The 235,912-nt window shown below is 49.6% G+C and overlaps 9 protein-coding genes and 2 pseudogenes across 18 annotated transcripts in view; 7 read left to right on the top strand and 4 right to left on the bottom strand.

Moving 5' to 3' along the window:
• LOC111157456 (X-ray repair cross complementing 6) overlaps window positions 1-8,306 on the top strand; it is a 25,984-nt gene extending 17,678 nt beyond the window's left edge. For all 4 annotated transcript variants that reach the window (XM_022518867.1, XM_022518869.1, XM_022518868.1 and 1 more), the window contains 4 exons: window positions 1,399-1,528; window positions 2,167-2,267; window positions 6,092-6,205; window positions 7,899-8,306. In XM_022518867.1, the coding sequence (XP_022374575.1) occupies window positions 1,399-1,528; window positions 2,167-2,267; window positions 6,092-6,205; window positions 7,899-8,092 (539 nt within the window). In that variant the 3' untranslated portion in view covers window positions 8,093-8,306. The remainder of the gene's footprint in view (window positions 1-1,398; window positions 1,529-2,166; window positions 2,268-6,091; window positions 6,206-7,898) is intronic.
• Window positions 8,307-14,236: 5,930 nt separating this feature from the next.
• On the bottom strand, window positions 14,237-23,599 carry LOC111157457 (small nuclear ribonucleoprotein 13). 3 transcript variants are annotated; one of them, XM_022518872.1, is made up of 3 exons: window positions 23,500-23,599; window positions 16,285-16,405; window positions 14,237-15,475 (listed from the first exon to the last, which is right to left on the bottom strand). In XM_022518872.1, the coding sequence occupies exons 1-3, from the start codon at window positions 23,500-23,502 to the stop codon at window positions 15,213-15,215; spliced, it is 387 nt and encodes a 128-aa protein (XP_022374580.1). In that variant the 5' UTR covers window positions 23,503-23,599; the 3' UTR covers window positions 14,237-15,212. The 3 variants fall into 3 exon arrangements, with proteins under 3 accessions (XP_022374580.1, XP_022374579.1, XP_022374581.1); XM_022518871.1 differs by lacking the exon at window positions 23,500-23,599 and adding an exon at window positions 17,848-18,139 and having other exon boundaries at window positions 16,285-16,365; XM_022518873.1 differs by lacking the exon at window positions 23,500-23,599 and adding an exon at window positions 17,848-17,936.
• Window positions 23,600-27,578: 3,979 nt separating this feature from the next.
• Window positions 27,579-33,492, top strand: LOC111157468 (chromosome unknown C22orf46 homolog). The gene is made up of 3 exons (XM_022518888.1): window positions 27,579-27,794; window positions 29,165-29,725; window positions 33,484-33,492. The coding sequence occupies exons 1-3, from the start codon at window positions 27,579-27,581 to the stop codon at window positions 33,490-33,492; spliced, it is 786 nt and encodes a 261-aa protein (XP_022374596.1).
• A 4,526-nt stretch (window positions 33,493-38,018) lies between these two features.
• On the top strand, window positions 38,019-126,316 carry LOC111157620 (meiotic double-stranded break formation protein 1). The gene is made up of 31 exons (XM_022519198.1): window positions 38,019-38,189; window positions 41,396-41,519; window positions 42,338-42,388; window positions 44,481-44,554; window positions 45,872-45,977; window positions 46,512-46,715; window positions 48,347-48,477; window positions 54,878-54,992; window positions 55,913-56,029; window positions 57,186-57,285; window positions 57,408-57,542; window positions 61,174-61,288; window positions 62,174-62,265; window positions 63,104-63,245; window positions 66,045-66,156; window positions 68,116-68,176; window positions 69,410-69,507; window positions 72,099-72,267; window positions 77,967-78,114; window positions 84,629-84,904; window positions 90,888-91,053; window positions 92,383-92,487; window positions 106,901-107,011; window positions 107,539-107,699; window positions 111,072-111,153; window positions 111,340-111,515; window positions 122,746-122,827; window positions 123,283-123,389; window positions 125,084-125,215; window positions 125,405-125,514; window positions 126,271-126,316. Exons 1-31 carry the CDS (start codon window positions 38,019-38,021, stop codon window positions 126,314-126,316), a joined length of 3,819 nt encoding a protein of 1,272 aa, XP_022374906.1.
• On the top strand, window positions 81,703-82,243 carry LOC111157621 (annotated as a pseudogene).
• Window positions 94,168-94,708, top strand: LOC111157622 (annotated as a pseudogene).
• A 1,381-nt stretch (window positions 126,317-127,697) lies between the features above and the next one.
• Window positions 127,698-143,032, top strand: LOC111157454 (coiled-coil domain containing 134). Its single transcript, XM_022518864.1, has 7 exons — window positions 127,698-127,827; window positions 129,544-129,662; window positions 130,501-130,622; window positions 130,821-130,905; window positions 132,917-133,098; window positions 133,396-133,467; window positions 140,672-143,032. The coding sequence occupies exons 2-7, from the start codon at window positions 129,560-129,562 to the stop codon at window positions 140,795-140,797; spliced, it is 690 nt and encodes a 229-aa protein (XP_022374572.1). The 5' UTR covers window positions 127,698-127,827; window positions 129,544-129,559; the 3' UTR covers window positions 140,798-143,032.
• A 3,203-nt stretch (window positions 143,033-146,235) lies between these two features.
• LOC111157453 (sterol regulatory element binding transcription factor 2) lies at window positions 146,236-203,020 on the top strand. The gene is given in 20 exon segments (XM_022518863.1): window positions 146,236-146,458; window positions 170,619-170,796; window positions 170,798-171,072; window positions 172,021-172,202; window positions 172,896-173,042; window positions 174,935-175,156; window positions 176,138-176,252; window positions 176,476-176,657; window positions 178,732-178,924; window positions 179,545-179,726; window positions 182,037-182,316; window positions 184,812-184,981; window positions 191,083-191,251; window positions 192,549-192,666; window positions 193,437-193,546; window positions 194,947-195,079; window positions 197,455-197,623; window positions 199,756-199,941; window positions 201,588-201,699; window positions 202,036-203,020. Coding segments are annotated over 20 exon segments (3,432 nt in total). The 5' UTR covers window positions 146,236-146,370; the 3' UTR covers window positions 202,257-203,020.
• A 3,375-nt stretch (window positions 203,021-206,395) lies between these two features.
• LOC111157450 (shisa family member 8) lies at window positions 206,396-211,114 on the bottom strand. Its single transcript, XM_022518859.1, is given in 6 exon segments — window positions 206,396-206,790; window positions 207,205-207,351; window positions 207,626-207,628; window positions 208,046-208,176; window positions 210,584-211,027; window positions 211,029-211,114. Coding segments are annotated over 6 exon segments (1,206 nt in total).
• Window positions 211,115-220,188: 9,074 nt separating this feature from the next.
• On the bottom strand, window positions 220,189-222,754 carry LOC111157707 (TNF receptor superfamily member 13C). 4 transcript variants are annotated; one of them, XM_022519342.1, is made up of 3 exons: window positions 221,816-222,754; window positions 221,241-221,558; window positions 220,189-220,876 (listed from the first exon to the last, which is right to left on the bottom strand). In XM_022519342.1, the coding sequence occupies exons 1-3, from the start codon at window positions 221,958-221,960 to the stop codon at window positions 220,695-220,697; spliced, it is 645 nt and encodes a 214-aa protein (XP_022375050.1). In that variant the 5' UTR covers window positions 221,961-222,754; the 3' UTR covers window positions 220,189-220,694. The 4 variants fall into 4 exon arrangements, with proteins under 4 accessions (XP_022375050.1, XP_022375053.1, XP_022375051.1 ...); XM_022519345.1 differs by having other exon boundaries at window positions 220,189-220,882; window positions 221,241-221,474; XM_022519343.1 differs by having other exon boundaries at window positions 221,241-221,477; window positions 221,816-222,753.
• A 7,435-nt stretch (window positions 222,755-230,189) lies between these two features.
• The window catches only part of LOC111157562 (centromere protein M), a 10,965-nt gene continuing 5,242 nt past the window's right edge, over window positions 230,190-235,912 (bottom strand). For both annotated transcript variants that reach the window (XM_022519077.1, XM_022519078.1), the window contains exons 5-6: window positions 235,180-235,271; window positions 230,190-231,003 (exon numbers count right to left, since the gene is read on the bottom strand). In XM_022519077.1, coding sequence (XP_022374785.1) covers window positions 230,863-231,003; window positions 235,180-235,271 — 233 coding nt within the window. In that variant the 3' untranslated portion in view covers window positions 230,190-230,862. The remainder of the gene's footprint in view (window positions 231,004-235,179; window positions 235,272-235,912) is intronic.

Below are 235,912 nucleotides of genomic sequence, written 5' to 3'. Positions count from 1 at the left end.
ATTTTATTTATTTATTTGACAGACAGAGATCACAAGTAGGCAGAGAGGCAGGCAGAGAGAGAGGCGGAAGCAGGCTCCCTGCCGAGCAGAGAGCCCGATGCGGGGCTTGATCCCAGGTCCCTGGGATCATGACCTGAGCTGAAGGCAGAGGTTTTAACCCACTGAGCCACCCAGGCGCCCCTCTAGTCCCACTTATTGACAAGACTGTCTTTCCCACTGAATTTCAGTGGTGCCCTTGTTTTCCAATCAATTTCTACAAAAAATAATCTTCCTGGGATTTTGATTGGGATTGCAGTTAAGCATGTGTTCCATTTACTTACCCCCATAATCTCAGCAATATGAGACTTCCAATTCTATAACATGGTATATTACTTGATTGATATATATATCTTTAATTTCTCTTCTTGAATATATATATATATATATATATATTTTTTTTTTTTTTAATTTTATTTATTTATTTGACAGACAGAGATCACAAGTAGGCAGAGAGGCAGGCAGAGAGAGAGGAGGAAGCAGGCTCCCCACTGAGCAGAGAGCCCGATGTGGGGCTCAATCCCAGGACCCTGGGATCATGCCCTGAGCCGAAGGCAGAGGCTTTAACCCACTGAGTCACCCAGGCACCCGAAAATGTTCTATTTGTAACCCTGGTCATCAGGGTGCTGAGGAAGAGCTCTGTATGTCGGTCAGTAGATGGCTGTCTTCTCAGCTCCAGATTCCCCCATTATGCTCGATGCTGCTGAGGCTGATGCTCTCCAGACCCAGTTTCCTTCTCCACCGCTGACTGTCAGACTGTGTCAGTTAGTGGGTGCTCGTGAGAGCCTCAGGCAGCGGAGAGCAAAGGGACTTGTTCCTTCCTTTTGCTCAGCGCTGTTGGCCTTGCCAGCAAGGGCCCTTCCCCTGGCAGCAGCCGCTGGTTCCAGTCCAGATTTTCGAGTCTCTCAGAACCTGTTACAGGAACAGCCTGATAACCTTTCCTCTTTCCCTCTAGCGTGGGTTGGGGGTGTGGGAACCGAGGGGAGAGGCTGAAGCGCAGAGGAGGGCCTCAGAAAGGGAGGGGGCGCTGCCCACCTGGCTCGGGGTGTGTCAAGAAAGCCGGAGGCTGGAACCGACCGCCGGGCAGGTGAAGGGCCCTGGCGAGGAGCCATGGCGGCAGGGACGGGAGGGCATGGGAAGGGGTACTCCTCCCTCCCTGTCCGCTCTGCAGGCTCCAGAGGGAATTGGTCAGGCAAATGCTCACAGAGGTCAGTTGGTAAAGGAGACGCAGGGGTGGCAGGGTCCCTGCCCCAGGGTCACAGGTCGTAGAAGGGCGAACTTGGAGTTGAGAGACAAATGACAGCTCTGTAACTGGAACCTTCCGTAAAGGCAAATCTCAGAGAACTTTTCCCCCTTCCTCAGGCTTCCAGCTCATCTTCTTGCCCTACGCGGACGATAAGCGGAAGGTGCCCTTTACTGAGAAAGTCATGGCAAACCCAGAGCAGATAGATAAGATGAAAGCTATCGTTCAGAAGCTCCGTTTCAACTACAGGTGAGTGGTGGGTCCGTCTCAGGCTTTCTTCTGGAACTGTCTCCTGAGGTGAGAGGATTCTTTTACTCCCAGGCTGCTGCTGGGTATGGGGAGGAAGAGCGTTCAGGTCCTTTCTCTCCCCGTGTCCCACCTCCTCTCCTTCGTCTTGTTTTCATACTTCCACGGCCCTGCCTCCTCCCTGTCCCTTTCTGCCCTCTGCTTCTCGGGACAGACGGGAGGTGGTGTTTGCCCTTATTTTATTTTATTTTTTTAAAGATTTTATTTATTTATTTGACAGAGAGAGAGATCACAAGTAGGCAGAGAGAGAGGGGGAAGCAGGCTTCCTGCCAAGCAGAGAGCCCGATGCGGGGCTCGATCTCAGGACTCTGGAATCATGCCCTGAGCCAAAGGCAGAGGCTTAACCCACTGAGCCATCCAGGTGCCCCGGTGTTTGCCTTTAAATTAGCTTTTGGATTCCCAACAAACTGAAAATTGGAGAGAGAAAAGTTGGTTCAAGAGACAAGATTCCCCGCTGTTTGATTTGGGCTCTTTGCGTCAGCCAGCCCCAGGCCTGAGCCGCCTCAGTCGGGTTTATTGAATAATTTTTAAATTATTTTCAGTGTTTTAATGTATTTGTGCTATTATGACTATTCCACTAGAAGTGACAGCTTCGAGAACCCGGTGCTGCAGCAGCACTTCAGGAACCTGGAGGCGCTGGCTTTGGATCTCATGGAGCCCGAGCAGGTGGTGGATCTGACATGTAAGAAGGGTCGTGGCGGAGCCCCGTGGTTCTTTCCGTGGGAACTTCCCGTAGTGCTCTCACTCTAGACCAGAAAGGTGGCTGCATTTCCTAGCACCCTCTCCAGACCTAGCCTCCTTGTTCCAGCCATGTCTGAGAGATGTTCTAGAGCAGCGTAAGCCGCTGCAGAGCTGATTCGGCTGGTTCTGTCATGAGAGGAGAGGAAAGTACCAGGCTTCTGAGACCTGCCTTTGAACGAGGCCACCTCATGACTCCGTGTTGGTAAAAGTTAAAAAAAAAAAACTCCGTAACATTTATTGAGCGCGCACTGTGTGCCAGGCACTGTTGTCCTGTGTGTCGTTGACTCATTTAATTCTTGTTACTAACTGTGAGGTAGGTGCTGCTGTCGACCTTGGTTTCTGGAGAAGGAAGTGATGGGCCGAGGCCCCAAGTGGTGGGCAGTGGATCCAGGTTTAGAGTCCAGGGAGTCTGGCCCGGAGTCCTTGCTCGGCCCCGCGGTGCCCGAGAGGATCCCCCTCATTACCCTGCACGGGGGAGATCGGCCTGGCCTCCTCAGTTGAGCCGTAAGCTCGCTGCCCATCCCTTTCTTGATTGTGATTCTCTTACCTATTTCCCGAGAGCGCATGCGCGGTTTAGGGATGTAAGTACATTCCCAGCGGGAAACAGACGGGGTTTAATGAAGGCTTTTGACAGATGTTGAAAAGATCTGAACAATTCGTGTGGCCTGCTTAGCTCCCCACTTACTAATCTGTCTTATGCTAGACCAAGCATAAGAGCTGTGAGAGCCAGTGGCCCCCCATGCGGGGGTGGGACTGTGAGCTGCATCTGGCAGGAGGGCAAGGCTGGGGTGACGTGGCCTGTCTTCTTGGTGGCCTTGAGGTGACTCAGGAAGTAAGCGGCCTGCTCTCCAGCAACGGGGTGAAGGACGTGGGCTTTGGAAACAGCTGATACAGATTTGAATCCCAGGTCTGCCACGTACCAGCTCGAGTAGGCTTGGGATCTCATTCATCTCCCTGAAACTCAGTTTCTTTATAGGGAAGATGGGGACAGTGTGATGTTCCTGTAAGGGATTAAGTACATCTCGGTCCTGAGGCGCAGGAAGTGCTCAGGACACAGCAGTCCCCCATTCCTCCGCAGCATTTAAAACTCTTTCAGCTGGGGCGCCTGGGTGGCTCAGTGGGTTAAAGCCGCTGCCTTCGGCTCAGGTCATGATCCCAGGGTCCTGGGATCGAGCCCCGCATTGGGCTCTCTGCTCAGCAGGGAGCCTGCTTCCTCCTCTCTCTCTGCCTGCCTCTCTGCCTACTTGTGATCTCTGTCTGTCAAATAAATAAGTAAAATCTTAAAAAAAACAAAACAAAACCCTTTCAGCTGCGCTGATGTTTCCTCTGACTCCTCAGCTGTTGGTTATCTGGTCTGCTCCGACAGCCTCCAGCGTCCCCTCACTTCCATGACTCCCGAGCCTGTGTCCCCAGCCCTGTCCTTTTTGCTCCGCTCTGGCCCAGACCGCAGCCGCCCTGCCCAGCGGCCATCATGCCCTGGGACTCGGCTCTCTTACCGCTCAGACATCCCACAGCTTTGACTCTGTGCCCTTTTATGTTCTTTATTCACTTCTAATCTGGAGCGTCTCTGCTTCCCTCTGGCGCAGTGATAGTGGTTTTCTTTTCATAAATCACTTACTGAAGACTTATGATTGTTTTGTTGCTTTTTCCATTTGGCTTTTGGATGCCACGCTGTCTTGGTTTTTTTCCTGGGCCCACAGTGACCCAGGACTCCATTGCTGGGCCTGCTTCCATTTTTCCTCCTCCAGACATGGGAGCACTGTAGATGACCTTGGGCCCCATCTTTCTCTGTCACTTCATGTCTCCTGAGGTGGCCTCCACAGGCTACGCCAGTGGTTCTGAGAGGGTGCTCCTTGGACCAGCAGCACTGGCATTGCCTGGAAACTTGTCAGAATTCCACTATTGAGCCCTTTCCCAAGACCCAGCAATCTGTGTTTTACAACAAGCCTTCCAGGTGATCTGAGACATTCTCCCACCTCTAGCATGCTCGTTCTCAACGTTGGCCATACAATAGGATTGTCTGGGGAACTTAAAAAAGTCTGGCTGGTTAGGCCTCACCCAAGGCAGAGAGGCAGACAGAGAGAGGGGGAAGCAGGCTCCCCACCGAGCAGAGAGCCTGATGCAGGGCTTGATCCCAGGACCCTGGGATCCATGACCTGAGCTGAAGGCAGAGGCCCAACCCACTGAGCCACCCAGGCACCCAAAGATTTTTTTTTTTTTTTTTAATTTGGCAGAGCGCACAAGTAGGCAGAAAGGCAGGCAGAGAGAGAAATGGGGAAGCAGCATCAGTGTTTTTTAAAAGTCCTAGCTGGGGCACCTGGGCAGCTCAATGGGTTAAGCATCTGTTTTCGGCTCAGGTCATGATCCCAGGGTCCTGGGATTGAGCTCCACATCAGGCTCTCTGCTCAGTGGGAAACCTGCTTCTCCCTTTCCCTCTGCTACTCCCCCTGTTTGTGCTCTTTCTGTCTCTCCAGATCCTTAAAAAGAAGTTCTAGGTGGTTCCCAGGCTGAGAACCAGAGTTCTCACAGATGCTTGTGTAGTCTGGGACACGGGGCTTCTGACTTGGCCGGTTTGGCTGTGACGTTGTGCCAGGAGTTCCCCTCAGTACTTAGCAAACGTGGCCACGTGAGGAGATGATGAGACTCGATCTCATGTCTGCCCTTGATGTGACACAGCTTATGTCACAAGCCCCACAAACCATCTCTAATGGTAAGGTAACACCAATTCTGTCTTTCCCCCAGAGCTGTCTTGTTCCTTTGTAGCGTTCTTGGGGAAGGCCCCTGCCCTCCCAGCCAGCCACACCTCCGCCCGGCTGCCCCCACACTTCACGTTCCGTCTGTGCGTCCATCAGTTCTGCAGCTTCTAAGGTTTATGGGCCCTGCTCCCCCCCTTCTGTCTCACCCTGTCTCACCCTCATTTGGTTCATACTCTACACACAGCTCCAGGGGAATCTTTCTAAAATGCTAATGGGATCCTGTTGCCACCCTGCCCATATTCCTTCAGAGTTTCCCCACTGTTCTCAGGATAATGTCAAAGCCCCCGGCAGGCATTCAAGGCTTCCATGACCTCGCCATGACTGTCTTTCTGGCCTCCTTGCTGGTCCTCCCCTCCTGACCTTCTGCCTTCAAGCTGTATGTCATCTGCCCTTTCTTGCCCCTATGCCTTCTGCTTGGAATAGTATCTGCCTGAGGAGGAACACTCTGCTTTCCGGACTCACCTGCGAAAGTCGTTCTTGACCCCTCCTGTGTTCCAGTGTTTCTCGTTCGGTCCCTTCACGGCATTGCCACCTACTGCATTTCTGTTTTCACCACCTCCTTACCCTGACCAGACTGTAAGCCCACTGCAGGTGCGGACTCTTGTTTGAAACCCCACAATCCAGCCCCGTTTGTGACTCTTATCACTCCCAGCTCTATGGCCTTGGACAAGTCCTTCAACCTCTTGGCTTTCCTCTGTAAAACGGGGAGACACATGTATCTACCTACCCTCTAGAGGATTAAATTGAAAAACAAGTTTAAAGCATGTAGAAGGGTGCCTGGCTGTAGTAAGTGCTCATTAAATGCGGTTCTTACAGGGTGCTTGATCAATATTAGGCTTCACGAACGTAGTCATCGCCAGATCAGGTGGCTCCTCCTGGACCCTTCCCTGATTCCCCCCGACCCCAGCAGTCAGGTACTTTCTCCTCCGGTCTCCATAGGCTTGGAACTGTACAGAAAGCCAGGGCTTGTGACTCACCTGGCCACTCTTCCTGTGTTTGGATTTTCTAGTGCCTAAAATTGAAGCAATAGACAAAAGACTGGGCTTCCTGGTGAGTGAGTTTAAGGAGCTTGTCTACCCACCAGATTACAATCCTGAAGGAAAAGTTTCCAAGAGGAGGCAAGGTGAGGAGCTGGGTTATTTTTAAAAGTTGGCTTTATGGTCCTATCACAGAGGGTCATGTTCCTTCAGAAATTTCTGTACAGACCTACGCATTTCACACAAACATACGTATTTCTATTCACATTGTTTTCTAGTTTATTTTGTTACGTAGCTACATACGGTGGGTACGTCACTGGATAGATGTTCACAGTTTATTCAGCTGAAGGGCAATGCCATTCAGCTTTTCTTGACGGATATGCTGCAGTGAACATGAACCCTTGTTGCGTTCCGGTGTGAGCGGACCCACCACTTACCCAGGATAAACTCCTAGCGGTGGTATTGCTGGGTCAAGGTGTCGCCATTTAAAATTCTGATGGAATTACCAGTTGGCCTCTGAAAAAGTGATACAGTTTATACCCTGTTCAAGAAAGGGTGTGTGTATTTCCCTACATTTCTCACCAGAACTGGACCTGATAGACTATTTCTTTTTTTCACAAAGAATACTAGAGGGAAAACTATATCCTGTGTTCATTTGTAATTCTCCAGTTAGGAATGAAATCTAGTTTTGTTTTGTTTTTTCAATTTTAATTAAAAAAAATTTTTTTTTAAATTTTAAATAAACTCCATGCCCAGTGTGGAGCTCAGTGCGGGGCTTGAACTCATGACCCTGAGATCAAGACCTGCGCTGAGATCAAGAGTTGGACAATTAACTGACTGAGCCCCCCAGACATCCTAGATGAGATGTGGTTTTCTTGGACTTTTTGTTTTCTGTGAACTTCCAGGGATTGGCTCTAACGATTTTTTCTATTGGACTATCCTTTTTCTTACCACTAGACCCAAAATACTCTTCACCGTGACACTCACCTTTTTCAGGGACAGCATGTTGTGAGTTCCTCAGCATTGACAATAGTTCTGGCTTAGGCTATAATTAGGGGGGCTGTTTTTGGTCTAGTAAAGCCAAGTTGTGGGCCTTGCTTGCCTAACAGCCCTACAAGGAAGTGGAGCGGCGAGAGCCTAGGTTGGTGGCCATGGAACGTTCTCTGTTTTGCATCCGAAGGGACTCGTATAGTGCTCTGTGTGAACTGCTGTCCTCGCTCTTCACACCTGTGCACACCTTTGTGATTTACTTGTTGATCCACCGCCGTGCGCACTTTGAGATCACCTAGCATGATGTCTAAGTATTTTACACAGCCATAAAAAAAAGCACATGGTAAGTGCTTTTTGAATGAAGGAAGGAATGAATGACTTACTCAGAGTGAGCACCAATTTTGGGTAAATTGTGGCACTGAAACTACTTTGAACTCCCTTCTTGGTGTGGGACTTTATGCTTTAATGAAGCTGCTTTATCAGAACACCCTTCAGGGGCGACTCAGTGGTGCAGTTGGTTAACCGTCCAAATCTTGGTTTCAGCTCAGGTCCTGATGTTGGGGTTATGGGATCGAGCCCCATGTTGGGCTCAGTGTGGAGTCTGCTCAGGACTCTTTCCCTTTCACTCTGCCCTTCCCTCCTGCATTCTCTCTCCCTCTTAGATAAGTAAATCTTAAAAAAAAAAAACCAGAAAACCAAAAACCACCCTTCCGTGGTGTTCTAGGTGGACATCACAGCCTTATGGAAAATGGCTAACTGCAGCCCAGATCATTGGAGGGTCCCTGTGCCGTGTAGCTGGGATGCCGCTGGTGGCATTAACAGTCACTCCCTCCTGACCTTTTCCCCCAGATGATGAAGGTTCTGGAAGCAAAAGGCCCAAGATGGAGTTATCTGAAGAGGATCTGAAGGCCCACGTGAACAAGGGCACGCTGGGTAAGCTCACTGTGCCCGTGCTGAAGGAAGCCTGCAGGGTGTATGGGTTGAGGGGCGGATTAAAGAAGCAGGAGCTGCTGGACGCACTTACTAAGCGCTTCCAGAACTGACCAGCCAGCCCGCCCCTCCTCCTGCACTCTTGCCAGGCTGCCTGGTTTTGTTCTCATCGAGTTGAAACCTGTTTCTCCTGAGCCAGGAAGAGTCTGCCTGTTATAAGCCAAGGACTTTACATTTATGAGATGTTCCGTTGCCATGGAAACAGCATAGCCTTCTCACTTTGCTGTGCTTTATTGTCTGAATAAAGAGCCTTAACTTTGTACTATATACTGTTCTTCAGTGTGATGCAGAAGCATGTGTCTGCCTCAGATCCAAAGATCACTTGCCTTTGGCTTGTTAGCTTAATTTTCTCTCCCATTAGGAACATATCATCATCATAATGGAAGCAGATATCAGTGAAGGCAGGGGATAGTGTGACAATTAAGGACAGGTGAATATACTTGAGGGATGACAAGCCCTAGCAATATTCATCCATGCGCTGGCCTCCCACCTGTTTTCCCTTTCATTGCGTCTTAATATAGTTCTAAAGATCAGATTTCTGGAAGCAGTAAGTATGTAACATTTCTAATCCTGGTACCACTTGCTTCATCAGTGACAATAACCCCCTTCATGCTGCTTTAAGATGTTAATGTGACATTCAGGTATATGAAGATACGTACATTTTCTTTTTTTTAAGATTTTATTTTATTTATTTGACAGAGATCACAAGTAGGTGGAGAGGCAGGCAGAGAGAGAGGAGGAGGCAGGCTCCCTGCTGAGCAGAGAGCCCAGTGTGGGGCTCGATCCCAGGGCCCTGGGATCATGACCGGAGCCAAAGGCAGAGGCTTTAACCCACTGAGCCAGCCAGGTGCCCCTATATGTACATTTTCTGTTGCCCTGAGGATTTGGGTACCAACATAAGTGAAGTGAGTTATTTTTATTTTTCAGGGGAGCTGTAGTAAGATGAGGAGAGGTCCTAGGAAGGAGCAGGGTAGGGTGTCTTTCTCTTTGTGTCCCCTATGCCCCCCACATGCCATCCCTCTTCTATCCTCCCTGTCCCTTTCCTGCTCTTTCTGCTCTACTGCTTTTGAAGAATTAGCCTGAGAGAAGGAAGGAAAGCATCTGGAAGGGTTTGTATCCTCCAAGGATGTCTTGAGATTCAGAGTTCGTAGGTCCTGTGTCTTAGGACCAGAGTGAGCATCTCATGAAACATACGAGGGGTCAAATTACTCTTGTAAGAGAGTTTTTGGTTTTAGATGCTTTGGTCTCTGAGGATTATAAGGGTTTTTTTTGTTTTGTTTTTACTTGGAAAGCAGATGTTATGTTCTTGTTTGCCTTTCTCTCTGCGGGAGAGAGAACTTAATTCTCCAGTTAGAAGAGATGCTTTTTTTTTTTTTTTTTAAAGATTTTATTTATGTATTTGACAGACAGAGATTATAAGTAGGCAGAGAGGCAGGCAGAGAGAGAGGAGGAAGCAGGCTCCCTGCTGAGCAGAGAGCCCGATGTGGGGCTTGATCCCAGGACCCTGGGATCATGACCTGAGCCGAAGGCAGAGGCTTTAACCCACTGAGCCACCCAGGCGCCCCAGAAGAGATGCTTTTGAAGACACAGCAAGATGATGCAAATTCATTTAATATAGTCAGTGCTCATTCTTGTTGAGAAATTAGACCATCCCTCTTAAATGCAGCATGCTTGGAAACCCTAAGTTCTAGAGGATGTTACTAGTACTACAAAGATAGATTTGAATCTAGGCTAGTCACAAGTAGGAGAGTAAGAATGAGTACCATTACTGAGCCTTTGTTTTAAACCCTGGATTTCCTAGCTAGTGAGGAGGAGCCCTAGAGTGAAATCCAGGCTTTCCTATGCACTCCTGGGGGACCTGACTCAAGGCCAGGCTCCTTTCCCTCAGTTGTGCTTTCAAAGTGTTGAGAAGGAAACAGCTCAAGGTAATGATGTTAGAAAAATAACCGTCTGAGGTCTGTGATACACAGCAGTGGTATGATCTCTCTGAGTGAATTGACCACCTTGCCTTCCCTGCTGTTGATCCTCCAGGGGAGAAGAAATACAACCAAAGCGTAATTTGGTGGCGCTTTTGTAAGCTCCTAAATCACATTTAGTAAATGTGCATCTTGGCTCCCTCACATACATACAAGTGAGCGTGAGCAGTTTCTCTGGCATTTTCGAGCCGCAGTTTCCTCATATTTATTATAAGAATGATACCATGGAATGGTGAAAATAGAAAACATGTAACACACTGCTTAATAGGTACTAGCTCTGAGCCGTCTAACCCCTCTGGCTGCAAACACGCTTCAGTCCACCAGGGGGTGGTGATGTGCCGGGGTTGGGGGCGCTGTGGAGAGCCCAGTGGCGATATGGCCGCGCATGCGCGTCCCCGGCGGGAAGGGCGGGGTCACCACATCTTGGTGGATTGGCCAGCAGCCTGGGCAGGTGATGGAGCAGCGGTGGGCAGCAGCTGGAGAGCACGAATACCTCTGGCCAAAGCTACAGCAAACGAAGGTATGCGCATGTGCATTTATACTTCCAGCCAGGCCAGATGCAGAGGGAACATCTTCTGGTATGTCTTGTTTTAATGTCTTATTAAAATATCAGAAGAAAAGGCAGGACCACAAACTCTGGGGAGAGATTAGTCATCCACTTCCTGTCCCTCCCCTCATCCAGAAATTCCAACCTCAGTTCCGTGCAGGGGGCGGGAACACACCCCGGCTATACTCAGACAACTATCCAGCCTTTCTGGTTTTAGTGCAAAGTGTCCCTGAATGTGGAATAATTTTTTTTTTTTTAAGATTATTTATTTATTTATTTGTCAGAGAGAGAGAGAGGGAGAGAGAGCGAGCACAGGCAGACAGAATGGCAGGCAGAGGCAGAGGGAGAAGCAGGCTCCCTGACGAGAAAGGAGCCTGATGTGGGACTCGATCCCAGGACGCTGGGATCATGACCTGAGCCGAAGGCAGCTGCTTAACCAACTGAGCCACCCAGGCGTCCCAGGAATAATTCTTATTGTAACTGATTGCATTACCTGTGAAAGCCAGTCCCACGTGGGATTTACTTCTGGCCACTCTGAAGCAGCTGGGGACATTTCCCGTGTGGGCCCTGCCTGCACCGCTGGTGTTCCGCGTGACCCTGCAGTTTCGACATGGCCGTATTTATCTCTGTGTTGACCGGACAGCCTCACCCCTCAGAGTCACCAACCCCCACAACCTTAGTTGTCTGTTGCTGTGTAACAGATCAGCCCAAAACTTGGCTTAAAAACAATGAATACTTACTGTTTCTTAGCATTTCTGTGTGTGAGGCATCTGGGGAGCGGATAGGCTGGCTTGAAGTCAATCATGAGGTTGCATTCAAGATTTCGGTCAGGCCTGCGGTCCTCTGAAAGCTTGACTGAGGCTGGAGGATCCACTTACAAGAAGGCTGATTAATCTTTTAAATTTTCTGTATCTTGTTTTGACATCTGGGACGGGAGGGTGCTTTTAGGCTGGGGGAGAGACTGCCCCTCCCAAAGCTAGCTAGTTTGTGGAACAGTAAATGATGTATTTACCAGCATGCCTCTCATGCAAGCCAGACACCTTACCAACATTGTCCCTGCCCTAAATCATCCCAGAGCCAGCTCCTAGGCAACTCAAAACCACTCTTAGAGCCCAGAGCCCACCGGCATTGTTCAGACTGGCAAATCCTAAGCTGTTTTACTCTGCCCTGCCTTGCCTTTGCCACAGAAACCCAAATAAAGCCTGGCCTCAGCTTTCCCCCTGCTCTTGCTTCTACCACCCGACCAAATCCTGGGTGCTTCCCCTGTGGCTCTGTGTGGTGTGGCATGCCCCCTTCTCTTGGGAAATATAAGTGGTAAATTCTTCCAATGGCATCAACCTCTTCTCCTCTTTTAATTTGTACTCACCTCTGTAAATTAAGATCCTGTGAGTACAGATGAGACAGAAGGTCATTGCCATGGCTGGCAGTTAATGCTAGCTGTTGCCTAGAAGCCTTTGGACCTCTTCACAGGTTGCTTAAAGGACTTTGTAACACGACTATGACTTACCTCATAGCCAGGGATCCAAAGACATGAAGGCAGAAGCTGTAATGTCTTCTGGAACCTTGGAAGTCACATCATTCTGCCATGTTGGTCATGCGGTCCAACTCTGAGTTGGTGTGGGCTGAGGGCCCACAATTCACAAGGGAATGAATTCCAGGAGGTGAGGATCACTGGGGCCCATCTTAGAGGCTGGCTGCCATAGGATATCATGGAAAATATTGACTGGCTACTTTCTTTTTCTTCCTTTGGAAGAGGACAGGCAGTTATACCCACTCACCCAACCCCCACCATAAACAGATACATCTAAGTCAGAGGCGCATACGTGATTTTTCAAAATGTAGCTTAGCTGACACTGAGAGGGACTCGGATACCAAGTGTCTAGAACAAGCTCCCCTTCCTTCCTCATCAGTTTGGGATTAAAAATAATGTAAATTTATTGTTTAGTACTTAACATGCTACAAATGGCCTTTAGCAAGGTCATTATTGCAAATGTAAAAAACATTCCTTAAAAAAAAAAAACAAAAAAAAACACAAAAAACAACCCCCCCCCCCAAAAAAACATTCCTTAATCATGGGTCCTCTCAGGAAACTTAGGCTAAAACAGGAGTTACTAACCAGTGTTCGTTTGGGGTCAGAAGACCCTTTCAGACCTGATGAAAGCCACTGGATTCTCTCCAGAATGTTTATATGCAAAATTCTGCAACCAACTTCATAGATGGCTGGATGGAAATTACTAGATGTCCTTGCTTGCGTGTCTAGCTTTAGGAATTACTCGTTCTCCACTTTTGGAGCATCTGTGTTAGGGCACCACCACGGGTGCTAGGGCATCACACAAATTCCTGCTCTCTCATGAGGGTAATAATCAGAAAACAAACCCCTGATACTAGTTAAGGACAAGTTAAAAATCAAATGTCGCAGGGCTGGGGGAAGGAGAAATGAGGTAGTTTGTACCTCAGGCCCTCCATAAGTGATACTTGAATCGAGACTGGCATGAGGAGAAAGCCACCAGTGCAGTAAAGGAACATCAAATACGAGAAGAAAGTAGGTTTGGAGAAACCAAATGTGAAACACTGAGCGAAGACAGAACATAGCGAAGTGGCAGGCACCAGACAGGCAGCGGAGGCCACTGGGAGCAGGGAAAAGAGCCAATTTTTTCCGCAGGATCGGACGAACACCCTGCCCTTCGAAGGCCTCCGTTGTGTCTGTGGCAACTGGGCTAACACTCCAGGGTTAACTGGGCGCTAGGGGTGAAGATCCTAGGAGCCCCTGCCCCACCCCACTCCTTAGGGCTCTAGTGGAGATGGATGTTTCCACCTAGGTAGAGATCCAGACTTCCTGATTTTTTTGCATCCCCCGAATTACTTCCATCTTTTAAAGTATAATTATAAGTGTATGGGCACCACAAAAGACGGTAAGTATCTCAGACTCCACCATCCACAAATATAAAACTGCTTGGGATCGGATAGGGGTATGTAAACATTGGAGTGAGCTGGGAGAAAGGACTAGCCTGGTAGGCACAGAACAGGCCTTCGCAGGATGGGGTGATTTCCAGGTTGCCTGCATATGGGCCCAAGCTGGTCGAAAAGACACTAAAAATCCTCACTCATCCGGCCATTGTGGTATCCAGTTATCTACATTTCGGGAGAAAAACTCTTGCTGAGGGACATGGACCTCACAGTGCTGACCCTAAGAGAACAGGCAGAAGAGGCAGGTGAGGTGGCAGGGGCTTCCATCATCACCTTCCCCTCCACCCATCTAACATATGCCAAAGGCTACTAGGAGCCCTCATTCTGCAACAGTTCTCAGCTAGGGTGACTTTGCCACCAGGGGACATCTGGCACTGTCTTGGAGGTGGGAGACTGGTCCTGACTTGCTGGAGGGTAAAGGCCAGAGATGCTGCTGAAAGTTCAGCAGACAGGGCAGCCCCCTATCGTGAAGAATTCTCCAGCTCCAAAACGTCAGCAGTGCTATGGCCGAGAAACCCTTTGTAGCCCGAGCAGCACCTCAGTGACAGAGTCTGTACCAGACACTTGGAGCGACTAGAGATCAGCTGAGGTGCTGGCTTTTCCACACCTTCTTGGTACAAAGTTTATGGAGCTGTGGCCATTCTGATAATGCTAAGCAGTCCTTCGTTCAGGCATTAGCTGGATACGTACCAAGACTCACACTTATCTTTAAATTGGAATATGAATATATTTCTTTATTAGGTTGCTCACAAGAATGACACACTACCACTGTCCTTCCGAAGTGGTAAAGAATACATACATCTGACCTACGTCATGGCAGGAAACCGGAGTCAGGGCTCTCAGAGCTGGTACCAAGTGTCCACTGCAGACATCTCCATTCACCAGAGAGGATGCTTCCTTGATTCCAACGTCTCTGCTGTAGCTTCCAGTCAGGTCTCTGTGACTTGCCCAGACTTCTTCATTCCAGCATCAGCTGACCCTCTTTTTTCTAGCCCCTCTGGACTCCTTCGAGACCGAGGTCAGCTGCCTCAGGTCTACCTGGCCCAGGCAGCCTCTGGAACTCTGCAGCACATCTCTTAGGTATGCTGCCCTGCCACCCTCCGGGGCATGGCTGGGAGTTGGGGAAGAAGGGGAATAACATCACGTGACCAAAGCAGACAGCAGGGGTATACTGGCAAGTGACTCTTGGACATACACCTAAGAACCTCACGGAATACATGCTTACTCCCCAAATGATACATAACTCCCCGAGGGCGAACACGTATGGAATGATTCCGTACTCCAGGCACAGGGGATACAAAGTGAATGGCGCGTACATCCATCCTGCCCCACACACAACAGGAAGTGAGCGCCTGAATGCTGGAACCAGATCTCTATCCTGGCTCTTCCCTGCCTTTGGATGGTGTCATCACTCTGTCTCCGCCCGATTTCGGCATTAGTTCATTTTTCAAAAGAGGACAGGACGGCAGAGAGAGGAGAATGAGAGACCGGGGGTGAGGTGAGGGATTAATATATGAAAAACAACCTATAAAACAAAACAAAAATAATACAAAAATGCAAACCCCAGATTTAGTACTAGAATACAACGAGAAGGGAGCTGGAGAAACCACATGCGGACACAGATGGTCTGATACACAACCCCAGGCGGAGGATTCAGTGAGGAGTGGGGCAGAGGCCAGGGGTTTAGACCAAGAGCCTTTCGATGGACTGCTGAATGGACTGGATCTGCTGCTTCAGCTGGGAGCCTTCTTTGATGGTGACAGAACAGGCGATGACAGGCCTGGACACCCCACAGGCCCGCCCCAGGGCCTGCTTGGAGCGCACAAACACGTAGGGCACATTCTTATCCTCACATAGCAGCGGAAGGTGCAGGATGATCTCCAGGGGCTCAGCGTCTGCAGCCATCACGATGAACTCAGAGATGCCTCTGTTGAGGGTTTTGGTAGCTGAGGAGAGGAGGACGGGAGGTCAGTCAATGATTGAGGGGGTGTGGGGGCTGGGCATGAAAGCTGTAACAAAACAATTTCCAAGAAAAAGAAACACAGGTGCAGGAAAACTGGGCAAAAATCCCTAGGCACAAGCAATTCTGTGTGTCCTGTAGTGGCCCTGGGAAGTGATAAGGGATTTAAGCATCAATTAGCCATCCTCCATGCCTTTCTCAAACCCTACGTTAAACCCAGCAGTTCTGTGAACACACATCCTGAGACAGACCACTTCTTTCCTCTCCTTGGCTACCACACTGGCGCAAGTCACCACCATCTCTTGCCTGGTAGACAAGAACAGCTCTCACACAAACTCTGCAGTGCAGCACTCTCACACTCTGCGATCAAGGAAGGACCCGGGGTTTTACCGTCCCGGTTTGTCACGAGCAGCATTTCTGGAAAGCTCACACCACGTGCAACTTACCAAGCAAGATCACCCCACAGCGTTGTTAACCACTGTGGCCCAGTGCTAGGGCAGTTTTTGTTAATGCTGGAGTACTGATGAGACCAGAGGCTCTGGAGTCATAATGGCCATGTCCAAATCCTGACTCTCCTACTCATCAGAAGGGAGATGCTGCAAAATGTTACCAACTGGTGGATCTAAAATCGTTCTTAGTCCATTAACTTTCGGCATCTACTGCCAAAATACTGCTCTTAAGTCAGTCCATCCACTGGTTCCAATCAGGAGTATCCAGCCCTCTTTCCAAATTGGAAATCTAAGCCAGAGACAGGGTCTTTATCACTCTACCTCAAGCACTCTCCAGCTGCCTTACCTTCATTGGCTCCTTTCCGAAGCTGCTTGTAGTTACATGATTGCTGAACAAGGTCCAATAGTTTCTTGGTAAGGTGGGCGTCTGCGAGGGGGTAGGCCTTCGGATTCACATCAGCCTCAGTCTGTGGGATGTGAATTGGGGGTGTGGGGGGGTAGTCATTAAAGCATCAGTTAAAACTGAACCAGAAGTTGTTCCAGACAAGTCACAAAACACTTCAGTTAACAACTGAGAAAGACAACGATTAGCTTCAAAAAATTTTACCAATTACCCAGTCCAATGATGTACACTAAAGCTTATATACTTTTATGTGCCTCTCTTTTCCTTGGTAATATTATAGCAAATGGATTACAAATAGGTTCTCTTGGCTCAATATCCACTTGAGTCATACATATTTACTGAATCAAAATGAAGGTATAATTTATACAAATGTAGCACAGAATTTTCTCTCTCCATTCCCCATTCAATATTCAAATCTTCCTCTGTCCTAAGAATCCTGGTTTCCAAAACATCTTTTCTCCTTTATCTGACCTGTTAATACATACAAAATGGCTGGTACCAACAAAATGGTTGGTACCTCTACCAACAAGCTCACCAAGGTTGAAATTTCCTTTTGTTCTTCGAATATACCTGACTAGGGCCGTCTATATTATAGAATATATATTCACCCACAAAGATAGTATTATATTCAAGTTATTCCATTTTTTCCCTGTGGTTATCAATCTGATATACAAATTGGGTTCCTTTGTATTCAGCTTACTTAAAGAACTAAGATCTTACTTTTCAAATCTGTAAAATATCTACATGTTTTCAAAGTAAAAGCTATGTCAGTGAGCTAAAAGTGTTCTGAAAACTGGTAAACAGTAACGCATTTATTCCTACCTTTCCTACAGACTATCACAGGGTAACAAACAGATGCCAACATTCTCTTGTATCATTATTCCACCTAATAAAGTAGGACTGATTCAATCAAATCCCACCATTCTGCAACCCGTATTCACCAGGTCATTAACTCAGACACAGCCACCAACATCGTAAGATGCCATGTGATCAGTACCCCCCTTGAAGAACGAAATTATCTACCTTCAGGTGGTCTTGCGGGGGGAAACAAGTGGGAAGAAAAAAATCCGATCAAGCCTTTGATTCTAGTATTAGATATTTACTGTTACGGAATTATTAAATTATAATGGAGTTGCAGTTGCTAAAACTTATTTTACACATACTTTAATATCTACGAATAAAACGCTACGTCATTGGCTTTGCTTCAAAATAACCCAGGTACGGAACGAACTGGGGGGCTGCTTATACCATTCCTTCCTCCTCACCCCTACCTCTCGAGTTTAACAATTTTCATGAATTTCTCATTTGTTTTCCCTAGGATTCTTTTTACAACTATTTTGCATATAAAATTCGGGAGCACTCCACGTTATCATCGCGAGCAACAAGCGGTTCGCCCCGGCGGTCCGGTCTAACCCTGGTTCTGGAGGCTGGACCGCGGCACGCGGCACGCGGCACCGCAGTTCTAGGTGGTGACCCCGTGGGTGACGGCCCGGTGGGAACACTCACCATCGCGTCCGTCTCGGTGGTCTCCTGCCCGATACCGCAAGGGCACAGAAATGACCCACCCGCAGGGAAGCCGGAAGTGATGTAGGGATGACGTAAGCGGAAGTGACATCAAGAGCGAGATTGCACCAAAACGCCCCGTCCCTAAACCACTGCAGTGGTCCCAGGATGAAGTGGTATTGAGTGAGGGCTGGAGATCCCGGAAGAAGCGGGGAAAAGGTCTTCTAATTGGTCCGGTGTTCTCCATACACTCTAGAATCAGACTCTCAAGGCCCATAAAAATCTGCTGGGATAATCTGATTTGCTATGATCCCGATTGCGGTAAGACTTTTAGGATGCACAATCTGTCCATCACTTTATATATACTCAGTACCTTCCTTTCCTTTCCTCCTTTTTTCTTTTTTTTTAAAGATTTTATTTATTTGACAGCGAGTGAGGAAACAAGCAGAGGAGTGGGAAAGGGAGAGGCAGGCTCCCCGCGGGGCAGGGAGCTCCATTCGGGGCTCGATTCCAGGACCCTGGGATCATAACCTGAGCGGATGGCAGACGCTTAACGACTGAGCCACCCAGGCACCCCAACTCAGCACTTTTCAATAAGGCTTTACGATTTTCCCAGAAGGCTTAACATCTTTTAGATTTACTCCTAGATATTTCAGGCTAAGAAAATTCACTTTATTAAGAAAAAAAATTCCCTTTATTTCCTACTGTATTAAGAATGTCTCTGAAACTAATGATGTACTATAAGTTGGATAACTGAATTTAAATAAAAAAAATTTTAAAAAGAATTTTTTCTTTGTTAAACAAATTGGTGTTGAATTCTATCAGATTTTTTTTTTTTGGTGCTGAGCTGACGCAGATGAAAAAGGCTTTCTTCCTTTAATTTTCTGAGTTTTTCTAATGTTAAACCAATGTTGCATTCCTGAGATAAAACCAACTTAAATAGGCTTTCTTATTTTATTTTATATCCATTAGCTAATGGACTTAAGGTTTCTTGGTGGGGAGGAATGATAAAAATGTTCTAAAATTTTACAGCAATGGTTGCACAACTCTGTCAGTATATGAAAAACCACTGAACTATACACTTCAGATGATGAACTTTTTATAGTACATAAATTATCTCAATAAAGCTATTTTCAAAACCAGGTATAGGATTTTTCTACATGAAAAAAACTTTAATTTTGTTTCTTTACTCTTCAGTTTTAAGAGTCTATTTATTTATAAAAGATTTTATTATTTATTTGACAGAGAGAAGTGAGAGAGTGCGCACAAGCAGGGGGTGGTGGGAGAGGGAGAAGCAGGCTTCCATGCTGAGCAGGGAACCCAATGTGGGGCTTGATCCCAGGATCCTGGGATCAAGACCTAAGCTGAAGGCAGATGCTTAATGGACTGAGGCACTCCTTAAGTTTTATTTCTACTTAAATTCGTTTTTGATACCTTTTTTTTCAGGCATTTATTCACTTCATCTCAGTTTCTATATTTATATGTATCAAAGTGTTCATAATATCCTTTTTAATATCTGCAGATTATGTCTCCTTCATGTTCGCTACCGCTTACTTATACCTCTTGTGCTTATTTTCTTAATTAACCTCACCAGAGGGGACTTTTCAAAGAAAATCTTCTGATTCTGTGTTCCCAGTAACAATCAGATCTATTTGATTTTTCCATAATTTCTGCTTTTGTTTTGTATTTTGTCCTTTTATTCTTTTCCTACCTTTTATAATTCATTTCCCTCCAACTTAAGCATTTTAAGTTTCAGGTACTATTTTAGCTAATTCCTACATGCTCTGGTGTGTGGTATTCTCATTCTTGATGAGTTGTTTTCAAATTTCCATTACAATTTTATTCACTAGATTCACTACAACCACTAGATCGAGTTTATTGATGGTGCTGTTCAAATCCTTTATTATCATACTGATGTTCTGGCTTTACCATCTATCATTTATATACTTAAATGCTATATAATTGCATTTTTATCTATTTCTTCTTGTAATTATGTCATTTTTATTCATACTTTATTTTTTAAGCCACTTTATCTTCATAGATGCATTTCATCCTTTTTTTTTTTTTTTTTAAAGAATTTTATGCACTTGGGGCGCCTGGGTGGCTCAGCCGTTAGATGTCTGCCTTTGGCTCAGGTCATGGTCCAGCCCTCATTGGGCTCCCTGCTCGGAGGGAAGCCTGCTTCTCCCTCTCCCACTCCCCTGCTTGTGTTCCCTCTTTCTCTCTCTGTCAAATAAATAAGTAAAATCTTAAAAAAATTTTTTTTAGGGGCACCTGGGTGGCTCAGTGGGTTAAAGCCTCTGCCTTCGGCTCAGGTCATGATCCCAGGGTCCTGGGATCAAGCCCCGCACGGGCCTCTCTGCTCAGTGGGGAGCCTGCTTCCTCCTCTCTCTCTGCCTGCCTCTCTGCCTACTTGTGATTTTTGTCTATCAAATAAATAAATAAAATCTTAAAAAAAAATTTTTTTTTTTTTTAAATTTACTTGAGAGAGAGGAAGAGGGAGAGAGCAAGCAAGCATCAGCAGGGGAAGGAGAGGGAAGCAGATACCTTGCCAATCCCAGGCGCTGATCCCAGAACCCCATAATCTTGACCTGAGCTGAAGGCAGATGCTTAACCAACTGAGCCACCCAGGCATCCCTGCCTTTCACCTTAAACCCCATTTCTATATGATGTTTACAGAGGCTACACCATACCTTTTAACTTGGCAAACATTTACTATTTTTACTTTAATGTGTCTTAATTGGAGCACTTGGTCTCTTTCTATATATATATATATATATATATATATATATATATATTTATTTTAAGATTTTATTTATTTATTTGACAGACAGATTACAAGTAGACAGAGAAGCAGGCAGAGACAGGAAGGGAAGAAGGCTCCGTGCTGAGCAGAGAGCCCAATGCGGGGCTCGATCCCAGGACCCCGGGATCATGACCTGAGCCGAAGGCAGAGGCTTTAACCCACTGAGCCACCCAGGCACCCTGGTCTCTTTCTATATTTACATAAGTACTGATATGTTCGGTTCAAATACTTCTTTTGTGCCTTCTATTTGTTTCAATTGATATGTTTCTTTTTCTTTCTTTCGTCCTTTGGGTTTATTATTTTTTCACACTACTATTCCATTTACTGGTTTGGACTTTTAGATCTGTATTCTTTTAGTGGCTACCTGAGAGATTACAACACATGTCTTTGACTTATCAAAATCTAATGTTCATCAACAATAAAGGATCCAATACTTTAATTCAACTCCAAAAAGTGCTCGCTTCAGCAGCACATATACTAAAATTGTAACAATACAAAGATTAGCATGGCCCCTGCGCAAGGATGACATGGAAATTCGTGAAGGGTTCCATATTTTTAATTTATTTTATTTTATTTTTTAAAGATTTTATTCATTTATTTGACAGACAGAGATCACAAGTAGGCAGAGAGGCAGGCAAAGAGAGAGAGGAGGAAGCAGGCTCCCTGCTGAGCAGAGAGCCCGATGCGGGGCTCGATCCCAGGACCCTGGGATCATGACCTGAGCCAAAGGCAGAGGCTTTAACCCACTGAGCCACCCAGGCGCCCCCATATTTTTATAAGAGACTCAATCTCACAAAACAAACTGAGGGTTGCCAAGGGGAGGGGGATAGGGAGAGGGTGGTGGGGTTATGGACATTGGGGAGGGTATGTGCTGTGGTGAGTGCTGTGAAGTGTGTAAACCTGGCGATTCACAGACCTGTACCCCTGGGGCTAATAATACATTATATGTTTATAAAAAATAAATTATTTTAAAAAATCACTCCAAAAAGTATACTTCAAAAAACTGTTACGTATTTTTTTAAGATCGATTGATCGATCTATCTGTCAGAGAGAAAGCACAAGCAGAGGGAGTGGCAGGCAGAGGCTGAAATAGGCTTCCTGCCAGAGCAAGGAGCTGGTTGCAGGACTTGATCCCAGGACCCTGGAATCATGACTGAGCTGAAGGCAGCTGCTTAACCAAATGAGCTACTCAGGCATCCCCATCAGGTATTTCCAATACAGTTCCAACAACCTATCTCTGGAATTTAGGATTCTCAACTCTTAACAAAATATTAAATTCATAAAAAGGGAAGAATTCAGGAGCCCCCAAAACCATCAACAAGGTCTCACCTTATCGTTTTAATTACAATCAACAATAAAAGGTCGGCTCATACATAGTAACTGAAATTTCCTTAGTGTGTATTTACTCACCTTTTAATTTTTTCTGAGGGTTATTTAAATGGAGTGAAGGAATAAAATCATACTGCTAGCTGATTTTCATCCCTAACATGATCCCTTTGGTCTCCCTGTACACCAGAGAGCCAAAAATACCCCGCAAAGTTTTGATTTAACAATAAACACTGCATGCTCATTAACACCCTACCAAGTATTAGGATTAGCTGTTTAACATGCATTATCTCATTTAATTTTTTTTTTAAAAGTTTTCTTATTTGAGAGAGAGAGAATGCGCGCATGAGCAAGCAGGGAGGAGGGGCAGAGAGAGAATCCCAAGCAGACACTACCCAGGGCATGGAGCCAGACACGCTGCCTATCCCAAGATCCTGAGATCAGGACCTGAGCAGAAATCAGTAGTCGAAGGCTCAAAGCACTGAGCCACCCAAGCGCCCCTGCATTATATCATTTAATCATGAAAACATGCTCATGCATCGTTATCCCCCTTTTACAGTTTAGGGAAACTTCTCTTAAGTTCAGGTTGAGACCACTCTATATCAAAACTTTTCATGGAATTGCCTAAGATGAGTTGGTTTCAAGTTCTAACCTCAGCCATGTCCTAGCTTCACAAAATAGGGGGTGGGGAGAAAGCGAGGGGAGAAGATGGCCACGGGATCCAAGCTCCGTTGGAAGGATTAAACCTCACCATGGAAGTGGAAGCTCTTTGCAAGCTGTTCCTTCCTTACCAAGTGCTAAACAAAACTAGCTACCAAGCTACAGGAGTTGATTAAAACGTGGAGATCACCAACAACTTAGATAAATTGCACGTGGTAATACCAGGACCTCTGATTTGGGAGACTACCGCCCCAGGAAAGCCTTTTCTCAAACCAGGCCGGGGTTTCGGGGCCTCATTTCCCGCAGCCCCCAAGCGCCAAAGGCTCCTCCTGTAAGTCCCTGGCACGTGTAACTCGCGGCGGGCGCAGACCCACGGAGACCTAGATCTCCCCATCCTGAACACCACAAATGGGGAAGTGGCGTAGAGCAGACTGATTCGAATCCTGGGTTCCACACCATCCTTAGCGATTCTCCCCTTCCCCCGCCAAAAAGGAGCCAAGTTTTCTCACCCCACTTCCTACTCTCCCCCACGTGGGTTGGTATCTCTCCCACGTCGGGCCAGGACTCCTCCATTCCCCCGACGCTTTCGGCCACGCGCACAGAGTGTTGTCAAGTACCCCCGACCTCAGCAGTTGGGACCGTGAGGCTTCCCGAGTTCTAACCTCGAGCGGGGGGCTGTTGGGGACCCCGCGACTGCCGAGTTCTAACTCGGGGCCGGGAGGCTGGGACTCCGCGGTCGTCGGAGGTCTAACCCCGGACCGGACTGTCTAGCCAACGTAAGTTCTAAGCCCTCGCAGTCCAGTGAGTGACCCGAACCCAGAGTCTCCCGCTTCCCAGCCCCCGCGCCAGGAGCACGGACTCACCATAGCTGCGATTCCGCGGTCCCGCCACCCCTTGGAGCGCCGGCAACGTCAGAGCGGGAGCGCGCGCGCCTCTGCCGGAAAGTTGCGCGGGAGGGTGGAAATGGCCGCGAGCGGCAGGAAGCGGAAGTGACGCCACTAAAGCGGGCGGATCTCGTCCTCTAAGTCGCCCTATTACCGCGTAGGTTCTGGGAGAGGGCCTGTAATTTGCTATTTTTGTTTTCGTTATACTATAAATCTTTGGCAGGAACAATGAATTAAACTTGCGTACACACACGCACACACACCAACGGGTTTCAATGGTGTCATCGTTCCATTGCCTGTTTATCTTTGAGGACATTCTTGTGCTTTTAAAATCATCTTTTTGACCCTATACTGGTGAGGGAACGGTATGGAGATAAGATGGGTAATCCTAAATGTTTTCCTGCATATGTAGATACCCTTTTTCTCTTTTTAAAGATTTTATTTATTTGAGAGAGAGATAGCAAGAGAGCATAAGCAATAGGGAGAGGGAGAACCAGGCACCTTGCTCCTGAAGTGGGGCTGGATCCCGGCTGGATCCAGGACTCCGGGATCATGGCCTGAGCGGAAAGAAGATGCTTAACCAACTAAGCCACCCAGGCGCCCCCATATTTAGATATCCTTGTTAAAACACTGGTGAGAAATGTGAAGTCCACCAGAAATGGAATCCATTGAGTAGGGAATTCAGGAAGAAGAGCAGGTTGGGGGGTGAGGGTTGAGTTTCCGTCAGGTTGAGCTTAGAGATGTCATAGGACACCGACTTTCTTCTGCCCAGCATACTGCTCTTTTCTCTATGCTGCTCCAAATCTCCATTATTTAAAGCTAGACTCATGCCTCGCCACCTCCAAGAGTCCTTAGGGCCCTTACTCATTTCTCTCCTACATGATGCCAAACACATCTTGGGACTATTTGGATCTAGCCAAAACTAGACCATTATAGGCTAGTTCCAGTTAATCATTTTGGAAACCTAGAGTTAGAGCCCTAGCATGATTCTTTAGGAATCACGCAGCAATCTCTTCATTTTACAGCTACCAAGGCCCTGAGAAGGGAAGCTACTTGCCCACAGTCACAGAGTGAGGCAGTGGTTGAATCAGAACTGGGCCTTGGGATTTTGGCTATTGTCCCCGATTACTTCCACCACATCTGGCTGCTTTGCCTGAGACAAGTTGTGGTATGGGGCAACAGAATGGGTTTGAACTGCCTCCAGGACGGAACATGAATTACATAAAAAATGGCTCCATTGAACTTCACTTCATGCAAATCCTAGAAAATTTGTCAAAGAACAAAATTTGTCTCCAAATTAAGAAATGCCCACAGATGATTCCTGTGTAAGAGCAGAACCTGTGGTTTGGATTGTGCTGCTCACTTTTCAGATCCTGTTTATGTTTCCATATTAATGGAACCTACCAACCACCATTATTGGGGAATTAAACATTATTCCAATTTACAGTTATAGATGTGTCCTTATCACTTGATTTTTAGATATACTTTATAAACAATTTCCAGTTGTTACTTGGCTTACCTGGCACCTAGGACCATCATATCTCAGGTCTCCTCAGTAAAGACTAATGGGGACGTGAAGTTTTGAGTACTATGAGTAAGAGACAGCACATCTCACCTAATTAATTGTTTCCCAACTATATAATGACTCAGTTTCCAAATTCTCTTAAAGCTAGGTCACACTTTTGATTTTGTTGTTTCTCTTGCTAGTAAGTTCATAAATGTTGACATAAGCTCAATATCAATCCGTCTTATAAATTTGTCCTTTACCACACTTCTGTGCTTAAAAACCCAAGTCCTTTTCATGGCTTACTAGGCTCCTCTCCACCAGTCCCCACCTGCATCCCAATGATAACAGATGTACCCACCTTTTTTCTACCCCGAGAACACCCCAATTTCTCCAACCCCATCCATCAACCTTTGTTGAGAGGAATGTGCTCCACTGTTTTGCTAAGCTAACTTCAATTCATCACCTCTTCAGTGAAGCCTCCCTGATCACCCAGATCAGGTAACTGCCCCTGCCGGGTGGACCCACAGTCCTGTGTCCTTGCCTGTTACAGCACCTGTCAACATCGCCTTTATTCAGTGCCCACTTTTCCAACCACACCAAGAGCTCCATGAGAGCAGGTCTTGTAGATGCCTTGGGTACTTTGGATACCTATCTGCTGGCACTATGCCTGGCCCAAAGGTAGTGCCTGTTTCACTTAGGGATTTTTGCTGGCAAGCAACCAAAAAGGAGTTTGAGAAAAACTCTGTTGTGGAGCCCACAGATTCCACAGGAATTGGTTGTGAGAGCAGTAGCAGCCCTACAGTCTCACTCCACTGTCAGTGCCTTCCAGCCAAGGACTAGCAGGAACACACCTTATAATGTTATTACTTATTGCATCAAGGGAGAATGCACATTGTGGGCAATGATAGGCCTTCTCAATAAGAGGGTGTTGGGAAGGATTTACTGTAGGATTTATGTTGTAATAGGTGATTTTAGGGAGGGTTCAAGAAATTGAGGGGTTTGCTCTAGGTTAGATGCCGTCAGGCAGTGTGAATAATTCTGTGATTGGACATCTTTTTTTTTTTAAGATAGGTAGATATATATATTTATTTATTTATTTATTTTAGAGAAAGAGAGTGCATGAGCAGGGGGAGGGGCAGAGAGAAAGGAAGAGAATTTCAAGCAGACTCTCTGCTGAATGTGGAGTCCAATGCAATGCTCAATCTCACGACCCCGAGATTATGACCAGAGCCAAAATCAAGAGTTGGCCACTTAACCAACTCAGCCACCCAGGTACCCCTATAATTGGGTATCTTAATAATCTTATCTACAAGGCAGAAGGAATAAAGTGGGGCTAAAGCTGTAATTGATAAAGAAATAGCAGTCACTCATATTAGCCAGAAGAAGAGGAATTTGGTGATTTTTGTGGTTTCAATAATATTCATGTTTTTGTCTTTGTTCAGATGGGATTAAAGAGTGGTCTTGTTTTTGTCTTGATTATCATAGAGTGGTTTTGTCCGATGTTGATAATCTATGAAATTGTTTATACTGATCAGGAGAATACCAAGACCCAGCTGTGAGTGTCAAGGCATCTCCTAGCAATACCAAGTCTTAACTGGTAGAAACGGGCCAGTTCCTAGCTGTCACGGGCTGCTTTTCTTTCTTTTTTTTCTCACCAACTTCCTCTCCCCACCTTGAATCTCTGATCTTGATATTTAGAGCCCTGGCAGAGAAAGCCTCGTTGGCCAAGCTTAGGTCACACCTCCATTCCTTGACTGTCCTGGATCTATGAGAGAGTATCAGATATAAGCTGGAGTAACATTCAGCCAGAATACACCATGTGGGATACTGGGTTCTTAAAATAGAGAAATACATCCCAACTGGTTGGCAAGTAGGTGATGCCCCCTCCTGGGATGCTCAGGAACACTTATAATGCAGCTATTAAAGGGCTAAGGCCTGGCCCATCCAATTGACTGATGCCCTTTCCTACTCCACTATTCAATATTTTGAATATAACCTTTGGGTGAAAGACAGTGTTCAGGGTAGCATTTATTCCTTCCTCTACCAATCCTGAGATGGGAAAAGTAACCCCCAACAGAAAACCAGAATACTGTGAACAAAGAGGAAGGAATGCTGGGTGTTCAAACAAGAATACACATGTTCAATACAGTGTTCATTACTTAATGTTTGGTAGTGGATAGACAGATGGACACATGGATGAAAGTATCTGATGGGAAGAAAGAGATCATATAAACTGCAAGTTACATTACCCCATCACATAGGGAGAAATGTAATCTCTTCCCTCCAGAGGATGGGATATGTGAAACAAATTCTTCCTTTTAATTCCCTTCTGGGCAGTTTCCCAACGCTGTCCTTACCTGCACTAAGGGCATGTTAGCCAGCTCTGGTGCCAGGTTCAGGGGCTGGAACGGAGGCTGAAGCTCCTTTGTGAGGTAGCCTCAGTGACAGGAGTGCTGTGAGGCAGGGGTTACCTCATCCCAAACTGGCTGAGTCAGCCACACCAGTCCTGCCCTCCAACTCCCTAACACCACCTGCTCACCTAGGCTTTGTCATGTTGCTGCCACTGCTGGGAGCCTGTGCTGTGGTGGGGCCATTCCAGGGCCCTGAGTGGGAACCAGTGCAGGGCCTGCTCTCTGAGGATCGCAGCTGCAGGGACCCTCGGTGCTGTGGCAACCTGCTTGTGCTCTGCCTCTTTCTGATCTGGCAGGTCCAGCACTACTGGCACCAGGTCACAAGGACCCACACCAGCACGCGGAAGGTCATCAAGGTGAGGGGACCCCACACACCTCCTTCCCTCGGCACCAAGATTGTCTCATTCACTTGTTATGAGGACCCTGTTCTATGCCCTATACCAGAGATAAATCACAAGGGAGCTTAAGACTGGTCAGGGAGAGCATCACCAGACCCCAGAAACCACCAGTCACCCTGGTCCCTCTCCCTCATTCCACACACTCAGTCCATCTACAAGTCCTATTGGCTCTACTTGCAAACCACATCTCAAATCTGATCACTTCTAGAAAACTCACTGCTGCCCCCTGGGCAAACCCTCCCTCATTATCTCCCCTACACTGTATGTAGCACTGTCTTCTCTCATTCCTGTGGCCTCTCTCATCCAAGCACAGACGATGTTCCACTCAGCCAACAGGATTATCTTCTTTCTTTTCTTTTCGTTCTCTTCTCTTTTCTTCTTTCTTTCTTTCTTTCTTTCTTTCTTTCTTTCTTTCTTTCTTTTTCTTTCTCTTTCTCCCTTAAAATTTTAATTCAGGGATAATACATGTACATAGACCACATGTGTATAGATCAATGAATTTTCACAACTGAATACATCCATGTGCAGCACCCAGCCCAGAAGCTTGCAGTCACAACTATGCTGATTCCTAATAACATGGACTAGTTTTGCCTGTAGGATGATGCCATGTGGTAGGTATTCCTTTGCACCTGACTTAAAATCATGCTTATGAGCAAGAACCAACTTTTCAAAATAAATCATACCACTTTGCCCCTCAAAACCCTGCAACAGCTCCTACAGGTACACTCCCTGTCAACTCAGAAAAAAATTCAAACTCCTAACCTTAAGTCCAAGGCCCATCATGGTCTGTCCTACATTTCTCTCTGACCCCATCTCCCAGCACACTTTTCATTACCTGTTCCATTCTGGGCATAGGGTCCCTTGATGTTCTTATACACATGACCTTGTTCTGATCTCAGGACCTTTGCACTAACATCTTGCCTATCATTTCATTCAGGTTTCCAGTCAAATGTCACCTCCTCTGAGAGGCCTTCTATGACCAGTCTGTCTAAGGGAGCTAGTCCCATACCCAGTCTACTTTTATTTCCACCAGAACACTTTTCAATACTTAACATGTTGTATACTTGGTTATTGTGTCTTCCATGTCTGGAAGATAGCTCCCAACAAGGACTTTAGTCTTGTTCATGCTGGTAACCCCAGCATCTAGAATAGTGCCTGGTCTGGAGTAAACTCTTTGTCTTTCTTAAATGAATGCCCTAAGGGAAGTGATTCCCTCTTTTCTGAGCCCAGTATCCTCATCTGGATAATGGACATTGTAATTCTGATCTGTGAGAATTAGATGAGACAATGTGTGAGCAAAGATTTTGCTTCTTCATTCTAAACCACAGGTGACACAGCAGAAGTGGACAGTGCCCTCCGTGAGACATGACACTTGCTTCAGGATGACCCCTGAATTCTTCTTCAGTCCTGATAATTTCAACGACCTGGATGCTCATGTCCAACAATGGGTACAAAAGAAGAGACAGGAATACCGAAGGGGCCTCCAGGAATCATGGACCCAACACCTGCTCTCTTGGCAACACCCATTTCAGGGCCCACCTCGGGATTTCCAAACACCTGTTGAGCCCTTCTTTTGCACCACCTCCCTTTCAAGCACCTGTATGATCCCCCAGGACAGTTCTCGGGAAGCATGGCAGGTAACCTGGTGTCTCAGTGATGAGCAGACTCACCTGATTTGCAAGTCACTATTCCCTGCCCTGGACCGGTACCAAAGGATGGAGCAGCTGCTGGTCCACTCCCAGGAAGAGTTGGTGCCACTGGAGCCTGTTGTCAGCCTGAGATCTCACCTCACATCCAGGATTTTAGCTACCTCTCTCTCAAATCTCCCTTCATCTCAGAGGCTACAGTTCTGCTCCAGAGACTTCTTACCTGATCCTTCCATCCAACAAGTGAGAATGTCCACCTGGAAGTCCTGGGGATGCCCACAAGAGGCCTGGGTACCAGGGAGGGAAAACCAGATGCTAGGCAGGGAGGCTCTAGGGTGGGTGAACCAGACAGAGAGCAGTGGGGAGGATGCTTGGGAGATTCAGGCAACTGGAAGGCAACTCCCAGTGAATTTCAAGATGGAGGATGGTGCAGAGACTAAGGTCCTGGCATGGAGAAGTAAAAAACTAGTAATAAGTAAAACCGATGGAGATATCCTGACATCAGGGTCAAAGAACCAGGACGAGATGGGAATTGAGAATAGAGCCGAAATTCAGGAACTAGGGAACAGAAACGAGAGGGAGGCTGAAGGTAAGAATCCTCCTGGAATCCAGGCACATATAGCAGAGCACCAGGAACAGTTAAGATGTAAAACTGATGCAGAGACCCAGACACCAGAATGGGGGAACCAAGAGAAGAGTAGAGATGAGGATGCTATAGTTACCCAGGCACTTGAGAAGAACAAGAAAGAGGCCAGAGGAGAGGATGAAGGAGAGGCCAAGGCCCAAGAATTGGAGAAGCAGGACCAGAGTAGAAGTGAGGATGGTGAGGAAAGCCAGGTGTCAGGATGGGGAAAACAAGACGAGATTCAAGATGATACTGGCATAGAAATTCAGGCACAGGAGAGGAGAGACAAGGCCCAGGTTGGAGGTGAGAATGATGTGCAAACCCAGGTACTGGGGAGGGAGAACCTGGGAGAAGTAACACAAGAGAAAGGTGTGGAGACCCAGGCCCTGGGGTGGGAAAAACAGGAATGCGCTAGACATGAGAATGTTATAGGGACTCAGACCCCAGGACGGGGAAAGCAGGATCGGGGTGGAAGTGAGAAATCTGAGAAGATCCAAGCATCTAAGGAAGAGATCTGGAAACAACTAAGACACGAACTTCTAGTGGGGTGGAGAAACCAAGGCCTGAGAAGGGGGGAGGATGCTGGAGAGACCCAGATCTCTAGAAGGAAGAACTTCAGGGAGATAAGAGAAGAGGACTGGGTGGTGATCCGGGCGCCCTGGTGGGGAAACAAGAGACTAGTAGCAAATAAAATTGACAAAGACTTTGAGATACCATGTTGGGGGGCATCTGGACCGGAGTGGAAGTGAAATAGACAGAGAATGCAAGATACCATGTTGGGGGAATCAGATTGGAGGTGAACTTAGGGCAGAAACTCAGGCAACAGAGAAGAGAAATCAGAGAAATGATGGAGAAGAAGATGGTACAAATACCCTGGCTCCTGAGGCAGAGAACCAGGGACAATTAAGACATGAAACTCTTGTAGACACCCATCCACCAGAGAGGAGGAACGAGGATCAGTTTGGAGATGATAATAGAATAGACATTCAGGCACTAGGGAAGAGAAATCTGAGAGGGGTTAACGGTGAAGTTGGTAAAGAGACCCAGGAACTTGGGGAAGAAAACCAGGGTCAGTCAAGCAGTAAAATTAATGGCAAGATTCATACATCTGAGTGTAAGAATCAGGAATACATTAGAGGCAAAGATGGTGCAAACAACCAGGCATCTGAGCCTGAAAAGAGGAGAGAATTAACAAGTAAAGTTGATGGAGAAACTCATTCAGCAGAATGGAAGAAAGAGGAGCAGGTTGGGGGCGAGATAGGTGGAAACACCCAGGCATCTGAGACTGAAAAGAGAGGAGAATTAACAAATCACATTGATGGAGAAGCTCATTCAGCAGAATGGAAGAAAGAGGAGCACGTTGGAGATGGGAATGGTACAGGAATTCAAGCTCCAATAAAGACAAGCCAGAGAGAAGCTGTAGTTGAAGATGATACAGAGACCTGGGAACATGGAGAAGACGACCAGAGCCAGGTAAAAGGTGTTATTGATAGAAAGATCCATTTATCAGAGTGGAAGAACCAGGAGCAGACAGGAGGTGAGAATGGAACAAAAATTCAGGCTGGAAGTGAGGATGCTGTAGAGACCCAGAGGCCTGAGAGAGAGAACCAGCAACAGTTAGATGGTGGAACTGGGGACAGTCACTCACCAGGGAGGAGCAATTGGGAGCAGAGGGGAAAGGAGGAGGAAAATCAGACATTGGGGAAGAGACGTCAGAGAGAAGCTAGGAGTGAGGGTAGTGGAAAGACCCAAGGACTTAGCGGAGGTTCCTGGAGATTGATAGAAAGCAAAGCTGATGAAAAGAGCTGTTCATCAGAGTGGACGAACCAGGAGCAGATGGGAGGTGAGAATGGTGCAGACACTGAAATACAAGGGAAGAGAAACCTGAGAGAGACCACAGGTGATGATGGTACAGAGGCCCAGGCTCCAGGGGGAGATTACCAGGGACATGTAAGAAGTGAAGTCGATGGAGAGATCCAGATACAAGAGCTGGGGAACCAGGACAAGGATGGAGATGAAGACGCTGCAGAAATCCAAGATGCTGGGAGCCAGAGAGAGTGCAGAGCTGAGGAGGCTGGAGGACCTCACATTCCAAAAGGAGGAAATGAGAAGCAGGTCAGAGGAAAAGATGTTGCTAAAGACAATCTCCCAGTTGACTCTTCTGGGGGCGAGGGGCCTGGACATGAGGCCATGGAACAGCAACAGGCAGTGGCCTCTGCTCCCTGTCCTGAGCTGAAGCCTCTCTCCAGCTGCAGTCAACTCTCCCTGCATGCCAGTGCGGAGGGAGAGCATATGGTCAGCCAGAGCATGGCCTTTGCCAAGAAGCACAGAGTGAGGGTCAGGCTAGCCTCCCAGCAGGCCCCACCTGAAGCCCTGACAAGCCGACAAAAGGATAAAAGGGTGGATCCAGGGAGGACTTCTGGCTGGATGCGGCAGCTCCAGAACTTACACTCTGGAGAACTTCTGGCTGCTCCCCCGGGCCTGCCCTCTGCCCGCCCCTCTGTCACATGTCGCCAAGCCTCCCAAGCTGCCGCAGCTCTGGTGGGTGCTCCCACTGCCCTCACTGTCCCGCCCAAGTGGCCAGTCCTCAAAAAGAGCCAACAGCTCCTCTTGGAGTCCCTCATGCGACGGAAGATTGCACACCTGAAGTGGGGCCTCCCCAAGCGGATCCTGGAGTCCCATTTGCTCTTTAACAAGTTAGGACCATGCCCTCTACCCCGTGCGGGGATGAGGCTCCCTGGATTGTACACAGCCCGTGAGCTCCAACGACAGCAGGGAACGCACTGTGAGGCCCAGGGCTGCAGGCCAGTCCTCAAGTCAACTGAGAGATCCCAGAGAGTTCAGCCCCCAGAAAGAAAAAGCTCAAAACTTCCTACTCGGGCCAGGGCTCTAGAGAAATGTGGGTCACATGGGTGCGAGTCCATGGGCATTTCCATCCATTCTGAGAAGCCTGGAAGAGTCTGGCCACCAGGAGGCACTAGAGAACCACGGGACGTGCCGGAAAAGGCTCCTAGAGCCAAGGCTGCTGCCACTTACAGGAACTCCAGGCCCGCAGCACAGTCTAGGAGCTGGTGTGGCCAAGAGCCTTCCAGTGAGAACAGCAGGGACAGGAAAGTGGTCAGGCCAGGAGTCTCCCAGATGGCAGAGATGGCTCCCTGCAAAGTAAGGACCTCATATTCCAGGGCAGGCCATGATGCCTGGAGGAAGGAGCGCATACCCCAGGAGGCCCCTAAGCTCCCCAGACTTAAATGTCAGCAGCCCACACATGGGAGAAGAGAAAGCCTGGAGGCTGCAGAGGGCAGTGGGGCTGGGCAGCAGCCTTCCTTCCATTTCACAAATACCTCCAGCTTCAAACGTAATTTCCACTCTGCTGCAGCAAGGTTGAGCGTGACCCTTTTAAACAAGATATCCTGGTCCCCACACCGGGCCAAGCCTCAGCACTCAGCCCCCAACCTGAGCCTGCGGGATCCTGATCCCACCCTGCTTTCCAAAGTGAGTGACCAACATACAAGGGAGGACAGCCCTGGAGTCTATATTTCTCTGAAGACAGACCTTCAGCCGCCAAGTCATTCCCGTGCTGAGGCCGTTCTTCCCAAGACAAAGTGCTTCCAGGGTCAGGGGGAACCTGAGAACATACATGGATCCCTGAAGAATCCATCAGCCCCCCAAAAGTTTGGTTTAATGAAGCATTTGAGATGTTTTCTGCTCCAGCTTGGCTTTAGAAAGTAGGCTGCAGGCCCAGGGTCCTCAGAACACATAAGAGAAGGCATGAGTTGTCTGCTCACCCTCAAAGCTTCTAATAAAATTGGTTATTTGGGCCCTGTGGGGTTCTGCTATTTCTGGCACATGTTTTCTGAGTATCCCCTTTTGGAGGCTGGGATACTTTGTAGGTGGGGTAGAAGCCAGTGTACGCTGTGGTATTGAAGGTTTTGGGAATGTGGGTCAACCCAATGTCGTCATCTCCTAAACACATTTCCTTTCCCTAGCTCCTCACAGTAGGGTATACTGAGGTTTCTATCATGGCTCTGTCCTGTCCTGGTACAGGCTAATTCTGATTGAGGTGGGGTGCTCACACTGTTTGGGGAGGGGGGTTGCTCTGCACTGGACACTGATATGCAAGTCTTTTGGTCACAAGGAAGGAAACTGATTATGGTGCATTCCCCCAGCTGGAACTCTGCTGTCCATGAACATACTTCATGGAAAAGCCATTCCCCCATCCACTTCTCAAGCACTGTCAACCATAATTACTTGTTGCCTTGCTTGTCTCACCAATGGGACATCCTGGTGATTATTTGTTTTAATCAAGCCTGAAGCTTCTGAGCCAAAAGACATGTCTTATGATACTTCTATAGACAGCTTCAACATGTGGAAGTGGATCCTATATCCTATATATCCATGAAAGCTGGAGTTGAGAATTTAATCCAGGTTTTCTCCTTCCCTCTCCTTTATCCTCCCTCCCTTCTTTTTTTTCCTCCCTTCTTTTCTTACCTTTCATTTAGTTTTCCTATTCATTGTAAAACCCATACATGCTCATTGAAGGAAGTTTAAAAAATTCAGAAAAGGAAAAATAATCCATAATCTTATTACCCAGTTACTGTGTTGATGGTTTTCTTGCTACACATTGCTACCTGTATGGTGTTTTTTTTTTTTTAAGATTTTATTTATTTATTTGACAGACAGAGATCGCAAGTAGGCAGAGAGGCAGGCAGAGAGAGAGGAAGCAGGCTCCCCGCCGAGCAGAGAGCCCGATGCGGGACTCGATCCCAGGACCCTGGGATCATGACCTGAGCCGAAGGCAGAAGCTTTAACCCACTGAGCCACCCAGGTGCCCCCTGTATGGTGTTTCTTATAGCAATTCATGCCTACCTCTACTACAGCACTTACATTGTGATAGGCAGGCTTTCTAAGAAGGTTCCCAATGCTCCCTACCTTCCAGTATCCTTGCCCTTGTATATTCTCTCCTTGAGTGTGGATTGGATCTAGTGGGTCGCTTCTGACAGCTAGGATACAGCAGGCATGATGGAATGTCACTTCGGAGAAAAGGTTATAAAGTCTGTAGCTCCATCTTGGGCATTTCTCTTGTTCCCTTGCTTGCTCCCTGAGGGAACTCACCCTCCATGTTGTGAACTGCCCTAAGGCGCATATGGCAAAGCACCGAGGAGAACACTGGAAAACAGTTGTCAAGAAAGGGAGGTCCTCGCTTAGCCTTCGAGGAGCTGAATCCTGCCACCAAGCATGTGAGCGAGCTTAGAAGCAGATCCTTCAGCCTTAGAGATGACTACAGCGTTGTGAGATGACTACAACCTTGTGAGAGACTTTGAACCAGGGTCACTTAGTTAAGCTGTTCCTGGATTGCTGGTGCACATAAACTATGAGATCATCCAGGTTTCTTATTTTAAGCTGCTAAGTTTTGGGGGCTTATTAGTTTTCTATGGCTATTGTAACGAGTTACCACAAACCTGATGGCCTAAAACAACTTCTGGGGGCCAGAAGTTTGAAATCAAGATGTCAGAATGCCCTCTGAAGGCCTTGAGGGCAATCAGTTCTTGCTTCTTTCCAGCTTCTGGTGGTTGCAGAAGCTGGAAAGAAGCTGCCTCTTCCTTTTACTTTGTGGGTCTCTTCTCAAGACACTTGTCATTGGATTTAGGGCCCACTCTATACTCCAGGATGATCTCTTAAGATCCTTGACTTAATCACAACTGTGAAGATACTTTTCCAAACAAGGTAACATTTACAAATTCTGAGGATTAGGGTGTTTCATAAATCTGCTCTGGCTGCTGTAACAAAATACTAGAGACTGGGTGGTTTAAACAACAGAAATGTATTTTCTCAAAACTCTGGAGGGTAGAAGTCCAAGATCAAGGTTCTGGTTGATTCAGTTTCTGGTAAGAATTTTCTTCCTGGTTTGCAGATGGTTGCTTTCTCACTGCGTCTTCACATGGCCTTTCCTTGGCACATGTAAACTGAAAGAGGTGAGAGATCTTTCTCCCTCTTTTAAAAGAAAAATTTTATTTTTAAGTAATCTTTATACCCAATGTGGGGCTCGAACTCACAGCCCTAAGACCAAAGTTCACATGCTCTAATGACTAAGACAGCCAGGTGCCTCTCTCCCTCTTCTTATAAGGTCACCAATCCTGTGGCACCAGAGTCCCACCCTTTCAATGTTTTTTAACTTTAAATACCTCTTAAAGGCTCTCTTTCCAAATACAGTCACATCGGGGGTTAGGGTTTCAACATCTGAATTTGGAGGACACAACTCAGTCCAGAGCAGATACGGAGATATATTTTTGAAGGTCACCATTCAACCCATTACATGGGGTCATTTGTTATACAGAAATAGATAACTAACACTGTATTGCAATAATTGATCATCTGCTTCCTTGACTAAACTTGAGGACGAGAATTGTCTTGTTCACTTTTGAATCCTCCAGCTCCTAGCCCAGTTTCTAGCTCAAAACTCTGTCAAAAAGAATACATAGTTTGTTGACATTTTAAAAATATACAGGATAATATTTAATGATATGGAAGACATATATATCTTTTTCTCTGGAGGAAGCAGTTCACAAACTTTGTATGATACTGTTGTAAAAATGTGTAGACTTGGGGCTCCTGAGTGGCTCAGTGGGTTAAGGCCTCTGCCTTTGGCTCAGGTCATGATCTCAGGGTCCTGGGATTGAGCCCCACATGGCATCGGGCTCTCTGCTCCACGGGGAGCCTGCTTCCCCCTCTTTCTCTGCCTACCTCTTTGCATACTTGTGATCTCTCTCTGTGTCAAATAAATAAATAAAATCTCTTTAAAAAAAAACATTTAAAAATGTGTAGACTAAAAGAAAATATACCAAAATATTATTTTTCTTTCATTGTCTTCACTGAATATGTACTACTGCTATAATGTATTTAAAATATGATGAACGGGGCGCCTGGGTGGCTCAGTGGGTTAAGCTGCTGCCTTCGGCTCAGGTCATGATCTCAGGGTCCTGGGATCGAGCCCCGCATTGGGCTCTCTGCTCAGCAGGGAGCCTGCTTCCTCCTCTCTCTGCCTGCCTCTCTGCCTGCTTGTGATCTCTGTCTGTCAAAAAAAAAAAAAAAATCTTTAAAATATGATGAACAAATGTTGTTTACTTATTTATTTTACATACTTTATATATAATTCTGCATCTTCTGTGCGCAGAATTTTAACGAGAACTAGTCCATGTTAACACCTACTCTTCTCAAACATTATTTCATAACGCTACATTGGACAATAAATCCTTATTTTCTGAACTATTTTGCTATGGAATAATTTTTTTGCACGCAGTGACACTGCTTCTGAATGTAGAAAACACCTCGTGAGCTTACCTCCTTCACCATTAGCCAGTTGCTGGACACTCAGATGCTAAATAAATCCTTGTAGATGGATAGACTGTTACTGCTAATACATGCAACGATGAACGATTTTTCCTTCTGCAGTGCTTCTTGCGCGCTCACAAAGTCTCAAGTGCCGTGCAGCCGTCTGTGAAAGGGCATCTTAAGGGAAACGTCTTAGACTCTTCGAGAAAGGGGTCACGTAGAGTTAAAAAAATACAGCTTTTAGATCCCTGAGATCGTTTACGTTTTTAATAGTAGATTACTTCCTTTCCTTCCTTTCGCAAGGCTAATGAAAGCTTCTTTATAAATATTTTTCAACCTATAGCGCGGTGAAGGCAAACGCCTACGAACTCAATGAGCAAACTGGTTGTCCTTTGCGGGACACTTGTGAGTCCTCGCACCTACCACACGCTCTCAAAGGCCGCTGTTCGCGCGAGATTGCTCGCGTGAAGATTGCGTAGCACTCAGTTGCGCACGCGCGTTACTCCCCCATCCCCAGCGAAGGGAAAGGGGCTCTTTCAAGTGCGCTTGCGCACACGCTGCGCGGGAAAAGGTGGTGGAGATATGTCTGTGAGGGACGCGGCGGTAGGCCTTCCTGGGCCTGGGAGGGACGAGGACACGACGCTGCTCTTCGAGAGGGCCCATTACAGGCATGACCCGTGCTGGCTGCTGCCCGTGCCCCCACGCTTCTGTCTGGCCTGCATGGTGGAGCTGCTGCCGGAGCCTTGCGTATCGGTAGGAACAGAGGCTCCGGCATTTTCCTCACCGAACAGCCTTACCTCGCCAGACCGACTCCCTAGAACCTGACGCACCTTCCCTACACCGGGCCCAGCCGCTTCGTTAACTTGACCCTGTAAGCGGGCCTGCTCCCTTGCTAGGCCGGAGCTGCCTTCTTTGCTGTACTATCCCAGCCTCAGTTTACCCTGCAGGCCGTCCTGCTCGGGGCAGAGGGCCGCTTTCCAGACTAGCCCCTGCGCCTGGCTCTGGACCTCACCTGGGCCTATTCCTGTCCGCTAAGCCCGCCACCCCTCCAGGACGCGCTGGCTCGCATGCCGGCCTTCCCTTCCCTTCCCTGTAGCTGCCCTGCCCTTAGTTGCGGTCGCCATGTCTCTGGGATTTAGCCTCGGCTCAGCCCACGGACCAGGTGCCCGCGCAGTGGAGGCTCCTCATTCCCTTCCCATGTCTTAGGGTGTAAATGTGGGGGCTGCCTTGGTCTCTGTGATGGCAGAGGTGACAATGATAAGTTACAGCCAGGCAGAGTGGGGTGAAGGGGAAGAACTTTCTAATAAGCAGAGCTGGCTGAAAAATGGGCTTTTCCCCTCACTGCCTGCCCACCTCTGTAGTGAGTTTTTTTGGTCCATGGAGGCATCCAAGAAAAGTTTGGGAGATCACTTTTCTCTCAGATTCATGAGAGGGGAATTCGTCCCTTGGAGGGAAGGGGGGTGGGCTAGATCAGTGGTTCTCAAGTTGTCTTATTCTCAGGATGCCTTTACACTTTTAAAGTGTGTTGAGGACCCCAAAGAGCTTTTGTTTATGTGGGTTGTATCCGCTGATATTTACGGTATTAGAAGTAAAAACAATTTTTTTGAAGATTTTATTTATTTATTTGACACAGAGAGAGAAAGATCACAAGTAGGTAGAGAGAGAGGGGGAAGCAGGCTTCCTGCTGAGCAGAGAGCCCGATTTGGGGCTCGATCCCAGGACACTGTGACCTGAGCCGAAGGTAGAAGCTTAACCCACCGAGCCACCAGGCACCCCAGAGAGCTTTTGTTTATGTGGGTTGTATCCACTGATATTTACTGTATTAGAAGTAAAAACAATTTCAAAATACTAATTTAAAAATACTGCTAAGTCCATTACATGTTAGCATAATTGGTTTTATTGCGGCAAAATACACATGACATAAAATCTACCGTTTTAAGTGTACAGTTCTGTAGCATAAGTAATTTAAGTAAAAATAATGATATTTTCCAAAACAAAAACGTAGTGAAAGGAATGGCTCATTTTTGCAAGTGTCTTAGATGTCTAGCTTAATAGAAGATAGCTGGATTCTCATATATTTCTGCACTTAATCTGTTGTGTATTACTTGCCATGTAATCTTTGAAAAATTTCACTGTATGCTTGTGAGAGAATAAAAGTGAAAAGAACAAACTGCATCTTAGTATTATATGAAAATAATTTTGATCTTTTGGATACTCTGTAAGGATTCTGGGCACCCTCTGGGGTCCCCAGGCTGCCCTCTGAGAACTGATAGCTCTAGCTGAGAATATTTGAGATTTCATTGAGACCAGGAGTTCTGAGGCTGCCATTCCTTGATAGCGAGTCAGACATAAAGAGATAAATAAGAGGATTAATAGAGGAGAATACGAGAAGGCTAAAAATTACTAGGATTTTAGTAGCTAGATATATTTATGGTCAAGAGCTGTTGGGATAAGGAGGGAAACTGGGAAAAAGGTTTTTTTTGTTGTTGTTGTTGTTTTTGCTTTAAAATATTTTATTTATTTATTTGACAGAGAGAGAGAGAGGTCACAAGTAGGCAGAGAGGCAGGCAGAGAGAGATGGGGAAGCAGGCTCCCCGCTGAGCAGAGCCCAATGCAGGGCTCAATCCCAGGACCCTGAGATCAGGACCTGAGCCAAAGGCAGAGGCTTAACCCACTGAACCACCCAAGTGCCCCGGGAAAAAGGTTTTTTAGAGGAGGAAGCATTTGAATTAGGATGGAGAAGATGAGTGAGATTTGGACCAGAGGCAATGGGGGGAGCTTATCCCAGGAGGCAGGTATTACCAAGGATGAGTTCGGGGAGGTAATCAGAGTGTTCGAAAGGAAGTTGAGGGAAGTGGGATTGAAAAGCCAGGTTAAGATGAGTTCCTCGAAGTGTTTGAATCCAAGCTAGAGTGTGGACTTAATTCCGCAGGTAAAAGAGAGTCCTCAAGATTTTTAGATCACTAGCTTAATGAATTATGTAGGAGGAACTGGTGAAGGAATACATGAGATTTGCAATAGCACAGGTTAGAGGCACCAAGAAAATGCACTTTACTTATTCTTTTTTTTTTTTTTTTAAGATTTTATTTATTTGACAGATCACAAGTAGGCAGAGAGGCAGGCAGAGAGAGGAGGAAGCAGGCTCCATGCTGAGCAGAGAGCCCGATTTGGGGCTCAATCCCAGAACCCTGGGATCATGACCTGAGCCGAAGGCAGAGGCTTTAATCCACTGAGCCACCCAGGCAACCCTGCACTTTACTTCTTACTGAATGCACTTTTTTTTTTTTTAGCTTCGGCTCTCACCAATTGAAAGGGGGGATGCTCTCAGTTGTATCCATGTTCCTGCTCTATCCTCGGGGCATACTCCCTTTCTTTTCCTAACTTTTGCTACTATCTTGAGCACTTTACACAGCTACTATCCAGCTCCCTGTACAGGGAGGTGAATTGAGTGTGAGGATTTATGTCCATGTTGAATGGAAGGATGTGTTTCTCTACCGACCTCTTTGAGGCTTATGCAGGGTCTCCAGAATCACTCTCCTGGACCGTTGAAGTGGAAAGGGCACTGACCTTGCATAAGGCCTCCTTGGAGACATTTGAGTCCTGGGCTTCTGTTTTCTCATCTATAAAACGGTGACAGTAATACCTATTTTTGCTTGCTTCACCAACTTGTTAGGTTTAAATGAGCTAGTAGACAGAAGAGTGATTTGTGAATAGTAAAGTGCTCTGTAAATACAGGGTGGTGGGAACCTTAGCTCATTTTAATCCTCTGTATGAACACATGGATTCCTATGTGTAGTCGATGCCCTTTTTCCTACTCCCTTTAGGGATATATGACCTTACTATTGTTTAGATGAACCCTTTGGTATCATTTTGCAATTATATTTAGAAATTACAGTTGTTTGGGTTCAGAATGGCTGAGGCTTGGTTGTTACTGAATTTTTTTTTTCATCTGTCCCTAGCTGGTGCGCAAGAAGCATGTGCTGTCCTGCTTCCGAGATGCTCTCTTGAGGCATGCCTCGCTGGTCATGCAGCTGGTGGCTCAGGATCAGAGAATCTGTATTCACTTCATAGGCGTGCTTTTCGGTGAGATTAGAAGGGGAACTTGGCACGAATTTTGTATGTATAGCATGCATATTTGTTTTGGGGTTTGGAGAAGACAATTTTGGGGTCTTGGAAAGACAATTTAGGTTTTTTGCCATTTATCAGTTTAATGTATTAGTAAATTATTTTGTCATATTATGAAGAAATGATCCCCTTTCTAAGACACATGATGCATTGGATGGTAACTGGCTTTGCTATAGCCAAGAGGGTTGTAAAAGTGTGAATATGAGTATGGGAAATGTGTGATCTTCAAAAAGTCCACTCTGCCCCTCAATAGGGTCAGAAGGTCCAGGCTAGACTCCATTGACCTGGTGTGACCCTGATTGAATTACTTTCCCTCTTCTGTGCCTGAGATGGATTAAAAGGTCCCTTCTTTTAATGTAATTATAATGTCCTATGGAAAGAGCCCTTTCAGGGAGGAGGGGAGCTAACTCATATTGGGTTCTTTTCTCTGCTAGAGGCTTTTCAGGCTTTTAACTGCCAAGACAGTTTTTTAAGGGAGAGAAGATGGTCCCCAAGGCTAAAGGAAGACATGGTTAACAACGGGCAGAACTGGAATTTTACCGCAGGTCTATTATAGACCCCAGAACACTTAGTTTTTATGCTGTGCCACACTGACTGTTTTTATCCTTTTAAAGCCAGAGTGGGTCACTGAAAGTCTAGGTGTTTGGTGTTGAGGATAGCATTTATCTGGGACATTGCTTAAAGCTGCTATTAGTCTAGAATTTATAGCTTGCCTCTGTGGGTTTGTTTCTCTTTTAACTACTTACCATCCCCATCTCTTCTCTCTCGGCTCCAAGGGCTGTTATGCAATGTGGAAGATGGGAGTGTAACAGAGCGCTGTATTGAAGGTGAGGTGAAACCGTGTACCTAGCGTTTGAAGCTGAGGATATTAACCTCGATTGCAGCTCTGGTTGTCTGAGATCTTGATGAAATAACTGCTTCATTTTAGAGACATATCAGGAAAAGTCAATTGTCAGTCTGTGTCAGAAACCAGGGATACATAGATGGGTAAGACATAGTTCCTGCCCTCTAAGAGTTTACAATCTGGAGGAGAGATTGGATGGCAATAATGAGAGCTGAAGAACACTGTTAGAAAGGCATGTACAAATTCTGTTTTCATTCCATCCACATTTGTTGGTTAAAAGTTGCCTGCACATAGGCGACAGTAAGAGTTGTGGAAGTGTAGAAAGGGTTGGAGGAGTGGTGTGCCTGTCTGGCTCAATCAGAAGAGCATATGACTCTTGATCTTGGGGTCTTGAGTTCTAGCTTCATGTTGGGGGTAGAAATACTAAAATAAACTTTAAGGGCTTGAGGAGAAAGAAGACAAGAGAATTGGGATAGGAGGATTCCTGCAGAAAGAGCAAGAATTGTATCAGTTAGAGGCTAGTCAAGAAACAGAAACCACACGAGTTATTTAAACAGGGAAAACTTAGGGGCACTTGGGTGGCTCAGTTGGTTAAGCATCTGCCTTTGGCTCAGGTCATGATCCCAGGGTCCTGGGATTGGGCCCTGCCTCGGGCTCCTTTTTCAGCAGGAGCCTGCTTCCCCCTCTCCCTCTGCCAGCTGCTCCCCCTGCTTGTACTCTCTCTCTCTCAAATAAATAAATAAAGTCTTCTAAAAAATGAACAGGGAAAACTTTAATATAAAAATTATTAGCTGGGTAACTGAAGGCAAAAAGAGAACACCCAAGTTTTCACAGAGGTAGCAATATCATAAAGCAACTCCCACCCTTAGGGCTGGGGAAACAAAAGGAGGTTGGAATTACTAAAACATAAATTTACTCTGAGGAGGGGATGCTGCTTACTGCTCCTGGGTGTCTGACCATCCAGCCTCGCAGTTAGCAGCTGTAACAGATCACAAGTTAATATGATCTGTATATCCCTCTGTCCATCTCTCGGTCTAGATAATGTGGACAAGTATACCACTTGAGGTTCTGACCACTGGCAGGAATGGGGAGATTTCCCTTCACCATTCGACCACTCTTGGGTGGGGCTATAATTCTAAAGCCATCCACTTCTGATTGGTGCCAGGGTAACTTGCAGACCTTCCTCAGAACCCAAGAACTTTACTGAGGTGGTAGGCACTAGAGACTGCAAAGCCAGAGAGAGAAGAAGGATTTGCTCCTTACTCATTGTTTCCTGTTTGCTGCCTACCTTCTTCCTGTTTCTATTATCCTAGAATGTTTTCTTTACCTTGGAAATGGCAGAGCCTTTCTGCTGTAGCCTCTAAATCTAATTTGTAGCTTTGCCCAGACTTGCAGAGCCAGCCTCTTCTTCACTGCTCCTCAAACATACCAGCAGAAGCATCACAAATGATTGTATAGAAAGATGGGTTTGGGGTTGAGAGATAACATTATAGGCAATTATAGGTGGTTTACGTGCAGTAGCTCATTTAGTCCTAACAACCCTATGAAGTTGATACTATTATTATTTCCCACCAGAGGAATTAAGAGTCTTACTTAAGATGCTATAGTTAGTTGCTAGAAAAGGGAAATCTATACTATTGAGTCTGCCATAATTCTGTTTTCTAGTATATGAAGGAGCAAATTGTGAGGAGGAAAAAAGTAGGGAGAGTATAAAATAGCAGTTTTCAACCTAAGCTTCACAATAGACTCACCTGGGTAGCTTAAAAAATATCCAAATGCTTAGGCTCTTTCTCTAGAGATTCTGATTTAATTTGTCTAGACTGGGAGTTGGGCAGTAATATATTTTTTGAAACTTCCTAAGTAATTCTAATGTGCAGCCTAATTGTGAACCACTTATATAAAATGATGAAGAAGCCAGGAATCCTTTGGTTTAGATATATACACACAGTTTAATTGGGGAGATAGAAAAGACTATACTGGTAACACAAACAAATGACTTTGAGTAGAAGGGCTATGAAAGGCGACGTGTGGGCCAGGGGTTGTCTTCTGGTTACTAATGCTACTGTGATGCTCAGTCCTTATCCAGCTTACAACTCAGCTGAAGTTAGAGCAGATCATTCATTGCCTGCTGGATGAGTGCCACAAAGAGGTCAGTGAATATCTCTGGGTTCTTGAGTACCCCTCAGAATCCTCAGAAATCAGAGCTGGGTGCAACCCTCTTTGGGTAGATAGTTGGGGAGGTTGGAATACATAGAGAAAGGGATCTGCGTGATCAGTGAGTCAGTGGTAGAGCCAGAGCTCAGGCTTGGGCCTTCTGATCCTGGTCCGCTACTGTTTGTAGCTTCCCTCCTTCCCCTTTCAGTCTTCCAAACGCTGCCTTTGTGCAGTGAAGTCCCATCTTTCTGACATAATCACCCCATGGCTATTCTCCATGTCCAAGTACAACATAGATTTTCTTGATTAATTTAAGGAAATATGTTTACTATGTCTTGGCTTGTTTGGTGTTTTTATTTGGTTTGAATTGTATACAGTATTTTATACTGAAGTCATTTGCTTTTATCAGCATCTAAGGCAGGCACTGAGTAGGTATATTTAACCTGCCTTCTTCTTCAAGGTAGTCAAAGATACCAATTTAATAAGTAGTTTTTGCATTGTGTTTAAGATTTAGGAATAATATCAGAATCACTTTTTATTTTTTACAAAAGGAAGACAGATGTTTATTTTAATACCAAGAGCAACATGCAATCATAAATTATACTAAATTATCATATCATTATGATTACTCTGCATATGATTAATATATCAGGTTGAATTTATAATTATATATATCAATACTTATCATTATGACAGTGCCATTTAACCCTTTTGAGCACTTTCCATATGCTAGGCACTGTGTTAGGAGGTTTACGTGCAGTATCTCATTTAGTCCTAACAACCCTGTGAAGTTGGTACTATTATTATTTCCCACCAGAGTAATACTTAAGAAGTTATAGTTAGTCACTAGAAAAGGGAAATATATACTATCAACTCTGCCTGTAAACCATTAAGCATAGGGACTGGCAAATAGTGTTCAATAATGGTTATGATAATGATTATATATATATGTTTAAATTAAACTAAATTTAATTTTAATTTTTACTTTTATTTTTTTTGCACTTAGCCAGAATTCTGTCCTTATGATGTTCCCAACTCTCACCCCCCAGTTTCTGGCTCTATAGGAGACAAAATATGCTAATTTTAATTCAGTTTAACTGTCATGTACTGAGCTAGATACTGAGCACTCAGAGAGGAATCTGACTCAGAGACTTTCTCCAGGGAGATAGACACTTAGTTAAAGAGGCTGATTACTGATTGTGTTGAGAGACACATACAATATAGGCTTTGGTCTGGATAGAGCAAGATACATTTTGGTGGGAGATCTGTCCTGATCCTAATTTGTGTAGTGGAATGTGTTCACTTTCTATAGCTGTGTAACATGCCCTCCATGAGAGGCAGCCTGGCCACCCTGACCCTTCTCGGCAAGTTGGTGGATGCCATCCCTCCCTTGGCAGACAAACTTGTAATGGAGCACAGTAAGTGACCTCTGGGGAGGAGCCGCTACTACCCTTTTACCCGGTTTGATCACACTTCCATCTGGGTGGTCCATTCAGTATATATACACCTGGGAAATCATTACTTTCCTTCTCTAGGATTTAATTTTCCCATCTGCAAAATGTACTCTATGTTGACCAAGTCGAAAAAAGTATTTCTTGACTGATCTTGAGCCATTTTGATTCACTATGTTAGTACAAACTAATTAAATACTTATTTTGAACCTTCCTTTGGGTGAAAGGAGGAATTAGTTCTGCAATATAGAAGTATTTTTTTCTATCAGTAAAAAGCAAATAAATATCTCACAGATTGTTTACCCCAGGGTAAGTCACTGCACTTCTATAAGCTTTGGTTTTCCCTTCTAATTAAGTGCCCAGAAATCATTTATTATGGGCGATTATAGGGGATTGCTGTTACTACCCTATTGGGCACAGTAGTCTGGAGTGTCATACAGCAGTTGACATACAGCTGGCACACAGTTGACATACAGCAATTTCATACTGTTTTATGGACAGGTGGCCTGATGGAGCATCTGTTGAGAGGTTTAGTGTACCCCAATGAAGGGGTGCAAGCGTCTGTCTGTTACCTCTATGGGAAGCTGTACTCCTCACCAGTGGCTGCTGAGATACTTTCGGGCCATTTCCGGGAGAAGCTGTGTCCTCTCTTCCTTTCTACCCTGGATGGTGCCCAGACAAAGGAGCTACAGATCAACAGTTTGGGTAAGATGTAGGTTTGGAGAGAAAAGAGAGAAAGCTTTTCAGGTTTTGCTTGAGGACTTGAGATGTTGGCTCTTTAGTGGTGGGGAAGTTTGGTGCCTTGCAAAGGGTAGAAGTCATGGGTTTGGAACATAAGATGCACAGACTCTGACAGATGACTAGAGTTGGTGTGGCATCTTAAAAATTTTTGCCTTTGGGAACATGGGCAACTCAGTTGATTAACCATCTGCCTTCTGCTCAGGTCATGATCTCAGGGTCCTGGGATTGGCTCCATGTTGGCTCCCTGCTCAGTGGAGAGTCTGCTTCTTCCTCTCCCTCTGCCCCTCCCCCCACTCATTCTATCTCCCTCACACTCCCTCTCTCAAATGCATAAATAGAATCTTAAAAAAGAAAAAAAGAATGTTGCCTTTGGAAGGAAAAGACGAAAGAAAGTGGCACAACAATTTTCTACCTCAGGTTTTTACTGTCTGTCCTAGTGTGTCCTGTTTTTTGCTGCCAAGTTATTCTTCACACTGCATAGCTCGCGTTTTCCTATTTGAAAAATCTTCTATGGTATCTCTGGCCTCCAGGGTGATGTTTAGGTATTTCTTCTTGTTATTTGAGGCTCCTTAGGAGCCCCAGTGTACCCATTCAGCCTCTTCTCCTGCTGCTTCCTTACATATGTACACAAGATCTATCAAATGCTTCTGAGTAGGGAGCTTTCACTTTTTGAACAGAGCACATGGCCACTATGATTGGAGACTGGGCGAGGGCCTGTTCCAAAGCAGGATCTACAGGAAAAACATAGTCTAAATGACAATAGTTTCTTTTCACAGTTTAGGCCAAGAGCTCTGTTATGAACAGTCCAGTCACACATGGTGACTGTTCATTTTGGCCCAGGCCCTGGACTAGGCTCTAGGGTCATAAAGAGACCAAACCCGAGATCTGTTCTGAAGCAGCTCATAGTCTAGTATAGAAAACAGATGTGGACAGTTAGAGCCCAGTGTGGTAAGTGTTGTCATGGTGATGGTATATAAAAGTGTGGGATTCTGTTCAACATTGGGTTAGAGGTCCTCGCCAGAACAATGAGGCAAGAAAAAGAAATAAAAGGCATCAAAATTAGGAAGGAAGATATATAACTGTCTCTGCAGATGCCATCATTTTATATATAGAAACCCTAAAAACTTCACCAAAAGACTGTTAAAAACTAATAAATGAATTTAGTAAAGTCACAGGATATAAAATCAGTTTTTCTAAATGCTAATAGTTAATTATCTGAAAAAGAAGTTAAAACAATCCCATTTATAACAGCATTAAAAATAACAAAGTACTGAGGCACCTGGGTGACTCAGTATGTTAAGTGTCTGGCATTGTCTTGGGTCATGATCTCAGGGTCCTAGGAGCCTACAGGCTCTGTGCTCAATGGGGAGTTTGCTTCTCCCTCTCCCTCTGCCTCCCCGGCCCCCACCACTTGTCCTCTCTCAAATAAGTAAAATCTTAAAAACAACAACAACAACAACAAACAACCCACAAAATACTTAGGAATGTTTAAGGAGACATGAAGAAGTTTCCAGAAGATGTCTGAGGGGCTGCCTTGGGTGTACTCTGGTACCTATACTCCTCTTGCCTCACCTCCCAAAACTTTCATTTTCTAGGTTTGCTGAGGCAGCTGCTGAAGTATGATCTCTTTGTGTCCGTGATCATGAACAAGTCTGTGCTGGCGGAAAATACTGAGGGTGTTGAGGGGCCGCTGGGAAAGACCTCATTGCCTTTGGTGCTCAAAAAGGTGATTGTCCTGTTATTCCTGGTCTCTAGATTCAATAATAAGGGAACCCAAATGGCTCCTGGCCCTTGTATTACTACTATCTAAGGTTTCCAAGGTGTTTTCTTGCTGGCCCAAGCAATATGCTATTAGAGTACTGGATGTACAGTTGACCCTTAACGCAGGGGTGGGGCACTGACTACCCTTCCATGCAGTTGAAAATCCACATATAACTTTCAACTCCCACAAAACTTAATTACTAATAGTCTGTTGTTGACCAGAACCCTTACTGATATCAATCAATTAACACATATTTTGTATGTTATATCTATTATATTCTTTATTTTTACAATATGGTAAGCTAGAGGAAAGAAAATGTTATTAAGAAATTCATAAGGAGGGAGGGGGGTTGGGAGAGGGGGGTGGGGTTATGGACATTGGGGAGGGTATGTGCTATGGTGAGTGCTGTGAAGTGTGTAAACCTGGCATTCACAGACCTGTACCCCTGGGGATAAAAATATATGTTTATAAAAAAAAAAAAAGTAATTCATAAGGAGGGGCGCCTGGGTGGCTCAGTGGGTTAAGCCTCTGCGTTCAGCTTGGGTCATGATCTCAGGGTCCTGGGATGGAGCCCCACATCGGGCTCTCTGCTCAGCAGGGAGCCTGCTTCTCCCTCTCTCTCTGCCTGCCTCTATGCCTGCTTGTGATCTCTCTGTCTCTGTCAAATACATAAAATCTTAAAAAAAAAGAAATTCATAAGGAGGAGAAAATATTTATAGTACTGTACTGTATTTATTGAAAAAAATCCATGTGTAAGTGGCCTGTGCAGTTCAAACCCATATTGCTCAGGGGTCAACTGTAGGTTTTATTTCAGTTGTGAGTCCTTATATACACATCTTCTCCTTAACATCTAGGCTGACTGATAATGCAGAATACAGGCATCAACAGAAACAAAGCTATCTTGGTTATTTTAGGGATAAAACAACTTGCTAGAGCCCTCTTTCTCTGGACCCTGCCTTACTTCAGCCTTATTAATCTGTCTCTTCCACCCCATACAACCCAGTGCTCCAGCCATATGTAACTTCTCCCTGGCCTTGCATGTGTCAGGACATCCTGTTTCTGTGCCTGTGTAGAAGCTCTTCCCCTTTGCCTTAAAACCTTTCCCCTGTCCTTGGTATTGATTCCTTAAGGCCTGTAGGGTTCCCTTGTCCTCTTGGTTCCTTTAGGTAGAATGTGCCTTATGTCACAGCACTTACTTCACCGTATTGTGGTTGTTCTACTGGGAGTTTCTTTAAGGCAGAACCTGATTTGGCTGTATCTCTCTGCAGTGCTCAGCACAGGGCTTGGCAGAACTACTTATCCTCATCTGATTGTGGGGATATCACTGAATGACCAGATTGTGGGACTCCTTCTGCAGGAAGGAGGAGGAGCTCTGATCGGAAGTGGGAAAGGGCAGTTGGGGATAGATAAGGTAGGTATTAAAAAGTCAGCGTAAGGGCACCTGGGTGGCTCAGTGGGTTAGGCCTCTGCCTTCGGCTCGGGTTGTGATCCCAGGGTCCTGGGATCGAGCCCCGCATTAGGCTCTCTGCTCAGCGGGGAGCCTGCTTCCCCCTCTCTCTCTGCCTGCCTCTCTGCCTACTTGTGATCTCTCTCTGTCAAATAAATAAATAAAATCTTAAAAAAAAAAAAAAAGAGCCAGCGTAAATTTCTCCTCCTTGTTTCTCTGGGATGCCTCTAGAAAGGTCCACTCAGGGCCTGTGAACTCTGAAGAGCAAGTCCTATGTCTCTGAACCAGAAGATCTCATATTGGGTTCTTTTCTGTGCTCATTTTGTTGCTGCCATCAGGGAGTCCAAGGTAACATCTAGTTAAAACATTTGATCTCAGGCTCAGCAGGGCACAAGCTCTTATGTCCTCACAGTGCACCAACAAAGAACAATGGTGGCAGGGACAGAGATTAGAGCACTTCTCTAAGGGACAGGACTTTGTAGAGATAGGAATCTTGGTTTAGGGGTCCTGTCCTCCATTCACATATGGAGACTGTTCTTCTCTTGACAATTTTGGATGATCAACATATTTTACTACAGCAACTAGTGAGGTTGTGGCTACGGTGAGATAAGTGAGGCACTTGCCTCAGGTGTAAAATTTAAAGGGATGCTAAAAAACTCAGCAATCAAGATAGATAGTATTTCAGTGCAGCATTTAAAAAAAATCAATGCAAAAAATTCATAATGAACAAAATACCAAAAATTTTTTTTAATATTTTATTTATTTATTTGACAGAGAGAGATCACAAGTAGGCAGAGAGGCATACAGAGAGAGAGAGAGAGAGAGGAGAAAGCAGGCTCCCTGACAAGCAGAGAGCCCGATGCGGGACTCGATCCCAGGACCCTGGGATCATGACCCGAGCCGAAGGCAGAGGCTTATTAACCTACTGAGCCACCCAGGCGCCCCAAAATACCAAAATTTTAAATAAAGAGGAGACTGACATGTATTCTTTTACATCTGTTCTGGTATTTTTGTCAGAGTCTAATGCTACTCCTTCCTGCTTTGGCTAATAATCAACTTATTCTTCCAAAATTCAGGTCCTTAGAAATATATTGTCAATGTTTGTGTCCCTGCTGTTGCAATGTTGATTCATTCATTTAGTCAGATACATACTGAGCACCAATGTGATAGTCACTGTGTTAGGCACTGGGAATATCGTGGTATATAAATAGATGAGTTCCTTGTCCTTGCACAGTCTAGTGGGGAAGGCAGGTTATGAACAAGTAAATGAAAAAGCAAAGTAACTCTTATTTTGCTACAAAGGAAATAAAGAGGAAATGAGATAGTGAGGAAGTCCAGGTATAGGCTGAGTGGTCAGGCAGGGCCTCTCTGAAGGGTTGATGCTTGAGCTGACACTTGAAGAATTAAAGTAAGCCAGTGATCAATTATACCTCAGTGAAACTGAAAATAAACAAACTAACAAATGAATAAATAAAATAAGTAAGTAAGCCAGTGATATGAAGAACAGGTAGAAAAGCATTTCAGGCAGATAGAATAACAAATAAAGGCCAAAGGAAGGGTGACGTTTGATGTGTTCCAGAAGCAGACGGAGGCCAATGGGATGGATGGTTGGTAGAAAGTTGAAGTGGCCAGAGATGAGTCTAGAGATTAAGCAGGGAAAATCATGCAAGTCCTGATGAGTTATGGTAAATAATTAGGACTTTTTTTTAAAAGATTTTATTTATTTTACAGCAAGAGAGGGAATACAAGCAGGGGAAGTGAGAGAGGGAGAAGCAGGCTTCCCCCTGAGAAGGTATCCCAGTGCAGAGCTCGATCCCAGGACCCTGGGATCATGACCTGAGCCAAAGGCAGACGCTTAACATCTGAGCCACCCAGGCACCCTAGGCCTTTTTTCTTTTTAAAGATTTTATTTATTTATTTGACAAGGTTGTGGGGAGCAGACAGGACAAGCAGAGGGAGCAGGAGAGGAAGAAGCAGGCTGTCTGCTGAGCAGGGAGACTGACTGACACAGGGCTCAATCCCAGGACCCTCGGATCATGACTTGAGCTGAAAGCAGATGCTTAATCGACTGAGCCACCCAGGTGCCCCATTTAGGACTTCTTAGTCTATTTTAATTTATTTTAATTTTTAATTTTTACAATATTTTGTTTATTCATTTGAGAGAGAGAGGGAGAGAGAGCACAAGCAGGGGGAGAGGGAGAGGGAGAAACAGACACCCCACTGAGCAGGGAGGCTGACACAGGGCTTGATCCCAAGACCCTGGGACCATAACCTGAGCCAAAGGCAGAGGCTCAACCATGGGAGCCACCCAGATGCCCATAGGATTTATTTATTTATTTATTTTTAAGATTTTATTTATTTATTTGACAGACAGAGATTACAAGTAGACAGAGAGGCAAGCAGAGAGAGAGGGAAGAGGAAGCAGGCTCTCCACTGAGCAGAGAGCCCAACGTGGGGCTCGACCCCAGGATCCTGGATCAGGTCATGACCTGAGCTGAAGGCAGAGGCCTTAACCCACTGAGCCACCCAGGCGCCCCTTTATTTATTTTTTAAAAAGATTATATTTATTTATTTGACAGAGAGAGAGAGATCACAAGTAGGCAGAGAGGCAGGCAGAGAGAGAGGAGGAAACAGGCTCCCTGCTGAGCAGAGAGTCTGATGAGGGGCTCAATCCCAAGACCCTAAGATCACAACCTGAGCCAAAGGCAAAGGCTTAACCCACTGAGCCACTCAGGTGCCCTCTAGGATTTTTTTTTAAAGATAAATTTTCATAGTTAAGTTTATGTATGATGGAAAAGTAGGACTGGAGTGTTTTTTTTTTTCTCAACATAATAAGGAATATGCACTTTAAACCAAGAATCATTGTTTTACTTAAGAGTTGGAGAGCATTTTTCTAAGATTTTTTTTTCACGTTTTAGCAGCTCTGAAATTGGAAGACATTTTACCATCAATAGTGTGTCATAGTTTAATTATAGTTCTTTTTCTTTTAGTGGCATATAAAATAATGGTTTGCCTTACATCAATAGCATCTTGAAATACATGTCATTTCTTATATAAAAGAGAACAAGATAAAGATTAAGACTATTTAGAAACTCTTTCACATACTAATAGCAAAGCTGGTCAATTGTGTTCTTTTTTAAGTCTGACATGACTGAGATAAGTTTATTTAAGCTTACAGCCCTCAGATGGGTCTCTACCAGGTATGAGCATGACTTGGTCCTTTTCTTCTGAAGCTCTAAAACCAGACGTACTCTCTTTTGTCTCATGTTATATGTTCTACTCACCATTTTCCCATAGGAGGCAAGTTTCTCCTACACTTGAAGTCCGCAGTTGCAGTTAACCCTTCCCCTGATTTTTTTTTAAAGAAGGTTTTATTTTTTTAAAAAAGATTTTCTCTATTTATTAGAGAGCAAGTGCCCGGGAGGGAGAGGGAGAGAGAATCTGCAGCAGACTGTACATTGAATGCAGAGGCCAGTGTGGGGCTCAGTCCCATCCCGTGAGATCATGACCTGAGCCAAAACCAAGTCGGTTTTGGTTTTGGCTTAACTGACCGAGGCACCCAGGTGTCCCCTTTCCTTGATTTCTGAAAGTGTCATGGGACTCCTAATAGGTATGGTGTCCAGTAGGAGTTTGGATGTTACTCAGAGTATAATGGAAATTCACTGAAATATTTTTTTAAAGATTTTACTTATTTATTTGACAGAGAGAGAGATCACAAGTAAGCAGAGAGAGAGAGAGGAGGAAGAAGCAGACTCCCTGCTGAGCAGAGAGCCCCATGCGGGACTCGATCCCAGGACCCTGAGACCATGACCTGAGCCGAAGGCAGAGGCTTAACCCACTGAGCCACCCAGGCGCCCCAACACTGAAATATTTTGGGTAGAGAAATAATCTAATCTAAAACTTTAGTGGAGGAGGCATCTCTCCTATAGGAAGACTCCTAGATTTGGACGTGGCTGACCTGGGTTTCTGCCTTAGCTTTGCCACTTATTAACTGTGTGGCCTGGAGCGAGTGACTTAACCTCCATGAGCTTTAATTCCTTCTTCTGTGGGTTGAGAGTCTCCAAGACTACCCCTAGGTTCAATGATTGCTAGGAGGACTCAACAGATAGTCATAATACTGATAGTCATACTCATGGCTCTTATTTAATACAGATGCAAATCAAAGCAAAATGGATACAAAGCAAAATCAGCAAAGGGAAAAGGCATATGTAGTAATGTTCAGGAAAACTAGGTACAGGATTCTGAGTCCTCTCCCAGTGGAGTCAGACAAGGATGCACTTTCTTCAGCAATGAATTGTGGCAACACATGTAAGATGGTGCCTGGCAGGGAGGCTCATTGGAGTCTCAGTGGCCAAAAATTCTGTTGAGGGCTGACTAGTCACCTTGGCCCCCTCTACCTAGCACATACCAAAATTCCAGACTCACAGAAGGATGGCAGGTATTCAGCATGTAGACTCCATTGTTTGTACAGAGAGTAGTCACAGAGTCACTATTACTGGTTCTGGGAGTGGCGGGAGCTCTCCTGAGATCCAGCTTCCCAAATCCAGTCAGTGATGAACTTTGCAGACAGCCATGTCTAAGGATAACAGCCTCATTCCTGCATTGTTAGTTCTTTTCAGCACACTCCGTAAAGTGAGACTCACAGTAGTATGGTCCCTTGTTACCTTTCAGGCTTGTTGCAAGCATCAAAACAAGATGAGGGCTGTGAAAATACTTTTGTCAGTGAAGGCCCAAACCCTTCTTGGTGATGGCTTTAGTGTTCTTTGATGCCCTTATGTTCTTTTGTTCTGTTTCCCACCCGCTGTTCTTCATAGAGACCCCTTTCCTAATCTGTAGCTCTCCCCGAGCACCACCCTTGTGCCTGATGCTGCATGGGCCCTCTGTCACTATAGCACTTTTTGTTGCCTGTTTCTCCAGCTTCTCCTCTCTAGAGATGAGACTCTGCAGGTGGCCAGTGCCCACTGTATGACTGCAGTACTGGTCCACTCCCCGCTGAAGCATGCCCCAGCCTTCATCCATGCCGACATCCCAGGTGGGGAGCTCCTTCTAATCTTCTCTTCTGAGGACCCCAGAGTTCTGACTGAAGACCCTGGAGTCACAGCAGCAGCAGCTGTCCTATTGGGGTTTTTTTGATAGTGCGTACTGGAGAGGGAGGTTGATGGCAAGCTCAGTTGTACAGGATAGACTCTGAGAATAAGGCCTCATTAAGTGAATCCTCTTGCTACAGATTCCTTATAATGACCTTGACCATCTAGGGGTAATACCTAGTGTGGGGTGATGGAAAGATGCTGCATTTAGGTCCTCAACTTGGCTGTTTCATGGATAAGGAAATTGAGAATCAGAGAAGGGAAATAACTGGTGTAAACTTATAAGACTAGTCACTGGCAGAGAAGGCTATGCAGTCAAGCCTCTCTGGCTCTAAAAACTTCTCTCTGCGTCATGCTGTTACCCACCCTGGGTTGTTTTTTTTTTTTTTTTTTTTTTTAAAGATTTTATTTATTTATTTGACAGAGATCACAAGCAGGCAGAGAGGCAGGCAGAGAGAGAGAGAGGGGAAAGCAGGCTCCCTGCTGGCAGAGAGCCCGATGCGGGGCTTGATTCCAGGACCCTGGGATCATGACCTGAGCCGAAGGCAGAGGCTTAACCCACTGAGCCACCCAGGCGCCCCACCCACCCTGGGTTTTAAGAGACCCGAGTTCCAGTCAAACCTTTGCCATTAACTATAGCTCTTTCTGGGTCTCAGTTTCCTCACCTGTTAAAAAGATGACATTAGACCATAATCCTGAGGTTATTTTCCAGGTTTACCTGTAAATTCATGATCACATCTCATGGAGGGAGTGTGTGAACAGATATAATAGGTGTGAGATGCTGAGTAGTCCAAGCCCCTAGCTTTAGTGAAGGGATCGTGGTCACACGACTGTCATTTATTATTTTCTCCCCTCTCTCGGCCAGAGTTCCTCTTTGAGCACCTTTCCTCTTCCAGCGAAGTGCTTGTCTGGTCCAGCTACAACTGCTTGATACTCCTGGCAGAAGAGCCACTCTTCTTTTCCAAGTGCCACACGGTGTATGGTTGGTAGTGGGAGTCCTACACTAGCTCTGGTAGGGTGGTGGTCAGCACTTTTTTTTTTTTAAGTAGGCTCCATGCCCAGTATGGAGTCCAGTGCAGGACTTGAACTCATAACCCGGAGATCAAGACCTGAGCTGAGATTAAGAGTCAGATGATGTTTAACTAACTGAGCCACCCCACACACCCCCAGGGTGGTCAGTACTTTGAAGGTGAGTAGCAGTAAGAAGGATGGGGGACTAGCTTACACCTTGGAGGGAGTGCTGGGTCTAGTCATTTCTATCAGCCCAAACTCATTACCAGATTCCATATGCAAGCAGGGACATTCAGACAGTTCCCATCGCTGATTAGAAGAATTCTATTTGTTTGGCAAGAGAAAAGTACTCCTATTAGCCCCTGAATGAATTCTTCCTGTACCTTAAGAATAACTTTACTCAGCCTTGGATTCAGTCTTTTCCTGTCCCCCAGATATGTGTCCATAAAGTAAGTCCCTAAGTTTAGCTGATTCATTCTTTCATAGTTTTTTGAAACTGTCCCTTCTTCCTTCCTGGTGGTATTTTTTTGGTCTGGGACTTTTTACATCATGTCTGGATTTTTAGACTGGACATGTTCGGTCATTCATTTTATATTCTATGTTCCTGTTCTGTGCCAGGCACCAGGCTGGGACTTAGAGATTTAGTGATACCTAGAATGTGGTCCCTGTCCTCTGGAAGGGGAGAGAAATGCAAACGAGCCAATTAGGGCTCTGCCAAAGGGAAGTATAGGAGGTGTGGGAGCTCACTGGAGGTCCATAGCTCTGCCTGAATGGATTAGGGAAGGCTTCCAGGAGGAGTGGAGGTCTGACCCAATTCTTTGAGAAGGGATGTGAGTGTGTCTAGTGGAAAAGGCACAACTCAGTCAGTAGACATTTACTAAATACTTCAAGTACCAGGGCCTGTGCTATGGCTTGTGCTGAGTTTCAGGGAGACAGAGATGAATCAGAGAATGGCCTGCCCTTGAAGATCTCACAGTCCCATCCCCTCTGTTCAGTCGTGTCAGAGCCCCTCCATGAGGGGCCACCAGCAAATATGTGCTGTCCAAAGCCTCTCACTTCTTCTGGGCAGGCAGTGAAGGAGCTACCAAGCACTGATCCCTGGCCTCTGTCATGTCATTTTGAGATAGGTATCGAGTCAGTGGTGAGGAGCCTACAGGGAAGCCTCCGGATGAACAACACAGAGCTGCATAAGCAGGGCCTGCTGCTTTTTGCCGAGATCCTGACTCGGTGAGCAAAGTGATGGGGTGTCAGGCCTGTAGGGGCCAGACTGGAGAAGGAAAGAAATGTTTGTTCCTGGCTGTGTCCATGATAGGCATTAACTTATTCATTGATCATTTACCATTTCTCAGGCAGCCAGAGGAAATTAAGCTGTTTACAAGCTCAGCCATGTGTAGAGATGCTGGCCGTGCTCTCCAAGAAGCAGTAAGCAGCCCTGTGCTGGAGGTGGCTGCTGAGGCAGTGAAGGCCATTTCTGCCTTTCTGAGGTGAGAGACCCAGGCAGACTGAACTTTCCACCTCTGTATGCGCCGTGGGCCAGGTCAAGCCAGGGAAGCTTCCGGGCAGTACTTGTCCTGTAGGTCAGGGAAATTTTCCTCAATTTTGTCTTTCCAATACTCTATTTACTCTTTTGTGTTTTTGGAACTGCTGTTCAAATGTTGGATCTGGACTGGTCCTCTAATTTTCTTTGTTTTCTAACAGTTTTACATATTTTTGTCATTATGTAGTAGTTTCTGGGAAATTTTCTTGACTTTATCTTTCAACACTTCTACTGTGTGTGTTATTTTTGCTTTCATATTTTTAATTTGGAAGAGTTCTTCCCAATTCCCTGCATGTTTTTTTTTTTAATTTTTAAAGTAAGCTTTACATCCAATGTGGGGCTGAGCCTCATAATACTGAGATCAAGAATCGCATGTTCCACTGACTGAGCCCGCCAGGTGCCCCACTTGCATGTTTTCAAATAACATTTTATTCTGTTTATTCCGTGTATGTAATTTTTTAAACATTTCAGTCTTCTGTTTTAGTCCAGAATTTCTCCCTATTTCCTTTCTACAAATTGTTCTTTCTGCCTGAAATGCTCTTCCTTAAAATCTCTGCACCACTGGCTTCTTCCCATCATTCAGAGCATCTTTCCCTAACTGACCTATTAGGCTGTTATAGCACCTACCAAACATTTGAATAGTTCTTGTTTATTCATTCGTTTTGTGTCTGTTCCCACTATAATATAATGTCCAAGTGATCAGGGACCATGTCAGTTTGCTCACTACTGTATGCCTCATTCCTGAAAGCATATGAATGAAGGATGTCAAAACAGATGGTAAGACTAAGTGATCCTAGGGTCAGGATGGTAAAGTATTCCTTAGCAAGATGCTTGATATCTTGAAAAAAAGTAATGGAGGAAACTTATATTTATTTATGAAATAACTTTTACTTTATTTCCATGTTTTCCTTTCCAAAAATCTAACAAAGTAATATATTCAAATAATAAAAAATAAAATATATAGGTTTATAATGAAAAAGAACAGTTCCCTCTCCCAGTTTTTAAAGAAAACGAACTGTAACTCATTTTGGTTTTAGTTCTGGTGATTATCTCCCTGCACCTAAACAATGTGCTTATAATGCTGTCACTTTATCAATTTAGGACATTATTCATTGAGTCACCAGTAAGAAAGACCAAGATTTAGATCCTATTATTTTGTCTTCTCTATATTTCCTTGGCATTTTTGCTAATTAATATTTAATGTCTTCAAATCTTTAAATGGTATACTTAAAACTTACATTTCTTGTTCCCTCCACTTCAAGTAGTATCTTTGACTCCCTCCTTGATTAGCTGAGTATATTAGGATCCAACTTTTTCTTTCTCCTCCCCACCTTCTCCTTCTCAGTGTTAGTCAGCTATACCTTTAATTTTACATGGTAAAGGTTGTTAATATTTATAGTCTCTTCTGTAACCGTATTTAAGTCTTTGTGATTTGACTGTAGGTGGGGTCTAAAAATGGAAACATAAAATAACATTTACATTACAATGACTTCAGTCTGTCTCTTTTCCTCCTCTTTCCTCGGATCTGAATCTCTGAATCTGGGACGTGAATCCCAGTGAGGGGGAGATGAGTAAACTGACAGGGTATCAAAGGCACAGAGGCAGAGCAATGTCAATTAGAGGTGCACAGGTAGAACTGGAAGTCTCCCAGGAGGCCAGTGCTTTGGGGGACTGGTAGCACCTTTGAGGCAGGAGGTGGGTGATGTTCGAGCTATGCTAAGAGGGATGAGAGAGATTTAGGTTTGTGAGTGGGAAAGTGTAGGGATTACTTAGGGTACAGTAGCTAGTCTGGCCAGCAGGTTGTGTGAAGGAGAGTAATACATGAAGAAGCTGGGAAAGCAGGTTGGGTCAGAATTGTGGAGAGTGCTAAGTAGAGGGCTGGTTATTAATCTTTAGATGATTTTATTTTTCATGTTAATTTCCCAGAATATTTACTGAAGTGGTCCCTCTGAAGTATAGTGGTTCACTGGGTCTCTGGGAAGCCCAGCTGGAAGGAGGAATGAGGAATGAGAACTGCTGAAAAGAATTTAAAGATGGTGGACCCAGGACTTGACAATCACTGTAGGACAGAAAGTTTAGAGCTTCTAGAAATGAAGAAGGAAAGGGGAAATCAAAGCTTAACTATATACAGTGAACTGAGTGCTTGTTAGAACGCTCAACAGATTACTCTCAGTGTTCAAAAAAGGCCCAGGGATGAGGGTTGACATAGGTTTCCCCTAAGTTACTGCACTGGATTGAATAGCATCCCTCTAAAATTCATGCCCACCTATAACCTGTGAATGTGACCTTATCTGGAAATAGGGCCATTGTAGAGACAACTGAATTAAAATGAGGTCATACAGTGTTGGCTGGTAAATCCAAAGACTGGTGCCCTTATAAGGAGAGGGGGATTTGGACATACAGTGTAATAGACACAGGGAAGATGGCCTTGTGAAGAAGAGGCAGAAAGTGGAATGATGCAGCTATGAGGCAAGGAATGACAAGGATTGCTGGCAACCACCAGTAACAATGAGGCAGGACAGGTTTCTTCCCTAGAGCCTTTAGAGGGAGCCAACACCTTGATTTCAGACTTCTATCTCCCAAAACTATGAGAAAATAAATTTCTGTCGTTTTAAGCCATGTGTTTTGTGATAATTTGTTATAGCATTCCTAGGAAACAAATACAGCTACTTTATACCCTGTCGAGTGGTTATTCATTCATTTAACATCTTTTTACATTTATCATCAGTTTATAATGCATCTAGTTCTGTTCAGGTAAAATGAAAAGATATAGCTAGCTGGTCTCTGGCCTCTTGGAGCTCACAGTTAGGCTAATCTATGACTCTTGCCTCCCTGAATCCATGGAATATGAAAGTTCAGATGGACCCTAAGTGTTACTTTCCACATTTATGCCACACTCAGAATGATTAAATCTCCAAAACTAGTTTCTAGTCTTTGCTTATAATTTCTAAGAATGGGGAGCTTGCTCCACCTAGAATTTCCCCTTTACCTCTCTAGAATTTGACTCTTAGGAAGTTCTTCTCTATTCTGAAATAAAGTCTGAGTCCTGATAATATTTCCCTGTTGATCGTGGTTTTCCTTACCAAGGTAACAGCAAATTTGATCTTTCTTCCCTAAGAGAGCTTATTACTAATTTGGGGGTAGTAGCCATTTCATGTCTTCATGCACCTTCATTTCTAGATAGTACTTCTTTCACCGGGAGGTCCTCCTCCATAAGAAAGCCCTCTGTCTCCTTAATAACACCAATGATAGTCCCAGCTGTCATTTACAAGGGCTTACTATCTATTAAGCATTGTCATAACTGGTTGGCATACATTATCTAATTTGATCCTTAAAATAATTCTGTGAGGAAACTGCTATTACCTCTCATTTAATAGATGACAAAGCTGAGGACTAGGGAAGGCAAGGACTATGCGTAGAGTCACGCAGCTAGACAAGTGTTGGAGCAAGGGTTTTTATCAGATCAGATCCTACACCCATGTTCTGATCCACCACAGTCTCCCATTGCCTAACAACATGAGAGTATCTTGGAATCCTCTTACCTTACCCTGAGCTTGCCTTTGTCTCTCCGGCTGCAGGAAGGACCACCAGAGCGTCCCACCTGTGCAGTACAGGGAACTGCGGGCCTTGCTTGAAGCCATGCTGAGCCGCTGTGCCGATTTTTCCCAGACCCCGCTGAACAGGAGGCCCCTGGTCAGTATGCTGCATGCAGCCCGTTTCTTCTGGAGATCATGCTATGAGGTGTTTTAAGAAGATAATTCCCTTACCTTTGTATGCCTCTTTATAACTTTTTCTCATGCAAAAACATCTATAATGAGGTGTTATTTTTCTCCCCTAATGGCAGAGCTATGAAGCTTCATGATTGCTCTCCTCATCTTTGCAGATTTGGAAACTGAAGCCATAGGGTCAAATACTTTTTCTCTAAGGTCCAAAAGTAGCGAGTATCTGAGTTTGGATAGTAAATCCCAGGGTGTTTGTACCCAGATCTACTATAGTATACCAGTTTGTCTTTTATATCATCTAAGCAGTTACGGTAAACATGCTCACAAAATTATTTAAGGCTGGGTTCGCTAGAATCTTGGAAAGTATCTGACCAATGTGCAATGTGTTGAAATTGTTGGCTTTTAATGGCACACCACTTAAAATATCAGAAAGGATATGGGTAATGTGAATGCTGGTTATGTCTTTCAAAATTAACTTTGGAAATTAAGCTTATCACACCTGATGGGGTGGGATTTTTGTGTGTTTTGGAGCAACTAATATGGGCATTACAGCCAGTTAGGCTAATGTGCACCAGCTTGTGACAGCTTTCTGCTGTCACAGAAATATAATAGAACAGAGCCAGTCCTGTGGTTCACAGGGAGACAGATAGTTAATGTTCCCCCTTCTGCCATTTTTTAAAGAGCTATTAGATGACTAGATTTGTGAAAATATAACCAAGATCCCCTGGAAAGTGTTAGGTGTATGGGAACGCCAGACTCCAGTGGGGGAGGAAGAGGTCTGTGGTCCTCCAAGCACAGTTTGGGACACAGAGTAGGTACTTGACTAATAGATGCTCCCCTCTCCTTCTCACTTCAGGGCCATGCCTCCAGCAGAGATTCAGAGAAGGCCATTCTTCGAAGGGGAAAGTTCCTTCTGAGCACTCTGGAGGGATTTAGAAATGCCTGCAGGTGAGGGACTGACCTTCTGTGGTCTGAGGCAGTATTACGGAGGGTGGAGGTGGAGAAGAATCAGACTGAGGATGAAGTTCTAGAAGCAACACTTGATTTCTGATGCTTTGCTGCATAATGAGAGCAGCTTGGCAGGGGCAGAGGTTGGGGATGTGTGTGTGTGTGTGTGTGTGTGTGTGTGTGCAGGGGTGTGTAGAGAAGGTTTGAGGAAGAGGAGCTAGAGTAGGAGGTCTCTAAAGACTCCCTCCTGGTGAAGTTTTTGTTGCCATACAATGAGGTTCTGTCTCATTCAACTTTGTTACTCTTCCCACATAACTTTGCCCAATAGGTGTTTGCTGAATGCTTGTTGGACTAATTTAATTTACAGTAACAAGTGTCTGTTGAGTCTACTCTGTGTCTGGCCTGTGGCTAGACAGTGGGAGTAGACAGATAAGGTCAGATTGACTCCTGCCCCCAAGGAGCTTACAGTCTCTTGGGGAAGAGGCAGTTTTGTGTATATATGTAGGATTCATTAGGTTGTCACAAATCTGGGGAAGGCTTTCCTGGCAGAGAGAGCAGCACCTGTAAAGGCAAAGAGATGTAAAACAACAAGTGGCATGGTGTGTTCAGGGAAGTACATGTGATAGGTCAGGAGAGTCCTGTACTATGGGAGAAGGGGTGGGGAGCAACATAGCTGGATGGGTGGCCAAGGACCAGGTGCTCTGTCATTGAGGCCTCTTGAATTTTCTCTAGATATGATGATGGGGATACTTTCCCAGAACCCTGAGCTCTGGGAGGATGCCTCTGACCTTTATGTTGCATAGGTAGTAGTGGATACACTCACATGTTGATTTCTTAGGTTGGCTGTGGAATTCCAGAGCGAGCCTTCAGCCCAGGAGAACCCATTCACAGCTCCCAGTTCCGAGAAGGAAGACACTTTGGAGGCCTTCTCGGAATTTCTTCTCACTGCCTGTGACTCCCTTTGTATCCCCATGGTGATGGTAGGTTCCCCTGAGCCACAGATAGCATGAAGTTTGGGTAGGAGAGGGATGTGAGACTGAGCCAGGCCGAGAGACACAAGGTTGTGGGTACTCAACTAGACCTTCTGAGGGTCTTAGTGCTGTTGTTCTTCAGACACTTTTCCTTTGGTTTTAAAAACAAAGTGTAGGGGCACTTGGCTGGCTTAGGCGGTGGAGTGTGCGATTCTTGGCCTTGGGGTTGTGGCTTTGAGCCCCATATTGGGTGTAGAAATGACTTCAAAAATTTTTTTTAATCTTAAAAAATAAACCCCAAGCCCTGAAACCCCAAAGTGTGGTATTTCATTAACAGATGAACATTAACAGATGCCTCTCAAGAAAAAGTAGAAAGCAGTAGTAATATAATAAATAAGCAGTGTTTATGGAGTGATAAATGCTTCGTATTTCATTACCTAATTTGGTCATCCCAGTGACTGTGTGAGATGGGTGCTATAACCACCTCAATTTAAAGATGGGGTTGTCACATTCCAATAGTCGTAAAGCAAGTGCACGACAGTGCTGAGATTCGAACCCATGTGTCCTTAGGATGAGTGAAGAACAGTGGTGAGGGTCTGTGATTCAGGCTTCACCAAGGAACACACACATATTCTGTAAATGAAATTTGGCCACTCCGAAGAGAGACCTGGTCCGAAAGAGCTTCGTTTTGAGCTGACTTGAGATGGAGGTGGTAGGAAGAGCTGGGTCCAGAGTGTCTGACTGCTTGGCTGACTTGGGGTGAGTCCTGTCTTCTTTGAGGTGAGCCTGCAGAGTGCTTTTTAGTCAGGGCACTTTTGTACACCTACTGGGAACAGTAGGTGGCAGCAGGGAGGCATCCTCTGGTTCTGGAGGCAGAGACCTCTTGGAAGAAGCCTTTGAGCCCGCATGCGGGGGTCTTCAGGTGGGTCACCGTCAGGAGCTGTGGACTGCAAGCACGTTCTGATTGGCACTCACTAAGCAGTAACACTTGGGCAGTTCACGTTGGTTCCTCATCTACTCTGCCCTCTTCCTAGACTTACAAAGTGTTGAGTCAGATCTGGAACTGGATAGACTCTAAATACCACACTTTGGCGTTTGGAGGCTTGGGGTATTTTTTTTTTTTAAGATTTAAAAAAACTTTTGAAGTAATTGATAGAATTATATTATTCTTGCTTTCTACTTTTCTATATTTGATCATTTTTCTTTAATGAGCATGTATTACATTTCTAAATAAAAACATTTTTTGTGGAGCGCCTGGGTGGCTCAGTGGGTTAAGCCTCTGCCTTCAGCTCAGGTCATGATCTCGGGGTCCTGGACTCGAGCCCCACATTGGGCTCTCTGCTCGTTGGGGAGCCTGCTTTCTCCTCTCTCTCTCTGCCTGCCTGTCTGCCTACTTGTGATCTCTCTCTCTGTGATATAAATAAATAAAATCTTAAAAAAATTTTCTTTGTTTAAAAACCAAAGGAAATGTATCTATAAGAACCATGTCTCTGAGACCCCATCTTTTACAGGCAGGAAACTGAGACACTGAGAGGGGCAGGGTTAACTAACCCCTGGGCACGAAGTGACTTTGTGCAGAGCTTAATTTGGAACTCAGGTTTGCCTACTCTTTTTTTTTTTTTTTAAAGATTTTATTTATTTATTTATTTATTTGTCAGAGAGAGAGAGGGAGAGCGAGAAAGCGAGCACAGGCAGGCAGAGGCAGAGGAAGAAGCAGGCTCCCCGCTGAGCAAGGAGCCCGATGTGGGACTCGATCCCTTGACCGAAGACAGCTGCTCAACCAACTGAGCCACCTAGGCGTCCCGGTTTGTCTACTCTTAATCCAGAGCTCTGTCTGCTCTATCGGGCTGCCTCATGACTGGGGTATTCACAGAGGTCACATGAAAAATAAATGTGGGGCACCTGGGTGGCTCAGTTGGTTGGGCGACTGCCTTTGGCTCGGGTCGTGATCCCGCAGTCCAGGGATGGAGTCCTGCATCGGGCTCCCTGCTCGGCAGGGAGTCTGCTTCTCCCTCTGACCTCTCTCTTCTCATGCTCTCTCTCTCTCTCTCCCAAATAAATAAATAAAATCTTAAAAAAAAAAGGAAAAATAAATGTGAACAAGGTGCCTGGGTGGCTCAGTGTGTTAAAGCCTCTGCCTTTGGCTCAGGTCATGATCTCCGGGTCCTGGGATCGAGCCCCGCATCGGACTCTCTGCTCAGCGGGGAGCCTGCTTTCTCTCTCTGCCTGCCTCTCTGCCTACTTGTGATCTCTGTCTGTCAAATAAATAAATAAAATCTTAAAAAAATAAATGTGAAGATAGTTTGCAAACTATATGATTATTACTGATGGCTATAGTCATAGAAACTTGAGTGTCAGGGAAGGGTGCCTGGCTGGCTCAGTCAGTAGAGCATGTGGCTCTTGATCTTAGGTCATGAGTTCAAGCCCTATGTTGGGTGTGGAGCCTATTTAAAAAACAAAGAAAAAAAGAAAGAAACTTCAGCATCACTTTGCATTATAGTTTCGAAAGTACTTTTTTATACATCAGATCTTATTTGTTTCTGGGAGCTAGGTCTTGTTGTTATTACTGTTTTATTCCTTTTGGTTACAGAGAGACCCAGAGAGGTAATGCGTCTCATACAACTTATTAAGTGGTGGATACAATCCTTGGATGCAGGCTTGTGATTTCAGGCTCCCTAGCTTTTCTTGTGCCCTTCAAGTGAAAAGGGTTAGTTTATTGTTGCTAGATTTGATGCCAGTTTTGCTGATGCTTTTTTCTTAAGAGGCTCAGTCCTGGTGGGCTGTGTTCTCCCTCCTGGTTCTTTGCAGAGGCACTCAGAGCAGGCCACCCACCCAAACCTGATGGAAGTTTTCCTCTCGATTCTGCACAGTCTCTTTGTCATCGCTCCCCACATGAAGGAGAAGTTCTCCAAGAAGCTCGGTAGGCATCAGGCAAGTGTGGAAGTTGGGAGGGAGGCGGGTGCCAGAGTATTCAAAGAGAGCATAACCTGTGGGCAGGAGGTTTATGTGATCACTCAGAGTCAATATCTATATTCTGCCCAGTGTTGAGTGGAAGGCAATACTATCCAACAACCGAAGGTACTTAAAGTAAGTTCTCGGATTTATTGCTATTTCTCTAAGAATATCAAGGAGGTTCCAGTTCCAGTCCCACAACACACATCTTTCCACTTTGTTCTCCATACTTGATATTCCCTCAGACTTCTCAAGACGTTTAGCATCTCTGACGCCTGAGTGCTGAATGTCAGAAGTACCCCCAGTCATTGTGACACCTGAAAAACGTCCCATAGACTTCCAGATGCCTTCTGGGGGGGAACTAGCACTCTGTGTGAAAGCTGCTGTCTAGCTGTACACTGAACTGCCTTCTTATAATTGAACCCCAGGGGTTCTTGATTCCTTCAGCCTTTTCCAGGCTTTCTTGCATCTATTTATTTTTTCTCTCGCCAGTCATTTTTTCCCTCTCAAGTGTAAAGCTTCCTTTCTCACTTGTCCAGTTGTTACCTGTAAATACTTCAATCTGCTGAATAAGCCCAGGAGTCAGAGTTAGAGTCTCCTTTATTTTCCTTAGTATTAGTGATGGTGAGAATGGGAAGGGGAAAACAGCCCAAATTAGAAAGGGAGTAGAGAGAAAGGGAGTAATAATTAATAACTAATGACAACTAACACTTATTACACTCTTACTATTGTCAGACACTGTTTGTTTGTGTGTTTGGTAGAGATAGAGAGTGAGTGAGAGAGCCTAAGCCAGGAGGAGAGGCAGAAGAAGAAGCGGGTTCCCTGCTTAGCAGGGAGCCTCTTGCTGGGCTTGATCCCAAGGACCCTGGGATCATGACCTGAGCTGAAGGCAGATGCTTCACTGACTCAGCCACCCAGATGCCCTGGATACTGGTTTTTTTTTCCCCCCTTAAGATTTATTTATTTATTTATTTTAGAGCACATGTGAACAGGAGGAGGGGAGGAGGGGTGGAGGGAGAGGGAGACAAACAGACTCCCCGCTGAGCAGAGAGCCTGCAGGTCTTGATCCCAGGACCTTGAAATCATGATCGGAGCTGAAATCAAGAGTCAGATGCTCAACTGACTGAGCCACCCAGGAACGTCTGTCACATACTGTTTTAAGTGCTTTATACATATTAATTCATTTAGTTCTCAGAAAAACCCTAGAAAGTGTGTGCTATGATTATCATCATTCTCTGAAGAAGCATACTGAAACTCAGAGAGGTTGAATAATTTGCCCAAGATTGCACTAGAAGTGGTGTACCCAGGATTCAAACTCAGGGAATCTGGCTCTGGAGCCTGCTTTCTGATTTTTTTTTTTTTTTGCTTCCTCAATTTTTATGCAATGCTTACCTCTTATCATTATCATTTAAAGCCCTGCCCTTTCTTCCTGTCACATAGCATATAGTGGAAGGTCTACCACAGAGGAGTAGCCAGGGCTCAGTCATGGAGGGCTTTGTTGGCCATGTGAGAAATTTGGACTTTATCCTAGGAACTTTGAGTTTTAATAAAGAGGAGTAATAGGCTCAGCTTTCTGTTTTAGAACGATCCTTTTTGATTTGGTATGAACCATGAGTTAGAGGGATGCAAGACTGGAGAAAATAATTTAAACTCTTGTATTAACTCAGGTTGATGATAGGAACAAAGGCGGTGTTGGGGGGTGTGTGACAGTTGGATGTGGGGCAGAAAGGAGAGGGAACAGCTCAGGGTAATGCCTTGGCTTGTGGCTGCCATCTAGGTGGATGGTGCTGATTTTTATTGAGAGAAGTCTCACTGGGAGAGGTTTTGATTTGGGAAGGCAGTAGAGGATGTGATTGGTATGGGCAGGGATGACGATGTAATAAATCTAGTTTAAACTGCTCTCTGCTTGCTTCCCTCTTCTCCCAAGCTTCCTCATCTTTCATACGACTAACCCTGGAACTGAAGGCCAGATTCCGCAGCAGCCTGAGGTATGTCTGGTCTCAGGCAAAATTGGTGGCCAAGGGGCCAGTGTCCTTGACTGGACAAGTGGAAATATCTGACTGGTTTAGTCATTGGACTGTGAGGGGATTGACACAGTGTCAGAATTGCTCAGCAGCTGGTGGTATGAACCTGACGTGCTTCTGTAGCTTTTATTTAGTCTGGTTCTGCTGAGACATTCATTCCATGTGACATGTGGATGGGCACCTGTTACGTCAAAACTGGAAAGGCTCTTGGTGATCATTTGTCTAACCCCTCATTTTACAAATGGGAAACTGGAAGCCCTTAAGGGTATGAAAGAAGTGTCCACAGAGAGTCATGTCCTTGTTGCTGCCAGCCTAGCATTTCCAGAGGAGAAACTCTCTTGTTCAAAATAGAGGCGGTAGTCTGTCTTGTTAACGTTTCTGCAGTAGCCTTTTCTTCCTTCCCATTTATGATTTGCCACCTGTCTCTGCATTTACTTGGCAGATCCCATTTGTTACTGCCTACAACCTGCAAGGCGACCACAGTGCGGTATCTAGGTCTCCTTGCATATCTCTGAATAGAACACCCAACTTTCAGGAGCAGATACAAATACAAGGATCGATCTGGATTCAAAGTCACAATTTTGCATGTGTGTAATTAAGGAGATCTTAATTACCTGTCTTGGGTTCAATAGCTTCCTTTCCCCCCTAGTACTCCCAAGCTCTTTCCTGGTCTAGGAGCACTTGTTTTTGTTGCTATGTTTTGTTAAGTCGGAGTTCAGTAGCCTTCCCTGACTTATTTTTTCAACTCTGAATTTTATTTTATTTTATTTTTTTTTTAAAGATTTTTATTTATTTATTTATTTGACAGACAGAGATCACAGGTAGGCAGAGAGGCAAGGCAGAGAGATGAAGGGAAGCAGGCTCCCTGCCGAGCAGAGAGCCTGATGCGGGGCTCGATCCCAGGACCCTGGGATCATGACCCGAGCCGAAGGCAGAGGCTCTAACCCACTGAGCCACCCAGGCGCCCATCAACTCTGAATTTTAATCAACGCCCATGTGTCTACGTTATAGCTGTGGCAACAGGTTCCATACTAATTATTCACAGCTACGTCCAGAATTATTCTTCCAGAGCCGTGGTTAGAATTTCATTGGGCTTTGGCACAAGGTAGTGGTGCCCCAGTATATGGCAAGGATAATGCTGTTCCAGCCAAAGTCACAATGTCCTCTCTTGTTCTCTCTTCCTTTCCACCCTCTAAGTCACTCAGCCCTAAATCAGGTATGTTCCAATTTCCTCTACTGCATGAGCCTCAACCTCCTCTCAGCTCCAGAGAAGACAGGACCACCTTCCGAAGAAGGTAAGATGCTGCGGCTTGACCACTCCTCATGTCCAAGGTGATCTTTTTACAGTCTGGATGCCTTTGTTGATTGGCTGGGTAGTGAGTTAATATCACAGTAATTATGACCTCTTTGCTAGAAGCTGCCAGAGGAACCATGGAATCATGGAATGGTAGGACTAGAGACTAACACTTAAGGAGATGAGATAATAGAATCAGAAAACAAGAGAATCCAAGCTTCCTGGACCCTTAGACTCTAAGGGCTGAGAAGGACTCCAGAGCTTATCAAGTCCAGTTCCTCATCCAGGCCATCTCCTCTGTAACATCCCTTACAGCAGAACTTTCGCTCTCTACTTGTTACCTCCAGAGATTTCTGCTCAAAATACTTGGAATGGTCTGTTCCATTTCTTTGTTTCTTCATTCATGAAATATTTCTTGAGCATCTACTGTGTGCCAGGCTCTTTCCAGGTGCTGGTGATAGAGTTCCAACATCTTGTCCTCATGGAATGAGAGAGGTAGACAATAAACACATAGATTCAATGTCAAAAATGAATAGGTTCTATGAAAACAATAAAACTGGACAAAAGGATAGAGGATGGTGGAGGGAGAAAATACATGTTGGATAGGTGGTCAGGGAAGGCCTCTGTGAGTAGGTGGCATGTTAGCAGAGGTCTGCGTAAGATAAAGGAGGCTCATGGAGAGTCTAGGCCGGAGGAACAGCAGATGGAGGGCTGAGAGCTGAAGTTTTTCCCTCTGCTGAAAGTCACTGAGCTTCTGCTACATGCCAGGGAGGCCTCAGTGCTGCTGTGGATATGGTGATAATTACAACATGTTCTCTGCCTCCATGGAGTTCCTCTATCCTAGACTTCTTTTGGTATAGTAGAAAACAATTTAATCATTGTCTTATTCATTCAGCAACTATGAAACCTTCTTTGTGGTACTGGCCGTGTTTCCTCTTTTTACATTTATGAAGATGTGTCATGTCCCTCCACTTCCCAAACCTCACTCCTTCTTTTCCTTTTTCTCCAGCACTGTGCTGAGAGACACCGAATCTCGGGTGAACATTTTCATTCCTTCCAGCATGGCTTGGTTCCCAAGTCTCTCACTGTAGCAGCCACTCCTCTCCATGTGGTGTCCTGCTCTTTGCCTGTTAGGTGTGGTCTGGCCTTCAGAGACACTAGCACAACCCCTTCTGCCATGGTTGACGCCTAAGTTTACGTTGGTAGCCACGGCACAGCACCTCTTGTGCTCACTGTGCTAGCCCCACTGCTGCTGACAGCATCCTCTTTTGGGGGAATAGGAGGAGCCCCACATATCTGCCTCCTTAGACAGTGAGGCCTTGTCAAATCTCAGAGTACCAGGAAGAACAGCAGACCTTACTAACATGCAGACTGCTTCTTTCTTTTATATATTAGGAGAAAGGGTGGGTCGATGTGTGGAACTCTAGCATATTAGTTTCATTTTTACAATAATGATTATAGTGTGCTTTGGCACAAAAATCACTAAACTTAGAATTAGGAGAACTGACCTGGCTCTGATGTGCGTATTCTCCATCCTCATCCTCCACTTGGCCCTAAGTCCACTGTACTGGCAGGACAGACCCTTCATTTGACCTCTGACTTGGCCTCCTGCTTTCAGTTTCTCATCCTCCAACTGGTCTCCATCCACTGCTGGAAAGATCTGTCCAAAAATCAAGTCTTACCATCCTAACACCCCAGCCTTCAGCTGGTGGCCCCTGAAGATCAGTCTGTGGGACACTGTCAGACAGTGATGAAGGTTCCTCTGATCCATGGTGAAATGTAAAAAATAAGGGTAATATAGTGAATTTTCTATAAAGTTGACTTTATTCAAGTTTAAGCTCTGAATTCTTTTTCTTTATACTCTTGGTATTAAAATACCCTTTCTTTTCTGAAATAGAGATTTCATAGGAGATCTATTCTCAGGATAAAATCTAAATTCTTGACTCAGCATTCAAACTACAAATTATGTCACATCATTTTGGAACTCTTGACACTCCACATCTGTTCATCGCTGGTTTGGTCAGACGGAATTCCTTGCCGCACCCTGAGCATGTCCTCTTAAGCCTCTGGGCCCCTGAACCCCTTTCTTCCCATGCCTAGGATTCTCTGCCCTCACTTTTCTGCCTGTTTTCTGCATACCTCCCACAGTTCCCTCCTTTTTGAGCTTGTCCTCCCCACCCCAGGTGGTATGAGTCACTCTTGAATGGGACACTTGATCGCATGTCCTGTTAACTGTCTGTCTCATTATCTGTCTTTTCTCAGCTACCAGCTCCGGGAGATAGAGCCTATGTTTCACAGCCTGGCCTAGTGTAGTCACTCAATGAACATTTGTCAATGAATGAATGAATCAAGGATTGTATCCATGTTCTTCCACATGTTTAGTGGAAGAACATCTTTAGTTCATCTTCACATCTTTAGTCTCTCCTGGCAGGTTGAAAGTTTTATAAAGGAATAGGAAACTCTGATTTCGTTTTATCCTGCATGAACCCTGCTACCCTGTGCAGTACCCTACATGTAGGCACGTATTTATGTGCTGATTACCTGCTCTTCTGTGTTTTCTGTGTGGTTTTCTCCTGCCTCTTTCCTCTCCAGAACTCTCTGCAGCATCTGCCTTCCTGCAGCAGGGGCTGCCCCAGATAAGCAGCAGGAGCCCTGAAAGCCTCGCCTTCCTGTCAGATCGCCAGTATGTGGAGGGAACTGCTCGCCAGAGACAGTACAGCACCCTGCTCCTCTTCTACCTGGCCTACATCCATGAGGATAGGTCAGTGTTCAATGCCAGTGGCTGGCAGTGGATCCTGGGACCCACATCTGTAGCCCAGTTTAGTTTGATAAATATTCACAGAGGCGTCTACTCCAAGCCTGGTGTTGGGCACTGGGGACACAGAGATAAGTGAGAAATGGGTGTTATTCTTGAGGGGCTCATATGTTGGAGGAGGGTTAAGGCAGGTGGGTAGTTACAGTGTAGAGAGAAGAGGCCTAGAGTGCTAATTAGAATTTTTTGGTATCCTTAAAAAGTATTGTTTGTGCATAGAAAAAAAATAGTGGTTTGCTTTGGTTTTAAGAATTACTAAACAGGAGGCGCTTGGGTGGCTCAGTGGGTTAAAGCCTCTGCCTTCGGCTCAGGTCATGGTCCCGGGGTCCTGGGATCGAGCCCCAAGTTGGGTTTTCTGCTCGGCGGGGAGCCTGCTTCCCTTCCTCTCTCTCTGCCTGCCTCTCTGCCTACTTGTTATCTCTGTCAAATAAATGAATGGAATCTTTAAGGGAAAAAAAAAAAGAATTACTAAACAGGAGTGCCTGGGTGGCTCAGGCAGTTAAGTGTCTGCCTTCAGCTCAGGTCATGATCCCAGGTTCTTGGGATTGAGCTCTGGGTCCCTGGAGTAGGCTCCCTGCCCAGTGGGGAACCTGCTTCTCTCTTTCTTTCTGCTCCTCCTCTCCCTCTATACCCCCCCTTTCCCCTTCCTCTTGTACCTCCCCTCACCCCTCTCCTCCCTGCTGTTTGCACTAGCTCTCTCTCTCTCAAATAAATAAGTAAAATCTTTTAAAAAATTACTGTGCAGTTTAAGGGGCGCCAGGGTGGCACAGTCCATTAAGCATCCAACTCTTGGTTTCAGCTCAGGTCATGATCTCAGGGTCCTGAGATCGAGTTCTGCACTGGGCTCTGTGTTAGGCATGGAGCCTGCTTAAGATTCTCTCTCCCTCTCCCTTTGCCCCCCACCTTCATCTCTTTAAAAAAAACAACAAACAAATTACTGTACAATTGATTAAAATTTCAAAATCAAAAGACTGTTCCTTAAGCTTAAAAAATAATTGTATTGAGGTAAAATTCACACAACACAAAATTAATCATTTAAAGTTAACAGTTCAGTAGCATTTAGTATATTTGCAGTTGTGCAACCACCACCTCTCTTGTTCCAAAACATTTCCATCACTCCAGAATAAAACCTCATACCCATTAAGCATTCACCCCGTGGGTAACAATGTCCAGCCTCATGTGTTATTAGTATCCGAGAGTTTAGTTGTTTTTTTTTAAGATTCCCCATATAAGTAAGATCATAAAGTATTTTTCTTTCTCTCTGACTTATTTCACTTAGCCTAATGCCCTAAGGTCAATCCATGTTGTTATAAATGGCAGGATTCCCCTTTTTTTGGCTGAATAGTATTCCACTGTATGTACGTATCACGTTTTTTTTATCTGTTCATCCACCAGTGGACACGCAGGTTTTTTCCATGTGTTGGCCATTGTAAATAGTGCTGCAGTGAACATTGAGGTGTGGATATCTTTTTGAGTTCAGAAGTAGAATTGCTGGATCATATGGTAGTTCTATTTTTAATTTTTTGAGGAATCTCCTTTCTCTTTTCCATAGTGAGTGCACCAATTTACATTCCTACCAACAGTGCTCGTGTGTTCCCATTTCTCCTCATCCTTGCCAACACTTGTTTTTTTCTTGTCTTTTTGGTAATTGCCATTTAACAGGTATAAGGTGATACCTCATTGTGGTTTTGATTTTTATTTCCTTGCTGATTAGTGATGTTGAGCATCTTTTCATGTACCTATTGGCCATCTGCATGTTTTCTTTGGAAAAATATGTATTCAGATCCTCTACACGTTTTTAAATTGGACTTTTTTTTAATTTTATTTTTTGCTATTGAGTTGTATGAGTTCTTTGTATATTTGGATATTAACTTTTTTTAAAGATTTATTTATTTATTTACTTGACAGACAGAGATTACAAGTAGGCAGAGAGGCAGGCAGAGAGAGAGAGGGGGAAGCAGGCTCCCCGGCGGGCAGAGAGAAGGGGGGGGAAGCAGGCTCCCCGGCGAGCAGAGAGCTCGATGTAGGGCTCAATCCCAGGAACCTGAGATCATGACCTGAGCAGAAGGCAGAGGCTCAACCCACTGAGTCACCCAGGCACCCCTAGATATTAACTTTTTATCAGATATATGATTTGCAAAGATTTTTCTCCCATTCAATAAGTTGCCTTTTCATTTTGTTGATAGTTTCCTTTGCTTTGCTGAAGCTTTTTAGTTGGAAAGAGCCCCATTTGTTTATTTTTGGTTTTGGTAGAAGCTCTAAAATAATCATCCCCCAAACTGATGTCAAGTAGCTTACTACCTATGTTTTCTTGTAGAAATTTTATGGTTTCAGGTCTTAATTTATGGCTTTAATCCATGTTGGTCAGTTTTCGTGTATGGTATAAGAGACTGGTCCAATTTTATTTATTTATTTATTTTTGCATGTGGCTGTGCAATTTTCCCAACACCATTTATTGAAGGGACTGTACTTTCCCCATTGTATATTCTTGGTAACTTTGTTATAATTTAATTAACTATATATGCATGGAGTTATTTCTGGGCTCTCTGTTCTGTTCCATTGGCCTATATGTCTGTTTTTATGGCAATGCCATAAAATTGATTATTGCCCATGTGATTCTTTGAATTTTTTTTTAAAATTCATGTAAATATGCAAGTAAAATAGTTGCCAGCATTAACTACTATTAGGTGCCCTAATAGTGAACTTGTGAACTTGTCTATGTATCAAGAAACACACATATGCTTCTTTTTTCCCAGTATACAGAATGGGATATTATATAAGGTCTTTAATTGGCCCTTTATTTATTTTTTTAGAAGATTTTATTTATTTATTTGACAGACAGAGATCACAAGTAATCAGAGAGGCAGGTAGAGAGAGAGGAGGAGGCAGGCTCCCTGCTGAGCAGAGAGCCCGATGCGGGGCTTGATCCCAGGGCCCTGAGATCATGACCTGAGCCGAAGGCAGAGGCTTAACCCAGTGAGCCATCCAGGCGCCCCTCAATTGGCCCTTTAACCTAACAATAGATCTTGGAGGTCTCTTCATGTTAGCTCATGTATTTATTAATAGGTCTGCCTCATACTTTTAGTAGCTGTACAATGTGTAAATTATACCTATCATCCATTTTATTTATATTTCTTAAATGAATATTTTACTTTGGGGTAATTATAGATTTATACAAAAGTTGTAAAGAATACAGAGAATTCTTCACTAATTTTCTCCTACTGTTCACATAACTATAGTACATTTATCAAACTAAGACACCAACCTTGGTACATTAGTATTTTTTCCCAATTTTTTATAGTGGTAAAATACACAAACATAAAATTTATGTCTTAGCCATTTTTAGTGTACTGTGCAGGGTTACTAAGTGCATTAATATTGTTGGTCTATCATCACCACCATTCATCTCCAGAACTCTGTTCTTCTTGCAGAAGTAAAATTCTGTACCTATTGAATAACTCTCCATTTCCCCTTACCAGCCCTTGGAAACCACTATGCTACTTTCTGTCCCAATGGTTTTAACTACTCTAAGTGCTTCCTGTAAGTAGAATCACACAGCATATATCTTTCTGTGACTGGCTTATTTCACTTAACGCGTGTCCTCAAGATTCATCCATCCGGTAGCATGTCAGAATTTCCTTCCCTTTTTATGCTGAATAATGCTCCGTCGTATGTATATACCACACTTTGCTTACAAATTTGTCCGTCAGTGGACACTCGGATTGCTTCTGCATTTTGGCTGTTGTGAATAATGCTGCTGTGAACATGGGTGTAAAATATCAATTTGAGACCCTGTTTTCAATTCTTCTTTGTATGTACCCAGATTGTTGGAGCATCTGACAGTTCTAGTTGTAATTTTTTGAGGAGATGCCATGCTCTTTTTCACAGCAGCTGTACTTTTTCACATTCCCACCAATGATGCACAAGGGTTCCAGTTTCTCCACATTCTCATCAACTTATTATTTTCTGCTTTTTGATGGTGGCCATCCTAATGGATGTGAGGTTATCACCTCATAGTTTTGATTTGCTTTTCCCTAGTGATTAGTGATGTTGAGTATCTTCCCATGTGCTTATTGGACATCTGTATGTCTTCTCTGGGGAAATGTCTGTTCAAATCCTTTGCCCATTTTTGAATCAGCAAGTTTTATTGTTGTTATTGAGTTTTAAGAGTTTTCTATTTACTCTGGATATTAATTTCTCATTAGATACATGATTTGTAAATATTTTCTCCCATTCTGTGGGTTGCCTTTTTACTCTGTTGACAGTATCTTTTGATACATGGAAGTTAAAAACCTTCATCAGTCAATTTGTCTGTTTTTCGTGTTATTATCTGTGCCTTTCATGTCATATCCAAAAAAATCATTACCAAATCTGATGTTGTGAAGTTTTTGCTTTATGTTTTCTTTCAAGAGTTTTATAATTTTAGCTCTGGACCCATTTGGGGTCTATATTCTTTTAGATCATGTTAGGTGAGGGGTCACAGTCATTCTTTTGTATATCCAATTTTGCCAGGACCATTTCTTTTCTTTTTTTTTTTTTTAAAGATTTTTATTTATTTATTTGACAGATATGTATGTATAGAGAGAGCACAAGTAGGCAGAGCAGCAGCCAGAGGGAGAGAGAGAAGCAGGCTCCCCGCTGAGCAGGGGGTCCAATGTGGGGCTCAACCCCGGACCCTGGGATCATGATCTGAGCTGAAGGCAGCTGCTTAGCCAACTGAGCCACCCAGGCTCCCTGCCAGGACCATTTCTTGAAAAGCTTGTCCTTTCCCCCATTGAATGGTCTTGGCATTCTTGTTGAATTTCACTAGTTTTTCATCTATTGTCCCTTTTCTGTTCCAGGACATTATGTTGTGTTTAGTATTACCCATTTTAAAATTTTTAATTTTTTTAAGAACTTAATCTGATAGGTGAGAGATACCCATGGTGGAAAATTGAAAAGATATAATAGGGTATATGCCTTTTGTATTTTACTAAAAAAAGTCATTCCCCTTCTCACCCCTATTACCCTTGCATGTACAAGTGTAGACGAATTCCCTTCCCCAGAAACTAACCCACTGAACATACCAGTTTAATGATAAAGAGGAGTGGACTGTTGGCCAAAAAAATGGATTGCTAAACCACAGAAGTAGCATCCTTCTCTTTAATAGTGCTATTCTAGCTGGCAGACGCTTCATCTTCTTTTTTTTCTTTTTTTAAAGATTTTATTTATTTATTTATTTGACACACAGAGAGAGAAATCACAAGTAGGCAGAGAGGCAGGCAGAGAGAGAGGGGGAAGCAGGCTCTCCGCTGAGCAGAGAGCCCGATGTGGGGCTCGATCCCAGGACCCTGACATCATGACCCAAGCTGAAGGCAGAGGCTTAACCCACTGAGCCACCCAGGCGCCCAGACACTTCATCTTCTAGTTGTGAGTGAGGAGTTTCTGGCCCCTGACAGGGCTTTATACGAAGCATAGAATCTTGTGCTATGCATGTATGACTATGTTTTGTAAGTATACATAGCATGTTCTTTGTGCAAGGTGTCATTAGGCCATGGACAGGCTGGGGCAGAAGGACAGAATGCAGAGGGAGGATGTGGCAAGACAGGACGTGACAAGGCAGGATAGCCATCTCTGTCTTTCTCACTTAGACTCTCCTTGGTCGACAGGTTTGTCTCAGAGGCAGAATTATTTGTGGCTGTGCAAAGCTTCCTCCTGTCTCTGCAGGACCAGGGTGAGCGCCCTCCACTGGTGGTCTTCAGAGCCTCCATCTATCTGCTTGCGATCTGCCAGGACAAAGACCGTGCCCTAGATGAGGTATGGACAGAATGCTTGGGGCCCTTCCTCCTCCTGCTGCACGCCATACATCATGGCTCCTTGAGAGACCATGATGATATAGAGAGAGAAGGCAGGTGGCAGAGAGAGAGAGATAGAGAGGGAGAGGGAGAATCTTGGTGGAATGGGGAGTGGGAGGAGGCTGACACATTGAGATTTAGTGAATTCTCTCAACAGTCCTGAGAGATAAAGATTATTATTTCCACTTTTTACAGGTAAGAAAATCAAGTCTTAGGTTAAAGTAACTTTCTCCAGGTCACACAATTAATTGATGGGGACTCCAATTTAGACTTGATCAACTCCCAAGACACTTATCTTAGTACCATCTCTGGTTTGAGAAGGAGGAGAGCAGTGTGAGGTAGATCCTTCTGTTAACGGTTTACCAAACAAAGTGGGTTTCTGGGACCCAGAACATTGTTAATCAGGCTGATTTTGGATCGCTTTGTTGTATGTATACAAGTTTTCTCTTTCCAGATTCTTTATAAATTCTTATGGATCAAGGACTATATCTGATTGATCGCTAATCTTCCACCTCTTTCACTGAAGATTGCTTCTCCTTCTTAGAGATGAACACTTCGGCCTCAACCTAAGGATACTCTTTCTTCACTGGCTAATGTTTCGCCTCCTTTTTCTTTAAGGGTTTTTAAAAATTTATTTAAGCAATCTCTACACCAACATGGGTCTCGAACGCGATCCTGAGATCAAGAGCCACATGCTTCTCCAACTGAGACATCGAGGCACCCCTTTTTTTATTCCTGTTGGGGCAAACATGATGTAAACAGACCTGGTTTAATTTGAATGGAAGCAGAAGGTTGTAGTTGAAGTACATGAGTTTTCAAGTAAGATAGACCTAGATATACAATATTCCACTGTCTCTTTTTTGGTGATATTTGAAGCCACTTGTGATCATTGCCTACTGTTAATTCATTAAGGGTTTCAAAAAAATAACACCTTAATTCTGTCATTCAGTCTTTGTTTATTAACTGGCATACTTGCATGAAAGGAAACTTCCTTTATCAACTACTCAGTTACTCTGAATGGTAGATTTTATAGGAAGCAAAGGTTGAATGTTTGGTTCTTTTAATTACAGTTTACAAGAAATGAACTGATTTTCTAGCATTCCACAAAAGGGACCAAAGAGATTTTTTTTAAATATATATATTTTTAAAGATTTTATTTATTTATTTGACAGAGAGAGATCACAAGCAGGCAGAGAGGCAGGCAGAGAGAGAGGAGGAAGCAGGCTCCCTGCTGAGCAGAGAGCCCGATTGGGGCTCGATCCCAGGACCCTGAGATCATGACCTGAGCCGAAGGCAGTGGCTTAACCCACTGAGCCACCCAGGCGCCCCGAGATTTTTTTTTTTTTAGTGTCATTATGAATTCATGGATTTTAAAATATTTGATGTGTTTCAATCCACTGTAGTTATTACCCTTTTGAAGCTCCAATTGTCCTATCTTTGATCAGTGGAAGCCTATTCAGGGTAGATCCTGAGTCATTTTGACACAACCCTAGTACTCTTTGGCAGAGTTTGGGTTTTCTACTATGACAAGATGCTTTAAGCTTGTATATACTTCCTGCTTTCCCATTTGCTTTTGAGCCTACCCCAGTTAGGCTTTCAACTTTACCACATCTCTGGAAATGCACTTATCAAGGTCACCAGTAACAGATACATAAAGCCAGTAATTAATATTTGTCATTATCTTACTTGATCTATCAACAGCATCTGTTTTCTTTGAAACATTGCCTTTATTTGGCATCTAGAATGCTGTGTACTTCTGATTTCCTCCTACCTCTCTGGTGGTTCTGTCTCAGTGCCTTTTGCTGATTTTCTCTTATCTCCCTGACCTCCAAGTGTTGTCATGCCCCAGGGCTCAGTCTTTGATGCTTTTCTTTTCTCTTTAAATTTATTTCTTTGGTGATCTCATATAGTTGTTTTTATACAGCAATATTGTGTATTGTGTATTATGGTTTGACTCATGGCTGAATTAAAAAAGGTGACTCTGGCTTCTAGGACGATAGACCAGAAGGGTACAAGGCGGAAGTGCAGAAGCCAGTTAGGAGGTTACAGCAATAATACGGACAAGAGATAGTAGAGGAGGTGGTGAAGAGTATTAACTTCAGATATATTTTGAAATGGAGCCAATACAATCTTGGTGGATCAGTGTGAGGTGTAAGAATCAGAGAAAATAAAAGGATGTTTCCAAAGATTTTGGTTCTGATGAGGGCCAAAGAGTTGTACTGAAATACGAGAGGGAGTGATCTGGAGAGAGAGGGGGGGTGGTGGTAAAGTGGTGTTCTGGAACTGGGATTATTGAGCAACACGCAGTTCTTGGTAATGATAAGGCCTCGGGGCATGACCATGCATGGGCATGACTGGCTGAGGCAAGTGGAGGAGATTAGAAGGGAGAAGGAGAACTTTGAGGCCATGTTTTGGGAACCAGGGAGGTGGGAGCAAATATAGCCTTGATGGAGAGATTGTAGGGAAGACAGGTTTTTGGAAGAAGATCGAAGCAGGTGAAGGGAACATTCAAAGAGGCACAGGACAAGGAGTTTGCTGATAACTGAGTGAGTTCTGAAGGGCTCTGTGGAAAGGTTTTGGGAACTGGGAATGAGTGGGAGATGGGAATAGAAAAGGGCATGTTTTGAGCCATATGGGATGATCTGGAAGTTCTGGGCTTCCTGAGGTGACTAATGTAAACAGGAGGAAAGAACATGATAGGAAAAGTCTGATAGTTTCAGGACTAATATTGGTGGTAAGATTAGAATTTCAGGACCTCTCTCCATATCTACCAGTGGTGGCATGGAAACTTCAAAGGAGCCCATGAAACTCTAGGCTTTCCCTCTAGGGTATGAATCCATAAATGACATATAACATGTTTAAAAATCATGTTTAAAATGTTTAAAAATGTTTAAACATTTTTGCATGTTTAAAAATCATATATAAATATATAAATGGTAATATATAATCACAGCTTGATTTTTAACTCGATTCTGTTTTTCTGTTTTTATATATTATTCATTCAGTATTTTTTGTTGTGGTAAAACACCCAAATAAGATGTATCATCTTAACCATTTTTGGTGTACAGTTCAGTGGCGTACGTAACAGAATCGAGTTAAAAATCAAGCTGTGATTATATATTACCATATATATATTTATATATGATTTTTAAACATGCAAAACATGTTATATATCATTTATGGATTCATACCCTAGAGGGAAAGCCTAGAGTTTCATGGGCTCCTTTGAAGTTTCCATGCCACCACTGGTAGATATGGAGAGAGGTCCTGAAATTCTGTCTTACCACCAATATTAGTTTTAGTTGCCTAAAACTAATGTACCTAATGCCACTGAAATCCCAGTTGCCCTTTCCTTCTTTCCTTCCTTCCTAAAATTCATATGGAAATGCAAGGGACCCAAAATAACCAAACAGTTTTGAAAAGAAGAATAAAGTTGAAGAGTTCACACTCCTTCATTTCAAACTAGAGGCATCAAGGGAGATGCTGGATACCCAGGACCCAGAGCAGCTCTGAGGTGATGAAAAATAGCTCTTCAAGTCCACATTAAAAAATGGCCTCCGCTAAGACTACATTACAAAAAATGAGAAAGAAACAGAATGAAAAGACTGAAAAATTAGAAGAGGGAGAGCCTGAAGAGTTTGTGGTGGATAAAATACTGGACCAATGTGTAGTGAATGGGAAAGTGCAGTATTTCCTGAAGTGGAAGGGATTTATAGACAGTACTTGGGAACCTGAAGGAAAGTTAGATTGTCCTGAGTTAATGGAAATATTTCTTAGTTCTCAAGAAGCCAGTTAAGAAAAAGATGGTACAAAAAAAATCTTTATCTGACAGCGAATCTGACAACAGCAAATCAGAGGAGGAAAGAGATGCTGCTGATAACAAGAGGCTTTGCCAGAGGTCTTGATCAGGCTGAAGAGTCAGTGCTACGGACAGTAGTGGAGAATTCATGGGTCTCATGAAATGTAGAGATTCAGATGAGGCAGACTTGGTGCTGGCAAAATAGGCAAATATGAAGTGTTCTCAAACTGTAATTGCTTTTTATGAAGAGAGACTAACTTGGCATTCTTGTCCAGAAAATGAAGCTCAATAATTTTGAGGGGTTGCGTTGCTTTTTTATATATGTTTTTATATATATACTTATGTGTGTGTATGTGTATGTATGTGTGTATAGATGGGCCTTGGGTTTTTTATTAGTGTGAAGAAATAACATTCTAATGAAAAACCAGTTTGATAGGTTCTTTTTGAAGTAGTATTGGGGGAGTTGTTGGGGTTCTTTTGCATCTACTAGCACTGGTTACTTTGAACAAATATAAGCCTTCTGTAGTTGCTCCCTACATCAGAAAATAATATTTGAGACCATGGTATATTATTCCCCTGCATTCAAGAATACCTTTTCTAGAGACGCCTGGGTGACTCAGTTGTTGGGCAGCTGCCTTCAGCTCAGGTCATGATCCCAGGGTCTTGGGATTGAGCCCCACGTATGGCTCCCTGTTCCACTGGGAGCCTGCTCTTCTCTCTCCAACTCCCCCTGCTTGTGTTTCCCTCTCTCGCTGTCTCTCTCTCTCTCTGACAAATAAATAAATAAAATCTTAAAAAAAAAAAAAAAAAAAACAAGGAAAGAACACCTTTTCTAAATGTTGGGTAAGTCTTCATAGTTGTTACTCAATCAGAATTTGTGTTTAACCCCCATATGCCCAAGGACCATTCTGGGTTTTTTGTTTACTTGGGGGTTTTTGGGGTGTATACATAAAATTACATAGATAAATAGTTTCCTTCCCTCCCTCTCTCTCTCTCCCAGCCAACTAGCTTTCTTCCTTCCTTCCTTCCTTCATTTCATTCTTTCACATTTACTAAAACAAAAACAGCATTTCATAACCGTGGGTAAGCCCATGTTTCTGGGATGCCATCATTTTCAGCACCCTAAGAAATAAATCACTTAAAGTTAGATTGAAAATTCTTCTGAAACCTTAACCTTTCAAATTTTATAATTTTTTGGGTAATTTAAATATAATGGAAGCAATTTAAATTGGACAATGTAAAAGCAGCCATATCAGAATTCATATCCATCTCTATAGTTATAGAAACGCAAGCTTATTTACAAAACCTCTGAAAGGAAAAATTTTTTTTTTAAGATTTTATTTATTTGTCAGAGAGAGAGAGCACAGGCAGGCAGAGTAGTAGCGGAGGCAGAGGGAGAAGCAGGCTCCCCGCCGAGCAAGGAGCCCGATTTGGGACTCGATCCCAGGACGCTGGGATCATGACCCGAGCTGAAGGCAGCTGCCCAACGAACTGAGCCACCCTGGCATCCCTGAAAGGAAAATTTTATCACAACCTCCTCACCCAAATGAGAAAACTAGATAAGTGCTGGTGTATTTTAATTAGGTAAACAAAACTTAGTTAAATGGACATTTAAAGTTTCCTTCTAGGGAACCATTCCTTTTCAAGAAGTTGAAATCCCTGTGCTGTATCGGACAAAAGGTCATGATTCATGGAATGTCTAGACCTCATTCATGGAAACATAATCATAATCAGATGGTTAAAGATGTTGGCAGTTTAGGATCTTCTGGAATAAATGAGTTGATAGAATTCTGTAATCTAGATTCTTGACCTGCGTGTTGTTTCTTTACCGCAACTCATTCCTTGCATGCAGGCTCAGTCTTCTCAGTATTTGGGTTACTGGTTCTGCAGAAGCCAGGAAAAACAATAACTTTGTAGTAATCAGAATGTCATCGAACCATATATTGTTTACTTTGCTGTGAATACTGGTAAATAGTCAAGAGTTTTATATTCCTTTTTAAAAAAAACAGACTAATCGAGACTGTGTTTCTGACATAAAGATAGTCATCTAGATCAATGGAATAGAATTGACAGTCCAAAAAGAAACCCACATATTTTTTATAAGGATGCCAAAGCAATTTAGTGGGAGAAAGAATAGTCTTTTTCACAAACAGTGCTAGAACAATTGGATGTCCACATGCAGAAGTGTGAAGTTGGACCCTTATCTCATAGTATATACAAAATTAATTCAAAATGGATCAAGGACCTAAATGAAACAGCCCAAACTATGAAGTATAAAACTCTTAGAATTGCATATTAAGGATTAAACTTTGCTATATGTACAATGGGAGGAGGTAGGCTTTTGAGGGTTAATATATGATTCAACACACATGCCCTTTGCCCCCTCTGCGCCAGGTCCTATGCCAGGGGCACGGGTTAATCTGCATCAGTCTGTTTCCTCAAGCAGCTCAAGTCTAATGTGGAGGTAGACACCTACACTGGTAATTACACTCTAATTTGAGAACCACTGTTACAAGGTGAGCACAATGAGTTTTCTTTCTCCTGGAGTACTGAAATGCCAAGAACCTTTTTCCCAGTTACGTCTTGGCTATGTTTGTTGGGCTGTCTTGGGTCCTCTGCAAGATTTATTTAGTCCCTTTCTCTTCTTTCTTTCTTTCTTTTTTTTCTTTGTCTCCAGGCTGTGGTCAGTGCCATCAGAAAATTTTTAGAGGACATCCCAGACCTGCACCTGGTTTATACCCACCACCCCCTCCTGCTCAGATTCTTCCTGTCATATCCAGAGCTGATGAGTAGGTTTGGCCACCGCGTCCTGGAACTTTGGTTCTCCTGGGAAGAGAGCAGCTATGAGGAGCTGGATGATGTCCCCTCTGCTGGACAGTCCCCGCTTCCTGCCAGCTTAACAGCCCTGTTCCATATGCTCAGAAGCAGCCCCAGCATCCTGCTCATCTTGCTAGTAGGTGACCACTTGCTGAGTGGTGGGTTCTTTCTCTCCGGGAGCTGGATTACTGGGGTCAGGAGGCAACTGCTGATGTTTGTGTCCGCCTCTGGATTTATCGACGTTTCCATGTGAACTGGCAGGCAGGTGCCTGTTTTCTATGAATCCATACTCTTTTCTAAGTCTAATGGAAGTTTGCTCACTGAGAGATCTGTCCCTCTGTACTCCTCATGGGCTAGAACTGTGAAATACTGACCCCAGTCACCATTCCCTCTCACCTCCCTGTCTTCTCGACATTAAACAAGGGCTTAATGTCAGAGGAGACCCTGGGGCATGTTAATGGAGATGGCTGATTATAGAGGGACCGTGCACTTTTTTTTTTTTTTTTTTTTTACCATGACTCACAAGATAACATTATATGCGCAACACACTCCCTTGGGCAAACCCCAAGTAATCCCAAGTTGTCAGAAATTCCAGTGCTTTTTTTTTTTTTTTAATGAATTAAGACATTCCTGTAATTCCTATCAGGTATATCAGATAAGTCATCTAGCTGCCTATCATCTGCAATTTCTTTCTTTTTTTTTTTAAGATTTTATTTCTTCATTTGACAGATAGAGATCACAAGTAGGCAGAGAGGCAGGCAGAGAGAGAGGAGGAAGCAGGCTCCCTGCTGAGCAGAGAGCCCGAAGTGGGGCTCGATCCCAGGACCCTGGGATCATGACCTGAGCCGAAGGCAGAGGCCTTAACCTACTGAGCCACCCAGGCGCCCCTCATCTGCAATTTCTAATACACTAGCTTTAGCTCCATTTTCTTCATCCACTCAAGAAAGCATGTTGGAAAATAAATTAATGAGAGTGACATAGTTTTATTATAGGGGTAACCGCTAGAATTTATTTATTTAAAAAAGAAAGTCATCTGCTCCATTTGACACTTTTTTTAAAGATTTTATTTATTTATTTATTTTTATTTATTTATTTGACCGAGAGAGAGACAGTGAGAGAGGGAACACAAGTAGGGGAGAGGGAGAAGCAGGCTTCCTGCTGAGCAGGGAGCCCGATGTGGGTCTTGAGCAGGGAGCCCGATGCAGGGCTTGATGCAGGGAGCCTGATGCGGGGCTCCGCCCCGGGACCCTGGGATCGTGACCTGAGCCAAAGGCAGATGCTTAACAACTGAGCCACCCAGGCGCCCCCCTTTGACACTTTGTATTCAGTGAGTGATTACTAGTGGCAGGTGCCAAACTGACTGCAGCATGGGAGACATTTAGTTTAAAACCACTGCTTTCAATGCCAGCTCACCAACTTTGCCCTTCCCTAGTCCAGGAAGAATGACAGCCCGTTAGGGAAGAGTGGGGATTCCTTTGATGTTCTTAAGCACCAACAAACATGATTTATTGAGTTTTTTATTGGACTGACTTTATTAGAGTGACTGTGGTGAAAAGAACACCTTCACGTTGTAGACCTCGCTTCCTTAGGTAAGTACTTCTGTCCATAGTCACACATGCATGCACATGCTCCCCGCTCAGACTTCAGTCTTCGTCTTCCATCCCTGAGACCTCTCATCTTGTGTGGCCACATGTGTTGGCTTGATAGGGACCACATTCATGCTTTGGCTCAAATTCTTCCTTGGAAGAGGAGGAAAAGAAAAGGAATGGGCTAAAAATAAAGCATCAGTTATAGAGGAGGAAGGCAAGATGGGTGCCAGGAAGAGTAGCAATGGATGGAGCGAAGATACTGGATTTTCTTTGCGATGAACCATTCAGGGATAGTTTCTCACACAGAGTAGGTACTTAAAAATATTTGCTGACCCGTTGAATCAGGGTTCTGGATAGAAGCCTCTCTCTCTCTCTCTCTCAAAAAAAAGCAGATCTTCTGATAGAGATATTTATGGTACTTTTTTCTTTTTCTTTTTTTTTTTTTTTCGTCTTCAATCAGGCATTTATACTTTTTTTTTTTTAATTTCAACCCTGCAGATGACGCGGTACTTTTTTCTTTTTAAACAAAGAGATAGGTTTAGGGAAATTTCCCATAGGTCACAAAAGTTGAAATTAAAACCCAGATTTTGACTCCCTGTGTAATGTTCTTCCCAGTTAACTGAGCTAACTCTCAGAACAAGAGAGAAAACAACCCTGAACCAGTGTTCCATCTAACAGGAGAGCTCTTTATTTGAGCAGCAGGATACAGGGAAGAACTGGACCTAGAGCCTGTCCCATAGGCCAGGGAGAGAATTGGACACAACAAACCAGTAGGACCTGTCCTAACAGTGTGGCAGTAAAGGTGAGGCAGAGTACCTGGGTGGCGGGGGGTGGGGGCTAGGGCGGAAAGATGTCATATATTGCAAAGGATTTGACAAGTGACAGTGTTGGGGGAGGGTCCTGCCAGGCCAGCACAGCAGCATGCAAGTTCTTACTCTGATTCAAGGACATTGAGTGGTCGGGTGAGGTTTTGGAGCATGGAGGGTATGTCACAGGAGTTGAGGTTGAAGAAGGATAGGGAGGAGCAGTTTTTAGAGGCCTTGAGTTTAGTTGTTCACTTTTTCTTTTATCATACATTTATTTGGTACTTAATAGGCACTAGCCATTCGGATATGGCTGTTCCCTTGCCACTGAGGAAATCACAGACGCTTGTTTCATCTGTCCCCTTATAGAGACTTCTAAAGTATCCCTGGGAGGGAGAATCAAAGAGTGGTGAAGCTAGGAAGAAACCTCAGGTCATGACACTGGGCTATGGGAGTGGTAGAGTCTAAGCCCCGTAGGCTTACTTCTGATTGCTCTGGTTGTCTTCTACTGGGACGCAGATGCTCACTGGTCCTTCCCTTCCGAACCCTTTCATGTTCATGTCCTTCCCTTTACAGCCAAACCCCTAGAAGTAGTTTTCTGCTCTCAAAACTGTCATCTCTTACTTATTCCTTCACCCATTGGCTTTTGCCCACATTGCTACTTAAAACTGTTCTTAGCAAGATCAACAGCAATGTTCTTGTGACTAATTACAGTGGACTTTTTGGTTCTCATCTTACATGACCTGTTATTATTTCATGATTGTCCACTTTTTATTGACACACTCTTGCTTTTGGCAATACCAGCTCTCTTAATTTTTCCCTTACCTCTCTTGATGCTTCTTCCAGTCTCTTTCATAAAAAGTTTTCTTTCTAGCTAGTGCTTGAAAGTTGAAGTGCCTCGAAGTTTTGTCCTAGGTTCTCTTTTTACTCAGTGTCTTCTTTCTGGGCTGTGTCAATAATTCTCATGGATTTGGTTGCCTCCTGCTACATGCCGATGACCCAAATCTCTGTCTCCATCTGTGACCTTTCTCCTGAGCTCCAGACCCATGTAGCGAATCATCTGTTTGACATTTCTGTCTAAAATGGAGCTCATTATCTTCCTCCCCCAAGTTTTCTTTCTCAGTCTGGGTCCTTCTAGGGTGGCGATCCCTCCTTAGAGGAAGACTACCCTGCGTCACTAACTTTAAGGAGTGTAAGTACTTAAAGGAAATAAGCTAAAGAGAAAATGAATCTCAAGAAACCAAATTCTTTTTTTTGTTTGTTTAAGATTTTATTTATTTATTTGTCAGAGAGAGAGAGAGCGCGCACACAAGCAGGCAGAGAGGCAGGCAGAGGCAGAGAGAGAAGCAGGCTCCCTGCCGAGCAAGGAGCCCAATGCGGAACTCAATCCCAGGACCCTGGGATCTTGACCTGAGCTGAAGGCAGGGGCTTAAACCACTGAGCCACCCAGGCATCCTAAGACCAAATTCTTAGAGAGACCATGTCTCAGGTAGGCTGGGGCAGGCACTCCGCCCTTTATTGTGGTGACCCAGTTACTGTCCTTGGATGTGAATCACCCTCACTATCCCTCCTTCCTGGGCAGGGAGGAAGGAGCCTTGTGTTTGCTGGCCTAGAGTTCAAAAAGAAAAATCTATCCCAAGGGCTAGATGCTACATAGGGACCCAGGAAGATGAAGACTTTTCTGAGCTTCAGTTTCCTTGTGTATAAATTGGAGATAACATGTGGATAAATATATGGGAATAATATGTGGAAAGAATATGTAGGGAAACACTCTTGTTATCCTGTACACAGTTAGGCTTATCATTGAATCAGAGAGAGAATGATAATCTCAGAACAGCTTATTAAATTGCTCAAGGTCATATAACTAATAAAGGTCATGACTGTGATTGGAGCCTACAAGTTAATGAGCTTTTCACTAAATTAGATCCTGGAAACATCAGTGGTGAAAAAGAATAGCAAGGAACAACTTTGCTGTCTGTTTATACATATAATTCTTACCATTTCTCCCTAGCTTCTAGCCACAGGAGGGGAAAAGTGTCTAAAAATATGTGTCGGTACCAATTTCTGTTTTTGATATGGGTAATTAACAGCTGAAAACAAAGCTGTTAATTGCCACTCTTATCAACGGGTGGTCTTTCATGTAGGTTGTTTAAATGTGGAAAAACAATGATGTCACAGAAGCTCTGTTTGTTTCCTCCTTACCCATATCACCCTACTTGATCCCACTCAGAAATTTCTGGACAGCTCTGGGCAGGAGAGACTGCAGAGTGGACTGTGTTCCATCCAGAGCCTTCTGCACTGACCCACACAGTGGGGTGCACTCTCCCTCCCTGGCATTCATCATAGCCACAGAAGGCTGTGTAGCCTTCTTCCTTTTGGACTGTTAAAATTTAACTCAGGGTCCTGAGGGACCAGCTCTCTAGCTAGGCAGCCAAGTGCTGGTGACGGAGCAGGATCAGGGAATTGACCTTGGGCAAATCATACCCTCTCCAGGCTTTAGCCTCATACCCTGTAAAGTAAAACGGTTCATATAAATGAACTGAGAGTCTCCCTAACCCTCCTATTCTGTGATCATCTCCTTCCAGAGAAGATGTATAAGGTGACAAAGATGAAGCCGAACTCATGCCTGTTTTTCCTTAACTCACAGCGTAGTAGATTTTATAGTGCCACCGATGTCTCAACAGGCAGGCTACTTAATCTGCCTGTTGCCTCATTTGAAAAATTAAGGTGACACCTACCTAGAAGAGTTTTGAAGATACAGTTAATCCATCAGCAAACATACAGCTGCAGTTTGAACATATCGCAGGACCTGACGTTATTAGTCCATAGTTGAGCAATCGCTGTTGATTTATCGTTGTTTCTCTGGAAGCTGTGGGCGTTTGTGAAGAGCCAAGCCCAGATGCCCTGTGTCACCCAGTGATCAGCACATCTGGAGTTGTCTGGCTGGGTGCCCTGTAGCCATGTCTCTCTGTGTGTCAGCTGTCCTCCCTGGAAAGGGAGTTCGTGAGTGACCTTGGCTGCATAGCACCGAGCATGTTAGCCTGTCCAAAGGAATTGGCTTGTTTGAGCTGGTAGGTGCCAGGAGCTATCAGTAAGATGGTCTCTGGTGTGGCTTCTGACTGGCTTTGCCTGTAACATATACTCGTTAAAATAACTCTGAAAGCAAATAAAAAGTGATGTCCTTTCCTACCTTCTGAACCCAAGGCCTTTACAGCTTGGGGCAGAAATAGCAGATGCCGTGGAAGAGAAGGGGGCTGACCTGGTCCTTGCTTCCCTTCCTGTGCCCTGAATCTGTCCTAACCCATCCTTTTCCTGTCCTGTGACATCTCCATCCCCATCTCTTTTTCTCCCTTAAGGCACATTCAGGTCCCTTGTCTGAAATAACCTCTTCTTGACCCTAAAACTTACCTTTTCAGAGAGAGGCATCCTGGAAAGTAGAAACAACTTTGGGCTTGGAAGTAGGAGATTCAAATCTTAGCTGTGCCACTTACTGGCTTGTGTGACCTTTGGCATACCACATAATCGCTCTGAGTCTCAGTTTCTTCCTATTTGGGATGGACCTTTTCAATCGATTAGTACATAATAGGTGACAAGTAAGGCAGTGCTCCCTTCCCCAGGTTCTGTGACACCATCATCCTGGGTCCTTCTCCAGTTCCTCTCTTTTTCCTATCTACCTGTCCCCAACTGTGATGTCTTCTGAGCTCTGGCTTCCTTTTCTCCTGCTCAGGATCTCATCTATTCCAGCCCAGTGGACACAGCCCGCAAAGTACTGATTGTCCTAAGGACCTTTTTGAGGAAGAATGAGGATGTCGAAGTGAGTGGTCTCATCCGAGGCCACTTCCTGTTGATCCTACAACAACTGTTGATGGAACATGGGGCCTCTCCCTCAGGAGGTTAGTCTGGAGCTGTCAGGGGCGTGTTTTGACCTTTAACTCAGGAGTGGGCATCTGTGCCCTGATGAGATCTGCTCCAGGAGAGAGTCAGAGTTTTCTCTGGAAAATAAAAGTCAGGCCAGTGTGGGATCAAGCTAAACTTTACCTCCTTCCTCTCATCAGAGACTAAGCACGCAGCATACTTGATGTATGTGTGTGTGTGTATGGAGCGCATGTGTTTATGTTTAATGTTTCTGTGTGTTTAGCATAAGTGGATGTGTTCAGTCTATGCATGCATGTCCCCACCCAGCATGGCATGTGTTCAGAGCTGTTTGTCATAAGAATGGTAGTCCCCATTTGGGAAGAAGAAAGCAGGAAATAATGGGGGAGGCCAGGAAGGCAGCAGCAGCCTGCAAGGGCTTGGAAGGGGGTGGATCTGAAATGTGTTAGAAGCTGCTAGGGAGATCCAGAAGGATAGTTTCCAAATCTGGAATGGGACTCCCCGGAGTCCCTGGAGTCCAGGAAGTTTGATGTTTGGTGCAGTTTAAAGACACTGAAAAGGTTGGCATTGCTTTATCTTTTCCTATTTTTAAAAAGTTGAAATTTAAAATTTCCAAGCAATTAAGAGGAAGTGGGAGGAGAACTGTAGTTCATTTGATCAGTCCTGACTGAGGATGAAAGTTTTCAGGTAGATTTAAGAGAGTCTAGAGGAGCTGAGTCCTTCCTTGGCAGGGAAGGGTAAGTCACATCTAACTGATAATAATGTATAAGAGCCATGAGATTTCATGGAAACATAGTTGAAAAAATGTGGGCATTGAACTCAGATTGAACTCAAGTCTTGACCCTGCCACTAACTGGCTGTCGGAGCTTGGAGAAGTCACTCAGTCTCTCTGAGCTGTTTTCTTTTCTTTCTTTCTTTCTTTTTATAATTTAAAGATTTTATCTATTTATTTGACAGATCACAAGTAGGCAGAGAGGCAGGCAGAGAGAGAGGAGAAAGCAGGCTTCCCGCTGAGCAGAGAGCCCAATGCGGGACTGGACCCTGAGACCATGACCTGAGCCAAAGGCAGAGGCTTTAACCCACTGAGCCACCCAGGTGCCCCTGAGCCTGTTTTCTTAACTGCAAAATAGAAATAGTCCCTATTTCACAAGGGGGATTAAGTGAAATATTAAATTTCTGGTACCCAGCCCAGAGTTGGCACCCAATTTGTCAGTTGCCCCTGTACTGAAGGAAGAAGGCAGGAGGTAGGAGTGAATCCCAGCAAACATTTACAGGGGGGTAGGGCGTCTGTTTGACCTTGAGGTGATCTGAGTATTAGGTGTCCTGACCAGCCCTTCTGTTCCTTGCAGCCTCAGGGAACCTGCCATTGCTCCTGAGCCTCCTTTCTTTAGTGCAGCTGAAGAACACATCAGAGCAAGAACTGGACAGCATGGCCATGAAGCTTCTTCACCAAGGTGCCTGGGCTTGGGACAGTGCCTGAGGGCCCAGGGCTGGGCATGCTCCTTTATTCCATCATTCAGCCTTTTGGAAGAAGCTAGTGGGTCACTGTTCCTGTGAGCTTCCTGCTGTGGGACCTTTTAGATCTTTCTTTAATTGTACTGTGGGAGTGTTTGGGAAAAGAAACAAACAGAACATTATATGATAGGCACAGCTCTGGAGTCAGGAATACCTCAGTTTGTTCTCAGTCGCTAGTTATGCAACCTTGGGCAATCACCTGGCTTTCAGTTCCTCACAAGTAAAACAGTAGTACTTAGCTGATGTAGGGTTACGATAAGGGAGAGCTAGATGTGGAATACTCAAAAGCTGGGCACACAGTAGACCTCCAGTGCGGCTCTGTGCAGACTCCCTGTTCTGGGCACAAGCTCATTTCTCCACCGCACTCCGCAACTGACTCAGGATCTCATGATCCTCGTCACAGTTCCCTAGGCCTCTTTCACCTATACCCAGACCTCATCAGGACCTTTCATTGCTGATTAATGCAGTTGCCACTTCATAGGCAGTATCCTTAGGAAGATTTATTGAGGAAATACTGAAATCAATAGGAAAAATGGTGTGTCTTTAGTCAGGTGCTGCGGACTGTCAGGTGCTCTTGCCACAGGTGAAGATGGTTCTTTCCCTGCCTGGAGCCCAGGCGTCCTCATGAGATCAGTGTCAGACTTAAAAAGGGCCTTCAGGGGACGCCTGGGTGGCTCAGTTGGTTAAGCAGCTGCCTTCGGCTCAGGTCATGATTCCAGCGTCCTGGGATCAAGTCCCGCATCGGGCTCCTTGCTTGGCGGGGAGCCTGCTTCTCCCTCTGCCTCTGCCTGCCATTCTGTCTGCCTGTGCTAGAATTTCAGGACCTCTCTCCATATCTACCAGTGGTGGCATGGAAACTTCAAAGGAGCCCATGAAACTCTAGGCTTTCCCTCTAGGGTATGAATCCATAAATGACATATAACATGTTTAAAAATCATGTTTAAAATGTTTAAAAATGTTTAAACATTTTTGCATGTTTAAAAATCATATATAAATATATAAATGGTAATATATAATCACAGCTTGATTTTTAACTCGATTCTGTTTTTCTGTTTTTATATATTATTCATTCAGTATTTTTTGTTGTGGTAAAACACCCAAATAAGATGTATCATCTTAACCATTTTTGGTGTACAGTTCAGTGGCGTACGTAACAGAATCGAGTTAAAAATCAAGCTGTGATTATATATTACCATATATATATTTATATATGATTTTTAAACATGCAAAACATGTTATATATCATTTATGGATTCATACCCTAGAGGGAAAGCCTAGAGTTTCATGGGCTCCTTTGAAGTTTCCATGCCACCACTGGTAGATATGGAGAGAGGTCCTGAAATTCTGTCTTACCACCAATATTAGTTTTAGTTGCCTAAAACTAATGTACCTAATGCCACTGAAATCCCAGTTGCCCTTTCCTTCTTTCCTTCCTTCCTAAAATTCATATGGAAATGCAAGGGACCCAAAATAACCAAACAGTTTTGAAAAGAAGAATAAAGTTGAAGAGTTCACACTCCTTCATTTCAAACTAGAGGCATCAAGGGAGATGCTGGATACCCAGGACCCAGAGCAGCTCTGAGGTGATGAAAAATAGCTCTTCAAGTCCACATTAAAAAATGGCCTCCGCTAAGACTACATTACAAAAAATGAGAAAGAAACAGAATGAAAAGACTGAAAAATTAGAAGAGGGAGAGCCTGAAGAGTTTGTGGTGGATAAAATACTGGACCAATGTGTAGTGAATGGGAAAGTGCAGTATTTCCTGAAGTGGAAGGGATTTATAGACAGTACTTGGGAACCTGAAGGAAAGTTAGATTGTCCTGAGTTAATGGAAATATTTCTTAGTTCTCAAGAAGCCAGTTAAGAAAAAGATGGTACAAAAAAAATCTTTATCTGACAGCGAATCTGACAACAGCAAATCAGAGGAGGAAAGAGATGCTGCTGATAACAAGAGGCTTTGCCAGAGGTCTTGATCAGGCTGAAGAGTCAGTGCTACGGACAGTAGTGGAGAATTCATGGGTCTCATGAAATGTAGAGATTCAGATGAGGCAGACTTGGTGCTGGCAAAATAGGCAAATATGAAGTGTTCTCAAACTGTAATTGCTTTTTATGAAGAGAGACTAACTTGGCATTCTTGTCCAGAAAATGAAGCTCAATAATTTTGAGGGGTTGCGTTGCTTTTTTATATATGTTTTTATATATATACTTATGTGTGTGTATGTGTATGTATGTGTGTATAGATGGGCCTTGGGTTTTTTATTAGTGTGAAGAAATAACATTCTAATGAAAAACCAGTTTGATAGGTTCTTTTTGAAGTAGTATTGGGGGAGTTGTTGGGGTTCTTTTGCATCTACTAGCACTGGTTACTTTGAACAAATATAAGCCTTCTGTAGTTGCTCCCTACATCAGAAAATAATATTTGAGACCATGGTATATTATTCCCCTGCATTCAAGAATACCTTTTCTAGAGACGCCTGGGTGACTCAGTTGTTGGGCAGCTGCCTTCAGCTCAGGTCATGATCCCAGGGTCTTGGGATTGAGCCCCACGTATGGCTCCCTGTTCCACTGGGAGCCTGCTCTTCTCTCTCCAACTCCCCCTGCTTGTGTTTCCCTCTCTCGCTGTCTCTCTCTCTCTCTGACAAATAAATAAATAAAATCTTAAAAAAAAAAAAAAAAAAAACAAGGAAAGAACACCTTTTCTAAATGTTGGGTAAGTCTTCATAGTTGTTACTCAATCAGAATTTGTGTTTAACCCCCATATGCCCAAGGACCATTCTGGGTTTTTTGTTTACTTGGGGGTTTTTGGGGTGTATACATAAAATTACATAGATAAATAGTTTCCTTCCCTCCCTCTCTCTCTCTCCCAGCCAACTAGCTTTCTTCCTTCCTTCCTTCCTTCATTTCATTCTTTCACATTTACTAAAACAAAAACAGCATTTCATAACCGTGGGTAAGCCCATGTTTCTGGGATGCCATCATTTTCAGCACCCTAAGAAATAAATCACTTAAAGTTAGATTGAAAATTCTTCTGAAACCTTAACCTTTCAAATTTTATAATTTTTTGGGTAATTTAAATATAATGGAAGCAATTTAAATTGGACAATGTAAAAGCAGCCATATCAGAATTCATATCCATCTCTATAGTTATAGAAACGCAAGCTTATTTACAAAACCTCTGAAAGGAAAAATTTTTTTTTTAAGATTTTATTTATTTGTCAGAGAGAGAGAGCACAGGCAGGCAGAGTAGTAGCGGAGGCAGAGGGAGAAGCAGGCTCCCCGCCGAGCAAGGAGCCCGATTTGGGACTCGATCCCAGGACGCTGGGATCATGACCCGAGCTGAAGGCAGCTGCCCAACGAACTGAGCCACCCTGGCATCCCTGAAAGGAAAATTTTATCACAACCTCCTCACCCAAATGAGAAAACTAGATAAGTGCTGGTGTATTTTAATTAGGTAAACAAAACTTAGTTAAATGGACATTTAAAGTTTCCTTCTAGGGAACCATTCCTTTTCAAGAAGTTGAAATCCCTGTGCTGTATCGGACAAAAGGTCATGATTCATGGAATGTCTAGACCTCATTCATGGAAACATAATCATAATCAGATGGTTAAAGATGTTGGCAGTTTAGGATCTTCTGGAATAAATGAGTTGATAGAATTCTGTAATCTAGATTCTTGACCTGCGTGTTGTTTCTTTACCGCAACTCATTCCTTGCATGCAGGCTCAGTCTTCTCAGTATTTGGGTTACTGGTTCTGCAGAAGCCAGGAAAAACAATAACTTTGTAGTAATCAGAATGTCATCGAACCATATATTGTTTACTTTGCTGTGAATACTGGTAAATAGTCAAGAGTTTTATATTCCTTTTTAAAAAAAACAGACTAATCGAGACTGTGTTTCTGACATAAAGATAGTCATCTAGATCAATGGAATAGAATTGACAGTCCAAAAAGAAACCCACATATTTTTTATAAGGATGCCAAAGCAATTTAGTGGGAGAAAGAATAGTCTTTTTCACAAACAGTGCTAGAACAATTGGATGTCCACATGCAGAAGTGTGAAGTTGGACCCTTATCTCATAGTATATACAAAATTAATTCAAAATGGATCAAGGACCTAAATGAAACAGCCCAAACTATGAAGTATAAAACTCTTAGAATTGCATATTAAGGATTAAACTTTGCTATATGTACAATGGGAGGAGGTAGGCTTTTGAGGGTTAATATATGATTCAACACACATGCCCTTTGCCCCCTCTGCGCCAGGTCCTATGCCAGGGGCACGGGTTAATCTGCATCAGTCTGTTTCCTCAAGCAGCTCAAGTCTAATGTGGAGGTAGACACCTACACTGGTAATTACACTCTAATTTGAGAACCACTGTTACAAGGTGAGCACAATGAGTTTTCTTTCTCCTGGAGTACTGAAATGCCAAGAACCTTTTTCCCAGTTACGTCTTGGCTATGTTTGTTGGGCTGTCTTGGGTCCTCTGCAAGATTTATTTAGTCCCTTTCTCTTCTTTCTTTCTTTCTTTTTTTTCTTTGTCTCCAGGCTGTGGTCAGTGCCATCAGAAAATTTTTAGAGGACATCCCAGACCTGCACCTGGTTTATACCCACCACCCCCTCCTGCTCAGATTCTTCCTGTCATATCCAGAGCTGATGAGTAGGTTTGGCCACCGCGTCCTGGAACTTTGGTTCTCCTGGGAAGAGAGCAGCTATGAGGAGCTGGATGATGTCCCCTCTGCTGGACAGTCCCCGCTTCCTGCCAGCTTAACAGCCCTGTTCCATATGCTCAGAAGCAGCCCCAGCATCCTGCTCATCTTGCTAGTAGGTGACCACTTGCTGAGTGGTGGGTTCTTTCTCTCCGGGAGCTGGATTACTGGGGTCAGGAGGCAACTGCTGATGTTTGTGTCCGCCTCTGGATTTATCGACGTTTCCATGTGAACTGGCAGGCAGGTGCCTGTTTTCTATGAATCCATACTCTTTTCTAAGTCTAATGGAAGTTTGCTCACTGAGAGATCTGTCCCTCTGTACTCCTCATGGGCTAGAACTGTGAAATACTGACCCCAGTCACCATTCCCTCTCACCTCCCTGTCTTCTCGACATTAAACAAGGGCTTAATGTCAGAGGAGACCCTGGGGCATGTTAATGGAGATGGCTGATTATAGAGGGACCGTGCACTTTTTTTTTTTTTTTTTTTTTACCATGACTCACAAGATAACATTATATGCGCAACACACTCCCTTGGGCAAACCCCAAGTAATCCCAAGTTGTCAGAAATTCCAGTGCTTTTTTTTTTTTTTAATGAATTAAGACATTCCTGTAATTCCTATCAGGTATATCAGATAAGTCATCTAGCTGCCTATCATCTGCAATTTCTTTCTTTTTTTTTTTAAGATTTTATTTCTTCATTTGACAGATAGAGATCACAAGTAGGCAGAGAGGCAGGCAGAGAGAGAGGAGGAAGCAGGCTCCCTGCTGAGCAGAGAGCCCGAAGTGGGGCTCGATCCCAGGACCCTGGGATCATGACCTGAGCCGAAGGCAGAGGCCTTAACCTACTGAGCCACCCAGGCGCCCCTCATCTGCAATTTCTAATACACTAGCTTTAGCTCCATTTTCTTCATCCACTCAAGAAAGCATGTTGGAAAATAAATTAATGAGAGTGACATAGTTTTATTATAGGGGTAACCGCTAGAATTTATTTATTTAAAAAAGAAAGTCATCTGCTCCATTTGACACTTTTTTTAAAGATTTTATTTATTTATTTATTTTTATTTATTTATTTGACCGAGAGAGAGACAGTGAGAGAGGGAACACAAGTAGGGGAGAGGGAGAAGCAGGCTTCCTGCTGAGCAGGGAGCCCGATGTGGGTCTTGAGCAGGGAGCCCGATGCAGGGCTTGATGCAGGGAGCCCGATGCAGGGCTTGATGCAGGGAGCCTGATGCGGGGCTCCGCCCCGGGACCCTGGGATCGTGACCTGAGCCAAAGGCAGATGCTTAACAACTGAGCCACCCAGGCGCCCCCCTTTGACACTTTGTATTCAGTGAGTGATTACTAGTGGCAGGTGCCAAACTGACTGCAGCATGGGAGACATTTAGTTTAAAACCACTGCTTTCAATGCCAGCTCACCAACTTTGCCCTTCCCTAGTCCAGGAAGAATGACAGCCCGTTAGGGAAGAGTGGGGATTCCTTTGATGTTCTTAAGCACCAACAAACATGATTTATTGAGTTTTTTATTGGACTGACTTTATTAGAGTGACTGTGGTGAAAAGAACACCTTCACGTTGTAGACCTCGCTTCCTTAGGTAAGTACTTCTGTCCATAGTCACACATGCATGCACATGCTCCCCGCTCAGACTTCAGTCTTCGTCTTCCATCCCTGAGACCTCTCATCTTGTGTGGCCACATGTGTTGGCTTGATAGGGACCACATTCATGCTTTGGCTCAAATTCTTCCTTGGAAGAGGAGGAAAAGAAAAGGAATGGGCTAAAAATAAAGCATCAGTTATAGAGGAGGAAGGCAAGATGGGTGCCAGGAAGAGTAGCAATGGATGGAGCGAAGATACTGGATTTTCTTTGCGATGAACCATTCAGGGATAGTTTCTCACACAGAGTAGGTACTTAAAAATATTTGCTGACCCGTTGAATCAGGGTTCTGGATAGAAGCCTCTCTCTCTCTCTCTCTCAAAAAAAAGCAGATCTTCTGATAGAGATATTTATGGTACTTTTTTCTTTTTCTTTTTTTTTTTTTTTCGTCTTCAATCAGGCATTTATACTTTTTTTTTTTTAATTTCAACCCTGCAGATGACGCGGTACTTTTTTCTTTTTAAACAAAGAGATAGGTTTAGGGAAATTTCCCATAGGTCACAAAAGTTGAAATTAAAACCCAGATTTTGACTCCCTGTGTAATGTTCTTCCCAGTTAACTGAGCTAACTCTCAGAACAAGAGAGAAAACAACCCTGAACCAGTGTTCCATCTAACAGGAGAGCTCTTTATTTGAGCAGCAGGATACAGGGAAGAACTGGACCTAGAGCCTGTCCCATAGGCCAGGGAGAGAATTGGACACAACAAACCAGTAGGACCTGTCCTAACAGTGTGGCAGTAAAGGTGAGGCAGAGTACCTGGGTGGCGGGGGGTGGGGGGTAGGGCGGAAAGATGTCATATATTGCAAAGGATTTGACAAGTGACAGTGTTGGGGGAGGGTCCTGCCAGGCCAGCACAGCAGCATGCAAGTTCTTACTCTGATTCAAGGACATTGAGTGGTCGGGTGAGGTTTTGGAGCATGGAGGGTATGTCACAGGAGTTGAGGTTGAAGAAGGATAGGGAGGAGCAGTTTTTAGAGGCCTTGAGTTTAGTTGTTCACTTTTTCTTTTATCATACATTTATTTGGTACTTAATAGGCACTAGCCATTCGGATATGGCTGTTCCCTTGCCACTGAGGAAATCACAGACGCTTGTTTCATCTGTCCCCTTATAGAGACTTCTAAAGTATCCCTGGGAGGGAGAATCAAAGAGTGGTGAAGCTAGGAAGAAACCTCAGGTCATGACACTGGGCTATGGGAGTGGTAGAGTCTAAGCCCCGTAGGCTTACTTCTGATTGCTCTGGTTGTCTTCTACTGGGACGCAGATGCTCACTGGTCCTTCCCTTCCGAACCCTTTCATGTTCATGTCCTTCCCTTTACAGCCAAACCCCTAGAAGTAGTTTTCTGCTCTCAAAACTGTCATCTCTTACTTATTCCTTCACCCATTGGCTTTTGCCCACATTGCTACTTAAAACTGTTCTTAGCAAGATCAACAGCAATGTTCTTGTGACTAATTACAGTGGACTTTTTGGTTCTCATCTTACATGACCTGTTATTATTTCATGATTGTCCACTTTTTATTGACACACTCTTGCTTTTGGCAATACCAGCTCTCTTAATTTTTCCCTTACCTCTCTTGATGCTTCTTCCAGTCTCTTTCATAAAAAGTTTTCTTTCTAGCTAGTGCTTGAAAGTTGAAGTGCCTCGAAGTTTTGTCCTAGGTTCTCTTTTTACTCAGTGTCTTCTTTCTGGGCTGTGTCAATAATTCTCATGGATTTGGTTGCCTCCTGCTACATGCCGATGACCCAAATCTCTGTCTCCATCTGTGACCTTTCTCCTGAGCTCCAGACCCATGTAGCGAATCATCTGTTTGACATTTCTGTCTAAAATGGAGCTCATTATCTTCCTCCCCCAAGTTTTCTTTCTCAGTCTGGGTCCTTCTAGGGTGGCGATCCCTCCTTAGAGGAAGACTACCCTGCGTCACTAACTTTAAGGAGTGTAAGTACTTAAAGGAAATAAGCTAAAGAGAAAATGAATCTCAAGAAACCAAATTCTTTTTTTTGTTTGTTTAAGATTTTATTTATTTATTTGTCAGAGAGAGAGAGAGCGCGCACACAAGCAGGCAGAGAGGCAGGCAGAGGCAGAGAGAGAAGCAGGCTCCCTGCCGAGCAAGGAGCCCAATGCGGAACTCAATCCCAGGACCCTGGGATCTTGACCTGAGCTGAAGGCAGGGGCTTAAACCACTGAGCCACCCAGGCATCCTAAGACCAAATTCTTAGAGAGACCATGTCTCAGGTAGGCTGGGGCAGGCACTCCGCCCTTTATTGTGGTGACCCAGTTACTGTCCTTGGATGTGAATCACCCTCACTATCCCTCCTTCCTGGGCAGGGAGGAAGGAGCCTTGTGTTTGCTGGCCTAGAGTTCAAAAAGAAAAATCTATCCCAAGGGCTAGATGCTACATAGGGACCCAGGAAGATGAAGACTTTTCTGAGCTTCAGTTTCCTTGTGTATAAATTGGAGATAACATGTGGATAAATATATGGGAATAATATGTGGAAAGAATATGTAGGGAAACACTCTTGTTATCCTGTACACAGTTAGGCTTATCATTGAATCAGAGAGAGAATGATAATCTCAGAACAGCTTATTAAATTGCTCAAGGTCATATAACTAATAAAGGTCATGACTGTGATTGGAGCCTACAAGTTAATGAGCTTTTCACTAAATTAGATCCTGGAAACATCAGTGGTGAAAAAGAATAGCAAGGAACAACTTTGCTGTCTGTTTATACATATAATTCTTACCATTTCTCCCCAGCTTCTAGCCACAGGAGGGGAAAAGTGTCTAAAAATATGTGTCGGTACCAATTTCTGTTTTTGATATGGGTAATTAACAGCTGAAAACAAAGCTGTTAATTGCCACTCTTATCAACGGGTGGTCTTTCATGTAGGTTGTTTAAATGTGGAAAAACAATGATGTCACAGAAGCTCTGTTTGTTTCCTCCTTACCCATATCACCCTACTTGATCCCACTCAGAAATTTCTGGACAGCTCTGGGCAGGAGAGACTGCAGAGTGGACTGTGTTCCATCCAGAGCCTTCTGCACTGACCCACACAGTGGGGTGCACTCTCCCTCCCTGGCATTCATCATAGCCACAGAAGGCTGTGTAGCCTTCTTCCTTTTGGACTGTTAAAATTTAACTCAGGGTCCTGAGGGACCAGCTCTCTAGCTAGGTAGCCAAGTGCTGGTGACGGAGCAGGATCAGGGAATTGACCTTGGGCAAATCATACCCTCTCCAGGCTTTAGCCTCATACCCTGTAAAGTAAAACGGTTCATATAAATGAACTGAGAGTCTCCCTAACCCTCCTATTCTGTGATCATCTCCTTCCAGAGAAGATGTATAAGGTGACAAAGATGAAGCCGAACTCATGCCTGTTTTTCCTTAACTCACAGCGTAGTAGATTTTATAGTGCCACCGATGTCTCAACAGGCAGGCTACTTAATCTGCCTGTTGCCTCATTTGAAAAATTAAGGTGACACCTACCTAGAAGAGTTTTGAAGATACAGTTAATCCATCAGCAAACATACAGCTGCAGTTTGAACATATCGCAGGACCTGACGTTATTAGTCCATAGTTGAGCAATCGCTGTTGATTTATCGTTGTTTCTCTGGAAGCTGTGGGCGTTTGTGAAGAGCCAAGCCCAGATGCCCTGTGTCACCCAGTGATCAGCACATCTGGAGTTGTCTGGCTGGGTGCCCTGTAGCCATGTCTCTCTGTGTGTCAGCTGTCCTCCCTGGAAAGGGAGTTCGTGAGTGACCTTGGCTGCATAGCACCGAGCATGTTAGCCTGTCCAAAGGAATTGGCTTGTTTGAGCTGGTAGGTGCCAGGAGCTATCAGTAAGATGGTCTCTGGTGTGGCTTCTGACTGGCTTTGCCTGTAACATATACTCGTTAAAATAACTCTGAAAGCAAATAAAAAGTGATGTCCTTTCCTACCTTCTGAACCCAAGGCCTTTACAGCTTGGGGCAGAAATAGCAGATGCCGTGGAAGAGAAGGGGGCTGACCTGGTCCTTGCTTCCCTTCCTGTGCCCTGAATCTGTCCTAACCCATCCTTTTCCTGTCCTGTGACATCTCCATCCCCATCTCTTTTTCTCCCTTAAGGCACATTCAGGTCCCTTGTCTGAAATAACCTCTTCTTGACCCTAAAACTTACCTTTTCAGAGAGAGGCATCCTGGAAAGTAGAAACAACTTTGGGCTTGGAAGTAGGAGATTCAAATCTTAGCTGTGCCACTTACTGGCTTGTGTGACCTTTGGCATACCACATAATCGCTCTGAGTCTCAGTTTCTTCCTATTTGGGATGGACCTTTTCAATCGATTAGTACATAATAGGTGACAAGTAAGGCAGTGCTCCCTTCCCCAGGTTCTGTGACACCATCATCCTGGGTCCTTCTCCAGTTCCTCTCTTTTTCCTATCTACCTGTCCCCAACTGTGATGTCTTCTGAGCTCTGGCTTCCTTTTCTCCTGCTCAGGATCTCATCTATTCCAGCCCAGTGGACACAGCCCGCAAAGTACTGATTGTCCTAAGGACCTTTTTGAGGAAGAATGAGGATGTCGAAGTGAGTGGTCTCATCCGAGGCCACTTCCTGTTGATCCTACAACAACTGTTGATGGAACATGGGGCCTCTCCCTCAGGAGGTTAGTCTGGAGCTGTCAGGGGCGTGTTTTGACCTTTAACTCAGGAGTGGGCATCTGTGCCCTGATGAGATCTGCTCCAGGAGAGAGTCAGAGTTTTCTCTGGAAAATAAAAGTCAGGCCAGTGTGGGATCAAGCTAAACTTTACCTCCTTCCTCTCATCAGAGACTAAGCACGCAGCATACTTGATGTATGTGTGTGTGTGTATGGAGCGCATGTGTTTATGTTTAATGTTTCTGTGTGTTTAGCATAAGTGGATGTGTTCAGTCTATGCATGCATGTCCCCACCCAGCATGGCATGTGTTCAGAGCTGTTTGTCATAAGAATGGTAGTCCCCATTTGGGAAGAAGAAAGCAGGAAATAATGGGGGAGGCCAGGAAGGCAGCAGCAGCCTGCAAGGGCTTGGAAGGGGGTGGATCTGAAATGTGTTAGAAGCTGCTAGGGAGATCCAGAAGGATAGTTTCCAAATCTGGAATGGGACTCCCCGGAGTCCCTGGAGTCCAGGAAGTTTGATGTTTGGTGCAGTTTAAAGACACTGAAAAGGTTGGCATTGCTTTATCTTTTCCTATTTTTAAAAAGTTGAAATTTAAAATTTCCAAGCAATTAAGAGGAAGTGGGAGGAGAACTGTAGTTCATTTGATCAGTCCTGACTGAGGATGAAAGTTTTCAGGTAGATTTAAGAGAGTCTAGAGGAGCTGAGTCCTTCCTTGGCAGGGAAGGGTAAGTCACATCTAACTGATAATAATGTATAAGAGCCATGAGATTTCATGGAAACATAGTTGAAAAAATGTGGGCATTGAACTCAGATTGAACTCAAGTCTTGACCCTGCCACTAACTGGCTGTCGGAGCTTGGAGAAGTCACTCAGTCTCTCTGAGCTGTTTTCTTTTCTTTCTTTCTTTCTTTTTATAATTTAAAGATTTTATCTATTTATTTGACAGATCACAAGTAGGCAGAGAGGCAGGCAGAGAGAGAGGAGAAAGCAGGCTTCCCGCTGAGCAGAGAGCCCAATGCGGGACTGGACCCTGAGACCATGACCTGAGCCAAAGGCAGAGGCTTTAACCCACTGAGCCACCCAGGTGCCCCTGAGCCTGTTTTCTTAACTGCAAAATAGAAATAGTCCCTATTTCACAAGGGGGATTAAGTGAAATATTAAATTTCTGGTACCCAGCCCAGAGTTGGCACCCAATTTGTCAGTTGCCCCTGTACTGAAGGAAGAAGGCAGGAGGTAGGAGTGAATCCCAGCAAACATTTACAGGGGGGTAGGGCGTCTGTTTGACCTTGAGGTGATCTGAGTATTAGGTGTCCTGACCAGCCCTTCTGTTCCTTGCAGCCTCAGGGAACCTGCCATTGCTCCTGAGCCTCCTTTCTTTAGTGCAGCTGAAGAACACATCAGAGCAAGAACTGGACAGCATGGCCATGAAGCTTCTTCACCAAGGTGCCTGGGCTTGGGACAGTGCCTGAGGGCCCAGGGCTGGGCATGCTCCTTTATTCCATCATTCAGCCTTTTGGAAGAAGCTAGTGGGTCACTGTTCCTGTGAGCTTCCTGCTGTGGGACCTTTTAGATCTTTCTTTAATTGTACTGTGGGAGTGTTTGGGAAAAGAAACAAACAGAACATTATATGATAGGCACAGCTCTGGAGTCAGGAATACCTCAGTTTGTTCTCAGTCGCTAGTTATGCAACCTTGGGCAATCACCTGGCTTTCAGTTCCTCACAAGTAAAACAGTAGTACTTAGCTGATGTAGGGTTACGATAAGGGAGAGCTAGATGTGGAATACTCAAAAGCTGGGCACACAGTAGACCTCCAGTGCGGCTCTGTGCAGACTCCCTGTTCTGGGCACAAGCTCATTTCTCCACCGCACTCCGCAACTGACTCAGGATCTCATGATCCTCGTCACAGTTCCCTAGGCCTCTTTCACCTATACCCAGACCTCATCAGGACCTTTCATTGCTGATTAATGCAGTTGCCACTTCATAGGCAGTATCCTTAGGAAGATTTATTGAGGAAATACTGAAATCAATAGGAAAAATGGTGTGTCTTTAGTCAGGTGCTGCGGACTGTCAGGTGCTCTTGCCACAGGTGAAGATGGTTCTTTCCCTGCCTGGAGCCCAGGCGTCCTCATGAGATCAGTGTCAGACTTAAAAAGGGCCTTCAGGGGACGCCTGGGTGGCTCAGTTGGTTAAGCAGCTGCCTTCGGCTCAGGTCATGATTCCAGCGTCCTGGGATCAAGTCCCGCATCGGGCTCCTTGCTTGGCGGGGAGCCTGCTTCTCCCTCTGCCTCTGCCTGCCATTCTGTCTGCCTGTGCTCGCTCTCTCTCCCTCTCTCTCTCTCTGACAAATAAATAAAATCTTTAAAAAAAAAAAAAAAAAAAAAAAAGGGCCTTCAGGCTTGGCCTGGTGCTGGTCCTCCCAGCCTATCAGGTCAAGTGTAATACCCAGCTGGGAGGAAGACCGCCTGTGACAAAATCAAACCGCTGTCAGAAGGGCCTCTGGAGAGGATAATAATGACCTGAAACATACGTGTGAAGTGTAATATACATTTATATATAATCCTTTTATTTGAGAGCATTGCGAGTAGAAGACGGGTGAGGAGAGGGCTGCTTATCTGGTTGACCACAAGCCACTTAAAAGTCAAGTGTGATGTGGCCGCCAAAACAGTGAACGGAGACTTAGGTAAGTTTCACATTGAGGTGGTGTATGTCAGGGAGCAGAGTGCCGAATCCCAGGAGGAAAGGGATATGTTCTGTAGATGTCTGCTTTACAGTGTAGTAACTACTCTGATGAGGGCTGGGGGAGCAATAGACATCTAATCTTGCCATGAGAAGTTACAGAGGGCTTCATGGAGGAGGTGAACTTTGAGCTGAATCTCAATTGCTGAGTAGGAGTTAAGGAGTTAGCCAGATGAGGGTGATGTGAGAGAGAATATGGCAAATTCAGGGAACTTCACACTGATGTTGATGGAGTCCACTGGAAAGGTGGTGAGTGCCCCATTGCTGGAAGATTTCAGAGGCTGGATCTTTTCCTGCTAGGTGTGGCAGGCTGGCCTAGATGACCTCTGCAGACTCTCCAACCTGGAGTCTTCTCTGGCATCAGTGCTGTTACAGGATGCCTTTAGATCACATAAACTTGTGTAGTCTGTCCTGAGCTGCAGCTGTGGGCTGCTTGCCTTCACTTTTGTTACTGTGTTTCTCTTCCTTGGCTGTATTACTAAGGACACTTAGTTTGAGCTTGGTCCCCAAGACTGACAGACTAACATCTGAAATTAGCCAGTTGAAGGCCATTATTTGTGAGAATTGTGAGTGCTGCTGTGCATTGAACCCATGAAGGGTGACATGATGGGGCCTGGGGACTCTTGCAGTGAGCAAGCTGTGTGGGAAATGCGGCCCCGCTGACGTGGACATCCTGCAGCCCGCCTTCAACTTCCTGTACTGGAGCCTTCATCAGACTACACCAAGCAGTCAGAAAAGAGGTGCTGAGGCCCCAGCGAGGCAATGAATAGGAGGGGTGCTGGGCAGTGTCTGTGGCCTTTGCTGCCCGTAGTTTTTTTCCGCTTGTGAAAATATATATCGGGAGGGGCTCTTGGGGTGCTCAGTCGTTAAGTGTCTGCCTTTGGCTCAGGTCATGATCCCAGAGTCCTGGGATCGAGCCCCACATCGGGCTCCCTGCTCCGCGGGAAGCCTGCTTCTCCCTCTCCCACTCCCCCTGCTTGTGTTCTCTCTCGTGCTGTATCTCTCTCTGTCAAATAAATAAATAAAATCTTAAAACTATATATACATATGGGAAGGATGTCGATGGGTCAGATGGTCATAAGATCCTTTCTGGTTCTGTTAACCTATGGTTCTAGAATGAAGCTGGAACCCGTAGAGCCTAAAGCTAATCCTTTTGTTCATTCACCATGTGTGCGTGAAGTCCCCGTCAGGTGCTAACCATGATGCCGGCAGCCCGAGCAGGGGCTCCTGAGTAACTCATAGCCCTTACCCTGCCAACCGTCTCCAGCTGCTGCAGTGCTCCTTAGTAGCACGGCCCTGATTGAGCTTCTGGAGAAGACTCTGGTACTCACCTGGACCAAGGGGGCCTCTCCCAGCACCACACTCCTTTGTTCCGCCTGGCTGCTCACTGCCTCCTTCTCTGCTCAGCAGCACGATGGCAGTCTGCAGGTGAGTCACTAGCCCGTGTGGCTCTGGGGCATGGGGTGGCACACAGAGGAGTGACAAAGTTCCTGAGTTCTGGTTCCCGCTCTGTGGCTTATTAGCTGAGTAACCTTGGCAAGATATTTAATCTCTGAGCTTCAGTGTCCTTGCCTACAGAATGGGGAAGAAAATGTCCATGGTTGTTGTCAGGTTGGTTTATATTAATTTATCATACATGGATAACCTTCATGCCGGGCTGTATTCTAGGCACAGAGGAATAAGAAATAAATACAGCATGTATGTACCCCACACTTGGGAAACTTTGTATTGTAGTCTCCAAGCAAAGCTTTGAAAGGTAAGATTGTACCAGGCAAATATAGTAGGGAAAGGCATTCCAGGTAAAGAGAACAATTTGAAAAAAAAGACACGAAGCTGCACAAATTTTGGACATATGTACATATTTGGAGACTGGTGAGATACCATGTGACTAGAATGTAGGGAGTGGCCTGTCACATTGGACAGGAAGGCAGAAGCCAGCCTGTGACCTTACAGTGCTAGGTGGTAAGCCGTGAAATGCCAGACATATGCAAGCTGTCATTGTGATTGTTGGGAAAGGTCATGCAGGGAACAGGGGAACAGTGGACATATCCACAAAGCACCTCTTCCCTCTCAGTCCCTCCTCACCCCCTTGTATGGGACCTTGTCATCAGAGTGCCATGTGTGAACTCCTATGTGGGCTGCTCCATGTTCCTGTGTCTCCTTCCTAAGCCTGACTGCTGCTGGTGGATAGAAACCATCCTCTAGCCTTAGAGGTGTCTTTGCCCTGTGCCCAGCCGTGTGCCATTGAAGTGCTGGGCACATGCTCATTTGTGTAGAAGTGAAGTCATTTTTAAAGTTTGGCCTCCAAAAAAAACCCAAAAAACAACAACAAAATAAAGTTTGTCCTCTAAAGTGGCATCAGGCTGTGGCAGATCTGTACTATAATAAGTCTTCTGGTTGTTGCCCATAGCATTGATTGGGGACAGGAACATTTTCTGCTTTTCTGTGTGAGGCTGTTGGGCCCACCTTACCCCTGCAGTCACCTGCCTGTGTGGGAACCTGCACCGTGTCCCTGGCTCTCTGGTCTTCAGCTCATACCCAGCCAGTTACCTACTAACCACCTCCACTCTGAGTCCTCTCCACTGCCTTCATGGTTCGTCCTCACCTCTGAAGTGGCCTATTCAGTCTCCTGGTCCCTGGTCTTTCCCTTGCTCCATATCTCCTGTCCCTGCAGCCAATCTGTCTGCATGCACCACATGGCCGCTGAGACCCTGCTCACCTTGGTCCTTCTGCAGCCTTACTTTCTGCCATTCTGCCCTCCTCTGTCCTCTGACCAACTGTTAGCTCCTCTCCAAATCAGCTTTGCTCTTTCATATCTCCATACAGTTGATGGTTTGATTGAGTGATTGATTCTTTTATTTTTAAAGATTTTATTTATTTGACAGAAAGGGACACAGCGAGAGAGGGGAACACAAGCAGGGGGAGTGGGAGAGAGAGAAGCAGGCTTCCTACCAAGCAGAGAGCCTGACACAGGGCTCAATCCCAGGACCCTGGGATCATGACCTGAGCGAAAGGCAGATGCTTAATGACTGAGCCACCCAGACGCCCTTGAGTGATTGATTCTTTTTTTTTTTTTAAGATTTTATTTATTTATTTGACAGAGAGAGAGATCACAAGTAGACGGGGGGGGGGGGGGGGGGGGGGGGGGGGGGGGCGGAGCAGGCTCCCCACCGAGCAGAGAGCCCAATGTGAGGCTCGATCCCAGGACCCTGAGATCATGACCTGTGCCAAAGGCAGAGGCTTAACCCACTGAGCCACCCAGGCGCCCCTGAGTGATTGATTCTTAATTGCCTTTATTTTTTTAAAGATTTTATTTATTTTTTTTTTGAAAGGGAGGGAACTAGAGAGAGCACAAGCAAATAAGTATGGAGGGGGAGGGGCAGAAGCAGAGAGAGAAGCAGGCTCCCCACTGAGCAGGGAGCCCAAAGCTGGGCTCGATCCCGGGACCCTGAGATCATGACCTGAGTCACCCAGGCATCCCTAATAGCCTTTATTTTATTTTATTAATTTATTTCTTTTTTAAACATTTTATTCATTCAAGAGAGGGAGAGCACAAGCAGGGGTTGAGGCAGAAGGAAAGGGAGAAGCAGACTTTCTGCTGAGCTGGGAGCAGGATGTGGGGCTTGATTTCAAGACCTGGAGATCATGACCTGAGCTGAAGGCAGGTGCTCAACCATCTGAGACACCTAGGCGCCCTTATTTTATTTATTTTTTAACATTTTATTTATTTATATTTTCAGTATATATGCTGCCAAAGCAAGCACTATTTATTTATTTTCAGAGAAAGAGAGCAAGAGCACACAAGCAGGGGGAACAGCAAGCAGAGGGAGAAGCAGGCTCTTCTGCTGACCAAGGAGCCCAATGTGGGACTTGATCCTAGAACTTTGGGATCATGACCTTAGCAGAAGGCAGCCGCTTAGCTGACTAAGCCACCCAGGTGTCCCAATAGCCTTTATTTTAAAGGTAGTTTTAGCTGTACTGAAAGATTGAGCTGATATCACAGAGTTCCCGAATAACTCCTATACAGTTTCCTCTATTAGCATCTTACATTAGTATGTCATCTCAATACCTTTGTACAGATTGGTTCTTCCACCTAGAACCTGCTGATTCCACCAGCCAAGCATTTTTGACAAACTGCTTTGTGTCAGACTGTGATAGATCCAGAGAAGTAGAAGAAGTAGAGAAGGCAGAGAAGTAATTCCTGCCTTGAAGCAGCGTGTGTTCTGGGTGAGGCGAGCAGAGCAGACTCAGCTTTGAACCCATGACTCCCAACTAACCCCTCAGTTTGGACAGTGCTTTGGCTTTAAAGACACGTTCCCCAATGCTGAGCCTCAGCTGTTCTTCACAATAGTTCTGGAAGGAGTGAAAGCAGGCGTCATTGTTCCCGTTTCATACGTGAAGAAAGTGAGGCAGGCTGGGAGAGGGGCAGTGAATTCCCCTTGGCCACTTGGATAGCTAGTGGCAGAGCCAGGGTTTTGATTCTGGGCTGTCTGGCTCTAGATCTAAGTTGGATGGTGGGCTGGAGTGGAGACTGAGTCACACATGAGGCCAGGAAGGTTTCCTGGTGGAAGAGTTCATTGACGATGAGGGAGATTTGGGAGAAGAAGGGTCCTCTATGTACAGGCTAATTTGCCTCCACATTCCTGAATCCAGGGGTTGTGGGCTAACAAGTCTGTGTGGTCTCCTCTGTCCCTCTGGATGCAGTAGGTATGTGTGGGTACAGAGGAGCTGTTGGGACAGGTTATTTTCTGCTCAAGCTTCCAGAATGTGGGAGGTGTCCACTTACCTCTGCCCTACCAGGTTCACCAGAAACTGTCCGTGGAACTGGACCAAGTATTGAAGGTCCTCAGCTTTCCAAAGGAAAAGGCTGTGCTGCTCTCAGGTATGGCCCCAGGGCACTCTACAGGAAAGGAAGAGCTTTTCCCTTAGACTGTGAGATGGGACCACTCTCCCCAGACCAGCCTGTGGTCACCCTATTATTATCTCCACTGTCTTCCCCCTGTGACAGAGCTAGGTGGGAGGTGAGAAAGGAGGAAGGAACTGAGTATAAGCGGGTTCTTGCTTTCAGCTGCCATCTTGTGCTTCCTGCGGACAGCCCTGCAGCAAAACTTTTCCTCTGCCCTTGTGGCCCTGGTGCCTTCAGGGGCCCAGCCACCACCGGCCTCTGAGAACACTGTCCTAGCTCCACTGAGAATATCACAGGTGTTGTCCCTGGTCATTGGACTGCAGAACCTCTTGGTGCAGGTAAGGCCCTTGCTGAACGGGACCCTGTCAGTGGAGCTTGCTTCTCCCAGAACAACTGTAGGAAGAGGTAGCTGCTTGTCAGGAACCTGGTATTTCCTCCAGGATTGGGAGGTGGATTAATTGGGACTTTTAAAGTTATAGTGACAGAAATGAAACTCAAAATGGCTCATAACTGAGAAGGCCAGGGCTCAGCACTGGCTTCAGGTCCACCTGGATCCCATGGGCTCAGACAATGTTATCAGAACTCTGTGTCCATGTCTTGGTTCTGCATTTCTCTCAGCTTTGTTCTCATGGGATGGTAAGATGACCAATAGCAGCACCTTTCCAGCAACAAGAGACTTTCTATTTCCCAACAGTGGCCAGAACGGAGTGTCATTAGCCTGGCTGGGATGATGTGCCAGTCACTGTGGCTGGGCCATCTGATGCTCTGGTTGACCTGGCTTGGGCCAGTGCCCTCTCCCGGAGGCTGGGGCATATGGTCAGCTCTCCATAACTCGTGTAGAGTGAACATAAAAGAGGGATGGTTCTGCAAAGAAAACTGTTCACAGAAAAAGGAGGAATGAATATCATGTAAGCCGAAACAGTAGATATCTACCTCATAGGGTTTTATGTTTCACAACTCAGAGGACTTTTGGAGATCATTGTTTATCCAGCTTTCGAATGCTGGGAAGAGTAGTTGGGGCATGGAGGTAGGTCACGTGTCTGCCTTTGAAGAGTGAGCATTTGGTTGTGGGCTGCCATATAGACAAGAGGTGATAACACCATGTGGTCAGTTTGGGGCTAAAGGGACAACTGCACTGTGGGAGTCCCAGGTATAACTAATAGGCTGGTATAGGGTTAGTGCAGAGCTAGCTGTCAGAGAAGGTTTCCTGAAGGAGGTGATTGAACTGGGCTGGAAAGACCACATGACTTGTCTTTCTTCCCCAAGGGCAGGGGGTTATCAGAAATGGCATTTATCTTAATGGCAGCACCATTTTGTTCTCTGGTATGGACTCATTCCCTGTCCCTGGCCTCGTGACCTGTCTCCCACCCTTGATTCCCCAGGACTTTATTCTAAGAAGGTTAGTGTGTATTATTTTCAAATAAGAGCCAGCCACCATAAGGTGACTGAAGCCCTATATGTTTATGCTGTTTTAGTTAGACTTGGACTCTCTTTCCTTGCCCTTTGGAGCTTGTCTAAGGGAGACAGTCAGATCCAGTGTGATCTGATGGCAAGTCATTCATGGGACAAGAGGAGGGAGGTGCAGGGAGCCAGCAAATGAGTGAGACGAGTTGCAGAGACTTCTGGGGGTAGGAAGGGGGCCGTGATTTGAGTAGACTCTATTTGGTTATTGCACATATATGATATGGCTATTGATTGTGGGAGATTATATTCAAGGATTGGTCCCCACTGGACCTCTACACAGTATGGGGAAAGTTGGAAATGTAAGGAGATAGAGGATGCTCCAGGAGTCGCCCTGTGCTGGCTCTGTGGTTGCTGAGACTTGTCCTGCCAGCATATCTATGCACAAGGCACTTAGCTCTCTCTGCTGTAAGTCCCCATTTTCATATCAGTCTTTCCCAGGCTGTGAGCTCCTTAAAGGTAGGAACTATGTCTGACTAATCTTTGTGTCTTGTTCCCCTTGTGCGTTCAAAAAATTCAGAAATCAGATGAGAACCAAAATATCAGCTTTATTTCTGGTAAACACTATAGGAGAATGTAGCTGGGACTTCAGATCATACTGGGCTTTTTTTTGGCTTGGAGTTTTTCCATATACAGCAAAGGTGAAAGACTTTTTGTGGGAGTCCAAGTCTAACCAAAACAGCATACACCCACCACCTAGATTCTACCATTAGCATTTTAGTATACTTGCTTTATATCTATCCAAAAGAGCTTTTTCCCTTTTAATTAATTAATTAATTAATGTTTTTAATAAATTTTATTTTCTTTTAAACATATAATATATTTTTATCCCTAGGGGTACATGTCTGTGAATTGCCAGGTTTACACATTTCACAGCACTCACCATAGCACATACCTCCCCAATGTCCATAATCCCACCCACCCCAACCCCCTAATTAATGTTTTTATTTTTTATTTTTTATTTTTTTTTAAGATTTTATTTATTTGACAGATAGAGAGAGAGAGATCACAAGCAGGCAGAGAGGCAGGCAGAGAGAGGGGGAAGCAGGCTCACTGCTGAGCAGAGAGCCCGATGCGGGGCTCGATCCCAGGACCCTGAGATCATGACCTGAGACGAAGGCAGAGGCTTAACCCACTGAGCCACCCAGGTGCCCCTCAAAAAGAGCTTTTGAACCACCCTCTTTTCCCCCCAGGCCATACCAGAAGCCCATAAGCAGGGAAATTATGTTTACATTATGGACACTTTGCCACCTGGCCATGATCTTAAGAGTTTAAGTTCATGGGAACATGACCTTTAATACCTTGATCCTGTCCTGCTGGCACATTAAATGTTAAGCTAACATTTTACCTATCAGATAAATCTCTCCTTTGGTGAGGAGGAGCCAGTTAAATGTGAGAGGAAAGGCAAATGCTTTCTCTCCAATGTTTTTGAAAAGGCCAAAGTTCCTATTTTAACATTCAGAACATAAGAGAAAAATTACTCCCTTATACTCAACATCCAGCGTAAAGCCTGGCACCAAATTGGTATGTGATGTTCGTTGAATGAGTGAATGAGGACACAGAAATGAATATGTTATGGTTCTAGCCATTTAAGCACTCAGATAGTAGGAAATACTAATAATTACAATTAATGCCAAAATGACCTATTATTTGAATCAAGAAAGTCTCTACAGGAGAGGTTGCATTCGAACCAGGCCTTGAGTAATGAAAAACTTTCCTCAAACCAGTAGCCTAAACACAAGGGGGTCAGTGACTTCCTGTAGCACCATTACCATTCAGCTCTCCTGCCAAAGAGCCTGGATGTCATCAGCCTGTGACACTCTTCTGTGCCTCTGGCAGTCTTTTTCTTTTTTAATCATGGTAAAATATTACATAACAAAATTAACCATTTTAATCATTTTTAAGTTACAGTTCTGTGGTAGTAAGTACATTTACATTGTTGTACAAACACTACCACCTTCTTTCTCCAAAACTTCTTCATCTTGTCAAACTGAAACTGTCCACATCAAACAGTAACTCCCCACTGCTCCCTCTCCCCATCCCTTGACAACCACCATTCTGCTTTCTGTCTCTATTTGACTATTTAACTATTCTAGGACCTCATATAAGTAGAATAATATACTATTTATCTCTCTGGAAGTTTTTGACTCTCCTCAGCAGTCCCGGGGAAGGTGAACCAACTGGAGTAACTCATGAATTCCTCATGAAGAGGCTACTGGGTCTGTGTGGGGAGTTGCTCAGCCTCACAGTCACTGTCCCTGTCACAGCCTGGTGAACAGGACCAAGAAGCCCCTTCCTCCTTTCTCTCACTGACACATTCCTGAGAAATTCCCTGCCCTATTGTTTTCAGCCATAATGACCTTTCTGTCACTCCCTTGACCCAAGGAAGTATATGGAAGAGTCATTTTTTTTCTCTGTCCTTCTCCTTCCTCCAGGGCTGGAGCTAAACCTCCTTAGGACCCTTCCATAGGTTTGCTGTTTAAAAATAGTTCTTCATTTGTTCAATCATTTATACATTCAGCAAACATTATTCCATAGAAATCCAAGGTCTCTCCAAGCAATCCAGGAGGTCTCATTCTCTCTCTCTCTCTCTCTCCTGAGCTCCTGGAATGGCTTATTCACCCCTGTAATAAGGGTTACATTTATCATATTTTATTATATGGCCAGTGGTCTGCATTTCTGTCTTCTTCCGTAAAACTTTTAGGCAAAAGCTTCTGCTGCTTGCGGAGGTCATAGGGAGTCTCACAGAGAAGGTGACGTTGAATTCAGACTTAAACAGTGTCTAGGCAGAGGTAGAGGGAAGGGCATTGCAGGCAGGGAAGACAGCATGAGCAAAAGCACGTAATATAGAAGTGTGCAGTGGTCAGGGGGGCGGGTGGCAAGAATTAGAAGATGACACTGAGGAGCTGGGCACAGACGATACCAGTCAGTACCTTATGTGCCAGGCCAAGAAGTGTTGAGGGGAGCCATGAAGGGCTTCTATCAGATTGAGTTGTTTTTTTTTTTTCATTTTACTACTTGTTCTTTTATTGAAAATCTTTAAAGAAATTCATATGACACATGTGTTATATACAAAGTTAAGAAATAAAGTAATTTTGTTACATTTTTTTAATATCATGGAATGAAACCTCTTTACCACATTTGTTTTTTTTAACTAACGTGAATTTACTATATAATTTTGTAGATGATTATTACAGGTGAAGTCAGATGGTTTCTGTACTCCAGGTCTATGAGACTGAAATCCAGGTTTTCCTATCTGAGCTCTTATCTGTGGGTTTTATTAACATATAATGTATTATTTGTTTCAGGGGTACAGGTCTGTGATTCATCAGTCTTACACAATTCACAGCACTTACCGTAGCACGTAAGCTCCCCGATGTCCATCACTCAGCCACCCTCATCCCTCCTACCCCCTCCCCTCCAACAACCCTCAGTTTCCTCAGATTAAGAGTCTCTTGTGGTTTATTTCCCTCTCTGATTTTTTCTTGTTTCGTATTTCCCTCCCTTCCCCTATGAGCCTCTGTCTTGTTTCTCAATTTCCTCATATCAGAGAGATCATATGGTAATTGTCTTTCTCTGATTGACTTATTTCCTCTAGTTCCATCCATGTTGTTGCAAATGGCAAGATTTGGGGGGTTTTGATGGCTGCATAATATTCCATTGTGTGTGCTTATATATATATATTTTTTTTTTTTTTTTTTTTTTTTTTTTTTTTTTTTTCCATTGTTTTTTAAGATTTTATTTATTTATTTGACAGAGAGAGAGAGAGAGAGAGAGAGAGAGAGAGAGAAAACACAAGCAGGGGGAGTGGGGGAGGGAGGGAGAAGCAGGCTTCCTGCTGGGCAGGGAGCCTGATGCAGGGCTCCATCCCAGGACCCTGGGATCATGACCCAAGCCGAAGGCAGATGTTTAACGACTGAGCCACCCAGGCATCCATTCATCTGTTGATGGACTTTTAAGCTCTTTCCATAGTTTGGCTATTGTGGACATTGCTGCTATAAACATTGGGGTGCATATGCCCCTTCAGATCACTACATTTGTATCTTTAGGATAAATACCCAGTAGTGCAATTGCTGGGTTGTAGTGTAGCTCTATTTTCAATTTTTTGAGGAACCTCCATACTGTTTTCCAGAGTGTCTGCACCATCTTGCATTCCCACCAACAGTGTAGGAGGGTTCCCCTTTCTCCGCATCCTCACCAACAACTGTTGTTTCCTGACTTCTTAATTTCAGCCATTCTGACTCGTGTGAGGAGGTAACTCACTGTGGTTTTGATTTGTATTTCCCTGATGCTGAGTGATGTTGAGCACTTTTTCATGTGTCTGTTGGCCATTTGGATGTCTTCTTTGCAGAAATGTCTGTTCATGTCTTCTGCCCATTTCTTGATTGAATTATTTGTTCTGTGGGTATTGAGTTTGATAAGTTCTTTTTTTTTTTTTTTTAAGATTTTACTTATTTATTTGACAGAGATCACAAGTAGGTGGAGAGGCAGGCTGAGAGGAGAAAGCAGGCTCCCCGCTGAGCAGGGAGCCTGATGCAGAGCTCGATCCCAGGACCCTGAGATCATGACCTGAGCCGAAGGCAGAGGCTTAACCCACTGAGCCACCAAGGCGCCCGTGATAAGTTCTTTAGATTTTGGATACCAGTCCTTTATCTGATATCAGACTGAGTTTTTGATCACTGGCAACCCCAGTAGGGAAGAGGGGTGGGAGGGGAAAGCCTGAAGGCAAGGGGACTGTTGAGCAAGAGATTATTGCTGTGACTCAAGTAAATGACAGTGAGGTCCATTTCACACCCACTGGTATAGCTAAAAACAAGAGATAGATAATATCAAATGTTGTGAGAATGTAGAGTAAATGGAACCCTCACAGGTTGTTGATGGGAACGCAAAATGACACAGCTGCTTTGGAATACAGCCTGGAAGTGCTTCAAAAAGCTAAATGTGGAATTACCATATGACCCAACAATTCTACTCCCAGGTATTATGCCCAAGAAAATTGAAAGCGTTTATCTACACAGATGCTTGTATACAGTTGTTCATAGCAGTACTCTTCATAGTAGTTCCAAAGTACAAAGAACCCCAATGTTCGCCAGCTGATGAATGGATAAATAAATTGTATATACAAATGAATACTGTCTGGCCATAAAAAGTAATGAGGTAGTCACATGCTACAATATAGATGAACCTTGAAAACATGCTCAGTGAAAGAAATCAGACATAAAAACAATGTATGATATGATTTCATTTAGATGAAATGTCCAAGATAGGCAAATCTGTAGAGACAGGAAGTAGATTAGTGGTTGCCTAGGACCGGGGTTAGGGGGGCAGGGAATTGGGAATAACTGCTAATGAGTAATGAGGTTTCTCCTTGGGATGATGAAAATACTCTGGAATTCTATAGCTGCACAACTCTGTGAATATACTATATGCTGATCTGTACCCTTAAAAGAATGAATTTTATGGTTTATGGATTAGATCTCATTAAAGCTGTTATTTTAGAAAGCGGTATCAAAGGGGAAAGAATGACAATACTGCATAAGCTAGTGCGCTGAGTGCTGGTCCTCCTTGACGTCTCTGGGCCAAAGCAGCCACGTAGCATCAACACCGCTGATGGAGTGCTGGGCAGCGTGTGGAGCATCTGCTGCTCTCTGACCGAGGCGGGCCAGTGCAGTGCAGTGGAAGGTGCATTGGCCAGAATCATAGAGATCTGCATTGAGCCCCTGCCCAGCTCCTAACTCTGAAGGGTTTAGCAAGTCAATTCAATCTCTTATTGATTCTCAATTTCTCTATCTGCAAAACAAAAGGACTCTTTCAGCAGTAAGTGATTTGGGCCTCTTAGAACAGCTTCCATTCCCCCAGGAATGGAGCACAGGAGAGATACGTTGGTTGCAGTGAGGATAGACAGTGTCCAGGGTTCATCACGCTGGGTTACGTGGGGGAAAGAGAGCACATTAGTAGCAGTGGAAGGGTCCAAAGAAGGGCTGTTGTCATTCGTGTGATTTGCATGGCACTGGAGTAGGGCAAAGCCAGAGCAAACTTTTCTTCTGCTTAGTTCTCAGAGGAACCTCAGGACTACAAATCTCTGAAGGTCTCCGGAGTAGAAATAAAGTAGGTTTATTCTGGTTTTCTTTGGAGATGGAGACCTTGGCCAGCAAGTGGAGCTGCAGGAAGACAGGCAGGGGCCTTTTCTCCTGGCCAAGACTAACAGTAGAGCAGGCCACCTTGGGAGGAATCGAAAAGAGTGTCTTGTGGCTGGGGGTCTCCAAGCAGAAACCAGGTGTCTCCAGCAAGAACGTCCGCTGGACTCCAGTCCAGCTGCTACATCTCTGTGGAGGCTTGGGAAAGGGTAAGAGTGGGTGTGAGCAGGGAAGATACAGTTATCCTTGTGCTCAAACTCGGCTTTGTGATTGGGGTGGGCATGGAGTGTTGTTATCAGTTTGGAAATCAGTGAGCTAATTTTACAAGATGTGAGGTTTTGATCTTGAGGATCATTCCTACTAGAGCAGAGGTTCATGTCAGGTTAATGTTCTCGGAGAGTGGAAGGTGGGGAGAACATCGACTGAGTGCCTACTCTGTGTAAGCACTGGACATATGTTGTTTATTCATTACAATTCCTCTATAAGGTATTAGGTTTTTTTGTTTTTTGGGGTTTTTGTTTTGTTTTGTTCGTTTTGTTTTTTAAGTAGGCTTCATGCTCAGCGTGGAGCCCAGTGCAGGGCTGAGATCAAGAGCTGGATGCTGAGCCACGCAGGTGCCCCTCATCTCAGTTTTATAGGCAAGGAAACAGTCCAGAGATATTAAGTAACTTACTTGAGGTCACACATTTTTAGGTCAGAATTCAAGCCTAAGTCTTTTTGGCTACAAAATCCATGTTCTTTCTGTGTCTCAAGAAGTGCCTCTTGTGAATAGAAGCCATTGTAACCTAAGTAGTAGTACCTGGCTTTCCTAATGCCCAGTGGCCCCGGCTCCCCACACACCATTCAGCCAGTCCTCACTGGGTATGTTAGGTAATATGGGCATGGGGTCAGAGAGTGGCACTGGGGCCACAGCTCTTCACCAGGTGGGGAAGCCAAAGTGTGCTGGCCTGTGGCTATGTGATCTTGCATACCTGGGAAGAGGCTAGAAATTCCCACTGGTTAAGAGTTAATTTTATTTTTTAAAAAGATTTTATTTATCTATTTGAGACAGAGAGAAGGAAAGGGAGCATGAGCAGGGGGAGGGGCAGAGGGAGAAGCAGGCTCCCTACCGAGGAGGCAGCCCAACAAGGGACTCAATTGCCTGGGATCATGACCTGAGCTGAAGGCAGATACTTAACCGACTGAGCCACCCAGGTGCCCCAAGAGTTAATTTTAGATTGGAGGAGAAAGGGCACAAAGCCTAGGATTTTGTTCTAGACCTGCCATTTACTGATATGTACCGGTGTCTTCCAGTCAAGTATTGCTTCCCCCTGGACCTCATTATCTTAGCGCTAAAATAGGTGAGTGGATTAGCTCAAACACTTCAAGCTGTGTGCCTTGGAGGCCTTAGGGGCTCTAGGAGAAAACCCAGGAGTTGTTAAAGAGGGGGGATGTTTCCTCTTGTGCATTTCATGAGGCTGCTCTCACCCACTATTGTTTACTCTGTGCCAAGCACTGGCTGAACACCGTATATCCATTCTCATCCAACCCTCTCAGCAACCCAGTAATTTTTTTTAATTGCACTCAGCAAGAGTAAGTGATCTAGGGTCACATAGATGATACGTGACTAAGCAAGGATGCCAAGTCTAAGTCTGTCCCATATTCTTTTTTTTTTTTAATTTAAAATGTTTATTTTTAAAAAACATTTTATTTGGGACACCTGGGTGGCTTAGTTGGTTAAGTGGTTGTCTTTGGCTCTGGTTATGATCCCGGGGTCCTGGGAACCCTTGCTCAGAGGGGAGTCTGCTTCTTCCCCTCCCTCTCCCTCTGCCCCTGCTTGATCTCTCTCTCTGGCTCTCTGACAAATAAAGAAATAAAAATAAAAAAAAGAAAAAGATTTTAAAAGATCAGTTTTTTTGAGATATAACTTACATGCAATAAAATTCACTGATTCTAAGTGTACAGTTCAATGACTTCATTTTTCAGTTCAGTGACTTTTGACAAATAGTTTTATAAACACTACCACAACCATGATCAAGAACATTTCCCTCACCCCAGAAAGTTCCCTTGTGCCATTTGTAGCCAATCTCTTCTCCTTATCCCTGTCCCTCAGTAAATATTAACCAGCTTTCTGTCACTGAATTTTCTGAATTCTGTCACTGAACTTTCTAGAATTCATACAAATGAAATTGTACAAAATGTGGTCTTGGGTGTTTAGCTTCTGTCACTTAGCTTAATGCTTTTGAGAGTCATGTGTGTCAGTACTAAATTTCTTTTTATTAGTGAGCAGTCTTCTATCATATGGCCATACCACAGCTGTTTACCCATTTACCTATTGATTTGGAACTTCCAGATTTTTGGCTATTATGTGTAAAATTGTTGTTAATACTGAAGTACAAGTCTTTCTGTGGACATAGGATTTTATTTCTTGTGGGTACATATCTAGGAGTGGAATTGCTGGGTCAAACAACATATTCAGTTTCTAAGTGTGTAACAAGTTACCACAAATGTAATGGCTTAGCACCGCACTGTACTATCCCACAGTTCTCTCCATCAGAAGTCTGGGTGGGTTCAACCAAGTCCTTCGTTCAGGGTCTCACAAGGCTGAAATCAAGGTGTTGGCCAGGCTGGGTGCTTATCTGGGGGATCTGGGGGAAAAAATCCACCTCTTCCTCTGGGGCCTCTCCCAGCTCTTTAAGGTTGTTCACGTTCCTCCTTAGCCAGCCCCTCTGTCTTCAAACCACCCATGCATGCTGAGTCCTCCTCACACCCCAGGCTCTCTGGTTCTGCCACCAGCCAGAAAAAACTGCTTTTCAAGGGCTGGTAGACGAGTTTGGGCCCAATCAATCCCCCTTTTGCCATATACTGTAGCATAATCACAGGAGTAACATCTGGGAGCAGAGGTCATGAGAGAGTCTTAAAATTCTACCTACCATGTATGGTAAGTATATGTTTATAAGAAACCATCAAACTTTTCCAAAATGACTTCACTATTTTACTTTCCCATCAAAAGTGTATGAGAGTTCCAGTTGCTCCACATTCTGGCCAACATGGTATTGTCAGTCTTTTTAATTTTAGCTGTTGGTAAGTGTTGTAATTGTACCTCATGGTGGTTTTCATTTGCATTTCTCTAATGACTGATGATAGTGAGATCATTTGGTATGCTTATTAGAGCATAAAATTTTGTTCGATGTAATGTTCTGCTTTTAAAAAAAAAAGGTGGAAACCTACTGGTTTAGATAAACTGTGAGGTTCTTACAGAGTCTGTAATCTGTGAATCTCTTAGTGGAGCCCAGGGTTTAACTCCTTTTCTGAAAGTCTTCCTCTCTTCTTTTAAAAAAGATTTTATTTATTTATTTGAGAGAGCAAAAGCAGGAGTGGGGTGGGAAGGGGGTGCACAGAGGGAAAGAGAGAAGTAAACTCCCTACTGAGCTGGGAGCCCAATGTGGGCCTTGATTCCAGAACCCTGAGATAATGACCTGAGCCAAAGGCAGATACTTAACCATCTGAGCCACCCAGGCACTGCTCCTTTTCTGAAAAGGTCTCTCTCTCTTTTTTTTTTAAAGATTTTATTTATTTATTTGACAGAGATCACAAGTAGGCAGAGAAGCAGGCAGAGAGAGATAGGAGGAAGCAGACTCTCTGCTGAGCAGAGAGCCCAATGCGGGGCTCGATCCCAGGACCCTGGGATCATGACCTGAGCCGAAGGCAGAGGCTTTAACCCACTGAGCCACCCAGGCGCCCCTGAAAAGGTCTCTTAAATGTAGATAGAATATAGGTAAATCATCAGTATAAGCACTTGGCTCTATGTGTGAGTTTAGAGGTAAAAGCAACAGATATTTCTTGATTATCTACATGGTTACAATCCCAAATCCAAAATTCTGAAATACAGATTGTTCTGAAAACCAAAATTTCTTTTCTTGGTTGGCACCAAAACTCATTGGTGGCAAAACCTGACATGAAGGGGTTTTATTTGTTTGTTTGTTTGCAGAAGGACCCTCTGTTGTCCTATGCCTGTGTTGGCTGCCTGGAAGCCTTGCTTGACTACCTGCATGCCCGGAGCCCAGACATCGGTAGAAACCTTCCCCATTCTTTGATGTTCCCATAGGGGTGGCCAGCCCCTGCCACCCTTCTGTCCCAGACTCCCAACCTCTGTTTTTTGATAAGCACTCATTTTGTTTAATTCTTTTCATAACATGCAAGGGCATTATAATGTCCGTTATACAGATGGCGCTGCAGTCCAGAGAGCTCAAGTAACCTGCCCAACCAAGGTCACAAAGCTCTGAAGTGGCACAGCCCTTCCTCCTGCTTCCCACAATAGTGGGATATGTGGTCTCCCTGAGCCAGGCAGCATAGGTGGCTAGAAGCCCAGGGAAGAAAGAAACTTCCAGTGGCCAATTTGTCCCAGGCCCTGCCGCTAGCTGAGCAGCCCCTTTTTGAGACAATAAGAGAAAGTCCTCTTCAGCAATGTTCCAAGGCCTACAGAAAAGCAGCAGTAACAACCCAGGGTGACTGGTGTTTCCTGTAGCATTCCATGTGGCCTCCCAGCCTTGGAATCGGTTTTTGCTGTTTACCCTCCTGGATGCTGGAGAGAGTTCCTTCCTCAGACCTGAGATCTTGAGGTTCATGACCCTGGTAAGTGCAGAATGGATGGTTCTGTGCTGTGAAGGTTGTTATGAGCTGTGTGGTCCTGAAGAGGCCAGGCAGAGGGGTAGAAGCAGAGGGGCTGGGTGGGCCTTCACCGTCTATGAGAGCTGCTCAGAGAATTCCTCTAAGCACCCACATCTTCTCACCCCAAAAGACCCAGATACTCTTTCTTTTTTTTTTTTAAGATTTTTATTTATTTACTTGACAGCTATATATGGAGAGAGCACAAGTAGACGGAGAGGCAGGCAGAGGGAGAGGGAGAAGCAGGCTCCCCACTGAGCAGGGAACCCAACATGGGACCCAATCCCAGGATCCTGGGATCACAACCCCAGCTGAACGCAGGCACCCCCCAGATGCTCTTTCTAATTCATTTGCACATGAAACATTGGCCAAGGCTTGTCTGCCACATCCAGATCCTGTGCTAGGGACCAAAGATGTCACCGAGCCAAATGCTCTGCCCTTTTAAGGGTCCCCCAGTCTAGAGAAGAAAATAGAAAAGGAAACTAATAGTTAAAACATGATGTTATGGGGCAGCTGGGTTGGCTCAGTGGGTTAAGCCTCTGCCTTCGGCTCAGGTCATGATCCCAGGGTCCTGGGATTGGGCCCCACATTGGGCTCTCTGCTCAGCAGGGAACCTGCCTCCCCGTCTCTCTCTCTCTCTGCCTACTTGTGATCTCTGTTAAATAAATAAGTAAAATCTTTTTAAAAAAACCATGATGTTATTAGCGGCTCAGCAGAAGATATGCTAAGTGCCTGGCACACAGTAAGTGCCCACTGAATAAAGAACAAAGCCGTGAGCCTGTGAATGGTAGTGAAGTGGATCAGTGAATAAGGCAGTGGTTGGTGTGGGAACACGGAGACGAGCACAGCTGACCACTGAATAACGTGGGGGTTAGGGGTGCTGACCCCCTTACAGTTGGAAATCTGCATATTAACTTTTGACTCCCCAAAACTTAACTACTAATAGCCCACTGTTGACTAGAAGCCTTACTGATAACATAAACTGTCAGTTAACACATATTTTGTGTGTTATGTGTACTAAATACTGATTTTTACAATAAAGGAAGCTAGAAAATGTTACTAAGAAAATCATAAAAAGAAAATACTTTTATAATACTGTATTTATCGAAAAAATGTGTGTCTAAGTGGACCTGTGCAGTTCACTCTCGTGTTGTTCAAAGGTTGACTGTAATTGCTTCTGCCAAAGCCAGGAAGGAGAGGTGAATAAGGATGCAGTAAGCACTCAATTAATGCCTCTCCTGTTTTAATGAAATGGAAACATTCAGCAGGAAGGTAACATTTTAGCTGAGGTTTGAAGGATTAATAGGCAAAGAGGAGGAAAAGTGTTCCAGGCAGTGAAGTGAAAATAGCAGGTAAATGAACACATGGTGGTGTGTTTGGGTAACCACACATAGTCCTTTTTGGCCATGCGTGTTTTGTGCAGGGCCAAGGAGTGAGGGGAAGGGTACTGAAGAGGTCAGCAGGGCCAACTCTCTGAATGTTTCACAGTGTGCCTAGTTTACACCCTTCTTCTATGACACAACCCCACCTCTGCCCACCAGCTCTGAGGTTCTGAAAGCAGGGTTCTCTGGGCTTCAGATCTGTGCCCCCAGCCCAGGGCCAGACACAGCAGAGGCACAGGAAATATCCCCGTGTGTTTGGGGCTTCTCTCCCTGGCCTAGCTTGTGCGGTTCCAGAGCAGCAGTGTCCTTTCTCACGAGGAGGTGGGTCATGTTCTGCAAGCCGTGGCTCTGGCTGACCTCTCTACCCTGTCGAACAACACACGACAGGCTCTGCGTGGCTTCTTCCTGCAGGTGGGTGGGGAGGGGATGCTGTGTAGCCACTGTAAGGCTAGACCCTCCATGCCGTCTTCTGTGCGGAGGATGGTGGTTCTGGCCACAGCAGCTGAGGGGAGGTCAGAGTGCAGAGGGTGGAGGGTTGAGAGGGCCTGTGTGGAGTGGCTGCTGAGAAGGACTGTCTTCCCTGCCGTCTTCTTTCCCCAGGTCCAGAGCATGGGCCTCCTGGCTGATCACACCACGGCTCAGACCCTGCAGGCCTCCCTAGAGGACCTTCCCCTGAGTAGCTCCTCCACCCAGCCACCCCTGGACATGCTGTATCCTTTCTTGCATCTGGGAGCCTTGGCCTGGGCAAGGTCACTCAGGCTATGGGAGGCTGTGGCATCATGCTTCAGAGAGGTGACACTGTCTACAGCCCTGTCCTTTAAAGCATCTGCTTCAGTGAAAATAATAGTGATAGCAATGACAACGGCTTATTCTTTTTAAGTTCCTACCAAGGGCCACGCACATTACTTGCACCATGTCTAATCCTCACAGAAGCTAGGGTGTTAACATAGGTGTAACTTAGACCAGAGAGGTTAAATGATGTGCCCAGGATCACACAGTAATAGCATCAGGATCTGACCCCCATTTGTCTGCCTCCAAAGCCACATTACCAAACTCAGGAAGGAGCCAGTCCTTCCCCAAGAGCTTTGGAGAAAGTTGCGCAAATCCAGCAGATACAGGTGCTTCCCTCAGCCCAGTGGGGGGGGGGGGTGGTGATGTCCCTGAGAAAGCCTGGGGCTGTGGGCAGTGGCTAGAGGCCCTCTGGGGGTGGTTGGGGTGCCCCAGAGACACTTCCATCTGGGTGTTCAATCTGGTTCAGTCCCCATCCCTGCTGGCTACCTCCCTGGCTCTCCTTCCCCTGTGCCTGAAACAGTTCCCTGTTGAATAGCAACTAGCTACCCTGGTGTTTGGGTCCCAGCTTTAGAACCCAGCCCAATCTTCCTACGGCACCTCTGAGCACTGGAAGTGTAGTTCTCCCATGGCTGGCTCCACCTTTCTGCTGTTTTCCTCTCATGTTTTGCTGCCAGTTGCCTGGGAGGGGTGGCTGTATCCCTGTCCCACATCAGAGACTGACCTTCGTAACTTGAAGGCCCAGAAACAGAGAACTAAGACCTGGTGAAGAGAAAGGATTGTTGGGGAAATGGATGACAACTGTAGCCATTAACTCCATTGTTAAAATGGAGTCAGGAAATAAAATGATACACTCACATGTCTCCAAAAACGTTTCGGACGTGACTTGTCTCGGCTCCCTGGAGCTGGTAACTCTGTCACTCAGACAGTGGACTGCTTCCGTGAGGAATGGATGGCCTCCTCAGGGACGGGGGGCTGAGATTTGTTCTGGTAACATGTAAAGAGCACCAGCCGGCTGCCTCAGTTGTACCCAGAAAAAAACCAGCAAGGCCATCCACGGGGCTGAAAGTGCAGAGAAAGGCCATGTGTGTGGTACCCGTGTGATCCAAGTGCTCCAAGAGGCACTTTACCTGCTCCCTCACCTCACATGAAGGTGGAGAGAGGTGCAATTTCCAGGCAAGGAAGCTGAGCAGGTCAAATCCTGTGCCTCGCTAGCCCAGCCCAGCTGTTCCCTGGCTAGAGCAGGTCCCTTGTGTTTTTTCCGTGCGCCCTCGTGTGCAGTTCTTTTGTCTGCTCTCCACAAATGTGCCTGCTTCCTGTTCCCAACTCAGCCCACCGCGCCTCTGGCTCCTTGTCCGCTTGCCGAGCCCCCTGTCCCCCCTCCCCGACCTGGGTGCCCGTAACTGGGCAGCCCACCCAGCTCCTCGGGTTTGGCTGTAGGGACCCTGCACAACACTGGTCTGAACTCCGTCCTAATGAACGGATACGGAGGCCCCCGACGAACTAGGTTTAGAAGCTGGTGGACTGGAGAGGCGAGCAGGGGATGCACCAACTCCGCACTGCAGTTGTCTTTTAAAAAAAAAAAAAAAAAAAGTGCTAGTGGTGACCCGCCAAACTGATTGCATCAACTACAGTTTAAAAAAATTTTTTTTCTAAGATTTTATTTATTTATTTGACAGAGATCACAAATAGGCAGAGTGGCAGGCAGAGAGAGAGGGCATGGAAGCAGGCTCCCTGCTGAGCAGAGAGCCCAACGCGGGGCTCGATCCCAGGACCCTGAGGTCATGACCTGAGCCGAGGGCAGAGGCTTAACCCACTGAGCCACCCAGGCGCCCCCGTCAACTACAGTTTAAAAGATACTGTCAGCTTATGAAAAGTTTCGGTCAGGGTCCCAGTCCGCTGGCGCGCCCTTTGAGTCGGACCCAGACCCCACGCAGGCTTAACTTTCTCCAATCCGACCGTGACAGGGCGACAGTCGCTACCCGGTCACAAGGTGGGCGGGACAAGACTCGGGTTTGCCGCGCTGGGGTCCGGGCGGGGCGGGGCCGGAAGTGAGGTCAGCGGAGCGGCCGTCGCGGCCCGCGCTCATTGGCGGGGGCGCGCTCGGAGGTTCCTGCGCCGCTGTTGGCGCCTACTGTGAGGTTCCGCGCCTCTGTAGTTCGCCCCGTGGACCCCAGAGCCGGGCTGCACACCAACGTCCTATCCGCACGCCTCTGACCCCACTGACCTGCCTGGTAGGTGGGGCGGGGGGGTCCAGGGAGGGCGGGCTCCTAGTGGGGCTGGGGGGCAGGGACCAAGGGCCCCCGAACCTGCTGCTGGGGCTAGCGGATGGGATTCGCGGCCCCGGACTCTTATCGTCGGAAGGACTCGTTGTCCCTTCTGGGAGCCCCAAAGGCTCCGGTCAGCAAGCCGGGTCCGCGAGCCCGCTACCGCCATGTCCCCCTTACAGAATGGGTTCAGAGCCTCGTACCCAGCCGGGAAGAGCGCTGGGAATGCACGGGGCGGGGAGCGGGATTGAGAGGCAGGGTCCGCCTCCACGCGGTCTGCTTTTTCGGTTTCCCTTTCCCGCTTCTCTCCTGCTTCGGTCGTCACCGGCTGTCTGATTCCCCCTGGCTTCAAGTTCTGCCCTAGCCCGCCCGGGTCGTTCTCTTGAGTCTAGAGCGTGACGTTGGAAGGCAGGTGGTCCTGGGCGAACTTGGACTACTCCTTCCCGCCCTGGAAGCTTCAGTTGTCTCATCCTCAGGCGCCGGGACGGTTCTCTGAATGACCTCTGCAGGCTCTGTCAATCACTGAGCGTCTTTCCCCTGGAGCAGCTGTCCTGCTAGTACAGTGGCGGCTTTGAGGTAGCCTTTGCTTATCTAGAATCTCATTAGCCTGGGAATAGCTGAGTGTCTTTGGACAATCACTTCACTTTTCTGTGCCTTGGATTCCACATTGGTAAAATTGGGCAGCTGTCACCTGACCACTGTGTTTCATATTCCACCCTGTCAGCTCCCTTACCCTTTTGTGCTTGTTTTACAGGTTTATTGATTGTCTCTTTCCCCTACTGGGGACACAAGTACCATGAATGCAGTAATTTTTGTTTGTCTTAGACACCAGTGTATTCCCAGGTCTCAAACAGTGCCTTGAATGTGGAATTTAAAAATTAGTTAGGGAATAGTGCTTGAGTAGGAGCAGGTGTGGCTTGTGGTGCCTGTGGTTCCACAGTGAGTGAGTGGCAGGCAGCCTTCTTACCCAAGACTGTGCACCCTCCTTTCCTGCCCCAAATTCCTTCTTCCATTCTTTTTTTTTAAGAATTTATTTTTAAGTAATCTCTATACCCAGTGTGGGGCTTGAACTTACAGCCTCAAGATCAAGAGTTGCATGCCCACTGACAGAGCCAACAGGTGGCCCCTTTCTGTTTTGATGACAGAAGTCAGAGAGGGAGGGAAACTGAAAGTTTTCACATCTCCTCTGACTGCCTGGGCTTCCGTAACCGGACATCTTCCTGGGGCCCAGGATGGGGTATAGTGAAAGGGAATGATAATGACCGGACCCCCCTTCCCCAGGCACAATGCCTCACCCAGTCCTTTCTCCCTACAGTAGGGAGAAACCTCTGTTTTACAGGTGAAAAAGCTGAGGCTCAGGCTGAGCAATTTGCCCCTGGGCCCACAGTCAGACGCTGAGCCAGGGCTCCAGCCCAGAGCTCTAGACACTGACCCCTGTGCCTTAAGCGTTCCTAAGTTGCCAATAGTATCTGTATATCTGTATATCCCTCCTACCATCCCACAGTGTTTATGGAGTGTCTGGTGGTCACAGGCCCTGGGCTGAGACTAATGCTCCAGGGCTTCCCAAAGCTGGGTTCCTGGTATCTGGAGGCCATGGCATGTCAGGAAGTTGCTGTTCACCTGTACTCTTTATTTTATAAAACCAAGCTCTGGATCTTACCTCTCTCTGGGTTACTTTCCTAGTCCTAGGATCTTGGATATGGATCTTCTTCAGTTCCTGGCCTTCCTCTTTGTCCTGCTGCTGTCTGGGACGGGAGTCACAGGCACCCTGAAGACCTCCCTGGACCCGAGCCTGGAGATCTGTATCCTTTGCCATGGGAGGTAGTGTTAATAAGCTCTTTCTGAGGTTGTCTATAAACAGTCTTTCTGGACCCACAAACGCTTGGATTTCAGGGTTGGAGCAGACCCAGTCTATGGGAACGGAAGAAAAGTTGAGGTGTTCTAACCAACACTTGATCGAGTCAATTCTCTTCTAAACCTCAGTTTCCCCATATGTTGAATGGAAAAGGCAAGGCATACTTCTTCTGAGGATTGTGCGTGTGCTTTGCATCTTATGGGGGAGACCCTAGGTGGAGACTTAGGCCCTGGCATCCTCAGCTACCTGCTCTGGGGCCAGACCTCAGAGACACAAAGAAGAGTCAGGACCAGTCAGTTCTTGGCTTTGAAGAACTCACAGACCTCACTCTCTTCTCTTCAGTCAGTACTTTTATGAACCATGGTTGGGGAGGGGGGCAGGGAGAAACGTGGTGTGGCTTTTGAACTGGGTCTTGAGAGTACAAACTCATGGAGGGGTTGGGGGCAGTGGCATCCCAGGTGAAGTGTAGAGTGTAAGCAGAGAGGAGGTTCTGGAAATAGTGAATGGTTGCAGCAGGTGACAGGAAGACCATGGGGAGGGTGGCGGGGAGCCAGGTCGTAAGGGTTGTGTTCAGGGTGTCAGATATAGAATCTTACATGAAATGGATGCCTATGCCTCCCAGTTTGTCTCTTCCCTGGCGGTGGGGGACAAGGGGGGTGTCTCAGCCGTGGGCATCTCCGGCCCTTGCAGACACTTTCCGGTCGGGAATGGGGCCTCTGGACGGGGACCGCTGGATCATCCAGGCAGGAGTATGGGTGCCAGCCCCTTAACTTCATGCTGCTCAGACAAGAAGATGTTTGAGGTGAAACGGCGAGAACAGCTGTTGGCACTAAAAAACCTGGCACAGCTAAACGATGTCCACCAGCAGTACAAGATTCTTGACGTCATGCTCAAGGGGCTCTTTAAGGTGCGTGTGGGCATGGGGCAGCTCACAGCAGGCCCAGTCTTTGATCTGGGCACTGAAGGATGGGTAGGAGTTCCCTAAGGGCATGGTGTTCAGTGAAGGGGGACTACATGCATAAAAGATTTGAAATAGGGTTTAAATAAATAGGGCCATGTGTGAAGGGCTCTGCAAAGCCACTCAGCCTGGGTGGGGTTCCCTCAGGTGCTGGAGGACTCGCGGACAGTGCTCATTGCTGCAGATGTGCTCCCAGATGGGCCCTTCCCCCAGGACGAGAAACTGAAGGATGGTATGGTCTTCCCAATCTTACTCCTCCCTCCTCCCCACCACCTTGACCTTCTCTAGCTGCTCCTTCCCTCCTATTCTCACGCTTTTTTTCTCTGGAAGTATCTGCTTAGAACACCTTCCAAGGGGTCCCCTTGGGTGTATGGATACTTAAACCATATTTCTCTGGTCATTTCTGGGCTTCAGAGCCAGTTTCTGGATATAGTTCTTTGTACTGTCTTGTGCTGGGGGCAAGGGAAACAGGGAGAAGCCTCTGCCTATGACCCCACCTCAGGGATTCTTGCCTTTTCTACCATCCTGACCCTTGCAGTAGGGAAGGCAAGGGTTGTTCCTGTTTATAGGAGAAAAAACCTAAATTCTATTGAAGAGAATGGCCAGTGGGGGCAATTCAGAGTGCTCTTTACTACTGTTTGAAAGCCCCAACTCCCTTAAATCCTTTTTGAGACAGGATGGGAAGAATAGATAAGTAAAATAATGTCCTGTGTCCCTTCATCCCCTCTTCTAAGAATTGTTCTCCTGGGGTAATTCCCCCTCCCCCGTGTTAACCGGTCATAATCTAATAATAAAACTTGTTAGATTACACTGTCTGAGAGAAGATGGAAATAGCATTTATATATCAAATGGTGGGCACTTTATAAACACCATCTCGAGTCTCCGCTCTAACTCTGAGGAAGGTACTATTGCCCCTGTTTTCCAGATAAAAAGAGAACAAGGGATTTGCTCTTGTAAACCTGTAAACCAAGCTAACTCCTGAGTTCTTTGAGGTTTAAGGCTGTTCTGAAACCCAGAGGTTTCTGTTCACCAGAAACCTGGACCCAACCTGGCATATCTTTGGAGGAGTCTGCTTATCTCTCTGTGTGTCCTGGCTGATGCTGGTGAGAGCTGCTTGGGCCTTATCTGCAGGGATGGCTCAAACAGGAACTTCAGCGGGCCTGGGAGTGTTCTATTTCATGGTAGCCTAGGTGGGGGGGACCTTCCGCCATGATGGACGCACTAACTTTGTCTGAACTGATCTGTTGACAAGAGGAAGGACATTAGTGGGAAAACTGGTGAAATTCAGATAAGGTCTAATGATTAGTATTGATGTTAATTCCCTTGTTTAGATAGCTGTACAATGGTTACGTAAGATGATGACATTAGGGGAAGCCAAGTGTAGGAATTTTATGATGTATGATGGAAGTCTAAAGTTATTTTAATATAAATCTCAAGAGGCATTTGGAATAAAATAAAGGGGCGCCTAGTTGGCTCAGATGGTTAAGCATCTGCCTTGGGCCTAGGTCATGATCTCAGGGTCCTAGGATTGAGTCCGCATCGGGCTCCGTGCTCAGTGGGGAGTCCGCTTCTCCTCCCTCTGCCTGTACCCTGAGCTCATTTGCATGCATGCTCTCTTTCTCTCTCTCTCTCTCTCTCTCAAATAAATAAAAATCTTTTTAAAAAATAAAAATAATATAAAATTGGGAAGATTTAAAAAAAAGAGCAAAAAGCCCCTCATGTGTTCCCCAGTGATCCTAGTAGACCTGCCCTTCACATGCAGTGCAGTTGTGTTAACACTGGGGCCTGGCTCTGGGTATTTGGAGACCAAGTGGGGGAAGTCAGACCCAGCCAAGCTTCACATGACACATGGGTCTTCATGTGCAAAATGGCACCCACCTCTCTGGTCCCCACAACAAATGAGTTACAGGGGACAGAGCATGGCCCTTGGAGTCAGACCTGGGTTTGCAGCCCAGCTTTGCCACTCACCCACCATTTGAGCCTCAGTTTCCCGTGTACAGAGGGAACAGCAGCCACATCTCCCTGGAGGTAGTGTTGAGGATTCAGTGACCTCGTGGTCACTGTTGGACATAAAGCCGTTAGCAGGCACTGCACACGTGGTCAGCCCCTGCAGAGAGCGGGCACAGTTCCCTTCTCTGATGAGTAGGCTTAGTGGGCTTCGGTTCTCTGAGGGGTGGCTGGGGTGGCCAGGCAGGCAGGAGAAGGACGTCTGCCCAGGCCACTCATCAGGATCCTCTCGCCAGCTTTCTCGCAAGTAGTGGAGAACACGGCCTTCTTCGGTGATGTGGTGCTGCGCTTCCCGAGGATTGTGCACCACTACTTTGACCACAATTCCAACTGGAACCTCCTCATCCGCTGGGGCATCAGCTTCTGCAACCAGTCGGGCGTTTTTGACCAGGGCCCCCACGCGCCCATCCTTAGCCTGGTAAGGACTGGCTGCGGCAGAGGAGGTGCAGGGGCCCTCTGCCTGGTGGTGTACCGCGAACCTCGCATCTGCCTTCAGTGGCGCGCGAATGTCAGTCCCGGGTCGTGTTTTCTGTGATGAGGCTCAGGGCACCCTGAGATCCCGTCTCAAGGGGTTCTATGCTGACCTGGGTCCCTAGGGGTCATCATCTGTTCCACATCTGCCTAAGCCTTGGGCCTGGGTCCCACCGTGGAGGGAGTGGCCATGGATAAGGAGTCAGGAGAAGGCAGAGGATGACTAACTCTTCCTCATCCACAGATGGCCCAGGAGCTGGGGATCAGCGAGAAAGACTCTGACTTCCAGAACCCATTTAAAGTAGACCGCCCAGAGGTAAGCTGCTGGAACCAATGGTCATGTCTACTCTGCCTCTGCGGGGTCATGGGCAGCCAGGTCATGTAGGGGCTGGGGCACCTTGAATGGAGCATGAGGGCTTTCGACTTGGAGCCAGACATGTTTGGGTCTGGATGCACGTACCATCACTCGTTCCTTGGTACCTTTGGGCAAGCTGCTGCTCCTGTCCTAGCGTCAGGCTCCCTATCTTTTCATGGGGTATGGACCCCAACTGTGGGGGGCAGTCAGAAACTGTGAACACACCATCCCTATGTACACTAGGCATCCAACATCAAGTGGACACCGGGGAGGTCAGGCCCTGTTTCTCTGCCCTTGAGCCTCTCAGTGCTCAGCCTGGCTTCTGTCTCACATTCCTGCATATGCTTTCATCCTAGGGGGCTGAGGTGGGCTCCGAGGGCTGCAGGCTGCAGGGTGGGGTCACAGATGGGGACACATAGCGGGAGGAGGGAATCAGAGGTGACAGGGCAGGGCAGCAAGGGCAGGAAAGGCTGGAGGACTGGACTTGTCAAATCACAGGCTCTCCTCTGGTGCAGGAAGGAGTGTCAGGGTCCATGAGGGTCTAGGATTTTAGCTGCTCCTGCTTCATGGATGCTGACAGGTCAGAGACATCAGAGTTCATTGCGGCAAAAGCAATATGTAGACTGTTGGCCTGGTCATGTGGGTTCCCCTTGTTTCCCAAGTCACCCAGGGGTGACCCAGGGGCCCAGGCAGATACCGTGCATGCGGTGGGTTTGCATGAAGCTGAAGAATACCGAGTTTGGGATATTCAGGGTCACGGCCTTCAGAATGAATAGAAGCAGACCTGCTCTTTGGGGGAAGTCATCATGTCACCCTTCCAGGTTGTTCTCTGCAAGCCGTCCTGACAGAAGGCCCAGACCGAGTGATCAGGGCTCTGCTTTCTTGGGGAACCCAGTGAGAATATGCAGGGATGCTCAGGGCCTTGGTTGATTGCCTCCCCCATAGTTCACCCCTCAGCCCTCTTGGCTTACCTTAAATTTCCGCATGACCATGCGGTTCAGTTCTGGTTGATCTCGTAGGTAGAGGCTAGCATCACATATGTTCAGTTTGTCGCATACTGCCATTTGGTTAAGGCTGCCATCAGCAGGACACTAAGCAGCGGGATGAAGCCAGTCTACTGTGTTGATCTCAACCCCCCAGTGTCGCAGACTCAGCCAGCTATGAGAAGTCCTGAGCGGGCCAGTGGGGCTTACCTTAGATAATCAGAATGTGGTCTGAGGCCAGTCAGTTACCCGTTACCATCCACGCAAGAGTTTAGACTGACCTGCTGATCTCTGATGTTATTGTCAGTAATTACAGGGAGCAGTAGATGGACCCAGAGCAGTCCTTGTCCCCAGTAAAGGGACATTCTTTTTTTCTTTATTTTAGAGTGTGTGCACATGCTTGTGCTAGTGGGCAGGGGGCGGGGTGGGCAGAGGGAGAGAGAGAGAGAATCTTTTTTTTTTTTTTTTTTAAGATTTTATTTATTTTTTTGACAGAGATCACAAATAGGCAGAGTGGCAGGCAGAGAGAGAGGGCATGGAAGCAGGCTCCCTGCTGAGCAGAGAGCCCAACGCGGGGCTCGATCCCAGGACCCTGAGGTCATGACCTGAGCCGAAGGAAGGAGCTTAACCCACTGAGCCACCCAGGCGCCCCGAGAGAGAGAGAATCTTGAGGAGGCTCCACACCCAGCATGGAGCCTGACATGGGGCTCTGGGCTCCATCTCACACCCCTGAGATCATGTCCTAAGCGGAAATCGAGAGTTGGTTCCTTAACCGACTGAGCCACCCAAGCGCCCCAGTAAAGAGACATTTCATGGTCCACTGTCTCCCACACGTTACTACTTGATTTGAGTCACCATTATATTATTGGTCTGAGCCCCGAGGGCAACGTCCCTACGGAGCTGCAGCCTCAGTTGCCCTACTTGGCATAATGGAAGGTCACTCAGGCGTCAGGAGAAGCAGATGCATTTGTATCTGTCAGATTAAAACAGGCTGTGCTGCTGAGCGTTTCTGCACAGGGTCCCTTTGGGAGTTGCCTTTGATGGCATCAGGCAGGCGCATTAGAGTAGTTCATTACTGACCATGTCCCTGTGAGTTTTCCTATCACAGTGTTGAGAGTGAGACACCCAACAGCTGACTAGATTGTCAGCTGCAGATGCCTCTCAGCTTGGGCAGAACGTAGGGTTGTTTGCCAGATGGCGGTGCTGGATCTAAGAGACCAAGAGGAGTAATTGTTCCCTCCCCAGATGCTAAGATTGTTGCCACAAAATCAGGGTGTCACATCCCAGGACCTGTAATTCCACTTTTTTTCCAGTCATCTGCTACTCTCACCTGGACCTTTGTTTTATTTAGAAGGGTCAGCTATGAATGGGACAAGGGCATTTTTACAAAACAATCAGAGACACATTGTATCTTCCATCTTGGGCCACATGGGCCACCGTAGAGGGTCTTGGAGGGAGCATACTCAACCGAGTGGTCGTTATCCTAATGATCTCAGGTCCTGCCTTCCCGACCAGCACCTCTAGGTAGTAAAGCCAGAAATACAGAGCCCCCTGCCCTGTGCCCGTCCACAGCGGCAGATTTGCTGCCGCTTCCAGCACAATCCAGTACAACTGGGCAGCGGAGTCTTGCTCAGTGTTTTCATTCTGGTTGGTCTCATCAGAGAGTGGGCCTTAGGATGGACATCTGACCAACTGAGCTGGACTGTTAAACCATCCACCACAGTTTGTTTCCATGGTTTGTGGCCCCAGAGAGGAATGGTTGTCTTTGATCTGCCCGTCTGTTGTCTTCTAAGTGGCAGGCCAGACTACTAGGACGCTAATGACAGTCGGTAGGAATACACTGTGCGTGGTGTTCAGAGTGTCGTCTAAGCGAGGGTGGTGGCTTCAAATTTGGATCAATATCTGACCGGCCCTGATGGCAGTTAGTCTTCCAGCATTGTCACTGGGACTGGATGGCCAGTAGATACCGGTGTCTAGGGTTCCTGAAAGCATCCCCAGGTTTGATGAGGACTGAGTGTGTGGTTGTGCTCGTGGCTATAATTTATTACAGCGAAAGGATACAATGCAAAATCGGGAGAGGGAAAAGACTCATAGGGTGAAGTTTGAGGGAAACCAGGTGCCAGCCTCCACGAGCCCTCTCCCAGTGGAGTTCCCCAGGAGCATATGTGTGACACGTGAGAAATTGTCTGTCAGGGAGGCTCATTAAAGACTCAGCTCGGGGTGCCTGGGTGGTTCAGTCAGTTAAGCTTCTGTGTTTGGCTCAGGTCATGATTCCAGGGTCCTGGGATTAAGCCCAGTGTAGGGCTCCTTGCTCAGCAGGGAGCAAGGAGCTTCTCCTTCTCCCTCTGCTGCTCCCCCCTGCTTGTGCTCTCTCTCTTTCAAATAAATAAATAAAATCTTTAAAGAAAAAATAAAAAAGACTCAGTGCCCAGAGTTTTTATTGGGAGCTGGTCACTTAAGCAACCTCTGCCCAGTGCATTCCAGAATTCCAGACTCCCAGGAGGAAAGCAGGTGTTCAGCATAAACCACATTGTTTACAAAGTAGGCTCAGTGAGCCACTCATTAATTAGGGCGGTGGGAGCCTCCCCAGCCAAATCCAAGTTTCCAGACACTAGCCAAGGTCCCACCTTAGAAGCAGTCCTTTCGAAGACTAGCGGTGAGGCCCGCTATGTTAACTCTTCTGGACGGCACTATTAGCTCTTAATTTAGGTGAACGATCAGTGGACCCAGCATGAGTATTTAGGGGAACCTCTGAGTCAAGGGCCCCCTTGAACCAGTGGCTTTGCTTCAGGCAGCAGAATGGGAGATTGGGGGTCTCCCTACCAGGGTTGCTGCTATCACCCCATCACGTAACGTCCCTCGAGCTTGCCTGCTTCCGTGGCAACCCTGATAAATGGCCGGTGTAAGAACAGTCAGGGCATACCCAGCAAGAATATGCAAGGACACTCAAGGTCATGGCAGATTGCCTTTCCCAGAGAGGGCACCCACAGAGAAGCTTTATAGCTGTGACACCAGCTCTCCTTGCCCCATAGGTCATGAATGCCTCTGGCACAGGAGGAGGGTGAGACCATGAACCAGAGGGAACGGGTTCTAGGATAGATGTCCTAGTGTGCTGTGCTTGGAAATAACCATAGCAGCAACATCTGTGCCTTACTTGTCATTGGCTGGGGACGGTCGTAAGCTTTGACTCACTGTTTGGCCTCCAGCGTGGACCTGTCCCAGCAGCAGCAGCTCCCCGCATGCACTTGCCATGCCAGGGAGTACTGTGGGAATCCTCACCTGCTGCTCACGTACCCGTCACTGCAACAACCCCTCTGCCCCTGTCCAGACAGGGCTGGCCCTCTCCCTGCTCTTCCTGTGCTTATGGTCTGTTGGGGAAGGCAGCAGGGAAACAGTCCTGATCTTGCGTGATCGCCACGCTAGGGGAGGAGGGAAGCATGGTGAGCTGTGGAACCCCTAACAGGGAACCTGACCCTGCTGCAGCAGGTGGGCGGTGGAGATAAATAAGACTCTGGGATAAATAAGACTTGAGGGGTGGACCAGCCTGGGGAGGACCTTCCAGGCAGAGGGACTAGTTAGTTGCACAAAGGCTCAGAGGCCTAGCACATGCATTTATCATTCCGTGAGCATCCTAAATCCCAGCCACTAGAGAAGCCACCAACTAGCCCTGCTCTCCTGGGACAGAGTCAATAAAAACATATAATATATCCTCGCTCATGCTCTCTCTCACTGTCTCTCTCTCTCAAATAAATAAAAGGTTTAAAAAAACAACAACAACATATAATATAGTAGGTGGTGAAAAAAAAGCAGGGGAATATGGGTAAGGATTCAGGGATAAGGTCCGTGGAGATATAATTGCTACTTCACGTGACTCAGACGCAGAAGGTCTTACTGAAAAGACCCGAACAAGGCGAGGGAGCCAGCCGTGTGTCTGGGGGAAGAACATTCCAAGTGAAAGAGCAGCAAGTGCAAAGGTCCTGAGTTGGAAGCCTATTTGGGGGAGGGGAGGATGTGAGAAGATAAGGTCAGAGTAGGCCAGATCACAAGACCCTTTGCAGGGGGGGTTCTTCTCAGGGGCTTTGGCATTTCCTCTGAGACACATGGAGAGTGGAGTAATGGGCTCTGACCAACCCCCTTTAAGGGATCAGCCTGACTGTTGTGTGGGGAGTAGTTTAGGGGACCAGGGTGGGAACAAGGACACTCATGAGGCTACTGTGCTTGTGCATGTGGGAGTTAACGGTGGCTTAAACCAGGGTGACAACAGTGAGGATGGCGAGATTCTGGTTGTTTAGAAGACAGAGCCAATAAGATTTGCTAAGGAAGCAGATGTGGCATGAGAGACTCATTAAGAAGGACTAGAAGCCTTTCGGCCTGCACGCGTGGAAGATGGGGCTGCTGTTTTCTAAAATGGGCAGACTGTGGTGGGACCTGGTTGAGGCCTGGATTGCAGATCAGAACTTTGTTTCTGGACCTGGTGAGCATCTGAATGAAGATGTCAAGGAGGCGATTGGAAATTCGACCCTAGATTGGGGGTTGAAGCTCGGGCTACAAATGCGAGTCATGCTGTGAAGGAAGGTACAGAGAGCCACGGCACAGGTCCTGTCCCATCACCCCAGGGCAGATAGAGCAGTGACCAGAGGGCTGAGGTCTGGGATGTGCCTGCAGGTAGAGGTGGGAGGACGGGGAGAAACCAGCAAAGAAGTCCCAGAATGACAGTCAGCGTGAGAGTAGCAACCCAGGAGAGGATCGTTTCCTGGAGACCCCGTGAGGAGAGCGTAGCAAAGAGGGAGTGAGCGGCTTATAGAATCTGCTGGAAGGCTGAGGAGCATGAGGCCTAAGAACCGGCCCCTGGATTTAGGACCATGGCCAGGAGCATTAGAGATCCTAATACAAGCTGTTTTGGTGGAGTGGTCGGGACAAAGATCAGATTCGAGAGAATGAGAGGCAAGGAGGTGGGCACAGCAAGTGCTAACTACCTTCGAGGAGCTTTCTTTTCAAGGGGAACAGACCAGTGGGAGAGTAGCTGGAGGGGGTGTGGATTCCAGGGGAAGTTTTCATCTGGTGGGAGAGACTAGGCGTGTTGATGGGGACAGCGCGTTAGCCGGGAGGAGTTGATGGTGCAGGGCCAGGAGCAAGTAAGGCAGGGGAGAGGATCTGGCTCCCAGGAGAAGGGTCGGCCTTGCCTCCAAGAGCAGCGTGGGCACAGAAGCAGCTGGGTTGGTGGGTGTGGAGGTGGGAGCTCGTGGACGTTGTCTGGTCAGTGCCTCTGTCCTCTGGCGATGGGGTTAGCAATAGGAGAGATGGAGGGAAGCATATGAGTTTGAGAGAAACTTAGGAGGTACCATGAGCTGGGCCTTGGCCAAGGACTCTGTGCAGAAGGAGAGAGGTGGGGGTGTGGAGCCCTGCTGTTTGTGAGGACAGGGACACTGGAAGAGGACTGGGTTTTGGGGAGATGGAGTCATGGCAAGTCTGGGGCACATCGGGGACATCCTAGCGGCCTTTAGATACGGAGATGCCGGTTTGAGCGGTAACTGACACACCTAACAGAAGCCAGGGCTTCAGATGAGCAGGTCTGGGGAGAGCAGAGTGCCTCCACTGAAGTCCTCCTCCCACCCTGGCTTGCCCTGGCTTCCTCTCTCCTTGCCAGGACCACCATCCATGCACCCTGGAAGCCGTGAGCCTGGGCACTACCATCTTCTTTTCCACCCCCTTTCCAGGCTCTGCCAGTGTGACGTCTGGCGCCTGCTTCCTGTGGCTGTACTCCTGTTGCCTGGGCTTCTCTGCAGCTTGTTCCCCAGCAGTGGGACGTCTGTGGTCTCCTGCTCTCGCTGGCTGCCTTCCCCCTTTCAGGGCTGTGGTGGGGGAGGGGGTGTCTGTGGTTGTCTGGGGCACTCAGCCCCCTCACCCCGAGAGGAGGAGCCCCAGGTAGGTTCACACCTCAGCACCTGCCCCTCTGCCTGGAACATCCTTTTTTTCCCTCACCCTGTCCGCTTGGGGAGCTCCTGGTTAGACCCTCTGAGCAGCTTTCCCCAGGCTCATTGAACTGTCTCCTTGTCTGCAGGCTCTGGGAGGGCAGAGTTTGTGTCTAGGCCATCTTCCTGCTGCCACAAGCCCATGGCAGCCTGGCTCAGCGCAAACTCTTCGCTGCTGGTAGACTAAACCAGACTGCTCTGTTCTCTCAGTTCATTTCTAGCACCGACCCTTTCCAGAAGGCCCTGAGGGAGGAGGAGAAACGCAGGAAGAAAGAGGAGAAGCGGAAAGAGATCCGAAAGGGCCCACGGATCTCAAGATCCCAGTCGGAGTTATAGCCGGGAGCAGCCCAGGGCTCCGGAGGAGACCAGTCTGGAGGAAGAGACAGAGGCATCGACTGGGTGAGAGCTGGCCCATGTGAACAGGGAGGTGGCGTTTGCTCAGCCCCGGTGGAGCCGGCTCTGCGCCCTAACAGAAGTGACTGGGCCACAGAGGGCTGGATTTCCTTCCAGAGGCCTCCCTGGAGAGGGTGCCAGGAGGCTCTTCAGAGGATGCCATGCTGCAGATCAAACCATCTCGAGATGCCGGGGGAGGCTGGAAGGATCCCGAGCTGGACTCTCCCTTTGGGTCAGGACCACTGGCCAGCTGGCTGCCGCCCTTCATGAGGAAGCAGCAGCATCGGGCTCTGAGCCACTTGTAGAAGTGCCGTGCCTGCTGCCGGTCCCACCGTGGCACTGAGCTGCCGGGCACAGGTTCCAGCCCTCTGCAAAGACACAGTAAAAGCCAGCAAATCCTCTGGGCTAATGGATGCTGGTTTGGGCCCCAGGGAGCTGGGAACCCTTTCATGGGGCAGGGGCCTGGCAAAACAGTGAAGCAGGGGCTTGGCTTAGGTCTCTTCTACCCTTCAAAGCACTGTCCTTCATGAAGAAGCGTCCCGGGGTTTAGCCAGGGACCTTAGAGCAACATGATCTCTGTCATCAGATATTGGGGACCGTCCATGAACAGGTGCAGGGTAGAATCAGGTGCAGGGTAGAATCAATGTGTCTAGGAGGCCTTTGGGCTATGGGGAGGGGATGTCGGGGACAGGCTGTAGCTCTGCAGGAGGCTGTGCTTTGTCATGGCTGGGCTGCTCCGGGCTGGATTGGTCAGAGGGCTCCCCATGGCAGATACCAGGGGACACAGAGCAGGGAATTAGTCCCTGAATGGGCAGCTACCCTTTAATCATGTCCCTCCTAGGCAGAGGAAGGAGAGGCTCTGGTGGGAATTCCAATTCAGTCTCTCTGACTTGCCAAGCTAGGTCGGTGTCTTAAAAGGGGAGAGACACATGACCATCCCAGAACCCTCCAGCACCCCAACACTGACAGAGTCCAAGAGAGACAGGAGTCTTGTCTCAGCCCCTCAGACTTGCTAAGTGACCCTGGCGCAGCCCTTCTCTGCGCTGTGGCTTCATTAGCAAAATGAATTTGACAATGTCTGAACCCTCTGTCCTGCCCTAAACTGCTTCTCTGAGGCTGGGGCCCAGCTTCTCAGGGACAGATGTTCTCTGATGGTTTTTCTATCATCCTTTAGGTTTGCTGAGCATCTCTGTAGGCATAACAAAAGAGAGGGGCGCCATCTTAACCCATCTTCACCTCTGTCCCATCTGGCGCCCCTCTCCTTCTAGGCTCTCCACCTTGGTTAATTCCTTCCTCTCCATCCTCAGATGGGCCCAAGTTTTCCCATCTGACACGTTCAAAGAAAGAAACGGAACAACTCTGTTCTCCCTTTCTCTTTCCCTTTGATGCCATTGTTGTGGTTACTAGTTCCGGAAACTCTGCCTCAAGTCTTAACTGCAGGCAGAGCCTTCCCACTTCCTTGTCAGGAGGTGTAAAGGCCCCAGGGCACTTGTCCTTCTTCCTTGCACCAGGGTTGGGTCCTGTGGGCAATGTGCCATCAACCAGATGTACCAGCCTGCATGGGAGTTGTGCTGATGGAGGTGAAGGCCGCTGCGACCAGAGGGAGCAGTGGGGCAGGGGATGGGTTGGTTCTAGTGACCAGACTAGACTAATGCCAGGGGTGCCCAGTGGTGGCAACAATGACATCTTTAGTGGTGTTTTCAGCGTGTTCTTGGATATTGTTCCTGTTTGCTGAGCTTCCAAGTCTAATCTGAGGCCCCCCTGGAGGGTCTGGCAGCCCCCTGTATCCTCAGAGGCAGGGTTTTTCAACGGTGGCACTATTTACATTTCTGGCCAGATAATTCTTCGTAGTGTATATGAGGATGGGTGTTCTGTGTGTTGAAGGATATTAGTAGCATTCTTAGCTTCTGCCTACCAGATGCTAGTAGCAGTCTCCAGACATTACTAGATGACCCCACGGGCAAAATCTCCCTGGTCCACAGCCTTTGTCCCTCCTTATCCCAGCCCCACATCTTCCTCTTGCTGTCTTGTCACTGCTCCCAGAGAGATGTTGTTGGAACCTCTTCGAGATGATCCTTCCAGGCTTCTGGGCTGCCATGCTGTCCTGGTTCTCTGTCCTCAGTCTGAGTCTGCTCTGTCTCTTCCTGATTCTTCCTCTTTCCTCACCTGCCCCTTAAGTGAAGCTTTTTTTTTTTTTTTTTTTTTTTATATTTTTTTTTTTTTTGAGAGAGCATAAGAGCATGAGCAGAGGGAGGGGCAGAGGAGAAGCAGACTTCCCGCTGATCAGGGACCCTGATGCAGGGACTCCATCCCAGGACCCCAAGATCATGACCTGAGCCAAAGGCAGGTGCTAAACTGACTGAGCCATCTAGGTACCCCCAAAGCATTTTTTTTTAAGCTTAGTCTCTCCTCTCTGCTCTTTTCTTTTTGGGAGCTGTATCCTCTGAGACCCCAAAGCTGATGGTACTTGCCCTCTTGCCACTGATAACACTCTGTCCTCATGTTTCAGCTTACCCAAAAGCAAACTTGTTTTCCATCCCCAAGCCTAATCTCTCTGTCAAACTGTGGGGTACACATTCTTGCCTAATCCTGGAGGAAGCGACAACTACATCCTCAAAGATTGGGGGAGGAGGGAGAGAGTGACAGGAACTCTGAGCAGAGGCCTAAAAAGGGAGGCATTGAGGGTAGTAAATGAGAAAGCATATTCAAAGTTCACTTCTCTGCCCTGTAGTGATTGCCCCGTCTGTGGTAGATCTCTGGATATATGGTTGCCTGGTCCGTCCCTTCCCAGGTGAAGAACCCAGGTCCTGAGGAGTGACTTGTCTAAAGCTGCTCCATCCCTGAGAGTCGGACTCTTTTCTCCCACCCAGGGCACAGTGCCAACTGGAAGCAATGTTCAGTGAGTTGGGACCCAAGGCCACAGGGAGAATGCCAGTGTTTTGCTAAGGATGGGTGTGGTGTGGTCGGCTTTCTTCTGCAGTTTCTATAATTTTTTTTAAAAGATTTTTTATTTATTTATTTGACAGACAGAGATCCCAGGTAGGCAGAGAGGCAGACAGAGAGAGAGATGGGAAGCAAGCTCCCTGGTGAGCAGAGAGCCCGACGCGGGGCTCGATCCCAGGACCCTGGGATCACAACCTGAGCCGAAGGCAGAAGCTTTAACCCACTGAGCCACTCAGGTGCCCCTCTTCTGCAGTTTCTACTGACCCTTCATTTGTGCCTCCTTCGGCCATTTTAATAGCACCGCAGCCCCTGGGCAGGTTCAGAGAGGAGCTGTGGGGACAGCGCGGAGTGACAGGTGCTGTGCCCACTCACCTGACCTCCTGCTGCTCATTCAGCCCTTTGCAGCAGCTTATTGAGGCTCTGGGTTGGGAGAGCACTGGACGGAAGTGAGTTACGGTAGGCGGGCAGACAGTCACCTCTCAGTGTTGGGGGGGCCCTGTGAGAGGCCTTGTCGAAGGTGGCACTGCCCAAGTCTGTGCTTAGTCCCAAGCAGAGCAGCAGGGTCTGGTTTTCCGTTTCAGGGTGAGATTAATTTGTATAGTCTGCATGTGAACAGTGAAGAAACATTGTCCTTTTCCCCCCAAAATAAGTCACTGTTTTTTCCTATGTTATACATGTTCATTATAAGAAGTAATTTAAACAGTACTGAAATACCAAGAAGAAATAAAATTCACCCTAAATCCAACCACTCGGTAACCATGATGGACTCTCGGCTGTTGGGCCTCTAGCCTTTTAGCCCTTAATGTGAATACAGAGATCCCTGTGTCTTCAGTTACCATAGCTCTTGTGTATGGGCACATTCTGTATATGTCAGGCCTTATGCCAAGTGCTCAGTGGCGGCAGCAGCTCCTCCTGCCTCAGGGCCTTTGTCCGTATCATCTGTTGCCCTGGCTACACCAGATGTGATTCTTAAGAATTTTAGATTTTATCTTAAATGTCTGAATCCTTCGTTAGTTGCCTCACACCCAGTACTTTCCCTTGATTACTTGTACTGTTGTCTGCTTTTCACATTTGTTTAATGTCTGTTCTCGTCACTACTGGAAGCTCCCAGAGGGCAGGAATTGCCTCTTTTTTGCCTGTCAGAAATGTTCAATAAATACTATGAAACGAATGTGCAAATGATTTCATTTAATCTTCCAAACTGAGAGGGCCCTATTTTCCCCGCATTTTAGAGATTTCAAAACTGAGGCTTAGAGCAGTTAAGTAGGCAGCCCAAAGTCACACTGCTTAAGTGGGACCGTGTGTTTGCCCCCCAGGGTCTGTGTGCTCACCTCTTGACCCCAGAGCACCAGCAATCTCTTAGGAAACCTATTTTTCCTTTTTAACAGTATACTGTGAGAGTTGTCCATAGGGAGACATTTACGTGCCCAATCTTGGCTGATGCCATGGTATCCCACTGTGTGGATGTACTGTTCATCCTCCTTTATGAGGCTTCCCAGCTCGTCCCAGTTACGGGGAGGACTGTGTGATGAGCGTCTTTGAACTTAATATTTGCGCACTTGTTTGAGCGCTCATACTTTTATTCCGTAGGATGCTCTCCTGTTAGTCTGCACATGTGTTTACATCGCGACCAGCTGCAAGATGGGGCAAGGAGGTGCTTGAAGGAGCGGGAATCTGCGGGCGGGCGGGCTGCGCGTCAGAATCTCTGCGGCACCGTGAAAACGCTCCTGCCCAGGTCACACCCCGGGGGGCCTGTGGTCCCGGGCACTAGCACTGCTGCTGAACGTCTGCAGGCGTTTCTGAGCTACCCCCGCGAGGGCCGCCGGAGTTGGCGCGTGGCTGCGACAGGTGCAAAGGCGTGGAGGTTGTAAAATGCAGTCCGCGGCCCGCGCCGAGCCTCCATTTCCGCCTTTGTAAGGGGCTTGCGAGGAACGCGACTTGAATGATCCAGACCCCTCCGGGCCGCAGTGTTGGGGGGCCAGGTTTGATTCTACCCGCTCTCCCAGGCAGGCTGGGCGGGGGAGCAGCTGGGAAGGTGACGTAATGTGCTCAGAGCTAGCTCCGGGGGCGACCTGCAAGCGGGGGCGGAGAGTGTTAACCCTTCAACCCCCAGCCGGTGGATGGAATAGCTTGTAGAGGCAGACCCAACGGAAAAGTGAGCGGCGCCTTTAAGCCTGGGGAGGAAGGTTGGGCCGAGGACCCAGAGGCTTCTTTTCGCATTTGCTAGGAGCCCGCGAGGGGTGGGGCCTCGCTATGCAAATCTAAGCTGCTGATCGATGACGCGCCATCACCCCACGCGCCGCTTCGCGAGCCGATTGGCCACGAAGAGCCTGGTCCCATTGACAACAAACAAGGGGGCGCGCGGCCTGTGGGCGGGGCCGCAGGGGGCGCGGGTTGGGGCGGGGGAATCCCGCCCCGCCCCTCCCGCGCGGCGCAAACATGGCGGCGGCTGGCACCGGCCGGTGAGGCGGTACCGGGAGGAGGCTGTCGGGTGTCATGGGCGGTGGCGGCGGCACCGCCCCCGCGTCTCCCTGAGCTGGACGGTTCGGGGGGCCTCCGTGCCGAGCCGGGCGATGGACGAGAGCGGAGAGCTGGGCGGTCTGGAGACCATGGAGACGCTCACAGAGCTGGGCGACGAGCTGACCCTGGGGGACATCGACGGTGAGTGGTGGGTGGGTGGGTGGGTGGGAGTGCGGGGGCGCGCGGGGAGGAAGGGGTTACGGCAGCGCGCGGGTGCGCGTGCGCCCACCCCCCGCGGCCCTGGCTAGCGCGGGAAGAATCAGCACGCGCGGTCCGCCCGGCGGAACCCATCCCTTTGGAGCGCTCCGGGTTTGGGCCCCCGCCCGGCTCTCGGTTCTGCGGCGCCGCGTGTCCGGAAGCAGAGTGGGGGTCGTGGGGCCCGAGCGCGGAGGCGGGGGCGTCGCAAGTGTCCCGAGGGAGAGGCCTGAGGAGAGCGGACGGCCGCCGCCTCCCTCGCGCGCCTACACGCGCCGCCCGGGTCCCGCTCTTCCGTCGCTTGAGCTCCGCATCACACCTGTCACTCCCCGCCCGTCTGCGGGGGCGGCTGTGGGATCCCCGAAACCGAGTCCCCAGGTTCTCTGCTCTCATCTCTGGTCTTCCCAGCGTTGACCCGCGGCCAGGTCTCCTGGCGCTCAGGGAAACTTTGGGCAGGGAGCGGCTGCAGAAGCAAGTTGCTGATGAAGCGAGCGGTGGCGGCGGCGTGTGGGCGCTTCTCCCCGGGATGGAGACCCGGGCGCTCCTGCTGTCGCGCTGCAAAGGGAATTGAACAGCGAGAATTTTGAGTTGTGGCCCTTCGGGGGACAGGCTGGGGAGCGGGTAGCCTTTGTTCAGGCGACCTTTATAGCGAAGTGGAAGAGCTGGTAGGAGCCCAGGGAATTTTCCCTTGCACTGTTCTCATTTTTACGACCATGGGAACCCAAAGTTTGGAGAGGGTCAGCTACTTGCCCAAGGTCAAACAGCTGGTTTCAGAGCCCATTTCCTGGGCTAGTGTTTGTGTCACTGTATCAGGCTTTCACCTGACCCTTCGGGGTGAGGAGTCCAATGAACAGGTTAATAACCATAATAGTAACTCTCAGGAGTTGGGCTCTTTTGATGTTCTAGTCCCCAGACTCTTTGTACTGTTTCACTTACTCCTCACTACAGTCCCATGGGAGACTGAGGCCAGATGTTTGCTTGTCTAAGGTCACTCACCTTAGATTGCCCAGAACCCGTGCTCTTAACCACTAACTCAAGTGCATTGTGCTCTTGAGTTTATAAAGTACAGTCATGTCCAGAATTTCATTACGGTCTTGCAGGCAGAAACGGCGGCTCCATCCCCATTGTACAGATGAAGACACTGAGGCAGCAGAAGATTCTCTTCCAGGGGAAGAGATCAGTGGCAGCAGCTAATTGAAAAGGATTTGCTTCTGTGACATTTAACCCCTTGGCTTGTCCTTGACTTCTGTTTCTGGTCTTCCTGGCAATGAGCTAAGACCCTTAATTGAAGCACCAGGTCTAACCACAGATTTTTCCACTACGTGCTCCTAGGTAAAGAGATGTGTTAACAAATGGAGAAGAGAGGTTCTTGAAACTCAACAAGAGTAGCTAACAAATTTGAGCATTTATGTGGCAGGCACCGTGTTAAGCGCTCCTACACATTAATGTTCTCAATCCTTAACAGTTTCATCAGGTAGATAACATCTGTTATACTGCTCTCATCACCTTTGAGATCCTGAAACAGAGGTTCAACATGGTTCATTAACTTACCCAAGGTTACCTAGCCAGTAAGAAGTACATCTAACTAAGGCTGCCCATCAGCAAGCTCCCATGAAGAAAGTCCTGTGCATTTTGCCTTCTCATTCCATAACTGATTCTTGCTTATCTTAATTTGTAATGTGTTAAATTTCCTAGTGGTTAAGTATTAGCCTTTCCCCTGTAGATTTCTGAGTAAAATATATATTCTGGAAACGACCACAGTGGTTTAATGGATTCACAGGTCCCCATACCAGATTGGGGAAAAAATGACTGACTCCCTGTCTTATAATGGTCAGCAAGCATTCAAGTGCCAGCTCTGGTCTCTGAGCTGTAGGGAACATGAAAGATAGGAAAGAGAATTTTATGGCCTCATGGAACTTAAGATGAATAACAATAAAACTGTAATGCTGAGTACAGAATGGCTTACAGTAAGTGAAAATCAACATTGAAGGAGCTTGGTAAAGACTGCCACACCAGGAAGACGACTCCAAGGAGGTAGCCTTTCATCGGGGTCTTGGAGCGCAAGAAGGGTTGGGTGGGCTGAAGGCCAGTGATCTAAAACAGCTACAAATATCCTTGTATTCTTACACATCCATTCCCCAGAATGTCAGCTCCATGAGGGCCTGGTCGTTCTGTTTCCTCCGGCTATGTTTCTTGCACTTAGAACTAAGTATTTGTGGAATGCCTGAATGAGTTTAGTGACCTTGGGCTAGGGAGGATTCTAAGCTGTACTAGACACATCCCCTGGGGTTGGGTTGGATCAGTTGCTTGTAGGAGCCAGTCAGATAGGGAAGAGACTGGATATGAATACATACACTTAACTCTGTCTGTGTGTGTGGTGGGGGGGTTGTTGGTATTTGCAACCTGGAGCTCTCATGCCTATCTCCAGGAAGTCCAGGAGGGCAAGAGTGCTTCACTGGGCAACATCATTCTTGCTGTAATCCATGAGGACCCTTCAAGGATGTGAGCCCAAGGAGGCCACATGCATTCATTTATTCAGCACATCTCTTTGGTGGCTTCTCAGTACCCCTGTGATGGACAGAGTGCCAAGGGTCGCTTTGAACAAGACATACTCGATCTCTTCTCTCTCAGGGAACTTAAATTCTTGAGGGAGGAAACAAGCTGAGCAAATAACTGAAATGAACACTTCTGGCAGGACACATGAAAATAAAATAGGGGCGCCTGTGTGGCTCGGTGGGTTAAAGCCTCTGCCTTCAGCTCAGGTCATGGTCCTGGGGTCCTAGGATCCAGCCCCACATCGGACTCTGCTCTGCGAGGAGCCTGCTTCCCCCTCTCTCTCTGCCTGCCTACTTGTGATCTGTGTCTGTCAAGTAAATAAATAAAATCTTAAAAAAAAAAAATAGGGATGTCTGGGTGGCTCAGTTGGTTAAGTGTCTGCTTTCAGCTCAGGTCATGATCCCAAAGTCCTGGGATCGAGTCCTGCATCAGGCTTCCTGCTCAGCAGGGAGTCTGCTTCTTGCTCTGCCTGCTGCTCTCTCTTTCTCTCACTTTGATAAATAAATAAAAAAGTAAATAAACAAACAAACCCATGTTATAGAGAATAACCAGGGCAGACTAATTTAGACGGGGTAGGCAAGGGAGGCCTCTTGGAGAGATCTGTCCTCTCTTTTTTAAGGGATGCCCAAGTTGGTATTTTTATGTGATATATCCACATTTTTAAATGTTGGCTTAAAGTGGGTTTTGTTTGTTTTTTAAAGGAAACATACTGTAGGACCAACAAAGAAATCTGTTGTGTTACTTGATCTCCAGGGCCTTGTTTCATTGCAGGATGCTCTGTTGTCCCAGGTCCCAGGCCCCTGATGATAGATTATCTAGAGCACTTTCTTTGATGGCAGATAGCTGTGTTATGGGAAAGTGCCAAATGTATTGTGATAAAACAGGTCTTCTGGAAACGCAAAAAGGTGAGATATTTTTCCACTGGGATCAGGAAAGGCACAGTGATGGAGGTGTTCTTCTCATGAGGCCCAGAAGGGTGGGTGGCAACATCAGCAAGACAAGCACATGGCAGAGAAGGATCAAGCTGCCTTGGAGATAAAGGGTTACTGGTGAGTTCTTGGACTCTATGGTGTGTGTAAGGAAAAGGTAGAAGATAAGTTCTGAAAGGTGAGTTGGAGCCAAACCGGACAGTCTTCATACCTGATGCATATGTATTGTGGAATGTGGAGAGAGAATTGCTGAGTGAGTAGGGTGATGACCCATTAAACGCAGATTTTAGGAAAATTTAAGTGTGGTGATGGGCAAAGAAGATTGGAGTCAGGGAGACCAGTTAGGGGGAGCTGCAGGCATCCGGGTATGAAATGATAAAGAGGGCGATGGGGTTGGGATAGGAAGTGGCCATTATGCAAGTTGTTGGACATAACAGGATGGGGCTTCAGCAAAGACCTCATCCTGAAGGCAGAGCAGAGGTGGAGTTCTAAGATCCCATCCCAGCTTCCATCCTGGGGGCATTGGGCAAGTTCAGAAGCCAGCAGGAAGAGCTAGTTTGGGGAGATGATAAACATTTGCCTTAACTGGGCAGAAATTGAGGTGCTGGTGGCTGGGAAATCCACTAGGAGATCAGAGGCCAGTACTCAGGAGAAGGTCAAACTGGAGATAGAGATTGAGGAGTAGTCACTGGAGTTGAGGCTGGAGGTGAGAGAAGGTAGAACTGGGAGGTCCAGTCAGGTGAGGAAAGTGTAATAAAAACTAAGGGAAGGAGAGCTTTTCAGGGAGTGGTTAGTGGATGATGGGGGTAGTGGTGCAGAGGACATCAGGGATGACAAGTTCACGAAAGAAGTCATGGGATTTGGCAATTAGAAGGTCGACATTTGACAGAGCCGTCAGATGAAGGGGTCCAAGTCTAGATAAGCCAGAAAGAAGTCAGGAGTGCGTGGGTGATGGCAATTAGAGACAGCTGTTTCCTTTGGAGGAGGTCGAAGAAACTTTTCAGTGAGCTCATTTATTTTCTGTCTTTGTGGATTTGCCCTGTTCTGAACACTTCGCCCAAATGGAATCCTACAACGAGTGGCTTCCTTCACTTGGCCTGATGGTGAGGTTCATCTGTGTTGCAGCACCGTGTTGCCTCGTGTGGAGACATCATGTTTCATGTATCTATCAGTCAGTTGATGGACATCTGGGCTATTTCCACTTTTCGGCTGTTACAGATGAAGCAGCTAGGAACATTTGTGTGCAAGCTTTAGTTTGGGTGGAGGTTTTAATTTCTCTTGGGTTTGTATTTTTCCCTGGGCTTATAATAGCACTAGTTACTCACTTGCTTACTTTCCATGTCCTGGCAGTTAATTCAGCCCTAATTCTTGGAACAGAAACTCTCAGTGGGGTGTTAGTTGCTTTTATCCCCCTTGTCACCGTCTCTTCTGAAGCCCTCCTTCTTTTTTGCCCCATCTGATGTTTGTCTAGCTCTACCATCCCACATTTATCATGGGATTACTTTAGCCATTACCCTGGGGGGTGATATTGAAGCCCCCGTTCCCTAGTTGTTGTTTTTTTTACTCCCTAGTTTTGATGGAGCTCATCCTCTGGTAGCTTCCTGGGAAAGGGTACATTAGAGGTAAATTTACGGTGAGGGGGCCTTGTGTGTCTTAAAATATCTTTATTCTAACCTCACGCCAATTTGATAGTTTGGGCGAGTTTAGGATTTCAGCTTGCACCTAGTTTTATATTAGAAGTTTGAAGGCCTTGCCTAATTGTCGTCTGGCCTCTGGTAGTTGAGAACTTGGACACCATTTGCTTCCTGATCCTTTTGTGCCACCTGTTTTCACTTCTGGAAGGTTGTAGGATCTTTATCCTTGGTGTTCTGAGTTCCTTGGTGACATACACTGATGGGACTGAACTGTCAGTCACTGTACCTACTTGGGGGGCTCTGGAGGGCTCACTGCGCCAGACACCTGCCTTCATACAGACCTCCTCCCCACTCCGAGCCTGCTGAGGAACTTCCAATTCCTGAGCCTTTGGGTAGCACCGCCTTGTCCTCTGCGGTCTCTCCCTGCAGTCCGTGCTGTCTCTGGCAGAGACCGGGACACTACCTAGCACGGAACAGGTGCTCTGTAAAGGTGTGTCTCACGAAGGCTGGCCCTTCAAACTCAGGGTGTTGTGTGGGCCCCCAGCTAGGTGTCCCCATCAATGGGGAGTTTGGAGTGGCTGACCTGATGAGCCAGGCTGGCGTGTGGGGAGGGTGTGGCCAAGGCAGTCCTGGGAGGCTGAGGTGCCGGGAGGGGTGGAAACCGACTACACATTTCTCCAGTGAGTCATGGTTGGGGAAACTGCTCAGTGAGGTGAAGTACAGATCTGCTTTTTACCCATGTGCAGATCTTTTTCAGGACATACACTTTGTTTTGACACTTGACTATATATCACTGTTGCTCATGTTTGGGTTGAAAGAGCTACTGTTGCTCACAGCTTGCTTTCTACTTGATTTTCACTCCTGATCTCATCTAGTCCATTTCTTGGGACATAAAAGTTTTTTGGGATTGCTCAGACCACTGAACCAATCTCCTTGGGTTTCTCCTCCCTGGATCTCTTCGACTGTGCCCTTGACAAACACTGTTCTGCATTCACACCCAGGCCTTGGACCTGTTATTGAAGAGTCTTTTCTGTCGTTCTTCTACTGAGCTCATGTATTGGCATTTAAAAATATATATTTTTGTGTCTGTATCCACTGGATCTTTTCTCTTCTCCAGTTCATAATTTAAAAAGTTCTTGAACAACTTGATTCAAAAAGGGCTTTCTGACTATCAGACTGTATCTTCTGGATTCTGGCTGAACTTTATTAATGTGTGCACAAATTGTTACATTTTCACATACAGGTTCCTAGGTGTTGAAAGAGTTGACGTGGGATAGCCATATAGTCCAGTGTAATCCACCCAAATAGGCAGGCCTTTGCACATCCACCTCCTATGGGACGTTTGGATCATTTGCATCTTTCCATCAACATAAACGCTATTGTTCTGAACAGGTAGGAGCAAGTTATTTCAGTCAGTCTGTTGGTGCCTGTTTCCCAACGAGGAGCTTACATCACTAGGTGGGTTAGAGCTGCTACACACTACCCTCCATGGCCCTTCCAGTTTGGAAACTCTCCAGTACTAAACATTACTGTGATTACTGTGCTGACTGTCACTTACTTGGAAAAGATCGTTATTTCTTCAAAAAGGCAGTATGTTCACATGGCGAAATAAAAAAATGTGAGAGGGGACTGTGAAAAGTCATGCTCCCAGGCCTGCCCCCATCTGCTTAGCACCCACTGGCTCAAATTCCTTGCAAGTAATTCATTTTGTAGTTTCTTTTACCTTCTTCAGAACTTCCTTAATGCAAATATAAGAGATAAATGTGGATTTTAATATTTGCTGCCTTTTAAATTTCTGCACAAATAGGTAGCGTGCGACAAGCTCTGTTCTTCTGCACCTTTGCCTTTTCACTTAACTGTGTGTGTTGGGGATCTTCCCAGTCTTCACTGCTGTGCGATTTTCCATGGCACGGGTGCCGTGCAACGCATTCATCCAATCCCTTTTTGATGGACATTTGAGAGTTTTTTCCAGCCCTGCTATTAAGAACAATGCTGGGGCACCTGGGTGGCTCTATCGGTTAAGCATTCAACTCTTGATCTCACGGGTCTTGATCTGAGGGTTTTGAGATCAGGCTCTGAGTTGGGCTCCATGTGGGGTGTGGAACTTACTTAAAAAAAATAATAATAAAAAAATAAAAAAACCCAAAACAGTGCTCCAGTAACTAGCTTTATAAATTCATAATTTCATACATGTGCAGGTGTAAGTGTGGGATAAATGATGGAAAGTGGGGATTGCTGGGTCCAGGTGGGGATGGGAATATCTACATTTGATGCCACAGAACCCAAGGGTATCAAACGTATAAAAGGAAGGGGCAGGAACTAACCCGTGTGTTTGCAGTTTTGAGAAATCCAAGGAAGCTGCTGTCCACAGTGGATATACCAATTTACACCACTACCAGTGTGTGGAAGAGGGCCTGATTCCCCTCAGTGTCCTGGCAGAGTCTAGAACTCTGGTCCCTTTATTCCGCCTGCCTTTGCCAAATGTGCCATTTCAAAGCTCACGCCACTCCCTCCGCTCCCGGTAATACACACATGCAGACGCCTTTGTCCCAGCCTCGCCGTGCCTCACTTGACTTTTCTGTATTCGAGACCACTGGACAGTCTGTGGGTAGTGACCAGCTTTCTGAATGATCACCTCCTGGGTCTCAGATGTTCCCTTGGCTTGTCCAGGACCCTCGTGCTTGTGAACTCTGCCACTTTCGGTCTCTTGGAGTGATCCTTCATCGGGCTTGCTTGCTCTCTTTTCTTTTAAAATTGCTCCTTGGGGTGCCTGGGTGGCTCAGTCTGTTGAGCGTCCGACGCTTGGTCTCAGCTCGGGTCTTGATCTCAGGGTTCTGGGTTTGGGCCCCCGTGTTGGACTCCATGCCTAGCATGGAGCCTCCTATTAAAAAATGCTCCTTAATGTGGAGCAGTTCCTTATTTTCAGCTTTCCACTTTGAGGCACTTGTGAAATGATTTCTTGTTTTACATTGTTTCGCTGGGACTCTCTTCTCTGTCTGGGCTCTCTTTAATGTAGCTTCACGGTGGCAGCCCATGGAGCCCTGAAATTTAAGTGTGTCCTCTTAGAAAACATTTTGGGGGCTTTCCATCACTATAAACGGTGTTCTGGAAGTTGCTTGCTTTTGCTGTAATTCTCTTAAGACTACTTTTCACCAAAATCAGCGGACATTTTAGGGAGTACCCTTTGTTCTGAATAGCTCCGTTCTCATATTACCTTCCTTTGAACTTTAAAAGTCATTGGTGTTCTCTAGGATAATGTGACTCATCTTTTTCTTTATTAGTTATTGACTGTCCCCACGGTCGCCTTTACTTTTCTGTCCTTCACCAGGTTTTGCAGTCGCTGTGTCTAGGCAGGCATGCAGTTGAGATCTTTACAGGACCTGTGTTATGCCGGGGTCTGGTTACAGCACTGGTGGGGTAAACAAGCTAGGGTGTTGGGCCCTTGACCTACATTGCCTCCTAATGTGGTTTTGCTTTTAATCCTTCCTCCCAGTTCTGTGGTGTGCTACAGACAAGAAACTGAGGCCCAGATTACACAATTTGTAAGTGATAGAATGGTGACCTCACTCCAGACAGGTCTAACCCCAAAACCTGTGTACTTTTCCTGTATCTTGTGCTACATCTCTGTCTGACGTCAGTGAACTTCCTGCTTGCAAACACAAGCTGGTGTGGTGGACGAAGGCCAGAGAGACCCTGGATCCTCTGCTCAGGTACACATTTAGGGACATGTGTTTATCATGAGGGGTCTGCTGTGGACTTGAACTTCAAGTGACTTCCCCCAGGTCCTGCAGCACTTCTCTGAGCCTTAGTTTCTGCTATAAGATAGGGACTAGAGATGTCTACGTCACAGGTGTTGCAAGAAGTGAACAAAGCACATAAAAGGAAGAGGACGGGAACTGACTTGCCCTTTTGACTGTATCTGAGAATGAAAGAGGAACTTCACTTCTCAAGTTGACTCTTAGGACCAAAGGGCCTTTTTTGTAATACAGTTTTGAAATGTTTATTTCTTCCTTTTGAAAGGGCTTTTGTAGGTGTGGTGGGCGGGACACAAAGGAGCAGTCACAGAGTACAGGGTAAAATGTTCCATTTTCGCACCACAGGATTCAAGGGTTAAACTTGGTTGACATTGTGGATTTGGGGGGCGGGGGCATTGTGGAATTTTTTAAAGAGTAGCAGGATCCCAGAGACTGGGGCCTCCTGGTAAGGCTCCCTGGGGAACCTCTGTTTAAAAATCCTAAACCATTGACTGGCTTGGAAAGTGGAAAAGCACAGCCCTTTCTGCAGCACTTAGGCCCTTTGGAATTGCTAAAGAATATGTGTCAGAATGTCCCTTATAATCTGGCTTCTGGATCTGGCAGGTGGAACTGGTCTGTTGGGTTCAGAGTCTGGTTTGGACCAGTGGTGAAAATCCGGCTGCGGACCAGATGTAGAGCTGCCGTGTTAAACTGATATTCGCTCGCCTGGGGCCTTTACCGTCCCACAGCAACAGGGGGAGACCATGCTTCTGGCTAAGTGTGAAATTTATGGTGAAGCCTTGTAATTTACAAAAGTTCGTTGGGTACATTTGTCTTCCTGACAGTGCTGTGAGGTAGATGCTTGCTTTTTATTCCCATTTTGCAGGTGAGACACTGAAACAGATAAAATGAATTGCCCAAGGTTTCCCATGCTGATGGGAGTCGGGAGTTGAATTTGGGCCTTCTAACGTGGGTGCCCATACTCTTTCCTTCCCTGTGGGAATGAGGTGGGAGGTATCCTGACTCAGGAAGCCTGTCTTAGGAGACCCTGCTCTGGTCAGAAGTCTTTAAAAATTTTGAAACAACTTTTTAGGGGCACCTGGGTGGCTCAGTGGGTTAAAGCCTCTGCTTTCAGCTCACGTCAATTCCAGGGTCCTGGGATCGAGCCCCGCAACGGGCTCTCTGCTCAGCAGGGAGCCTGCTTCCCTTCCTCTCTCTCTGCCTGCCTCTCTGCCTACTTGTGATCTCTGTCTGTCAAATAAATAAATAACAACTTTTTTTAAACTTGTTCAGACCAGTTCAGCACGAATGAGTATCCACTATATTCACAGCAGTGTTAGATTCTTTGGGGTATTGGATATGAAGGAAACTGTCCCCACTTTCAGGGAGCTGACCTCCGAACAGCCGGATTTACAAAGTGAAATGCAGCAGAGGCCGTGGCAGAGAGACAAACTCCAAGGTTTTTTGAGCACTGGCGAAGGGAATTAGCGATATCTTCACAGGGACTTTAGCATTTGAGCCAAGATGTGAAGGATGAGTGAATAGAACTTTAGGAAGGAAAAGTGTCAGGGTGTTCATTTTTGACAGAATTGGAGCAGAGTTGGGAATAATTTGGCGTGTTCTGGGAACATGTGATTCAACGTGGCCAGAGTACAGTAGAGGACTGAGGTTCTCAAGCGGCGAAGTGTCTGAGAACCCACAGGTCTGGGGTGGCATCCAGGAGGGGCACCTAAAGAGTGGAGTCGTGGGATCAGAGAAGGTTTCTTGTGGAGGCGCCTTGCGAGCTGGGCTCTTACAGCTAAGGGGGCGGGAGAGAGGAGTCACGTTGCAGGCTCAGGGAACAGCCCTTTCGAAAGGCGCTTGGGCATGTGGGGTTGGCAGGCTACCATCCTGATAACTGTTGTTCGTTATCTTTCTCAAAGGCGGTTTTGATCGGGTCCCTCCCTCTGCTGCGTCTCTGTGCTCTCAATCAGGCAGGAGTCTTGGTGGTAAGCAGCGGAAACTGCCTCTGGCTAGCATGAACGGAAGAGTTTACTGGAAGGGCAGTGGCACACGGACGGACCAGAAAAGCTACAGAGCCAAGCGTGGAAAACGGGCCAGAACCAGGGGATGCTCCGCTGCAGGGCTCAGCTGAGGCGAGCCCAGGGGCTGCTGGGGGAGGACCCCGCTGCTTTCCGTGGCAAGAGCCATGCCCCTGGTTGGGGGTCTGCGTGAATCCAGGCTGACTGGCAGGAAGCCTGACCTCCCACCAAGACCACCCAGTGGGGATTCTCCACAAGGAATATCAGGGTGCTGGGGGGAGGGGCAGCCAGATGACAGACGAACAACAAAAGTGGCAAATGTCCACTACATTTTCTGTGCCTCCCTTGGCCTCCACAAGGAGAGCCAAATGCCTTAGGGTGCCCTTAAGGCCTTTCCCAACTTAATTGTAAGCAGCCGCATCTGTCCCTGCTGTTCGTACTCTCTCCATTTCAGCTGCTTGCAGGGCGTTCCCTGGTGCTGTGGTTTTGTTCAGCCCGTTTCCTTTGCCTGCAATAACCTTCCTTCTCTCTGATTCTTAAAACCCTTCGTCCACTGCCTTCCAGCACGGATCAGTCCTGTCTCTACTCCCTGACAGCCCTTTCTTCGTGAGGCGCTTGGCCATTCTTGCCCTTATCCCACTGGATGGGAGTTGGTTGGCTTTCTCTGTCTTCGCTGTGAGACTGGGAGGTGGGAGGGGAACCAGCCCTTTTGAGCCCTGACTCTGGGCCGGGTCCCAGGCAAGGTGCTCAGTGGCCTCCAGCGCCTAGCAGGGTAACCCACAGGTGTGGTGCAGGTGCGGGGGGGGGGGGGGGTGTTGGTAGCATGACTTAATAACCTGCTTTCCAAGTATTTGTTTTGTCCTTAGTCTTAGGGAGCTTTGAGGGTGGCCGTGAGCGGAAGGATGGGATGGTGGGTTACTGGGGTCTTTCACCTCTGCCTGGCTGGCTTTAGGACTGAGCAGGGTTGAGATCCCCTGCTACGGAGACTCTGCACCTGGGAGAGTCGGGAGGGTGGTTCTGCTTGCGCCTGACTTTGTGGCCACTGGTCAGCTGGCGCTGTGAAGTGTGATGTCCTTGTCTTCCAGAACAGGACGGTGCGGGATGGGTTCCTGGGAGTCTCACTCTCCATCTTGCTCACCTTTCGGTCTCTCCAGGAGAGGGAAAGCCTTGCCTTGCAGTGCAGAGAGGGGCAAGTGACTAGGCGGAAATGCAGGAAGACCAGAGCTGACAGTCCTTCCCCTTCTCAGTGGGGGGTGTTGGCTCTCATTCCTGAGTGAGGCACTTACAGAGCATCTGCCGGCTGGGGTGTGGGGGTCTGTCTGGTGAATTCCCTTCAGTAATAGAACCAACGCATCTGTGCGGCGTGGTGGCTGAGAACTTGACCTCAGATTCCAGCTCCACCACCTGACTCGGTGACGTTGGACAAGCAGCTTAACCTCTCTGTGTCTCATTTACCTTGTCTGTGAAGTGGAGGTGATAATGGTGTCAAAGTGTTGTGGAGATTAAATGAGGGAATCTGTGCAAAGTGCTTAACACAACTGCGGACAACTAGTAAGAGTTTAGTAAATGTTAACAATTAGATACTATTTTTATTAGCGCTGCCACTAATTGGCTCAGGTTTTTTCTTCTTAATGGTTCTCAAAGTCTCTTCTTAACCTCTTCCTAAGAGCAGGCATTGAAAAGTAATAGGTGGAATAAGAGGAACAGCCTGTCAAAAGTGGGGTGCCAGCAGTCTGATGCCTCTAACTGGGTGTTGAGTGAGGACTGGGACCCAGGGTGGGGCGCTTGCATGGTGTCGAACCTGGTTGCTGACTGCAGGGTTCTGAGCCCGGGCCGGAGGCTGGGCGTGCGCAGGGAGGAAATTCCGGAGAGGAAGGCCCGCAGGGTGGTTTTCGGGGACTTCTGGGGCAGGGCACTTGTGAGAAGAGCACAGGCTTGGGAAGAGGAAGGGGAGACTGCCACTCGCTCAGCCACCTGCCTGTGACCATGTGCAGGCCATCCCCTCCTTGGACTTGGACTTATTTCTTCCCGTGTAACCACCACCACTTTTCACGAACTTTTATGTCGGCACCGTTCTCCTCACTTTACACACACTAACTCTTTTTTCAAAGAGTAGCTGAACTGCTACCTCCCAGGGTGAGTGGAAGGTTCACATACCATGGTATGTGGGCGCGTGCTGGTGAGAACAACTGGGGGGCAGTGCTAATGGGGTTCTTCTCCAGTGGGGAAAAAAATGTTTAAACTTTGCGTATAAATATGTACTCACACACAAACAGGAGATAAATAGTAGTAAAAATCAACTACAAAAGATTCTTGGGGCACCTGGGTGGCTCAGTGGGTTAAAGCCTCTGCCTTCAGCTCAGGCCATGATCCCAGGGTCCTGGGATCGAGCCCTGCATCCGGCTTCCTGTTCCATGGAGAGACTGACCCTCTCCTTCTGCCTGCCTCTCTGCCTACTTGTGCTTTCTCTCTCCATCAAATAAATAAATAAAATCTTTAAAAAGAAAAAACATTGGGGCACCTGGGTGGCTCAGTGGGTTGAAGCCTCTGCCTTCAGCTCGGGTCATGATCCTGGAGTCCTGGGATGGAGCCCCGCATCGGGCTCTCTGCCCAGCAGGGAGCCTGCTTCCTCCTCTCTCTCTGCTTGCCTCTCTGCTTACCTGTGATCTCTGTCAAATAAATAAATAAAATCTTAAAAAAAAAGGAAAAAAAACATGTACCTCTTGAAGGCTTTTAATTTTGTGTTTGGTGCATAACAAACTCAGTTAATGTTTGTTGAATGCATGTCTTAACTGATGTGTCTTTATTTGTTTTGTATTTTTCAAAAGAGAGAGAGAGAGAGAGAGACTTCTAGAAAAAGCATCTTATCAAGGCAGAAAGTCTCATTTGGAGAATAAATGTAATCATTTGAGTAGGAAGGAATGCTCACAGAATACAAATAGGCAGGCAAAAATATCTCTCCCCTGTTGCCCCAGTGAGTCAGTTACATGCGTGCTTACCCTGAGATTAATCTTCCATTAACATTGAATTTAATATTGGAAATAATGAGGTGGATTACATAAGCACCCCCCTCTATACCACACCCCTCAATTCTCCTTACTTTATTGTCACTCCAGGTCTCTCTCGCATCTCTCTCCCAAGTTGTGATGAGCACAAATGTAAAATCCAGGAAATGTTGTTTTATAGGGAAAATAGTATGCATAGAGGAGAGATTCAGATAAACCAAAATCTGATCTCAAATCACATCTCGGTTCAGCCACTTTGTAATCTTATGAGGGGACTCAGGCAAGTAATTTAATTTCTTTGAATCTTATTTTCCTCATTTATTAATAAGCAAAGGAGTAATACTGGTCTTAGGGTTTATATAAAGTACTAAGTAACTGTCAGTGAGAGCTGTTACTATGTTGTCCACCTAGAATCACTGTGAAAGTAATTTTAGTCATAACAACCTGTGTACTTTAAAATAATACATAAATGTGATCTCTGATTAGAAAATAAGTTTATTAGCTTCATCACTGAGTTATTTTTGCTTTTCAACATCAATGGTGGTTTAGTGCCTGGGTGGCACAGTCAGTTAAGCATCCCACCCTTGGTTTTGGCTCACGTCATGATCTCAGCGTGGTGAGATCGAACCGCTTAAGTTTCTCTCCCTCAGCCCCTCCCACTCATGCTCACTCTCTCGTTCTCAAATAAATCTTTAAAAAAAAAAATCAGTGGTGACCACTGACTTTTATTCAAGGGTTAAATTAGAATCTAACCTGGAGATGATGCCCTTTCATATTTGTTATGGTTAAAAAAAAAACACTATGAAAGAATCAAATACTTTTTAATGTTCTGGACATATTCATACATATATGGACTTGAATATATATTTATAAAATGTGTATATATGTGTATACACATACACGCGTGTGTGTGATATATACACATATCAGAGTTTGGATCATTCACATATCTACAAGAAACTGAGTCTCAGGGAGATTTCTTTTCCAAAGGCTGCACAGCAGTTGCATTACTAGATTCATGGCCCGGCGTTGCTAATCTGGTAGCCCGGTTTTCTTCAGCCAGTTCTCTTTGAATTATACTTGGGAATCCCCTTTCTGTTTGGCCTTCTAGATAGTTCTTGGTTTAGCTTTCTGACATCCTGCTTTTCTCCCTTACTATGATTCGTGGCCACACGTCCTTCACATCGTCCTCAGAGGTGGCCTATTTCCCGGTGTGGACCATTTTCTAGAGCCTCGTATATAACCAGAACTTTACATTTCTTTTTTTCTTTTTTTTTTTTTTTTAAGATTTTATCTATTTATTTGAGAGAGAGAGATCACAAGTAGGCAGAGAAGGAGGGGGAGGCAGGCTCCCCACTGAGCAGAGAGCCCGAGATCATGACCTGAGCCGAAGGCAGAAGCTTAACCCACGGAGCCTCCCAGGCACCCCAGCCAGAACTTTTCTTGAATCAGCATTCTGATTCTCTTCATCAGTTGATGAAGTTCTCCAAGTTTTGTTTCAGCTATTTTAATATTATCCTCACACGTCAGAATTCAGTCTTAAGTCTGTGCTCAGAATACTTAATGTGTTCGTGATGTCGTGGGGTTCTGGGGAGGCCAGCAGACTCCCCTGTACAAACCAGCAGGAGCAACTACTGGGCCAGAGAGGCTCCCCTTCCTAGAGCATCGTTGGACTACTTGCTACGGCATTTCCTTCTTTGATAAGGAGAAAGACCAGGTTCATTATCATGAGCTATACAACCTGACATGATTTGACCCTGACTACCTGCCCAGCCCGGGCTCCTGCCAGTTGCCTATTCGCTTCAGCAGCCCGCTGTGCTAGCTCTATGCTTCCAAGCCTGGACTTGTGAGATTCCCTGGGCCTAGAATTCACTTTGGGTGCCCATCAGCCTTCAGTCTAGCTCCCTCAGGAAGCTGTTCCACTTACACCTGCCCTGTGTCCTCCTTGCCCCTGTGATTATGTCACTTTCATTAACTCACTGAGGTCAAGGAGTTTTTTTTATCATCTCTCTAGGCCAGCACACAGTGGGTGCTCAACACGCTTAAATCCTTTTGCATTTACATACCCACTTCACCAAAAGTAGAAGCTTTACAGAAATTGCAGATTTGTCCAGATTTTCCAGGATAACCTGGATTTCAAAAATATCTTGTCCCATTATGAGGTGATATGTCCCTTCTAGTTTTGGTTCAGAAAGCATAATTGCCATTTTGACAGATTGCATGAAAAGTTGCTTTGGGGAGCACTTCAGGGAATTGATGCCAGTTTTTTAAACTGCCGGAATGGTCCGGAATGGTTAATGGTTGAAGAGGTACAGAGGAGTGGAAGATTTTGTCCATGCACTTGTGAATTACAAAATATCAAAAAAAATTTAAAAATATAACTTACTATATTTAATGTGGCAAACTAAAAATGTTTATATGTGAAAAACCTACTCTTACACTAAGACATCATCAGCACATATCAGAGATTTATTAACATTATTAGTGAAAAAACCATCAAGATGACAAAGCTGGGTCAAAGGAAAAGGTAAAGGAGATATTTATGTAGTTTTTAAAAAAAGGATGCAGGAATAAGATTGCAAATTTAGTTGCAGAACTGGTTACTGTCTTACAGGGCAATAAAAATAAAGCCTTCGAGTTTATATTTTTTAAAATTGTTCACAGCTTACCAGTTTTCTATTACATGAACATCTAACTTTACAGAATGTGGGTCTAATCTGTGGTAAATAAAAGTCAGACAAATTTATGTTTCTAGAGCATCAGATGACCTTGATGTAGTCAGGATAGACATGGCTACCTCTAGTATGACTCTAAAAGGACATTTTTTTTTTTTTTGCCTTATTTTTAAGTTTCAGATAATTTTCCTTTCCCCCCCTTTTTCTTTTTCTTCTCTCTCTCTCTTTTTTTTTTTTTTTTTAAGAGAGTGTGTGCTGGTGTCGTTTGGGAGTGGGGCGGCAGAGAGAGAGAGAGAGAGAGACTTAGAAGCAAGCCCCACGCCCAGTGCAGAGGCAGGGCTCAGTCTCACCACCCTGAGATCTGAGCTGACACCAAGAGTGGGATGCTTAACCAGCTGAGCCACCAGGCTCCCCTCAGATAATTTTTCTAAACAAATAAATCACAGTTGGTTTCAAGCGCTCAAAGATGTCTGGATCTGAGGTAGAGAAGCCAGTTGAGAGTAATCCTTAAGTGGTTTTGAAATGGAATTGTGAAATTCAGACGGGAAGAGAGGGTGGTAAAGAGCAGAAAAGGTGGGGCACGGGAGTCACAGAGAAGGCTCTATTCCCTAACCCCACCAAAGACATGTGCAGAAAAGGGTGTGGGTATTTTCCCCAGGTGAATGATGAGCTAAGGTGAGTGGGAAGTGAAATCCCTTGGAGTGGGAGGGAGCAATCGGTAGGAAGCTTTGTCGCTTGTGTTTTAGAGATTTGATTTGATTTGAAAGACTGTTGGACCAACAAGATACTCAAAGAAGACAGTTGTTACTGGGTAGGAGGTTGCGGTTGAAATCAAGGCGGAGTATGGAAGTTAAGCAAGGAAACTCTGATACCGTGAAAGGAGACCTGCCAGAAGTTCATAGTAAACTTCTGGCAGAGGAAAGAAACAGAAAGAGCAGTTGAAGGTCGTGCTGAAGATCATTGTCCTGGTTGAAACTGGGAGCTGCTCTGGGGACCAGCTGTGCCGGATAGAGGAGGCAGGACTGGCCAGCTCAGCTGGGACTCTGAGGCTGCCCCTAACAGCCAGCCGGGCAGACAGGGAGAGAGCCAAACAGAGCAGACCAGAATGCCATTTGAGAATGACTTCGCTTCCCTTTGTGCTTTCTTTTTCTCTTAATTTTCATCTAGCTCATTATGTAATACTTGATATATGCAGTGATACATAAGTGTGTGTTATGCAACACAAATATTTGAGAACCTCCACCTCCCTGCCCAATTTTCCTTTTGTGGTTTCTTTGTAAGTAAAAAGAGTTTACTCATCCCTCGCCTAAAACATAGGATGCCTGAGTCACTAGTTTGCCATCCGGTGTCATTCAGCCCTCCTCCGGACTCCCTGTCCCCCAAGAAGGTGACCCAGAATTCCCTCAAAGTACATGATGCTATCCCTGTGCTATGAGCTTCTTAGCAAATGGGCCCCCTGGTGTTTGGATTGGTTTTAGGCACCAGTTTGCCTCTTAACTATTGTCCCTATGCTCTTTACAGTCTTGCATTTCAGGGTTTCTACGCAGAAGGGTGTAGTTGACAGCCCAGCTTCTGAACTGCTCATCTGGTGACCTGAGGGGGGGTAACTCATTTTTCAGGTCCTGAGAAAGCAGCGGGGATTACACATAGCAAAATGGTGGAAAAAAGAAAAGTTATCTCACTGTTGACACTCAGGTTTGATACTAGTCTGCATTTGATTTTTTTTTTTTAATTATTAGAAAAAACAAATCCTAGGGAAAAGTAGGAAGGAAGGAGGGAAGATAGGATCATCAGCTTGAATTCAGGATACTTGTTTCTTTCTTTTCTTTTTTTTCCCCCAGGATACTTGTTTTTTAAGAAGCTTGCTTATTGGGAATAAACTTTTGTGCTTATCTCCCTCTCAGTCAGTGGTTGTGGTCCTTCTGATTCCCAGCAGCCTACAGACATCACATACCACATTTATTCAGTGTTCTTATGTTGTTGGGCAGGTCTGATGTAGAGCAAGATTAAATAAACAACACTCCATGAAGAAGGTTTAGGTGAATATCCTAATCTTGGGGATGCGGGACCTTTTCAGTGTAACACAAAAACCATATAATTTCATTACACAGTATTAGCATTTGTGTATAGGCTGTTCTGCTGTAATGCAACGTATCCGTTCCTAAAAATCCCCACACTGAGGAAAATCATGTAATGCAAACCACAGCGTGTTAGGGAAGTGGGATTTGGGTGACAACACTCAAAATCTTCAGCGGTAACAAAAAGAAAATAAAAAGACTGGAAGCTAAGAACCTAATAAAACAGCTCAGTTTTACAGATACTTAGTGGGTAAGAAACACAGAAATACCACAACAGATAGGACCCCTTACCTTAAAAAAGGTCTGAGGTTTGCTTGTGGAAGTGGGCGTTAGTATTCGAGCTCCTGTGTAGTGATGGGCGGAGGGTAGTCTACAGTCCAATGGAAAGTTCTGGTCCTGATGTGGATGGTTATGGTTCGTAACACGTGCAGTGAGCTGACGAAGCTGGCGGATGTTTGAGGTGTGCGCCTTTGCTCATTTCGTGTACTCCTGTGTGGCTCATTTCAGCTGGGAATGTTTTTGCATTTTCTAGTGTTTCTCTCATGCATAAGTAAACACAGAATTCACGATAGGCCCAAATTGTTCCCTGATAAATCCAAATGCACTGGAACAAATTCAGATTTTCAAAACAAGAGTCCAAGCAAAACTGTCAAAAAACCCTGCCACGAATAGCATGCACTAGGCATTCCCGAGGGCCAGGCCCTGTGCCTTAGAGTCCGTGCACGCGCGCTCTCAGCGTCCCCGCCAGGTGGGTGTAATTTCAGCCTCATTTTATAGGTGAGAAAACTGTGGCCCAGAGAAGTAAAACTTTAGGTTATAGGGCTAGGGCATGATAATTTAACCCCGTGCCATTTTTTTTTCTCAGCAACTTTGTCTTTTTAAAGATTTTATTTATTTGAGAGAGATTAAGAGAGAAGAGCACACAGGAGCAGGGCGCAAGGGAAAGGCGGGGGAACAGAAGGAGAAGGAGAAACTCCCCACTGAGCAGGGAGCCTGATTTTGGGGGAGGTGCTTCATCCTAGGACCCTGAGATCGTGACCTGAGCCTGAACTTAACTGACTGAGCCACCCACGTGCCCCTCTTTTTTCTCAACAAATTTAAAGAAGAATAAAGTGGATGGTATGTCAGCTGTACATCAATAAAAAAGAATAACATTGTGGCGGATATTTGCACATATATAAGGAGGTTATACCCACAGTGTATGAAATTTTTTCGGATCAGTAAAAAGAAGTAGCCCTATAGAAAAATGCACAAAGGTCAAGGGCAGGCAATTTACAAAGGGAGAAATACAAATGGCCAGTAAAATGGGCAGGGAGACATCCAGCCTCATTTAGCGCTCATTCATGCAAACCAAAACAGTGGGGAAAAGCATAGATTGTTATAGCCTCCCCGAAGCACATAAACCTGTCCTTTGACCCCGCCATCAATTTCTAGAAGTTTATCCCAATCATCAGATCAGTGGGAAAAGATTTTTGTAAGAGTTGTTAACACTGGGGGCACCTGGGCAGCGCAGTCGGTTAAGCGTCCAACTCCTGCTTTTGGCTCATGACCTCAGGGTTGTGAGATCGAGCCCCACGTCGGGCTCCGTGCTGCTTGAGGTTCTCCATCCCTCTCTCCCCTCCATAAATAAATCTAAAAAAAAAAAGAAAAGAAAAGTTGTTAATGCTAAAAAATGGAAAATAGCCATTTGTCATCACTAAATGGTGAAATTCTAGGGTGTCAGTACCACCTGTTACGATGCATACTTGGGACTGTCCCAGAGAACGCTGTCGTAGCCGTAATGGCTGACACGGAACACTTCCACGTCTTACTGAATAAGGGGGGCAGGGTGCAACAGAGCATGTTCAGTGCGATCCCACTTTTGTAAAACTGTCCTTACCCGTGTGCACCCGCGCGTGCAAGCAAGCCTTGCTCTTGGGAAGGACACATCGAAACATCGACAGTAGATGTCTCAGGGAGGTGGAATTGCAGATTTTTTTTCCCTTTAACTTTTTTCTAAATTTTTTCCATAGTGTGACTTTTATGATTTTAAAAAAAGAAAGTTATTTTAGAACATTATCTGACACAAGGCAGTAACGAAATACAAAATCTAAGAAGAATAAATGACCTTTGTGACGTCTCTTAGCGCCTATCTGGGCTAGGTAGCAGATGCCCAGTGAAGGATTGTTGCCTGACGGACTATGCAGTTTGGAGACTGTGTTACCTCATTTGGGGCTTTAGACTCTGTATCCTTGGCCAGAATTAATCTGCCCAGATTCTGGGTCACCTTACTCTCAGGTGGATGTGCTAGCTGGGACAGGCAAAGTGCTTGGTGGTTGCAAGCTCCGCGAAGTGCACATGAACTTGGGGTCTCTCTGGATGAGGCTCTGGATGGCTGCAGTGCACAGGTCACAGCCGCAGCCTCCGATTTGGGCTATGAACTTGAGCTTTTAAAGAGCTCAAAACCCAAGTGTAGTTTCTTGGGGCCCAACTTACTTTATTTAGCAGACTTATCCCTTACTTTAAGCAGCAGCTAAAAAATGGGACTGTGGCCTGTTTGGGGAAGGTGACCGCTGGGAGCACCCTGCCAGGTAAGCTCAGGTTTGCAGGCCTAGGGGCCTCCCAGGAGGCCCGAGTCTGGCCTTCCACTCTAGGGACCGCAGCTCGTCATGCAGGATCTGGAACTTCATTTTCAAAGCCCCATAAAACCTGTGCCTTCTCCCACGCCTCTCTTTTCTGGGTTTCATGGCCCCCGGCGGAAATGAGAGCCAGCGTCATTGTGGCACTCCAGTGATTAGAGCAGCAAACACAGACATCAGGATTCTCCCACGGGGCGTGGCGTGGAGCGTTAGAGCGAAACTGCACCCAGGGTGGGCTTTCCGCGCCCCAGTTCTCCTGGCCTCGTTCTGGCTGGCAGGGCGTCCCCTCCTCTGTCACTGCAGACCAGATGGGGTCCCGGGAAGGCCCAGAGTGCCCTGCTGGAGCATGGGCTCAGGGAGCCTCTTCCCATTACTTCTTCCTTCAAATGCTTGGTCTTAAGGGGCCCCTCCGCGCCACTCAGCCCCGTGCCTCTCCGCCTGGCTGCAGATAACACCGCTGGAGCTTGTCATGTGTGGGTTGGAAAGGATTTATTTTTTTAATTTAAGCCACCGCATCCCATCTGCCTACACACTCTTAACCTGCTTTGTGAACAAGCTTTGTGACGTCTGCTGGTTATTTCGCTGTGCCAGCCCATGTCTTTCTCCAAGAAAGGTTTTGGAGAACACTCGACCAGCGAGATAAGTGGAGCCAAGTGCCCAGGAGCTCGGTGCTCCGGAATGACCACTAACGGCGACCTTTATAAAGGTCTGCCTCTCACCGAGCACTCTGCACAAATGACTGTATCAATCCCCACAACAAAGAAGCCACGTGTTCTTAAGGCAGCCTTCCCTGGTGAGGAAACCAGGGTGTGAGAGGTGACTTGCTCACGTTCACACAGCTGTGTCGGTGGCACCTTGAGACCCAGCTGGTGCCAAAGTCTGTGCCCTGTCTGCCAGGCCTCTGGCCTCTGTTGCCTTGTGCCTTCCTTAGCTTTCCATGGATTGAAACAGTCAATCAGGGAGTCATGTTTTTTGGGCTCACAAAGCCGGCCTCTGGGTTGATCCCCCAGAGTAAGAACTTTATGGGAATTCTGGAAAGCTCAACAGAGTCTTCGGTTTCTCTTAAGCATTTCCTTAGAAGTTTTTATAAATCTTGTGTTGTGCTTGGACTGTGTCAGCAGTAAAGTGTGTTTTGTGGAAATTCTGTTCTGATTTTAAGGACGTTTCTTAGTTTAATCACACACAAGGAGTTGCTGGGTCCCAGTTACCGTATTTGTGGCAATGTGCCCATTTCTCCTTCCCACACACAGCAGGCTGAGTGTCAGGGGGACACAGCAGTGTTGAGGTGTTGGTAAATAATACTGCCGCACAGTGTAATCCTTCATCTGACAAGATGCCGTTTTGCCAGCGGGTTGAACTGATCAAACGCTGGAAGTACTAACTGCTGAGCTTCGGCCGCCCGATGAAGCTCCCCCAGGAGCTTTCTGCTTGCCTGACCTAAGGCTCTTCATAGCCCAGACCCATTACTGTGCACGCGCGTGCACGCGCGCGCGCACACACACACACAGTGTTAGAGACCTGGGAGGGTGGGAGGGACTTGGTGGTGGAGGTTTGGGGGAATGAGAAGAGTTGGTTTCTTTTTGGTTTGGGGTATTTTGGTAGTTAAGTCAGAGCATCGTGTTTCCCTGAATGTTTAGCTAAGGAGGAGGGTGTACACTTTGGGAACAAGCAGTAGCTTCTTGGGAATGTATTAGGAAAGGGGAAGTCATGGAAGCAACATGAAGAACCGTAGGTCTGAAAATAGCTGGCACACAGCCGAGGCCCCAGACTTCGGATGGGGACCAGCTCTGTGGGGAGGCAGGAGTCATGAGAGATGAGTTTTAGTTGTGGATTAAGTTGGGTTTTGGTAAATTTCAGGGAGGATGAAGTAGGGGAAGAGGCCCTGGAGGCAGGCTTGAGGCCTTTGGGCTGGGGCCTTTGGGCCCCAGCTACTTGGAACATAATCTAGAAGGGGGCCATGGTCTGCAGGTGGACACATTCCTCTGGTCCCACAGACTCCTTGCTCAGAGAGAAGGGCCCAGCCCGAAGAGGGCCAGAGTGGGCCCCCTCTAAAGCATGGGGGCTCTGGCCCAGCCTTCCGGCAGTGAGTGCCCTGTGGTGCAGTAGGAGAACGTTCAGCTGGGAGACAGAGAACTGGTTCTGATCCTCGCTGTGTCCTGATGAGCTAGAGGACCTTGGACAAGTTATTTCCCTGTTCTGGGCTTCAGTTATGTTTCCATCCACTCCACCCCTAAAGTGCCTAACTCGGAGGCCATCAGCTTCATCATCCTTGAGTGTTCCTGCTGGTACCAGCAGTGCCCAGGGCTATGTCCTTTTTGGAGAGAAGGCCGGGGGCCTGCCTGTGGTGAGCAGGGAATGCTGCTGGGCTGAGAGCGGATTGGGGTCTGGCACAACTTTGCAGCCAGACCCTCCTGACCCCTGCACTCGGGCTCTGTCCGGGGGAGCAGTGCTGAGACTGGAGGTGGCCTCACACCTGAGGCTGCTGAACTCAGCAATTCCCGCTTTCCACCCCACGGTCCCCAGTTGTGAAATGAGACGGGCAGTAACCTCCAAAAGCAATACTCACCTGGCACAGAGGGAGCTTCTGTTTGGCCTGATATAATCAGGGAAGTTGGTGGAAAGGGCCTGGAAGTAGGGTGGGGAGAGAACTCAGAGACGGGAAGTCCTGTGCCTTTGTCCCTTGGCCGTCTAAGCCCATTGGTTGCCTCCTGAGAGGTCCAAGAGGGTTTCCTGACCCACTTCTGCTCTGGTCCCGGGAATGCTTTTTGCTTTGCATGCCTCCATTTCTTAAGCAAATTTGGAAGTTAATAGATCTTTTGTATGGCAATAAAATTACTCCTTTTTGTTTATTCACAGAAATGCTGCAGTTCGTCAGCAATCAAGTTGGAGAGTTCCCTGACTTGTTCTCAGAGCAGCTGTGTAGCTCCTTCCCCGGTGGCGGCGGCGGCGGCGGCGGTGGCGGAGGCAGCGGGGGCAGCAACAGTGGCGGCAGCAGCAGCAATGGGGGGGGCCGGAGCGGGGGACCCCTCGATGCAGCAGCGGTCCTTCAGCCAGGTCCCTTTACCCGCCTTCTCTCCCTCGGCCGCCTCCCCCCAGGCACCAGCCCTGCAAGTCAAGGTTCCCCCCAGCACGGTGCCCACCCCCCCTCGGGCCGCTCCTGTGCTCCAGCCTCGCCCCCAGCCCCCGCCGCCGCCCCCCGCGCAGCTGCCGCCGCAGACAGTGATGATCACCCCGACATTCAGCACCGCTCCCCAGACCAGGATCATCCAGCAGCCTTTGCTGTACCAGAACGCAGCCACCAGCTTCCAAGGTGATTCAGAAGTCAGAGAGCGGAGTGACCGGTTGCTTCAGAAGTTTCTGGGCCAGTTTGCAGACGCTTCTGAGGTCAAGGGTTCTGCCCTCTTCGGGGATGACCGAGTCTGAATGAGTTTGGGGTCACTGGCGGCAAGGACAGGAATAGTTCACACTCTGTGTCCTCAGACACCCTAGTATCCGTCATGCCTGCTTCGAGGACCCTTGGTGGAAGCGTCTAACGAGCAGAGTAGACACAGGGCCGCACTGGTAACTCGGGCTAGAGGCTTGAGTGAAACGAGTCCAGAGACTTACCCAAACACCAGCCAGATCCTGGCTCCCGGAGCTGGAGAACCATTCATTCAGCAGACATCTCCTGAGCAGCCACCGCAGAGAATATGACTTAGAGCAGGGGCTCGGGCTCTGGCTCTGCACAGCAGGCCTCGCGCGGGCCTCAGTGCGTGCGAGTGACCCTCCGTGTCCTGTTACACCCCGTGCCGGTGCGGCCGGGAGCCCTGGGCGGGATACTCTGAAGTTCAAGGGATCTGACGGTTCTCCAGTGCGCTGCTGAGGGCTTTGGGGCTGCGGAGAGGCAGCAAAGTGGAGTCGGTCATCCCAGAGTGTGCTTTCTCTTCCTTCCACGAGAAGGAGTGAAGCTTGGTGCGATTGTAGGTTCCTTGGATTCTGAATTCCCTTGCTGGGTGCGGTCATTGGCCGATTAACTCCCTGCACCTCCACCCCAGCACTCAGAGTAATAAAACAATCTGTTCCCGTTCCCTCAGAAATTGATGCAGCCCTTATGGAATGTTCTTGTTATCTAGACCAGCCTGCAAATGGCTGTGCACTTCTTCTTCAGCAGCAGGTGGGGAGTCGGGATCGCTCTGGGGCGCCCCCCCCCACTTGTTGCTGCAGCCGCGGTGACAGTGCATTTCTCCTCCGTGTGACTTTTCCCTCCTCTTCTCCCAAGTTCTTCAGCCTCAAGTCCAGAGCCTAGTGACATCCTCCCAGGTGCAGCCGGTCACCATCCAGCAGCAGGTGCAGACGGTGCAGGCCCAGCGGGTGCTGACACAGACGGCCAATGGCACACTGCAGACGCTCGCCCCGGCCACGGTGCAGACGGTCGCCGCCCCCCAGGTGCAGCAGGTCCCGGTAGGTGGCCGCTGAGAAGTCGGGAGGCCCAGGTAGAGGCTGGGAGCTGGCCTTTGGTCGAAGAGGTCTGCATACTACCAAGGAACAGAACAGCAGCATGTAAGGGAGCAGCATTTGGGGTGCCTGGGAGGCGCCCCTGAGCCGGGTGTGGAGACCTGGCTGAGACCGCCTCTGTGGATATACGCCGGCCCTCACGCAGACTCAGTCAGTGGAGGTGGTTTATTCTAGTGACACACAGAATGGGCATAAAACTGGAAGGAGATGTGCCAAGGTGTTTATAAATCACTTATTATAGTGGACTGTAGTTACTAACAAGGTCACTTATCTTTGGAAAAAAAAAAAAAAAAATCCAGGTTTTTTCCTTTCTGCTTCTCAGCCATGTTCCTGGCTTTCCTGAGTTTGTCCAAAATCAGACCCCACCCCCTTCCTGTCCTCTGTCTCCGCCCCCCCAACTCTGCCCCTGCCAGGCCCTGGCATTGCTTTTCTCAAACCCTTCCAGTCTTAAAACCTAAGACCCTTCAGCTCTACTCCTCCTCCCTCTCAACCCCGCTGCTAAGCTGTGTTCTCGGTTTGAGGAAAATGTTATATATTTTTTTTCATTCTTTCCTGGAGGGAATCTGTGTAGTAAGAAGCTAAGGCAAAATAGGAAAATAATACTGCCTTCCTTTCTCTTTTTCTTCATTCTCCATCCAGGTCCTGGTACAGCCTCAGATCATCAAGACAGATTCCCTTGTTTTGACCACACTAAAGACAGATGGCAGCCCTGTCATGGCCGCGGTCCAGAACCCAGCCCTCACCGCCCTCACCACCCCCATCCAGACAGCTGCCCTTCAAGTACCAGTAAGAGCCGCCTGCCTTCCTGCCCTCCCCCCTCCACCCTCTCCTCTCTTGGAGGTGTTGGGCCCCAGAGATGTTAACAAAACCTCTACAGAATGGGCAGGGGCAGAACCCCTGTGGAATGTGTCAGATTACAAATACCGCCCCCTTTTAGGGTTTTTTTTTTTTCCCCCTGAGACGTACCATCAGTGCATGTAATGTGGGAGTACTGGGGACTCTGAGGGAGGAGAGAGGAGTAGCAGAGTATCCCTGGTTCCTGGGTAACGGCTTCACCCAGGGCTGTCTGCCTCTAGGTCCCGCTGATGGGGGTTTGGCTTCTGAAGGAGCCCAGGCCCACCAGGCAAGGAGGGGCTGCAAGGCGAGGGACAGGGAAGGCCCCGTCCTTGGGCTGCAGGGTCACAGCCACTTTAGCGGCTTGTAGCAAAAGAGTCCGAGAGGGTGAGAGGTGATCAGAATTTGAGAGTAAGCTTTATTCATAAGAGCCAAAAAGTGGAAACAACGTGTCCAAAACATGTGTCCAAAAAGAACCATTGCTACATACAATTGCCGAACCTCAGAAATAGTACGTTGAGCAAAAGATGCCTGTCCCAGAGGAGCTCATGCTGGGGATGCCGGTACATGAAGTTGGAGAAGAGGCAGAACTAAGCTGTGGTGTTAGAGGTCAGAGCAGTGATCACAAGTGGGGGAAGGGGTAGGTGGACTGGGAAGAGGTACCAGCGAGCTTTCTAAGGGGATAGAAATGGTCTGTGTCTTGGTCTGGGTTGTCTTGGTTACACATGTGATATCCATATGTAAAAATGCATCAAGTTGGGGCTCCTGGGTGGCTCAGTGGGTTAAGCCTCTGCCTTCGGCTCAGGTCATGATCTCAGGGTCCCGGGGTCGAGCCCCGAGTTGGGCTCTCTGCTCAGCGGGGAGCCTGCTTCCCCCCCTCTCTGCCTGCCTTTCTGCCTACTTGTGATCTCTCTCTCTGCCAAATAAATAAATAAAATCTTTTTTTTTTTTTTAATTTTTTTTTTAAGATTTTATTTATTTATTTGACAGAGATCACAAGTAGGCAGAGAGACAGGCAGGGGGGCTGGGAAGCAGGCTCCCCGCCAAGCAGAGAGCCCGATGTGGGGCTCGATCCCAGGACCCTGGGATCATGACCTGAGCCGGAGGCAGAGGCTTTAACCCGCTGAGCCACCCAGGCGCCCCAATAAATAAAATCTTTAAAAAAAAAATGCATCAAGCTGTACACTTAAAATGTGTGCTTTTTATTATGTGAGAATTATTTTTTAATGGTTAATGAAGTTCACTGGCCATTTGGATATTGAGGCCATTTATTGAAGAAAATAAAACTAAAATTGGTAAAAATAGAAACAGGGAAAGAGCAGATTTGAGGAGAAAAGGGGGAGCCTCTACAGTTGGCCTGTTTATCTACTGGAATGGCTCTAGCCCTTCTGCCCTTGTGCTTTTTGATAGCCAAATTATATAAGGAAATACAGCAAGTGACTTCACTGTCCTGTGAGAGGAAAAGATAGATCCTGCACCAGGAGAAGGCTTTCCTTGAGGCCAGAATGATATGGTGCAGTGTACGTGAGTTCACAGGTGGCTCATGGTTTGCCAGCAAAACGGGAATCCTATGATTTGTTTCGGGTGTCCTTAGATCAAAGGTTAAAACATACTTATCCACGTTAATCCCATTGTGGTGTGATTTGTTGACAGTGGTTCTGAAGGGGGTGTAGGAGCTCAGGTACCGTGGCTCCTGAGGCTTCGTGGGGCCTGATTTGGTTCAGCCACGAAGAGTGTCAGACCAGGCAATGGCACAAGGCCAAGGTCAGCAGGTCTCTGTTCTGGGATTGCTTTACTCCAACTAGCCCCGGGGTAATTCTGCCCTGTGTCTCTGCCTGTTCTAGACTCTGGTGGGCAGCAATGGGACCATTTTGACCACAATGCCTGTGATGATGGGGCAAGAGAAAGTGCCCATTAAGCAGGTACCTGGGGGAGTCAAGCAACTGGAGCCCCCCAAAGAAGGAGAAAGGCGAACGACCCACAACATCATCGAGAAGCGGTACCGCTCCTCTATCAATGACAAAATCATCGAGTTGAAGGACCTGGTCATGGGGACAGATGCCAAGGTGGGTGCCGAGCAGCGACCATTTCATGTGCCATCACCTCCCCTCTCTCTGTCTTTGCCATAGGAATTTAGGAGAACCCACGTCCAAGTGAATGAACGTAAGGATGGTTAGAGGTGCTTTCTTACTAAAGCGTCTTGGGTTTTGTGTTTTTTTACCCAAGATTATAAAATACTAACCAACATAAGGGAACTGGTGGGGGTTGGTAAGGCAGCAGCCTGCCTGGACCTTTGCTCTGCAGTGACCATAGGTTCCAGTAGCACAAACGGAGGGACCTGTGCTGCAAGATGGCGGCCAGATGCGGGGCTGGGTGTACCTTGGAGTCGGCTGGTGGTGTTGCTGACACAGGTTTAGTTGTGTTCGCGACTGGTTAGCAATAGTTCTACCTTTTTAGGGACGAGAGAAGATGGAGATTGGGTCTTTACCCAGCAGCAAATAGAGGGAATAGATTGTTCATTGTTTCAGGTATTTCAGTGAATTTATCTTCTGTCACATAGATTTTTTTTTAACCTGTTAATCTGTTTATCTTCATCATCTCTATTTTGAAAGACAATGTTTTTTCCTTATTAGCCTATAGACCGGAAATGTGCTAATTGAACTTTCCTTAAGATAGGTAGCCAACAGTGCTCTGGTATTTTTATTGTTTGCTTTCTTTAAAGTTTGTTTTGGTTCTAGGATTATTCTAAGAGGAGTACTAGCTAATAATCTGTATTTCGAGTGTCACTGTGCCCCAGACTGGGGAGGGGGGCTACTCTCTATACAAGTATTATTTCATTTTGCCCTCACTGCACACCTGTGACTCATATATCGTCATTATGCCCATTTTAAGGACAAGGAAAGCAGGGTTCAGAGATCCCGAGTGACTTGTCTTGGGTCGCACAGCTAACCAGTGAGGGAGCGGCCCCGCAGCCCGCAGCCCTGTTTTCATCCACGGGCTCTGGGCCTCAGCCCTCTCACTGTGTTTTCACTCACCTTCCTTCCCAGATGCACAAGTCTGGCGTCCTGAGGAAGGCCATCGACTACATCAAGTACTTGCAGCAGGTCAATCATAAACTGCGCCAGGAGAACATGGTGCTGAAGCTGGCGAATCAAAAAAACAGTGAGTGTGCTCATCGAAAGAAGGGTTATCAGACCTTCTGCTTGTAGAAGTCCTGTGCTGGGCCCTGCGGAGGGCCCAAGGCCGTGTACAAGGCGCCTTCAGGGGTGAAATGGGAAAAAGGACCGTGGGCCCCTCCCCCAGCCCAGCCCTGGCCTAGGCACCAGCGCGGGGTGGGGGAGCTCTGGAGAGACAGACCATTTGTTAGATGCGGTTTTCTTTGCAGAGCTCCTGAAGGGCATCGACCTAGGCAGCCTGGTGGACAATGACGTGGAGCTGAAGATCGATGACTTTAATCAGAATGTCCTTCTGATGTCCCCTCCGGCCTCTGACTCGGGGTCCCAAGCTGGCTTCTCCCCTTACTCCATCGACTCAGAGCCAGGAAGCCCTTTGTTGGATGATGCAAAGGTATGAGCTTTTGAAATCCTCTGATCCCTGGAATCTCTCCCATCTCTCCCAGCTGAACTGTGGAGACGCTGCCACGGGGGGGCCAGGCCAGGCATTGAGAGGACCAGGAGAGGAGAATAGGAATTCTGTGACGTTAGGTCCTGCTGTGTCCCCCACAAATCCCGCTTAACTGGTTCAGTGTAGTCCAGTTTAAGTGGTCCTTGGTGCAGGAGCCCGTCTGAGAGGAGTAAGGGCCAAATCCAGAACAGGAACGCACAGCAGCTGTTGCGCTGCCTGCGGCACCTCGTTACATCCCTCGTTCGGAGCGGACCTGGCAAGACCGTTGTTTGAGGTGGTTGAGTCGGTATAGGGCAAGACTGCCTCTGGGTCCTCTTCTGGAAATGATTACAATTTGCAGCCTGACAAGTAACATTCCAACCAAGGGCCATTAATTGTCCAAGAAAGCCCCTGGCGATTGTGGTTTAATGGAATTAGCCAAAAGAGGCTCGAGCCTAATGAACTAGCCCTCGGAACTGGTGGAGCCTACTGGCAAGTTCCCATTTCGAAAGCGCAGACTTCCCTTCTAGCCTGTTTTGGGTCAAACTGTTTGGAGTATCATGTACCTAATTTTACTGAGGAAGCTCTATTCTTGAAGTACTTTATAAATGTGATTCTGTTTGGTAACAGAAGGCCATGTGACATATACATTGAATTAGCTAGGCATCTGTCATCAGAAGAAATTTTCAGATGGCTTTAAAATGTTGAAAAGGAGGGGCACCTAGTGGTTAAGCATCTGCCTTTCAGCTCAGGTCATGACCTTGGAGTCTTGGGATCAAGCCCCTCATCGGGCTCCCTGCTAAACAGGGAGACTGTTTCTTTCTGCCCCTCCCCATGGCTCATTCTCTCCTCTCTCTCAAATAAATAAAATCCTTAAAAATAAATATTGAAAAAGAGTGGTGTGGTATGTGTGCACTGAGAGTTGGAGGAGACCTGGTCCCAGGCTTCCTCCCTGCCTCTCTGTGGGCGGCTCCCTAGGCAGGCAGGGCTCCTGCCTCCAGTCTTCCCTCTGTAAGACGGGGAGGGGAAAAAAAGCAGTGTTACAGTTTTACAGCAGGCAAAGTCCTGTAAATAGACTCATACTGAAGTTGTATGGTCTTTTTTTTAAGATTTTATTTATTTGAGAGAAAGAGCACAAGCAGGTAGGGTGGGGAGAGAGAGGCAGAAGGAGAGGGGGAAGCAGGCTCCCCATTTAGCAGAGAGCCCAATGTGGGGCTCAAATCCAGGACCCTGGGACCATGACCTAGCCAAAGGCAGATGCTTAACCGACTGAGCCACCCAGGCGCCCCAGTTGTATGGTCTGTAATTAGTTCTAGTGATGTTTATTTATTTATTTTTAAAGATTTTTATTTATTTTTTTGAGAGAGCATGAGCAAGGTGAAGTGCAGAGGGGGAAGCAGACTCCCCACTCAGTAGGGAGCCTGATGTGGGGCTCCATTCCAGGTCTCAGGGATCATGACCCGAGCCGAAGGCAGACGCCTAACCTACTGAGCCACCCAGGCGCCCCTGTTGATGCTGAATTTACATGCTTAGATAAAGCAGCTGTTTATAGTAGCATAAGGCACTAGCGTACAGTATGAAGAGTTCGCTTATGTAACTGTCACTATAATCAAGATATAGAACATTTCCATCTCCACAAAGCTCCTTCGTACACCGTGGCTGGTAGTTCCCGCATCCCTCTCCAGCGTCAGACCACTACTGATCTGCTTTCTGTTGCTTTAGATTAGATTAGCTTGCCTGTTGTGGAATTATACAGAACCGTGCAGAATATTCTCTTGTGTGCTCTATTTTATGAGCAGGACTCCTGTGCCTTTGGTCTTCAGAACATGTTCTTGTCCCAGGTGGCAAGAGGACGAGTGTGCCAGTGTTTGAGAAGCAGCCGAAGAGCTGTGGGCTTCTTCCTTGCCTCCTGCTCTCTTCCTGTCTGACTTCGTAGTCTTTAATTTAAATCTCGCAGTCTGACTCCAGTACATATAAAAGTAAAATGCTGTGAAACCCCACGCAGTATTCATTCCAACCTCTCGGCCCTGCTTTGAAGGTCAAGGATGAGCCGGACTCTCCGCCGGTAGCGCTGGGCATGGTGGACCGCTCTCGAATTCTGCTGTGTGTCCTCACCTTCCTCTGCCTCTCCTTCAACCCCCTGACCGCCCTGCTGCAGTGGGGAGGGGCCCACGGCTCTGACCAGCACCCGTACTCAGGCTCTGGCCGCAGCATCCTGTCCCTCGAGTCAGGTAGGTGGAGGGCCCGTTGTATCCCCCAAGCACGGGTGGGCTGCTGCAGCAGGGGACAGGCCCCATGTGTGCACTCTGCTTGGCTTGTGCACCGGGTCCCAGAGGGCTTTTGTACCAGGCCTGCCAGGGATTGGCATAAGTCACATTTTGGCAGTAACAGGGCAAGCCCGAGTTCAGTCAGTAAGAACAAAAGAAATCAGGAACCCACGCTGCTGTTACCATTGGGCTTGGGGATCTGGGGAGGGAAGGTGTCCCTGTTTGAAGGAGGATGTGGCATTTTTGCCCAAGTCTTAAAACCGATGGTCTCACCCCACCTTGACTAACAAGGATTTTTGTCATCTTTGCTATCTAGCTGTGGCTCCTGGCTCCATAGTGACAAGGGCTACAGGGTTCCTATTTAGGCTACAGAACTGTCCCAAATTTGCCTGGGGTGCAGAATAAGGTTATGTCTTAATCCTATGGAAAGCGTTCAGACACTGTTACTAAATGAAGCCATCTTGTTCTCCACGCTTCTGAAAATGAGGTGGAGGGCTCTAACCTGTTAGATGCGGGGGTCAGTTGGGGGGCCTGCTGTCCCCTCGGACTGCTCTCGTGGGCTCCGCTGAGGCGTGCCTCTTCAGGTTCTGGAGGCTGGTTTGACTGGATGATGCCAACACTCCTCTTATGGCTGGTAAATGGTGTGATCGTCCTGAGCGTCTTCGTGAAGCTGCTGGTCCACGGGGAACCGGTGATCCGGCCCCATTCACGCCCTTCGGTCACCTTCTGGAGACACCGGAAGCAGGCAGATCTGGACCTCGCCAGGGTAAGGTCTGCAGCTAATAACTCAGCGACTTCTGCCGAGCACCCTGGTGTGTGAAGTGCTGGGGCGGGTGCTTGTGGGCAGCAGGAAAGGACCCTGCCCCTGCCGGTCACAGGGCAGCAGAGGAGAGGACCCCTGTGTGCGAATGATTCCACGGACACAAGATAACCTGTGGTGTGTGTTATCACAGAGGAAGAGGAGAGTGCTCTGGGAGCTGCGGCAGAAGGGACAAGGGGCGAGGGAACCTGGGGCTTGAGCCGAGCGGTTGGGGCAGGGATGACCTTCCAGGTGGAGAGGTCATGAGTAGATGGGCTCCTTGGGGACCAGCAGGTCGACAGGTATGTCTGGAGTATAGGATACATTTGGGACAGATGAGGGCTAAAGCTGGTCATGTATCTTGGGCCCAAATTGGAGAGATCGTTGACTAGTAACTGATCTGGGGCTTTTTTTTTCCCCCAGTTCTCTGGAGAACCAGGAAGGTTTTTGAGCAGGGAGATTAGCTGAAAGTTTATGGGAAGGATTCTGGGGCATCTCACAGCATCGAAGGAAGAGTTCAAGGTCACGTCTCAGGAACAAGAGCGGGAACAGTCCTCAGCTGCAGTATACCATGGGCCGACTCTCCCATGGGCTGGTGGTGGTGGGTTGCAGTGCCCACCGGGGAGAATCTGATCGGGTAGCCTGGAGCTGCCAGCCGGGCCGAGAGCTGTGGCTCCTGGACTATAGGTGTGGTTGTTGGAGGCCGACCGCCTGAAGCAGGCCTGTTCCCAGAAAAACCGCATTCCAAGATGTATACCCTAGAGGCGTGTTCAGGTCTGTGTTTCATGATTGTCAGTTTGGCGACCGCAGGACGGATGGGTTGCGGGAAGGGGCACGGAAGCAAGTTAGGGGCTCTTGGGACAGACTGGATCAGAGGCGGTGAGAGCCTGGAATTGAAAGGAAAGACTGATTCAGGAAGTGTTGAAGATAGGCGGTGAGTGGAAGTGACTCGGCATTGACTCCGGGGTGGGGGAGGCTGGAGTTGTGGTGGCCTCTGTCTGAGCTGTGCTGCTCGGAAGTACAGTGAGAGGGTCCTGGGAGTGAGAAAGGGCCGGGGGCAGGGTTGAGGTGCATCTGGAACCCACCCATCAGCCAGAGAGGGGTGCTCCCCTTGTACCGATCGATCCACTACCTGTGATGATGCCAGAAGGAAGTGCAGCTGTGCCCACTGCAGGACAGGAGAAGGGAGAGGACGGTTTCCTTCTGGTTGCTGGTCATGAGAGAGAGACCTTCACTTCAGGCCCACAGACTCTCCATTGGACCCTCTCAGGTTGGCATAGAGTAGTTTATTGAGATCCTTGGTTCTGGTCGTGTAGCCAGGTGTTTGTCTAAGACGGTGGCTCTCAGACTTAAGCAGGCAACGGATTACCTGGAGGTGATCAGAACCCCAGAGCTTCTGATTCAGCAGGTGTGGGGAGAGTGGGGCTAGAGCACCAAGGATTTGCATTTCCAGCAAGATCCCAGGGGCTGATGCTGCCGGTCCCCAGGAACCACACTTTGAGAACCGAAAAGCCTAAAAAGTCACATAAGCCTGAAAGATCATCATTTAAATCCATCTTCTCATCTTATGTGTAAAACTACTGTGGGAGGGGCGCCTGGGTGGCTCAGTGGGTTAAAGCCTCTGCCTTCGGCTCAGGTCATGATCCCAGGGCCCTGGGATCGAGCCCCACATCGGGCTCTCTGCTCAGCACGGAGCCTACTTCCCCTCCTCTCTCTGCCTGCCTCTCTGCCTACTTGTGATCTTTGTCTGTCAAATAAATAAATTTTTTAAAATCTTAAAAAAAAAAAAAAAGCTACTGTAGGAAATTCTCAATAGTGTTTGCTCAAAGATAGACCACAGTACAATCCCAATTTAGTAAAAAGGCCAGGAGAAAATGCATGAAAATGTCAGTAACCATGGGAGGTAAGGTTACAGGTGATTTCTTCTTACCTTTTCATTGCTTTCTGAATTTTCCCAGACTCTTCAGTGATCATGTGTTACTCTGATCATCTAGGGAGTGAAGGGAAAGTAAAAGTTTTTGTGGTGCAGTCGGCTAGGTGTCTGACCCTCGGTTTCGGCTCCAGTCACGGGCTCAGGGTCGTGAGACAAGACACTTCATCGAGCCTGCCTCTCGGCATTCAGCAAAGAGCGTCTGCTGAAGACTCACTCCCTCTGTCCCTGCCCCCCTCTCTAAAATAAATAAGAACATCTTTAAAAAATAAAAAAAGAAAGCAAAATGAAAAGGCTGCAGCGAGATCGCAGTGAACGACCCCCCCCCCCCCCTTGCTGCCTTACAGGGGGATTTTGCAGCCGCTGCGGCCAACCTGCAGACCTGCCTGTCGGTGCTGGGCCGGGCCCTGCCCACGTCTCGCCTGGACCTGGCCTGCAGCCTCTCCTGGAACGTGATTCGCTACAGCCTACAGAAGCTGCGCCTGGTGCGCTGGCTGCTGAGGAAGGTCTTCCAGCGCCGGCGGGCCGCCCCTCCGGCCACCGCGGCGGGCTTCGAGGACGAAGCGAAGGCCAGTGCCCGGGACGCGGCCCTGGCCTACCACAGGCTGCACCAGCTGCACATCACAGGTGAGGGGGGCCGCTCCTGCCCCGGCCAAAGCCCTTTTCATGCTGCTCTCCTAGAACACCCGGACAGACCTCCCACATCTGCGACTGCAGACGTGCCTCGTTACCATAGCTCATCGGTTTAAGGCACATGCGTTTTCACATTAACCTCTGTACACTTGGGCCGTGTCCTTCACACAGTGGATGGTGTGTCTGAGTTGGCTCTGTTTTTTCCTTAGTGGTACTTAAATTACTAGTAGACTTAAAACGGATGTCACTGTAGATGCGGTGAAATGTCATCCATTTCACTCAGCAGACTCCTGCCCTGATAACTGGCAGGCAGGTCTGCAAGTGAGTTCCGATTTTGGGTGGTGGAGGTAGCAGAAGGCCCTGGTTTCAGTTGCAGGGTGGGGGTTACTGTTTAGGGTTTCAGGAAAGGCTTTCTGGAAAGTCTCAGCTTTGCATGACAGGATGGTTCTCCAGCCACATGGAAGGGGGTGTGCCTTCCAGGCAGCGGGATGACTCTTGAGAAGAAGAGCTTGGTGGTCGTAGAGCCAGCCGGGCAAGGGGCGGGGGGCAGCGGTGACAGGAGCCAGACTGTGATGACACCGTCAGATTCTGAAGTGAGCAGATTCGCTCTGATGGCAGGTAGAAGGTAGAGGATGAAGGCTGGCATCATGGAGGCCAGATGAGAGCAGATGCAGCTGGAGACGAGAGGGGGTGGGAGAACAGGCGGAGAGAGAGAGCAGAAGCTCTCGTTGACAAGAATTGGGGGCCCTGTGGACATGAAAAGAGCGGTGAGGACGGTTCCCCGGTTTCTTGCTTGAGAGTCTGGGGGAATGGTGTTGCTGCCAGCAAAGGTGAGGGGAAAAGGCTGGAGAGCAGTTTTCTAGGGAGAAGGGAAGAGTTTCGTTTTGGACACTTGCCTGTGAGAACTGGAGGGAAATGATGCATGGCGGTGGGCGAGCTGGACCTGTGGCCCGAGAAGGTGGCTTGGTCTTTGTCCTTTAGTGAGAATGAAAGCCGAGGTTGCTGATGAGAGGCCTTTGGAAGGGGAACCTCAAGGAACCCAGAAAAACATCACATATCATGGGCAGGCCAGGGGCAGGAACCAGGCGAAGGCTGCCTGAGAGGTTTGGTGCTGGGGGAGCGAAATCAGGGCTCAAGAAGGGAGGTTGCTACGGGGATAACCGCTGAAGGTCAGAAAGCAGCAGTGGGGTGTGGTAACAGGAAGGTGGTGGAAATGCCCTGGTGAGGGAGCTTCGGCCCAGAAACGGGGCGCTAGCAGGCCCCAGGCATGGAGTGAATGGGAGATGAGACCCGTGGGGCCAGCCATGGGGTTTTAACACCTGGGATCATTGTAGAGTTCTGGCAGCGGGTCCCTGTCTGCAGACCCGGCTTTGTTCTTCTCTCCCCTCTCAGAGTACGCTCAGGGGATGGAACCAGCTCCCTCCCAGGTCTCTGCTCAGGGGGCTTCGTCCTCCCAGCTGTCTTGTTCTGGAGAATTCCACCTGGGGTGGGTCACTCATTCCCTTGAACATTTGCTGAGCGCTCTGTGGGCCTGGCTTTATTCAAGGCACTGAAAGGACAAGTGACTAAAACCTGGTCCTGTCATTGCCCTCCACCTTCCCTCCCCTGAAGATAGAAAGTCAGATGGTGTCTCCTGGGGGAGAGCAACACCTGATGTCCATGCAGAACAAAGTGTAGGGAGTAATAGAAAGATGGGGGAGGCAGGGTGGCCCTGGATGAAGAATGTGGGGCTGACGAGGTCAGGAGGCCTGGCTCGGCCACTGTCTGGACCGTTGACATGGGTCCCCCTGAAGCATAGCCTCCCTGAGCAAAACTGGCTTGTCCTGGCCCATGCCCGGCCCTGTAGCAAGGACCAAAGCGAGCAACAGTGTGACAGCCTCATGGCCTTGATGGGCCCTCATTGCCCACACAGGGACACTTCCGCCCCTGACTTCAGGGTCACACCACATAACTGCAGCCCTCACACGGAGTGTGTAGGAAGCCTTCCTGGCCTTCCACTGCTAACCCAAGACTTGTCCAACGTCATTGCCATTTTGTTACTTACTCCTCCAAAAAGGGTGTACTTAGATATTATGCGTTCTTTTACAATGAAAATAAATTCACATCATTTTTTTTTCTTGTTGTTTTTTCAATTTTTATTATCTTTCTCCATGTTTGGAGATGCAAGATGTTTCCCAGAACATGGTTGTGTCTGGAAAGTATCGCAGTACCTACCTCTGAGGCCCCTACAACCACCTGCAAACAGCCCGTGGGCCACATGTGAGGCACTTGACATGCATTTCCTCTCGGCCCCAATAGCCTGTGAGGTAGAAAGGAACACACAGCTCCTCGCCCACAGAGCCTAGCATCCGAGCCGGGAGCATCCGATGACAGAGTTCAAGTACTTTCTCTAGTCCTTGTGCTCTTGCTCTGATTACACTGGAGAACACAGAAAAAAAGCTCGGTTTGGAGGAATCTGTCAACTCAGCGTCTGTTTCTGCCTGCCACAGGGAAGCTTCCTGCAGGGTCTGCCTGCTCTGATGTACACATGGCTTTGTGCGCCGTGAACTTGGCCGAATGCGCAGAAGAGAAAATCCCGCCGAGCACGTTGGTTGAGATTCATCTGACGGCCGCCATGGGGCTCAAGACCCGGTGTGGGGGCAAGCTAGGCTTCCTGGCGGTGAGTACCCTGCAGCTCCCTCCTGCAGACCAGTGCGAGGTGCGCCTCCCCGGCCAGGAGCTAAGATGCAGAAACAGGTGTGGGCCCTGCCTTCGGGGGCCGACTACCTAGACGGGTAGATACTGAGTCAGTGGGTCTTTTCACAAATTTGAGGCACGAAACAAAGCAGGCCCACAGATAACAAAACCCCTCCTGGCCCTTATAAGCACAAGCAGGACATTTCAGTGCCTGAAATAAGACGGATTCAGTGAGACAGTGACCCACATTCTAGGGGGTTAAATATATGACCCTTCTGTTCTTCGAGCGGTCGTAAAAATTACTGAGATTTTTATGGTTGTGTCTCCTGGTGTTTTTATTCACACAAAATGTAGTTAGTGCGTATCTTCTGTTACTCTCAGTCCAGAAATGGAAAACAGTGCACGTCTTCAAGGAGCTCAGGTCAGACCCGGGGCAAGAACAGCTATTATCAGGCGCCAGCATTGTGCCTGGCATGGGGCCAGCCTTGGGAGTTCACAGTCCTTGTTATCAGCTGGTTCCCCACATCTGCTGACCTCGGGCTTCCTCTTACTCCAGCAGAAAGAGACGTTTTGTTCGGTGCCTGCTTTGAGTAGGCTGCTGTGTACATGCACTGTGGTCAGCAGAGAGCGATCACATCTCCGTCTGTTGCCGTAGCTCAGTCGTGACACTGGTGAGCTGATGAATAGGAACGTGCCCTTTGGGGACGCTGATGTTTCCTGAAATGTGTCACCCTTGTCTAGGTGACAGAGGACACAGGAAAGCCCCATGTGCTTTCTGTGTCTCAACTCTATTTCAGCGACCTTAGTTAGATAAGATGTTCATTCAGGGGGCGCCTGGGTGGCTCAGTGGGTTAAGCCTCTGCCTTTGGCTCGGGTCGTGGTCTCATGGTCCTGGGATCGAGCCCCACGTCTGGATCTCTGCTCAGCGGGGAGCCTGCTTCTCTCTCTCTCTCTCTCTCTGCCTGCCTCTCTGTCTACTTGTGATCTCTCTCTCAAATAAATAAATAAAATCTTTAAAAAAAAAAAAGATGTTCATTCAGCAAATGTTACCGAGTCCCTGCTCCAGACCAGGTGTTTGCTGGAGCAGAAGCGCAGTGCTGTGCAGTGTGTCTGCCCTGTTCTCAGGGAGCAGCCAGGCTGGCGGGGCATCCAGACAAGGAACAGGCCTTAAGAACCATGGGTGAGTGCAAAGCTGGGGCTCACTCGGCTGCCCAGAGAGCACGCTGCTCTTGACCCAGTGTTAGCGGAAGGCAAGGTAGCATTTCTGGGCAAGGCCAGTTGAGGCTGAGAGAAGACATCGGCTAAGGCCGCTTCCCTGTCCCATTTGTTTGTCCTGGTGCTCTGGGCCGATGTCATCACACTTTTAACTTCTCTGCCCCCAAAAAGTGTTTTGAAGACATTAATTGCATCGAGATAACAATTCATATATAGAAAAATGTATACATTTTAATGTACAGCTTGTTGGATTGTCACAGAGTGAACTCACCCGTGTAACAACTGCCCTGATCAACAAGTAGGACTTGCAGGGCCCCTGACTGGCTCAGTCAGTGGAAGACACAACTCTTGATCTCAGGGTTGTGAGTTCGAGCCCCACGTTGGGTATGGAGATCACTTAAAAATAAAATTTTTAGGGGCACTTGGGTGGCTCAGTGGGTTAAGCTGCTGCCTTCGGCTCAGGTCATGATCCCAGGATCCTGGGATCGAGTCCCACATCGGGCTCCTTGTCCAGCAGGGGAGCCTGCTTCTCTCTCTGCCTCTGCCTGCCACTCTGCCTGCTTGTGCTCTCTCTCTGACAAATAAATAAATAAAATCTTAAAAAATAAAATAAAATGACTGTCCTTGCCCCACAGCACCAAGTGGCACTTCTGTCATAAATCAAGTGCCCATGTATAACGAGTCTGCTTCTGGATGCTCCAGTATGTTCCATTATGCCAACACCACATGCCCCTAGTGGCTGAATCTTCTAATATGTCTTGATATCCGGGAGTGTCAGCCCTCTAGCTTTAGTGACTAGGTTTTGCCCTTTTACCTTCCTGTGTAAATGTTGGGATCATCGTATCATCCCAGAAGCCCCCCTGGGGTTTTGATTGTCCTTACTGCCAAGAGGAAGCTGCGCTTCTGAGGGACTCAGCCCACTTGAGGAGGGTGTGTGCGTGGCAGCCGAGGATCAGAAAGATGGTGCCCTTGAAACTGTCCCTGCCGGGGCACCTGGGTGGCCCAGTCAGTTAAGCGGCTGCCTTTGGCTCCAGTCATGATCCCAGAGTCCCGGGATCGAGCCCCGCATCGGGCTTCCTGCACGGTGTGATTCTGCTTTCCCTGTTCTGCCACTTGCTTTTTTCCAACCAAACAGTGAGTCTTGGGCCTTTGTCTTTGCGGCCTCCTTACTCCACGGAGGCTCCTGGCACCGCAGCATGGTTGCTGGGGGCATCCGGTTGCTTCCCATATTTGCAGTTACGGTGCTGTGGGCCGTGTCCCCTCACGCTGTCCTCACCTGCTTGTCCGAGTCTCTCCTGAGGTGAAATCTCTAGAAGTGGTGGTGTGCGCTCCGAGGGCATTAATATCTGGAACACCATCAGTATGGCCAGAGTTGGGTTTTCAGTAAGGCTGAGCAGAGGAGAGGAACTGATTTCTAGGAAAGGAACCACCCCTTTCATGGATTGGCATCTCTTGAGAGGGGCCAGACTCAGAGACCCAGACAGTCCTTCCCTGAAGGGGGCGGGGGAAGCAGGCTCCCCGCTGGCAGAGAGCCCAAAGCGGGACTCCATCCCAGGACCCTGAGACCGTGACCCGAGCCGAAGGCAGAGGCTTAACCCACTGAGCCACCCAGGCGCCCCAGTCGAATATAATTAGCTAGCAAATGAGTCGGGCTTTGAGAGCAAGCAGAGGGCTGGCCTCTGAAAATGATTTAGACCAGAGATTTCCAATCTTTCACTTCATGGCACCCTTTGAGTCTCCATAATTTTTTCATGGTTGCCCTGGGCTAAAAGAAATACCTAACAGTTCTGTTTATTAGTTAGGTACAGACATCTTAATACATATTTATGTCTTAACAGTTTAGTAGTTATTGAAGAAATAGACACAAAGTTGAAAGAAGAAATAGTATTTTTTTTCTTGATAACTATTACTGCTGATCACTGGGGTACATGGACCTGTTGGGTGTCACATACCTTCTCAGACTTTGAAATCAGAGTAATACCACCACTGACTTCTGATTTTCAGACAGTGCTTCCTTTTATTTATTTATTCAGAGATTATTTACTTAGAGCAAGTGAGTGAGCAGAAAGTACAGAGGCAGAGGGAGAAGCAGACTCCCACTGAGCAGGGAGCCCGACATGGGGCTCCATCCCAGGACTCTAGGATCATGACCTGAGCCGAAGGCAGATGCTTAACCGACTGAGCCACCCAGGCGCCCCCAGTGCTTGCTTTTTATTACAATAGCCTCTTAAAACTCAGCTTCGTGAAGATATGACATCCAAAGGGAGATCGTGCAGTCTCAGGTCGAGACTTCAAACTGCCACTTCGTAGTTTATGCGGTGTCTGACTCGTGTTGGGCGTGGCTGTATTTACTTCAGAAATGTGAACTTCCCGTGGTGCCCCTGCAAGTTCCCTGGGTGCTTTGGGGTGCCTCAGCACACAGTTTGAGAACTATAGGGTGAGCCTGGTGTGGGAGGGACACTGTGGAACTGGGCCTGGCCAGGAACTGCAGGGTGGCTCTCAGGATCTAAGCAGTTCTGAGTCTCCTGCCACAGCCGCTCGGTTTGGCAGTTAGCAGATGAGTTAGAGGGGACCCGGCTCCTAGACCGCAGCCTGGGGGGATTCTGTCTGTAAAATTTAGGGAGATTATCGTAGGGTGATAATGCCAAGAAAATTAAAAGAGCAACAGAAATCATTCTTTCAGTTTGCCTCCTAGAAATTATACTGTGGATGATTGTACCCCAGGATTTATATGTCTTATTAATACAAACCACTAAACTCCAGCTCTCACACACACAGACACACACACACACACACTGAGGTTTTTCTGCAGTATTAAGCTTACAAATATATTCTAACTTAATGATTTTCTAAGTCATTCTTTGGGTTCCTTTTGCAAAACCGCCTAACGAGGCTTTGTTTTTGCTTTTCTTGCTGATATTTGGGATTTTCTGAGGGACCAGTTGTTTTTTATTGTTATTTTGTTTTTAAAAAGATTGTATTTATTCATTTGTGAGAGAGAGAGGGAGCGCATGAGCAGGGGAAGTGGGAGAGGAAGAAGCAGACTCCCCGCTGAGCAGGGAGCCTGATGTGGGGCTCGATCCCAGGACCCCAGGATCATGACCTGAGCCAAAGGTAGACACTTAACCGACTGAGCCACCCAGGCACTCCGGGACCAGTCGTTCTCAGTTTCCCCTGGAGTGCCGCTGTGCTCCCTTGCTGATGAGGCAGCCGTGAGAAGCTTCTCTGACTTCAGACGCCTTGGGATTGCCCGTGCCCCACGCCCAACCTCTTGGCCCATTCCGGCTCCTCCACTGCAGTTACAGGCTCAGATTCCGCAGCACTTTGTTGAGGGTCAGGTGAAGGTCATGGGATTCCTCTGCATTTGTTCTCCAGTATCCCGTCTGGAATATGGCGGTCAGCCAAGAGGAGGGAAGGTCATGACTGCTGCTGGCCCCGCGATTAGAGACTCCGGGGAAGTGCCGTGATCATATTGGGGGATCTCTGTAGGGCAGTTGGGCCAGGCCATCCAGGCCATTTTCTCTCAGATTCAGGCAGCACGCTCCGGATTCACCTCCACCGCCCCCATGAGAGTCTGTCATCTCGGTCTGTGTTCCCCGAGTAGCTATTTCTGACCCTGGCATTCAAGTCGTCTGAAGCCGTTACATTAGCTGATGGGGGCTTAGAGCCCAGTAAAGGTCAGAACCATCAGACTGAACCAGACAGGGAGGCGCTGCCCTCATTGTGGAGGCAGGGGCGGAAGTGTGAAGGTTAAGTCCGCGAGCCTGTCCCAGTGGCCCCTCTGGGTTTCCTGAGCTCTGGGTCTTGTGCTTCTCCCTCCCTCCCATCCTTCTTGGCTCAGCTTCTCGTTCACAGTAGCCCGCACTGAGTGGGCTTATGGGTTGGAAATCATGGATTTTAGAGTAAAAATATCATCTCTCAGTAAATGACAAAATTTCTGAAAACATAGCTGGATAGCACGCCTGCAGCTCTTCCTGGAGGCCTGGAGTGATGAGACCCCGCAGGTGAGGAGCGGCCTGGGAGACGAGGGCACTGGCTTCCAAGGGCCCAGCAGAGAGGCTCTTGGAGTCTCTCCCAGTCTTCGCTCACAGGCTGGTGTTCGCGTCAGGGGATCCTCTAGGCCTGGTGCTGCAGTCTCTTTAGGGGACTAGATAAAGCCCTTGCAAAGCCAGCTTTGGGGGGAAAGACAGCAGCCGTAGACACGCATGCCTGCGTGGATCCCTGGACGAGCCTGGGCTCTACCCCGTCACTCCAGTGCTTTCCAGCGTTGACGGTGACAAAAATAACAGTTCCTAGCTGCTTGCTGTGTGCCTTTTCTCTACTCTTAATACTCAGAGGTTAAAGAGATGAAAAACCAGTCAAAGCAGAACACTCTTTTGCCTCAAAATATTCTTAAGGATAAGTAATTAAAATGCCAGATCAGGAAAAGTCCCAGGATCTGGGGCGGGGGTGGCGCCTGGCTTGGCCCTGCGAGGCCCTCAAAGGGCTGAGGGTGGACATGCAGCTGCAGAGCCTCTGTGACCTCTCCTCTGCGAACCTCCCCTCCTCACCTCTGCAGGTCGAACGCCAGCAGGGCCAGAGGGGGATTGCGCGAGGGTGAGGCCAACCGAGCAGGGCAGGGTGCAGCGGGGGCCCCATATGTGCCCTGAAACCTTCCCCTGCTCTTGCCGGTCACCAAGTCGAGCTGGCTCCCCCAGAGCCACTTGGCCTGGTTTCGGTGGCGTTTACTTCCATGGAGGTAAGGGGCCCGGCCCCCCTGATCAGTCCCCAGCCTGCCTCCACCACAGTGGTGCTTTCTGAAGGCCCCGTGGTGGCTGCAGCTGGCATCCTGCCACCCTGGAATCACCCCTGGTCCTTGTCCTTCTGCAGAGCTACTTCCTCAGTAGAGCCCAGAGCCTGTGTGGCCCGGAGCGCAGCGCGGTCCCCGACTCACTGCGATGGCTGTGTCACCCCCTGGGCCAGAAGTTTTTCATGGAGCGGAGCTGGTCGGTGAAGTCGGCTGCCAAGGAGAGCCTCTACTGTGCTCAGAGGAACCCAGGTGAGAATGTGGCAGCCATCGGGGATTGGAGAAAGCCACAAGAGCCTCCAGGACTTCAGGGGGACTGTGCTCCAAACACACAGGGACACAGGTGGTCTCAGTCTCGTTCTCCCCAAAGCTCAGGGACGTCACAGACCTGGCTGGCCGCTGAGCTAGGTTTGCAACTCACCTCTCCCTGACATTCAGAGCCTGGGGCCCTTGTCTCCATCACATTGTTCTGGGTGCTTTGGAGACACAAAGGATGAGTGGAGAAAGGATGAGGAGTTGCTGTTCACTGGCCCCAGCCCCCCAGTCCCACTGGAAAGCAGTCCTATACGGCGCGGTTCGAAAACAGTAGGCGACAGGCGGTCATCAAGTGCTCAGAGTGGTGGTCGGGACAGGGCCCCAGGCATGGAGATGCTGGCTTGCTGTCCCTGGTGTCTGACAGTGATTGGAGGTGACTTGTCCTGCTCTCAGACTTGGGCGGCCAATGGCTTTCTGCTCTCTGCGTGCTCTCCCCTCTCTAAAGTGGGAGCATGGGGAGAGTGAGGCGTGTTCTGCAGATAAATGGCCCAGGCACGAGCTTCCACTATCTTTTTTTCAAAAACAATCACTTACGGCTCAGTGTAACGATGGGTGTGCAACACCAAAAAGAAAGGGTAAAAGTTAAAGTCATCCTGAATCTCAGCTCCATCCCCACGGTCTGCTTTGTCTATACTGCAAACTTCCATAGGCTTTCTCACCTCGTGGGGACTCCATTTCTAGGCCCTATTGCCCAGAATGTGTTCCCCGTCCTTGTCAGGTAGCGGCCCTGACAAGCGACCCCTGCATGGGACAGGAGGGAAGGGGCCGCTGCCACCCTGCTTCGGGCCTGCCAGCTGGGGACTTGGCCGTGACGGCTGTTGCAAGCAGTACAAGGCCCTTGTTCAATCAGCGCAGCCAGACCATCATTGGCCACAAAGTTCTGGAAAACAGGAGCATGTCATGTCAAGGCAGTGGCCGCCACTTTGTTGTCCTCTGCTGACTGTCCACCTTCCCATTTCTGTTTCCTGCTGAGGCTTGCCGCCCCAACCTTGAATGGAAGGCTGGCACTGCTGGGAGACACAGCACTGCCCTACCTCATGTCCCTCAGGTCCCCGCACCTTCCAGCTATCGAATAGGGTGCTTTGGGGCTTTGCTGGAGAAGGGGGTTCAGTTCCCATTCAGACAGGAGAGCTGTTTCTGGGGTTCCTCTCCCCTTCCTCTGTTTTCTCAGCAAAGCCATAATGGCCTTATGAGAACACCCTCTGACCCTTTTGGCCTTTCTCCTCTTCTTCAGCGGACCCCATTGCCCAGGTCCACCAGGCGTTCTGCAGGAACCTGCTGGAGCGAGCTGTGGAGTCGCTGGTGAAGCCTCAGGCCAAGAAGAAGGCTGGAGAGCAGGACGAGGAGTGCTGGTAATGCCCCCGGGACGGGCCCCTGCCTCGGGCATCCGCGAGGCCCACATGCCTGGCAGGAGACAAGCCCCGTGTAGGGTGCGCGGGCAGTCAAGTGACTCCTTGGTGTCTATTTCCCAAACCTGGCAGCCCCACGAGAGTCCCGTGGGAGTTCGGACCTGACCTTTTTACCCTTTACCCCCAGACCGAGCGAGCCGAGATTTGACGAGGTTGCTGTGCTTTTTGGGGTGGGGAGGGATGGCCTGTCAGGGACAGGAATGGAATGTGGAGGGCCGAGCAGAAGGCAGACGTCTGGGGGACGTGTGCCGAGCAATTTCTTATTCCTACAGAGCAGTGGGGCGCTGTCTTTTCTCCTCAGAGTAAGACCTGCAGAGCAGACAGGTGTCCAGGTCACTGTCCCGCAAAGCCCAGGTCCCAGCTGGAGTGTACCTGAGCGGGGAAGGGAGACCAGTTCTGCCCCATGACATCAACAGACTGGTGGGAGGAGAGGACATGTGAACTAGGCCTTGAGGGGAGGAGTCAGGTTTTGCTGGACAAGGAATGAAAGAGAATGGCTAGATCATCAGGAGCCGCCCAGGGACACGTGAGGAAGGCAGGCCTGTGGAGACTGGGAATGGCGTTGGGGGCCGGGCTCAGGGTGTGCCTGGTGCCATGTGGGAGAAGGGACCAGAATGGTCACTGGGTCTTGGAACTTGGGCCTGGAAGCCAGGCATGGGGGTGGGCCGTCTGTCCATTCTGACGTGCACTGGGACTGTTTCTTTTCTTTCTAGTGAATTTTCTAATGCTCTGGAGTACCTGAAATTACTTAATTCTTTTGTGGACTCCGTGGGGATTGTGACCCCGCCCTTCTCCAGCAGCTCCGTGCTCAAGTCAGCCCTTGGTGAGCGTCGGCAGGTCGGCTCTGCAGGCCTCGTGTTGCCAAATTCCCTCCTTCCCAGCCCGTTGGTCCCAGGGGCTCTGGGGCAGCTACGAGTGTGTGCTGGAGAATCTTCTCTGGATCTGAGGCGTGTGTCTGTGACTTGCACGTAGACCCAGCTCATAGGTGCCCCCAGTTGGGTGGCATTGTGAGGACAGGAAGTCCTGACTCTGGAAGTGGGATGACGAGCAGTGGGATATCTTCCCTGGGCCCCGGCCGAGTGGGGCAGGAGCTTTCCCCAACATGCAGACTGAGCAGCAAGTGATCCAGACACTGGGGGCTGGTGGTGGCTCACTCTTGGATGCCCAGGGGCCCCAAGGCTGCTTTTGGGTCTGACACTCTCTGCTGTAGAGACTTTCATCGGGGCATCTGTCCTCTGCAGCTGCCCGTTGGTCGAGCCAGTGCAGCCCGCTGACTGAGCTGGTGCCAGGACATTCTTTGCTTCTGTCCCTAGACTACTGTCAGGATGATGGCATGGCAGGCGTTTCTGACGCTGCTGGGAGAGGGGGCTGCCAGACTCTCTCTTCTGGTCATTCTCCCTGGGGAGGAAAAGATTCCAGAAAAGCAACCACCCCGACCCCTGACCCCTGACCCCGTGGACTATCTTAAGAAAAGCACAGGCTCTTGCGCCTTTTATCTTACGCTCCCACCCCCCAACTCCCACCCCACATGGCAAGACCACTGGCAACGGAGAAAACTTGAGTCTCTGAGAGGAAAAGACTAAAGATTCTAACAAGAGCCTTTTATTGCGAACATTTGGGAAGCCCCATTTTTCATGACTGTTGGAGATTCAGGTTGTTTCCAGCATTTTCCTTAAAAACTGTATTACATGGGGTGCCCAGGTGGCTCAGCCGGTTGAGCGTCCGACTCTTGATTTCGGCTCAGGTCATGATCGCAGGGGCTGAGCTCGCTCCGCAGGCTCGCTCCGCAGTCTGCTTCAGATTCTCCCTCTGCCCCTGCTCTCTGCTCGAGCACTTGCTCTCTCTCTCTGTCTCTCGTGCTCTCACTCTCAAATAAGTAAATCTTTTTAAAAAAATTACACTACAGTGCACACCTTTGTTATTCTTTTTTTTTTTCCTCTTTCTGGGGCCAGTTTTTTTGTGACAGGTTGCCCAGAATGGGATTACTACCTTAATAGGAGTGAACATCTTTAAGGCACTTGATACAGGTTGCCAGACAGGTTTCCAAAAGATAGTGCTGGCTCATGTCCCACCAGAATTATATAAGGGGACAATCCAAAAGTCCCCAGCCCACGGCCAGAAGGTAATGATGGCTCGTGCTCACGGGAACTAGGCGCAGGCAGCCGGGTTGAGCGCCGTCGGTCTGTGGGTGCTGGAGTCACGTTTGGTACTGTTCCCTTCTAGGTCCAGATGTCATCTGTCGGTGGTGGACGTCCGCCATCACGGTGGCCATCAGCTGGCTCCAGGGAGACGACGCGGCTGTACGCACTCATTTTACTGAAGTAGAGCGTGTCCCCAAAGCCCTGGAAGTGACAGAGTGCGTAAGCCCCCTTGACCGGTTACTTGTTTCTGTCTAGGGCACCCCCCGAGGCCCACGTGCCAGGCTCACTTCTCTGTGTTAGCAGGAGCGAGCGGGTCTGAGTGGTCATTGGGGTGAACGGTCAGGCAGCCGGGGGACTATGTGGTAGACGGGGAGAGAAAGCGAGAGGCAGGGAGAGGGCGGCACGGAGAAACCGAGCTCGGCAAGCACCGCGTCTGTGCGGTATTGTCCCCGCGGCTGTCTGCTGATTCCCGGCGCCACCTCCCCCATGCCCCGCGGAGCCACAGGCTGCAGGGAGAGCAGTGCGGCTGCTGGCATCTTCGGAAGCTGCTGGTGAAGCCAGGCAGTGTGATGATGGCTCAGGGCTTGGGAGGGCTCTAGAATCCTCTCGTGGGCTAGTGTGGTATCGTTTCCTTCCAGCTGTCTCTCAGCCCTGTGTCAGCTCTGTCACTCAGAGGGCCCTGGGCCCATAGCACGAGCGTAACCAGAGAGCTTTTGACCTTCCTGTTGGGGGACTCAGCGCCTGCCTCTTAGGGGGCATTTGGCCTATAGTAAGTGACACTCTGCTATTGCTGACTCCGTGTCCCTAACATCTTCTGCAACTCCAGAGAAGTAGTAAAATGCTCCAAGACAGAAAAGCCCCATCAGGTCTGGTCCTCAGAGCCAAGGCTAGAACATTTCCTGTCAAGCAGACCATGAACCAGGAGAGCAGGAAGGAGCCGAGAAAATAGGTCTAGGCAGGTTCTCTGAGGTAGGTCTGACACCCCCATTTCATTCGGGTAACCTGTTTTTCCAGCGCCCTGACCAGTCAGCTCCCGCCTTGCGCTCTGCCCTGCATGTGGCTCTCCCAGCCAGGGTGGCTGAGGACGTGGCAGGTCAGTCGTCCGGGGTCCCCTCATGTGAGCAGCAGAGCCCTGGCATCCGCTCAGACCCTCAGTAGACACTCCTGAATTCAGTCCCTCTGGGGTCCCTCTTCATGGCTGATGATGCTTGGGGGCCCCCTTGCAGCCCCAGCCTCTCCAGCCTCTCCCCGATCTGCTCTATGAAAAGAAGCTACGTGTCTCGAGAGAGTTGAACACCCAGCTTCTGAGGGAATGGCCCCTCAGAGCAGCTGCAAATAATGGAGTCAATACATCATGCCACCACAGGTGGCAGCAAATGGGATTACGGCCACTTTACAGCTGAGGAAACTGAGGCACAGATGGTTTGTCAGGTGCTCTTCAGTGGCGTTCCTGGTGGGTGAGCCTGGGTCTCCGATTCTTTCCTCGCCCACACATGCCCTGTTCCCAGGTCTCCCTCCCCCTTTCCTGGTTCCATTGTTTATTGAGTAGATGCTTCACTGAGGGCCCTCTTGGTGGCAGCTGTGTTCTAGGCTCTGAGAGGCAGCAGGGAACAAGAGAGCCAGTTGGGGTCACAAGCAGGCGATAGTGGCCAGGCCTGCACGGCCACTTCTGTGGGCAGTTGGCGCAACTGCCTTCACCAGGCCAGTCGTGGCTTCTGGGAAGCGGCCAGCACGTCTCTTCACCCAGAGGGGTTCTGGGCCAGAGGGAGGGAGGCCCGCCTACCGCAGGCTGGTGTTAGGGTGACCAGAGGTGGGTACAAAGGGCCTGACCCCGTGGGTCAGAGGAGGCCGGGAGGGGGCAGGACAGGAGAAGACAGCCCAGGGGCCACCGTGGATGGACTAAGTCTCAGGAGACAAGTTGGTAGAAGGGGTGCTCCCCTGCGTCCACGTCAGCAGAGGCACAGAAGTAGGAAAGGAAAAGGAGGTGGGCGCCCGGAGCCATGGCTTGGCTGAGAAGGGCCTGCCCTCTCTCTGCTCCCCCTGTTTCCTTTCCTCTGGTCATGCTGGCCCCTGGATATTCTCCCATGCATCGGAGACTCATGGCCTTTGCACATGTTGCTTCTCTGCCTGGAATCCTCTCTAGAAACCCACACAGCTCACTCCTATGTTTCCTCAGGTCTCTGCTAAAATGTTCCTTTCCCAGAGAGGACATCCTTGACCACCCTCCCTCATGAGATGCTGCCTTCTTCCTCTGCTTGGCTTTCCTTCCTGGCACATCTGCCGCCTGTCCTTGCATCTTCCGTGGTCAGTGCATGTTCTCTCTGACCCGTCTAGAAAGTGAGCGCCCCCTCGGCTTGCTCGTGGCTGCGTCGCCAGGCCTGGGGCTCTGCCGCCCCCATCCCGAATGGAGGAGATGCTGTCGGGGTGGGGAGCCCCTCCACCCCCATTCAGGGCCGGCCTTTCGGATCTGGAGCCATTGTGGCAGCATATGGAGTGGACATACCTGCATGTCGCCAGCTCAGGCCCCGCCTCCTGGTGCCCGGGTGACGCCCACTGACCTCCCTCCCCTCCCCTTCCTTTCCGTGCCCAGGAGCCCTCTGGTGAAGGCCGTCTTGCACACCTGCAGAGCCATGCACACCTCACTCTCTGGGAAGGCGGATGGGCCGCAGAGTGCCTTCTGCCACTGTGAGCGGGCCAGCGGCCACCTCTGGAGCAGCCTCAACGTGAGCGGGGCCACCGGCGACCTCCCCCTCAACCACGTGAGTGGGGGTTTGTCTGGCCCCTCAGGGAGGTGGGCGGCTGTGGTGGGGAGGTACGCACTGGCCCACCTGGGTTTACGCAGCCCTTAGGGCCATCCGAAAGACAAACCAGGCCAGCAGGTGCTTGTCCCGCAAGGGTCGCCTCTGGGCCCATTCGGGGTCCCTTGTCAGCCTTCAGGCAAGCGTGTCTCCGCCTGCGCTTCGGCTGGGTTCCCTGAGTCCCAGACCCTGCCGGCCAGGGCTCTGCGCTTTCCCTGGGCAGCTTGCGCAGGGCGCCCAGGCCGCCGCAGGCCAGACTTCGAGGGGCCGCCCACCCGCGCCCGCACACGGCCCCGGCCCGCCGACCGCCCCGGGCACCTCCGCGGCCCCACGCACGCCTCCGAGCGGGCAGCTGCGGTGCATTGTAGTTGCATTGCATGTTCCGGCCGTACCCGTGCAATGTTTCCACAGTGCATCCCAGAGGCCTGCCTGGCCCTCGGGACGCTGCCTGCCCGTGCCCCCTCCCAGGGCCCCTGCTGTCCCTGCGGGATTGTCCGTCCCACTGGAGGGGAGGGGAGGGGAAAGGAGGGGGGCCCACAATGAGAAGTGAAGCGTCATCTGCTCCCTCAGGAGCCTGGTTTCCACTGCACGAAGGGGGGGATGAGCTGTGGCCTGGAGCGTTCGGTTCTGAGACCCTCACTGAGGCTTGGTCCCCAGCGGCTGGCCAGTGGCCTCCGTTACTGAGGCGAGCCCAGGAAGCGTGCCGGCCCTGCAGGACGGGCAGGGTGCAGAGAGGGCCCAAGAGCAAAGCCCACAGAGGAGCCACCGCTCACTTTGGGCCCCTCCTCCGTGGTCTCCGGTGGAGTTCGTCGTCGTGAGAGAACCAGATGGTCTCAGCTGGGTTTGGGGAACAGGAGAGAGGTTGTGGCGCCCTCGGGGCTGGGGCGCCCGGGTGGTAGTTCTCTGGGAGAATGGGCCGAGAAGGAGGAGATGCCGTGGAGCCTGGCATCTCTCAAAGGACAGAATCCAGCCCCAGGCTGCTCTCCCGTCCACAGGTGCTCCCCCCGACACTCACACCTTAGAAATGTCAGGTTCTGTTTGAAGAGGAAGGCCACCTCTGTGTCCCCGGAGGCTGTCGTCGGCCAGAAAACACTGTGGCAAAGGGTCAGGACACAGAGCAGGCACGAGGCAGGGTCCAGGGTGGGTCCAGTGCCCTGGCGAAGGGGCGAGAAGGGGAACATCCTGGGGGCGTCCATCTGAACCGGAGGACCGCACGTGACCCCGCTCAGAAAGGACTGGGCTGTCTCCTCACTGCCACCGCTCCCTTGTGCTGATGGGAGCCAGGCAGGCGGCCCGGCCTCGTGGGTGCTGGGCAGATGACAGTACGTGAGGCCCCCACTCGCGCGGGGTCCGTGCACCAGCGGCTGGCATTGACAGAGCCTCCCAAGGCCGGGCGCGGGACACACACACACACACACACACAGTGCTCTCATGTAACACAAACAGCCTTTGGTGCCCACTTCGGGGACGAGGAGACAGGCTGAGAGGCTCAGTCGTGTGCTGGTCGGTGGCAGAACCACAGTTGGTTTAGGGTTATGGGTCTAAACCCCGGCGTTCAGCTGCTCTGTGGTTCTGCCTTCTCGCACACGTGTCCCCAGCCCCAGGGACCACCCGGGCTGAGCCTTGGCTGCCTTGATGTGAGCCTCTCCTTCCCTTCCTCCACCTCCTGGCCATCCTTCCGTTTCAGGCCCCCCATCCCAGGGGGGCAGGGCCATGGCGCCTTCTGGGGCTTTCAGCGGCCAGGCCATCCGCGGGGGGGCTCCTGTGGTGTGGGAGATACCTGTGCCTCCCTGTCAGACCTCAGGGTTTCATTCCTGCCCCTGCCGCGTGTGTCCCTGACACACAAGCTAGCCCCTGCCCAGGCTTCCCTTCCCCACCTGCTGCCACAGAGAGGACCAGATGCCAGGAGCCCGAGCTCACCCTTGAGCCGCTCTCTTGTTCCCTGTGGCGTGTCTTCCAGGCCACTACCCCTCTGGGACCCTCCACTCCTCTGGGCGCGACTGAGTGTGGGGCTGGGGAGCCGCCTGATCCACTCGGGGATCGCTGTCCCGGCTGCCCGTCACCTGTCTCCTCCCTCGGGGCTCACTCCACAGGTGGTCCAGCTGCTGACCTGTGACCTGCTGCTGTCGCTGAGGACGGCTCTCTGGCAGAAGCAGGCGGGAGCCAGCCAGGCCCTGGGCGAGACATACCACGCGTCGGGGGCTGAACTGGCCGGTTTCCAGCGGGACCTGGGCAGCCTGCGCCGGCTGGCACATGGCTTCCGCCCAGCCTACCGCAAGGTGAGGCCAGGGTGCCTGTCAGGGGGGGGGGGGGGTGGGGGGCCTGGAACCCGGTGGGGCACCAGTGTGGGGTTGCGGAGTTGGTCCTCTGAGGTCTGCCGGCTCGCCTGTCAAGCGCCGGACCTGGGGCCGGGGACCCCCCGCTCTTGCTTGTGTTAGGTGAGTCCCTGCTGGGCACCCGGTCCCCGAGCATGGCGGTGAGCGGCCCGGTGGTCGCGGGTGGAGGCTGGCGCAGAGCACCCCTCACCCACCCAACATGAGGATGGGAGGAGCTCCTGGCCCTGGGATGGCTGGGGGACACGGAGAGAACTCTACTCTGGTTTTTCTCATTGGTGTCAGAGTGACCGAATCTCCCTAGAACTTCATTTAATTCTTTTTCGGAGCTCCTGGGGGCTTTGGTTCTGCTGCCTGACCGCACGGAAGATCCCTTGCTGATGGCCACGGGATCTGAGGAGTCTCCGAGGGCAGTCGTATAATTGGGCTTATTGGACCCAAATAACTTTCTTGTTTTATTTTTATTGCTAATTAGAGTAATGTACTCAACATGTTTTTGCCTGAATTACTTTCTAAAAACTCAAGTGAGAAGGCCAGAAGTGTCCATGAGGGGGGAAGGGCACGGAAAAGCCAGGCTGCCTTCCCCTGGGCCCTCATGGGTCACACTGTGACTCCTGCGTGTGGTGAGCCAGGATGGCCAGTGGACAAAACACATTTATCACCGGTGACCCACCCTCCAGCGGGGAAAAGAGGACATGTGCCCCCAAGGTTCGGGGCCCCGTGGTCTGCATCAAAGGCCTCCTCGTGAAGCACCATTTCCATCCTGCCCCCCACACTGCTGACACTCCTTAGTGGTCCCCCCCTCCCTGTGGCCTCCCGTGGCCTTCCTGGGTGGCACTCAAGACCCTCCCCACGATGAAGATACGGAGTATAAAGGAGCCTTGAGATCCTAAGGAATTACGGGCCTAGGCCTTGCCTCCTATTCCCCAGTGACTCGAATTTACAGAAGGGGGGCACTTTGTGGCCTCTCTTTTTTTTTTTTTTAAGATTTTATTTATTTATTTTGACAGAGATCACAAGTAGGCAGAGAGGCAGGCAGAGAGAGAGAGGGAGGAAGCAGGCTCCCCGCTGAGCAGAGAGCCCGATGTGGGTCTCAATCCCAGGACCCTGGGATCATGACCTGAGCCAAAGGCAGAGGCTTAACCCACTGAGCCACCCAGGCGCCCCTGTGGCCTCTCTTTTTGAAGAAACTGAGGGAAATGGGACCAGCCCTCCAGCTGCCGCTGCCTCACCTCAGCCTGATCTGGAGCGGGAGGCAGCCCCCCACCCCCACCCCCACCCCCGCAGGACTCGAGGCTGCACCCAGGCCTCGGCTTCCAGCCCCGGGGGCGTGTCCCTGCGCTCCTTGTTTCCAGGAGAGGGGAGCGGTCCTTTGCCTCTTTCTGGGCTGAGTCTCACGCTGCCCCCCTGCCGGCCTGCACCCCGCTCCCCACTCTTGCTGCTGCTCCCAGTGGCCCACTGGGCCTGGATGTCAGAGGACAGAGGTGGCTTCCAAGCGGAGAGCAGGGAAGGGCCATGGTGGGGTGGCCGCTGAGATGCGGGGAGCCGCGTCTGCGGGGGTTGGAACAGGCGTGTCCCCTGCCCCTCCCCAGCTGTTCCTGCATGAGGCCACCGTGCGCCTGATGGCAGGAGCCAGCCCTACCCGCACGCACCAGCTGCTGGAGCACAGTCTGCGCCGGCGCACAGCCCAGAGCGCCAAGCATGGTGAGTCGGCCGCGGGCACCCCAGCTCTGGGCCGGGGAGGAGCCCGGAGCGCCGTAGGGCTGCTGTGCCTCAGGAGCAGGGAGGGGAGGGCGGGGCCCTGGAGCCACACTTTGTGGGGTACATCTCAGCCCCACCCCCGAACTCTAGGCGGGGTGCTAGCCGCGTGCCCTGCGGGTCATTGTGAACCAGGGAGGGCACCAGAACTCACCTCATTGGTGGGGCGGGGGGCAGGGGGGTCTGAGGTTCAGTAAACGAGCCCCAGCAAGCCCTCGGAACAGCCCCTGCGTCCTGGAGGCCTCCCAGTGAGGGGTTCCTCCTCGTGTCTCGTTCCTGCAGGAGAGGTGGACGCCTGGCCTGGCCAGCGAGAGCGGGCCACCGCCATCCTGCTGGCCTGCCGCCACCTTCCCCTGTCCTTCCTGTCCTCTCCGGGCCAGCGGGCGGTGCTGCTGGCTGAGGCGGCCCGCACCCTGGAGAAGGCGGGTGACCGGCGCTCGTGCAACGACTGCCAGCAAATGATTGTCAAGTTGGGGGGCGGCACAGCCATTGCCGCCTCCTGACCCCCGGGCTCCGCCCACTGCAGCCCCCCCTGCCCCCCTCGCCCTCCTCCCTCTGTCTCTCGGGTCTCTCTCCCTGCTCTCTGTCTAGCTGTCTCTCTCCCTGCTCCCTCTGGGAACTGTGGGGTGAGCCTGGTCTCCTGAGCTGTCGCCTGCCGAGGCGTTGGACCACCTCAACCTGGTAGGCCCCTGGGCCGAGCCCCAGAATCTGCTGCGGAGAGAGGCCTGTGGTCCAGGAGCCCATGGGTCTGGGAGAGGAAAGCCAGGGTAGGCAGGAACTGGGGAGCTCCCTGACTTGAAAGCAGTGGGGGGCTCCCGATCTGCTTGGCTTTTGCCTCCGGCCCTCCACCCTCCCCAGTTCTGCTCTCCCCGAACATCCCCCTTTCCTGCTGCTTGTTTTTTATCAGGCTTTCCCCATGGGGGACATAGGTCTCTGGGCACCAGAGCGCTTCACCCTTGGCACTGGGCCCAGCTCGCCCCCTTCCTCCTTTTTATACAGATGTTTTTATATCCGCGTGCTGGGGTTTGCCGTGACTCGGGGCTGAGCTGCTGCGGCATCTTGATTTCTCTCCTTGAGTCTGTGTCCCCTCCCCGGTGCCTGACAAAGCCAGTTCATTGTTTTCTCTTTATTACACGGGACAGCCAGGGAAGGAGGGGGGCCCGGCCCTGGGGAGGCAAGTGGGAGGCAGGGGGCAGGCCTGGGGTTGGATGAAATAATGTCGGCATTATTTTTTAATTTTCTAAAAAATAAATGGTATCTTATTTAATTGTCCTGTTCCTTCCCGCTCCCACACCCCCTGGGATGCCAGCCCAAGTTCAGGGTAGGCCCAGGGGGCTGGAAGAGATGAAGCTACCCATGGGGCCTGAGGACCGGGGGCCTCCAGTGTGGGCTCTCAATTCCCGCCCACCCCAACTCCTACCTCCACTGTCTATTTTTATCCCTAACTCTTGACCTGGAAATAAGCCGGGGCGGCAGGGACCAGCCCCCAACCCCTCCCCATCCCTTTCTGGGGAGGACACTAGGACTAATGCCCCCTGCCTTGACAGGGGCCCTGGGAGGAAAAGTGCTCCCTTTTCTGGATCCCCCTGGCTTGGCCCTCAGGCCGTTTCTCCCAGGATCCAAGGACTGCGTGAGACCCCAGAGTCTGCTGCAAGGCCGAGAGGGGCTGCCGTCCCTCGCTCCCCGCCTGGGCTGGGGGGCACCAGCAGGGGCTCCCCCTGACTCCCAAGTGCAGGCTGGAATGGCTCAGCTTGGAACCTACCCCCTTTCTGTCTCTGCTGCCCACACACACTCTGATTTGTGGCCCTGCCCCTCCCCCCCGCCCCTCCCCCCAGCTGAGCCAGCCCTTGTGTCATGTGTATATACCGTGCCTTTTCTCATTATTGTCTAGGGGTGGGAGGGGGTGTTTTTCACAGAAAAGGGGATACACCTGTGGTTTCCTTGATATGAAGTCATTCACTGTGTCCTGGATGTAGGTTATTAATAAACACAGATTGGTACCACCCAGCAGGAGGTGTGTGAGGGTCTGTGGTGTGACCGCTGTGATGACAAGCCAGGTGACTGCATGGCTTGGCTTCTGGTGGGTCAGGGGCTGAGGACAGCCTCTCCCTCTCTGCTGAGAGGCCCCTGGAAGGTTCCAGTCGGAAGGACCTTCCTTGCCCCCCACACACACCAGCCCCTTCCTTCTGATGCCCGCTCCCTGGTACATGCTCCCGGGGCCGGGACAGAGCCTGGGATACAAGGGCAGCTGGAGGTACTGCTGGAGGCAGAGGTCCCTGAGGCCAGGACACATCTGGCTGCTCGCAGCAGCAGTGGTTTTGGAATTGGGGTGCTAAGCCCGTATGTGTTCACCCCTCAAGGATACATCTCTCCCCTTCTGGGGGTGCTGCCATTCGCTTTCCTCTTCCCCGCCCGCCGGATGGACTTCCCATCCAAGTCCAGCTCCCTCCCGTACTTCCCAGCTTGGTCACCTGGGGCAGAACCTCACCTCCGCTTCCATGTGTGCGCGACAGGGATGACAGTCCCCTCCTTTAACAAAGTCCCCATAGACCTGTTGGCCAGTTTCAGTGATAGGATAGGTACCAGTTTACAGTTAAGTGCCCTGTGCACCTGCCGAGGGGCAAGACCACTGGGAGCGGTGGGCGGGAAGGGGAGGAATCCGAAGTGACCTGGGGGACAAGCCCAGGTCTGGACCTGGCCTGGCTGAGAAATGAGCCACTCCCCTCTTTGAAGGGCAGTCACAGCAGGCCACACCGTCCCAAGGGCCAGAGCAGCCAGGAGAGGCCCAGCTGCAGCATTTTCAGTGGTGGCCCTGCCGGTAATCCCAGCCTGGCCCCCCTGGGATGGAGATCTAGGGGCCTTGGGACTGCAAATGCCCCCACCTCCCAGCAAAGCCCAGTCGGCCTGTGTCACCAGGGTGGGTGGCTGTGGGTGGCCCATGCGCCCGGGAACCTGTGACTTTTGTGCGTTTTGTGAGTCTCTGCAGGCTCCATGACTCAGCACCCACCCTCCTCCGCCAGCTCTCTGCACAGCTGCAGGATGGGCTGGGGGCGCCCCACCCCCAGTTGAGGGTATGAGGACCAGCTCCCCTATAAGCCACAGGGGTCCTCACTGCAGACAGGACCACAGACTCTTGGCTCTGGTAGGTCCTGCGGCTTCTGGGCCTGGGATTCCTCAGAAGCCAGGAGAGTGAGGTGGGCCCTCCTCCAGGTGAGGAGCTGGGGGCTGGGGGCCCTCCGGGCAGCCCTGCCGGCAGGGGGAAGACAGACTGCCTGTTCCTCGCGAGCAGCACCGCCCCACCCCAGCCCTTGCCCGCACACACATTCATACTTTCCCGCTTCCTCGGACTGCCCTGCCCGGCCCTGCCCTGCCCTGTCTGCCATTCATCAGACACACGGCAGCAAAAGACAGCAGAGTCCTTAAACTGCTCAGCTGGGTGACCTTGACAAGCTACTCAGGTCTCAAAACCTCAGTTTCCTCATTTTTAAAGGCACACACCCGTAGAGCTTCTGTAAGGATTAAATAAGAGACGCAGCAACAGAGGGTGACCGTTGTTACTAACAGTGTACCATGCCTAGGCTACACGGGAGGGAAACTGAGGCCCAACTGGTTGGCTTTGGTGATGTCCCACAGTGAGGGGCATAACCCAGACCTCAACCTCCCCAACAGTCCGTGGCACAAAGAAACTCGTATGCCCAGGCTGCTGGCCATGCCCTGAGACACAGTGAGGTACCCAGGCTTGCCTGGCAGGAACGGGGAGAGCTGGCTTAGCCGAGCATGTGTGAGCACCCCCCAGTGGGGACACTGCCAAGGCTCTGTGTCCAGCATCCCCATTCGCTTTCCCCCCAGAGCAGCTACTGGGAGGAGGCTCCCCCATCCTGAGCACCAGCTGTCTGCTTGGCCCACTGCCCACACCCATTAGGGGGGTGGCCCTGGACCAAGCTGGCCAAGTGGCCTGCAAGCCAGGTGCCGGCTCAGGGCCAGATTATGTCAATGAGGATCAGCCGGGCTCAACCAACTCAAGACGAAGAGTGAGTGAGTGGCTGGAGCGGGGGACACCTCCAGGAAGGGGCATGGACCCTCCATGGGGCCTCGGGCCCCGACAGGCCTCTCCCCTGCGCTCTGGAGCCCTGCGATGGCTGGGGCGCAACTCCCACGGCTCCCACTGGTGCGGACATTAAGCTTGGCACTCAACCCTGACTACCCTCTCCAGCCACCTCTCCCTGGCTCCCAGAACACGCGCCCGCAGCTCTCAGGAGCCGTCCTTTGCTCTTGCACATGCTGGGCCCTCTGCTCAGACCGCCGTCTGTCCAGTCAATGACCAATGCTTCCTCCATCAGTGCCTCTCACCGCCAAGCTGGGGCTCCTTTATTCTCAGGGATGGGAGCCACAGAAAAAGGCTTTATTTACATGAGGAACCCGGGCCCTAGGACCCCGAGAACAGAGCCACTGGCTTTACGCTTTGGGCCCCTTCTTAGCCCTGCAGGCTCCAAGGCCCCAGTCCAGTCTGGGCGGGCGTAAGGAAAGGCTGGCCTTCCACGGGCGCCGCCCCTCCTCCCCCGGAACCGGCCCAAGGCGCCCCCCAAGGCAGACGAGGGCCCCCGGAGATGCGATGGCTCAGGAGAACCAGCGGCCCCCGTCTTCACACGGTGACCTCGGCTTTGCTGTTGGTGCTCAGGTGCCGGGGTCCGCGGCCCGCGCTGCTGTAAAGGCCAGGGGGCTGCGGGCTGAAGGCCTCGGGGAGCTTCTCCACGCTGAACTGGCGCCGGGGCGCATGGCCGGGCCGCCGGGGTGCGGGGGAGGCCTGAGCCGCCAGGTGGCCGCGGGGGGCCGGCCGGGCCTGGCGGCTGGCGACCCAGGCCTTGTAGTGGCCGGACCGGGCAAGGCCGGCGGGGGGAGCGTAGCCCGGCGGGGCCCAGGGGCAGGCGTCGAGCAGCGCCGGCAAGTCCTCGCGCGGCCGCGGGACCCGCGCCGGGAGGGTCAGCGGGGCAGGGTCGGTCGCGGGAAAACGCTGGTAGAAGTCCTGCGGGGTGGCTTCTGCGGGGACACCGGGGGCGAGCCAGAGAGCGAGGTCAGCCCCCGGAGGCGGGGCCCGAGCGACTCCGGGAATGGGGTAGGGAGAGGCCAGGCCGCAGGGGCGGAGCCTCAGCTTCTTTGGGCGGAACTGGGCGGGGTCACGCCTCGGGGGCGGGGCCCCGGCGGCTTGCGGGCGGGACAAGCCAGGGACCCGCCTCGGGACTCGGCGGGTCTCCAAGTCCCGGGCTCGGCTGCGGCCGTGGGGGACTAGCCGGGTGGCCTGGTGAGGGAACGGGAGGTCGAGGCGCGGGAGCCGACCGGCTGCGTAGGCGCGATAAGGACGCTGGCTGGAGCGCCGACCCGCAAGGCTGGGAACCGCGGAACTGCAACCGGGACCCCAAGCCTTGCTGTAATCTGGGAGCTTAGATACCTCACCTGCGGCCTTGAGCCCGCCTGCCTTGAGGGTGGCGTACTTGGCGAAGTCGGGCTGCAGGGTCATGCTGCCACCGCCCTGCAGCCTGGGGCCACGCGGGGGTCCCGGTGTTGCTGACCCCAGGGGCACGTTGTTGGGGCGCTTCTTATCTGGAACGGGAAAGGGAAGGTGAGACCCGGCCTGCTGGCTGGAGGACACTCTCCACCGGCACTAGCACTCTTTGTCCTCGCCCCAACTGCAGTTCAAGGAGAGCTGGTGTGGTGGCTGCTTGGGGAGACGGATAGAGGAACCTGACTCTCCAGTGCCTGGGGCAGGGGCCTGGCCCGGAATAACGTGGATGACAGCAGCCAGCCCCGAGCGGCTGCGGCCCAGTGGATGACTCCCCAGCATGTTCAGCCTGGGCCAGGCGCTGAGTCCCAGGACCTGCTTCTCATGAGATGGAGTTAATGTCTGAGAATCAGAACCCATGGGGGGGGTGCGGGGTGTTGTCTCACCAACAAGAGACCAAGAGGGAGGCTCTAGCCTGGAGAAAAAGACCCAAAGGAGTCCACAGGTTGGTGCCAGGCAGTCCCCCTGGGTATGGATCCAAGGCCTAGAGCCACAGCCTGAGCCAGGGATCCCTGAGTCTGGACCCTTCCTCACCAAGTCCCTGTGACTGGAAGTTGCAGGACACCAAGCGGGTCTCCCTTCACCAAGGGGAGCTGACCGGCGTGCCCAGCCCCCACTCACACCCCTGCAGAGGCCACAACTCATTCCAGTCGCCAGTCAGCTAAGAGCCTCTTCCCTCTCAGCCCCTGCCTTCTGCTCCTCCCAGGCCCTGTGCCGGTCCCCCAGCTTACACACCTGTGTTGTTGGGGGAGCTCCGGGGGAGGCCATCACCCATCTGCACCTGGACACAGCTGCCCAGAGGTGGGCCCAGGGGTGGAGGCAGTGGCTCCTGGGGGTCCGGCTGCTTCAGAAGTTCTGTGAGTGTCCTGTGGGGAACAGGGATGAGAAGCAGCCCTCCCAACCTCCTACTTCCCCACTGGCCAGGCGGGGCCTATCCAAGATCAGCCGCCACACTCTGTCACTCTTTCAACCTCTGTGGGCCTCCCTTCTGTCCTGTGGTTGATCTCACACATCTAGTTTCCACATCTGGTTTCCCCAACCTGGCCACTTCCAGGGCAGATCAGGAAACTCTAACGGGTTCACCCTGCTTCTCAAAGACTCCCCTGCTCCCAGGGTCCATTCATCAAGACCCGCAGGGTTGGGCCTCCTCTCCCCATGAAATCTCCGCAGGTGTACCAGGTGTACCAGGCCCTGGATTTGGCCTGTGCCGGCACTGGCGCCCTGTGCCAACAATTCTCCTCCATCTCCTTCCGCAAAATTCCTACTCATTCTTCAAACCCCACCAGAATCCCTCCTCTTCCAGGAAGCCTTCTTCACCTGCCAACCTAACTCCCTTCCTGCAGCAGGGGCTTCTGCTGGGTCCTGGGACAAAGCTGCCACACAGGCACAGAGGGGAGGACAAATAGGTAAAGGGTAGGAGGAGCCAGGAGATCCCACAGTGGCAACCCCGCACCCAAGACTCTGTGACCTTGGGCGGCCACCTCCCTGGTACCAGGACACCCAGTCCCACCCAGGTGTGATGGCATCTGACTGAGCCTTCCCTGCAGACACCAGACCCGGCCTCCCACCCAGCTGCCTTTGGTGCCCAGAATCCATGGTTTTCTTCTGGCACAGTCTGGTCCTCCCTCCTTCTAGGGCTGGGGGCTCAAATGGCTGAAGCACAGGGAAGCACACTAGAGGGGGCCCTCTGGGGTAGATGCTGTTTGGCTGCAAAGTGGCAAGAGCTGATCGCCACGCCCCGCCCACCCCACCCAATCGCGGCGGCTTGCCCCAGCGGTCCCACCTCCGCGCCAGCTCTCCCAAGCACCTGATTGTCATGTGGGGGGTGGGGGGTGCAGAGGGGGCAGGGGTCCGGCACACAGCCACACATGAGCTTAAGCTGGGCTCCAGACCTCCCCGGAGAAGCAAAAACAGGGCGCATGGGAGCTGGAGCCCAGACAGAGGAAGGGACTGGCCTAGGCCACACAGCACATCCCGGGTAGCCACATCTTTCCGAAGCATCACCAGACCCGCTTCCCCGTGCCCTGTGGAGAAGTGGGCTCTAGGGGCAATGTGTCTGCTAGGTGGCCCAGCCACCCCTCCCTCTGCACCCTCACGGCCCTCAGCTCCGCTGCCCCACTCTCAGTCAAGGCGCTGTCTTCTCCTTTGCCCAGCATGAGGGGCTCCAAGCTCAGGACCGGCCTCCACAGCATCTAGGACCCAGGATGAGCGCCTCAGCGTCACCACGGAGCCAGGGTTCCACTCCCAGCTCTGCCCTGCAGCTGTCCGGGAGGCAGGGGTGGTGGGGAGTGCCTAGGAATCCTTCATCCCCTGGCCCTGAAGTCTAGGAGGCGGAAGCATCCACACCTGGCCTACCCAGGCATGGGGGCGCCTCTCTCTTGTCGCCTCTAATACCAGCCTGTCGCATACCCAAGGGAGCCCAGACCTGGGTGAGGAGGGCACAGGCCCCAACATATGGGGGGGCTCGTGAGCGTGTCAGGGTGGGGGTAGAGTTCCAGGGCAAGGACACAGAGTCCCCATTAGAGCCAAGACCCCACTTGTAGACCCCACTTCCCACAAAGCTCAGACTCAGCTAGCACCTGTCCTTGGCCTCAGCAACAACGAATCTGTGTCCCCCACATTTCCAGCGCCTTCCTACACCCGGAGAGACGCTGACCCCTGTCGGGGATGGGATGGGTTGTGTATGGAGTGGAGCGGGTTGGCGGGTGGCGGGAGGCCTTCTCCCCAGGGAAAGAAGGTCAGGCCTGAGTCACAGCTTTGGGGGTGGGGTGGAAGGGAGGGGGGAGTGGGGAGAGAAGCAGGAGGGAAGAGACCCAAGAGGGCTACAGAAAATGCCCCTTCCCTTCCCTCCGATGGGGGACGGAGACGCCCAACGCTACATCAGCCTACGCTACCCCGCACTAGTGGGTCTCAGGCTCCAGGCCCGCTCTCTGGGGTGCGCGGTCGTGGTGCCCTCTGTCCAGGGCGACCAGCCCTCCCGCCCACTCCGGAGGAGGTGGGAGCCGCGGGGGAGAAGGGCTCAGCACCCAGCTCCCTCCGGAAGGTCAAGGGGAGACGGTATCAGCTGTCTCCCTCCACGAAGTGGGGATGGGGGGAGTAACAAGCCTGGAGACAGAAATAGGAAGGAAAACCCAGGAGGGAGCTGCCGAGAGGACGAGAGTTTCCAGCCGGGCGGGAAGGATGAGGGAGGGCGAGGGGGCGCCCACCGGTCGGGAAGGACCGTCCAGGCGCGGCGGACGGGGGACCCCGGGCCCGGGGCTGGCGCGCGCTCACCTGGTCACCGTGCGCCGCGCGCGCGGGCTGTGCGCCCTCTCCAGGCCCAGGCGCGCCCCGATGCCGGCCAGCACGAGCAGCGCAGCGACGCCGCACACCGCGTAGACGGCCGTGTGGCTGCGCTCGCGGCCCGGGTCCCGGGGCGCGGCGGCGTCGCGGGCACGCGCGGGTGGCCGGCCCGTCTGCACCCAGGCCGGCGTGTCGTAGTTGGAGCAGCGGCTCTGGTCGAGGCGCCGCGGCCCGTCGTGGCAGCAGAAGCGGTAGCCGCACGTGCCGCAGCAGAAGCTGTAGGCGCCGGAGCTGCAGTTGAAGGGCGGGTCCCACTGGCCCATCACGTCGTAGTAGCCGCGGCAGCGGTCGCCCCCGGCCGGGGCCGCCGTGCCGGGCTCCTCCGCGGGCTCCTGCGCCTCGGGGGCCCCCGCGCGGCCCGACGGCGGCCGCGCCCAGCAGCAGCGCCAGCCCGAGCGCGAGCCGGAGCCCCGGCGGGCCGCCGCCGCCGCCCCGCAGCCCCCGCGCCCCGGCCCGCTCCATCGGGCCCGCGCCTTCGGCTAGCGGCCCGCGCATGGTGGCGCGCCGCGGCTCCCTGCCGCCCGGCCTCCGGGCCGGCTCCTCGGCGCCCTCCGGGACCGCGCGGGCCCCGCCGCCCGGGCGCCGGCTGCGGCGGACGCCTCCTCGGCGGTCACCTTCCTCCTCGGACCCCGGAGCCGGGAGGCCACCGCCCGGAGCTCGCGGGGCCGCCCCTCCGGTGGGCGCGTCCCCCGCCGACTCACTTCGGAGCCGAGCCCGCGGTCCTCGCTCCGGGACGCCCCCCGGGGCCGGGCGGCCAGTCCTCGCCCGCGCGCGGTCCCCGGCCTCTCCCCGGCCTGGCGGGCGTGCGTGGCCCGGGCCTAGCGGGGGCGGCGGGCCGCCCGACTCCGCTGCCTTCCCGCCGGCCGCTCCGCGCTGCCCGCGCTCTGGCTGCGGCTCGGGCTCCGCGCGGGCTCGGGCGGGCGGGGGAGGGAGGGAGCGAGGGGAGGAGGGCGGGCGGGCGCGAGGCAGAGCCGGGGGAGGAGCGCGGCCGCCGCGAGGGGAGGGAGGGGGCGCGGCAGGGCCCGCACCGCTGGGGCGCCCCCGCGGGAACCCTCCCCGAGGGCCTCCCCGGAACATTCCTCGGAACCGGGGGCTCCAGGGCCTTCAGCTGATGCTCTCAGGGCTGTTACTTCGGACGCAGGCCCGCGGGAGTGCGCCTCGGTTGTACAGGTGCGGGGACTTAGGGGACAGAGAGTCCCGGGAGGGTCGTTGCCGCTCCCACCCCTTCCTCCTCCTTCCCATCCTCTCCGTCAGTTCTGGCCGGGACAGAGTGTGACAGGTGGCAGGCCCTTTCCCCACTCTGCGCCTCGATTTTCCCGCCTCTCGAATGGGAAGGAAACCCCGAGCAGAGCCGCGCCACAGAGCCAAGTATGGGTCGTCTCTGCGCCGCCTGGAGCGCAGCGTTACCCCTGGGCCGTGCGCCCTGGTCCCCAAATCTCTTGGACCCCGGATTGGGGCCCTGGGGTGTCGCCACTTCTACGGCGATGGGCATGGCCTGGTCCGCGTCCTCCCGGGATCTCTTCGCTATCCCAGGTGTGGAGGGGGGAGGAGATTAGGCTGGACCCTGACTCGGCTGCGGGGGGCGGGGCCGGGCCGGGGGGCGGGGCCAGAGGCGGACCCTCCGCTCGGCCCCACGAAGGACGCTCAGGTGCCCCCCGCCAGCCCCCGGAGAAAGGGGAGGAAGGCGGTTCGGAACTTGGGCTTAGCACAGAGCCGTTCCATGGTGTTTTCGAAGCTGAGTTTAACTGGAAAATGTGACCGATCCGGGGCGCCTTGCTTCTCTCTGCCTCAGTTTCTCATCTTAACAACAAAAACTCTTCGGGGAGGTGGGTGGTGGGCAGATTCATAATCCACCCCTTCCAGGAGGCAGGGGGCCAGTACGGTGCCTCCCACTGTCCAGAGGGGAGCACCAGGAGAATAAGGGCTGCGCCCCAGTGTTCCCACACCGCGTCGTATCTGCTGCATGAATGAATGAACGAATGATGTGACTTTAGCGTCTAGTTTTTGTAAGATTTGGGCTCCCAGGGTTCTCCCTGCTCCCCTTTGCATGGTGTCTTCACTCAACGACTGGGATCAGCTTATAAAAATGGAGGAAGTAGAGGGGGAAGGAGAAGGATTTGCATTTAAAGGAGGATCAAGTCCGCGTGTGGTGGAGATGAGGGGCTGACAGGCTAATTTCAGGTATTAATGCCTAGAGGCCCTCCCTCCTCAGGGTCATTCCTCCTGCCCTGTCCAGAGATAGCCGGCTCCCTCCTCCTCCCCATACAACACTCTTCTGATCCGTCTCAGAAGACCCTACCCTGTTAGAAGACTATCACAATTTTAGAGCCAAAGAAAATAGATGAGCAAAGCAATGAAGTGAAATTGCCTTAATCCCATCACCAGGGACAACTGAGGCTAAAATAAGCCCCACTTTACATACTGTTTTTTAGTGACTCGTTTTTTAGTTTACTTTGCGCTGTCAAACTTTCCATTTGTTATTCTGTTTAGAACTTAGTTGCTATATTCCTGGTGCAGCCGTTCTTGGTCCCCGGGGGCCCGGGTCGGGGGTGTTGTTCTAGAAAGGGACTCCATGGCACAAACTGTCCCGTTTGTATCAGTTTTCCCACCATGCCCTCCAGTTTACCAGGGCTCTCTGGGGGACTGCTTCTTCCCCTTTTCTCACCCTATGACTGGACACTAGGTTTAAGAGGTTTGTCTCTGTCCCCCTGGGACTGTGGCCTCATCCTAGGTAGGATGGCCTGACTGGTCCCAGAGCTTCCAGTGCTCCTCCCTGGGTTATGTCCCTTCCCCGGCCCCCTCTCTCTCTCTCTCTTTTTTTTTTAATATTTTATTTATTTATTTGATGGAGGGAGAAAGAGCACAAGTAGGCAGAGGAGCAGGCAGGGGGGGGGGCAGGCTCCCTGCTGTGCAGAGAGCCCCATGTGGGGCTCATCCCAGGACCCTGAGGTCATGACCTAGGCCGAAGGCAGAGGCTTAACCCACTAAGACACCCAGGCGCCCCCCCCCCTGGGCCCCTCTCTTATCCCACTGTCCCAGCACCACTGGGTGCCCCGCTGAGATTCCAGCCCCTGTTGCTGCCATCAGGTCCACTTATATATATACGTGTATATAATATATGGTTATAGATCATATATATCATACATAGGTCATATATATCATATACACATGATATATATGATGGTTTGTCCGTGAAGGAGCTGGATCCGGAATTACAGCCCCTCGCCCCCCCAGCAGAGGTCCAGCCTCTAACTCCTCCCCACATCCAAGGCTTCCTCCTGGTCTCCGTCTGGCTCAGTGGTCAGCCAGTAACCATAGATGCCCACATCTACCAGGCCAATGCCAGACACTGATGCTCTCTCAATATTAACACGGAGCCTGGGGGCAGGCGGGGGGGTGAGGACAAACGCAGAGACAGATTAGGGCTGACTGACTGAACCCGGGATCTGGCCATTCATTCGGCTGGCGCTGCCCCTCGGGTGCCTGACCACTTGCTGACCATCTGGAAATGGAGCAGCCCAGCTAAGGAGTGACCCCTTGGCCCAGGTTACCCTCCCTGGACCCTGGGGTCTTTCTCCTCAGTAAGGTACCAGAGCACCTGTCTCTCGGCTCCTCTGCCTGCCCCCCCAAGCCTGTGTCACCAAAAATCGCCCATTGATCCAGGCTTAAAATAACCCCTGGCATCTGCAGCAGGCCCCACGGGGCGGGCAGAGGAGCCGTGTCTCTGTGCCTGAAGGGCACCCGCCCCGCCCCCAGCTCTGAGCGCCAGCAGCTTGAGTGTGAGGGTGTCTGCGTGTGCTTCCGAATGAGAGTGAGAGTGCGTGTCTGGGGGCAGCCTGGTTATGAGCCCTTCCTTCCCCCATGGACATGTGCGTGCACGTGTGTGTGTGTGTGTGTGTGTGTGTGTGTGTGTGTTGGTGTGCATACCCCTGGGCACACGTGTTCTTCCTTCACGGTTGAGTCCTTGCCTGGTGCCCAGCTCTGGCTGTGCGAGGCTCAGGGTCCTGAGAGGTCATGGACATTAGGGAAAGCCCGGGAGGGACCTCAGTGTCCCCATTTTAGACTGAAGGTCAGTGACCAGTCTGCCCAGCCCTGGGCCAGGGAATTTGGGATTTCCTAGAGACAAACCCAAGACCCAGAGAGCGGAAATGGCTTGCTGTAACTGGCACACAGCCAGGAAGGACCAGGGTCTGACTTGGAACCTGAACTCTGAGTCTCAAGCCTATTTCTGATCAGTTTAATACAAAAAAGAGAGCAGTGGGAAGTTCTGGCCCAGAGGCCAGGCAAGTGTTCCTACAGCCCGATAACATACTCCATGCCTGACGATGCCTGATGTGCCCCGACTCCTACAGGAGCCCCTGGTCTTCCCTGCGCCCCGACTCCTACAGGAGCCTCCTGTTCCCAGCCCCAGGCTGTTCCCTGTCCCCAGAATGCCTTTCCAGCCCCTCACAAGGACGGCTCCTACTTATCCTTCATTTTGGAGACAGACTAAGGCGGTTTGGGATTCCCACTCTAATAGGACCAGCCAATCTTTCTAGGCCTGTTTTCTTTCAGCTAGCACCTCTCTGGCCGGGCTGCAGGGAGAAGCCAGTCCCCCCCAAACCCCATGGAGAAACATGCAGGTACATGCTGTCCAGTGTCCCACCTCCACGGCGCTGAGACAGTGATTGCCACGGTGGGTGCCATCCGTAAGCCTCCACGGTCCCATTCCCAAGCCCACTTTGCTTCCATTTCTTCCGTGATAGAGGGCTGCCCCAAAGCAGAGATTCTAGAGAAAGATGGACTCCCTGCTGGCACCGATGCCTATGCCAGTGCGGGAGCAGGTCGGGAGGGGGAGGACCCGTGGCTCCTTTGTCTCCCTGAGAGGCAGCTTGTGACTCAGGCTCCAGCTGCCTGTGGGAGGGAGGGGGCGCCCAGGCTGAGGTCCTGAGGGAGCAACATGGGGGGGGTGCTGGGAGTGGGGGCTTAGCCTCGAGTCCCAAATCCTGGAGCACCCTCTCCCTGGAGCTCCCCTCCCCTGCCTCAGGGCGTCGCGCTGCAGACATCACAGCTGGAATTCCCTGATTAACACCCCCAGCCTCAACCTTCCAAAGGCCCCAGTGAATATGCAGATCTGGACTGGCCACTAAGTCCACACGACGGGAATAGATTCAGAGAGGACAGAGCTCAGCGGAGGCCACACAGCGCGTCCCCCAACCCGGCATAGCCCCCCCCCCCCCCCCCCGCCCCCGTCCCGCCGGTTCCTGGACACAATTCTGAGGTCAGCTCCCAGCCCACAGCGGTTTTTGCGCCCCTCGACATAGACGCCTCGCTCCAAAGCCGGGGCCATGCCCTGCATCTGGCCCGGGATGCTCGTGAGGACCGGAACCCCGCGTGAGGGTTTGGAGAAGGTTCTGGTGGTCTTGGTCCCGCCGCTCGTCGGGGGCCGCCCTTTCTCCTCGCCCCTTGGCCTTCAACTTGCTCCTTCTACTCGCCCCGGCCCCGCCCCTTTCCGACTCCCCGGGGGCTCGGTGTCCCTCAGCCCCGCCTCCCTACCGACCCCGCCCGCAGCCGCGCCTCCAGCCCGGTCCCCGCCCGCTCCGTCCGCGGCTTCAGGTCTAGGTGCCTCCTGCTGGGCTGACCGCGGAAGGTGCGGAGCTAGACTTTCGCCTGCCCCGGAGTCATCTCCTGGATCACAGATTCTCTGCAGCTCAGGGAAGGTGGAGGAGATGATCAGAGGCCCTCTGGGCCCCGGGACCCCTGTAGCGTAGCCTGGGCAGCTTCCCCGCCCTACAGAGTCCCGGGAAAGAGGGTGGGCCTGGAACAGGGACATCCGTGCCCTCCCCGCTCCTCCCCCACCCTCCTTCCGCGGGACCCCGGGCCGTCGTTCCTACCCCACCGCCACCCCCGGGTCGGGACCTGGCCGCTGGGGAGCAGGTAGAGACTGGAGGGAGGGCAGATTCCTGCTCTGGGTGGGGAAGAATGGGACCTCAGCCGCCCAAAAAAGAGCAAATCGGAGTGAGTTCCCACCCTGTGCCCAGAGGAGTGCCAGAGGGGTCTGGTGAGACCCTAAACGGTGGGGTTGGAGAAGCACCCGGGGTTCCCTGAGGGGGGATGGATGCCTCCCATGAGCCGAGGGGCAGGCAGGAGCGCAGGAGAGGTTGGACTCAGCCCCACCGGGCACTCTGAGGTCAGGGTACCCACCTCTCCAGCTCCCCGCCCCTGCGCCCTGCTTCTTGACCCTTTTGCGCCCGCCCTCTCCTCTGCACTTTTGCACACAGTCCCCTGGGCCAGGAATGCCTATTCTCCGCTCCATTCCAGCAGGAAAAGTGGGCAAGGCTCAGGGCGTACTTCCTACGGTCCAAAGCACTTCCTAGATGCTGGTCGGTCAATCCCCCTGCCTGGGCTAGGGATCGCCCTGTCCTGTCGTTAGGTCCCACTCCTTCTCTCCCATTGAACCAGGACCTAATGGCAGGGCCCGAGGCTGACCTCCAAGCATTGCCCAGAATGGCGCTGGCCCAGAGCAGGTGTGTTTGGATCTGGTGTGACCAGTGGAGCAGTAAACAAATGGGCGAGTGGCAGGAGCCGAGACCAGAGCCTCAGACCAGCTCTGGGAAACTCACTTTCCAGAGGAATTTCCGAGGGCTGGTGACTCCATCCCAGGGAAAGGAGGAGGAGGCACTCTAGGGTGAAGACCCTTCTACTTGCCACATGACCTCTTTCATCTCCGAAGGCGGCTTGGCCCTGGGGCTCCATTTCGGAGATGAGGAGGCAGGCTCGGAGGGAAGGGCTGTGTGGGGCTGTCCTGGCTAAGACCGCGGGAGGCAAGGGGTCAGGTCTCTCCTCTGGGGCCTCCCCAGCTGGGCCGCCCCACCCCCACCCTGACCCCAGAGCCCAGGGCTGCTGGGCAGGAAGTGAAAGGTGCCTGCAGGAAGCCCCAGGAGGAACTGAGACCTGAGCCAGCCCTGCCTCCACCTGCCCGGGCCCTGGGGACCTCAGGGAAACCAGAGCCTCCTTCAGGAAAAACTGGCCAGAAACCCAGGCTGGGGGGAGGGGAAGCTGCTTCCCTAGGTCCCTACCCCAACGAGCAGTTCTTCCAGAGACTATCTTGGGTCCCTTTTAAAGCAAAAAGAGACCAGTTGGGGAGAAACATCTTTGAGAGTGACGAAAGTGAGTAGTCAAGCCCGGAATGGATTCCTGGAGTCCGTCATCCCCAAGGAGGGCACCTGGGCCAGTGACCTTCTGGACAGGGGCGCCGGGCAGGGGCTCGAGCCTCTCTAGCCCAGCTCCACCACGGTGGGCAGACTGTAGCTTGGGCCAGATCCTCTCACCTCCAGGGCCTCTTTTTTCCTATCTGCAAAATGGGACATCTAATCCCTGTTCGCGGACATGAACTGGTCCAGATTTTTAGGAAATCAATTCAACCCTCAGGACCCATAAAAAAACTCAGGCAAAGGTTTAGGTCAAGGAGGCAGCGCTACCTCAGCTACAGTAGTAAAAGCTCAAAACAACCAAGTACTCAAGTGGAAGCCTTTACAAATGTTGAAAATCTTGTTGGTGAAGTGTTGAAAGACCAGACAAAACTCACCAAATATGACAGCCAAGGTACAAATTTATGCGTGTAAAATGATTACAGTCACTCAGGCTTATGGGTCATTTCTCCATGGCCTCCACCCTGGGTCACTGCCCTGAATTTTCCAAAGCGTTTACAAAGTATTTGTCTTGATTTTTTTCTAATAAAAAAAAAAAAAACTTTTTAAAAAGCGAACAAGGGATGCCTGGGGGGCTCAGTCGGTTAGGTGTCTGACTTGGGCTCAGGTCATGATCTCAGGGTCCTGGGTTGGTGTCCAAGCTCCATGGGGGGCTCCCTGCTCAGTGGGGAGTCCGCTTCTCCCTCTCCCTCGCCCTTGCCCCACACTCATCCTCTTTGTCTCTCTCCAATGAATAAATAAAACCTTAAAAAAAAAAAAAGAAAAAAGCGAACAAATACCCACGCACCTCCTCCGGGTGCTGTCCTTAAGATCAAAAGCTGTGACTTCATTGAAGCCTTCTTAGAAAACACTTCCTGGGACACAGAGCCAGAGACTGGAACCCCCTGAGTGGTGGGGTCCTTTCCTGGGGTCTGGGGGACACTGACCCCCTCGTTGCCCACGCCTCCCCCCGCCTCTGCTCCTGGTTCTTCTCCAAGGAACCTCCCTTCTGTTATTTGCCAAGTCTTGTCCCTCTCTGGGTCTCAGTTTCCTTATCTGTAAAATGGTGGGGTGTGGACAAGGATCTTTTCAGGTTCTTTCAAGTCCTTCTCCTCAGACAGCGGACAGCAACAGGCCTGGAGAAACACTTTGCATCCAACACCTCCCCACCCCCCGGCCCCAATTTTTCAGAAATGGAAACCGAGACCAGAGGGGAAGCTGGGGTTTGGTTAGGACACAGTGGTGCCAGAGGTTTGCATGTCTGGACCCCAGAGGGGTTTTACCTCCAGGGCCCAGCCCCCTGCTCTGGTACAAAAGGTGAGTGGGAGGCAGAGGGGGCCGGAACAGCATAGACTCTCCAGTACCCAGATGAAGTAGAGTGGAGGTCTGGGCCCATGCTGGGCCAGCTTCCCACCCTCCTGCAGACTGCCAGCCCTCTGACCTTGCCCCAGCCACCTGGTAGCTTGCAGAGAGGGGCACCTGGGATGAATTCAGGGAGGGAGTGGCTTAGGAAGAGTTAAATTGGGTGTCAGGGTGCTGGGGGCTCCAGCCGTCTTCTGGGCTGAGAAGCCGGTGGCCAGGAAGGGTGGGTATCTGCCAGGCAGCTCTGCTGGGCAGCTCAGGGAGAAGTGGGCAGAAAGGCATCAGATGCACGGAACAGAACATGGCCAAGGCCCTATAGTGGGACAAATGGGACCCAAAACTCCATCTTCTAATTCCTAGTCCATGTTCCTTCGGAGGGTGCTAACCTGTGACAAGTTCCAAGGACTGTCCAGGACAGAGTCCGGGTCAGGAGGTTCTAACTCTGTAGGAGAGCCGGCAGGAGACGCAGTGCCTGGCCAAGTACGGCCTGGTCTACAACTCAGTGAGAGGGTCTCAGTCCCAGGTCCCAGAGCAAGGGGCACTGCTGTCAGAGGAGCAATTCCCCTGGGAGATTGGGTGACCCCGGGGGCTGGCACAGAATGGCCGAGTGACCATAGCACTTAGGGCCTAGTGCTTCAGGGGGCAGGCCATGGAGAGAGGGAGCTCAAAGGACATCAGGTCCAGCTGGTTCAAGGCCACAGGTCTGCTCTGGCTTCTGAACAAAGGAGCCCCTTGGTGGTCCTGGGCCTTTCCCTGTGTACAGCTGAGAGCGCCTCGGAGACAGCTGGGACTCCAGGTGGCCTCTGAGAGAGAAGTTCGGCCGTGTGCCTTCAGCGTGAGCCTGCAGTCCAGCCCCAGGGGGGCTGGAGACTTCCTCCCAAGGGCAAGCCTGGGGCTCTGGAAGCTGCTACTGGGGTGAAAAATGGCATCACAGGTCCTAGAAGGTTGGGCCAAGCTCAGGGTTGGCCCTCGGGTACAGATACCTGAGAATTAGCACAATTCAGGCTCTTTGTTACAATCAGAATCATTCTGTATTAAATCCTGAAGCAAACCTGTCGGCTGGTTACTCCTTGCTGCTATTTGCATCGGTTAGAAGCAGGACAGCTGGGAGAGCACGTATTAAAGAGATACATCACCCAGCTATAAATTAAGCGTCCTCCCACCTGATCCTTCTCCTAGATTCATTCTGGTGGATGGTGGCTTCCCTGCGCTTAGAGAAAAACCTCCTACGCCATGTGCCCCAGGCACTCAAAAGCTCGGGAGCTCAGCCACAACCTTCGAGGGCCGCCAAAGATGGTCTGGTTTTAAGCCAAATGCTACGGTGCGGTTGGGCCGCCACGCCTGCCGTCTGAGGTCTCTAGTCTGTGGCTCTGCGGGGTTAGCAGGGGAGCAGCGTGGTTCCCAGAAAAGGGGCAGGTGGGCACGGGGGGGTGAAGAGCCGAATCCAACCTCCAAGCCCCTGGCTGACGGCCCACTGGGAGGACAGGGGCCACCTCCTGCCCCCTCCGTCGCTACTGCTGCTCAGGGCCGGCTGTCTTGGTGGTCACCAGCTCAGTGGAGCCCAGCTCTGTGGCTGGCACGGGGACGCTGTGGGCAGGTGGGGTGTTGGCTGCGTCTTCTCTGGTTGGAGGCCAGACGGGAGCGGTGGCATCAAGGAGTCCCGGGGGGAGGATGGTGACATGGTCCAGGGTCTCTGGTGGGGGGAGGTGGGGAATGCAAGGTCAGGATTGCATCACAGCCCTTCCCCACCCCTGTGCAGGAAGCCTCACTGGAGGGACAGCCCTGGACGGAGCCATTAGTCCCGAAGCTCCTCTGCAGGGGTGCGGAGGGGTGGCAGGGCATGGGGCCTCGGGACAGGAAGTGCAGAGCGGGCTGGCAAAATGGGAGGTGCGGGGGAAGGGAGAAGCGGGGGAGCCTTGGCTCTCGGGCTCCGAGGGCTCTGGGAGGCTAGAGTCGTGTCCCTCCCGGGGGAATCGACCCGAGGTCTTCAGCGCCCGCCCCAGAGCCCGGCCCCCGCTGCAGGCTCCCTCCCAGCTCCCAGGCCCCGCGTTACTTACCGCCGGGGTGCGGCTCCGGGGTCCCTCGGGGAGCCGCCGCGCGCAGCCGCCGCCGCCACCGGCAGCCCAGCAGGCCCACCAGGACCAGGGCCAGCGCCAGGCCCAGCAGCGCGGGGGCGCCGAAGAGCAGCGCGGGCAGCGGCAGCGCCGCCGCAGCCTCCGCCGCGCCCCCCGGGCCCACCGACTCCTGCGGCTGCAGCGCCGTCCCGGGCGCCAGGCTGCTGCTGGCCCCCGCTGCTGGGGGAAGGGACGGAGAGGGAGGGCAGGGGGCGGAGGGAAGAGACGGCGGGGGAGGGGAAGGGTCGGAGGGAGGCGAGGCTGGGCCGGGGAGGCGAGAGAGGGCCGGGCGGGTGGACAGGAGGAGGGGAAGACAGGGAGCGGTGAGGGCCACGTGGGGACCACAGGTCCCCAAGCAGGCCCCCTGCTTACAGCCCCCCATCAAACTGGTCACCGCGCCCCTTCCCCATCGTGGGGCTGGGGGAAGGGGGTAGAGACCATGCTTGCGGCTCCTGCGGGGCTGGTAGGGGGCCCCTCTCTGCCCTGCTGCCCAGCTGGCCGACTGGGCAGGCTCTTACCCGGTCTCGGTTCTGGCGTCCGGAAGAGATTGCAGGCCACGCAGTTTCGGACCAGAGGGTCAAAGCACTGGGCCTGGACACACTGTGTGGGGGCCGGGCCGTCCCTGCCCCTCCTGTTCCTGGCCCCTCTCCTCTTGCTGCCCATGTTGCCTCACACCCAGTGCACTGAGTCTGGCTTCTGCTGTCGGGAGGAGGAAACCGGGAGGGGCCACCACCCACTGTGCCCCGCCCCACCCTCCTGCCTGCTGGGGTGGGACCACTGTCACCCAGGGCCCCAAGGCCCTGCACCCCACACCTTCTCTTTCTACCTGCGGTTCCTCCATTCAACCGCTCAACCATCACCCCCAGTCGCTGGCTGGGTGGGCCCTGTGCTGGGCTCTGGGACAGTGCTGGGGTGCAGACCTGGGCCTGCTCTTGGCCGATAGAGGTTGGGCCCCCATAGTCAGGACAAAGACCTCGGGGTGGCCTCCTCGGTCCTGCTCCCCAAGGGCCAGCCCCAGCCCCAGACAGCCCCCACCAGCTACACCCTCCCCTGGGGCTCCTTCCTGCCCTTCCCAGGCAGAGCTGGGTCCTTTTATCGGATGCTTCCTGAGCGCCCCATCTCCCAGGGAAAGACAGTGTCTCCCAGCAGCAGCCACGGAGGGGGACAGGAAGGCTTTGTCAAGGAGGCAATACTGAGAAGGTGTTTGCCAGAGGGAGCGAGGTCTAGGGGAGCGTGACAGAGGAGGACAGAGCAGGAGCCCAGAGAGTGCTGGGTCGGAGGGCTGGGCTGGGACCTCAGTGGAGGGTTATGGAGTTTGACCCTGGCTGAGGGCACCAGGGGACTCTGCGGGGCTCTGAGCAGACAGTGCCTAGTCCAAGCTGCGTGAGAGTAAGCAGTCTCTGGCCGGAGCAGAGGGCACCGCCAGGGGAGGGGGAGGGTAGCCGAGGGTCCAAGGGCTCACAGCTGTCTCCAGGTCCTGGAAAGGAGGGAGACTTAGATCAACAGATGAACAGACAGACAGAGCAAGGCCCAGTGGGCGGCCGGCCCACCCCAACTCCTTCTCCCCAGGATATGTGTGTCCCCGGCTGCTTGCCTCTGCGTCTCAGAAGTCCCCTCTGTCTGTCCTTCCTTTCCAGTGTTTGGGTTTCCCCACTTGTCTGTCCTCCTCGGTCTCTCAGATTGAGTCTCAGACACACACACAAGCCTTCCTGACGTCTGCTGCCCCGGCCCTGGGGGCAGGGGTTGGCAGCGAGCCCCAGCACGGCGGACACGGTGGGCCACACCAGACCCCTATGCGGTCAGGGCTGGGGATCCAGGGGACAGCAGGGGCTTGGGCACAGGAGTAGATCTTCAGCAGCTGCAAGGGGGAGAGAAGCTTCCAGGCAGAGAGACTGGCAAGGGCAAAGGCAAAGAGAGGTAAGAGGGGACGCTTACGGGACGCTTACTCTGGGGACAGGCATGGCTACCACCTGGGGGGTGCTGGGGAGGCAGGGAGCCGGAGGCTGCAGAGGCGCTGGGCCCCGGGGAGCCCCAGGAGGTACGTGAGTGCAGGGAGCTGTGCTTCCTAAGGACCCTCTCTCTCTGGCTACTGTGGGGTTGGAGATAGGACACAGGGGTCCGGGGCAGGGGAACCATCTTGAAGTTGTTTAGGAGGAAAGAGTGATGCTGTGGAGTGAGGGAAGCGAGGCTGGGCCCCAGGTTTCTGGCCTCGAGGAGCCCTGGCCCACTGCCTCTCCGGCCCCTGCCCACGGGCCAACAACTCTCTGGCAGGAAGGTGTAGGCGTCAGGCAGCTGCAAAGGAGAAGTGGGTCTGGGGCGGTGGGTGTGGGTGTGAGTGTGGGTGTGTGGTGAGGGCGTGGGGGGGCCTGGAGCCCGGAGGGGAGCGGCGGCAGAACCCCCACCCCCATCCCTGGCGGAGCTGTTACGACCTGTCACCCTGAGGACCGCAGAGCCCTTACACGGGACCGGGCGCCTCACTGAACCCTCATTCCATCGGGCAGAGCAGACTGAGTCTTGCGGGAGCTGGGAGGGAGGAACCTGTCCCTGGGAGAAGGTGGGCCCTGGGGCCAGTCTGGGGTCACTTGCAGGAGCCACTTCTGCGCAGGCTGGGCGGGCCCGTCTCACTGGGGCCCGCACGGGCTCCCGTAGAAAGCAGGGGACGTGGCCTTCAGGGGCGCCAGTCAGAGTGGGGAGCGGGACTGTTTCCCCGGGGCCGCCGGGGTGCCGAACGGGCCACGTGCCCAGGACAAAGCAGGCAACGGCGAAAGGCGTGTGTGATTCGTGTCAGCGGCGTGGGCAGGTGCCCGACCCCGCACGCACCTTCTCACTCGCCGCTTCTGAACGGGAGGCGGAGGGAGGCCTCGAATCTCGACCTCACAGTTAAGAGAAATTTCCGCGACAGACCAGCATGATAAATGCTAGGTTAAATTCTCAGTGTATTCCTTATTTTGGTTCACATCTCTGAAGTGACGATTAATTTCTTTATTCATGTTCTCTCCATCACTTTTTTTTTGAAGATTTTATTTGACAGAGGGAACAGGAGCTGGGGGAGTGGGAGAGGGGAAAGGCAGGCTCCCCGCTGAGCAAGGAGCCCCATGCGGGCTCGATCCCAGGACCCCAGCATCATGACCTGAGCTGAAGGCAAACGCTTAACCGGCTGAGCCACCCAGGCGCCCCATTATTATTTTTTTTAAGTAATTGCTACAGCCAGCGTGGGGCTCGAACTCAGGACCCGAGATCGAGTCTCACACTCTACTGACTGAGCCAGCTGGGCGCTTGATAGTTTTTATTTTTATTTTATTTTATTTTATTTTTATTTATTACTCTGGTATCATGGCCTCAAAGGTACTAGGTAGAAAAGAAGGGAATTTAAAAAAAAAAAAAGATTTTATTTATTTGACACAGAGAGAGAGATCACAAGTAGGCAGAGAGGCAGGCAGAGAGAGAGGGGGAAGCAGGCTCCCCGCTGAGCAGAGAGCCCGATGCAGGGCTGGATCCCAGGACCCTGAGATCGTGACCTGAGCTGAAGGCAGAGGCTTAACTCACTGAGCCACCCAGGCGCCCCAAGAAGGGACTTTGTTGCTGAAAAACCCACCTAACGAACATCTCAGTGTTCTCACGTTTTCGCTTCCTGGTGAATTGTTTTACAAAGATAATTAATCTGGGGTCTGTCAGGGAAAAGGGAGTCTCCCATGATCTTTGTCCCTTGAATTCCCCTCAAGACACTACCCTAATAGGTCTGACACAGGCGGTATCTTGACAACTGGTTTCTAGGTGGCGAAGCAGGGGCTCTGCGGGGCAGAGGAATGACCCAGCGCGTCCCGGGAGCCCGGACAGGGCCTGTGCCCGGCGGGCTGTGAAGCGTGGCCTGCGCCCTTCATGCCTCGGGGACAGGGTGGGGAAAGGAGGAAACTCTGCCACTTGGACAAGCTCGGTGATAAGCGGGGGCAGTCCCGGGGGACAGAGGGGCCCGGCCCCCCCAGATCTAGATGTGAAAGTGCTCGGAGACCCAGGGCGCACTCCTTACGTAAAAATTATTTTTATTTGCAATTCTGTGAGTAATACCTGAACACATTCTCACGAAAAAACCCTCAAACAACACAGGAGTCTGTGAGTAAGATGGGGCATTTCCCTGCTGTCCCCAGAGGGAGGCTGTTCTTCCTTTGGACTTTTTCCTCCCATCCTATTTTGTGCCTTTCCATTCTCACATAAGCGTCTGCAGAAAAGCAGGGTTTGTGATTCATGAAAAGGGGCCACACAGTGTGCGCTGTTCTGTGGGCTTCCCTGCCCGCCTCAGCCCTCAGCCGCGTGGGCCCTCCTTCGTCTTTTGTCATATTTTGTCCTGGGAGTGGTCAGGGGCCCCAGAACGGGGACTCCCTTTGTCTTTCTCCTGTACCTAGCACTGACACACAGGACACTGCTAGAAAGTCCCCCTCCCTGGAGGAATGTGGGGACCCTGGGACGAGGGGCAGGAGAGACAGAGGCTCCGTACAAAGCCGTCGCGAGGTGGAGAGCCCCCAGCCCTCTGCCCTCCACTCCAGACTCTCCAAGGGCAGGTGAGGCCTTTCCATGATGTGGTTCTGGAAACCCTGTCCAGGTTTTCACAGGCCCAGGCTGCCTAGACTCAGGCCCTCATCTCCCTGCCCCCCACCATGCACACATACACACACACGTACACTTACACGCACATGTGCACGCATACACGTAAACGTGCACACATACCCACACACAGTCCGGCATCCCTGGGGGTTGCGGCCCAGGGCAGCCCAGCCGTTCTCAGCCCGGCCTTGGGATGGGGGACACAGTCACCGCCACCTGGGGGCTAGTAGCACCTGCGGGTGGCAGGTGGGAGAGCAGGGAGCCTCCCCCGGCGTTGCAGGGACAAGGGCCGGGGGCTCTAACTGGCGCACAGGCCGACTGTGAGCAGACGCCACCATTGGTTCAGCAAATACTTTCGGAGACTCACTCTGCACCAGGCACTGTTCTAGGTGCTGGAGAGAGGGCAGGGAGCCCCAGAGACAAAATCCAAACGGGGAAACCGTGTAGTAGGTGAGGGGCTGAGCAGTGCTGGGGAGACAAATTCAGGAGGGAAGGGTGTCAGGGAGGGCCCGGAGTCAGGCCGGGCCTGGTGAGATTTCCGAACAGAGGGAGGCGGGTGAGAGTGACCCCCGCACCCAGGATGTCCGGGGAGGAGCAGACGAGGCCCAGGGAATGGCACAGTGACCAGGAAAATGGCAGGGCCCAGTACTGCCTGAGCACCTGCCGGCCCGTGCCCTGCGGGAGCCCACACCCCTTGCCGCAGCCCTGTGGGGGAAACGGCAGCGGGGTTCCCACTTTACAAAGAGGGAAGCAGGCTCAGGAGGATGGGGACGAGCCAGACAGCCCCACAGTCCCTGAGATCCGCCCCCCCACGGCTCCCAGGACACACACATCGGTGGAGTCCCCTCCCGGTCAGCAGGTGGAGGGAAGGTCAGTGGCCTTCAGTGGAAGGTCAGTGGAAGATCAGCCTGTGGACAAACACGGCTGAGGACGGCCAGGTGCGGGGAGCCCTCAGGCCTCGCAGGGCCACTACGTAGCAAGACCAGGCACTCCCCCCAGTGTGAACTCCCAGGGGCCCCCAGATGCCTTTGGCATTCCTCCGGATGTAAGAGGGTGGCCCCTAGAAGGAAGGCTGCTTCCTGGCCTCCTGTCCGGGTCAGGGCCACTGGGACTCCCTACTCTCCCTCCCTCCCAGAGTTGGTCCTCAGCAGCCTGCAGTCCACAGGGTCACACTCAGGTGGGACGCAGAGGTGGGCAGGTCCTGACAATCCACCACATTGTCCTCACTCCTCACCCCCCACCCCTCAAGTCTCCAGGTGTCTACAAGCAGCCTTCCCACACCGAGTCTCTGCTGCGCGCTTACGGCCCCAGGGGAGACAGAAGGAAGGAGGGCAAGCCAGCAGGTGTGCCCTGTGGAGAGGGTCCCTTTCTGCTGGAGCCCTTCGGGGAGGCCTGGCCCCGCAGTAGGTGAGGGAGGGGAGGGGCCGGCTGTGGCAGGCCGTTACCTCCAGAACTCCCCGGCACTCCACCATGCCTGCCACGCCGCAGGGCACGGGCAGCCAGCCCTGTCTGTGCAGGGCATACACGGGGCACGCACAGGGTCGGGCTCTTTGGTTTCTCTGAGACCCATGAGAACCTCAAGAGGCTGTGGGGACAGGAAGACAGGAAGTGAGCTCCCCCAGGTCCCACACAGGTTGGCCACAGACCCCAAGTCAGTGAGACTCAAGGGCTGGGCCCTTTCCCACTGCACCACTTCCCCTCTGTGACCAGGTCGCCCTGGCAGAGCCCCAGCCCGAGGCTGCCCCTGCCTCCGCTTGCCGAGAGCTGAAGGAGACACCGGTGCCCTGCTGCTGAGCCCCCTCCTCCCTGGGGAGGCTCGGCCTCCTTGGCCAGGGTGGGAAATAGCATTAGACTGGGGCCAGGACACAGGCCCAGGCCTTCTCCTGCGAACGAACGGGAGCCCCCTGGGGTGTGCCCAAGGAACAAAAGAACCTGTGGGCTGACCAAGCCTTGCCCCGTACAGTGGGGCCCAAACCTCCTCTTTCCTCCGTGCACTCAGACAGCATGGAGCCAGCAGCTCACGGGTCCAGCAGAAAGGCATCTCCTACAGGGGCCTCAGCCCGTCCCCCGTAACCGCCTCCGCTGTGACTGTCTTGTGACCAAGGCCAACCTGAGAGTTCTGACACTGGTTCGAAGTTTTGTGTTTAAGATAATGGCTTCTTGGAGCGCCTGGGTGGCTCAGTTGGTTAAGCGTCTGCCTTGGACTCAGGTCATGATCCCAGGGTCCTAGGATCGAGTCCCGCATCAGGCTCCCTGCTCAGCGGGGAGCCTGCTTCTCCCTCTCCCTGCCACTCCCCCTGCTCTGTCAAATAAATAAAATCTTTAAAAAACAAATAAATAAAATAAAATAATGGCTTCTCCTTCTCAGTCCTGAGGCCCCCCAGGGAGAAAGGCATTCATTAGCCTGATCACATTCTACAGACAAGGAAACTGAGGCTCGTGGAAGATAAAGGGACCTGCCTCAGGTCACAAGATCCCTAAGAAGCCTGGCACAGCCTCTCCTAGCTCCCCCCACGCCACCGCAGCATCAGGCAGCCATTCCAGGCACCCCTGGGGCGGAAAGACTGGCCTTCCATTCCTTCCCTTGCTTGAACTGCCTCCCAGCGTCCCTGGCCTCCGGACAGTACAGAGCAGCCACACTCCCCAGCCGGGGGGAACAGGCCTGGGAGGGCTGCTGACTGCCCTTCAGGGGCTGCTCAGCTCTGCAGTGAGGCAGAGGCAGGCTCCCAGGTCCTGGGCCCCTGCCAAGCTCGCTGGAGCTGGGAGCAGTGACAGCCTTGAGTTCCCCCGGCGCTTGGAAGGCTCTCAGATCCTTGGCTGGAGTGTGATGCCACTTCTCTTGTTAAATGGCACCAGGTGGCAAAGAAAACATGGCACAGGGACCAGAGAGTTGGGGGAGGGGAGAGAAGTGTGCCCCATGCCGCCCAGGGGTAGGTGAAGGGGGAAGGGGAGGGGCACCCCTCATCTCCAACAAAGGGACGGGGCCCGGCAAAGGCAGGGAGGCCGTGTCCACGCTGCCTTCCTCTTCTGCCTGGACACCTGCTCCATCGGCTCCCAGAGACCCCCCCTACTTTCACCCCCTCTCCGCACTGCCCTACAAAGCCCCAACTTTCCGGCCCAGGCTGCCGAGGAGCTGAAGACAAGGCTGGTTCCTAGGAGGCACCGGGCCTCTGCGGATCCTGCCCATCCCCTCAGAGACTAGCGTGCACTTTCACCTCACCTCGGCCTCTTCCTTCAACCCTGGACGCAGCAACCTCACCCCGGAAGCTGGCTTCCCTTCCCCAGTGCTGAGGAGCCCCACATTTGCAGTCGTCCTCTTTCTGGTTCGGGCAGTGCTCCTACCCTGCTCCTCGCCCTCTCCTCCCCCAGGCCTGCCCCTGTCCTGAGGTGCGGACCCCAGCACGCGGGAGCAGCTCCTTGAGACTACCCTTCCTGACCGCTGCTTTCTCAGGCACAAGGCCTGCGTGTCCACCACTTCTGTGTGGACAGCCAGGGCCTGCCCAGCAGAAATGCCTGAACCTTTGTTCAACCATTAGGCACCTAAGAAAACAACTGGAGGGAAGAGCAGGGGAGGGTCTGGAGGTCAGCCGCCTGATTAGCTGTGTGATGTGGACACACCTCTGGCCCGGCATCTTGGCACGAGCGGAAGTAGGGAAATAGTACCGACCTCGCAGGTCTGCCAGGGGACACAGGAGCGGCCGTGTGAGGAGAATGAAGTGTGCGGCGCCCCGCTGTGTCACGGACACTAGGGGCCTCAGACAGAATCATCGCAGCTGAGGTTCTCAGAGGGTCCCCCGGGTTGGCCTCTAATCAGCCAGCCGTCTGGCTGCTGGACCTACTGAGCACCAGGGGTGCGGCGCTGGGCCAGGCCTGAGCAGGAGCCTATGGCGGGGAGAAAGGCAGGCATCCCCTCACGATTTTCAAGCTGGCCCCACTTCATGGAGAGCAGGGGCTCCAGCTGTGACGGCAAAGTCGAAGCAGAGGCCTGAATTTGGAGGCAGGTCCCTGCATGAGCCAAATGGGGGCGAGGAGGGGGCACCGTCATGGTCTAAGGGAGCCCAGACCCGGCTCTCCTCCTGCGGTCTCCTCTACCAGCGTGTGCCCAGCTGGCCACCCGGCAGCGGCAGGAGCCCTGGCGGCTGACCGGATTTCTGGATTCCAACCCTGGCACTTCTGCAAATTCTTATTAGACCCAGAGGAGATGGGGAGCCACTGTCACGGCACAACCTCTGGCCGCCAAGCCAGAAGCCAACCCTCCAGACAGCCTTTCTCACATAATTCCCACAAACGTTATCAATTCATAAACAGTGTAATTCCTGGGTTTGCACCAGCTTTTGAACCCAGCTCTGTGGGACTTCACACAATAGGTACCGTTCACCGAGCGCTTAGCTGGAACCGGGCAAGGCCTTACTGCAAAGGATCACGGGATACACGGAACTGACATGGAGGGAGCACTACAGCGGCAGGCCTGTCATTTCATTCGGTCCTAACCAACGCGACAATGTCTCAGTAGAACGATCTCCATTATGCACCTGGGAAACCAAGGGTCTATGAGGCCACAGGGGGCTCTGTGAGGATGGCAAGGCTAGGATGTGGGGTCAGATGGGGTCGCAGAGTCCAAGCCCCCTGCCCGACCCTCATAACTGTCCGGGTTCAGTGTCCTCATCTGCACAATCGAGGTGGTGGAGAAGACCAGGGGTTTTCAGACTTATTTCTGAGCCGTGGATGCTTTGTTCAAACGAAGCCTGAGGCGGTGGGGCAGCCCGGCAGGTGGATGAAGACACGGGGCTCCGCTGGCATGAGCACGGCGGGGCGGGGGCTGCCGTCCCACTAGCAGGGCTCCCGAGTCTGGGCCGTGCAGGGAGCAGACCGCAGACCCAGAGCTGGGCTGCGGCAACAGTGGAGTCCCCCGCCCCAGACCCCAGGCCCTGGGGAGGGGCAACTCAGTCGGGGGGGACCGCAGGCCTCACAGGTCCTCCAGGGTGGGGTTCTCAGAGCTCCGCAGCAGGGACAGCAGGTTCAGGGCCGAGACACCAGGTACGTGGCCAGCACAGATTTGCAGCATTCGCACCAGCCGCTGTGCGACCGGGGCTCGGAAGCCGTCCACCTGCCGAGGGAGAGCGGAGGATGGGGGTGAGCGGAAGCCGAGAGCGGGGGCCGGATTCGGGCACCACTGCCCATCGTGGCCAGGCCCCTGTCCACAGCCCGCCTCACCCAGCAGCTTCCAACTGCTCTGGCTTACAGAGCCCTCAGAGGTCCTCCAGGGACCAGGGATGCCGCAGACAGTGACCCCTCCTCCAGGGGAGGCGAGGCTTAGCAAGCACGGCTGGCCAAGGCAGGTGAAGGATCTAGCAGTCTCCAGGCTGGGATCTGAACCAGACCCAGCTCCAACCAACGTCCAGGAGGCAGAGGCCCTGAAGACCCTTTTACCTGGGCGTGGAAAAGAGGAGTGGACAGAGAGTGGCCCTCATGGGGACAGGGAGGTCCCATCAACAGGGTTCCTTTAATAGGGCTTTTGAAGGCAGGGGCCTGGAGGTGCCGTGGGGTGGGGTCAGGTAGGGCTGGCGACTCTGTCCCCGGGCATGGTGCCAGCAAGCAGCAAAGGAGATGTGACATCAGTGCCTGGCGAAGGCCACACGATGCTCAGTCGCCCTCCCCTGCCAACAGTCTCCGTGGGCACATCTCGTTGTCCTCCTCCTCCTCTAACTGGGGAAGGGGTTTTGCCATCTGACCAGTCACCCTCACTAGGGACCAGGCACCCTCAGTGTTGCTTGTGCTCCTATCTTTGTCGCTTGTGGCTCCTTAGTCCAAATCCAAAGGCAGCTGTCCTTCTCACCGAGTCTCTCATCAGACCCTCGTCAGCCACAGCGCTCCCGTCTCCAGAATGCTTCTCACCAGGCCCAGGATGCCACACTCGCCCCCTCCACACACACATCTAAGTGCTGCCCCTGGCCTTGGCCTTCGCAGGGCTGCTCCCCACACACACTCCCTGGGAAGCTCATCCAGTTCTGTGATCTAAAACCATCTCACTACCCACGATGCCCAGATTACATCTCCAGACCCTTCCTCTGAACGTCAGACACACGGACGTGGCTGCCTACTCGATTTCCGGGTACATGGCTGACAGACACCCTGATCTGATTAGCATGTCTCCAGTGCAGTCCCTGAGGGTCCTCCCAACCTGTCCCCTCTGCAGTCACCCCATCTCAGCCACGGGCACCTCCATCCTAACAGCGGCTCAGCTGAAAACCCTGGGGCCATTCTCTCTTTTCTCCTACGTCTCACACCCCGGCCACCCGCACAGTCGGTTGGCTCCACCCTGGAAAATGGTCCAGTGGTACAGGCCATCCTGCCTCCCCCTTCCCTGGGCAGCATGGAGCCCAGGCCACTCCTAACTCTTCTAGAAACAGCCCCCGGGCCCGCCTCCTCATTTCTGCCCTTGCTTTTCTTCCATTTACTCTCCTCCCAACAGCTGGAGGGATCCATTTAAACTTGCATCACATAAATAGAAAAGAAAAATAAATAAAACCCGTATCAGGCCCTCCCCGCCCCCACCCCGGCACCCTCCCTGCAGCTCCCGTCTTACACAGCCTGAAAGTCACCACCCTTACTAAGACCCACGAGGCCCTCCTGCTCTGGGGATGCGGTCACTACGACACAGCCACCACTACCCTGCCCTATGCTGTGCTCTGGTCTTCGGCCTCCCGGGGAGGGACCCTGGGCACACCAGGCAAGGCCCACACACCAGGCCTTCGCACTTGGTCCTCCGGCCTCCTCCCTCCAGCGGTCTCGGCGCCTGCCTTCCTATCGTCTTCAAGTCTGTTAAGGCCCCATTCACGGTCACTCGCGTCAACCCCACCAACCTTCACTGCATTTCCACCCGACACGCCACATGCTCACTTTCTAACACCCACACCTTTTACTGCTTTGCTTTGTTCCCTCCATGTCAACAGAGCTGGGGTTTTCCTCCTCCTTTTACACTCTTTTGTTCTATGCTGCGTGGCTAGTGCCTAGAACAGCGCTTGGCTCACTGGAGGTACCGAAGAAGTCTTTGTTGACGAAATCCGCTCCCTCTGAGATCTGTGGCCTTCGCCCCCGAATACAGCTCCGAGCTGCTGCTGCTGTCACTCAGGCTCCCCGGCTGGCCTCCTGCAGCAGCCTCGTCCCTGGCCGGGCCTCCTCCAATCCACACACCACACTCCGGAGCTGTGGCCCCAAACCCCAAATCTGACCACCCCAGGCTGCCGCGCCACCTGCAGGGAGGAACGACTTCATCCCACCGCCAGGCTTCCAGGTCTCGGCAAGTCCTTCTGCCGTGGCACACGGTGCCCGCGGTCTAGCTCCCCTGATTCTGCGGGGGCAGCCGCAACGCCTGGCCCGTCTTTGTGCTCAGGCAGCAGCTCCGGGCCCTATCAGCAGCGCTCGGAAATACAGGCACTGGGTCAATGCCCCGGCTTTTGGAATGTGTTTCTTTATGTGTGAACAGGACTGAAAATTCCTGCCGGGCAAGGCCTTAAAATACAGCAAGGCGCAAACTCAGGTATGTGGAGGGGTGTGTCCAGCAAAGGACAACACAGGTATGAGGAGTGATGACTGTCCAAACACCGGCTGCTTCCTCCGAAGGAATGCCAGCTTTACCTGGGGGCAGGCCTTCTCCTGGAGTCAGGCTCCCGCAGACCCCAGGACCTGGTGTGGCCTGCCACCTACTGGCCACAAGGGGAACTGCACCGCACAGCGCAAGGTCCTGGGCACCCCGCAGAGGGAACACCAAAGTTTGAGGTACCTGGGCTGTGGATCAAAGATTATGGTTCCCCTTTGGAGGTAAGGAGATGAAGGCTGCATGTAGGGGAAGTGACCTGTCCAAAGTCACACAGTCAGCAGGCTAAGAAGGGAAGGAGACAGCGGCTTGCAAATCTGCTGGCTTTCCCGTAGAACTTACTAGCTGCATGACTGAGCAAGTCGCCTCTCCTCTCTAGGTCTTGGGTGTCTGGGGTACATTGTAAGAAAAGCCTGGAAGGGCAGGCACTTCGGGCATGGCACAGGCCTCACGGTCCTATCTGACATCAGCGTGCTGACTTAAATAGTCACCCAATACGAAAACCGAATCTGTGACAGAGTAGTGCGTCAGTTTGTATCGATGCACTGAGTCAGGAGACCTGCCCCTCCCCTGACAAGATGGAACGTCTGCCGCTTCTGCTGGTAACAGACCCAGCCCCAGCTACTACTGCCGACCTCTCCTGCCCATACTCATAATGCTAAATTTCACGTACAGCTTAGTGGGAAAAAAGGAAGTATTTTTTTCTCATACAAGTTCACAGATCCCCCGAATTCTACCCTCAGACCAGAGGGGTCCACAAACCCATGAATAAGAGCCCCAGGTCTGGGTGCTGATAATGGAGAGGGTGCTGACTCGGTTCTCTCTGCGTTACGTCACTTGGCTTTTTGGGAACAGGTGCGAGACCCAAAACAGAGCAGAAACGCACCTCAAAACTAATAAACACACCCCACAATGAACTGAGCAGGTCTGGTACATGGGTGGGGTGGCCCAGGCCCTGGGAGTCCTCCACTGACCACCCAGTCCTCCGCTGACCACCACTTTTAGCAAAAGTCAGGATTCATACTGCAGGAAGAGAAGCAGGAGAGCAAAATGTATCAGCAAAACTGCTCTGTCATGCTCATAATTAGGATCACCCATGAGAAACCCCAACAGAAGTGAGCTGGGACAGAACCGACACCACAGACACCCTCCAAACCTCCAGCCACCCACTGCCCGGCCACTGCCGCTGCCTGCTGGATGCCCTGCCTCGCGCTGGGACTGGACCAGGCCTGTAGTCCAGGGGCATAAGGGGGGCAGTGGGCATTGTGACTGCAAGGACACGAGGCAGCCCTGGTTAATGAAACAGACAAGATGCCTGGCCTCACAGCACTGACAGCCCGGCAGGAGAGTAAGACGGTAACGAGGACCCACACACACAGACACGAGACTTGGTTATGAGAGAAAACAAAGCAATGCAAGGCACAAGCCATAGCGCCTGGCATCTCGGAGGTGCTCAGGTTGAATGTGTATCATCGCTCTGCTTTGCGTTTGTGCCCCCCACCGCTTAGGCTGACTGTTGTACCCGAGGTACAGTGAGCCGCAAAGCCAGGATTCAGATCAGGATCTTGTGTCTTCACATCAGGATCCCCTGGCTCGAGCACTTGATGACCCTCGGAGAAGCGTTCTTGACACACCCACGGAGCGCTGACAGCCCTCTCCCTGCGCCCCCGCGATCAGCATCCTCACCTCTGGGTCACAGAAGAGCAGGGGGCTCCGGTAGGTGCGGGCCAGCCTCACAACGGTGCTCCGGTGAACGCTGCAGTGGCTCTCCCGGCCAGCTGCAAAGAAGCCGTGAGTGTGGCAGGTTGGAATGTCTGCCTTGGCGGCCGTGAGCCAGGAGGCACTGGGCAAACTCATTCATCACCCCTTTCCCGGCCTCAGCTGCCTGTTCAACCTGCTTTTCGTCAAATTAGAACATAATTTGTTCTCAAGCTGGGAGGCCTTGGAGAGAGTATGCTCTAGAAACATGAGTTTCTTCATCTCGAAGATGAGGATGGGAATAGCCCTCAGGACTACAGAGATTCAGTGAATTAATCTATAGGGAATTCGTCAATGCTTACTGAGCATAATCTGTACCAGCCACCGCACAGCCTGGGGAGTTCACAGCTCAGCTGGGTCGGGGCGGACGGCGAGGATGCACCACCGGTGGAGGAGGGAGGGTGGGGAGTCTATGGGACGGACTCCCAGGGGCCCAGACTGCAGGGCCGGTCAGGGAGCTGTCGCCCACGAGATGGGAAATGGGGGTTAGCGAGGCAAAGAGGAAAAGAGCATTCATGAGAAGCTGTAGAATATAGTCACTAAGGACGTGGGCTCTAGAAGAGGGCTCTCTGGGGCACCTGGGTGGCTCAGTGGGTTAAGCCTCTGCCTTCGGCTCGGGTCATGATCCCAGGGTCCTGGGATCGAGCCCCGCATCAGGCTC

Source organism: Enhydra lutris, unplaced genomic scaffold (assembly GCF_002288905.1).
Source record: "Enhydra lutris kenyoni isolate GAN:26980312 unplaced genomic scaffold, ASM228890v2 scaffoldscaffold55, whole genome shotgun sequence".
Lineage (NCBI taxonomy): Eukaryota > Metazoa > Chordata > Mammalia > Carnivora > Mustelidae > Enhydra > Enhydra lutris.
The sequence above is the reverse complement of the archived record's forward strand: the minus strand, read 5'-3'. Positions and strand labels throughout refer to the sequence as shown.

What these genes read in the sequence shown, in the direction of transcription:
- LOC111157457 (XM_022518871.1), bottom strand. Translation starts at nt 18,121, where the DNA reads ATGGGCCTTGAGAGTCTGATTCTAGAGTGTATGGAGAACACCGGACCA. An exon ending in CCACCGAGACGGACGCGATG is followed by an intron (nt 16,366 to 17,847) that starts GTGAGTGTTCCC and finishes ACCCCCTCGCAG; the next exon opens with ACGCCCACCTTACCAAGAAA. An exon ending in TCGGAAAGGAGCCAATGAAG is followed by an intron (nt 15,476 to 16,284) that starts GTAAGGCAGCTG and finishes TCCTCTCCTCAG; the next exon opens with CTACCAAAACCCTCAACAGA.
- LOC111157468 (XM_022518888.1), top strand. Translation starts at nt 27,579, where the DNA reads ATGTTGCTGCCACTGCTGGGAGCCTGTGCTGTGGTGGGGCCATTCCAG. An exon ending in GCACGCGGAAGGTCATCAAG is followed by an intron (nt 27,795 to 29,164) that starts GTGAGGGGACCC and finishes TCTAAACCACAG; the next exon opens with GTGACACAGCAGAAGTGGAC.
- LOC111157620 (XM_022519198.1), top strand. Translation starts at nt 38,019, where the DNA reads ATGTCTGTGAGGGACGCGGCGGTAGGCCTTCCTGGGCCTGGGAGGGAC. An exon ending in CATCCATGCCGACATCCCAG is followed by an intron (nt 54,993 to 55,912) that starts GTGGGGAGCTCC and finishes TCTCTCGGCCAG; the next exon opens with AGTTCCTCTTTGAGCACCTT. An exon ending in TCTTGAGGTTCATGACCCTG is followed by an intron (nt 123,390 to 125,083) that starts GTAAGTGCAGAA and finishes TCCCTGGCCTAG; the next exon opens with CTTGTGCGGTTCCAGAGCAG.
- LOC111157454 (XM_022518864.1), top strand. Translation starts at nt 129,560, where the DNA reads ATGGATCTTCTTCAGTTCCTGGCCTTCCTCTTTGTCCTGCTGCTGTCT. An exon ending in GGACGAGAAACTGAAGGATG is followed by an intron (nt 130,906 to 132,916) that starts GTATGGTCTTCC and finishes TCCTCTCGCCAG; the next exon opens with CTTTCTCGCAAGTAGTGGAG. An exon ending in TTAAAGTAGACCGCCCAGAG is followed by an intron (nt 133,468 to 140,671) that starts GTAAGCTGCTGG and finishes CTGTTCTCTCAG; the next exon opens with TTCATTTCTAGCACCGACCC.
- LOC111157707 (XM_022519342.1), bottom strand. Translation starts at nt 221,960, where the DNA reads ATGGGCAGCAAGAGGAGAGGGGCCAGGAACAGGAGGGGCAGGGACGGC. An exon ending in GACGCCAGAACCGAGACCGG is followed by an intron (nt 221,559 to 221,815) that starts GTAAGAGCCTGC and finishes TCCCCGGCCCAG; the next exon opens with CCTCGCCTCCCTCCGACCCT. An exon ending in CCCGGAGCCGCACCCCGGCG is followed by an intron (nt 220,877 to 221,240) that starts GTAAGTAACGCG and finishes TCCCCCCACCAG; the next exon opens with AGACCCTGGACCATGTCACC.